Consider the following 288,358-nt stretch of genomic DNA (forward strand, 5'->3'; position numbering starts at 1 on the left):
TTCTTTGGAGCTGGTTACATACATAGCACTTGGGCCCCACCCCTGACCTGCTGAACCAGAATCTGCAATTTAACAAGGTGATTTGCACACCAATTAAAGTTGGTTGAGTCAGTGGTTATGTTAAGACTAATGTGGTTATGAGTCTTTTCCAACTGGACTTGGTAACAACAGAACTTGTCTGAGTAACAGTACCCGAGCCAATGGGCAGCTGGTATAAGAGCAGGGAACTGGGGTCTTGAAAGTGCCCTTGTGTCCTGGGCATGTGAGTCTTCTGTGAGAAGGACACTCTCAAAGCTGTGTTCCACCCTCAGAGCAGAGGTACAGTATGGTACCAGGTGTCATGGAGGGAGAACTCGGAGATGACAGCCTCCTGTGGAATGCTGGGGATGAGGGCCCATTCTCCTCCCCAAGAAACCGAGGGAGGGGGACAACAGCCTGTTAAGGAGTCAGAATTTCCTCACAGACAGCAATATTAGTGAGGAGTGACTACTCAGAGCTCACTTATTCAGAGAGGAGGATATTTTTCTTTATTACCAAGAGTTATACTTTTGCAAGTATTTTCTATTTTGAAAGTGGCATCCACTTGCAACGCCCACCCTCCACACATACACACACACCCAAATGAACAAAATCTAATTTTGTTAGAGGAAAAGAAAAGCATCTGATCCATTTTAAAAATGAGCCAAATTTGGCAGCAAGCATATGGGATTTATCCAAACTGCCCAGAATTACATCTGAATCTACAAATTTTGACATTCCATCCATGAAGGAAGCAAAGCTATGTATGAGCCCAGACTGATAAAAACTTTTAAAGCACTGGAAGTGAAGAATAATAGCATTAAAACAGCAAGTCACTCTGAATACTTCCAGAGAGCGGAGAAACTGGCATTCTTCTCTGAATATAGGACCAGGTCCAAAAATTGTACAAACACGTGCAAGCTAGTACTTTGCAGGAACTTGCTGCCAGTGGGGAATTGGCAGGGCATCCACCCAGAAGACAATCTAATTCTGCAGTGGAGCCTGAATGTGGGGCATAGATGAGGCCCTTACCTCAGGATGGGGATGAAACCAGGCACTCTCCAAAGACGATACCTCTCCAAGGAAGGTGAAGATGCCCCAGGGTGAGAGAAGACCCTGCCCACCTCTTTTGATCGTTTTCCTGCTATTGCTAGCTGAGGTAGCTGGGTAGGCACCAAGGGGAAGCCTACAATGGAAGGCATGGACTGAGAGCCTGGAAATCAGCAGTCAGGCCAGCTTGGGAGCCAGTAGACCAGATAGGCATCTCTATGAGAATAAAACAGCTCAAAGGTGTTCATGGCAAGAGTCAAAGCCCCTGGAGTGTAATGGGTTGAGCGGATAAGGCAGAAATGAGAGGGAGGATGGAGGTACTGAGAGAGTGGATGAGCGAGGGAGTTTCCTTTCTCATGCTGGGGTGAAGCAGCCTCTGCTGGTTCAGTCTCTGAAGGTTGACACACCTGGGGACTATGTGCGCAGAGGAGAGAAACAACTTCTAGGCAAACTCTACAAAAAAATATTTGCTTGCAAAAGTTGATATAAAAAGGGGGCAGGTGTGGCTTCTTTAAATTCAACTAAAAATTATTTATATTTAGCTCCTGGAGAAAATACAAGAAGTGGTTAAATTATTGTGCACATAATCTAGCAGCACCACAAACACCACAACTAACATCTAGTTGTTGCCTCACCCCTTGGTCACTCCAAATTTCCTAGTTAGTGGCATTGACGTCATAACTTGCTCATCAGAAATAACTGAATAATTCTGAAGGTTTTGGCACCACAGGTATAAATGTATATATAAATAAATGTATATATAAAAGGGAGCAATGTATTCCATATTTGGCGGTTTAGTGCCTTGGTTTCATTCGATGTCATCTTGATTGAATTTAGCACAGTTGTTAATTAACATAGTTTATCACTCAGTATAAATGATTTTTCAAATGAACAAAATCATTCATATCAGTCAGGCTGCTGCTGTTGTTGTGCCTTTCGCATTATAGTGTCTTATGGGGTTTTTCAAATTAAGTTTTGGATTCAAAATGGTTGAAATTATAGGGGGATATATTATCCCAGAAAATACTCTATTGGTTTTATTTCTGATGATCCACATAAATGAGTGGTGGGAAATCATCTCAGGTTGTGAGTCTCTGATGCCAGCCTATGTTGTGGTGATTCCAATTACTACAAATAGGTGAGCTGCGTTCTCATTATAGTGGGAGCTACGCAATCAAAGTTTGTATAAAAGGTCAAAACTTGAGTTACTTGCCAGGAAGTAAATTTCTCCAAGGAAAATAGTAACAGCTACAATATTATTAAGTTTAACATGTGCAAGCATTGCTCTAGTGCAGAGGTCAGCAAACTACAGCCCTTGGGCCAAATCCGGCCCACTGCCTGTTCCTGTAAATAAAGTTTTATTGGAACACAACCAAGCTCATTTGTTTACATATGTCTCTGACTGCTTCCCCTTTCAAGTAGTTAAAAGAGAGACTGTCTTGCAGAGCCTAAAAATGTACTTTCTGGTACATTACAGAAAAATTTGGCCAAAATCTGCTTTACTGTTTTACCTGCCTTAACAACTCTAGTGGATTTTACTTGTCCCCTATGAGAACTGAGTCACAGAGAATTTATGCAACTCGCTCAAAATCCCACAGCCTGTCAGTGGAAGAGCTGAGATTCCAGCTCTCTCTGGCTGCCTCCAGAGCCTGTGCCTCTTCCTGCTTAGGGGTTGACAGAGATTTATTCTGTGTTTAGATTTCTTCCTTCCCTCTTGCTTGCTTTACAATCCTACTCTAGATCTCTTATAATAATTCTAATTCCTTGCTTGATTTACAAGTGGGATGGGGAATTAAGAACTGATTTCTATTCCTTTTAATGGAGTCAGGAGGTCCCAGACCAGGTGCCTCAAGTCCTAACTCCGTTTATGTTCTAAGGGAACCAGTTGTATGGGTGTGATGAGGTGATAGCAGGTGAGGGTAAATTTAAGAAACATTGTTTAATGAGTGCTTCCTACATGGGAGGCTAGGCAAAAAATAATGCATGTTCCTATATGAAAAGAGGTCATGGTCTGGTAGAAAAACAGATGAGTAAATAGATGATTTCAATACGTTGTGGACAGTGCTATGATAGAGACTGCACAGGGAGTTGACAGAGCAAAAGAGAGCCCTCCTAAGCCAGATTGGTGCGGGAAGAGGATGGGACCTGCAGACATTCCTGGAAGAAGGAATCCCTGATAGGATTTGGTCAGAAGAAATTGCTTGGAGGATCTTTAAAACCAGAGAGCTCCTCATGGCACGATGTGTGCTGGAGGCTCTGAGAACTTGGGTAGGAGACCGGGAAGACGTCATCAATTCATGAAGGTCTTTGAACGTCATGGCATCGTGGCCAACAGCTTCCTTCATGTCCAGTTGACTGTGGGAAACTATGTAAGTGTTTTTAGTACATGTAGATTTTCTTCGGATTTCCATTTTGGACCATATGTTTGAGGCCAATATAGTCCTCATTCTCATCAAAACATGGCAATCAGAGTTGCCTGGGATGCTTGTTTAAAATGGAAATCCTCAGGGCCCATTCCACACCTCCTACATCAGACTCTCTGTGGAGTGGTACCTATTTAAATCTGTGTGATGTTTAAATCTAGTGATGTTTATTTAAATCTTCATTTAAATACACATTCCAGGTGATTCTTATACACTTCACAGTTTGAGAAGCATTGAAGGATGGTTTTAAGAAGGAGTAGTGGGAAAATTAATCTAGGTGAGGGCTGATAAGGGTCTGAATAGGTGTACCTGGGCTGCAGAGGAAGGAATGGATTTTAGATGTATTTTGGTAATAAAAATTGACAAGAGTTGGTGAATAATTAGATGTGGGTAGTGGGTAGCATACGAAAAGGAAATGCCCTTCTTGATTAAACAAATTCTGGCTTAGGTTATTGAAATGAGATAGAGAATATTATGCTCCCACCTAAAACTGTACCTCTTCTACCTTCTCTCAATTCAGGTACTTGCTCAATAACTTCTCTGTTTTTCACTCTGGAAATGAGCACTCAGTTTAGTTCCCCAGAAACTCAAAACTATGCCCAGAGTGGTTGGTTGGAATGTAATTTATTGGAATGAAGATCCTGATACACAATATGATATATTTTTGAAATTGTCATGCCACATGTTAGGGAGGTGGAGTCTGGCAAGAAAAGCAATTCAGTGAAATTAAGGAGTCTGTTCTGTGGGCAGATTGGCCACTAGAGGACAAATGAAGACTTGTTTATGAACCAACATCATCATAATTTTTTTTTCTGTGAGAAAATTTTATTTGATTGATAGTTTTTTATCATGCTATCGTGCTATTGATCAGATTCTCCGAACGAAATCCTCGAACTTCACAAATCCACAAGCTAATCTGTCATAGATAACCCAGAAGTGGCATAAGAGGTCCCTCCAATGTATTAGACACTTTTGGGGATACATTTTTCTTTGGCTGTTCTGAATAGCACAAGGTAATAGCACAAAACCCCATTGTGATTCCAGCAAAGCTCCAAGCAACGTGTTTATTGGGAAGAACATTGCTAAGGGAGCTATCAGAACTGGATTATACCTCTGGTTAGTTGTATGACCATGTGACTAGGTAGTTATGTTGAATAATATATGAATTCAACCCTGAAGAAGCTTATTTTCTAACAGGAAAGGCAGAGTCAGGAGATGGATACATGGTTTGGCTTCAAGGAGGAAATAGAGTTGAGCAGCAACTTAAAGGATATATTAGGTTTTCAGGCACAGGAGAAGGTGGAGGGCTTGGCATCCACAGAGGCATGACTAGAGGATAGAAAACAGTTTGTATTAGAGGGATTGAAGAGTGTGTAGGAGAAAATTAGTCTATACAGATGAGCAGGGAGCAGATCCTAGAGGGCCTTATAGGTTAGTCTTAGGAGGCTGCATTCATTCTAGGCAATGCATAAGAGTAGAAGACAAGGAAATGAGTTAGGAGACTACGGAGGGAGAATGGATAAGAAAGGAGGCCTGAACTAGAATAGTGGCCATTAGAATATCCAGGAAAAGAACAGGATGAGATGCGTCTGGAAAGCTCAAATCTGCAGGACTAATTGTGTCTGGGAAAAGGCAGAAAGCAGTTCACGGAGAAGCTGTCTTCGATGACAATGTCCATCCCAATCCCTGTCCTTCTGGGGTGTGTGTGTGTGTGTGTGTGTGTGTGTGTATATGTGGTATGATTAGGGTCTGAATTTAGTTTTGAATCTCTCCACTAACTGGTGGTATGCTCCCTGAAACTCAATTTTTTCTTTTCTACAATTGGAGTAAGAAACTTACTGGTTGTGGAGAGTGCATCTAATGTGCTCACACAGTGCCTGGCACATACAGAGGAGTTAGCGTACAACTGTTAGTTCTCTCATCTCCCATCCCCATCCTATTTACCCTGTCAGGAGAAAAGTAATTAACAAGAAATATAAAAATAGTGATGCACTCTGAGAATATCGAAGTCAAATGTCAGCTGAATTCTGCAATTCTTATATAATGGCAGAGCTACCAACTACAGAGTGTTGGAGTCCCATGCTTCCAACATCCTCCAATGCATACCTCAGTCTAGCGACCACGGCATTCACTTTCTACTGAACTGGGCTTGTGAAAGCTGGTCTGGACATAGTGCTGATTAAAGGGGATCAGCCTGCATCTCTGTCTGGGCAGCTTCACTCCACATCTGTAATTCGACTTGTTCTCTTACAGATGAGGTGCTGGGCAGAGGTGAGTGTGGATTGGTGACAATATGTTTTTATAACTGACAAAGCAATGCACAGGGCTCTTCTACTGATAGGAAGAGTCTCTAGATTAGGGAGGCAGCCTTTGGTTCAGATGCCTTTTCCACAGTATCTGAGCACCTCTCTGGGGTTTCAGGCCAACCCCAATTTCAGTGTGGATAGTGTAGGCTTTCTATGCTCAGAATATTCCCATCCTTTGCAGATAATGTGGAGGTTATTGCCTTATCCCACCTGCATGTTCTAAGATGTGGGTCCCATGTAGGCAGAAACTATTGAATTCTTGCAACTGAATTACTTTCTTCTCTTTTTTGTTTCTTAAGGATCTTGGGTATGCCTCTTCTTAGAAGTCTTTGGAGAATAAGAAGTCAAACTAGGGCAACCTGAATCAATTTTTTGTAAAGAGGTGAATGGAGACCCATTATTCCTGTAACTCAATAGAATAGTTATTTTTCTTTATTTTTTTCTTTATTTGGACTATACAGTAAGAACAAAATAAGAAGATTTTACCTTAATTTCAAAGGTAATTCTTACGTGAAGAGGAAGGTCATTACGCCTGACCAGAGGGAATGAGGAAACAGGAAATTTAGAGGATGGAAACAAACTTAAGCACCTTATAAATTTTGAGTGGATTGTAAACACATATGATATGAATAAAAAGGGCTGCTAGGAGACTATGAAATGGTCTAGTTGGGAAATGACTAATGCATGAACACAAATCTTGGTGACGTGGGGGTTAGCTGTCTGTGAACTTTTTAAAGGTTAAATGAGCAATAATAGGATTTTGTTAATGCCCTAAAGTGAGTTTAAGCCATTAAATACATGATGCAAATATGCAAATACCTTTTATTTGGCATAATTAAAGATAATGAAGTATGTTTAAAATAATGACATTTAGAACAAGAGAGCAGTTAAGGAGAATTTGTCCAAAAAGCCAAAAAGTGATGGTTGCTTGATGATTTCATTGTTATCAGTAGAGATAATTCTCTTACTATAATAAATTGGGCACTTTGGCAAGTGACATAGGTTCTAGGCCAATTGCAAGTCCCTCGGGATTTCCTGGCAGCTAGAAACCTTGGCATTCCCAGAAGACAGCTTTAGTTAAAGTGAAAGATGAGTTCGAATCTTCAAGTCAAGCCTATTACTTATTGCATCTGGTCAATTGACTATTTGACGTATTCAATTCTCTGTTATTCAGGGGCTGATTCTGTTTTTCCTCCTGCCAAACCTTTGGTTGATTTTGACTGTAATAGATATCTGGTTGGCATATGAGAGAAAAAATTAAGCCAGCTGGGTTCTTCTTGACTGCTGGCATCACTGGGGAGCTCTTCACGTTCTATCAGGTGTGTAAAGAGCTTCATCTCCAAGTTAGTGAGAGACAACAGTTTACCTTTGCTTGAGCGGGTCTGTGAGCTTAGGAGATTAGCCATTCTTCTTAGACTTGGGTGTGTGTGTGTATACATTTTTTTCTGATTTGCTTAGTATTTTTTCAAAAACTTTTATGGAATTTTTCAAACACACAAAACAATAGTACAATCATGCATCACTTAACAACAGGGATATGTTCTGAGAAATGCATAGTTAGGCGATTTCGTCATTGTGTGATCACAGAGTGTACTTACACAAACCTAGATGGTATGGCGTACTACACACTTAAGCTATATGGTACTAATCTTATGGGACCACCATCATATATATGGTCCATCGTTGACCGAAATATTGTTATGTGGCACATGACTGTATAACGAACTCCTGTGTATCCATCACCTAGTCTCAACAATGATCAACACGTAGCTTATCTTGTTTTATGTATACCCTCATGTACTTCCCCCGTCCCCCTCCATTATTTTGAAGCAAATAACATTCTGGGATTTCACTACAATTTTATAAATGTCTGCTTTGTGAGAATGGGATTTCCCAAATTACGATCCACAGAAACCCTGTCCTGCAAAACTACTGCAAAAGTAAAATAAAGGGTTCTGATCTTCAAGTACTTTGGGCAAATGCTAGACACCATCTCTCCTTTTTAAAGTTTCCCTGTACATTAACACATGAATGGTTCTGAGAAGTCTGTATCTGAGGACGCATTTAAACCAGTGTCTTCCAAACCTAAGTGAGCCTGGAACTCCTTATTTTCAGCAGATCCTGTTTATGTTATATGGAAGAAATGATAAGAGATAATATTTACAGCACTTGCTAGGCACTCACTATATGCCAAGTTTTCTGTAAAATGTTTTTCATATGGGTTACTTCATTTAATGCCCATAATAACCCTTTGAGATGTGATTTATAGATTAATATATTACCCCATTTTCAGATGAAGAAGTTGAAACTCAGAAATATGAAATAACTTGACAATGGTCACACAACAGGTAAGAGACAGGAGCAGGATTTACCCCCAGCTCTGTGCGACCCCTGGAATCCGAGCCCTCAACCACTGTGCTGTACATTTGGAGAGGAAGTGTTAGTTACACCTGATGATGTGAACATCTGCTAATGGCTTTAATATACTCTTGTTTTCTTATAGTGACATGGGAAACAAGGGTACAACAAAACACACTTGGTCAGAGTCACTAGGCTGAGGATTTGTTTAATAATAATATTTTCTATTTCCATTGTGCTTTGTACTTTTTAGATTATTCTCATATCTGTTGTTTTAGATAAACTTCCCAATGCCTTGTAAAAGGGTAGAATCAGCATTATTCCTATTCAGCAAATAAAGCACAGAGACAGTACATGTCTTGCCTAAGGTCACAAATTCATTACAGAGTTGGAATTTGACCCTAGATATTTATGTCCACGACATTTTCTTTTGACTGCACTGTGAATATTGTGTTGACAAATGGAGTTGCTCCGATTCCTGGCTTGTTCTGGTTGATGTGAACTGGGGAGGCAAAGGAAAGGGAGCTGGGGGAGACTGCCTTAATCCAGAATTACTGGATAGAAGAGAGTCCACTAGCAGTAATGCTCTTCTCAAAATATTCTAGAGGCAAGATCTGGTGCTTCCGTCAGCATCTAAATCATGTTTTTCATGTTTAGGGTAAGAAAGGAGGAATCTAAAGATTTCGTTTTCTTAGGACAACATATGACTACCATCATATTCCTTTGCTCCTTTAGACCAGGGAAAACTCCGCCAATGCTCATTGTGATATGCTTCCACCCTCAACCCCCAACCTGCTTTGGAAGCTCTGGTCCATGCCCTGTCAGTGATGGGAGAGGCTCTGTGGAGCCACTTAGTGGTTTCTTAGCAGACGTGTCCACGATGTAGCTGGGAAGAGCACCGAATGGAGAGTTGAAAAAGCAGCTATTTACTGTCTATCTCAGTTTCCTTGTCAAGGTCAAAGTATTCCCTTCTAGAGTACATGTTTGGTATACTCTCCCCTGAGTATAAAATTATGCAGAAAAATTTAAAAATTATGCGTTCATTTTCAAATGTATCATGGGAGCAAGACAGTTGTGCAATAGCTACTCAGAATTAAGCACCAGCGTTACTGGAGCTTTACTGAGGCGAACTAAAACACCTCTGATGAACTGGGCATTTATTCTGGCTGAGACACACTCGCATGGAGATAGGGAACATTTAGATGTGTGGCTGCTAATAGTGGTCATTATCACTTCATTAAAGTAGGTCAGGGTAAGCAAATGTGATGGGGTTTTTCCACATGCTATAATTACCAAGGGCAATTCCGTTTAGTCCTGTATATACCTAGACCATAATATTACGTAATAAACAGTCATTCATATCAGATGATTAAAATACATGTCTCTGGACCAATTAACAGAGGAGAGATACAGAGTAAAGCACCATAATCCCATTGTTTATTATATTCCCTCTCATAATTAAGGAAGGTATAAATTTAAAACTTATTAAAAATGTGGAGGCACCATGACATAACAAAAAGAGCATTGGTCCTTGGATTAGATCATCAAGGTTAAGGAATTAATTCTTATACTTTTGACGTAGTGGGAAAATCGTTTAATTTCTTTGAACTTTGATTTGCTTATTTGAAATGGAGATAATAATAAATCCTTAAAATGTTTTTCCTGGGGATCAAATAATATGATATATGGACTTGCAAAGTGATAAACAAATTATTATTAATAAATTAATAATGGTTGAAAAATGAGATGGCTAAAGCCAGAGCACAAAGGCAGCAATGAATGACAACAGAGTCCCCCGTAAGAGGTAGTATGTCCGGGTGTGCAAACAAGAGACCCACTCCTCTAAAACGGGAACACATCAGGCTGCCTCCAGGTTCATCGATGAGAGGAAGGTCAGCCAGCCCAAGAGCAATGAGCCAGAGAAAAGCAAAAGAGCCAACCACATACTAAGTATCAACCTAGAGATGCAGTAAGTATTGACTTTGCCATCTGTGACAGTAGGAAGAAAGAAGTGTTTTTTTTTTCTTGGCCTGGCCACCTGGTTCCTAGTTCCAAATATGTGTCAATGGTTGTTGTGATGTGAGAGTGTAAATCTTGTTTATTTTTTGGTTGGTTTAATTAGGTTGTAATAATTCAAAATGAGAAATGCCATTCCGTGCTCCTAGGGAGCTCCTGTGAACACCAAACTTTCAAATCAATTAATGTTTAAAGTACTCACTTGCCCTAGGAAGTTGGTTAGCCAACTATGATTCACTCCTGGAGGTGTTGAGACTCAGAGAGCCCCAAAGACTTCCCCAAAATCACGGAAATCCAATGATAGAGCTAGAGAAGCCTTCATGAATTGTGCCTTTTCCACCTGCTTTGTCCAATGGAAGTTAAATGGATGTTTTGTAAAATATCCCAAGCATGGCTGTTACTTTACAAAAATAATATCATTAAGGGAAAAAGAGACCTAGCACAGGCAGGTAGAAGTGTCTGGGATAGGCTGAGGGTAACTTTCAGAGGGGTTTGTGGAGATTTGGTAAAAGGAATTAGAAAGTCTGCAGTAATTACATCCCAAATAAGAAGGTAGGGTATATAATCTTTCCAAATGAAAAAGGAACGATGCCTCCCTGGAAGTCCCAGGGGGCACACGAGGTTAGCATTGGAAGAATGCAACTCATAACTTGGTGGGGAGGTGAAAAGGGTGAGTGGGTTAAAGGTGAGTAGCTGGTACTGTGGGAAATTTCATCTTTAGTTAGAGTGGGAGGGAGTGGGTGGGAAGCCTTTGTGGACTTAGAATGGGCTCTGACCTTTCTATTGCCAGTAACTGTTCTTTTGTTTTCATCGTACTATTCAGGGTGAGCTTGCCGCTTGACACTCTCCATTTCTGAATCCCCAAAAGCAACAATTCCAGTTATTTTTCAGAGCAAGGCTTGTGTAGATTACAAATATGTTGAGTGGCAGGTTGAATTGTTGGGGGAAAATTATTTCCTCTGAAATTAAGTTTGTCTAATGTTATAAATGTCAAAATGAGAGAAAATGTAGACAGATTTCAATTCATCCTAAAGAGACTACAAAACAATACTAAGGAGAGTTTCTAAAAGTTTTTTATTTGATGTTTGTAAATTAAAATAGCGATACAATCTCATTGGAACAATATTGCACAAAGATGTATAAAAGCAAAGATGATAGATCACCTTCCCTCCAATATTATCTCAGTGTTAATAGTGTGATATGTATCCTGGTCACACATATGAGAAAAAATTCTAAAAGAGGTAAAATCTTAGATAAAACCAGAGAATCTCAAAGTGCTTGAGACTTTTTAGCAAGATCAGAGACAACCAGACTACCTTCTTTGGGTTGAATCTTAACATAGAAGGAAGCTAGGCTGAAGGCTTTGGGGCTAGAGTCAGGCAGAGATCAAAAAAGGGAGCCAAGAAAAGCAGACCTAGAAGAATTTATTACTAGAAAATTAGCCCCAAGGAGAATCCTAGAAGCTAGACAATCAGACGTCTTCCCTCCACGCTTATCCCCCATTTCCTTAACCAAGCTTCACAGAAAGAAGCATATGGTGACATGGCAATCAGTGATGGTCATGTATCCTTAGGACAGCTCTCATCACCAAAGTGTATTTAATATGCATCTTTGTGGGTGTGGTCGTATGGTGCAACGTTTGGAAAACCGAGCTAGAGACATGATACTGATTTTCGGAGCACAGAAAGAGAAATCAAAGTCCCAGAGGCAGATGAACAAGTAAAATAGGTAGCAGAATGAATCGAGGACTTAATCTATTTGTGGTGCGTGTGGTTTGCGTGCTGTGGGACGGGTAGGGAGGCGAATCTGGAGCGGGTGCGTATGTGGACATGACGGGCCTGGAGAGGAATAGCTGCCTTGATTCCAGACACGCAGCTGCCTGTGCCGAGTGAATATGACACAGGGAATTGCAGGGATGAAGGGCAGTTTTCTCATGCAGAGATAAAACTTCAATCTAAATCCAATGGAGCAAAATCGTACGATGCCTGAGTTATCTCTTTGGGGTTTTTGACTTGCAATGTCCTATTCAAATTGTAAGGTAAATACCATTATAGCTACACAATGTGTCTATCCACTACATGGGAGAATTTGAGGAAACAACCCCTCTATCTATCTATCTATCTATCTATCTATCTATCTATCTATCTATCATCTATCTATCTATCTATCTATCTATCTATCTATCTATCTATCATCTGTCTATGATCTATCGTCATATGAATGCATGTATAGCACGTATATACGTCTTTATATACACATATGCATGTTTGCATACAATAGGCCAATCTCTCACTCGAAAACTTTTGTAAAGACTTGTGGTAAGTAATAGTCACATTATTTCTAGGGTTTTTTGAAATGGGAAAATTGCATATTTCTTACTCTGTGACAATTGGTTTTGTTTACAGAAAGCTTAGCAGTGATTTCTTAGCTTAGAAATTTTACACATTTAGTTAGCGGGACACAATACAATAGGCCTTTCTGATTATAAGTTCAACTGGGTTAGGACATTACTCTTGGAGCTCTTTCTTTCCCATTGAGCTTTCATCTTTAGGATCTATCTGAAGTTACCTAAGGCAAGCATTAAACTTGATGCTTTGTAAAAAAAAAAAAAAATCAAACAACTCTTTATCTCTGCTCCAGTGTCCATTTCTGAGATGTGTAAGTAAATAGATAAATGACTCTGGCCTCAGAAGGTATGGCTCAGAGATTGTAGAGTGTTCATATTGTTCTGCCCTCTGTGAATAGATATGAAAAGCTGTTGAATAGATGCTAAAATTCGGTGGATATGTTGCACCTCAAATATGTTGTTCCTTATACAGAGCAGGTTACAAATTTACTAGTACCTGTGATCTGGATGGACTGTGACAAGAAATATGAAGCTACACTCTGAGGCCAGGAAACTCCACACCTGATCACCAGAGCTTCAGAACAAAATGTTAAGTACTAATATATTTTTTGAACTTCTGAAAAAAATTAGTGTGTTATTTGTATTTATTTTTTAAGCTTGAGAAAAATACATGACCAGTGCCAGGTGAAGTGTTGTTATTGAAGTTTAATCATCAGTATGTAATATATGTTGTTAAGTACTCTTCAGTCTTCATAGATGATTCAAAATAATGACTCAAGATGGAAAGGACATTCTTAGCAATGGGAAGACAGTGAGTAGCTTAAGCCTTTCATTTATTGTGATAGCAATTGAGCTTCTTACTGCATTTATTATTGTAAAAATACCGTTGAAACCACCGATTATTTCTCTCTGTAGATGATTAGAATTCTGAATATTAGCTGGGAAACTTCTAGAAGCATAATATGTCAAGTCAACTTGTACAAAGCATTTGTAACTACTCTCCACAAGAATATTCAGAAGATATTTTAGTTTCAGATTCATCTTCTCTAGTACAGCTGTGTGTTGAACTGGAGGGCACATTTGGCTACTGCACTGGGGAAAAATGGATTAGTTCTTTTCATCTCTGTCAATTTCTCTTTATCCACACATTTAAAATAATTTCTCTCTCTTTTCTTTTTAAGCCACAGCTGTGTTATTTGAATACATTTTTTTCAATAAAGAAAATATACTGCAGTGATATTCTGAATCATTTTGTTTTTGTTAGTATTGTTTATTTTAAATCTAAAGATTCAGTAGCACAGTGGGTAATAAATGAGATGCTTTGACAGCACTAAAATAAGGGTACCTTACATTAAAGGCGCCAGCAAAATGGCACAATTCGGCAATCTCTATTTGCCCATTATGGTGATTTGTGTGGACTTGTCTAAAGCCACAAAGTTTAGGTAAAAATGCTCACTGGTTAGAAATATTTCTTAACATTTGGTGCCACTGGGAGTTATCCAAGCAACTAAGAATATCTCTGGGAGTTATATCACTGATTTCCTTGTCTAAACAAAAACAGATCCCCCAAGGTCACCCTCAAAAAATTGGAACAACCAATAAATATTCTGTTGTAAACTTTGTGCCTTCATCTTAGGACGAAGCATTAGAAAAGCTGGTTTTCCCACTGACTATAAGTAGAGCAGTCATTGAGTATTGAAACGGGGGCCCCAGAAGTTGAGAGAGACATACTATCCAATAAACCCAATACCACAGTAAACATCTCAATCCTTTATTATGACCATTTAAAAAAGAAACAAAAAACATGGGAATTAAAAAAAAGAGAGAAGATGCATGAGAGTGAGTGTGTGTGTGTGTATGTGTGTGTGTGTGTCTGAGGGGGAGATAGTCATACACACAAATAAGAGGGATTAACACAGACAGACAAACCAGCTCTCATGTAGTAAAAGCCACATTTTAAAAACCTTTTAAAATATTGCTATTGATAAGTTTTATTAAAACAAGGGCTATGCCATACTGCAGTAATGATACACAAGCATGAAGAACCCCAAACAAAGCAACCCCCCCCAATCTCAGTAGTTTAACACAGCAAAAATTTATTGCTTGTTCAAGTGGCAATCCAATGCCAGTGGGCAGCGGGACTCTGCTGCATGCAGTCCTCCAGGGTCAGGCTCCTTCCATTTTGTGACATCTCCATCTTCAACATGCAGTCTCCAAGGTCACTGCAAAAGGAGAAAGTGGGAGTGGCTGTGAGATTTTATGGGTCCTGCAGGGAAGTGTTATGCTTCACTTCCTCCCACTTTCCATTGCCCAGAACTGAGTCATATGGCCCAACCAAGGTATAACAAGGTAAAATGGAAAAATGAGTCTTCCTGTGTGTCCAAGAGGAAAATGAAAGGGTTTTATTGAACACATAACACAGTGGTGGTGGTTTTTTTGTTTGTTGGCACCAGTGAAGATATCAACTCTTAATACTAGTTCAAGTCTTTTTAAGTCCTTGTTAAAATACAGTGAGGGGATAAATAATATTATCCGTGATGTAGGCCCACGGATCTAGCCGTTAACTTGTCTCACATTTCCCTCATAACATCCAAAATAGACACTACAAATAATAGTGGTTCAAATAAGTCAAAAGTTTGTTTTTCTGGTAGGTGATCTGGTGCTATTACGAGGAATAGAGTCACTCGCATCAGGGACTCAGGCTTCTTCTGCCTTTTTGCTCTATATTCTTAATGTGAAGTATCCATCTCAATGACCAAGATGGCTGCTCCAGCTCCTCCCATCATTTCCACATTCCAGACAGCAGGAAGAAAAAAAAAGAGAAGAGGGCATATCCGTTCTTTCTAAAGACACAATGTGGAAGTCCTACATATCATTTTTTATCAAATCCTTTAGCCAGAACTTAGTCACATGGCTACATCTAATTACAACAAAGACTAAGAAGAGCAGCCTTTATTCTGTTAGAGGGGAATATGTCCCTCTATGGCTAAAACATAGAGTTTAATTATCATGAGAGAAAAGGAAAGAATGGGGGGCAAATAGCAGTATCTGCCACAACTCACCTCTCTGCCACCCAAATAGCTGTTTGCACCCAACTTTTCACAGATAGAACGCACTCCACTACCTACCCCCACCTCCAGCAAGGAAGACAACCCCAAAGTCTCATCTGGTTAATGCATTAGAAGAGCCTGGAAGTTCTGAGTGATGGGATCCTCTCCATCAGGTTTATGTGAGGCACCTGTGGTCTGGTGATCACCCCTCACTCCCAACTCCGCAAAAGACTGTAGTAGGGTAGGAAATGGGTAACTACCTTAAAACTCATCTAGAAAACTACAAGATGGGAAATACAGCATCATAAAGCCATAGTATTTATCAAATCCAACTTGTAGGCATTTTGAAGGTTCCCTGCCCCAACAGTGCAGTAAATTCGTTAATTAGCTCCGTCTGGTAGCTTCTGGTTCTCCCCACTGGAAGGACTACCTTATGACTTGGCTTCTATGGCCTCTGACTTTGCCCTATGGGAATCTTTTTTTGCCTTTTATTGTCCACTACTCAATCTGACCTGGGCACTGGAGAGTGTGCCATTCCTGAAGGCTGCAGAGGGTTCTCAGCCCGCTCCCTGCTGGTACAGGTTTGATAGTGTGGGATTTATTTTAAGGATCAAAATCACACACTTTTGAGGGTGAGGCATAAGTTGCCTCACATCCCTGACTATAGAGAGTAGGGTAAAGAAAAAATGTCCTAAAACTGGAGTTAGTGTTGTTATTGCCATAAACCTGTGTGACTAGGACAAGTCCACTTTCTCAACCTTGATATCCTCATCTACGAAATGAGGGATTTGGACTCAGTAGTTTATGAGGGCCTCAACCAGATCAATATTGACAGCTAGTTTTACATGAGTTAACAGTTGCCATTTCTAGGAATGTTTGAATTCCTCTCAGTGTCCATGTGTTTTTTTAAAAAAAAATCTCTTGGTGGTGGAAGGTAGTTCATTAAAATAGAAAAGCACATCTTCTCTTGCATTTATACTGTTTTCCAAAGTAGTTTGTATCATTTAAGCCCATTCCTACTCTTCACTCCTCACCCAAAGTCAGGATACAGGAAGCTCCCTCTCCCAATCTGACTTTGGGCTTCATTCCTAAGTATCCTTTATAAAATAGGAACCTATAATACACTTCCTTCTCCGAAATGAGGAAACTGTCTCAGTTCAAGGTCTAGATGGTAATTAGTCACAGATCATAGAGCAACAGCCCTCCGTTGTGTCTGTGTATGTGTTTGTGGGGGGAATTTGTGTATTTTGAAAAATGTCCCCAACATATTCTCTGATACACTGTTCTAATACTACCTTGTTTAAGCATGGTGGATTTTGAAAGAGCTTCTGGGGTGCATCTGATGTCTATTCTTCACCACCAAGGTCCCAACCCAACACATACATAATACACACACAGACTACACACACGTTTAGAAGCATTGCCCCAGACTAGGGAGGTTGCCAAACAAATTTCTACATAATGAGAGCTCAAGCCAAGATGAAAATTTGTTGGAAGACTGTATTTAGGTTCTTCTTTCTTCTGTAACTAATCACTACAAACTTAGTGCCTTAAAACAACACAAATTTATTATCTTATAGTTCTGGAGATCAACAATCTAAAGTGGGTCTCAAGGGGCTAAAATCCAAGTGTCAGCAGGGCTACCTTCCTTTCTAGAGGCTATAGGAGAGAATACATTTTCTTTCCTGTGCCAACTGACCACAATTGGCTCATGGACCCTTTCCTCTATCTTCAAAGCCAGCAATGGATGATTGAGTCTTTCTCATGATGCCATCTCTCTAGTTCTGACCCTCCTGTCTCCCTCTGCCTCATTGAATCCTCTCGTGATTATATTGGGTCCAACTGGGCAATTCAGGATAATTTCCTTATCTTAAGGTGAGCTGGTTAGCAAGCTTAATTCCACCTGTGATGTTAATTCCTCCTTGCCATATAACATAACATAACATATTCATAGGTTCTGGAGGTGAAGGTATGGGAATCTTTAGGGGCCATTATTCTGTCTATGACAGATACCAAGAGATAGAGAGAGAAAACTGGCAGGGAATAGCATTGTAGGTCATTATTAGATAATAAAGTTATTTAGTTCATTCACTCATTTCTTTGTTTAGGAAACATGTATTGTGTGTCTGCTGTGAATTTGGCATTAAGCCAAACCCTAAGGATAAAATTATGGAAAAAAACAAAACCAACAAACTTAAACAACCCTGTTTCCTTTTGTCATTGGCCTTAGAATCTATCGGGGAAAAACAGGCAGTAAGCAAGTCTGCAGCAGCACAAGTCAGAACTTCCTACTACAGGGGCAATATGGAAACTACAGGGACACAAATGAGCAGCTTGGAACCCAGGCATGTGGGGTAGGGGCAACCAGGGCAGCCTGGCTAGGGGTGGGAGTCTGGGGTGAAAGGGGAGATGTCCTAGAGAAAGAGAATATAAGTGGTTGACAACTCAGCATATGAGAATAACTAAAAATAGCAGTTCAGAATCCTGGAAGATGGGGATGGAATTTGAGAGATGAGAGAATTAGGAGATCAAGTTGGGGTTGGAACTCGAGGCAGACCATGGGCTTTGTGAGTGGTTTTGTTGGCACTTTATCCTGATGGTAATGGGGAACTAAAGGCTCAGAGGCTCAGATTTCTCTTGTATGAAGGTCATTGCACGGAGCGGCACAAGGAGAGGGGTGATGGTTTTGGAAATGGGAGTGAAAGGGTAGGTGTGAGACATATTTAAAAAAATGTGAGGGGACCAGGGGACTGACTAGAGGTGCTGAATAAAGGAGAATAGAGCCGATGGCTCTGAAACATTCTCCTTGGTCATAAACCAAAAAGAAGGTGAGTTTGAAGTGGGCTGATGTTTGTGGAATGTGGGGGATCCCGAAAGACAATCAGAGACATTTCGCTCTCCACAGAGGGAAATTTGACAGGCTTTGACAAATCCTAAATAAAAATATTAGTTTTTTAAAAAAATTTAGAACTGTATGTGGACAATAATATTGCCACATTCTTGTTTTTTATTATAAAATGTAAATAATATGGATTTCACATCACTTGAAGATTAAATTGAAGGTGAAATATAATAACAAACTTCCCTTATAAAAAGATCCAAGCATTTTCTCTCTTCCCTCCTATGTCCAATCCAAAGATTCAGTGATGAGGAAATTACTTCATCTCACTAGGAAAAGTGACAGGGGATGTCTTACGAAAATCTTACGGTGGTACATTTTCAGCCCCATAACCATAAAGCTGTACACCTCCTCTGGAGGGTTTCACACTTTAGTAATTCGTTATGTCACAGGTCCTCTTGGTGTGAAATGCGTCTGATTAAGAAGAGCTGACAGAGGCAGGAGAATGAAGTAATTCTCTTCTCCTCCCCTCTAAACAAGTCATACTTAATATTTCTTCAAGGCCAAGTTCAATTGAAAATGGGACAGGGTGATAGCTCCTTAGATTTGTACTAATAACTGGGTGTTCTCAGCAGCAGCCTTTTGGCAGGAAAGCAAAGTTAACTTATCAAAATGCTTAAGAAAGCAAAATTGCCTGCCAGATAGGAGATGCAAAAGTTTCAGGGCCTGTCATAACTAGATTTCTCTTTCTTGTCGACTAATAAGAATGAGCCTGATGCTAGAATAGCAATGCCTTTCAAAATACCATCTCAGATGCTGAACAAAAATGTTCCTCGTAGGATTTTTTTGTAATTTTATTTTAGGTGTTACCTTCCAACTGGCTTTAGAATACATAAGAAAAGTTATGAGAGAGACCAATGCTCTTCATCTTGTTGGTGATTATTTGAGTGACATCTTGAGCTTATATTCAAAAGACCAAGAGGTTCCTCCAATAACTTTTCTCAACTAACCCTTCAATCATTCTAGGCACCTGTTGTGACCTGTTACTCAAAGCTTTGAAGATCTGGAAAATTGATCTTGGTTGCCTGTGGATTCAAGAGCGTGTACATATATTCACTTTAATTCATAGGTGTCAAACAGGGGCTCATATTTTCACAACTGGGATGACTCTCAAATGATATAGCGTGGTTAAGAGGATGGGCTTGGGCGTCAGCTCTGGGTTCAAGCCCTATCACCACCGCTTCCTAGCTGTGTGATCTTGGGAAAGTTACTTAACCTCACTGAATCTCAATTTCTTAACCAGGAAAATGGGGATAAGAGCAGTATTTACCTCATGACGTGTTTGTGAAGATTAAATGAGATGAGACGTGGAAAGCATTTCACCCAATGGTTGGCACATAGTGAGCTCTAAATAGGAGGCAGTTACTTTTAATTTAATAATGAGCTACAAAGAGAGAAAAATGAAAAGAGACTCTCAGATTTTGAAAGAAATACTTGAAGATTTTCTTCTGCCTTTATAGCCCCTGGTTGTTTTATAATTTGGAACCAGATGTCCTTCTATAATAAATATGGCATTGAATTCTCTTAATGCATTAAGAGAAAATGTTTATATAAAGAGAAACAAATGAAAAGAGGGGATATGGAGGAAAAAATGATGTGCGAAAGGGAAATTTCCTGGTAGGTGGTAGGATGTTCAGAGAGAGCTCAGAGAAAAGCCTTTTTTGGCTCTGAAGTACTAAACTAATTAGATCTGGAGATTAGACCCAGAGAAAAGGTGGGAATGATAAATGACAGCATCATTCCAAGATACTCAGAGGAAAGAACCATGTGTAAGAGGGCCCAACAGTTTAGCCAGTCCTCAAGAGGCAGTGACAAAGAGGGGGAAAAATTGAATATTAGTGTATCTGGAAGGTTCTCTCTACTTTCTCCCTCTACTAATTCTACCCTATTTTCCAGGCCCAGGTCAGTTTTTGCCTCACCCAGGAACTCTCACGCGGTAGATACCAAAGCTCTCCCTGCTTGCCCTCCCTTCTGAAGGTCCACGGCCCTTGGACATTGGAGATTTATTTTGACTCCTTATTCTCAAAATTTGTCTCAGCTTGTTTTGATATTGGTGATTGGGGTGACCATATCTGATTCTATGCCACTCCTCAGGGGCTTGAGCATATAAATATTTCCCAGCACTTTCATTTAATTTTTACATCTCTCGATGTGCGTATGTACATTCCACTTTCCACAGAAGTCATTCAGGCTCAGGGAGTTAAAGTAATCGGGCAAGGTCATGTATCCATGCCTCCCTTGTCGTCTGTTAGTGACTGTATGCTCATCTCCCACTACTCTGTACAACCCCTAAACTGACATGACCCCAGCCTCCTCTCTCCACTGGTCTGTGAGTTGCTGATTTCTCTGTATCTTCTGATGGTTCTCTGAATGCTCCCTCCACATCCTTGCCTTTTCTTTAACCTGGCTTTTCTGTGATGACAAGGCTTCTGCCATGGCTCTCTTAAATAAAGACTCTGTTTCTCTCTCACATCTCATAAACTTCAAGGCCAGAAAATGGTATAGGTGTGTCCTTGACTCTCAATTGCTGCTTCCAAGCCATTTCTCTTTTTTACCTCATAACAAACAAACAAAAACCCTCCCCAAAACAAAAACCCAGTTCCTTTGAAACTCAGTGCATTCAACTATTCTATCATTTCTCTTATCTTTGCTTCTGACTACCTTGATAACCTCCAGAGTGTTTTCCAATTCTGGTATTCTGCCTTCTATGATTTTAGATAGTATAGTGTAACAGCATACTGGTTATCTATTACTGCATAACAACCACCTCAAAACTTGGTGGTTTAAAACAATAGTAATGTATTTTTCTCAGGAATCTGCCCTCTGGGCTTGGATCCATGGGGAAAATTAATCTTGGCTCCAGCCAACATCACTTACGTTGGCTTGACAGGTCTAATGGAAAGATTAAGTTGAAAGAAAGGAAAATTCAAACTGAATTTTTGGAATTATTTAAATCAATACTCATCACAACTACTGATAAAATATTTAAAATATTTTATGATAAAATAAAAGCAGCCAATCTATAATTTTATGAACTAGATACCTAAACTTTCATATCTCCACAAGACAGTGATAACTGGCTTAAGACTTCAATGTACTGAAGAAAGATTGCTCTCTAATTAGTAGAATGTTGATGCTAAAGGAAAGTCATTATCTCTTAACTCTGAAAACATGATTAAAGTCAACAAATTCAAGCAGTCAAAAAGTTCATCATATCTGGTTTCCTCAAGGTTAAGGCTGGCATGAACAGTTGGGGAAAAACAGATGGGAAATTGATTGGATGGATATAAGTTCAAAGATCAACAGAAATTGATTTTCCAAGTAATGGAAATTTCTATAGTCCCTTCTTCAAGAATGGAAGAAATAACAGTAGCAATAATGACAATGGCTTACTCAATACTTATATGATAAACTGTCTTAAGAGTTTTACATTGATTATTTCAAACAAATCTATGAACTCCAATAAGAATGTATGGAATAAATATTTGATGAATGGATAAGTGAATAAACATATGGTAGATAGCACTCTATCAAATATATTTGTTGAATCAATACATTCACATTTTAAGAGATTAGGAAACCAAAGCAATAAGAGGTTAAATCTCTCTCCCAAGATCACATTCAAGTAGGTGGCAGATGTAAGATTTGAAATAAATCCAGATATTTCAAATTCCAAACTCCATGCACTTAATTCCTAAGCTATACTTGAGAATGACATACTGCAATGGTGTAAAAGATTAAAAATTGGAAATATGGAAATGAGAAATAGTGAAAAAAGAAAGTGTTGTCAAGCAAATTTGCAGTGTTAGTAGTGTATGATGAAGTAAACACACATTTCTTGTGAAAGTTATTTATAACCTCCACTTGCCTTCTAAAGTGGGGGGGGCGCCCTGGCAGCCAGAAGGTTCTTTTTAGGTCTGTGTTTGGGTAAAAGTAGATGGGTTTGGAGGATATGGCACAGAGATAAGCTATTGTTCTCTAAGAAAAAGAAGCAAAAGATTGAAAAAGCCTGAGAAAAGACCAGAATTTGGGATGGGACCCCCCCTTGGGGAATGGCTAAGAAAGAAAACTCTAGGTGAACAGCACTAACAGGTCTTTGGAGAAGAGATATATTTCTGGGGACATCATAGGGTTATGTGCTATGGAGGTTTGAATGCAAAACATCTTCATCTCCTTTTCTAAATCTCCCCTCAATCCTACACTAATCACTAATGTTTTGGGTATGAGCAGAATTTTTTCTTCTGAGGAATGGAAAGATGTGCTGAGCCTTACTTCAAACTTAGCGTGATCGAGAAGAAAGGATATACGCAGGGGTGGCTGACATCCAGGTAATACTTTGCTTTACTTTGAGTGACAGATGATGGCCCACTAGATTCTTTCATAGCCTGAGGGAAATATCCTTCAGATCATACAATTTCCTCACCTTTGAATCCAAGCTCACCAAAGAAAACGTTTGTTCCTGAGGTAATGCTCTCTGCCAGGGGCCAGGTGGTGGGGGTTGAGGGGATCAGTGTCAAGGCTACACAAGGTTTATCCTAACTAGACCTTGACTGCCGTCAATTTCCCAGATTCTCCCTGTGAAAAAAGTTACCAACTCCGTGTCTTCTGGTAAGAGTCTGTGTTTCTCCTTCCTCATGACTTTTCCTGAAACTGTAGACAAAGTCTATGTCTCAGTCTCCTTTGGTGCCTGAACACTCGGTTGACCCTCTGCTGCGCTCTAGGGAGAACAATGGCAAACAAGACAAACGGGTCTCTTTCTTCAGAACGTATGTCTAGTTTCATAGAAAACATTTCTTCATTTTCACTCCCCACTTCTACTCAGGTAGAACTGAAAATTCTTTCCTTTGTGCTCTTCTGTCCTTTGTTCAGACTTCAACCAAATAATATATTTTTCCTTTTAGTGCTTTTGGAAATCATGTTGGTCTTCCCCTGCTAAAATGTATGCTACTTAGAGCAGAGTGCCCATATCTCCAGTGCTTATCCCAGAGCCTAACATGGAGTAGGTGCTCAGTTACTGACTGATGACTGTAGATGACTGAATGAAAGACTAAAACATTTCAGTATGGCAGCACCACAGACCTGGAAGCGAGCAAGCAAGCCTGGAGGCAGTCTTTCTGGTGATTGTAGTGTTTCTCCACATCCTACAGCTCACCTGTGGCCAGGAAGAGGCTGCAGAGGGGCTGTGGTGAAAACATCTGAAATTGCATTATAGTGTCTTTAGGCCATGAGGCCTGTAATGGCAGATGTATATCACCTGGTTAAACTGCACTGCAAGAGAAAATTCCAAGTGGCAGAAAGAAAGAAAGTAATAAAAGAATATTGAGTTCTAGGTACATAATTATTAAAGACCTACTTTTATTTGTGAGGAACAAGAAGTTCAGAGAAGTTAGGCAACTTGCCAAATATCCGATGGCTTGTAAATTGTAGAGTCAGGATATGCACAGAGGTCCAGGAGACTCAGAAGGCCAACTTGCCTTCCAGAAAGCTGACACCATTATGGGCAAGGTCTCCTAAGGAGAAGCTTTTCACATATGAGATAAAAGATGACTTCTTTCCATATCTCAAAACAAATACATCAGAACCCACCTATTATGTTTTAGATACAGCAGGCATGGTGTGTAATAATTATTCCCATGAAGAGGATGTGAAGAGGAGCATAGGGTAGTGCTTTAAGAAGAACTGGTTGAATGTACCGTGATTTTGTAAACATATAATAAAAATAAAAGGTGCAATTTTTCTAGTGCTCATTTTGTTCTATCGCCTAGATGTTATGAAGTAATTGTTCAAATTGGGAATTAAAACCCCAAATATGAGAGGAGGGGGGATGCCCAGTAAAATATTGGCTGCCTGAGTAAATGAATGACTCACTCCTGATAGAGCCGAGGGCACTGAAACTGCTCTCAGATCCGTCTTTGAAGGATGTTACATAGGGTCTGAGTCAGGGAAGCTGGCAGGGAATAGCTTCTTTCCTGCACCCGGTGTTGGCTTCTCAAGACATTAGGAGCTAATTGCAGCATGGCCACCCAGGGCTTCCCTTTCCTGTTTCCTATCAGTAAATCACAGAGGAGTAGGTTCCCAGAGTCTAGTCAGTAAGAAGACAGCTGAAGAGCTTCTGAGGAGTCAGAGTGCTCTACTTGTGTGATAGCATGTGCTTGTGCCAACAGTGTGCTGTGGCTGCTGAGAACTAACGTGACCTTAGGCTGCATTTAGGAGGTAATAGATGTTCCCTCTTTCTCTACAACAATCAGACTTCAGCTGAAGTTCTCTGTCCAGTTCTGGGCAAGCTGCTTCCAGAGTGTCGCTGATAAGCAGGGGCACGTTCAAATAGGTAAACCAGCATAATGAGGGGTTAGCAAATCTCGTCATCTGAGCAATAGTTGAAGGGGCTGGAGATTTTGTTTTTATTTTATTTTTATGGACGGTGAGAGTCCTCAGGGGAACAAGAGAGATCTCTGCAGATATTTGAGGATCTGTTATGTAAAAGACGAGCTTGATTTATTCTGATTGGGCCAAAGGGTGGACATAGATATCAGATCAATGTAAGGAAGGAATTTCTAACAATTATCTGAAGATTTAATGTGTTTCCTCACAAGGGAGTGAGGCTTTCATTACAAGAAGTGTGCGAGCGGAAGCTAGATGTTTGTAGAAAGGATTGCAATTTTGGGCGAGAAGTTAGGCAATAAAAGCTGGATAGCGCAGAGTGCAAGTGGACCCAGGAAAAACGTCTCCATTTCTGGCACAGTTCAGCCAATAGGTGTTACGATAAGATATGATAGTCTTCATTTGCCAAATTTGCATAGGCCACAACTATAGTGATTAAACAGAAAAGGAGGAGGCCTTAGACATCATTGATGTAATTCATTCATTTTACAGACAAGGCTAATTGTTGTCACTCGGCCATATAGAGGCTGAGATAAAGGGGATTCTCTGTTTTTTCATTTACCAATGGTTTTCAAATTTTTCCAGGCAGCTTGAGGGGTTGAAAGTGGAGCGGTGGGAGGATAGGCTCCTGGGCTCAGAGCTGCTGTACTCATCTGCTCTATATGTGCAATATCTGTGTTGACCTTTGTTTGAAGAAAGGATTCCACAACTAAAAATCAGAAACCCTAGTTTATACCAAACAGCATCTCCTTCCATTTCCTGCAGTTCTCATAGTAGGGATAATGAAACTCACTCTCTGCCTCTAGAAATGCCATCAATTGTTTCTTCGAGCAACTATCACCATGAGAACGCATCAGAGAGGGAAAAAGTGGTACACATTTTGGGCTCACCGGTTCAGATCTATTATTTTCCCCCTGACTTGCATTGCCGCTGCATTTCACTGCTCTATTTTTCCTGAGCCATGGCTTGTTTTTATAAGGGTGATCATCTAACTGCTTCCAGTATTTCCTCGCACTATTGATCCTTCCAAATTTGTCCCAAACTTTTTTGGGTGAATCCCCCATTTCAGAGGTATATAACAACTATTTTCACCTCTCAATTTCATACTGCATGTCTCTCCAAATAGTACTGGCCTATTTATTTCTTATAAATACTACAAATGCATTCTCAACTTGCTTTCTCATACGTTTGTTGAGTTCTGTTTGCTTAATTATATTTTTGTGTGTTTCTCCTAACCCCGCCTCCAAACCCAGGTTTCTGGTAAATTTCCCTGGGTATCTCTCAGTTATACCCATTTGAGCTCTTCAATGTTTGCAACTTTAATATCTTTATGCCTATATTTCTTGATTTTCTTCCCTTGTGAGGTTTGGGAACACTGCTTGATTATCAGTTGCAGATTTGGTTTATCTCTGTTCTGAATCAATAATGAAGATGTAAAACAAAAACGTTTGACTCTGGGGGCTGCAGATGACACCTCCCTTGAGCAAGATTCATTTCTACTCATTTGGTGATGCTGTCAGCCTTCCAACCATGGGAATGTGCAGAGTCCAAGCAATTTGCAAGTCAGGTTTTGGCAATATTATCTAAACTGCTTTCTCAAAGTCTGACTATCTGGGCATATTGCACATATATCCATTTTCTCTCCCATCCTGATTTGAATGATTTTTATCAATATGTAGTATTCTTTGCATTTTTGGAGATGGCTTAGATATTTATTGATTTTCTCTTTACTGCTAGATTCATGTTTCACCAAGCTTTAATTGCTACTTTACCAAATAGCAATTACCAAGATCTTTTTTTGCCTGATAGGCCACTTTTTTTTTTCCTGTGCTACCTCCTCTCTAAGGAAAAAAATTCCATTCATCCCACATATTAGGATAGAGTAAGCCCAGGTTAGCCTACCTAAGCCCTCGCTGTTGGTGATGTGTGGACTATTTAACATAAGGAATAATGCACAGACCCACAGGTTATAAACTGAGGATAGAAGCTGGGATGAATAGCTCAGTTCTTACATATGGTGGGTAACAGTGGCTAATAGCTTGAATAGTGTTTTCTATATTAAAATATCTACCTGGCAGCCCATCATGCATCTAATCAAGCAGCTCTAACTATTTTGAGACAAGTGACCCTTGTGTTGAAAATACTTCCAATTAATTGACTTTTTTTAAAAAAAGGAATTCTAGGCGGGCCCAGTGGCATAGTGGTTAAGTTCGCGTGCTCTGCTTCGGTGGCCCAGGGTTCGTAAGTTTGGATCCTGCCACACTGCTTATCAAGCCATGCTGTGGCAGTGTCCCACATACAAGATACAGGAAGATTGGCACAGATGTTGGCCCAGGGCCAATCTTCCTCATCAAAAAAACAAAAAACAAAAAACAACAAAAGGAATTCTGGACTTTGGTAAAGAAAGGAGGGGGTGAAATTTAACTCACCTTAATCTTTCCTTTTCCTCCAGTTAGACCTATAACACACCATCTATCAGAAGGGAAAAAAAAGAACTTCCACTTTTAGTAACCCTGCTAAGGTGTTAATAAATAAATGGATAACTAAGCTGCTAATATTCACCAATGTTGATCTACAATATCACCTTTCCCAGAGACTTTTGCATCATAACGGGGAACTTCTAAAAGTGGTAAGCTTTCAAGATCCAAGGAGTGAAATTACAATGATACCTGGTCCTGAAGTTGATATTTTTGCAGATGGTTTTCTTGCTTGTCACTCTTTCAATTTCTCTCATACAATTTGCTCCCAGCAAATTGGTAAGGCAGGCTCCTTGGAGAAGAAAAATTTTGACTAAAAGCTATATTTGATAATATTTTACCTTTCAGTTACCTGTTTCTTCGGAAATGTGGCAATGGCAGTGCCAATGTATGTTATTTGGTGTTTTTCCTCGTGGTTGCTCTTGTCTTTATTTCCTAGAATATCAGTATTTCCTAGAATAGGAATATTCCTGTTCCTCAAGTAGGATTGGAGATTCAGTAAATATATTCCTGGTAATAGTAAATTTTTTTCTTTTGGGATTTAGAATGAAATAATTAAGGCTTAGAAGACGTAGATAGTTGACCGCTTTGCTTGAGGGAAGGCTGATAATGTTGAAGATATCATGTTATCCCTTTTCCCTAACTGGGCGTAGATGGAAAAAATGACTTCTGAGTAAGTGTGTTTAGGTCTCCAATACGATCAGCTTCAAATTGCGTGGACTTCCTAGTTTTAGCTTGTTCTAATGATATTCAGATATGCATAAGAGTTTTTTTGGTTTATTTTCCCCTATAACGTGAATTTAAAATAGCTGCAAATCCAGGTGTGTTGGCTGCATACAATTTCATTTGCATACCACATACAGGAGGAGAGAAAACCTGGACAATATTTTTTCGCATTTTAATAACATGCCTCCAAAGAAGGAAAGAGCCACACAATTCATTTTCTCTGACAAAACTTTAATTAGAAAACCAGACTCCTCTGATTATAAAAATTACACAAGCTGATAAATCTTGGTAAGTTATTGAGAGAATAATTTTAGGAACATTTTATACCTAATAAAAAAGTTAAAATAATTAACAGCATTCATCAGATTAATTTTGTTTTCACATGGTTTTCTAATATAAAAAAGCATATAGTCATCAACCTTTATATAAATCCATATATGTTTGTAATAGCTTTTCATAATGGAGAGGGACAATATTCACATGTAAATAATGATAATAATAGTCAGTAATGAATCAAAACTGCCAAAAGCTCAAGCATGATAAAACTTAGGACCGAAGTTGCTGAGGGAACTTTTGTTTTCTGGATCCAGCAAAAATGATCTTTTGGAGAAAACCTAGACACAAGAATTCGTGTTATTGTAGTATTGCCCCACTCAAAAAAAATTGCTTATGATCAGGGTTGCTTTACATGTTTTCAGAACAATGACCTTTTCTTTTCTTTCAACAGTTTTGTACCAGAGTAGTGCTAACCGTGTGCTGGTGTATTGTGCTGCCTACAAGAAATGGTGTTTGATCAACAGCGAACCGGAAATCTTCTTTTTTCTCCCCGGACTAGTAAGAATGGATGCATACTGACAATTCCAAGTTTCATCTGAATATCCAGTTTCCTGTGGGGGCCAACCTCTGTCCTGTAATACTATGTCATTTAAAAATATCTTGCTTCGTGAAACTTCTGTCCTGGAGCAAGGCAGCATCACCTCGACTTCCTGACAGTAGCCTTTCGGCAAAATAAAAGAATAGCTCTTGTGTCCAAACAATAAATGAGGAGTTTGGGTAGCATGAATTAGTCGCATGTAATATCTATATTTCTTTATTGCATTCTAATTTTTTCGATATTGCATTGCAATGCTGACCCAATTTGATACCATCATCAAAACATTTTAATCCACAGTGTTTCAGTTAAAAGTGCTGCTGTGTCTTTGCAATAGTCTCCAAATATAAGAGCTGTAAACTGTTTGCAGATTACTTATTTTCACTTGGAAAATGGCAATGAAAAAGTTGTGAAGTAAATTATCCAGTAAAGATAACAATACCTTGAGCACACAGATATTAAACACACTAATGGCTGCTATTAAATATTCTTTTACAAGCTGTACTTTAACACTGACTTCCCAAAGTTAATTTCATTATAATAGTTTTCAAGAAAACTGTGATTAGAAATAATTCAATATGAGTACCTTGAGGACCGAGGATAATACATTTAAGGATGCCATTTGTTTCATGTCTCAAACTAAAATCAAACAGAAGCATTTCTGGAACATTTCAATTGATGTAGTGTGTAAGCTAAACAGTGGCAGAACCAGACCATCCAGGGACATTTCAACTTAAGTGTCGTCCATGCAGTCTCTTGGTGTACCTTCCCTAGGGAGTGTTTTACTAGAAATTACATACCAAGTGAGAGCCCTGAATGAATACCCTAGCTATTATAAGAGAGGGAATGTTCTCAGACAGAAATAAACTTGATTTTGTAAGAGGCACCCCCAATTTTTTATTCAGAGGCAGACATGATAAGAAAATCTGATTTTAGTTTATTATATTCATCACCTTGCTCCATAGATAAATTCCTTATGTAGGACAAAGTAATGTGTATGAAAGAAAATTGAAAAATTGAATTTATTCAGCTGACCTCAACTTCAAGATTCAAGTGGATGAAAATATAAGGAGCAATTTCTGTTGAGAACAAGGCAGAGATGAAAACATGAATGGAAATAGGATAGCTATCACATCTCCCAAGCAACTAACCTCTACAAAACTTTAAGAAAACTTTGCATACGTTGAAACATATGCGGTATAATTAAAAAGCATTTTCTGCCACAAATGATGCAATGCTGCTTCACTAACATAAATTACATTACTTGGGAGAAATTCTAATACGGGTAAACTAAGGCATAAAACAAAAAGCAATAAGAAATTTGAACAAGCAACAAGGCTACACTCCACTAGCCATCTGAGTCAGAATTTCTGTGGATGGTATTGAATAATAAATCTGCTGGTGTTAAAGAAACTAAAACAAGTTCTATACTAACAAAAATTTAGAAGATGAAAAATTTCTATCAGAAAGGAAGACAATATAGCAAATCTCACAATTGTAAGGAAAATATTTCCTATATTTCTTCCTGAATTGATGAATTTAAATTATGAAATTTCTCCTTAATTCTTTCAGCCATTAGAGGACTTGATAATGATCATCTTACTGAACCTGTAATTTAATTACAAGCATCTGTTTTTGAGACTAATCAATGAATCACTAATGTGAACTTGGAAACAGCAGGTAGAATAGCAATAAGTTATTTATTTTGAGGGAAGAAGGAAATGTTCCTGAGCATCAGATGATAATTTTACTCATGCTTATGTCAGGCTGGCTTTGGGTGCTTGTGTGCATAATCCTAAAATTCCAGCTAAGAATGGCTTGGGGCAGTATCTGTGTTCCTTAGCTGAGAAGAAGTGCAAAGCAATTGCCGCCATTTGAATTTGTGGTCGCCATGATAATCTTTCACTTTTTCAACTGTATTTCCTTTTTTTTTTTCCATTGACAAGTTAGGATATGAACACAGTCCCTACTGTGTCAAACATGGCTTTTGTTAAAATTTAAGCTACTTATAAATATTTAAGGAAATGAAGGGCTAAATGTTAGTATTACCTGGCAAGGAGTACACAAGGAGGGAACTTTCACATTTATTAGTAAGTCTATCTTGAATTCCTTACTGGACAATGAGATACATCTAATGGCTTCAACTTTACAAATGAAACACCTGCAGTTTTCAAGATCCTCCCGAAATTCGTCCACACTTTGATCTTGTTTCCTTTCTTCCTCTTTTTCTTTTCTTTTCTTTTTCTTCCTTCCTTCCATCTTTTCTTCCTTCCATGCTTCCCTCTTTCCTTCCTTCCTTCCCTCTTTCCTTCCTTCCTTCCTTCCTTCCTTCCTTCCTTCCTTCCTTCCTTCCTTCCTTCCTTCCTTCCTTCCTTCCCTCCTTCCCTCCCCAAATATTATTGAATGCCTGGCACTATTCTAGGGTACTGGGGTTATAGTAGTTTATAGAATAGAAAAAAATCTCTGCCCTCATAGAGCTTTCACTCCTACTGGGGACAGATAGACAACTAACAGAGACCAGGATAAGCAGGGAAAGAGGGAAAGAGGCTTACTGTATTTTTATAAGATGGTCATGGAAGACCTTTCTAATTACATGATAATTAAGAAGAAATAACAACAAAAAATTGAAGCAGCCTATAGGCCATGGGGGGAAGAAGGGCATTCAGGGCGCCAAGAAGAGCAAGCACAAGATGACAAAGAAGAGAGAGGCAGGAGAGGAGGTCAGGGAGAGGAGGGAGGAGACTGGTTGGGTAAGGCTGCCCCCGTCATGTGTCATCCACCAGAGGTAATGGCTGTGGACAGCTGGAACCTCTGCCTAAGCAGATCCAGTTCAGTTGCATTTCCTTCATGCAGTCTTCCCCTTTAATGCCAACAGTCCTTGCAGAGAATGGGGGCCCCATCTGTGCAGCCTTCTTTCTCTTCTTATAATAGTACTACTTCCCATTCCCCTTGATGTCTGCCTGCATTTATGATTTTTTCTCTGAACTTATATCTCCAATTTCCCCGGGGATTGTTACCTAGCAGGCTCGGGGCTATTAGTGGAGCAGAGGATTATAAATATATCAGAGAGAGAAGCTACAGGGTAAAAATCCATTAGGCCACTAGTTTATTTGAACCATTTTCTTGAGACTCACCTACTTAAGCAGGGTAATGAGGTCATGGATGAACAGTGGTGATAAAACACCTTCATAAAAATTAATTATTTCTCCTGGGGTAAGGTCTTCGTGACTTTGAAATAATTTTATACAAACTTTTCATCAGTTCTCTGTTGAAGATAGTATAATCCAACTAAGGAGTAAGTGTTGATGTGCTCTGTGCTACATTTGAACAAAGAAGAAAGGTGCCACTTGATGCCTTTCAAATCATTAGTTTAGTGGAACATATCAATTCAGTCCAATGCTTGAGATCTCACAATCCCTCCAGTTCTAAATTTCATACTGGACAAACACTTTGGATTTTAGCTTTAAGGACCAAGATTGTTTTCCTCCATCCATAGATGAACTCTTCTTCTTTCCCAAATTAGTCATGATTTTTCCTTTCTTTAAGCCATCCTTTTGAATACGCCTTAGTCATTGCCATGCTAAATAAAAGCGAGTGGAGGTGGCAACGGGGCAGGAAATGACTCCTTATTAACATTCTTGGCTGATGTTCTCTCATAAAATGATTTTTACTTTTTTGTTTTTTTTTTCTTATCTGTCTCAATTCTGGCCTGACTGGTCTATTTATCCGTATTTCTTCCCTTGGGTCAAATTATGAGTTTTAGAACTTGTTTATACTTGTGGTCACTAACTTGTTTTAGTGTATTAATATCAAGCAAAAGGATTTCTGCCCTCAAAGTTTTATCTTCTGCATTGCTAATAACACTAATCAATTGATGGCCTGTCTTGCCTTCCTGTCTTACCATTTTGTCCAAAACCATCTAGCACTCATTGATACTCATTTCCACAAACAAAAAAATTAAAAGAGTAACTGCTATTTATTATGTCAAACAAATATTAACTAAAAATTTTGAACAATTTTTAGATTTAATAGCAGGGAAATAACTGTGGTCTTGCCAATGTTTCATAACACAACTGTTTCAGTTAAAGAAAATAGGTACTTTCATCTTTTTATAGAACATTAAGATGTTCCTCTGAATTATTTGAACATCTCATTGTCCCGAGCAAGGACTTGGTTCATAACTTGCCACATTATAAGTACTTAATAAATGTTTGTCGGATGGATTCTTGAATGGATGATATGGCTGGTTCGTTACGCCTTTTGACTTTCCCAGTTCCTAGATAGCTGTCCATATTTCTAGTTGTTGAAAAATTTCTTCCAATCAATAATTATTCTCTATCATGGTCAACCATTAGTTATGCCTTCCTATTATTGAAAACAACCAAGTGCTCTAAGTATTTAGAAGGAATACATAAAGAAAAACTATTGGAACGTTTGGTAAGAGATCTTGGACCTCTAGGGGCATTTTGTGTCTGACTCTACTATAAGTTTCAGCAATTCTGGATTCTATCTGTGTGACCAAAGTGGCCTTTTGGGGGTCTGGTGGTGGTGGGCTTTTTTAAACGAATTATGGGTTTGTCAAGCATTGCTTTTGCTAGACTATGGCTTTTTGTTTTCCTCCTTTCTTTTTTTAATATAATATCCCCAGTCTGGCATATATCACAGTTCAATAGTTGTGATATTGAGACCAAAAATCTGCTTACAATCATTTTCAACATATACTATACTTTTTTTGGTTGGCAGATTTCCCCTTCTTTATAAAGTTCTCGGAGAAATGACCTTCCTAAAGTGTTTTATTCATGATCAAAATTTCCCAATTACCCTAGAATGCTACAGCACTTTTGAAAAGGATGAAAAATAAAATATCAATACATTATTTAGGCCATTTTGGCAATTTTTTCTTCATATTTTACTCTTTTTGGAAAAAAGGAAAGCAATATTATATTATTATTCAGTATAATAGCATAATATTGTTTCACCATCAATCCTTCTGGTCTTTCTCCCTACCTGACACACATCCTGCATTCTTAGAGTAGACAGATTTAGCAAATAAAAATATAGGATGCTCAGTTAACTTTGAATTTCAGATGAGTTACAAACTTTTTTTATTATAAGTATGTCCCAAATGTTTCATGGGACATATTTATACTAAAAAAATTATTCTTTGTTTATCGGAAGTTTAAACTTATCTAATGTCTTGTATTTTATCTGGCAACCTAGCCGTCCTAGTCAAAACACTATCCATCAAGACTTCTCCGAAAATAAAATGTTCTTTCATACTCCACGCCTTGGCTCAATGTTTCCTAAATTTTCTTCATGAGAAGACCCTCCTAGGGGACTTGGTACAAATATAGATTCCTAAGGCCCACCCCTAGTGAGTTTAACAAGCCTTCCAAGTGAGTCTTGTCAACGGGCAAACTTGGCAAGCACTGCCTTAATTCAGGTAGTTTCATTTCCTCAGCCTGAAATGCCTTTGCACACTTTGATCATCCAGCCTTTCAGGATTAGTGATGAGAAGCTGTGCCTTATCATCACCCCCTTGCCTGGGCAGATTTAATCCAGCTTCTCTACGAACGCCGACTGCTGTTTACAGACTTCTACTGCAGCCATTTTCAAAGCGAAAGTGTGGTTCCCCAGATCAGCAGCATTAGCATCACTTGGAAACTTGTTGGAAATATATATTTTCAGGCCTCATTCCAGACCTACTGAATCAGCAGCTCTGGAGATGGGGCCCAGCAATCTGTGTTTTAATAAGCCTTCCAGGTGATTTTGATGCATGCTTAAATTTGAGAATAATTGCTCTATACGAACACCCATCGCTTTTGTTATAGTTATGTGTAGCTGTCTCACCTCTAGTTTGCTGGTCTAAATTCCCTGATGGGTGGCAGCTGTATCAGATTTCTCTTTGCATTCCTTCTCAGTGCCTGGTACATATAGAATGTTTAAAATGCTTGTTGAATAAAAGATTTGGTGAGTAAATGAGTGAATAGACAATTAGGGGGTTTTTATGGTAAGATATTTAGTAAAAGCCATGACCAAAGGGTGTACCATAAAGCTAGGTGGATGACTGAGCTGTTCTGGATCTTATTGTGTAGCATTGTGACTCCGAGGTCCAACTGTTTTTACATTTTCTCAAGCTGCCACTGACTCCTCTTTCCCTTACACATTTTAGTTGTTCAATAAGATTGTAGACGAATACAAAGAGTTCATATGAGTTATTATTTCTGGTCATTTTAATGCTAATGTTAAAAAGCATATATCTATAAATATGAAATGTTTGACAGGACAATTATTCCATAGGAAAAGTATTGAATTGAACAGAGACAGGCCATCTAAATTATGTAACTGTTATGTGTAAGGATATGTTGTGAAAATTCCATTTTACATGGATATCAACACTAACCAACGCTGATGGTCAAAAATGACAGTATCTTTACTTTATGGTGGAATGAAGGTATGTGCCTTACACAAAACTTTCACAGAAGATGACTGAGGACCAGCTCTCAAATTGCAAGAGGAACAGTGATCTTGTTTCTAAGCATAAATCACCTGGAATGTTAAATTCCCTGAAATGCAAACAAATTTCAAGAATTATTTGCTAATTAATGTTTTCATCTATAGATTAATCTAGACTTATTATGGATTCTTTAGGTATGATACATAAATATAGATAAATATCATATACTTGAGCATCCAGCAATCTAATATGGAGAAAAGCACAAAAGATCAGGTTACCTATTATTTTCCGAAAATTTTTATTTCTTCCTCTTTGATGCACCTTTAATTTACTGTACTTAAGTGATGTCAATAAGGTGAACCAATTAAATCAATTTTTTTCCCAAGCTAGATATGTGGAGAACCAAATCAATCATTCTTGTAAAGAGTGATTTCCTGATTTTGTGGTAAGGATAGCTCATTTTGCATATTAAAACCACAGGAATACGATTATTAAAATATGAATTAGAGTATTAGAGTGAATAGATCATACAAAGAGAGAATGACTGGTTACTGCAATACCCTATCAAATGCACTAACATATTCAATCGTAGGGTACCACGTCCTGGTACTTTGGATGCTCAAAAGTTCTCAGGTGTCCAGGCTACATTATGGATGTAGGTTTTTGTGCCACAGTATTAATTGCATTAATTTCTTCCCTTTTATCTTCAATGCCACAACCCTGTTTCATGCCATTATTGCCTTTATTCTTAGTGGCTACAATATCCTCCTAACATTTCTTTGATCCAGTCCCCCATCTCCAGTCTCTCCTATACTTATATCATTGCAGACTAATATTTCTAAATCCTGACTCTAGTAATAATAAAAAAAGATAATTCAGAAGTCCATCAAATAAAATATGAATTTTTCAGTATGACATTCATGGGTCCCTATACTGCACTTTCTGCTTGGACAAATTCAACTCCTCTACTGGAAACATACCCTCAAGCTAAATTGACTTCATTGATCCAGCAACACATTCTGTGCTTTTCTTTCTTCATGGCTTTGCTTAGGCTGTTCACATCACATGGGATGCTCAGGCCAAAAATCTAACCCCACCTTAAGTGCTATCTTAAATACAATGTATTTCTACCAGGTTTGGGTCTACTAGAAATAATATCTCCACCCTCTAGGTACTCCCTGTGGGAACTTTGTCTTGTGAATTTTACATCTTCACTCAACATAAGGGCTCTACCAGTATTTATTGATTGAATTCGTTGACTCAGTGGCCTAAGCCTTTCAAATTTAGCTGCACTTTGAAATCACTGGAAGAATTTACAAAAATACTGAGACCTGAGTCCCCCTGGTAGAGATACTGATTTAATTGGTCTGGCATGCAGTCTGGGCATTGAGACTCTAAAAATCTCTCTAGGTCATTCTGATATGCAGCAAATTTTGAGGACCAATGGACTGCTAATCCTGGGATTGCCCAAAATGTCTTTTGGAGTGTGTGTGTTGGCCATAGTCTCCTATGGCTACTTGCTTGGTGGATTTATGTCCATCCCGATTCTGTGAACAGATGGACTCTTGAACCAGCTCCAAAATGTGGCTTCCCTAGACCAACCCCAACCTTATCCTTAATTTCAAGCAACATTATTAGGAAATGCTTATTTTGGGTTTACTGGTTAAATATATTCCTCCAAACTTCCTTATAATCCTGCTTGCTGGTTTTTGGGAGCACCGATTATTATTATAATTAAGACTCGAACTATAAAAAAAGGAAAAGGTTAGTAGATAAATTGATGAGTTTAAAACTATGTACACATATTATGCCTCACTGTGATTTCCAAAAAAAGCAAAAGTGAATCTTAAGCATATGACTTAAAAAAATAGTTTATGCATTTTAACCAAAGCATTGTTTTAAATTTTGCATTTAGAAAAGGGCAGGTGGGGGAGAAAATCTATGCTGTTACTCTCATCACATAATTTGTATTTGTACTATTCTGTATAGGCATCTTTCATACTGCTTTATGATGAAAGATATGTATTATACCATAAGGACCCAGTACTTGTTTACAATGTTTTCTTTCTTAAAGTAATCTATAAAGCAGGGATAATAATACCTACTCTATTAGGCAGATGTTATTTGAATTGTTACTAAAACTAATAATATTAGTAGAGAGGATTAGTTTGAGTTGTTTTCCTGGAAACTGTGTATTCCAATTGATCCATGTCAGTCTCTCACTCTTGCACACTGAGGGACACCAGGTGTATATGAGGTGACCAGATGGTCACAGGCATCCATGACAGGATACGGATAATGTTCCAGCATCAGGAGAATCAAACTCATGTCCTTAACTGGCTCTTACAAACACTATATTCTAAGCAATAGAGCTTATGAACTTACGTATTGTTGCTGAGTTTTTGGATCCTTGACTTTAACAGATAAAACACAGAAAAGTGGACTGTGGTGCTTGTATTGTGTAAACCTTTCGCTGCATTCCAGCCCAAGAATATGTCTCAGAACAACCTTTCTCTTCATGATCCTACTCCCAGCTCCAAACAGTTCCCCATATCCTGGTGATCCTTACTTTATGATATCCCATCTGTAACCACGCTCCTTTGGGTCCCAATGGTCTCATCTGCAATAGCCTTCATCCTGGACAACCTGCTTTCCAGTTTGCATGTCCCTGTGTATTGAATACTCACCCAGACTGTGGTGCCTATCCCCCATCTCTATTAGAATCTTATCCAAACCTCAAGGTGGATCTTTTCATGATGCCTTCCTTGCCCTTTCTTGAACATCCCATCCAGAAGTTTCCTCAATAGATCATAGGTTCCTCAAATGCATGTACTATGAGTATTGGTATTTTTCTCTGAGCCTAGCACAGAGGCCAACACAGGCACTCTTAAATATTTGCTGAGTAAATAAACATAATCCCAAGCAACCTAGGGGTGCTCCAGAAACCCATCCACAGTAAGTCTTGATCCTAAAATACAACTTAATTTCTGGTCCTATTTTTTTTTAAGGGTTAACTGCCAACAAACTTTTGGAGATTTAGATAACATCAACATTTTTCCGACCCCTTCTAATGTGTTTATTAAAAAAGAGACAATAAAATAACTATGCTAACAAATAGAAACCAAATAAAAAATTTAGTTTATTTTCCTCTTCAAAAGTTCTGCATCTGTGGGGCCGGCCCCGTGGCTTAGCGGTTAAGTGCGCGCGCTCCGCTGCTGGCGGCCCGGGTTCGGATCCCGGGCGCGTACCGACGCACCACTTCTCCGGCCACGCTGAGGCCGTGTCCCACATACAGCAACTAGAAGGATGTGCAGCTGAGACATACAACTACCTACTGGGGCTTTGGGGGGAAAATAAATAAATAAATAAAATCTTTAAAAAAAAAAAAAGTTCTGCATCTGCTTTTCTTACTAACCTCTTTTTTTTTTTCATCTCTGTCCTTTGGTTTTTTTCTTCATGTCAAATCACATTCCCTTTTATTTCACTATCAAGATGCATATAGCTTTAGGCTCTAGAGTTCAACTTATTAGAGAGGACAGTTAGTGTCAACATACCTGAAAGTCTTCCTTTATATGGAGCCCTATTCCTGTGTAACTGGCTATAAAGAAGAATTCCAGAAAATAAAACAACAACGAAAACATCCACATATAGGCTCTCACAAATTGAGACTGTTAACTCATTTTTCATTAGGTCACAGGCAGACAAGTCAGAGGCAGGAGGATTCTTTCATTTATTTTTTTCACTCAATAGATAATTAGTGTCTGCTAAGCAGAAGGACCTGTACTATATACTATTTGCCTTGTCAGCTGCCATTATTAAAAGCAGTAGGGAATTTCAGCTTGATGCACACACAAATAACAACGATTAACATTTTTCCCAAACTTTAGTGCTTACCAATATGTTCACCTGTCCAACTTAATTTTGCTAAGTTCTTATTTTACTCCTTTCTAGTCATGCTCATTGTTACCTAAAGGAAAAACATGTTTTAATTACTCCAAGGAGTAATTACTCCAAGGAAAATTATCTTAGAAATAAAAAAATTGAACATATTTAAACAAAGAAAAAAGCAAAATAAATTAATGATCAAAATTTTAAATTTGGACAGGAAAGTGGCTATTGAGTAAATCCAAACATTTCCGTACAAAATTCTGGGCATCTTTATTTTAAAAAATGTGGAAAACTATATAAAATGAAATGTTATTAGACAGAATTCTCTATTTAGTCATGCAAATGATGTCAGTAATGAAGACAACTCTGCAATGACAAAAGCTTCTAAAGTGAATTGCAGATTATTAAAGTTCCTCAGAGTAATTTTGGCACCAGATGCACTTAAATCCTGTGAATGCTGGTTATCTATGTATTCCTTGTAATGCCACCACATTATTCATCAGAATACAGTGGACTTGGGTTTTCAAAGATTTACCATTTTGGTTTTAATGACTTAGAAGTGGTGCTGACAGCTCATGAATAATTTTGTGCAAACTTGGAACTGTATTGCATGCAGCCTAAGGGATATGCCTCGTGAGTAAGTCTCTGAACTGCTCAGGAGACACCAGCCTATTTATTATTGTCTCCATCTCTGTAGCTCTCATCTGGTGAGAAAATTGTTGGTTCAAGCACTTTTATAGTTAATATTCCTACAGTGTTACAATGTAATACAGCGAGAAGTTTTAGGATGATTTTTTTTGAACTGATTATAAATTGCTTTAGACTTGAAGTAAAGAAAATTATTAGAGGTCTTAAAGGGCCACCTAAATATTTCAGTAACACTTTAGAAATTCATATGTTTTAAAGACATCTGTGAACTTAAAGATTCATAAAAAATATGTCTCAGGAATGCCACGCTGTTTTGTATTTTATTCAGAATCCTTTATCATAACCATGTAGGAATAATTGATATATATTATCATGGTATTATTTTTAATGTATGATTCTTGACTTTTTAAAGGATAAAATTTATAATTTTTAGAAATTGTGATTCAATAAAGGACTAAAGAAGTACAGATTGTTTTGTTACATTGTGATGTCATGAGATGTTATGTTTAGGAAGTTTTATTCCTACCCTAGAAGACTCTTTCCCTAAAGAATAGGATCCCAAAGATCCCACAGAGGTGAGATGAAGAAGCCATGTATTATGACATTCTGTGGGGCATTTAACATTAACAATAAGAAATAAAGGAGAGTACAGTGAATTTATGAACAACCTAGCTTGCAGCATTTGGAATTGTGATCTAGAAAGAACTGATGAAGTCAATCGACTCTATGAACTAGGGAGTAAATACCTGTATTATCTTCTATCACTATTTTAATATGCTAACTGTTCCTTATTATGACTAATGGAACTAGATATTTGTTGTTGTTGTTGTTAAAAATAGAAGGTCAACATAGCCAGAAATACCATAAATAACTTTGTCTAGTGGCATTATAGTAAATATAACGAGATGACATTTATGCAAGTAGCTAAGACTTTATTGTTATTTTTCTTGAGTTTTACTGTTAGGCTTCAGATCAGAGGTTTCTTTAACAGAGTAATCCTGAGGATTTAACTAAAATTATTATATCTTCATGTATCCAAAGTAGGAAAATAATAATGAAATAAACAAGGAAATATTTGCAACATAATTTCCCTTGATTGAGTTATGAGATTAATTTAATAACTAAATGTGGTTTACATGTGCAAATCTACGTGGAATAATTTGTTATTTCTTTATTTTTATTATAGTTAGAAAAACCTGGTTTATAAATTGTCTTTTCATTTATAAAAATTCTCTTTTCATATATAGAGAATAGAGATAAATTTTGATAAAGGTCAAAATTCAGGCAATTTGGAGACTTTCGAAGGACTCACACGAGATATTTGCTTCTTATGTGGGTATTCAGGCAGTTCCTTACTTTGAAGATATTTTGGAATGGAAATATAACTTAGGTAATATATATATATTTTTGATATTGACATTTTTGTTCAAAATTCTTTTTTAAGCTTTCCTCAATAAGTAGCTTTACTTTTAGAGCCCAAGATACAGAATTACAGAGCAGACAGCTTTAAATGGCTTATTAGTTTATTTGCACTCTTTTAGGAGTGATAAATGAGGCTGTTTTCACGAAGAAGATGTGGTAATAAGAACCTATATGTCATACAACATTTAAAAAGAGAATGTTCTTTTAGGGAAAGACTTCTGAAAACGGTGGTTTGCCATGAAGTTTGTATTGATAAGACACCGGAGTCTCATAATTTCATACTTTTTATCATTATTTTTTATTTTGTTATAGAAAATTTTGTTTAGCCAGGATTAAGAGTAAGTGGGCTTTTGTTTTAGGAAAACAAAGGAAATAAAAGTACTCAACTTTTACTTTCTTTCCTGCAATTTGTCTATGCATGGGTGAAGAATGTTTCTTTCTAGTAGTTTTCTTCTTACTGATTCTAATGTTTCCAAAAGTGACCTGTGTTTCAGAACCCTAATTTAGCCAAAAATAATAGTAATGGCATTGGTGCCAGTTTGTACCATTGGCAATAGTACACAAGAAACCTAAGTAAAATGCCAAATACTAGTAACTTTGTCTCTTTCTATTTGCTTAAGGTAAACAAGCAAACAAAAAACTGAATTTTCCTTCAATTGATAAGAAGTGCACTTGGAATTTTTACTGAAGTTATTCACAGATTATTTGATTGTACACCTCACTAGGTAGATCTCTGCCTCTAGGTCAACATCAGATATTCTCTTTATGAACCATTTCATGCTCTGGGATGTATGTAGAGAGAAAACCGAACAACCACCTTGAGAGATTTCATATTAATGACTATTATATTAACCAGAATGCACAAGTAGGACTGCACATAGGGGTATTCCTCTTACATTTAGCCTGGTCTAAATTTACAAAGGGAAAGAGCATCAAGGAGGGGTGATACGTAATATTACTTTGTGCTTTAATATATTGCCATTTAATCAAAGGTTGCATGCCATTTTGTCTTTAAATACCCTTATGAGGTAGCTTGGAAAGATCTCTGCCCTTTTCAAGCTGTGACAGATTTCCTATTTAAGAGCAAGAGAGTATATTGCTGAAAAATATGCATAATTAACAGGGAAGTATAATAAAGTTGTTGCTTAAACTCTACTAAAACTTTGGGATATTTGCATTGGTGAGTTTAAGGTCTAATTTATCAGTACCTAGCACTTTTATGTTTGAGAAGAAAAGATGCCAGAATTGCCTGATTCTACCTCAAAATAGATGCTGCATACTGCAGCAGGACATGCAGGAATATGAGAGTTTGGTCTTTTTCCAGCTCTCTTATTATGGCCATCAATAACCAGTGAATCGACCAAATAGAATGATGGAAGGTATTTCAGCTTCCTGGGGAGATTCTATTGAACTTCTTACATTAGACAACTTAAATGCTCCCCACAACATACTATAGACTGCCTCTGTCAAAATTCAAGTTAATAAATTTATACAGGACTTGAAAGTAACACACTAATAATAAACTCCACTTTTTTTTTTACCCATGGCAGTCTCTCCTAGTTACTTCTAGGAAATTCTTCAATTAAACCTTCCAAAGCATTAAAGTTGTTATTTCTCCACTGGTTTGACAGAGCCCTGTGGGTAATGTGGTTGTTCTAATAACTATAGAAGTAGACAGAAAAGAAACCATAGGGTTCCTCTATCTGGCCATCTGCCATGTGGGAAACCAGAACAAAGTTACAAATGACTTCTAAAAACCCCAGTTCAGATAAGTACAAACATGTGACATGGAGCAGGAATCATACATTAGATGTTCTTATTCTTCTGTTTCTAAAGCTGCCTTCTGATTTTTAAGACTTTATAATTAGCATGACCCATGAGAACTTAGGGAAAATGTCAACTGGGAAAAATAAGAGGGACTGACTTTCTGTAATTTATAAAAGTGCAAAATTAGCAATGATTTTTTAATACATACTTTATCATATTAAAAAATGTCTACCTTACAGAAGTTCTCAGTTTAGAATATAAACCCATTTAATTTTGACAACATCTTTAGAAATGCAGAAGAGATACAATGTTATCTGTAGACTAGTCATCAGCACTATTCTAGTATATGATTTTTGACCCTATACATTTCTCTCTTTGAATTGTTTTTCGTTTTATAAGAAAAGCAAGTGACTTCTCTATCAGCAACAGAGAGATCTTCATTAAAGACAGAGAAGACAACAAAAGAGTATTTGTGGGCTGGCCCCGTGGCTTTGCGGTTAAGTGAGCGCGCTCTGCTACTGGCAGCCCGGGTTGGGATCCTGGGTGCGCACCGACGCACTGCTTCTCCGGCCATGCTGAGGTCGCGTCCCACATACAGCAACTAGAAGGATGTGCAACTATGACATACAGCTATCTACTGGGGCTTTGGGGGAAAAAAAAAAAAGGAGGAGGATTGGCAATAGATGTTAGCTCAGAGCCGATCTTCCTCAGCAAAAAAAAAAAAAGAGTATTTGTTGTCTCAAAGATGCACAAAATCAGAGCAATGCTGACAGCCATCCCTGGGAATGAATAACGCTTATCTGGGTGCTAACTTGAAGCTTCTTTTCAAGGAATTTCCCTAGTATCCCACTTTCACTCACAAAATCATCTATAGCTCTGGTTCATGCTTGCAAATTCAGGAGCACTTTCCCCATAAAGATCAGGTTATGAATCTGACAAATGAGAAGACAAACTTCAAGTGAGATATATTTGCATATGATCAATTTTGCTAGCAGTTAAGAATCTATAGTTTTGAGGCACCATGAAATTCTCTGTGCTGTATCCTAAACTATAAAATACGTGGAATTTTCCCACATGTTCTATCATACCTACTTGCTGACATCTTGGTTTCTAAGCACGAAGGCTCATTTCTCAACATCCTTTCAATCTTATTCCAAATGTTGCCTGATCCAAATCCATAACTCTTCAAACACAGAACACCATCTCCTGCCCTTCTGACTAAAACATACTGGTAAATCAAACCTTGGCCATTTAGTTTACAAATCAAAGTAATTTACTGCTATTATACCTATCTATAGTCCCTCCCATGCTGGACCTGATGCTAAGAGGATTTGTTGCTTTCATTTATGGTTTGCTGCTTTTGTTTGGATAAACATATTTGCAGTCATGATTTTGAAGAGAAACCAGTAAAAATAAATCTAGCTCATTTTCTCCCTACACAATATATTGGCAGATCATTGCTTAAAAGGGTTAGTGTAAATGCCTGCGCCACAGTGATGATGCTGAGTTTCACATTTAGATTCAAGATGGGGAGATTTCAAGGGCATACCAATTTGTCTATAGATAGGTTTTGAGTCAATGTTATAAAGCTTGTCATAAAATTTTTTTTGTAACACAGAGCAAGAAGTGTTTTTTGTTGCATTTTTTTTTTTGTTTTCAAAGGGAATAAAAATACTTCTAAATCCCTTTTAGAATAAATGACAGTTTTCAGGTTCACATTTGAAAGGCTTATCAATACCATTTACAAACACGAACAAAATAGACTGAACAGAGAGATCCCTCTAGAAAGAAGCTGAGCAAATCACTGAGTTCTCCAATCCACAAGAGACAACATCTAAATTCTAGTCTCAAGGCATTGTATTCTCTGGTTCATCATAATATTAGCAAACACAAGATATTAGAGTATGCTTAATTACTGACTAACACAGAATCTGCTATGTTCTTTATCTGGAAGCTAGATTTAGCCTCTAGGATTTTCCAGAGGACATTCCAGAAGAGGTTGCTGCCATTGACACCCAGGGAAGGCAATTTTTAAATTGTTCCCCTTGGGATGGAATTTCCTGTGGACTTTAGGCCTTTGGGACCAAAACCTACAAGGCATTTATGAATAGGTGATATGAGAATTTTAATAAAAGTTGCAATAACCATGAAAATAGTATCTTTAAAAATCTATGTACTATTAGTAACAATGCATGCATAGTGCCAGGCATTCATAACTATTTGGTCATAAAAATATGTGACTGTAATTATGATATTTACAGTCAACTTATAAAAACACATGTATCTCTGAATGGCAACAGTTAATCCCTAGCTCTGACCACAAGCCTAGAAGGATTATCTTATTATGGGAAAGTGCAATGGGTAATTACAAAATGGACAAAACTCTCACCCCCTTGAATTCAACATTCAAGAATGGCTGTTATAGCATCATAGGAGCTTCATTTGTCATGATTCTTCTTCTAACCTTGCAAGGTAAAACCAAAATTCTGTGGAAATAAATAGAAATCAAATGGGAAAGAAACACTCACATGATACAACCACAGTGGAGAATAATTCTTTCACAGAATATTTATGCACAACCTTCAAAGAGGTTCATGGTCCCTGGAAGAATTCATAGGATGACATTTAAGCATAACTTAACCTCTTATTAAAAAAAGTTATGCATGGTTAAGTTAGCATATGATTACCTTTAACTATAGGAGGTTAAGAATCTAGCTTTTAGACAAATCTCTTTCTATAATTTAGGTGAATACTTCTTTGAAACTTTATTAACCATCTTGGAGAGCAGAGCTCTTATGATACTTTCTAATTCAAATTCAATTTCTGATAGGAGGAAACAATATACATTCAGTTTAAATTCAGAAAAGGTGTGGTTTTTGCAAATTTTAAAAATCTCTCACTTTAAGGGATAAACACGTTTCAACAAAATAAAGTATTCTATGTATCTGAGATATTTCCCACAGGTTTCTTCTCTTCTAGGAGTTAATCGGTCATCTTCTAGATAAGTTCCTAGTTTGAACACCATCAGTATTTCACAAATGGATAAAAGAACGCAAGTAAACTTGAAAAACTAGAGGGAGTTGCACACAAGCTACCGAAAAAGGCAGAGGTTGAGCATTACCTGCAAATCATGATCCCATGTTTTAGGATGTACCTTGGCATTCAGTGAATGGAATTCTTGGAAATATCTGTTTCACAGTGAGATTGGGAAGCCAGATGATACTCAGTTAGATTCCTCCTGGGCTTAAATTACTTCCTAGGGTTGAGTTAGGGAATTTTGGGTGGTATATTAACTCTTCCTGAACAAGAAATTCCATTTCAATAAATTATTGCTGCAGTTCACTAAAGAGTACCATGGTGTCCTGGAAAAGATAATGTCCCTTCCAAAATTCCACCCCTCTAGTCACTTGAACAATGAGAAATTCATATTTTTCTTAGTCATTTTGGTCCTTAAAGATATAACTTAAAAAGGAACTGTTTTTCCCCATCCAAATAGAGACTACGGAAGCATGATATTAGAACTGCCCCAGTGGTTTGGCAATAAATGCCACTATCCTCGTATGCATTTGGCTACTGGTATGTTCAATTCTTTCCTTATAAATCAGCCTGCCAATCTTATTTGTATATGGAATTGTCTAAGGTAATCAAGAAAAATAATGACCCAAGTAGGCAAGCTTTTTAAAAATTGGCAAATGAATGGCATATGGCACACCTTGGAAAGAAATGGAGTGATAGTTAATGGAATTTCTTAGCTGATTACCTCGCATCTTTTGAAAGGGATGTAAATCGAATCTTCACAAATGATGAGTTAACTGTGAAAGAAGAATCCCCCCTCCTCCCAAAAAAACCAACTCCTCAGAAACTTCTACTTCAGATATGAGATCACGGTCTGCAGGTCTACTAGTGCCAAATACCAGTTCATCCTAGCAGAGCAGTTCAGGAGGCAAAAGGCTAAGGTTATCTGTGACATGACTTTACAAATAATGCAAGAACAATAACCCTAGGTGTATGGCAATTTTTGTCCATACTTGATCTATTGATACAGATCTCAGATGAACACAGTTGAGAAGACATGGATCATTTCTAACAGAAACTCAATAACCTCAAAGTAGGACAAAACAAACTCCATTCAATAAACTAAAATTCTGTTAAATGTTTTTAGTTGTAGAAAAAGTTCTCCTTTCCCTTAATATTCTAGTAAACTCTTTATTTCTAAAAGCACATTTGTTTTGTTGTTCTGTTATTTCATTAATTCATCAACTTCATTTCCAAAGACTGGTTTGTATCGCTTTTCTGAACTTAACTGACTCCAGGAGTTTCTTTTCTTTTGTTTTTTTAGATTTTAATACTTTAAATTCAATTAAAATATACAACCAAAGTTGGTGGGAAACAGTAGCTCTCTTCCAGGTGAAAGAGCTTACTAGCATATTTTATAATCATTGGACATTTGCTCAGTCCTATCTGAAAATTTACTTATTTTACTGCTTGTCATAGGAAAAGGCATTTTCTAGTAATTTTCTGGACAGGAAGTACAGCATTAATCCAAGTAAGCACCCAACAGACTGAGTCTATCTGCTGGGAAGCAGTTTTAAACTTTAAGTCAATGAAAACATTTACCTCAGTCTCTTTTTGGAGAGAGAATCCAGCAGCAGTTACAGTTAATATGCCACCTGTGGAGAGCTACCATCACCCTAGGAGGTGGGCCAACTGAGGAGCACTTTCCAGGTAACAAGAACAGTGATATTGCAAGAAGCTACAAAACGATATTGCAGTAGGTGTAGTGACCACTACTATGGTGATCGTGGCCTGGGTTTTTGTTCCAAATATTAATGCAAGGAATACACTAGGCTTTATAGGATTAGGATATTTTCCTTACACTAAGAACCAGTTGATGACGCATGATGAGTGGTGATGGTCCATTTTCTCTATTTCACCCTACAACAAGTTTCCTAGTTATGTCTCCTTTCTCCTATGTTAATTATCTATATTCCATGGCAGTATATTTTCACCATCTAAAATGAGAACACTGTAACTATGGTATACCCCAACTCACATACACACACACACACACAAGCCACATGCACCCTTATACACATATGTATGGACAACATGTGTAAAACGCTCATTTGCAGTGGGTGAGCTCTCTGAAAGCAGCCAAATCAGCCTTCGCAAATACAGAGAACCACTAAAAGCCAATGAAAAGCCATATCAGCTATTTAGCTCTAAAACGAGATTTTAAACCTTGCCCATGTGGTAATTAATTCAAATGCCTTTTTGTGTTTTTTGCTCAGTCATCCAAAGCAAGACTCTCAAAGATTGACATGATATGTAGAATCTAATGGACTCACATCTCTGTTTATTTTGCTTATTGCACAATTGAGTAATACTCTTGCAGCTGAAACACTTGAGTTGATTTTGAATGGCCATTAATGCGTCTACATATGGCTAAGGCTGATTTGACTTTCTAGAGAAAGGCCAGCCGATCTGCAAATGGACACCTCCCTCCACACAAACGTCAATGTACACTAAAGACAAATCTAAGTAGATGTATATACGGCATATATACATACATATGTACACATAAAATGGATTGGGAAGTCCTTTGGTTTAGACGGGATTAAATATGTACTTCCCAAGTGCATAGGTTTCCTTTGATCAATCTGTTCAAAAAACAAATATGAAAAGTGCCATGGCAATTTTGACATTTCCTATGTCTTTTTCCCTATTTGGAGGGCCCCTTTCTTCTCTTCTCCATCTCTCCTAAGCATTTTATTCTTAAAAGCAGTTGGTTCTTTTGGCCTTCGAACACTCCATTGATTCATCCATTCCTTGGAAGAGCTCTAAGATCACTTCCAGAAACTTATCTTTAGTGGAGAACAAGGTTGCAAAGAACTTTTTCCCCTTCTTTGATTCCCTCTTCCCCCCAGGAAGTGTACACCTTGATGTGTCAGGAATAATTCACTCTTGATCTGACTTGCCTTGTTACCCCGGGCCAGCCCAAGCAGCTGAGGTCTGAGCTTTACTTGCCCTGCATCGTTGTGCAATACTGGAAAAGAAAAATAATCCATTAGTCTATACCCTTCAGACTGTGGTGACATGATCAGGGTTCTCTTGAATTTCTATGCACTCAATTTCCTCTCTCTCCTTTCGTTTGGCACGTTTCTTTTTCTTGTGGTGTTTTTTGGAAGGGGGGAAAAAGGTTAGGAACACAGGTAAGATAACAAAACAGTGCAGAAGTGTGCAACCCCCAGTGAGCAGCAAGCATTTGAACAGTGTGAAGGTCAGGTTTGAAGGCACAAATAGGAGGGGGACCAACCCAATAAGAAAAGAAGTAACATTTTGCAAAATGGCTGTCCCATGCTCTTGCAGGGAGCTTTTTATACATTGTGTTCGGGTGTGCTCAGTTGCTAATACAAATGTGTAAAGCAGTGGTGCACAGTGGTCAATGGCAAAATTTAAAGTGTAGATAAGGCACAAGATAGAAATGCAATCCATGTCGATGTTCCATAATGTCATTAAGCCCAGAACGCCCAGCTCAATTGAGGTGACGCTAAGAATTAGCCAGAAGTTTCCCAGAGGGTGGATCACTAGGAAAAAAGTCAGGACTAACACCAGGAGAACACCTAAGCCTGCAATCAGAACAGGCACTGTGACAGACAAGCCGTAATGGTCCATGAACACAAAGGAGGGGTTGAACACGATGAATCGGATGCTCTTTGAAAGGGACAGAGGCCTCAACTTTTCCAACACTTCTATGACTTCCTTCTGCTTGTCTCTGCTAGTCCTGGCCACCAGATACAAGCGAGAAGCAATGATGTTGTTTTCATCTCCTGCCTTGGAGAAGATGATATCATTTCGAAAATGCTGGAATTCCGGCTTTTTTAAAAATGAACTTTGTAGGACACTGATGAAGTCACTCTTGTTGTTGGCACTGATGTTGCTAACTTTCAGGAACTGGTAATACTGCTCCATCCAGGACACTGCAGTGAACCCACTGCAGAGTCTCCGTAGGTCCTCCTGGACGCTGCTGTTCCAGTACTCAAGGGGCTCGTAGATGTAGAATCCTATCACAGGGCTATAGTTGCTGAAATATTTCTGCTGAACCATGGCATAGGAAACGCTTGGGGAATCACTGGCAAGTAGATTGATGATGTTGGCTCCGTCACTGATCTGCAAGCACCCCATGAAGGAGAAGGAGGCATAAATGAGATAGAGGATGACAACAAATGGCTTCACATAGATATTGGTAATCCATTCATTGTAATGTTCACGGAGGAAGTGCTGAATAAAGTGGTGCTGGTAGGGGTTTGTCTCATGATGGGATGTCTGTTGATGCCCATCACTCATCACTGTCTGGAACCACACAGGTTTGCGGTCCAGGTATTCTGCAGAAGGGATCTTGCAGCAAAAGATGCTGTGGTAGCGGTTTTGCTCTAGTTGGCCAGCAAAGACCAGACAGGAGCCAAAGAAGGAGAAAATGTAGAAGTAGTTTAGCAGAATGGAGACACACATGTTCTGACAGAAGACCTTCACAGCCTCTATGTTTGTGAATGGGCTGGCACCCATGCCAAACGTAATGAAGTACAGGGAGCTGGTCATGGTATAGGTGACCATCACATCAGAATAGGCATCTGCTACCCTGTCTTTGAAGGGCAAATTCTCTCTGGTTCTCCGCCATCCAGACAGAAGCTCAAATACTCCTTTAGTTCCATGACCTAATTTAAAAAAAGAAGAAAAAGAATAATTGTTTTTATTTCCTCCTATGGTTCAAGTGAATTCCTTATAGATTATCTATGCTAAATAGTACTTTATACTCTAATCTTCAAAGCGCTGTGATCCTCCTGTTAGGGTCTCAAAATCTGAGTTATGCAACAGGATATATTTGGTCCATGTTTTCACTTTAGCAAAGTCCAAGTTTATTGGTATTCTGGGCAAAATGAAACATTTATTGTCTGTTCTATTAATTTGACAAGTCATAAATATAATGTGATATTATTACATGTTTTTCCCCCACACACATATTGTCTCTCCAAACGGATCATAAGTTGTCAAGGGCAGGGGCCTTTATTCGTTCATCTTCAAAAGCCCCTCAAATAACAAGTCAGTGATTGATCCACTGATATGTTGACTGATAGTCCCTAACTTCCATTTCAATTTGACTTAAATGCTAACTTAGGAAATTACAAGATGATTTTAAACACTTAAAAATGGCGTTAAATTGATTTTACAATGTTAACAACCTGCTTGGTGGCCAAACGGCTTAGAAACCAATTCCTATAGATTTGATTAATTAACATTGGATGTGAGTCAAAAAAATCTGCCAGGTCACATAAAACACAGGGCGAGACCTTCAGAGCAAGAGATCATAGCAAGCATTTCCTTTGGGCTCCTCAAAGAGCCTTTATTCACAGAGTATATGCTGACTTCTTCATTAAAGTGAAAGGAGAATGATTCTTTTTAACCAACTTCTGTGCACCCTTTGATAAGGGTAAATAGGCAAAAGGTTTAGTCAACAAATATTACTTGAGCACCTACTATGTGCCAAATACTCTTAGATACTGAGCTGCTACTTTCAGGAACTTGACAGCTCTTAAGATATCACCACTTGCGTCCTTACTAGCAAAAGTAGGAAGAAGCTGGGAGAGCAAAGACGTACTTTCCATACCTGTAATTTCCTGCAATTCTGTTTTTTTCACATTCCTGAATTAGCTCTGTCAATTACAATCCATGATATAACAATTGGGAACTTTCTGAGTGAGTGGAAATCTTCATAGATCACTCTTGCCCTTGTAGGCATAGCAATACTACACTCAAACCTTTTCTATGGATGGATACATGCTGTGCTAAGGCTGTTCTCCAAGAAACCTATTAGACAAAAATGTAGTTTAAAGGTACGAAATGATCTAGTTAAAGAAAACCTGGAAAATGGACTTTGTGTGGCATCTAGATATTGGAGTTATGTGTTACACACTGAATTCACTTAGTAGTAGTTTAACAAACATATAATGGCTAGGATCTTACTATAATCACTGATTTTGTGTTGTTGATGGGGTTTGCTAGTTGGCCTACATAATCCTTCCCTTTCTTCCTTATTTGATTTAGGACTGAAATGTACATAATTAAAAACTTTATTTTTCAGCCTACCTTTCAACTAGGGGTGGTTCACATGACACGTTTCTGGACAATGCAGTGTAACTGGAAGTCATTTAAGAATGCTTATTAGAAAACCAGAAGGAGCTTTGTCCTAAATGGGCGTCATGTAGCCACCAGTAAAAGCCCTGGTTTACGATCTTCTTGTATTCTCTTTGAAGAAAACCAAATCGCCATTTGGCTAAGCTACGGTAAGTAAGGCTGTTATATGTAGCTGAACCTATTCCTAACCAACAAAATTTTGTAGGTGAGTTAACATTTAGCAAAACCTCTTTTACGGGGATCTAAGAGTTTCTGCTTCATAGTTAATTTGATTGTAGTATTTATAAGTTCAAATGTGTATCATGCTAATTTTTGATTTTAAAGACACATTGGTCTGTCTATTTGGGGAGATTTTATTAATCATTAATTGTTATTTCATTGGAGTTCTTCCTATAACTAATACAAAGCCTACTTATTCTCCAAAGTTCCCTCTTCTGGGTCTCCAGTCTGGAAAGATAAGTTTATCCTAACAAGTAAAAAGGGTATGAAAACTGAGGTCATAGGTATAAGGTAAGTTTTTGGAGGCAATGATATATTCCTTCTTGCATTTAATTACTAGCTCAACATATATGTGCATGAAGTAAGTCTAATGATTCCCAACAACATTAATTGTACATTTCTATCCTCTGCAAGTCTCCTTGACCAGACATAATACTTGTTCTCTTATTACCTTGACAAAAACATAAAATTAGGATATTAGTTAAGGTAATTAAAATAATTCTTTAATTAGAGTACTACCCTTCTGAAATAAGGACTCTTGCTCTCTTTCTAGTCACAAAGGGGGAAAAGGCTACATGGGGCTATGGCTAAATTTGGCTTGCCTTTGCTAATGGTCACTTTTATGGAATATTAGGTACACTATGTAGGCGAGATTGTTACTTTTTATAGTGCAAAGGTCTGTATGTGTGGGAAGATGATGCTAAACCATATTATGTTAAGTAATCACTTTAAGTGTGCTAAAAACTGAAAACACAATTTCCAAACTTTGTTTGGAGATGGGATGTTTTATCTTATTCACAGGTTTAGGTATTTTACAGGGTATTCCTATCGATTCCTATCCATTCATTTGATTCGCACCATAAACTGACCACTTCCCAGCAATTCAAATTGATTACCTGCTTCCGCCAGGATAGTCCTCTCACTCCCCATGAACCTGCACGTGGTCAGGCTTATCTTTTTAGTTTTGTTCATGCTATTTTCTCTGCCTTACAATCAATACCTTCCCCTCATTGCTGGTCATATTGAAATTCTATCCATCAGTCTGTTAAGGCTCAGCTCAATTCTCTTCTTTGCCATGAAACCGTCTCTGACAATTCCAGATATACTGATTTTTTTTCTGTTCCTTAAATTCTTATTGCACTAATTAGTTACTCATTTCGGCATGCAACCATGTACTGTTTTGCTCTGGAACAAAATGGTTTTCTCAGACTATGTTCTGTCTCTTTGGTTAGACTGCAGACTCTTCAAGGTCAGGGAAAGCATTTTATGTTGTTATACTCTGTAGAGCATCTGGGAAAATGGTATATGCCCAGAAGATGCCCACTGTCCTCTTATTGAATTAAATCAATGTAATTCTTGATTCTAGATGGTCCAGAAAACATATCTTTTAATTACTTATTCTAAAACTATTATGCGTCTTTATAACTATATTAATTGTGTCCAGAAGAGCTGTACATTTTTATTTAATTCAATCCAATATATATTTATTTAGAATTTGTTACACATGAAGACTTGTGCTAGTCAATACATAAAACATAAAGGTAAACAAGAAACACAATATTTTCCAACATCTGTCAGTCCAGAGGTCACTTTTACTTGGCTAATTCTGAGATAAAGATGATAGCTTCTAATATATACAAATTTTAGAAGCAGTCTTGTACATTAGAGGATGTTTAGAAGCATTCCTGGTCTCTCTCCACTAGATGCCAGTAGCACACTCCACAGTGTGACAACCAAATATGTCTCCAGGCATTGCCAAATGCTGTCTGGGGGACAAAATTGCCCCCAGATGGAAAATTATTGGTTTAGTCAAAAGAAAAAGAAATAGTACATACATATACGCGTGCTTTTTTCTGATTATAAAAACAGGACCCATTTCCATCAAAATTTGGGAAAGATAGAAAAAATAATGGTGAAAAAATTATTCCATAGTCCCACATCACAGATTACTGCTGTTAACAGTTTTATATATTTATTCCAGTTTTGTATGTATGTATTAAGCTTTATCTATCTATCTATCTATCTATCTATCTATCTATCTATCTATCTATCATCATCTACCCAACCATCCATCTATCCATCCATCCATTCATCCATCCATCCATCCATCCATCCTTCCATCAGTCCATAAAGATAGCTACTTAGTTATTTCACAGAACTGGGCTCTTACCAAAGAGAAATTATGATTTGAGATTGCTCTTGTCACTCTGTCCAGTTGGCTTGTCAATCACAGAGAGCCTATTTTCTGACCTCTGCAGTGTTTTCTCTCTTGGTTTCTTACTTTTCACTTTGGTTTCCATTCTGAAGCTGGACCATTTTTTGAACATCTCCTCAGTCCAAAGAAGCCCTAACTCTCTAAATAGCTTTTTAAAAAAAGATGTACTCACTATTTTTCCATCTTTACTCTGAGAGTTGTATTCCAATTCAAACAATACACCTTCAACCAAATCACTGGTATCCACCCAAAGACGGGTGGCCCACCATCTCAGATGATGACACATGGAACAAATATGAGTGTGACTCGCCCCATTGAGCGATGACCTGAACTAATTCCATTATATTGCTTCCTAGTACCCCAGTTCTGACAGTTCTTTGCTTCTGTCCCATTCCCACCAAAATCCTTAATCTTCCCCAAAGCCTCAGCTTGTCTTATGAACAACTCCATTCAACTTCCTGACTGGTGGGAGACATATATGTAAGCAGTTCACTGACATGTAAGGGAGAATCACATTCTTGCTAAGTAGAGACATATGTTGTGTACTGTGAATATATAGCTAGTTTTTTCTGAGGGATCAGGGAGAGCTCAAAAAGGTTTTAGTAGGCAAAGGATGATGCTAATGGCAGGCTAGACTAATGAAATAACATTAATAAAGGCACAAACCTACAAATTCAGAGGAGGTAGTTGTGTTTTTAGTGTTTATAATTGATTTTTTTTTTCTCTCAGCAGAGATTAGCTTGCAAGCACAGGAGATTAAGCTATTGTCTGAAATATACATTTTATTTAACATTCCAAAAGATGACTGCCAAACTTTGATCATGATTTCCTTCCACCATATTGGTACATATTTACAAACTATATTAGAATAATATAATAAGTAGCTCCCCTGGGACATTATTGGGTAACTAATATTTCTGTTGGCAAAGTTTCATGAAAGAATAGAGAGACAACTCTTAGGAGTAAAAATGATTTGGATAGAGTTGAAACTGGAGAAAAATTCAAGAAGGGAAATGAGTAGAAAGAAAAGATTTGTGTGTGTATGTGTGTATATTGAATATTTTAAAAAGTCTTCAGGGATGTTGTTGGGAAGACCTCTTTCTGAATGAAAGCAAATGGAAGCATTGTGCAATAACATGGAAAACTTACATGCCAGCTTGCTAACATACCCTATTTGGCAATAACTTAAAGTTCTGCTATTTGCAATTGAGAAATATGAAAAAAAAAAAAGATTATGTGGATTCTTCTTTTGGTCATATCAGTGCAGTCAGCCAGAGGAAATATTTTAAATAGTTAAAATTTAAAAATATATTTTTGTTACCAAACAAAACTGATTTCAGTCCTAAGTGAGCTGAACAATGTTCAGAACTGGTTATAATTCCATTTGAGCCTTAGTAGTCACTCTACAACAAATAAAGATGACTTCTAAATTTAAGATGGTTCTTCTCTGAGAACCAATTCCAATCCACATTTAACAACATTTCTGTAAACTCCTACACTTCTGGTGTGAACTTCTACACTGTGATTGCACATTACAGTGCTGTAGGAAAGCTCTCTGGTGACATGGCTAGGCTTAAAGTGACTTCTTTCAAAAGTCAATGTTGTCCTTCAGTAAATCCAATACAAATCTTACAGTTGCCATTTTAATCCCAAACTCAATCTCTCCAAAACCCAGGATTCCAAAGAAAATAGTTTTAACAAGGATCAAATCCAATCAGAACTAATTGTAACTGACTCAATTAGTACTCCCTACTGGGTTTTCTTTGATATATTGCTCTAATAAGCGCCATCTGTGAGCTTCTAAATCTTTCTAATCGGCCGAATTAGAATTCTCTTCATTTGCCTCAAGAAGATGTACTAGGAGATGGGTCTCCCCTTACACTTGAACATGTTAAACCCTCAACAGGTCATGAGAGCTTGACATCTCCTGTTTCAGTGACATAAGAAATAGAGCTAAAAATAATATTCCTTCTTGCGACCTGCTCCAGAGAAAGCTTTCTACTTACCCTTAGCAGTCATTTCTGCTTTGGTTAGCTATGCTTTCTGTAATTGCATTTGTGGAAATTACCACTGAGCTCTTTTGAGCATTTTTTTTTTGTTTTTTGTTTTTTTTTGTTTATTGCAGTAACATTGGTTTATGACATTGTAAAAATTTCAGGTGTACATCATTGTACTTCTATTTCTGCATAGATTACATCATGTTCACCACCAAAATACTAATTACAACCCATCACCACACACATGTGCCAAATTATCCCTTTCACCCTCCTCCCTCCCCCCTTCCCCTCTGGTAACCACCAATCCAATCTCTGTCCCTATGTGTTTGTTTATTGTTGTTATTATCTACTACTTAATGAAGGAAATCATACCGTATGATTTCTTTTGAGCATTTTGATTTTCTATTGGGATCTTATGCTATGTGACTTCCCAATGCCAACCAAATGAATGAATAATGAATACAAAAATAAAATCCCAGTCAACTGAACCAGTAAAGCAGCTAGCAAAAAATATCTGGATATTGAACCAGCACTTTGAGTTATTGTTCACTTGTTTGGCATTACATGGGATCCTTATCCATTGTTCCTTCTCTTTAGTTGGCTGATTGTACTTATATTTTAAAGACACCGCTCAAACATGGTCTCATCTCTAACACCTTCCCCTTGCCCTCTTCATCTCCTAATTCACCTACTTAGAAGCCTCCCCTCTGTATTCCAACACATACCATAGTGCTTCCTACTACACCCAACTGAAATTACCCATTGGTGGGCCTGTCTTTTCTGTAAATCTATAAGGCCCTCAATGTATAGGGCAGGCACTTGTCTTTTTCATTTTTGTATTACAATTATTTGGCACTTACTGGTGCTCAATAAATGTTTGTAAGAGTGAATTGGCCCTGATCTGTGTCTAGTTTTAGATATTTTTAAAGGTTCTTGCAATGATTATTATAAACAGCCGTATATTCAGCTTAGGATTTTGTGAAACATAGTTTGCCTCATTTTACTGAGGACACTTGCTGGGTGTTACTCAGCGATTCTGTGGTAGAGGTGGTGATAGATATCAATGATGTCCAATTGCAAAAATAACATGTAATTCATTATTTTTTCTGGCTCAGCATTATAAATGTCTACAGGAAATGGAATAGGAAATGAAGGAACTTGCTCTCAGTTGCTATTTACCAGGGTAAAAATGGGTCCATAATGCACTCCTGCTACCTAAGAGATGATGAATTTTTCAGACATTTTCTAATCCCCACCACTTCTAAACCTAGAAGTGGTGATCAGTGTGCATTTGTAGACTCACTACTTTTAATAACTCTTATATAGAATAAATAGGTGATTATCAAGCTCCATTCATAAAAGATGGCCAAAGTTTTTGCCTCTTTGTACCCATACAGCCCACAAAGACATAGGGTAGGAAGTTATTCAATAAGAATTCTCCAATCTGCTCTTGCCAGGAGCATATTTGATGGTTTTACCTGAAAACCTGTGATAATGTTGTGCAATGAAGGAGGGTCTAGCTTCATGCTACCCTAATGCAGGAAGTGACTTCTCTTGAAACACCTCCATCCCTATACAGAATCAGGCAGGGTAAAACACAGATTAAAGAGGCAGGGTATTGCAAGGAAAAAAGGAATTCAGAATGAATATGAACAGACACTCATCCCTTAGCACTTAGCAGGAGGTAAGAGGATTTTATAAGGCCCCCAATAAGAAAAAATGGAATTTAATGACAGATTCTCACTCTACGATTTTCAGAGAAGTTGTATATTTTACACATATCTTATTGTATAGAGAAGGGCATATGGTCTCATTCCAGAGTTTGCATTCCATCATTTTTGACAATTTATTTTGTAGTTCTATATAAAGTTAAATTTTAAAAATCCAGTATACATATATGTGTGTGTCTGTGTGTGTTCATATACACATGTGTATATATACGTGCACACACATGCATATACATATACATACATATATACACACACACACATATCGAGAGAGAGAGACGAGAGATAATAATAGAAATAAGAGATAGGGGTGCTCTAAAACCTTACTATTCCAGCCAAGGTTTTAATATTTAAAGTGGGCAAAATTAGGTAAGTAACACTATTTGATATTGTGGTTACTAGCACATTCTCCAGAGACAGCCTGCTTGAACTTAAATCCCAGGTCTCCCACTTCCTAGCTCTGTGACCTTAGGCAGGCTGTTTCTTAACCTCTCCATATCTCAGTTTCCTCGTCTGTAAAATGAGATAACAATGGGTCCTACCTCATAGGATTGTTATGAGTTTTACGTAAGTTAACACACGTGCTTGGCACACAGTAAATACTATTTTGGATGGAAAAGCTCAGTGCTGGCAACTGCAGGGTGTTTGCCATGGAGAATGTCCCAGTCGCTTGACTTGGAATGTCACCTTCTGAATGCAGCTTGGTGACTGCTATCTTTCCCACCACAGCTGAGCTGGCTTTTGGGGGGGAACCCCGGTGCTCTCTTTTCAGTTTTCCTTCCTGTAGGACCTCGGTGCTGCCAAGAGCTGAAGCACCACTGCAGAGCCAGCACACGCATGATGGCTTGCTTTCTTGTTCTCTCCCCCTCCCTGGCATTCCTATTTAGGGAAAAAAGCCTACCAAGAAGCTTTTCGTTTTCTTCCCAATGCTTTCCATGTCTTCCAAGTTTTATGACATGAATATACATTGTTTTTGAGAAAGAAAAAAGTAGCCCTGACAGCTGGGTGCTGTCAAGTAGGCCTTGGTGTTGCCAGGAGCTGGTCTGGCACTCACAGCTGGGCTTAGTGTTGTCCTGTCGACCACAGACAGTCTGGTAGAAAAACCTCAGACAAGACCACTTTGTGACTGGGATGGATGGAGGCAAAACAAGATTACACCATCATTATGACTGAGCACAAAGAAAAGGCAAAAATTGTCCAAAACAGAAAATGGACCAAACATCCTCCTGTCAAGAACAGTAGGAGTGATTGCTTCTTTCCCAGTTACGGTTTAGTCTTGCTCTGGTCTTCTCGCCTTCTAGGTATAAGAGTTATTAAGATAACTGATCACAGAATTACCCTCTCTTCTTGACAGCAACCAACTATGCTGCCTTGAACCTTCTTCAAATCACCTAACACTTGCAAAAATTGTATAATAAGTCCATTCTAATACCTTTTTCCTGAAATTCTCCATGGTCCCCAATGGTGTGTGTTCTTCCTCATTGCAATGAGTCAATAAACTCAAATTTGTTCAATTATAGTAGTATTCTTGGTGGTCTTTGGCTAGAGGGCATTGACATTTTATAATAAATAAGTATTTTTAGAAAATGAAATAAATTAAAACTTCTGTTATGGTTGTTGACTTTATAAGTTGATTTCTTTGAGTACAGAGTTAGAATAGTACTATTGGGTGAGAATTAACCCCTGGAGGATTTGAATTTCCAATCTGTGTCACTAGTAAAAGGGATGGCTTCCTGGTGGAAGTGATATTTTAGTTGTGTTCTCACTGAAAAGAGAATGCCAGTTGGGCATATGGGAAGTGGGAGGATGTTCTGAGAGGAAGATAACATGGATATTAATATAGGAGAAGGGAGAAGGAGCCAGGTGGAACTAAAATGTCATTGCTTTAAGCAGAGGAGAGCAATGAATGGAAAAATGAGTGGTCAAGCTGAAAATCTTACAATTGTCAAGAGAAGTGGATTGGTAGTTTATAAACCCTACACAAGCATACGCTTAAAAACTCAAGATCTAGAATAAGGAATCATATAAAAGAAGAAAAAAATAAATACAAGAACTTGTAGGAATGAAAATTAAGATAACCTTAGTGTTTATTGAGCTAAAGACATTTAAAGAACAAAAATTAGTTAGAAAAATTAATTAATTTGCTTGAAGGACATTTCCTGAGTGTCTCCCATTAGGAAAATATGGTAAAATGTCATCCCTTTGAGGTTTAATGACTCTCATTTATCCCACTTGAAAACCATATCACGTCTATATGTCTGAATTTAACAGTTCATTAATTACAAGCTTTGGGGATCTTCCATCCTATAAAGAGTAAAAGTGGTGATGACTTAGGATTTCTGTAATACCAAGATCTGGAGAATGCTTTTAAAATGTCTGATTCAATCATGAGGAAAGATGTTTGAAATGAAAGCAATCTTACTTAGAAAATTAAATTATGCACAGTTTTGGTTTCTAATAAATATCATTCAAGAGAAAATCTTCAAAGTTGTATCACAAATGCTTGACAAAAGCATAATGCTTCAAATAGCAAGTTTTCCGGGAGTGTCATTGAATGTTTTGCTGCCTTTCTCACCAATGAAGATGGAATAAAAACATACATGGCTGGAATTCTCTCTAAACAGAATGGCCTGAAGCCAGTGGAAACTCAATTAACCAGAAAGCTCGGGAATTGGATTATCTGATCATTTGAATAGTCATTAAATTAATCAACCAGAACTTCCTGTTTGATTCAACTTTTATTGGTTGATTAACTTTATTAGAGAAGATCTTTTTAAAATGCATGAGACCTGTATTCCTCTTCTGTATCCAGTCCTAAAAACCAAAACCAAAACAACAATGACAGAAAACAAAAACAAAAATTGAGAGAGAGAAAGAAAAAGAAAAGGTAGTATGTGTAGCAATTAAAAGGAGGTACTCTGGAATTAGGCTCCATCACTGTGTGAAGTTTGTTGTGGGATGATGTAGGGATGATGTTTGATGTAGAGAGAATTAATTTAACCTCTACATGCCTCACTTTCCTGGTCTGGAAAATGGGGATAAGAGTAGCACTGATTTTAAGGGGTTAATGTGAAGATTAAATGAGATAAAGTTGTAATGTGCTTAGAGCAGTGCCTGGCACACAGGAAGCACTCAGTGAATGTTAGCTATTAATATTTATCAAATAATATACTTCAGAGTCATCATTTTATCATGCACCAATAATCAGGAGGCAATATGGCATGTTGGTTAAAGCATTGAGGTCTGTGAGTTTAAGCGTCCTTACTACCATCTATTAGATGTGTGACCTTGGGCAAACTAACAACTCCATGGCTGGATTTGCCAATCTGTGATAGATTGGAGAGAATAACAGTATCTGCTTCAAAGGATTCCCATGTTAAAGGGAACACAGACACAGGAATCCCTTAGTACAAATATCTGGCACACAATTAGTGCTCCCACAAATGTGAGCTACTATTGAATAGTATTATATAGTTGTAGAAGTGTGGGAATTTGGGCTGAATGTGTATCAGGCCTAGAGCAAAGTTTAAAATTTGCTTCTTTGATTATTATTTTAAAATTTCACTTTTTTGTCCTTAGAACTTAATTGTGGAAAAATGCCGATTAATAAAGGGTTTTAATTGACTGGATTCAGCTAATTCTGGTATTCCTTACATGTGTGTTTCTATTCAGATTAAGCTAATAGAGTTGCTCCCATTTAGCAGGAGAGAAGCTGAAAGAGAGCTTTGCAGCCTCTACTTTATTCTGTGATGCAAAGAGCAAACCAGTCACTTCCAGGAGGAGAACAGAGCAGAGCTGCTAGGCAGCCAGCCGAATTTCAAGAGCAGGGGCTGTAAGGAGACCTTTTTCCAGAGGGTCCTCTCAAAGTGAGAGAACTTGTGTCAACTGAATGTATCCCTGACAAATACAGACTTCCTTTTCAGCTGAAAACGCCCTCTTCTCACCATATTTTCCTGTACTCTGTCCCCTTTCAGTGGTCCACAGTTTAGCTTGGCTTTATCATAGCATAAATTGATAAATGGGAGTTATCTCAGAAATTGTTAGGTGTTCATTCCTGAAGCTGGGGACAGAGGACAGTGGGTGGGGCAGATAGCAGCCTGGCAGAGAGGATCCTAAGTAACGGGGTCTAGTATTCATGCCAGGTTCAAACCCCAGGAGCATTACTCCCTACCTGGATACCTTCCACAAGAACCTCTCCAGGTTGGTTTCCTCACACGCAGAACAGAATGCAAACACCTAGCTGACAGTGTTGCTGAGAATAATAAATGAGATAATCCACATAAAGTGTTTACCATGTCCTTGGCACTATTAAACACTCAATAAATATTAGCCATCAGTTTTTGTTTACAGGTGAACATTCATTTGGAGGCCTGGCTATATGCTCACAGTGTACTACAACACGCTTCTATGTTTCATTCTTGAAGTTATCAATAGAAATGACAGTTAATCATGATAACATGCTAGGCCACCAAACAGCTTCAGTGAATAAAAACTCTTATTGTTTTGTGATAAATCTTACTTCTTCTTTCTATCTTGAGAATCCTCATGGATTTTGTCCTGCCCATTTCCATTAGGCAAAGATTAATCAATAAACAACAATAAGAAACAGTCAAATGAAAACCTCCCAGATAGCTTTGACTATAAAACAGCTAACTAGACCCGAGGGAAGGTTGATTTTTGGCCATGTGACCATCAGGAAGTTCTAATCCTTAGACATATACAAAGACCCTAGGGCTATTTCAGCAATTACAAAATAAAAAAACAGGTTCATGTTATTTCTTTTCAGAACATTTTTACCTACAATTAACTGACAAAAATTCAGGTCCAGGAAATATTAAATAAAGAGGATGTCAGCAGCTTGTAAAATTTATTATCTCTTGACACCCTCTGAGATTTCTCAGGGGATAGACTATATTAACACTGGCATAGGAATCTTCAATAAAATAGCACAGCTCTCAAAGAAATCTATCAATGAATCAGCAGATATTAATTAAGAACCTACCGCATGCAAATCATGGTACTACAAGAGAGCAGGCTCAGCTTTCCCCCTGTGCGTATTCTTTCTACAAGACCAACAAGTTCATATCTTGCCCAGATACTTTCCGAAATTTGGAAAGTTCTTCCGCGTTTAGAGTTGAAATTAATCACCCCGAAATTTCCAAAATTTTTCCCAGTTGTATCCTTTGGAATATATGCCAATTATTCTGTCACATACCCAGACTTTAAATACTGGAGACAGTAGCATAGTACTTTCCATCTTCTCCAAGACAATCATCTCATTACTTTCACTGTTTCTCTGATGACGTCTGCATAGAATTCCGTCGGAAGTACTAGATAGCAGTGAAAGTGCCTTGAAATCAAGGAGCATGTCCTCATTTTTGTTTGCCCCTCAGTACTCAGCAGTGTCATGGATGTAGCGAGTATTAAAGGAGTATTTTTTGAGTCTAGTGTTGATAAAAATTTTGTAGCTAAACTTGCTAAGCTCAAATGCAGATTAAGGCATTACAAGGAGTAGCAAATGGTAAGTCCTGTGATCATCTCTCAATTATGGTTAGGAAACACAGCAAAGGTATTGATATTTAAATGTTGTGAATTGTTATACTCTTTCCATCTTCTGTATTGCAGTGGGTGATGACACTCTCTTCTAATTTGATGGTTGGGGTAATTTCTGTGACAGATGTGGTCAAGTCAGTATTGTACAAACCTGTCCTCACCAACTGTGGAGGGCCTCAAAGGAAAGACCCACTTCTCTCTCATGAGGCAGAGTATCCTAGGAATGCTTCTTGGATAGGTTTACTAAGTCTGTGAATGAAATAATACATGCACACACAGAAAAGATATAGATTTTCTATAGTGGTTCTCTGTGCAGCAGGGCTGGCCTGATTTGTCAGTGGAGTTGCCTGCCATCTTAGAATAACTCTGGGAAAAAATGTTACTACGTGGAAATCTACAAGCAGAATTTATTTTAGTATTTAACTTAAGGAGTTAGTCTTCCATGAAAATGGAAATATTCCTGGGAAGATCCACCTTGTAAGCATATTAATTCTTTATTCCTTTGGGAGAATGAGTTTTTCACATCCTTTCCTAAAATGGATGTGTACTGACAAAGGAGGCTGGGCACAAAGGAAAAACCCTCTAAGGAGGAGATGTGCACAAGGATCCTGTGGAATATCATTGTATATGAATCTCACGAACTCCTTGTGAGGCAGACATGTTACTTTATCCCTCTCATTTAATGGTTAGGAAATAGAGACTCAGAAGAATCAGAGACGTACAGAGTTTACAGAGTTCTTTTGGTAATTAGGACCAGAACCCAAATCTTCAGCCTCTCACCCTAGTGTGAGTAGACCATGATCTTGAGGGCAGCGGCTGTGTCTTGCTTTGATTCTTATATGTATCACCATTTCCTGAGACAGGACTTGGCACTTGGTAAATATTTATTGTAAAATTTAGGAATGGATGTGAGTCTCTGAGCTTCCAAGATTTCTGATGTTCTAGTATGTTGGGGGGTGGAGATACTTGTTCCCTACTTCTCATGTTTCTACAAAGAGAGGATTTCTACTTCACTATCATTTGGGTAGTGCTGGAGAGTACACTTACATTCCTTCCTGTTCCTTTTTAACCACTCTTCTAAGCGCTGGGAATAGCTGATCTGATGATGAGAGCCTGATAACACTTGTGACAGCTTATCAATGGGTTGGCTACTATTCCTCTAAAACAACAAATAAGCTGAACACTGTTTCTCTCCCCTACACTACTTGTGTAATCGATGAGTAACAAGAGTCAGGGCTTGTCCTCAGCTTTCTCAGTCCATGCAGGAAGCACTCCTGGCTCTGTTGTTCTAAAGGGAGGCAGGCTGTCCATCTCTTAATATTGGTCTCTGACACGCTCTTTTCTGACAGCAACCGTTATTTTTGAGGCAAACCACAGTTTTCCATGCAGTTGACTGCTAGGGAAATCTTATGGGGGATACCTTGAAGACCTGACTCTCCCTATATGTGGGAGGGGATGAATCTAGATTTAGGATTTGTTAGGTGGAGATCCCTACATTGGCCTCTGGGCCCAGATAAGGTCTCCATTCCAGCTTTACCAGGGACTTTGGGAAATACTGTACCTCCATTTATAAGGATGAAAACTGGACTCTCATTTAGCTACTTGGGTATATATTCTCTACTGCGTAGAACCCATTAATGAGGAGGGTTGATTGAGATGACTGATTTCCACATTTTGTCTATGAAATGATCAGTGAACGAGCACATCTCTAATTTAATAGTTGGGGGCTAGATACAGACTAGGCATGTCATAAATTCATCTTATTGAAGCTACAATTTTCTTTTTCTGTTTGTTATTATTTCATCCTTCCAAAACAGCATCTTACATTTTTAAACTCAATTTTAAACTATCATAACCCTATATCTAAAATTTTAGGTGATTTCCAGAATCTTTTTGGCTAATATTAATTTTTAAAATGTTCGCTTAGAGAGTACCATTCCCATTATCTGACCTGACTCTGTGCTTCTCAATTATTTCCCATACACAATAATTAGGGAAACTGTAAAACATATATTGTGTCTAAGGAATTTCCCTCATTGAACAAGAATGGAAGCCTGGGGTCAGCAAAAGAAAGTCCCATCAGTATTGTTGGAGATCCAGGGTCAGTTTAGTGTGTCCATGGTACGACTCACATTTCTTTTCAAGGGTTCCTGTAAATAGAGTAAAAACAAAGACCTGAGCTAAGCAGCAATGAATTTAACAATTTGCTTATGGTAAAACTAGATGGGAGGATACTGGAGCCTTCTACCTCCCAACCTGATGTAGACATCCTTCCAGGTAAAAGCAAAGTCACTTCAGAAAGACACACATCCCTTGCAAGAGGAGAGAGGCCATGCCACTGTGGGGAAATAAAGGGAAGTGAGAACGAGAGAGAGGGAAGGAAAGAGAAGAGAAACAAGTTTTCTTTTTTAGGTCCCTACTAGCTTCAGGACCACTGGATGTCAGATTCTCCCTATTTCTCCAATCAGAGAGGTCACTCTTCTCCCTGGAGAAGAATCCAGTGAAGGGCTTGCATGAATAAATGGAAAGCTTTCCTCTTACATTCTTCCTTCAGGGAGAAGACTAGAAATGCCCATAAGTGGAAGAGTCCTTGTTCCTACAAGAGAAAAGAGATAAAATACTAAAGCAGAACATCAAGGTAGATACAGGTCTAAGACTCTCCCCTTCAAAGCAGGGCTATAAAATATCACATATGCCACAAAGCCTGGGATTCTTACAAGAATTTCTCCTATATAATGCACGTAGTTAAATGCTTTTTTATTGCTCTTCTATTGTTCTTGTCATTTCACATGTTTTGCCAACTACATGAAGTAACATCCAATGTCTCTTTGCTCCCACACACCTGATCTTTACTGTACTATGATTATAGGTGCTTAGGAAATATTTTTGACAAATTGAAACAGGTATTTCTCCTGACCGCCACCAAATGGGATAGTATTTGTGAAAAGGTCGTGGAAACAGAAATACTCTATAGTGCTCCATAAATGTAACATAGGTGTAATATCGCATAGCTGTTAAAGATTCCTGAGTTTGAATTCACTGTATGGGGTACACAAAATGAGTCTGGAGATCAAACATATGCTGAAGTAACTGCATGTTATCCTAATGGGGTTTGTGAACTAAATAGAAAAAAAGAAATGGAAGGTGAATTCTTTTCTTTTGTGTTTAACAACTTTATTGAGATACATGCCATATAATTCACCTGCATAAAGTGTACAATTCAATGATTTTTAGCTTATTAAAGAGTTATGTAACCATCACCACAATCTATTTTAGAACATTTCATCACCTCCAAAAGAAACCCATACCCATTAGCAGTCACTCCTCATTCCCCATCTCCATCCCCTGAACGCTCAGTCCCAGGTAACCACTAATCTACTTTCTGTCTCTATAGATTTGTTTGTTTTCTGGACATTTCATATAAATGGAATCATATAATATGCAGTCTTTTGTGACTGGCTTCTTTCACTTAGCATAGTGTTTTCAAGGTTCATCCACATTGTAGCAAGTATCAGTACTTCATTCCTCTTTATGGCCAAATATTCCACTGTATGAATATACCATATTTTATTTTTCTATTCATCAATTAATAGACATTTGGGTTGTTTCTACTTTTTGGCTATTATGAATAAGGCTGCTATGAACATTGTCAGACTATTTTTCAAAGCAGCTGCATCATTTTACATTCCATCAGCAACATATGAAGGGTTCTAATCCTCCAAAACCTTGTCAACACTTGTTATTGTCTGACTTTCAAATTTTAGCCATCCTATTAGATACGACATGCTCATTGTGGTTTTGATTTGCATTTCTCTAATGACGAATGATGTTGAGTATCTTCCGTGCTTTTTCACAGTTTACTCATCTTCTCAGGATAAACATCTATTCAAATCCTTTGTTGATATTTTAATTGGGTTATTTATCTGTTTATTATTAAGTTGTAACAATTCTTTCTATATTCTGGACAAATATCTTTTACCAGATATATGATTTTCAAATATTTTCCCATTATTTGCAATTCCTATTCTGTGAGTTGTCTTTTCACTTTCTGGATGGTATCTTTTGAAGCACAAAAGTTGTAATTTTGAGAAAGTCTAATTTATCCATCTTTTGTTTTGTTGCTTTTGCTTTTGGTGTCAGATCTCAGAAGGCTTTCTTAACCAAGGTCATAGGAATTACTCCTATATTTTCTTTTAAAAGATCTATAGTTTTAGGTCTTTCATTTAGGTCTATGACCATTTTGGGTTAAATTTTACTTATGGTGTGAGGAAGAAGTCCAACTCATTCTTTTTCATGTGCATATCCAGTTGTCGCAGTATCATTGGCTGAAAAGACTGTTCTTTCCCCATTGGATTATCTAGGTACCTTTGTCAAAAATCAGTTCACCATAAATGCAAGAATTTGTTTCTGGAGTCTCAATTCTATTCCACTGATCTATATGTCTATCCTTGTGCCAGTACCACTGTGTCCTCATTACTACAGCTTTATAGTAAGTCTTCTGATCTATGAACATGAAATATCTTTCCATTTACTCAGGTCTTTTAAAGTTTTTTTCAACTGTGTTGTGTAGTTTTCAGAGTTCAATTTCGCACTTATTTTGATAAATTTATTCCTAAGGATTTTATTCTTTTTGATGCTGTTTTGAATGGATTTGTCTTCTTAAATTTGTTTTTGGATTGTTCATTGCTAATGTATAGAAATACAATTGCTTTTTGTATATTGATCTTGTATCCTGCAACCTTATTGAACTCATTGATTAGTTCCAACTATTTTTTGGTGGATTTCTTAGGATTTTCTATAATGAGAACATATCATCTCCAAATAGAGATAGTTTTGCTTTGTCCTTTCAATATGAACGCTTTTTATTTCACATTCTAGCATAATCATCCTGGCTAGAACTTCCAGCACAGTAGTCCCCTTATCCATGGTTTTGCTTTCTGTGATTTAAATTACCTGTGGATAATCACGGTGTGAAAATATTAAATGGAAAATTGCAGAAATAAACAATTCATAAGTTTTATATTGCATGCCATCCTGAGTAGTGTGATGAAATCTTGTGCCATCTGCTCTGTCCCACTAGGAACATGAATCATCACTTTGTCCACCATATCTATGCTACCCATTCCCATTATGCTACCCACACCCATTAGTCACTTAGTAGCTATCTAGGTTATCAGATTGACTGTTGCAAATTGCAGTGCTTGTGTTCAAGTAACCCTTATTTTACTTAACAAAGGCCCCAACATGCAAGAGAAGTAATGCTGGCAATTCAGATATGTCAAAGAGAAGTTATTGTTCTTTTTGTTTGTTTGTTTTTTGTTTTTTTTTTGTGAGGAAGATCAGCCCTGAGCTAACATCCATGCCAACCCTCCTCTTTTTGCTGAGGAAGACTGGCCCTGGGCTAACATCTGTGCTTATCTTCTGCCACTTTATATGGGAGGCCGCCACAGCATGGCCTGACAAGCAGTGCATCGGTGCGCACCCGGGATGCAAAGCCAGGCCGCCAGCAGCGGAGCGCATGCACTTAACCGCTATGCCACGGGGCCAGCCCCCAGAAGTTATTCTTCTTAATCTTACTGTGCCTATTTTATAAATTAAACTTTATCATAGGCATGTCTGTAGGAAAAAACATAGTATACATAAGGTTTGGTACTATCTGCCATTCAGGCATCCACTGGGGTCTTGGAATGCATACCTGTGGATAAGGGGAGACTACTATACAATGTTGAATAGAAGTAGTGAGGGCAGACATCCTTGTCTTGTTCCTGATCTTAGGGGGAAAGCATTCACCATGAAGTATGATGTTAGCTTTGAGTTTTGCATAGATACTTTTTATCAGGTTAAGGAAGTTCCCTTCTATTCCTAATTTGTTGAGTGTTTTTATCATAAAAGGGTGTTGGAGGTTGTCAAATGCCTTTTCTGTGTCTCCTGAGATGATCATGTAGTTTTTGACCTTTATTCTATTGATATAGTGTGTTACGTTAATTGATTTTTAGGTATTAAACCACCCTTTCATTTATGGGATAAATTCCACCCGGTCATGGTGCATAATCCTTTTTATATGTTGTTGGATTTGATTTGCTAATACTTCATTGAGAATTTTTGCATTTATATTCATAAGAGATATTGGTCTGTAATTTTCTTTCTGTGTGATGCCTTTGTCTGGTTTTGGAATCAGGGTAATACTGGCCTCATAGAGTGATGTTGGAAGTGTTCCCTTCTCTTCCCTTTAAATTTCTTAAATACAAAAATTGTTCCTACCTCTTATATCTTGCCAGGTAACCTCCTTCATTTTGTTTATAAATTACAGCACATCTAAACTTCCTCATCAGTCAGTACTTAGGAAAGTACCTATGTGATTTGATCCAATTTATTCTCATCACCAAACAGTATTTATAATGCTCCCACATGATTTAAACCAATTTAGTTTTCCCATGAGAGAAGTCAGGTGGGAGATGCTAGAGAGAGATGCTGTGTGTTGCAGATGTGCAGCAGCTAAGCATGGGAGGGAAGAAATGCCTGGAGGATACTTAACCTCTAAGAAGCAGAAAGCTAGGTTCTTAGACCAGAATAAAATCTCAGCATTTCACAGATCACTCTGTTTATTATTATTATTATACTGTACTCTACCTTTTAGACTCCAGGAAAGGAGTCTCCATGTTTAATCTTCCAAATCCTGCTTATTTTTTCCTCCTCCCCACCAGAGTTTCTTTTTCCCTCCCTTTCTTCCTTCCTCCTTTTCCAACTTCTCCCCTGCCTCCCTCCCTCCCCCACCTTCCTTCCTTCCTCCCTTCCTTCCTTCGTTTTCTTAGAACTAAATTTGCTACTAGCTTGAAGAAAGCTAAGTGGAGATAACCCATTGATACCCTAAAAATAATATGAGCAAGTCAATAACTAGAGTTAAAGTAAGTGTTATTTTCTTAGCTTAACTCATATTTCTGACTTACTACTGTGAAAACACTGGGGAATTAAAGATTTTAAAAATAAAAACAGCAACAACATGATAACCTGTCTGATTCTGGATAAATTAACATCTTCTGGCTCCCCTCACACTAGGCTTTTCTGAAACACTTCATTTTAAATGTGGTAAAATTATAAACCTTTAATTTCTAAGTATCTGTTGTACATCAAAGTTTCTTTTTAAAAATATCAGGTTTGACAGGTAATTAATTATTCAGTAACTAGTATGTTCTGGCTATTAGGAGATTAGAGAGGAAGGAAGGTTCAGATACTTTTTATTTTTGAGACGTTTACAATCTCATTGAGAGAAGGCATATATTTAAGAAATAAATAAGAATTCAAGATACGTTAATCCAGAGACACAAGCATTTGTTTACCTACTGTGTTCATGGCACTGCATGTCACTCAGATGTGAAACTCTAAGAGCTCAGGGAAACGAATGGATGGGAAAGTTGAAATGAAGGAAATGATTCTAGAACTCAGAAAGATGATGAGGATATGGATTGACAAAGAAATAGGAGGCATTAATGATGATTTTAGCCTGAAGATTAATGAGCAATGGTTTTCCCTTCCATTTCAAAGAAAGCAGCCAATTTAAAAACTGTCTACTAATTTTCCTTACTCTGATTTCCTTTTAATAACATATAAATAAATCCAAATTCTAATCTTTCTTTTTCCGTTTTGATGGGGGTAGTTGTCAAATATGTCTTACCTTGAGCCAATTTCATATGCTCATAAATAACCCATGCACACTTTTTAAAAAGTTGATGTTTTCCTTTGTTCCAAAGTACAAAGGAAATGTATATTCACATAGTGCTTTCTGTTTAAAGTTATGAAAATGAACTGTTTTTCTTGGAGCTCTCTGAGAAGAGGTCCCTGGTATTATTGTCACCCATGGGCTAAGGGTCTGGTCAGCACATTCACCAATACCCAGAGAACTTAAGCAAAACTTCTCAATAACCAATTTCTGTGCATGCATTTAATTAAGGAGCAAAGTACATCTTCTTTTTGAGTTCCGCAACTTAATTTCCCTCCCTCTAGCTCTATCCTGTCAGTGGAGAGAGTCAGTTCAGAAGAAAAGAAGTGGCTAAAATGCAACTAACAAGCATTCTTAGTTTGAGCACAAAGATGAGCACAACGTGTACAAACTTTTTCAGCTAGAAACTTGACTAGTTTCCTTAAAATTAAAAGGAAAAGAAAAAATTACTTGTGACGATGTCTTGGTTCAGGCACAGAAGAACCTACAAGGGAAGAAGACTTACTTATTCATTCATTCTTTCCTTCAAAATATATTTACTGAGTGTATACTATGTATTAAGCACTCTTATGGGTATTAGAAATACCGCAGTGAGCAGGACAGAGGAAGTCTCTGCTCTCCTGGGACTTACATTCTAATGAAGAAGACAATAAGCAAGATAAATAAGCACAATATATAAGGTGTTATGTAGTGATGAATTAGGAAAAAGTTAAGCAGAAAAGAGGGGTTATAAGAGTCTGGAGTGGGAGATTTTAGACAGGGTAGCTAAGAAAAACTTTACCTTATAGGTGATTTTTGGAAGATGTCCAGAAAGAAGGGAAGAAGCTGGCTGTGATGTCTTCAAGAGAAGAATATTCCAGGCAGAGGAAACCTTACGTTCAAAGGCACTGAGGCAGGAACCTGCCTGACATGTTCAAGGAGCAGCCCAAGGCCAGTGTGGCTGGAGTGGACTGAAAGAAGGGAGGATTGATAGGAGATGAGCTCAGAGAGATCATGGTGAGGGACAGACAGAGTCTCGTAGATCACAGTGAGGACTTTGCCTTTTCTGTAGAATAAGATGGGAGGCCGGTGGACAAGACCACCTTGGTTGCTGTGATGAGACCAGAAGGCAGAGGTGCAAGTGAAAAAGGATCAGTCCCAGTTAGCAGGCTTTTGCAATAATCTGGGCCATACAGCTGTGTTATCTAAAGCTGCGTCTCTGATCACTTAGAGCAGGGGTTGGCAAGCTACAGCCTGTGGGCCCGAATCAGCTTGCTGCCTGTTTTGGAAATAATTTTCATTGGAAACAGTCATACTCACTCATTTATATTTTGCCTATGGCTGTTCTCCCCCTACAACAGCAGAGTTGAGTGGCTGCGACAAAGACCACATGGCTAGCAAAGTCAAAAATATTTAGTATTTGGCCCTTTATTGAAAAAGTTTGCCCACCTCTGCTTAGAATCTCCTGGGAAAGATTATGACACTGAAGCTTCCTCCTAGATATGCAAAACAGCACAGGCACAAACAAGTTTCTCCTCATTACAATTCTGTATAGTGTATGCACTTGGCAGAAGGTGGAGAGAATTATATGTGGGTTCTAGTCAATGGGACAGTATGAAAATAAGGTGAGTCTTTCAATAAGAGGTAAGGAAGAACATCATTCATTGTCTCAAGAAATATTCTCTGAAAACGACATTTATCAGTCATAAAATTTAATCATCTAGAGAGACATCGAATAAATAAACACACAAGTAAATATATAATTACAAAAGCACTAAGTGCCATGAAGGAAAGGATCGGGTTCAATGGAGAGAATAACAAGGGACATACTTTATATTAGGGGAAGTCATTGGAAATGCCATTTGAGTTGCAATCTTAAGGATGAGTGGGCGGGAAAGATAGAGGAAGCATTTCGTGTACAAGGAGCAGAATGTACAAAGGTGGTAAATTGAATGGAGGATTAGAAGAACTAGGAAGAAAGCACACACACACACACACACACACACATGAATGGCTGGACCTTTGACAGCAGTGGGGAAAGAGTCACGGAATGTGGTTGGAGACACAGAGTGGGTTGGAAAATATTGGGCTTTGTAGATCATGTGAATGAGCTTTGATTTATTGTAAGCCCAATTGGGAGACACTGAAGGGTGTAAAGCAAAAAAGTCATGATAAGTTTTACTTTCACACTGCACTCTGGCCCCGTGAGGAGTATAGATTGAAGGGTGCCAAGAATTAAAGTCCAGAAACCAGTCAGGAGCTGGTGTGCAGTGGCTCAGGAGAGAGATGATGATGGCGGCTCACACTCAGTTGGAGTCCATAGTTTAATTCAAACAGCATCAATTGTATTTTTACTATTAAGAAAATATTATTCTTGGTTCTATGTTGAGAGCGGCAAAGATAAATGGGAAACTTTCTCTGCCTTCAGTATACCTATAGCCCTGAATAGTAAGAAAAGTATACAAATACTTGTTATCTGTAGCTAACTATGATAAATTCTCAATTCTATCTGACCACTTGAAAAAGCACTATTGGAGGACAAGGGAAGGAAAATTTCTGCTGGCTTGATTGGTGACAGCATCTTAGTTACACTGTATCCCCAATGCTAACCACAGGGTATCTCAGTACCTCACACATAATAGACACTTGGGAAATATTGGGAGAATGGCCTGAATCATGTCTCTGGGCTCTTATTCATCGTTTCCAAACACTAACTTCAGTAACTCAATGTGCTAATCTCAGCTCCTTTCTACACTGCTCTGTTGCTACCAGTCAGCCTATTCCCTGCCGCCAGACCTTCCCCATGCCGTGATCAGACAGCCTGCCAGGAGAACTGTGCCCCTCCCTGTGCTAGCAGCTTGCTTGCCTTTACTCTGCCCAATAGCCAGTTGTTTGTTGTGTCTGCTTCATTGTGTGAAAGGGAGCCAAGAATAAGAAGTGAACATGCCAAATAAAGTTAAAATAGTTCATAGAAGTTCAGAATCTAACAAGTTTATCCTGTATTGCGGCCAAGAGTTATTTGATTCAGTTTGGATCTATATGAGGGTTATAGGGTCTGGCCCCTCTCCTCTTGCACACACTAGGTGTTTAGTAAACTTTAGTCGAATCAAAAAAGTAATCATACAAAGTAAGCTGCTATGAAGTTTCAGTTAAGCCAGTCTGTAGCAGTCATTCCACACAACGAAGAATATTCCAGGGTGTTTTCCTGGTAGTGTGAGAGTCTGTCAAGCCCCATTCTTTTCCTTCCCCTCCAAGCTCGAATCACTTCCATTTGTGGGATCAGTCTCATTGGCATGAGCCAACTCAGGCAGAGAGTATATTACAAACCTTAATCCCACCAAGAGATGGAGCCTGAATTAAGCCTGGGGCCATAGACTATGGTTCTTTGGGAGACAGGATAGAGTACTGATTAAAACCAAGTATTTGGAGCTATATTTTCTCATTCTCTCTCTTTATACTGCCAAACTCTGGCTGTGTGACTTTGGGCAAATTTCTTAACTTCTCTGAATCCTAATATTTTCATTTACAGAAAGAGAATAATGAAATCCTCCACACAGGATAAAGGCCTTAATGTAAATCCTGACATGAGATCAGTGTTAGATAAGCGGTAGTTGTGCTATCCCTGTGGTGACGCGGCTCAGTTTGGAAATTTTAGATATAAGGAGATTGGCAGTTTTCCATAGTAGGCTCACTCTTATCATTTCATAACTTTACAATAGTATGGTGATCTTGACTCTTTTGGAGTCCACTTAGAGAATTATGGTGGATTTTACTGTATTATTATCTATTGAGCTATAATATTATTATCCATGCAAAATCCTGATATTAGTCATACATCAGTCTGGGAAGGAGACAGAAAATTTCAACTCGGACACGTGTCCCCCATCTTTATCTTCCAACGCAGGACCACTTTGAATGGCATACATAGATACAATGCCCGTATTTTGGTCTTTCCACGTAGAACACCCTTTGAAACAAATCTGCCTTGAAATCTTGGATGCAGTTACAGGTCTCTAGTGGCCACGTGGAATTGGCGAGAAGGGATTTTGGAAATGACTGTACCACGGAATTGAAAAGACTTTTCTCAGTAGAAGACTGCTTACCTCCCCATGGAGTCAATAAAATTTCCTAAGATTCTGCCAGCCAAATGGTCTTGGTCTTATTTTACATTAGTTCAGGTTCCCAGGAGCACAGCTACAGGGAAGAATGTGTTTTGTTGATGATTAAAACAATTAATGTTGTTATTGAAGTGAAGCTTCTGGTTTTGGACAAGATGGAGAAGATTTATTTCTCACTGTATCTCCTGCTAACTATAATTATAAAATCTCTGGACATAATACAATAGACAAACATAAGAAGATTCTGAAAGGTGGAATGAAGAGGGTATACCAACTAGGGACCTTGGGATTTTAACAACATGAGGTGAGTTCCCTATGCTTTCTTTTTGCCTCCCATACATCCCAGGCTGGGTGCTGGAGAAGTCCTTAACTTGGAGGCACCAAAAGACACAGACAACAAAAGATCCCCCAGAAGTCTGCTCTCTCAAACCGAAGGACCAGAAAGTGAGTGATCCAGCAGGATGGCAATATTTTTGACAAAACCCATCCTATTCCAGCCAAACATCATGGAAAAACCCATGCCCTTTTCCCTTACTCCCCTGTGGTGCTGGCAGAGACTCAGTGGGAGCCTGGACTTCAATTCCACCTGGGAGTAGCACGTGGCATGGTAGCAGGCAGCTCTCTGATTCCCCTACAGCCAGAGTGGTGTTAGTAGAGACTGTGGGGGGAAACTGGACTCCTTGATTCCCATCCAAGCTATACTCCTCCCCCTACCAATTAGAGAGAGTGGGGAGGATTAGGGAGGTGCAGAAACGTCTTCTTTAAATCTTTACATGGGCAGATTCCTAGTAATTCGCACATGAAATTGATTAGAATTAACAGGGCAAAAGGTTTGAGACAGAATTACAGTGTAGAATACTGCCCAAGTTTTCATATTGGCCTCTGAGTAGCCCACACATAAAGCAGACTAGAATATCACTGCATAGGCTGTGAAGACTAAATTGTCCTTGGAACCACATCCCACAAAAGTAGGGCAGGGCTTGCAAGACGAGCCTAAAGAGAGACTCTGCTAAAAAAAGATTAGGATCCAGAATCTTACAACATGATGCCCCAAATGTCCAGTTACTGTGATTGGAGTGAGCTCTGACACTCTGATGGCCATCAACCAATTCTCAGCATTCCCCCCATTCTTTAGCTCTTGCTCATTTGACGTGACCTATGAGTTGGGATTTTGTCTTTCTTTTTCTGCCTACAGCTTAGAACCCTGATTCTAACCCCAGCCTCTGGAATATTGACTAACATTTCCAGGAGAGGTGGCTGATTCTGTTCCACATGTTCCCAGCAATGAATAGACTCTTGTGAATGGATCAAATGAATAGAAACATGATGGGGGGAAGGCGGTCCTCCAAGCCCAAAGTTGCCTTAGAGCCGTGTCAGTTTCCCTGATGTTACTCTTTGCCAACCCAACCTGAGCTGGTATTACTCCACCTCTCCAATAACCCATGCTGTTGAGATCTCACCATCATTTCTGCCAATATTCTCCTAACAAAATGTCATTGTTTCTATCAGAAATGAAAATATAGCTCACCAAATCTTTTTTTTCATATCCAATTATGCTGTGATTCTATAAATTCAGGTACTTGGGGCCCACATCTTTTCTACCAACTTCAATTTATGAAATATCCATTTTAATAAACTTTTTCCCCGAGAGTGAATGTAAAACTGTAGGTTGCTAATGATCTGTTTGAGGAGTTACAATATGTGAATAATAAAATAATAATAGTGATGTAAATAGAAAAGATGTAATAGTTCCCTTATTTTAAAAACTTCTCTCTCTTGGGAACGCTACACAAATTAAATGTCAAACTACCTAGCAGGGTACCTGGTATACAGTGGGTGCTAATATATAGTTACAGAAATTAAAACCATAAGTTATGTTTTGAAAATTCATTTACACTAATGGATAGTCCAAATTCTACTTGAATCATGATGGTCAAAAGAAATCTAGAAGTGAACTATAATTCCTGAGATAGAAATTATCATTATAGTTTCAGGCAGCGATCTTGTGAGGAAGTCGTTTAAATACCAGAGAGAATATATATCAGACACCTTGAGACCACAGATTTTGCAAAGCCATCCCAGTTCGGTAATTTCAGGGAAACATTTGCTTAAATATTTTGATCACATCATCTGAAACATGCTGGTATTAAATATTGAATTCTTACCTAACAGGGAGATTAAAAGGGTTTGCCTACATAATACTATTGTAAACCACTAAGAATTCAATGTACATTTCCTTAATATATTTACATAAAGACAACACTCATATGCTCAAAATATTATTAATATTAAATAAAACTTTAAAGAATTGAATATTTTCTAGTGTTAAAATGCAGTATTCTTTCATTTGGAAGTCAGGGTTTTAAAACTAAGAAAATAGTTACTATAAGCCAAATGACAAATATTTTTGTTATCCTCAGTTGTCTAATGATGATTAATTAGCTTATAGTTCAAACTCAATTACTGTGCCATTTCACTCTTTATTATTTCATCTCTAGGACTCTTTGAAGTGAGTCAGTAATATTATTCCCCCTTTTTACAGATGAATAAACAAGCACTAACAATTAACTGATTCGGCCAAGAGGTTAACACTAGAGATGTAGATGAGTAATTGAACTCTGTAAATCTTACCCCTCCTAGGTTCTAGTGTCTGCTGCTTTGCAACACTGGCAGGCCTTGCACATGTATCACATTAGAACAAAAATAGAAACCCTTCCTCAGAATATAAGGGGTGAGCCGTCTCTCTATATGGGAGACATGGCTATTGCAGTGGGAGGATCTGGTTCAGCATCTTCCTCGACGAGGAAAAATAGCTCTATTTCTTTCTGGCCAAGTGGGATTGAAGTAGTCGCTTAACTTTTGCTCACATCTAGAATTTTGCCCTAGGTGGTTTGAGACATCTCATTTGGTATTATGTTCTCTGATGCAGCAGCAGAAGACAACAGCTTCCTTTGTTTTGAGGGTCTCTTCCTTTGAATGGAGGCACCTACTGAGACTTCGACAGTGTGGCTAGAAGAGTAGCTGAAACGTCAGGGTGAGATCTAGTGCACCACACGGGCATGGCTACACACACACACACACACACGCACACACACACACTCATTCCAAATTTTAGTCAAGCACTTGGAATTTGGTTGGGAGGCAGAGGTATATGTTCTGTTTGCTTGTTTGTTTAAAGGAGCTGTTTTGCCTTTTATTTAATCAAGTCTTTATTTATTTGTCAACTACCTCTTTATCTTTCCGTCAATGCATGTCTTTGGTTTGAAATTAGGTCCTTGAAGAAGCTGACTAGAACAAAGGAAACTAAATAGCACCTTGTTTTCTGATCCCCAAATTTCTGATATCTTTTTCTTTAGGATGGGCTGTTCCACAGTCACTTCAGAAAACAACAACAACAAACAAATAAAAATAGAGGCATGGGGACTCATTCCTGGCATCCCTTGGACTAGAAACAACTGGAGTTGTCAGTGACAAGCTCATTCTGCCACACCTACAATCATCACATTTAAAGACTTCAGCAGAAGAGGACCAACCCACAGCCATTCTACCTCCCACACCATCAACCCACTGCAGGTGGAACTCAGACACCTCAACCCCGTTTTTTACTTTCTCCATTGCTCTGACTTCTCTCTGCAATCTGTTTCATACTTCCATCTCTTCCCAATTTTATTATTTTTTTGCTTTTAACTTCTTTTTATATTTTCTTGGCAAAGTTTGCCCTTCCTTTCTTCCTCCCTTCTTCCCTCCCTTCCTTCTTTCTCTTCTAATTCACGACATTAGGACATTACATGTTGTGATGGTTAATGTTATGTGTTAACTTGCCTGGGCTAAGAGATGTCCAGATAGCCAGTAAAACATTTCTAGGTGTGTCTGTGAGGATGTCTCTACTTGAAGTGGTAGACTGAGTAAGGAAGATTGCCTTCACCATTGTGGGTGGGCACATCTAACCCATTGAGGACTTGAACAGAACAGAAAGGTAGAGGAAGGGCAAATTCACTCTCTCTGCTCGAGCTAACACATCCATCTTCTCCTGCTCTTGGACACCCAGGCTCCCGGCTCTTGGGCCTTTGGACTCAGAACAGGGTTTACACTATTGGGCCTTTGAACTAGGACTGAATGATGCCACCAGCTTTCCTGGGTCTCCAGTTGCAGACGGCAGATCTCGGGACTTCTCAGCCTCCATAATCACGTGAACCAATTCCTATAATAAATCTCTTACATCTATATTTATATACACATAGATATAGAGAGATATAGATAGATATAGATAACAGAACTAATAGGATATACATCTATATATACCCTATTGTTTCTATTTCTCTGGAGAACACTGACTAATACACATGTCATAGCTCCTGGCTCTGTTTTGGCCCAGAAAATTCAGCTTCAGCATCTTAAGTTTATGTCTCCAATGTTTTTGGAGGCACTCTGAAATAAATTGCTATTAAAATTTAAATAAATGCTTTTGTATTTAGCTGCTTTTAGGAGCTCATTAATAAGTAATCAATATCCATGAAATCTGACCAGAGGCGGTGAGCCCTGAGCCGGGGATAATTAAGATCTTGGCACTCATGCCATTGCTCTTTCCCGAATGAGGAAAGCACTTCTGTTCTCTCTAGGACTTCAGATATTGGCAATACGTCGTCTGGCTTAATTAGCTAACATTTTGGTGTTTTGTTTTTACCATTTATTGACTTCATGGTATTGTGTGCCAGCAGAGGAGACACTGTTTACCTCCCGCCTTACCCGCCCAAGATGTCTGCTGCCGTCTGGGGCTACTCAAAGCATCCTCCCCAGGATGGAGGATCCATCAGTTCAAACCTGTGTTTGCCAGCCCTCTAGTGCGGACAACTGCAGCAGAGAGGCAGGACATATTCCTTGTGAATATTTATGTTCTTAAAAGAAGAGCTTTATTTCTTACTTGTTGGAGCGTTTATTTTCTTTCCTCTTTCTCCCGAAATAATCAAAATCAAGCTTTCACTTGATAAAACCCTTTAGAAAAAGCTTTCCAGTCTCAGTTAATTTTCTCTTCCTACCTGTTTCCCTGTAAATAATAAACAGAGAGTTAAAAAAAACCACATTATTTTAGCTGAGGTAGAAACTCTTCTGGTTCTCCATATCAAGATATCTCTTGGGAGCTGCAAACTCATCTGAGTCTACACCTTTTCTACTTTCTGGTATGGCTTTATTCACAGACCTCTCTCCCAACCCTAAGCATCGCTTCCCTAAATATCGCCTATTCTAGTAGTCTTCTCTCTTGGTCGGAGTTAATTATATTCTGCAAGCTGTTAAGAGGTTTTGAAGAAAGATAAGACCCTCATTGAGACTTTGGATAGAAAGGCATGTCCTAAATTGTTTTGAGTTAAAAATAACCACTCCTCTCTGTGTAAGTATTTATTCGCAGTGCAGTGCGCCAGGCACTGTTCTAGGCACCAGAGATATGGGAGAGAGAAAAACTGACAAGGTACATCTCCTTATGAAGCTTATGCCCTAACGAGGAACACAGACATTTAACAACAACAAGTGGCTGAATGTACAAATAAAGACAAGGAGTGAGTAGTACTTGTGGTAGTCACTTGCTCACTGCTCTTGGATCCATTCCCAGCCTTTCCTCTAGAAAATCTATTTCCAAGGGTCCCTTATCCTCTGGCCTTCAGCTAGTTTTGGCCAAAAGAGGACTAATGGGGGAGTAAAGGGCAAGGGGAAGGGAAAATGCAGAGCATTTCTCTTCCTTTCTCTTAGTCTAGGCAGCACATCATACAATAACTGCATCCTCTCTAGATAAGCCACTTTGTGAATCCACCCCTCACCCTCCCTCCAAGGGCAGCTCTTGAGCTCTGGCAATACCATCTCCTCGCTTTCTCCCTTCAGCTCTAAGGGTCGTAGCAGCTTTCTGTTCTTCCTAATCTGGAAGTGTTGCCTCTTCCAACAACTTCATTCTTATTTCCTTACATTATAGCTCTTCTTTTGGAAAACTCCATGTGGGCTCATTTTCCCATATTGGACCTTACCTGATAGTACTATGAAGTATAACTGATAAGAGAACAGAGAAGGAAGGGGATGCTGTTTGTGATAAGGCGGCCAGAGAAGGCCTCTCTAGGAAGGTGGCTTTAGAGCAGGGACTGGGGTGGGATGAGGATATGAGCCATGAGAATGTCTCATGGGAGAATGTTCTGGGCTGAGGCCACTGCAACTGTGTAGGACTTGAGATGGAAACATGCTTGGCATGTGGGAGTAACAGCAAAAAGAGCAGTGTTACTGGAGCATAATATGTGAAAGAAAGAACTACAGGAAAATAAGTCAGAGAGTTAGAAGGGGCCAGATCATGTAGGGCTATGCAAGGTCTGAGAGAAGTCATCAGAATAACCAGAGAGAAGGGTAAATTGAACAGATGACTCTGGGAAGACTGTGTGTAAGGAGGCCATGGCAGTAGTCTGCCCAGGTAGAACACGGTAGTACTTCAGTCTCAGATGAAAGAGGTAGAGATGGTGAGACATGGAAGATATAGGGTATATCTTGAATATGCAGCCAACAAAATTTGCTTATAGATTGGATGTGGGTTGTGCAAGAAAGAAGTCAGGAATGACTCCAAGATTTTAAGCCTTATCCATCACATGCACAGTGATGACCTTGACCAAGTTGGGAAAGACTTGCCTTGATGAGGAGTAGTCCTGGAGGGGGTTACATGGGTGGGCAGGAATCAAGAGTGTGATTTTGGACATGTTAAATTTGAGATGCCTAATAGACATCTAAGCCCAGATACCAGGTAAACTTTTGGATATGTGAATCCAGAGTTCAGGGGAGAAGACTGGGCTAGGGATGAATTCTAGGAATCATTAATATATAGATGGTCAGGGGACTAGATGAATCTAGGGAATGAATATAGTGAAATACCAAAGAGATCTGTGGACTGAATCTTGAGGGCAATTCAATATTTTGGAGTCAAGCAGTGGAGGAAGATCCAACAAAATAGACTGAGAAGAAGCAGCCCAGGGAGGTAGGAAAAAAGTTGGAAGAATGTGGCAGCCAAAAAGCCAGGTGAAGCGAGAGTTTCAAGTGAGGGCATGCTCAACTGTGTCAAATGTTGCTGTGAGGTTGATAAAGGAGAGCATAGAGAATTGACCATTAGATTGGAGTTATTAACTACTGCACTGTAGTATAGGATGATGGCTGTGGGGTCTTGCTCCAGGGAGATAAGGCACCAGTCTGGGGAGGCAAAGGAAAGAGAGCCGAGCTTTTGCTCTACTGGAGAATAGGCATGTCTCTTATCTGGAAAAGAAGGCAAATTCAGCCCTGCCCTCAGTGGAGGATAAGTTTCTGGAATTAGAAAAACCTATCATGCCTTGTCCTATAATTCTAGGTCAGCGTTTCTCAGTTGGGCATGTTATGGCATTTTGAGTAGGAACATTCTTCACTGTGTGAAACTGGCCGTGCATTGCAGGACATTTAGCGTCCTTGATCCCTCCTCCCTTTCCCCTGACACTAAGTTCTAACGTAGTTCAACTTTGACGCTCTCCGCTTTACCTGCTTTTCATTGCTACCAAAAATATTTCCATTTCTTTGGTATAACTGATCATAATTGACTTTTAAAAGGAAAATTCTGATTAATTCACACTAGGATGTAAATAACTGATCACTTTCCTTCATGTGCTCTTTGGATGTTTTCTTTTTCAGAAACTTAATAATTCAAATAGATAAAAAATTAGTGACATTACTATTGGTATAAATAAATGAAGAATTGCAACAATGATAGGGAGATAATTTGAGGTAAAATAAACTTGTCGTCATCTTGTCAAATAATATAATTCAATTCAATTTTAAATTTAAAAAACCCAAACATGTCTACTACCTGCAAGGCTCTGTTCCGAGTACAGCACAGAACACAAAGGTGGAAGTTGTGGTGACTTTAGTTTTGCTACGTATTGTTAGTGGAGATGTCCAGAAACTCCCGTTTCCCGGCCCCTTCCCCTGCATAACCTTCAAAATGCTCTCCTTATTCTGCTTTTCTGTGCTTGGCTTTGCTTCCCCATGCTGTTGCTCAAGATGAGAAGGAGAGCCTCTCTTAAAAGTCAGTCTTAGATAAATCACCTCTAGTTCTGAGTTTCCAGCATTGCTAAAAACTAGTTTACCCTTAATTTTACAGCTTTCGTTAAAAGCTCGGTTTTCCATCATTCCATCTGGGCTTAGGGTCCAGTCCTGGCTCTACCTCTTACTAGTTGTGTCATCCTGTGCTAGGTACTTAACTTGCTGTGCTTCACTTTTTTTTTTCCATTAGTAAAATGGGAATTCAATAGTAGTACCTACCTCATAGGGTTTCTATGAAGATTAAATAAGATTTTACTCATAATGACTATGAAAGAAAAGCACTCAGTAAATGCTCAATAAATGTTAGCTATTGTTATTATTTAATGTGATTATTCATATGTTGTGGTCTTTTAAAAATTTTGTAACAAATTAATCCTTTTAGAATAGTCCTATGGAGGGGCTGGCCAGGTGGCGCAGTGGTTAAGTGTGCGAGATCTGCTTCAACAGCCCGGGGTTTACAGGTCTGGATCCCGGGTGTGCAACGATGCACCGCTTGTCAAGCCATGCTGTGGCGGCATCCCATACAAAGTAGAGGAAGATGGGCACGGATGTTAGCCCAGGGCCAATCTTCCTCAGCAAAAAGAGGAAGATTGCCAACAGACATTAGCTCAGGGCTAATTTTCCTCGCCAAAAAAAAAAAAAAAAAAGAACAGTCCTATGGAAATAAGTCTTGTTTAGATGCAGGCATCTGTTAACTAGACATCTGTAGATCTTTTGCTCAGATTACATTATTCATAAAAATCTTGAAGGCACAGATAAGACTGTATATCTTATACCCAACACCCGAAAATGACACTCCCTGAAGTTGTGAATACTGATAGCCCTGCCTGGCATGGTTTCTGGAGCATAATGTGGTTGAAAATGAGTTAGTGAATTAACAAACTATACGGGATGTTTTAGTAATTCGCAAACCCGAAATTTACCAGTCATTCTAGGAGCAAAATTACTTGCCCAAATCTCCCTCATTAATTGCCATCACATTCAGGATGAACACAGAAATACTTTCTCGTCTTAACTTTTACTTTGTCTCTGTCTACCACTTGCTTTTATACCTTTACAAGGCTGATTTCTGCACCACACTGCATAGATGAAGTGCCAGTTATTTGCTCTTTGCTCCTGGCCCCGTTCCTTTGCATTTTGCTGCGTATTGTAGGGGGCTGGTAGTCTGCAAACTACATTTGCCAAGGTCTCTTGCCAACTGGCTTCAGGTTATGTTCTATTACACGCAGGCACCAGTGGAAGTATGAAAGACAGGAGCAAGCGGAGAAGTGGCTTGCTTCTTCCTTGTGGTTTCTGGCGGACTTCTTTGCCAGCTGTAGAGGTGACAATACAACAGTGGCTACACAAATGACAGCTACAAAAGTGGTTTCAGGCAATGATTTCAGCCCTGATCAAGGTGGCAATTCTGGTAAATCCAGTACCAACTGTAACAGGATCTCCAAAAATGCAACAGCAGGTGTAACCTTCAGGCTACAGCCCAGCAGTGATAGCAGCCTCTCACCTCTGGGGATCAAGTCTTCCTACTTTTTGCTCTTCTAGGCTCTCCCTTCTGCTTTTGATTTTCTAGCTCTTCCAGCATGTTTGTACCTAATCCTCCGCATTAAAATCTTTGTTTGAGAGATTTATATAGATTGTATTGGAGGCGATACAAATGGGAAATGTCTCAAATGCAATTACAGGTTTCCATTTAGAAACTGTTACACACGTTTAATGATTTACCAAGAATTTCCAGGCACGGTCTTTTGTTATATTTAAACTCTCATATTTTATCATCAGTTGCTATAATTTGGGATGCCTCTGTTCTGCAAATTTTCAAAAAGAAAGGCAAGAAGTTTTGCCCAGCAGTAAACTAAACCTCAGACTCAGCAAGCACAGTTTTGCAAAACAATGGCTTCTCCAGTAAGCGATAATTAACTCAGCTCCTGTCTGTTTCAAGGACTTTCCTTTCTTCTACTTGGTACAAATGCACTTTATTATTAGTGGAGGATCCTGGTGGTATATGTTCCGTGACCTTCATTTTATGGTGCTCCCCACTGGGACACTGTTTCTTACGACTTTCCCCACCAAGAAAAATCTTACTCATTCCTCTAATGAGGACAAGTATTTCACACTATTTAGCCTCTTTTCAACCTGGGTGACCTGCAATCTCAATTTTCATTTCCAAAAACTGAAGCAATGTTCTGCTCTTTTTTGTCACAACACTTTTTTTTCAGCCTAGTAAAAAATAAGAGCTAGAGAAGAATTGAGAGAAAAGGTTTTGCACTTTCATGGTGAACTGGTGCTTGATAAGATGAAATCATGACTCATTGTGGGGGAAATTCTGGACCAGACCAGTGAAGATAAAAATAGAAGAAACCCCTTTGGAAAGCACTTTTACCCTCAGTAGTGGGTCCAGAGTTCAAAAAGGAAGAGAACCTCAATTCCTTCCTTCTGCACCACTCCCCATTTTTAGGATCCAGTTCCTCTAGATACTTCTAAGAAAGACCTATGAGCAGAGATTCAAACTTCAGCATGCTTGAGGAGGTTGATGCAGCAGAGGTTGTTAAATGTAGTTTCTATTGCCCCTTCCCAAACATTTTTCTGTAGATTGAGTTGGAGTTCAGTAACTTTCATTTTAAAGAAATACTAGGCAATTCTGATGCAGTCCATCTCTAGATCAGATTTTGAAGTACTCTGTATCTGGAGTGCTGGTCTCTGATTATTTCGGAATATCCCTTATTCACAAGTGGTAATGTGATACTGATTTTTTTTTTCTTTCATGTTCATTCTTGTCCAGTGTTCTGGCTATGCCATACTAAAAATATAAATAACAAGGGAGGAATTTAATTTTACTTAAAATTTAATTTTCTAAATACATTCAAATATCTGAATGTTTGGTATTGTGTACACAAAATATCTATATGGATGAAAAATATTTTTATCTTTCTTCACCAGTACGTTTCATGTTTGTTTCAGAGCCCATTTAAGTATTTTCTTAGTGCCACTGTGATGGTTAATGTTTCACATGTGCTTGACTGGGCCATGGGGTGCCAAGATATTTGGTAAAACATTATTCTGAGCATGTCTGTGAAGGTGTTTCTAGCTGAAATTAACATTTGAGTCAGTAGCTTGTGTAAAGCAGATTGCCCTCCACAACGTGGTGGGCCTCTTCCAATTCACTGGAGGCCTGAAGAGAACAAAGCCGGGGTAAAGGAGAATTCATTCTCTCTGCTCGGCTGTTTTCAAGCTGGAGCATAGGTCTTCTGCACTCAGATAGGAACTTACACCGTCAGCTCGCCTGCTTTTCAGGCATTCAGACTTGAACTAGAACCATAGGACAAGCTCTCCTGGGTTTCCAGCATGCATACAGTGGGACTTCTCAGCCTTCATAATCACACACAAAAATTCCTTATTTTATACATATATAGAGTTTCTCTGGAGAACCCTGACTAATACAGTCATTTAAAATCAATAAAGGAAAGAAAGAAGAACAAAGGAATGCACAAATCAGTCTAAAGAGAGCATGAAAATGATACATTAATTTCCGTAAGGTTCTTTTCTCTCTCCTCTTTCGTCAACTTTGTCAAAATTCCTCAAAGCTACTTCTTGAACTCTTATTAGAATTCATTTCAAATTTGGGGAAATAAAATATGTCTGCCTAAGGTAGTGGTTAACCATCCATATTGAAAGGTCTGTAGTGGTAATTCCCTGGAAAAGAAACCTAATTAAAGGTCAGAGACTTTTTACTACTTTTCTGCTTAAAAAGTAAAGTGACGAAGAGGGTCACCTCAGGCTCCCCAAAATGCTGTCATTATGGATTATAAAAGCTGACTTTAAACTTTTAAGCTCTTATTTATTCAAGAAAATGATATATTTAGTCCATCAGAATTTCTTTACATTACCAGGTGTGTTGATTTATGTGTTATGTTTATATTGCAATATTAATCATTATTGAGGCATATTCAGAATTTAAGTATATGCCAAAATAGAGAAAAATTCCTTATGGAGGTCACTTCAAGATGATGACAATGCCTGGTTATAGACGAGAATGATCCATTGGCATTGAAAGTCATAAGCAGCTTTCATACGGGCATAATAATTACATCATTTCTAAACTAAAGTTGTGGAAAGTTTCCAGAAGGTTCTGAGTTGGCAGAATGGACTCATAGCAGATATAGGGGAGATTCTTTTTGCGTATAAGAAAACTGAAGCCAAAAGAAGAGTGAAAACTAACAGGGACACACTAGAAGTTGGGCAACTCATAATGCATTGTATTTGTAATGAGTTTGATAATAAATTATAGTGCTTGGCATTTATAATTACTATGTTTATTAGAAACAATGACTGGGACTTTTCCTGTTGCCTCAGAAGTGACCTGTACTGGGACAAAGAAGGTCAATGTACCCTGAGAATACCCCTAACTTACATAAAATCAGTAACACAATCTGAAAGAAACCATTGAGTGTCTAAGTACAAGGAGGAATTTTCAGGGGGTATGTGGCTGAAGATGTTCTAAGATCCTTTACATAGACCAGCTGGAAGATTTCTGAGCTACAAAGTGTCAAGCCCATTCTAGTGCTATCATCCAGTGCGTGGTGAGAGGTTTCTTGGGAGAGTGCAATATGTGTGCATGCCTGAAGGTGTGAGCGTGAGCAATGAGACTGGTGGCTGCCTCTGATAATTTCAGAAAGTGCTGGAAGGCTGCTAGAGTTGCTGACATCAGCAAAATGACAAGGGACTGAAGTGTGGGGTGGCTTGAGGGAAAGGGTAGTGGCATCTTTCTCTGGGTCCCTGGGGCTCTCTGAGTATGTGGGAGAAGACCTTAGCAGTTCCTCTAGTTCCACCGAAGGGGCAGGAAGGTTAATGGAGGAGGTGGAACATCGGCAACCGAAGCGTAAACTGGCCAAGTGAGGTTATATTCCACCTAGGAACCTATATGCTGGAAGGCTGAAGGGAGACACTGTTGACCCTCTTTGAGCAGATCCTCAACCAACCACCCCCATCATCCATGTGGAGAACACCACAACAGACAATGCCTCCAGCAGCAGGTGGGATCACTTTGACTCAGAGCATGAAGAAGTCTTCCTCTCCACCATCTATATGTAATCAGTTGTTTAAGAAGAAGATCTGCCCCTCCTAATTCGTCTTCTATAGTGCCAATTACGGAAGAGCTAGACCTAGAAGAGGGAGCAGAAGCAGGTATCTCTGAACCAAACCTTCCCACTCACCCTCTATCACCACCTTCACACACATACCCTCCAAAGGGTTAAAAGGGGAGGAGTACACCACACCTCCTCCCACAAGCCTAGTTGATGATGGTTAATGGGACAGGAAATTGAAGGTTTATAGTGAAACAGTCTGAGTTGTAATACCTGACATTGACCTGAAATTATGGAATCTGTCCAGAATGTTAAGGCTCATGTTGAAAGCCATAATTGGAGAAAAATAAAACCACTTTGTATTTACATCCTCCTGGTTGGCACTCCTCAATGTATCATTTAAAGAAATTCTCCAATTTAAAAAAATGTGAATTTAAATAAAATCCAGTTGTTTGTCTTATTTGTCCTCTGAACTAAATATACTACAATATAAAGTAACATACAGTGAGCAACTGCATTTAAAGCATGATATTATATTTTTCACAATTCAATTTATACCAAATTTTTCAATAATAGTACTTTTGGGTAAAACAATTACTATGTTTTCAAAGAATCAGAATAAAAGAATTAGTCATCCTTCCAAAATTCCTATGCCACAAAGAAGTTAAACAAGATTTTCAAGGTCATGTTTTAAGCCTGGTTTAGGACTGAATGCATACCAGTCAGCCTACACAGTCCAAATAACAAAAGCTAGGCTGATGAAAATGAGTCAGTGAGATGGGCAAAGACTCTGACATACACAGATGATGCATATGATCAAGTAGGCAGATGCATAAGAACACACACACTCTCCAAATGCAGTTGCTGGGCAGAAAAAGTTTTCTTTTTATCCTTCCTCTTTAAGGATGCCATAACTCTTTCAGATCATCGATCAATCTTGAAGAAAACATTTGATTCTACTATATATATATTTTTATAATTTTCTCAAGCTTAAATAAATTGAGACATTACCTGAAGAAAAGAGGTTTGGAGGCTTGCAAGTGCCAAATGAATGCACACTATCTATGTTCTGAATGTAGAGTTATTGGAAGTTTGAAAGATTTATCTCCAGGAATCTCGTCTTACTTTCTTGGAGATAGATAAGCCTGAAAATTTATTTTTATCTTGATAGTGCTGAAAATGCTGACAGGAAAAAAAAAAAGTAAATCCAAGTAGCAAGATGGTAATACAGTTGTAACCATTAAAAATGTATTTGAAATAGAAAAATTAAAACCTGAGCTGAGCAAAACTTTTGACTTAAGTTACTGAAGCAGTAATGACTAGTGGTGATTGGGGATGAGTGGGGCTATGGAGATGATCTGCCAAGAGGAGACAAGAAAATCTCAGTGGAAGAAAGAGCTTCACAGTACAGCTTTTCAGGCTAGAGTCAACATAGAATTTACCTTTTCCACACAAAATTCAGGAAGCCCTCTTAAACCCACTCCAATAGCAGCTACAGAGGGCATTCACAGATATTTGGAGCTGAGAAAGTTCATGTTTGCATCAAAAGCCACCCTTTCAAATTTTCAATTTGCATAGAATAGTGCATTTCTAAGGAGGAAAAGAACTAGCTAAAGCAATGGAAAGACCACTGACAGAGTAAAAGTAGTAAAGACACAATATCTTTGCATTTTAAAGATTTAACCTGAAATGGAGAGTTCTTTGCAATTAGGCCATTAGCTCTAAACCAGAAAGAATCCAGATCAGCCTGGGGAAATAACACTGGGTGGGATGTAGGAGTAAGAGACCAAAACCAGGGAAACCAAATGCCAGAGAAGTTGAATCAGAACCAGGACAGAGATTTGTCTTATAGTGTTTTTGCTAAGATGTTACAGATAACGAAGTGAAAAGGGATTGGTAGTTAACGTTAGAATATTTGCACAGTATTTGTACTTGGCTAGCTATAAATATATTTAAGTTAACTATTGCAAATACTATAGAGGTCATTCCATACTGTAATAGGTTCCGTTATTTTCAATGGGGTTTTTCCCTTATAAAATTCTAAACGGGAAAATTCACTTCAAGTATTATGGTAGAGATTTTTAGTTTTCTTCCAGTATATCTTTTATAATAACAGAACCCCAATTTTTTATCTTGGCACATAGCTACACAGATTAAGTCTGAATTTTTCATCCACTCTTACAACTAAGTGTGATTACATGACTAAGTTCTGGGCAATGTAGTATAAGAGGAAACGTTGTGTTCAACTTCTGAGCCTGGATATAAAAGGTTGGACCCTATTTTCTCCCACCTTCTGGCTGGAACGTGGATAAGATATAAGCCATAGTGGACCAGTCAGATTAGAGCAAACTCCTAGTACAGCAGAGCAACGAGGAAGAAGAGGTCTGGGACTTTGACTCTGTGAAGCTGGTCTATTAGCCTTGGTATGCTTAAATCTGGGTTGCTTATACCAGAATTATTTACTTGTGAGAGAAATAAGCTTTAATCATATTTAAGACTCATTATTTTAAGTCTCTTTTATAGCAGCTGAATCCAAACTCATATCCAACTGAACTAGTTATTTGTTTATTCATTCATCCATTCAACAAATTGATATTTATGCATAACCTATATCAGTCACTGTTCTAATGATGGATTTGACAGTGAACAAAATATACCAGGTCCCTGCTTTTAATAGAGTGAGGGGATTCAGACAATAAGTAAATAAAATAATATATAAGGTAATATCTCATAATTATAAGTGCTAGAAACAAAATAGCACATAGTAACCTAATAGTGAGACATTAGGTCAGTAGGGGGGCTACTTTTAATGAGATAATTATGGACAGCCTCTGTGAGGAAGTGACAATTAAGATGAGATCAGAATGATAGGAAGGAGCTAAACATCTAAATATGCAGAAGAATGTTCCAGTAGAGGGGACCAGCATGTGCCAAAGCCCCAAGCTAACAGTGAGCTTGGAGTTGCTGAGGAGCATCAGAAAATAACATCAGAAAAGGAAGTGTAGAAGCATCCAGGGTCAGAGAGACACACAGTTACCTGATCATGTAGGATTTTGTAACCAGGGTAAAAGTTCACATTTTGATGTAATCGCAGTGGGTAGCTATTGGAAAGCTTTAAATAGGGCGGTGATATGCTCTGATTTTTAATCTATTTGAAAAGAAGCTCTAACTGTTGTAAGAGCAGGAAATAAGTGTGAAAAAACAATGCTATGTGTTCACCAAAACATGTTTTATTTTACTCCTGATCAGGAAGACTACATTACCCAGTCTCCCTTGCAGTTAGGTGGGCCATATGACTGACTTCTGGCCAACGGGATGTGGGTAGAAATGATGTAGAGCACTTTAAGGTCTCAATCCTAAAACTTCTCATGTGAATCTCCACGAGGTCTCTCTTCCCTATCTGCTGGTTGGATGCTGCACTTTGAAGACTTACATGATGATGGAGCTACTATTTGAAGGAAACTGGTCCCTGAATGACTGCATGGAGCAGAGCCTCCTTGCTAGAAATAATCCTTGATTGTGGTAAGCCACTGAAGTTTGGGCACTGTTTGCTGAAGCAGTCAGCCTAACCTGATTGACACAGACAGCTAGGGTGGTCCTCTGAACAAGAAATGATAGTGTCCTGGACCAAAGGTAGCACTAGAGGTGGTGTGAAGTGACTGGATTTGGAATATAATGAGAAAATGGAGCAAACAGGACTTTCTGATGGGTGGGATGGAGATAACAAGGATATGAGCAAAATAAGAAATGATCCTTTGGGATTTTCACCTGAGCAATTGTGTGGCTTGTGATTTCAAAGACTGTGGGGGTTGGGTGGAGAGACTTGGGAAGGGGCAAGTGTATGCAGGGTGGAGGAATCAGGCATTCTATTCTGGCTAGGATACATTTTTAGATACTTAATTAGACATCGAGATAGAAATGTTAGATGCATAAATCTGTATCCCAGAGGAGAGGGAAGGGTTGAAGATAAATTTTGGAATCATCATCCAATAGATGATATGGACTCAACCAACATTTGCATTCACAATACTTGTCCTCAGAATGGGTTGTTTCTCATAAGCATGCCCACTCCTCACCAATGTCTTCTGTTTGGATCCACAACACTTATAAAGATCTACACACACAATCATATTAGAGAGGAACGTTACAAAGCTGTGAGCCTGGGCAAGCAAGATAACATAGTGTGAAGAATTAGCCCATGAGTAGATACATAGGTTTTTAGCTGAAATTCTATTCCTAAGAGAATGATGGCTACCACCCAAGTGTCAAAGTAAACAACAAGACAGGAGGACTGGGAACCTCTTCAGTATAGCTAAATAGATTCTGCTGATTGTCGTTGAGTATATAGGAAGAGAAAAGAAAAGATGACCACTGAAGTGCAATTCCTTTTACCACACTGTCGGTTTAGGTTACTGAGACAAGGACTAAAATTGTCTGCTTCAAAAGTTAAACAAAGAGGGATAGTTAAAAAAAACTGGCTAACATTTATAGAAAAGATTATTATTGTCACTACTCTAAATTTAAGAAAAGCTCTTTTGAAAAAAAAATCACTTGTAGTCCCACTGTTCCAAGATTATACTTTTCTATAAACTATTCAGTAAATTTTATTTCTTTTTGGAAATTTAATTTGACAGGAGAAAGTACCATCCTCTGTTTTAACTTACATTCCTTTAAATAATAGTATATTACATATTTGCCCTCCTATTTGCTACCGGTTATATTTATCTTTTGTCAATTAACTGGTCATATTCTTGGGCTTGGTTTTCAAATATCAACTTTTGTCTCTGTGTTAGAGACTACTTTTTTTCTACCCAAATATCCATTTTTCCCCTCTTAGAACCCCTAGCTTTTAGCTGTGCTTAACACCACTTGAAATAAGACAGTTCCTGGCCTCTCTTGTAGCTATATGTGGCCATGTGACTAAATTCTAGCCAATGGTGTGTTAGTGGAAATATAGTCTAGCAGCTTCCGGGAAATTTCTTTAAGAGGCAGTGGCATGGACCCCTTACCCTCTTCTTCCATCTCGATGCTTAAAACATGGCTATGATGGCTGAATCTCTATCTTGGACCATGAGAACAAGGGCACCCTCTGTAGCTGGCTGCCCGAAGCACACTGGATTCCAGACGACAGGACAGTCACCATGCCAGGATTGCAGACGACAGGACAGTCACCATGCCAGGATTGCAGACGACAGGACAGTCACCATGCCAGTCCTGGACTGTCCACATCCAAACTTTTATGTGAGAGAAAAATAAATTTCTATTTTGTTTTAAGTTGTGATTTTACAGACTTTTGTTACAGCTAAGCCTAATCTTACCTAATATAGATGTTGAATTCAATTTTCATTTTCAAACAAATGTTAGTGTTGAGAGACTCTTTGAACGCAAGATAGTCGTCGGAAGAAATCATGAAATAAACTTACTTTTTAAAAAATTTCCAGATTTAATATCTTGACTTGATCCCTTCCATCTGGCTCTTCTTTTTCTATTTCTTTTCCATTCTGACCCCCTTCATTCTTCTCTTCCTTTACCACCTCTCTCTCATTCTGGATGTATGTGCCTGCTTTCCTTCACAAGGGCCTCCCACTGGCGCAACTTGCCGCTTTGTAGGAATTAGAAAGAGGCAATTCTCAAGATGGCTACAGTTCCATTGGCTCATGACTTGGCATGAGACCTGATTGTGGGAATCAGAAAACGGTACCCCTGCCTCCAGGTGGATCTAACCCCATACTAAGAATAAGGTTTGGCAGGCAGAACCTGGGCTGGATTTCAATCCTTACTTACTCCCTTGGCCGGGCGCCCTCGTGCAATGAACTGTATGCCCATGTTCGCAGCCAACCAGTCCTTCACTAGCAGGCTCAGCTCATCTACAACAGGACTCCGATACAAAGCATATGAGGGTCCGCTAGTTCAGAGCACAGCTGGATTTAGTATCAAGTGTCATTCTTGTTACTGGTTTTCCAGGCCTAAAAATGGACTCTCTTTGCTCATCTTATTCCTGATTACAGTCAAGCGTCCTGCTGAGATTCATTTGTTGCCTGTATGTAGCTCTATTGCTGACTCCATTTCCAGCAGCTCCTACTTCCTGTGCTTGTCCTTCCACTTGTTTATTTTGCTTTTCTGAGTCCTTAGTACATATTTGGTTCTTCTTGTCTCAATTCTCAGCTTCCTCTTGAGCTGCTGTCTTATGGACTGGTGCTGGCCAAGGAGGTCAAAGGGAACAGATACCAACCAAATTAGCTGGAAAATTAATCAGATTTGCTGACTAGTCCACCAGCCATTAGTTAAATATTTCTATCACAAAAATGACACCTAAAAACATTCTTCAAATTTAGAGTGTTAAGGGGGAAAATCAAAATATTCGATACAGAGATTCCTCTGTATGTTTTAGGGAGTATAGTCATTTTCTTTACAGGCCTTCTTCTTCCCAATTTCTGGGACTCAGTGATACATTATACACTATATTTTATTAGACATTCTAGTAGTTTTACTACTCTTCCCACCAACATAACTAATGATTTCTTGTCTTTAACCAACTTATAGCATTAAATACTTTTTTTCCCTCGGATGATTGGCCCTGAGCTAACATCTGTTGCCAATCTTCCTCTTTTTGCTTGAGGAAGATTTGTCCTGAGCTAACATCTGTGCCAACCTTCCTCTATTTTGTATGTGGGTTGCCACCATGGCATGGCTGCCAACAAGTGGTGTAGGTCCACGCCTGGGAACCAAACCCGGGCTGCTGAAGCAGAGTGTGCCAAACTTAACTGCTAGGCCATGGGGCCGGCCCCTAGCATTAAACACTTTTTGTGTCTTGTGTTTCCAGAGTCCTCACATATAAATATAAACTTAACTTGTACAAGATACAATGTGAAAAAAAACCAAGGCTGGCTAGACCTCTCTGTCATTTCCAATCAGGTGCCCTTGGGGTTAAGAATGGAACTCATGCTATTGTTATTTTTCCCACTTGGTATAACCATACAGTGTTGTTCTTGTACCCTTCATTTGATTCTTTTTCTTGCCGTAAATGCAAAGAGCATAGATGATGTCAAGTTTGAGATTTATGTTTCAAGTTAAGGATAATGATGACTATAAAACTACTGTAAATGGTATAGACCCCTTGTTAGGTTTTCCTAGTCTTAACTTTGATTTGTTGGATGGAAGAATGAGTTTGAACATGTAAGAATGCTTGATTGCAAAGTTAAAGAGGTTCCCTGGGATCGGCTCAGGGGAACGATGTCACCGCAGTGCTCTTGGCACGTGCTCCCTGTCCCAGCCAAGAGCAATGATCCCTTGAAATCCTCTGATTTCTGAGTGACACATCACAGCGCCGAGTCGAAGGCTAACATCACTAACAAAGTGTGAATGGAGAGCAGAAAACTACCTCTGGATGGTCAGAGCTCTTGATATTTCCAGTTCTTATTGACACTGCCCTAAATATTTCTACCTGTCTATGCTCTGTATCTTGCCCACTGAGTCCTTTATTCCCTGGCTGATTTCTACATGAAATTCAATCTCTTGGTCAATGTCACCAGCCTATTCTGAGCCTTGTCCCCTCCTGAGCTGCTGTCTCACCTGCTCAGCCTGATGGTTGGTCCAGGCCATTCCTGGCCAGTACTGTCCTACTTCTGCACAGTATGATGGAGTCCTGACAATGTGGAAAAGCCCAGAGAGAGGAGACTTACTTCAAAGTAAGCAAGGGGGTGGGGGCCGGGGAGGGGAGGGAGAAAGAGTAGGATATCTAACAGGCTGTTTCAGATTATTACCAAAATTAAGATTAGGATGGCTTTGAAACTCAATGGCACAAGGTATTCAAAATGAGGGAGGACGTGTGAAGGTTAAGTCAAGTGGCTAGACCCAGGAGTGAATCTTAGCCTGCCACTTGCTTTTGAGTACCTAGGGCTGGTTTCTTAACCCCAAGAGTCTCAGTTATCTCATTTGTGAAATGAAGATCACGATATCTCCCTTGTAGACTTGTGAGGATTACAAGAAATAAGGTATGTGACCTGCTTAGCACAGTGCCTGGCCCATAACATGCATTCTGTAACTGGTAGCTTGAAAGAGCAGATTCAAGAACCCTGGTCTTGGGCTCATAAGGAATTTTCACTGAGGCTTGTTCAAAAGCAGCTGAGAGCAGACTAACCTGTTTTCAAGTAAAGAACACAAATACGATCCTTTGCCTCTAAGTTTTTCTTTCCTTTACTCACTTAATTCACACCTCTGCTCAAATGTCACCTCGTCAGAGAAAACCCCTCTGACCACCCAGTGTGAAATGGCACTCCCCATCAGTTTCTTTCCCTTATCTTGATTTGCCTTTCTTCATGGCATTTGTAACCAGATGTTGTATCATATATATATTTTTTGTTACTGGTAGTGGTGGTCTCCTTCCCCAGCATCTAAGCTTCATGAGGGAAGAGACTTTGGTCTATTGCTGTATCCCTAGTGCCCAGAAAAATGTCCGGGACAAAGAAGGCATTCAGTGACTATTTGGTGAGTGAACTAGGATGAAGCATTTATTTCCTACTTCATGTTTATTAATATATTGTTGTTATGGCGAATATCTGCGGTCACATACAGACAGAGGTATAGGTATGACCAGCAGGGATTTTCCTAGTATTCTTAGTTTTCTTGGCCATGAAAGTTGTTTTTTAATATGTGGCACCAACTCGTGTGATCAAAGCAGAGTTTGCTCCTCAGAGGACCTGACAAGTCCCTTTTAGACTGGCTGAAATCCTAAAAGAAAGCCAGAAGCATCACAACAACTTAATTCTTTGCCCGTCTCATCTCTCAGAGCCCATGAGCTGTGTCGACATCCACAAAGTTGGGGATTCACAAGAGTTTGTGACTTTCTCTGTTGGTTTGCTTGTAGTCACTCATTCCTTCCCAACAAATTTGCACAGCTTTTCCTTCTTATCAGATGCAGTACTGCTGCTTACTCTGCTCTCTGTCTCAGGGGCAATTTATCAGGGCTTGTTTCCCAATTTGCTCCCAGTCACACACGCTTCTTTTATTTCATTGTTCTGCAACTGAGCAAAGAACGGGTTCTGAGGATTGATTGTCGGAGCTTCCTGCACTAATGAGCAATTTGTTGTGCAGAGGCTGCGGCTCTACCTGGGGGCTGGCAGGAAGGGCGTCCAGGAGTCATGCATATGAGACTCCCGTTCATTTTCCTCCTTCCGTCAAGCCCAGTGAACACCAAATACCACACTGCGTTCAAAGGTGCTGGAGCTCAACTCGCCTGTGTTATCCAAGGACGTATGAAGGACATCCTCACCTCAATATTGCAACTATAATTGTGAAGAAACTTTGGCAGGGTGTCAGGCTGAAAGTCACTGCTGGAGGTGAGGAGGAAAAGTGAGTGCTCTAGGTTGGCAGAGGCCAATGAGCCTCTCTTGACACTTGGAAACTTCAGTTTTTAAAATGAAGTCTATCAGTTTTATATATACATATCATCTTTTCTCCTAATGGTGTACAAATATTTTATTCTAAGGCATATGGGGCCGGCCCGGTGGCTTAGTGGTTAAGCGCTCACGCTCTGCTGCTGGCGGCCCGGGTTCGGATCCCGGGCGCACACTGACATATCGCTTCTCCGGCCATGCTGAGGCCGCGTCCCACATACAGCAACTAGAAGGATGTGCAACTATGACATACAACTATCTACTGGGGCTTTGGGGGGCAAAATAAATAAAAATAAATAAAATTATTCTAAGGCATATGACTGCTTTTGAAAAAAATGTTTCTTTGATTAAAAACATGGGATATAACTATTCTTTATAACTTAATGATAGTATCTCTGATTTTCTATAACTTAAATCCCTTAGAATGAGAGAGTTGGACTAGGTTATCCATGATACTTATACATTTCTACTCAAAGTGCAATCCCTGGACAAATAGTAGCAGCTTGACTAGGGATCTTGTTAGAAATGCAGTCTCAGGCCCCATCCAAGATCTACTGAATCAGAACCTACATTTTTAACCTGCTTAGATTCATTCTTATGCACATTACAGGTTATGAAGCACTGGTCTTCAGCTCTAATATTTTGAGATTCTATGATTATATTTCATAGGTTAAATAATATAATAAACTAAATGCAAACAATAACGTAGTGGAAAGAACATAGATCTGAATTGTGTATTTCAGCTCCATCACTAATAATCTTTAGGAAAATAACTTAATTTCTATTTTCTAATTTGTAATGTGAAGAAAATAATATCTGCCTTCAGGGAAGATGTGGGGATTAAAAGTTAGACTTGTAAAGCACTAGCACGTGTACCGTCTGGCACCAAAACCCGATAACTAATATTATTAGTTCATTAAAATCTATAGATTCTTAAAACTGTTTTACTCATTTGAAACTCATTTTGTGGAAGGCCAGTAGCATTATCCAATGAGTTCCCTCTGGATTGCCTATCAATGAGCTACCTGGGACTGGAGGGCCGTTTACCTCCCAGGGGGGAGGCTACATCCAATTTAACTTCTTATGGGACCAGGAGTCCCCAGGCTCTCCTCGTGTTGGAAGCCATCATTTCCCAGGACTGCCCGAAAGAGCTGGCACCTAAGTTAAGCTACTTGGATCCTGTTTATGCGCCTTCTATCCTCTACCTCATCTTTTCCCTATAAAAAAGAGAGAACTATGGGGGCGGGGGAGCAGCTCTCTCTGGAGCCAAGTAGTCTCTCTCTGGCCTTTCTGCAAGATGCTGAAACAACAGGGCACTCATCTATCGCTGGTCCTTTGTCCCTGAGTTCTAGTTTGCTCCAAGTGATGCTACTCACATCTACCTGGGCTTTTTGCCCAAGATCATTTGGGCAAAGAATGACGAGTGACAGATAAAACAACCACCTTTTAATCTAAGTGGTGTAAGATCTTACGACGCAGAGACCAGAACTGGATCTTATATAAGAAAGGAGCAGGAGAAAGAACATTTTACTAGGAGTCGAGACTTGGGGTCTAAGTCTGTGTATACAATTATCTGACTCATCTCTTCTAGTATATTTTATGAATCTAGGCCTTGGATTTTCCAGTTTTTAAATAAGAATGCTGGATTAAGTTATCTTTCCACTATAAAAGTTAATGGTTTCTTTTTTTTTTGATCTCATATGCATTGAGATGAAAAATCCAAAGATTTTTGTGAAAATTTATAGATTTCATCATCACTTTTCATATCACAAAATCCTAAGCCACTTAGATTAAGAGGTTTTTAATCTTTTTTGTTTTCTCTGTCATTCCTCATACAAACAGTTTGTGGCCCATGTGAGGTTAGGGAGAATTCCCTCCTTCAGTGGCTCTGTTTTTCTAGGATATTGCCTTTCCCAAGCACACACACACTTGAAGATTTCTAGATGATTGAGTTTTAAAGAACTGCTCCTATGACAGTAAAAAAAGCTTATCCAATTAATTTTGAAAAGAGCATTCCTTATCCAAGATGAGCAAAAGATTTTCTTTCCAAGTTTAGCAAGGAATAGTTTCTATAACTGACATTGACAATTATTTCTGTAAATAGGAAGGTCAGTGAGAAAGAAACAAATAAATCTAAAGGAATGCTGAATGAAAGTGATCTGAATGCAGAGACCTAGGACTGGGGAAGAAATTCCAAAATGGTCTTTCTAAACTACTGAGGGAAAAAAAGCCTAAAGTTAGTTTTAGCATTTTCTTAGTCTTCATTGATTTGGATAATACCGATGGATAACAGATCTACCATTTAACCCATATCCCCTCTTTTAAGAATTCACCCAGAACAATGTTACGTCCCTGTGTGCTCCCAATCATGCAGGTAGAATCCCTTCTGCCTTTGCTATAGCACTATGCTTTGTATATAACGATATGCTATTGTATTGCATAATGTTATATATCATATTATAGCATCTATCCTATTGCACAGCAATTCCTATTTACATCTGCCTACTCTGCTTGGTTGTGGGTTCCTTGAGGGCAGGGAACATGTCTTAATCATCTTTGTCCTCCCAGGGGCTTAGCAGTTCTTGGTGCAGTTGATAATAAATGTGTTTTTAACGTTGAATGAATGAATTAGTGTGCAATGTACTAATATGATAATAAGGAACTTGGGGCTGGCCCTGTGGCCTAGTGGTTAAGTTCGGTGCACTCTGCTTCAGCAGCTTGGGTTCAGTTCCCAGGCATGGACCTACACCACTTGTCGGTGGCCATGCTGTGGTGGTGAACCACAACAAAATAGAGAAAGATTGGCACAGACATTAGCTCAGGCGAATCTTCCTCAAGCAAAAAAAAAAAAAGGAACTTATTATAATGGTGCTTGAGAGGGGAAGTGTTACAAGTAATCATGGGCTTTCCACTTAGAGTAGAAATTTCTAAACGAAAACAAGATTTGAGTTGAATCTAATCACATCTGGGGGATAGAGATTGTTTTTAAATAGTAGGGCTCTAAATGGAACTGCATTTAGAATGAGGCTCTTATTAAAATTATGAATTGATACCTAACACAATTTTCATAACTAGACAATTTTAATGTAGATTCCTATCAAATGCTATGTAAGCACTTTGATATGCAACATCTTCCTTATAAACAAAAATGAAATGAAAAAGTTTTTCGCAAAATGAAAAAATTTGGCAAAGCAAGTAAAGTGATCCACATAGAAAAGACAATTTACATATCAAAATAAAAATGCTCATTTGAACTAAGTGTTTGAACTCAGGAAGATGATTTAGCAGAAGTAAAAAGATCTTCTACTTAAACAAACCTTCAAATAGGTCGCTGAATATTAAGAACCTACCTGCACCTAGGTGGTGTTATTAGTTTTTAATCTTTACATTCATATTTAATAAAGCCATAATAGGGAAGAGTATCTGATAAGCCAAAGGGATGCTTCTGTAGCAATTCATTGTATTTCTTGCTCTAAGAACCTGGCAAGCATTTTGAGTCCCTGCCTGTTTTGAAGAAAACATAACTTCGGCTCTTTTCATCTTGCAGAAGGTAAAAAGGTTGTAAACTCTGACAAATCACCACTGTATGTTAGTTTACAACACCCGGTGCCATATACGTCCATAGACGGGAAGTTGTAAATTTCCAGAGAGGAACTCTGGCTGCTCTAAGGGGTTTGAATCATTGCCTGGAAAGTGGGGTCTTGCACGCTCCGGTGCTGTTTCATAGAGGATTTATGGACATTCAGAGTATACAACAACTGTACACCAACATAAGCCACCATGACAGTCCTGTTCACTGCCAGGTGTTTCTTTGAGGTTGAGTGTGGCCCCTTTCTGGTCCCTTTCACTTTTCATTTCACGCTGGAGGGAGTGCCCCCACTCCTTACAGGTCGATGAGTCAGAGGCCATGCCCAATGGAAGCAATGCCTCCTGCTCTTTGTCCTACAGCTTCTTCGTTCACTTTTTCTATGACAAAACTCCATAGTCTTAGGTAAGAAACTTGTTTTGACTAGTTCCATCAACCTCCATGCCCTGTAGTTGAAGCTGGGTCAGCGTCCTTAAGTCAGCTGTCAGAAAACAGTATGATTTTTCTAAAGTGGATGGAAAAGAAGGAAAAGAGGAAAAAGAAGTGAGTGGGAGAAGTAACCGTTTGGGGTCAGCACAAAGACATATGCTTTGAAAGGGCAAGAAAGGCAGATGTTGTACAGACATATAACAATATTTTACACCTCAACATTCAACTATGTTAAATAATTCCAAAGATCCATTCTAAGCATATTCAGGTAATTGGATGAAAATTTTGCTTTGCACACAGATGTTTGGGATCTGATAGAAAGCCTGTAGGAGGGCGTGGAATTTTAAAGTAGAATTTCTCCAAATAAGGCTCCTTTTAATCTCCACAACATCAGTCCTGACAGCAAAACCTTATTAGTCGGTGTCCACTAGATCATCATATTTCTATGTATTCCCAGGCACATATTCCCAGGAATCCATGGTACACATTAAAGAAAATATTTTTAGGCGATTTTCTTTGCAGAAAACCCAAAATGAAACATTCATGAGAGCTACGTATGCTTGGAAGGTACGCAGAGTCCTATCAAAATTTATACTCCAAGTGATGATAGTTCTGCACCAGCTCAGAATTACAGTGAGTTGGCAACTTCACATTACATAGGCAAGATCCTAGAAATATTTCTGCATTTATATTATAAACATCGGCGATATAAAGAAGTTAGTATACTTACGAAATGCATAGTATACTCTGACTTTCCTTTTAGCTACCTGTGGGGGAGTGTAGGGTATAGAGGTTCCAATACTTTGTTTGCTATAAAAAAAACCCCTACAAGATTGTATCTAAATATGGATTTTTATATTGTTTTTTATCCAAATGTTCAAAAATGGTTAAACATTCAAAGACCTAGAGCATCAACTACTTGGGCAACTCAGGACACACTCTGCTCTGGTTTGCATCATTCAGAGATTTCAGGCAAATGCAGATGTCATTTGACTTTTTTTCCTTCTATGTATAATGATGCCAGGCTTCCTCCTTCTCTTTAACGGAGCATGTCCCTGAAGACAACTAGCCAATATTATCTATTGGGTGTGTGTCACGTGTGCTGGGCTGAGCAGCCCTCTTAATACTTAAAATTCCTTAAGGAAAAGAACCTTGCCTTTTATCTATTTTTGGGCCCACCACAGAGCTAGACATAACTGCTCAATAAACATAATGATAAGAGTATTCTTCTAATACTCCTATTCAGCAAGAAAATACTCTTTCAGGAACACTCTTTCCTATCATAAACTTCCTTAAAATGGGTAGATACGAAATATGGATATCATTAGGATGTATTTCTTATTATCAGAGAAAGGGAGTTTGGTTTCAAAACCACAAAAAGCAATATGTGAAATATAAGCATTCATATCCATGATGTGGAAAGCCCATGGAACAGCACAGATTAGGGTCAGGGTTGGTGCAATGGGGGAGGGGTTAAGCTCTTTTTTTTGCATAGAAGAAGGGCTCCCGGGAGGGGTGTGCCCCCAGAACTATGGATAAGGCAGGATCTCCTTCTAACTGAAGGGGTGACAAACAAATAGGATAGGATCTAGCGTCCTTAGCAATTCCTGAAAGAGTTATTCCTCAGCTGGAGGAGGCTGGATGGGATTCCTTGTAGAGCACCATGTCCTTTTCTATGTGAGGGCAGATTACAGACCGTGACCTTTAAGCCACCCACCTTTGTCATCCATAAACTGTCTACTAGGCCCCTTGGTGGGAGACCTTCAAGTGGGTCTCCTCGGTTTTCAGAGACTTCTGCACTCCAGCTTCCCAAGACCTCTCTCTTCACTGATACCTAGAAAAAACACCTTTAAGAAGGTGTGTGTGTGTGTGTGTGTGTGTGTGTGTGTGTCTGTCACAGAAAGAGATTTCACAATGGGGCTTAAACAAAGCTAAGATAACACTGTGGTGTGAATTGATTTTAGTCAAAATGTAATTGGGTCTGTCAGTCTGTAAATGCCAGGTTACCAGGTCCCTCACAGTGTGGATACTGGGAAGGGAGTTAGGCTGAGTAATTTCTATCAGGGAAGAATACCAAAGGGGCCAGAAACAAGAGGCTCGGAAAAAAAAGAAAAAGAGAGACAGCTTTGAATATCTGATAATTTTGCCCTAGATGGTCCTTGTTTCTCTTTGATAGAGCAGGACAGAGAGCTGATGTGCATTGTGGGATTTTTGTCAAGGTACTGGAAATGGCAGCATTCTCACTTCTCATGATTTATAAAGAGTATTTTGGCTTATTTGACACTGACTTTATAGAAGACAGCATCTCTCCCAGAAGACTCATTAATCAACTCCTGAGGTCCCTGAGTGAGGGAGCTGGCAGTGCCCTGCTCAGCACTCCCTATTTACCACCAGCGAGGGGCTGCACTCATGTCCACAATGGTTGCCAGTCTCACTGTAGTCAGCCTCCCTGTTCCCGGTCACTCAGTGGCCTTTTGGTTTAACTATGACACATGTAAATATCACCAGGGTCCTATGAAAGTTATATACATGCACTGAGCACTTTCTCTTTGATGAGTTTTTCCATATTTGGAAAAAGAAGTATTTCTAGATGGATGAAGGCGGCATTGAAGATGCTTGGCTAAAGCCAAGTGTTTCAATGGCAGCTGAAAGGCTACAAATTAAACGCACAAATAAAGAAGCCCACGCATAGTGGTAATTTCAGATGGAGAGAAACAGGTAAAATTGTATAATCGTTACTGTTTGAAGAGCCATGAAATGCCTCCTTTACTTGCTGTTAAAATGCTATTTGCATTTTAAGCATATTCTCCAAGTAGGATATGAAGAAACAGTAAGGTTTCATTTTCATTTAGGCTGTATACTCTTTGAATAAACACACAGATTCTTCTTTTGGCCTGAAGCTGATAAAAGGCATCATTAACACAATAATGACATAACAATAGCAGGGATGATAATGCTTATCTCTAAGGAGCCAGGGGATTTTCCTAGGTAGTGTGTCATGAATCCTCCCAAGGTGGCCGTGGGGGAGTATCATAGTGATTTTATTGGTGAGGAAATTGAGGTCCAAAAGCAAAGTGATTCAGGGACTAAAGGGCTTCTCAAGCCCTAGACACTATAGAAGTCCATGTAATGCCACAAAACCCAAGAATGGGCCTCAAATTCCATACAACATGGAAACCACTCTCATCTAGCCCTCTGGCATTATTCTCTACACAGAGTCTCTCTCTTAGAAACACTCTCTTGCTTGCCTACTATTACACCTCTTTCCTCCTATTTCTCTACTGCAGAAGCTGCAGGCCATGGCAGTTAAAAACATCAACTCTGGAGCCGGGCTCTGGAGCTAACTCCGGACCAGTGAAGGTCCATTCTGCCCTGTGGTAGCTGTGAGACCTCACACAACCCACCTACTCTCTCTCAATCTCCACTTCCTCATCTGTAAAAGGTGATTATAATCAAAGCTATATAGGGATTGTTGGGAGGATCTAACGCTGATATGTGGAAGGCACTTAGAACAGTGCGGGGCCCACGCCAAGCCTTATGTGTTAAGTGAATAGAATCACTCATCATTTTCTGCTTTCTCTCACATTTTATTCTCCAACAAAGGCAAACTGTTTGTAGTTTTATTAGCTTATCACACAGTGAGTTTACCCGCATGCCTTTGCTCCTGATGTCTTCCCTTCCTGGAAGGCTTTCCCCTCTTAGACAAGACTACTTCCTTCCATGGCTCCCACAGCTGACTGACTCCGCAGTGCCCTATAGGTATTCCTATTACAGCTTTAGATACTTATATTGTATTGCATTGAAGGTAGAATGAAGCAGGTCACAGCTGACAAACGCTGGTCTTTGACTACCATTATGCCTCTCTCCTGGTTTCTTCCTCTCTTTCTGGCCAATTCATCTTGGTTACCTTTTTGGATGCCTCTTCTCCACCCCCTTATCCTCAGGATCTGTTCTAGATCCCTTTCTTTTCTCACTAAATGTACCCTTCTAGATGCTCTCTTTCACTCACTTGACTGCAAATCCTTAAACTGACCATTTCTAAACCTATTTCCAGACCTTTCTTTGGAGTTTCTCACCTATATAATCAGATGTTACCACAGTCTCTTTACTCACATGTTCAGGTACCAAAAACTCAATGTGTTCAAAATTGCACTCAGTACTTCTCTCCCATATTGAATCCTCCCCCGAAAGTTGTCACTCACCCTAGTATTCCTCTGAAGAGCCCCATGCTCAAAAATTAGCCTTTTTCCTCTCATTTCTCTCACCTTCCATCAAAATTCTAATCCTTTCAGCTAATCTCAGCAAGATATTAGGAAAGCTAACTAATTATATTAGTTGACAGGATCATGTAATAGGGGATCTTCTCACTCCTCCTGGGAGTGTTTTCTTATTAGCCCAAATGAATTGCCAATCCTAAATTACATAATTCAGTTGACTCCAATAAGGCCCAGACTGGATTGTCTGCTCTAGAATTCCTTTGTTTATTACTAATTACAAGTTGGAAAGTAGAATTTCATGCTTTTCTTTCACCTCACTGCTTCCAGAGCTCCTTCCTCCCTCTACAGTCTTGGAAGGGCCTTTGTTCTGTTTCGTTGCTTTCCAGGCCAGATAGGGCTTGACTTTCAAATGTCTCATCTCCCTTCAGTTTTTGAATGCAAGCCTGAAGTCTCTTGGACACCTTTACAGAAGACAGGGAAACCTGGGTGGCTGGGAACTCGGAGGTGGAAAGTGAGTGAGCAGTTACTTAGAGCTCCCTGACCCTAAAATGCTTGTTGACCAAACACAAATCTTGATAATATTTCACAAGCACTGGAATAGTGTGTCTCTTTGTAAAGAACCACTAAATCATGCCCTCTCAAATAAATTAACATTTCCATCTTTACTGAATCTATTAGTAACAATTATAGTTTGTTTTCATGCTTTCTCTTAAAAATGCATTTGAAGTTCTTTAAAGAGGCACAAATAATAGAACAAGGGAAATAAATGTAGGAAAATAAGGTTGAATAACAGGCAGGGCCAGCGCACAAAACACAAAGAGGGCAAAGATGGGAGATAGAGGTGGAGAAAAATTAGGTTTGGAGTTTTCCAGTGGCTGCAATAAAGGGGCAAAGACAGTAAGTTATAAGAATGAGATTAATGGTGTTCACGTGATAAAAGGACAATTTTTTTGGGTTTGTTTGTTTCTGACACCTGAGAGAAATTTTTTTCCTAAAGAATACATGGTGTGATGTAGGGAAATATGTCCAGAGTGATATTTTTCAACAAGTTCCATGATGAGTTTCATAAGGCTACTTAAGACGGCCCTCGATACAGTAGGTGGCTCAATGACAAAGCAAAGCTAAAGAGAGGCACAGTTTTGAGGGGCCCTCATGTTCTGGTACAAGTGCATGGCTTGTACCTTGCACAGTGTGAAGGTTAAGAGCATGGGTTCTGGGGACAAATTGGCTGAGTTTGGAACCTGACTTTGCCACTTCCTGGCTATGTGTCATTGAACAAATTACTTTATCTCCCTGGCTCAGTGAAGTCATCTATAAAGTGGGAGTAATAATATTATCCATCTCATAGGTTTATTATGAGGATTCCATTAGTTGATATGTGTGAAAGGCTTAGAATAGCACCCTGGCATAAAGCTTAAGCTATTATTAATCAAGGGAAAAAAGTGTAGAATATCTGGAAGAAAGACCACACACGATTTAAGCCACAAATACGAGAAATACCATTTCTTGCTGCTGTACTTTTGGTCACAATTAGGAGATGAGAGTTTGAGAATATACGTTCTGCCAAGAACCTAGCCTGCAAAATTCTATATGGCTGATTAAATGAGGAACCACATGCTCTGACAGTCAACCAAGTGGAAGGCTGGGTTGACATCTGTAACGAGAGATCAGGAGCCCACTGAACACACGGTGAATGGAAGACCATCCTTCCGCTATGAACACTACAGGGCTACTTGTGGAGGAAACCAAATGTTTCTCAAGAAAGAGTTCTGGGTCCACTAAGATACATACAGTTTAAGGGCCCTAATTCTGTGCAATAGAGAGAGCTTGGCTGAAATAATTTTAATTTGGGGAGTTTTCAAAGTGAGTATGAATATTTATCCATCCTGACTATATATCTCAAAAGAAATTAGAAAACATTTTGAGTGCTTGTAAATCCTTAATGGATCCTACGAGATGAACTGGATTCCAATATAACTCTAGATAACTGAGTTTTGGCTTGCTATGTAGGGCAGTAAGACACAAATCAATCAAGTGTCGGAAAATCATGGTTTTAGCATTTGAGTAGTTAACAAAAGTCCATTCTTTTGAAAGTCATCAGTATCAGTTACTTATTGAGGCCAATCCTCATTTATGAGGAAAAAATGCGTTATCTACAAATACAAGAATAATGATACTTCCTTTCTTCTCCATTTTGAACAACAAAAGTTTATCTGACGATTATATTATTTTCCTGAACTAGTCACCATTTATTTTGATTACCATGCATTATAAAACATATGATGACTTATTCATAAAATACGTCAAATGATTAAGTTGTTATGTTTCACTTGACTATTGCATTAAACACTTAGGGTGTTGTCTTTAAAATTCTGTAGAACAGAATGGTCATCTGCTCACAACTTAAAACATTCATGTTTATATTACGTACATTAGATTTATGTCACCAAATTCCTCATGAAACGATTACATTGAATGCTATCACATATGCAAACTTTCTGGGTATTAAGCCAAGAAAAAAGAAAAATTAATATAATGCTTGATTTCCAGGACATTTCACAGATCTAAATCCAGTAACTAATCTAGTAGCATGAAAATATATATGTGTAACTTAGTTTGCTAAAGCAAATATGAACAGTTACATTTGAGCGGTATGACTTTTAGTTCATTTTTCAAAATTCTTTCTTCTTAAATATCTTCCTTACACTCCTTCTAAAAGTGTACCTTCTTCATAAAGCATTTGAGACTGAACTGAAATGAAGTGGCAGCTCTTCTTCCATCACTTCCCTCAAACACCTAAATTTATATATTCACTCACTTTCTTGCTCACCCACTTTGATTCTGTTATCTTCATCTTTTGGCGAGGGGTATAACTTGTATTTGACCGTAAAACCTATGTCAATTTTGACAAAAGGGATTTTAAATAAATTTTCCTACTTTTATAACTTTATAACATAATTGAAATTATTGGATATGCACAGTATTATTTAACTAAGTCTTTAAATGCTTCATCCCACCTACATCTAGAATTAAATAAGGTTGTGTTCATGTGGCAATGTAAATCCAGTTGAAAAAGATACCATCTAACTGCTTATTTAGTATTGTTTACAGTGAATATTCTATTTCCAGTAAGTTGTTTTTGTGTGATAGAGTCATAGATTTAGAAATCAGATCTTTTTAAGGAGTCTCTTGTCATAGAATTAAAGCCATTCTCCTTTATATTGTTCTCATATACTACACACAGCCTTACACCCAACATCCAATTCCATTCTCAGGTAAAATACATAAAATAAACTATGAAATCAACTGTGAAGTATTCATCCCTATGCTGCCTCTTCATTTGTGGCTTTAAGTTGTTTTTAAAGATTTATTCTTATGGTAAGTCTAAATTAAGGAGTTAATATGTTGGATTCTTTTAAAAGGAAATTATGCTGTGGGGCACTCTGCATTGTTCAGATGTCTGAGTGAACACAAGTAACACCAGCTGGCACACCCTGTGCTTTCTGCCACCTCTCGTTTACATCACCACCAAGGTTGTCTTAATATTCTCTTCCTCACACACCAAACCCCAGCAAGGGAGGCTTCAAACGCTGTGAGAGCATTTTGAGAGGAATTCATCAGAACCAATGCTTTTGCATATTCTAGCTTGGTTGTTGTTACTTTAAACATGTTGACTTATATCTGACTTTCATTTAATCATACCTTCAATTTCTTTCATCTCTTCACTTATTCAACAAGTATATAGATTGTCTGTTAGGTACCAGACATTGTTTTAGGTGCTGGGATATAGCAACAGAAAAAGAAGAGTTCTCACCCTTATTGATATTACATTCCAACAGGAAAGAGAGACAATAATTAAGTACATACAAAGCATATAATGTTAGGTGATGATAAATGCTACAGAGAAAAATAAAGCTAATGAAGCAGATAAAGAGCATAGAAAGTGCCAGTGGCAGGATGGTTCAGAGGGAGGACTTGCCATTTTATTATACGGGTGATAAAGCGACACTTAAGCTGAGAGGTGAGGGGCATTGAGACATTTGAAGATGCAGGGGAAGGGAACTTCAGGCAGAGAAAATAGGCAAAGGACCTGAGGTAGGAGCATGCTTGGCATGTTGGAGGAACAACCAAGAGCTTTGGTGGAGCAAGTATGGTGAGAAGTCATAAGAGAGAAGGTCAGAGATATAATGGATCATGTAGGCCATACTAAGTAATTGAGGTCTTGTTGTGGCAAATTCCCTGGATCACTTGAAGCAGAGGAGTGATTTGATCTGATTTACATTTAATAGTACCATTTAGGGTGAGCTGGGGAGGACACTTTATAGGGAACAAGAGTGGACAAGACAAGAGGCTATTGCAAAGACCAGGTGAAAGAAGATGATGGCTTGGACTACAGTAGCAGGAGTGGTGGTGATGAGAATTATGAGATTCTAGATATATATTTTGAAGGTAAATCCAACAGGATTTGATACATACAGGATGACTATGTCCTGGTTTGCACTGGACACTCCAGTTATAAATATTAAGAGTGCCCTCTTTGACTCTCAAAAATGTCTCTGTTTGGATTAAATTATATGGTCCTCTGTTAATAAAGCACTTTATACTTTCCAAGCATTTCCTCAAACTTTATCTTAAATAATCCTGATAAAATAGATACCATTATTCTCCCTTGATAGACATGGAATCCGAAGCTAAGAAAGTTTTAGTGACTTGTTCACGGTCAGAGATAGTAATGGCAATTCCAAAATTTTAAGCCTAGTATTTTGGCTTTCAGGCCAATACTCTTTCCTCTGTACCATAGTCAAGTTGCATCTGCAAGGCACAAGCACACCATTCATCCTCTCATTCAGTCACTCATTCATTTATTAAACAACAATTTGTATGAACCAGATACTGTTCTAAGCAGTTGGGATACATTAATCAACCAAAGATCCCTGTCCCTTTACAGATTACATTCTAGCAGGGTAAATGGAATAATAAACAATAAATATAAGAAATAAGTAAAATATACAGTATGTTAAAATATAATGAGTGCAACAGAAAAAGGTAGAAGAGGATAAAAAGGATTGATTCAAAGAGTCTGGAGACTTAACCTGGAAGTGGTCAGGGTAGGTATAAGAGGGTGAGTGAATCAAGCAGAAGAGCCTTCCAGGCAGAATAAACAGCTCGAGTAAAGGCTCTAGACAGTGGCAAGTCTAGTGTGTTCGAAAAATAGCAAGAAAGCCCATCCGGCTGGGGCAGAGTGAGCAACAGGAGTTGTAGGAACGGTCACAGTGACAGTAGGTCCAGGTCATGCAACACCTTGCAGGCCACTGTGAGAACTTTGGATTTTCCTCTGGGAAAAATCAGAACCCACTACAGGGTTTTGAGGCAAAGAAGGGCATGATGTGACTGGTGTTTTAAAGGAATGACTCTGGCTGCTTTTTGATAATGGACTGTAGAGGAGCAAGAGTAGAAGCAGGGAGACTAGTTAGGAATCTCTGACAGCATCACCATGAAAAATAATGATGGCCTGGACCAGCATAAACAGTGGAGAGGGTGAGAAGTGGTGAGAATCTGAGCATATTTTGAAGATAGACGACATTATTTCCTAATGGATTGTGTGAGGGAAAGAGAATTGTCAAGGATTATTCCACCGATGGAGTTTGCTATCCACTTAGATTAGGAAGGCTGTAGGCAAAGCAGGTTTGTTGGGGAAGATTAGGAGTTTTGTTGTGTACAATCCAGATCTGAGATGTCTGTTAGGCACCAAATGGCTATTGGGTATATGAGCATCAGGACAAACTTGAGGTCAGGACAGTTGTCTGGGCTAGAGATATACATTTGGGAGGTGTCAGCACATAGTTAATTTTTAAAGTGAATAGTCTGCATTAAATCACTGAGGAAATGAAAAGATATGGAAAAGATGACCAAGAACTGAGCCCAGGGCACTCTGATTATAAGAGAGCGGGGAGAAGAGAAGGAACCTACAAAGGGGATTGAGAAGTAATCCAAGCAACAGCACTGGAATAAAACCAAGAAAGAGACTTGATAGGCAAGTGAAGAAAATACGTTAGAGAGGAGGGACTGGCTAACTGCAAAATATTGCTAATAGGTTAAGAAAAATGAGGATTGAGAATTAGCCATTACGTTTGGCAGTTTGGAGGTCATCAGAGACTGGACAAGAGCTGTCAGGTAGAATGATGGTGCTTGAGATTCTGTATGTCTAATGAGCTTTCAAGTGATGCCAATGCTGATGGTCCAGGGACCACATTTTGAGTAGCAGCAATCTGGTGAAGAAGCAGAGGGATTGGCTTTAGAAAGGAGCGAGGGGAGGAAAGGGAGAGCATGTGGCCACAGATGCTAAAAGATAGATTATGAAGCCAAAGGAGTTCCTTCTTAATGTTTGAATGCTTGATTGTCTCAATGAAATATAAAGTAATGTCATTAGTCGAAAGTGAAGATAGAGGAGAAGGTGTTGAGTTTTTGAGAAGAGAGAAGGTGCAACATAGTCACCTGAGTGAGTGGGGCAGTGAATGTACTGGGGATGAATAGAGTGATTGCTGGGCAGCATCAGGGCCAACTACAGGTGTGTAGCAATGAATTTAAAGTTAGAATAGTTAGTGTGCTTGAGTATTTTTCTTTAAGCATGTTTTGCTATACAGGTACAGGTACAGAGTCGGCAGAATTAGATTTAACCACAATTATAGTTTTGCTAGGTGAGGCCAGCAAAATGAGAGAGGACCAGGGAGTTGGGAATCTTCCCAAGAGAGTGATTATGATAATTAAACATGGACTTTAAGCTAGGTAAGGAAGGAAGAGGAGCCTTTAAGGGGATGAGTGACAGTGCAAGCTAGTAGAATCAATGTACTGGAGATCACAGTGGGGTAGAAAGAGAGTGCAGGGTACAAGAAGGAGTGAGTTGGAAAAATATAGGTGGTGTTTAGAGAGTGAATGCATACTATTGAGATTATGAAGTGCACTGGGGAAAGCCTAGGTGATGGCCATAGGAGCGAGTGCTTGAGACTGAGTGAAGGAAGCTCACTGGAGGAGTTCAGGGAACTAAGGGGCCAAGGAGGTAGATCACTCACAGCAGTGGTTCTCAAATTTGATCTTTATCAGAATCTCATGATAGGGTTATTAAAACACAGATTGCTGGGCCTCAATCCCAGAAATTTTAATTCAGTTGGTCTGCAGTGGGGCCAGAGAATTGGGTGGTATTGATATCAACAGCTGGAGGACCACATTTGGGAAACATGTCCTACAGGTACATTGAAATCAAGAATTAATTTTTAATTTCTTCACAATAGCCAAGATGTGGAAGCAATCCAAGTGCCCTTCAAATGATGAATGGATAAAGAAGATGTGGTATATATATACAATGGAATACTACTCAGCCATAAAAAACACAAAATCGTCCCATTTGCAACAACATGGATGGACCTTGGGGGTATGATGTTAAGCAAAATAAGCCAGACAGAGGAAGACAAACACTGCATGATTTCACTCATATGAAGATATGTGTTTATCTGTGGAAGATAAACAAACACTTGGATAAAGAGAACAGATTAGCAGTTACCAGAGGGGAAGGGGTTGGGGGATGGGTGAAAGGGGTAAAAGGGCACATATGTATGGTGACAGACAAAAATTAGACCATTGGTGGTGATGCATGATGAGTCTATACAGAAACTGATAAATAATAATGTACACCTGAAATTACACAATGTTATAAACCATTATGACCTCAATAAAATAAATGGAAAAAAAAGAATTAAAAGGAATAATGCAGGAGAGAGTGACACCGAGTTTGGAGTTAAAATTGCAAAAACAAGAGGAGGGGGAGTGATCCAGAGGTTGAGAGTGAACAGTCTCAAGGAGCTGTAGTGGAGAGCATAATCTGATCACAACGCAATGCAAACATTTGTTGTAGTTTTCTCATTCTGCTCTTTATCAATGACTCAAATTTAGGCTCTGGTATCAGGCTGATTGTTTATTAGCAGTGTGACCTTGGACCAGTTGTTTACCTCCTTGTATCTCTGTTTCCTCATTTGTAAAGTAGCATTAATAAATAAATGTACCTACATGCCAAGGTTGTTGAGAGGATGAATGAGTTAATAAATGCTCAAGTACTTAGGGCCGTATGGATACATGGTGCTCACTAAACTCAATACAATTGTATCTGTAATTTATTGATTTCCTCATGTTGTTTGTTTAAATGAGCTCTCCTGAAATCCCCTGTCTTGCCCTGAAACTGATCTTTTGCCTCTGGTTTGATGTGGAACTCTATACTTTTCTTAATATTATTTGGAATTTTAAAATCTGAATGCCTATAACTAATGGCACTTTAGGTGATTTAGACATTCATCCTTTGAACTAGGAATGTTGTGAAGGACATTGACATAGCAGGAAAGCATGTCATTATACAGACGTAAACTATAATTATAATCATAATTGTTTTATTTCTTTAAAGGTCTCTTGCCCAGTGTAGAAACGGATTTGACCAAAGTCCTTTTGTGATCTTTTGTCTTCGATCTCATGCATGACTACAAAGAAAATCATAAATGAAACTACAGTCATGCACCACTTAACGACGGGGATATGTTCTGAGAAATTCATCATTAGCTGATTCCGTCATTGTGCGAACATAATAGAGTGTATTCACACAAACCTAGATGGTATAGCCTATTATACATCTAGGCTATATGGTACTAATCTCGTGGAACCACTGTTGTATATGCAGTCCGTCGTTGACTGAAATGTTGCTATGTGGCGCATGACTGTATAGAGAAATATATAGAAACACTTCAACTGCATCTTTAATGTCATTATATAATCTCACTGGACAATGTAACAACTGTAACTAGCCTGTATATTGAGTTTAAACTACCCATATCATGCTTCCTGCATTATGCCCTGTATTATGTAATCAGGAAAAAAGTAACAGGTGGTTGCTCAGCAAAGCTTGGAGTCCATGTTGGCTATGTATCTGTCCCCTATTATATGACTTTCCAAATAAAATCTGAGAGAGAAAGAGAGAGAAAGAGAGAAGCAATTTAACAAACGATTTTGTTCATCTCCCAAGGGAGTTCCCCAGAGTCATTCAGCAGAATATTTTCAAACTTTATACCATAAACCATTAGCCTTTCTAGGTCACTGTATTACATCTGAGCCTAAAATTAAAACCATAAATACTTAAAGCCTTAACTTTCATACTCTAAAAGCTGGTTAAAAAAACAGGCATTTCCCTTTGCCACTTTACTGTGCACAATTATATGAGAAACAGCACTTTGAAAAATATGGCTTAAAAGCAGTCACACAGAGAATAAGGGAAGAGAAAAACCAATTTATGTGTTTCTGTCTGTTTTTCCCTTCCATTTACTGACTCCTGCTTAGGATCAGGACTCACACAATTCTCTACCCAATTTAAAGAAGGAGGAATTTGCCATCCCAAGCTAATAGTCAAATCAATATTAAAATATGGAAGGTGGTTGTAAGTCTAATATCTCCCATAGCACCTGTTCAACTGTTGGTCTGCAAAAGATAGCTAATAAATATCAATTCTCTGACACTGAGTCTAACGTTTAGACCTTTCATTATCTGGTCTGCCTAGTGAGCCATAATATCAATTGTTTTGGAGCAAACCTTCTCTGACTTCCAGTGTGCCTGTCTGCAGGCCACTTAGCATCATTGTCCCCCTTGTGTGCTCTCCTTTGTAAGGCACGAGCTATACATATGGAAACTACATTTTCCAGAATCTTTACTAGTAAGGTTGCTGATTAGATCCTACCAATCAGAAACACTTTCAAGACATCTGGAAGGTGGAAGAAAAGCAGAAGACAAACTTGTGTTCTTCCAGCAGAAGCAAAAGACATGTGTGCTTTGACAGATGTGAGACTTACAGTGTGGAGGCAGCGTGGATGCTGCAGGTGTATCCTAAAGGTTGTCTACTCCTGGCTTCCTGTAAGCTTGTGGAGCCCGTCTCTGTCCTTTGTCTTCTAGTCCTTCTAATGGCTTTGAAGCTCCTGATTCCCTATATTAAGTTTCTTCAGGCTTGAAATACCCATTTTCCTGATGGAATCTATCTGATATATCCAGATTAGAGGGAAAGAGATGAATTGGGAGACAGGCTCACCACAGGAATTCATGCTGTGTTCGTTAGTCTACTAGGAGGCATAGCAGTAGGTTAGTCTACTAGGAAGCATAGCCATAAAGTAGCAAAACTGACACCATCTAAGAACATGCTAAATACTCTGGAGCTCAACTGAGTGGGAGATAATTCAAATACAAACTAACTAGCTGTTTGGCCTTGAATAACTTACTTGACCTCAGTTTGCTCATTTGTAAAATGGAGTTAATAATAGTACTTACCTCATTGGGTTGTTATGTGTTTTAGTGAATTAATATTTGTAAAATATGTAGAATAAGGAATGGCACATGGTTAGTACTATATGCTTTTTGCTAAAGAAATAGTTAATTAAAAAAATACACACATCGACTTTTCCTTAAAAGCGGTCTCCTTGGGAAGTTAGACATGAATTCCAATGCCCAAAACGTTCCTGGAATGTGGACATTTTTGAAATTGTGTTGATACCCTGTGTAGCAGCCACATTAGAAAACTGTAATTTCTGACCCTGATCTGTTCTGCCTCCCAGTGTAGGAAGCTCCCGAGCCCTGTATCTCTACCTAACAGTCCACCTGAGGTTTGGATGAAAAATTGTATTACGCAACTTGGCCATTCACCTTGTTCATGTGCTTTAGTTCTGAATGATTTAGGACTGTTTACACAAAACCAAATGCACTCTCAAAGGATGAAACATTGCTACCCTCAAAAATGTTCAAAACAGTGTTGCAGAGAATCTGAAGGGATTCCAACTGAGCAGTTGCAAATGCCCCCTAGACAACGGCACTGCCGCTGGCAGAAGCCTAGATCCTCTCAGAATACCTCTTTTGAAAAGGACAGAACTCTTTGGTTGATATATTTAAAGAAAAATATTTTTTCTACCTTATAATAACCCATGAGTACGTGGTAGTTGTCCTTCATAAATTTTCAGGGATTGTAGTCAGAATAGAGAATAGCAAAACACAACGCAATTATAAAACAACCCCAAACAATAACACAAAACAGCTTCAAGGACAGAAGATGTGAGCTGCAGGGTCACGACGATCTTTCTCTGTTGCTCACGTCACAGCTGGTGAAGGTTGCCAAGGTCGCCCTAACCGTCAGGCACAGACTTAGATCTGACAGTTCCAGTTGGGGAAAATATGGTTCCAAAAAGCAGGACTCCTCTTTTCCTAGCATAGTGTGTGCCCTTCTATGCTTTTCCTTGCAGACATTGCTCAGTTTTGTAAAGTGAGATCCATTTTTTGTTACTGGCAGATGCCACCCAGGGGAGAAAGTGGAAAAAATAATCTCGGGCTTATTTTTTCTCTCAGGTGCAAAAATTTTCCCTCTAGTTCCTTAGAGTCTCCGTAGTCAGCTGAGAGATTCAGCAAGAATACATCGGATAACCTGAAAAATATTTTTTCCAGGTGTTTAATTAACATAGAATGAAAGCATTCTGTGGCAATCTTGAAGCCTATAACAGCAGTTTGCAACTTGCTTGTGGATTAATCTTTTTTATGCAGTTTTGTGAGAGAAATGATCTAGTTAATTAGTCTATTTCAATCCAGCTGAATGCAGATATCAGTAATTTATCAAGATGAGTCTTTAGGGCACACCTAATTTCCTAATCCTATCCATTTGGGGCAAAATCTCAAATTAAGGACTGCAAAAACTGCATTTTTTGTATATTTAAAATCCTTATAAATGTAAATCTGAGATTTACATATTTAAACATGTACAATGCTGTGCATGTTTAATGTAAAGTTTGCAAAGAAAGTAAATACCTGTAGGCTTTTTTATTCTTTGATGATCGTGCACAAAATTTCTTTATTTTTGTGATTTTTCTGGAGTTTTCCTAAGCATACTCTCATTCATTCATTCGTTCATTCAACCAACATTTGATGAATGCCTACTGTGTCTTGGGGATTTGTAATTCCTAATCTGGATGAAATCACAATCTAGAGATGAAAAGGGGTGGGGCAGTTAAATATATTAATTATCAAGTAATCGTCAATTATAACGCTTAAGTTTAAATGTCTCAAACTCATACACCTGGAAAATGACAGTGTATCGGGGGCAGGCTTATCTGTTTATCAGTTTATCAGGCCTCAGGCCAAATCCAGTCTACTGCCAGTTTTTGTAAATAAAATTGAATTAGAACACAGCCAAGGTCATTCATTTATGGATTGTCTACGGTTACTGTCAGCTACAAAGACAGAACTAAGTACTTGCTTAACAGAGGAGTTGCAAAACCTAAAACATTTACAATCTGACCCTTTTAGAGAAGTTTGCCTTTCTCTGGTTTAGATTATCATAGCTGCGGATCAGGTGTCAGAACACAGTGCCATCTGGCTACAAAGCCCCATCCATCTCATCCTGTCAAACTTAAAACCATAAGTATCTTAAAGAGTTTTCTAGTAAGTTTCTTTTTCACTAGTAGTAAATATTTTCTATAAATTTCTTTTAAAAAAAGGTTCTGATGTTGGACTAAAACTTCCACCCCCAGAAATGATCAATCTTCAGAAACAGTTTCTACTTTTGCACATATCACTTCAGAAAGTGAATGGCAGAGCCTGGTAGCAATAAATAAAATGAGAGTAGAACTAAATTATCTCAAAAGAACCTTCCATTTCCAACATCCCATAGCTCTGTGTTTCTATAATAATAACTGCAGGGGCTAAAATTCAAACAGCCCTGCAGCTGGAGCAAACAGCGCAATGGTTTATGGAAATCAATTAAGGGTTGAGACAAACCTGACTATCATTGCACCATTGAAAATCCAAGTCTCCCAAATTTTATTTTGCAAAAATAAGAATAATCCCTAATCAATAACACATTATTCAAAGAACTTTCAAAAAACATCAATGAAAATAACTTGGCAGCATTTCTAATCCATCTCTGACATACACTAGATTCTAGCAGGTGAATATGATGTGAAAAAATGCCCTTGAAGAATAAAAAAGAAAAAAAAAATCAACAGCAGACCTGATGGCGATAATTATTTCTTTAAATTGCCTTATCTTAATGACCCATTAAGACATATGGTTAAAGCTTTAATGTGGGCTTTTGACTTGAGAATGGGCTGGACATATCTATACTAGGAACTCTTCTGGAAGACTTTCATTCAACTAACAAGTATGGTGCTAAGAGTTGAGGTGAGAAAGGAGGGGAAGCAAAGACTAGCCCTCTAGTTCTTCTTTAGGCTGCTATAATTACATTTACACTTGCTAATGAAACATGGGAACATCTCTCTTCTCCATTCATCCACTCAACAAACATTTATTGAAGACCTACTCTTTGCCAAACACAGAGCTAGGTGCCAGAAATACAATGGAGAATAAGCAAACTTGCTCCTCACTTTATGGCGCCTGTGGTTTAGTGAGCGAAGAGAGGCATTGAGCAATTATAATAAAATATGATGTGCTAGTGGGGGTAGAGGAATGTAGAGCCCTACAAGAATGTTCCAGGAAGATCTGACTTGGTCTAAGCTAGAGTATCAGAGTCCTCTCTGAGAGGTCACCTCAGATCTGAAGAGAAGTGGGAATCTGCTGGCTCTTCTCTGCTCCTTCTTTTCCCTTCTCTTTATAGTCCCTCTTTCCATCCTTTCTTGTTTATATGGGCTCAAAGTCCGAAAAAGGAAATTGACCCAGGAGCCATTTGAGAATGTGGATGAATGTAAGGTCATGCATCCAGCAGGAATGACCAGTACAGGTAGATGCTAAGCAGGTAATAAAAAAAAAAAAAGACAAATCTAAAGGTGAAGAATCCATTTACTTTGGCAAGGCAATGATATAAACTGAGCAACAGGCAAAACAGAATGTGTCTTCCTTGGAAACCGAGCAGCTATGTTTTACTATAATCCTTAGCTACAAGACTGATTAGCTGGATTATGGCAAACTGTTTTAAACATCAAGTACAACGAATGTCCTAAGAATTCACCTTTTAGGGTTCAGCCACCCAATTAAAGAAGTGCAGCTTTCTTTAAAAATGTTATGGCATATATAACACACTTGTTCATTTTAAATAAAAATAAAAATAAAACTAACACCTGTATACATCCCACCCAGCCTAAGAAATACAACATTACAAATACTGTCTCTCCCCTTCCCTTTCCTCCCAGAGGTAACCTCTCTCTTAACTTTTATATTAATCATTTTGTTCTTTAAAATCTCATTTCGTATGTAAGCATGCCTAAACAATATTTTGTTTAGTTTGGCCCAATTTTTTTTTTTTTTTACAAATATAATCATTCTGTATAATCATTCTAATAAGATTAGCTTTCTTTTTTTTTTTGCATAACATACTTTTGAGTTTAATCCAGGTTGAATCATGGAGCTGAAATTCATTTACTTTCATTTGTTTTACTACCTGTATATGGACCAATTTGGAAAAATGGACATCTATATGACACTGTGTTTTCCTATTCATGAAAATTACAAGTTTCTTCATTTAATTAGATATCCTTTACTATCATTATATATAAATCTTTATAGTTTTTTTCATAAAGGTCTTGTACATCTTTTGTTAGAATATTCCTAACAAAGTTATATTTTAGTTGCTATTATAAATATTAATGCTTTAGCTTCATTGTACACATTTTCTTAAGTAGTATTCCGCGATTCAATCATATGTACTGTTAAAATTTAGTTATGAATTTTCTTTAATACATGGTTATTTCGGAGTGTGCCTTTAATTTACAAACAAATCAGATTTTGGATATTTTTTCTTATTGATTTCTAACTTAATAGCATTGGTGGTAAATATGATACTGATTCTTTGTGATTTGTTGAATCTTGCTATACGGTCCAGATCATGGTCAATTTCTATCAGTGTTTTGTTTGCACTTAAAAATATGTGCATGCTCCCATTCTTGGTGCATTATGACTGTTAGAATAAATTTGTTCATTGTGTTGCTAATATTTTTTTTCTTTTTTTTTTTTGTGAGGAAGATCCGCCCTGAGCTAACATCTGCCGATCCTCCTCTTTTTGCTGAGGAAGACTGGCCCTGGGCTAACATCCATGCCCATCTTCCTCCACTTTATATGGGATGCCACCACAGCATGGCCTGACAAGCAGTGCATCGGTGCGCACCTGGGATCCGAACCGGTGAACCCTGGGCCGCCGCAGCGGAGCGTGCGCACTTAACTGCTTGTGCCACCGGGCCGGCCCCGAAATATTTCTATTCTATTCTATTCTATTCTATTCTATTCTATTCTATTCTTACTAATATTTTCTGCTAGATTTATTAATTGTTGAGAAATGTATGTTTAAATCTTTCACCGTAATAGTAAAATATCATTTTTTTTGTATTTTTCTCAACTTTTGCTCTATGTATTTTGAAGCTATGTTATTAGGAATATACAGGTTTAGAATTCTCATCTTTCTGGTAGCTAGAGCCATTTTGTCAATATATAGTGACCCTCTTCATCTCTAGTAAAGACGTTTTTACCTTGATGTCTTTTTTTTCTAGATATTAATACAGTTTTACCTGCTTTTGTTTGGTTGTCATTGGCCGACGTATATTTTCCTATTATTTTACATTAATCTTTTCTCTTTCATTGTCTTATGATGTGTCTCTTATAAACAGCATATAGCTGTATTTTTAAAAAATGCAATCTGAAAGTTTTTAACTGGATAGTTTAATTTACATTGATTGTGATTACTAATATACTATGTGGATTATTTCTATCTTCTTATTTTGCACTTTTAATTTATCCTGCTCTTTATTTTTCTTTTTTATTACTCTTTCTTGCTTATATTGTTTTGAGTTTTCTCCAAATAATTTATTTTTCCCTCTTAGTTTTCAAATTATGTGCACAATTTCTATTCTATTTAATTAATTAATTAATTAATTTATTTATTTATTTACTTATTTTGAGGAAGATCATCCCTGTGCTAACATCTGCCAATCCTCCTCTTGTTTTTGCTGAGGAAGACTGGCCCTGGGCTAACATCCCTACTCATCTTCCTCCACTTTATATGGGACTGGGACGCTGCCACAGCATGTATTGCCAAGCGGTGCGTCGGTGGGCGCCAGGGATCCTAACCGGGGAACCCCGGCCGCCCAGCAGAGCACGCGCACTTAACAACTTGTGCCACTGGGCCAGCCACTATTCTATTTATTTTTAATGGGTACTCTAGAAGTGTTCATGTGTGTATCTAACACAAAAAAGTTGGAAGTTTAATTATTAATATCTTTACCTTTCCACCAAGCAATTCAAGAACATTTTATATAGATAACACTACTTCTCATATATATATGCTAATTTTACCCAGTCATTTAGCTCTGTCTTGATATCTTTATCCATCCTCCCCTGCCCTCATCCTTCCCCAAAAGAAGAAAACAATAATTTTCTTTAAAAATATTACTGGCATGTATAACATATTTGTTATTAGATATTGTTATTGGTGTATATAATATTTACCAAAAAGTTTATATTTTCTTTTTTCACATTTCTTTTTGTATCTCACATCTTTTTGTTTTTTTTTGGTGAGGAAGATTGGCCCTAAGCTAACATCTGTTGCCAATCCTCCTCTTTTGCTTGAGGAAGATTGTCGCTGAGCTAACAGCTGTGCCAGTCTTCCTCTACTTTATATGTGGGACACCACCACAGCATGGCATGAGGAGTGGGGCTTAGGTCCGTGCCCGGGATCTGGACCTGAAAGAACCCTGAGGCGCCAAAGCAGAGTGCGCGAACTTAACCACTATGCCACTGGGCCGGCCCCTCTCACATCTTTTTTGAGATAACTTTTCTTCTTCTTGAATCACATTTATTAACTGTTCCTTTGGAGTTAATTCATTTTTAACTAAACTCAGTTTCTTTTTTTAATCTGAAAACGTCATTATTTTACCTTTATTCACAAGAGATATTTTTTGCTAGACATAGAATTCCATGTTGATAGTTATTTTTTCTCAGTGCATTAAAGATAATTATATTCTACTTTTCATAGTTGTTGAAATGTCAGTTTTAATTTTGTCCCATTGTGTGTTCTTTTTCTCTGGTTGACTTTTGCTTTTAAAATCTTCTCTTTGTCTTTAGTGTTTTGTAATTTTAATATAATGTGTTTGGGTATGGATATCTTTTTATTTATATTGCTTGAGTTCTTTTGGACTTTTTGACTCTGAGAAATGGAGTCTTTCATAAATTCTGGAATATTCTTACTTATTTCTTTGGATATGACTTTTCTGCTATTCTTTTTCTCTGGAAATATGATTAAATGTTTGTTAAATGTTCTCATTCTATCTGTATGTTTCTTAACCTTTCCTTCATAATTTTTGTCTCTTTGTCTCTTAGTACAGTATTCTATAATTTCTTCAGCTCTATTTTCCAGCTTACCTTCTCTCTAGACCTCACCCACTGAGTATTTAATTTAATTATTATACTTACTTTTTATTTCTAGAAGCTTTATTTGGTTCTTTTCCAAATCTGCCTTATCAATTTTGAAAATCTTGAAAGACTTTATCATTCTTTTAATTCCCTCTTTTATTTTTTTAAACATATGCAACATGCTTAGTTTATTCATTATATTGGATAATTCAAAGATCTACAACCTCCAAGGTCTGATTCTGCAGTTTGTTCTTTCTGTTGACTGTTGCCCATTGTTGTTGGTGAGCATGTGCGCTATTGGAAACTTGGTTTTCTGGAATTATTTGAAGATGGCTCTTAAAGTATATTTTTTGAAAGAGCATCTATGTTTGCTTCTGAGTGTAGAATTATACATAGGAATTATCAATTTTTTTTTCATTTCACCCAGCATCAAGAGAAGAAGAGACATGCAGTCCCACTGTTTCCCTCTGCAAAATCAGTTTATCCCAGTTCAGCTGAAAAAGGTGTCAGCCTTTGAGGGTCCTGCATCATGTGTAAGATCCCAATTTGGCCTCCTACTCTACTCAGGTGACAGGCTTTTCCTCCTGTCTTACTCAGGCATGACCCACTGAAACCCAATGTTAGGCCATGGGGTCAGCAGTTCCCTCAGGGCAAATGCTGACTTCAAGGCACAGTGACATCTCTGGATTTGTGTTTCCTTGTCATTTGTAACCCCTGATGCTTTTCCTTACTTTATTGCCAGATCAGCTTTGTTATAAAAAAGACATTTACAAAGTGTTTTATCTAGCATTTTTAGGTGTTGGTGCTGGGTGAAGTTTTCCTAAACATCTAAACTACCATATTTCTGAAAAAAAGAAATGGATAAGTACAATTTTCTTTCCTACTCACCATAGGGCAATATATGAAGGAAGTTATGATGATGTTAACAGTGGTTATTCTTTGATGGTTGGACTTTTTCTTTTTCTTATCAGTGTTATTTATCTACATATTTAGACTACACATTACTTTGGTAAAAAGAAAAAAAAATGTTATTTTGAATGAACACTAAATTCACTCTAAATTTCCTGATAGCATTTATATAAAATAAACTCTTAACTAGCTGCTGTAGATGGCATCACTGGCAATTAAAAAAAGAAAAAGTAAATGTTCTTAGACAGGTAAGTAGATAGATAGATAGATAGACAGACAGACAGACAGACAGATAAACTGGAATAGAAGAAAAAGATCAAAGTGGTAGAAAGAGACAGATAACATAATATTAAAGAGATAAAATTGGAGGGCAGAACAGTGAGAATTAATAGAAAATGTTTTGGGAGAGAAAATGATGTAAAAGTTAGCATTTGGGGATTTGGAAACGAGCAAAAGGCTGGCTCTGCAGATCTGAGGCCAATTTTGCTAGAGCCTTGATGGAGAAATCTTGGGGATCTAAAGAGAGACTGGACATACTCAGACGGCAGATCACACATCTGCCACCAGAGCAAGGAGTGGGAGGAATGATCAATGGATCACTGTTCTATAGTTTAATTTTTTTGATTTTCAACATCATGAAGACGGAAGATAATACTCATTGGAGAAAATGCATCTTGGGTGGGAAGACAGCTGGGACAGGGTGAACAAACGGTTCCCAAATCAGAAAGGGGCTAATCCTTAAAAAGGGCAAAGAAGAAGGTTAGAGAAAAATCATAGGAGTGTTGTCTTTCAATTGCAACTGACTGGAGTTCAGCAGGATCTGCCTGGGCTTGATAAGAACACGCCTCTCTAGGAATTAATTGTGCAAGTGTCTACAGCGAGGCAGATTCTCAGGGCTCTCTGCCAGGTGTCTCTAATACACAACTTTGGACCAGAGACCTTAGGTCCTGAGAACTTGCTGCAGTTCCTCCTTTTATTCATCCATCAAATATTTTAAATAGATGTATTTTTGAGTGACTACTTTCTACCAGGCTGTGCTAGGCCTGGGGACACAGTATAGAAAAAATAACATGTTCTCACTATCCCTGGTATTAGGAAGCTTCAAGTCTTTTTGGGAGAGACAGGAATCAAGCAAATACTTGAACACTTGTTTTGTTATAATTATGATAAGTACTATAAAAGAAAACAAACACCAAACCTGAGGGCACAGCTACCAGACCCTTGCTAGCCATTTGCAATTATGTTAATTCACTCACAGCGTATTGCCACTTCTGAGGCAGTTCTCATGTTGAGTCTCTATGCTCTTTTCCTTCTTATCTTTTTTCTTTCAATATGTTATATTAGTTATCTATTGTTCTGTAGCTATGTAGAACCAATGTAGTGGCTTAAAACAACACACGTTAATTATATCACAGTTTCCATGCAGCATGAGTCTGGGCAGGGCAGGGCATATCTGGAGCCTAAGCTTCAGAGTCTTCTGAGGATGCAGTCAAGGTGTTGGCTGGGCCTGAGGTCTCGTCTCAAGGCTGAACTGGGAAAGGATCCACTTCCAAGCTCACCTCGTTGTTAGCTGGATTCAGTCCCTTGTGGTTGTAGGATTGGGCCTCAGTCAGCAAGGTAGAGAGTCTCTTTGCCAGACAGAGGTCACAGTCCTATGTAATGTAATTGCGGAAGTGGCATCCCATTACCTTGTTGAATTCTATTGGTTCCAAGCAAGCCACAGGTCCAGTACCCACCTTGAAGGAGGGGGGATCATACAAGGGGATGGATATCAAGAGTTGGGAATCACAGGGGCTACTGTAGAGTTTGTCCATTGTGTATGTTCTTCTAGCTTACTTCATTTTTTTACTGCTGTATCTGATTTTGTAAATTTTAACTTTAAAATGGGAAACAGAAAGCATCAACCTAAGAGAAGGAGCTGGAACCTTTCTTGCTCTCTCCATTCCTTTGTCTTTTGCCTAGATTTCTGTAATATTCTCCTAACTGGTCTCTTGCTTTCATCTGGCTTCCCTCTAATCCATTCTCTACACTGCAACCCCTATGATCTCTCAACACGGCATATCTAAATATGGGACAGCTCTGCTTCTGTCTCTTCAGTGGCTCCAGACAGCCCTGGGGATCCAGTCCAAACCCCAGGTCTTATCTTGCTTATTCCTAGAACTTTATACTTCTCCAGCTGCATTTCTCACCACTCTCCTTTCTTTACCCTCACTCCATACTTACTGAATTCCTTGCAGTTCATGTATTCAACAAAAAATTATTGAGCCTACACTTCAAAGCTCTAGGAACCAGTAGTAAATGAACAGGTCGAGTACCTTCATTCTTAGAAATTAAATTCTGGTCAGGGAGACAGAGAATAAACAAGTAAGTTAGGAAAACAAACAAATAAATAAGAAACTGTATGATTCTTAGATCATGAAAAGAGTATGAAGACAACGCAGAGACCATGGGTTTTGGAGTGACTGGGGGTGATTTGGCCTGTGCCTGGTTTAAGTAAGGTTGTTAGGGCAGGCCTCTCTGGGGAAGAGACACCAAGAAGAGATTGGAATGATGGGATGGGAGCATCCCATCATCTGCTAGAGGCCTAGTGGGCCTCTGTGGCTGGAGCAGAGTAAGGGGAGAGCATTATGAGATGTGATCAGATGGGGAGAAAAGGGTCTCTTTGGCCTTGCTTAGTGTCCTCAATATTCTCTCTGTGCTCCTTTCACCTTCTCACCTGCTCTCTGCCCCAAAGGCTGATATGACAGGCTTCCTGGCAGGAAATGCAAAGCCACAAGAAGGAAATTTACAGGACGGAGAATGTAGTTGGGAATTTACTGCACTGACTCTCTGCTTGAGGCGTTGCTGTGGCTGTCTATGTCCTTGACTTAAGGTCACAGCTCCTACCAGGCAACTCTCTCCTTGTAACTCTTCTTTTCAGATTTCCAGCTCCTACTTCCCTTGAACCTTTAGGCCCAGCAGTGATACAATCTCTCCTACTTAACTAGCCTGGAGTAATAATCTATTAGCTGTGATTTCCCCACATTCTGCTCATACTTTTGTAAATAGTCCCTTTATCAAAATCCCCTCAAAAACTCTGGTTTGAATACATGGTCTCTTTCCTCTTTCCTGTCTCTTCCCTTTTATGTAGCATGGAACTTGGATTATTTTTCTTGGCAAACTGCTGGAGGGTTTGAAGCAGGGAAGTTGCATCATCTGAATTACATCTTTTTTTTTTTAAGATTTTATTTATTTATTTTTCCCTCAAAGCCCCAGTAGATAGTTGTATGTCATAGCTGCACATCCTTCTAGTTGCTGTATGTGGGACGCAGCCTCAGCATGGCCGGAGAAGCGTTGCATCAGTGCGCGCCCGGGATCCGAACCCCGGCCGCCAGCAGTGGAGCACGCGCACTTAACCTCTAAGCCACGGGGCCGGCCCTGAATTACATCTTAAAGATCACCCTGCCTCATGTGGATAATAGAAGCTGGGAGACAGCAAGATTCAGAACAGTAGTTGGAGGACATTGCAGGGATTCTGGTGAGCAATGATTACAGTCTCACTAGTGTGGAGCAGTGGAGATTGGGAGAAGTGTCAGATTCAGATACAAGTGTCCGCCCAGTGGAGTTGATCGGGCTTTTATAGAGATTGGATGAGAAGGGTGAAGATAGTAGACTCAAGAAGGAGTCTTACATTGTTGGCCAAGGCAAACAGGTGAATGGTGGAGCCCATGACATAAGAAGGGAAGCAAGTTTGCCAGGAGGAAAAAAAGACTTTGATTTTGGGGAAGTTAATTTTGTGATGCTTACTAGACATCTAAATGAAATGTCCATTGAGAAATGATATCTAGATGGCTTGATGAAGGGTAAGGTGGATAAGGAACAGAGCTGTAAATATGGGGAATGTCAGAGTATAAGTGGTTTTTAAAGCTTTGTGACCAGACAGGTCACCTAGGGAGTGATTAGACAGCAAAAGGATTGGCTTTTAAAGGTTGGAAAGATGATGAAAAACCATAAAAAAAGAATGATAAGTAGCAGCTTTGTTGGAAAAAAACCCCAACAGACTCTGGATCCTGGAGGCCAAATGAAGAAGGGAATGGTCAATGTGTCAATTGATTGGATTTGGCAAGATGGAGTTCACTGGTGACCTTGTCAATAATGTTAGCGGAGTGATGGGAACAGAAGCCTGACTGGAATGAGTTCAAAAGAGAAACTTTCAAGGATTTTTGCTATAAATGAGAGCAAAAGAATATAATGTGGTCACTGCAGCAGGATAGGGGTCAAGGGGAATTTCTTTTTAAGTGGGAGATATTGTAGCATGATCCCCTTTGCCCACATTTTTATCTAACTCCCTTGTCCTTCAAAACTTAAGCACTTTTCCCAGGAACTAAGTATGAGCAGGATGGAGGGAAACCACAAGGTCTAGTGATAATAGCTCTTTACTCCAGGGCTCGTATGTGAGAAACTTTATCACTGCAGACCCAAAAAGACACGAGGAGGGGCAGCTCCTGGAATTTAGATAGGGTTTAATATCATCCCAGATGTCTTTATGGCATTGTGTGTTAATCATTCCTAGAGCCATATCACACAAGAGTGGAGGCTGTATGACTAGTGCTGGATACTACTACCTAGGCTACTTAGTCAATATTAGTTAATACACCATCACAGGGCAAAAATATATCAGTGTAGCCGTGTGTGTACCAGCCGTCTCTCCATACTCCTTCTTCTATCTTCTAATGAGGTTTCATGTTATCCTGACCATCTCCCAGGCATATTTTATGTGAGCTGCTTGGATAGAGGGGAGAGTTAACTGGGAAAGCCAGTCAAAGCTAGATTGATTTTCATTAGTAGGGCCAAGAAATAGCCCCTTTTTGGGAAAATAGACAAGACCCAAAAAAGTGTGAAGAGAGAAGAGAGCAATAAAGAGGAGAGAAAATGGTCAACGTGGATGAGTTTTGAGATATTGTTTCGAAGAGTTCTGAGATTTTGGGGGGACTAAAATGGAAGGTTTAGGGCAGTGTCTTAGCCATTCAGGCTGCCATAACAAAATACCATAAACTGGGTGGCTTATAAACAACAGAAATTTATTTCTCACAGTTCTGGAGGCTGGAAGTTGGAGATCAGGTGCCAGCATGGTTGAGTTCTGGTGAGCACACTCTTCCTGGTTGCAGATGGCTGACTGCTCCTTGTATCCTCACATGGCAGAGAGCAGAGAGCAGCAAGCTCTCTTGCGACTCTTATAAGGACACTAATAAGGCTCTGCCCTGATGACCTCATCTAATCCTAATTACCTCCATAGGCCCCACCTCCTAATACTGTCATATTGGGTGGTAGGGTATCAACACATGAATTTTGGTGGTAAACAAACATTCAGTCCATAACAGGCAGATATCATCCAGTTTGGAACGCTGAAAGGAAAACAAAACAAATAAAACTCTTAACTTTTTCTATATAATTTCTTTTTGGCACTTTAGTGAGAGACTTTAGTAGATATTTAAATTGCTTTTCAGTGCTTTTTAGATGCCAGAAGGGTGATTCTATTGACTGTGAAGCTGTGCTGTCCAGATTTATTTGTCCTAAATTATTATTAATGCAAGTGTCCATTTATTTGTCTGTTTAAACCTCTGTAAGGCAGTGATCTCCTCCTAATTTTCTTGGTAGTCTGGACACTTACTGTGGCTGACACACGGTGTATGTTAACACAGGGCTGTCTTCATGGGCGTGTGACCTGTGCAATCACACTGGGCCCCATGCTAAGAGGAGCCCCACGCTTGTTTAATGTCCTGTGATTGCCATCTTGAAATTCTTAGTTTTTGATTAAGGGGCCCCAAATTTTTGTTTGACACCAAGCTATGCAAATTATGTAGCCAGTCCTGCACTCAGTAATTATTTGTTGAATAACAAAGATAGCCCATGCCCTGAACAAGGAAACCTGGATATTTTTTCATCTCTTTTGGTTCTATAGTGACCCTTCCACCTTTTTAAGATCCTTCTTTACATCCTAGAAGACTAGTTGACCAGATAGATATCAGTCTACCAGAAAACAGGAGAATAGAAGAATATTAAGGAGAGAAACATCAACAATGCTTGTATAAAATAAAAACTGATTAATTTGTATATGAATATATTACAATGACCTTTAAAAAGCCACCCAAGTTAGAAAAGAAAAAAACGAGATAGAAGTGTTATATAACATATCAAGATAATATACCAATGATTAAAGTTACCACAAAGTCCTAGAGAAGAAGATATACTGCATGTCCAAGAAAACTGTTTAGAATACGGATAAAGCAACATTTAGTCCCTGATTATGCTATAGCCAAAGATTTTTTATCTTGTTTGTCCAGTATGGGAGGGGGTGGGTCAGTGAGGCTGGGTGTGTGCATGTGTTAGGAAAAAATTGGAAAGAAACAGACAGAAATCTCCTAGAATAGGGGACAACGAAATGAGTAGTGAGAGTGGTAGGGGTAATTTGAGTTTATTTTATTGACAACATGTTAAAATTTCATGTTTGTTGGAATGTAAGCTTTGGTGATGGAGTTCCTCCAAGAAGGAATTCATTGTCTCCTGGGCTGTGTTGCCGCAGCATTTATCTAGCTCTGCTACAGCTCTCTTGGCTTTGTACCACAATTATTCCGTAATTACTCGTTGTCAGTCTATCAACACCATGAGACATGAGCTCCTCCAGGGTAGATTTTATTTTTTATTCTTAGCTTCTAAAAGAGTGCCTGGCACAAAGTACATACTCAGTGAATGTTTGCTAAATTAACTGAAGAATAAGTACATATGTATATACATACACAACGTGCAAAGTAAGTTCTGAAAATCAAATGACATAGAATCACATACATTGAAAATTCTAAACTGCTATAGAAACAACATATAATGATTGTGGTGATGAGGATGACAATGATGGTGGTCGTGATGATGATGATGACCATGTCAAGGATAAAATGTACCCTCTAGAACAAAGGAGTCTACCCCTTAACTTCTGGATAATGGATGTTCTCCTGGGGATTTGTGACAGCTTTGGCAATTGTATGCAAAAGAAAATGTATGACAGTGTGAATATGTGCATGTATTTGTTTTTACTGACGCAAGGTCCTTATCTTTCCTCAGAATTTCCAATGGTCTGGATTAAAACAAAAGAGTTAAGAATTCTGCTTTGTGGGGAAAATCATTTTGAGAAATCTACGTGCATGCTAGTGCAAGATTTATCTCTGAGTTTGGATGAGATTTTAATCAAGAAATAATCTTTGTACCCTTCAGTATCCCACTTGGAATATAAGTAAAATCATTCCTGCACTATACATCTTGAAAAGAATTCCATTAGGTTAAATGCTCTGAGATAGCCCTACAGGAAAGATCCTAGTATGAACACAAAATGGTATTATATTGATTTAGATTAAAATCAGAGTAGTCATTGAAAGATTGGAATCAGAGTGTAAAGCATAAAGCACATAAAATACATTAACAGAGAAGTAGAACAAGGCCAAGTATATCTGTCCAAAGTGCTTTGCATGTAAAAATATTCCATTAAGAAAAAGAGTATTTGGGTGATGTATTGATGTGACTAAGGACTATGAAATAATTTCCCAGGAAAACACTGAGTGCTTAAATGATAACATTACATAAAGCACTATCTGGTCTAAATTGGAACCGTCCTCCAATTTTGAACGCTGTCTGCCAAAATGAATTGCAGGAGCAGAAGCTAAATATCATAGTATCTTCTAAATGTATAATTTTTCCCCTAACATTTCCTAGGGGAAAGGCTTTACATCCTAATTCAATATTAAAGAATAGTTCTAACTTTTTTAACCTCTTAAATGTTTCCTATTTTGACATAATTTTTTGTACTTTGTTATTGAAGGATAGCCAGTCATTGGAAATTTCCTAATGAATTAGAATCATTTTAGAAAGACATAAAGATATTATCTTGGTTTTTCTGGTTGTGATGATTCAAACATTTCACTCATACAACAAACATGTGCTAAGTGTCTATTCTGCACTAAACCTTGTACTAGCTTTTGAAATAAAATATGACTAAGATGCAAATCCTGTTCTGAAAGAACCTGTATCCAGTGAAAAAGATGGCCATGAAAACCAGGAAGTACGCTACCCCCAGAGGTATGTGTTAAGTTCAGTAGTCTGCCCTTATCCACTAGAGATATGTTCCAAGACCCCCAGTGGATGCCTAGAACTGCGGATAGTACCGAACCCTACATAGACTATGATTTTCCCTATGCATACGTACCTATGATAAAGTTTAATTTATAAATTAGGGACAGTAAGAGATTAACAATATCTAATAATAAACTAGAACAATTATAACAATATATTGTAATTAAAGTTACTGTAGGTCTTAGCAATCTCAGCATACAATTTTTTTTCTTATTAAGTTGAGAACTTTCACATTGTCACTTAAAAGAAGCACTTTGTGACTTCTCTTCAGCAGATCCAAATTGCCAGCATCACTACTCATGTGCTTTGGGGCTATTATGAAGTAAGATAAAGGTTACTCGAACACAAGCACTGTGATACCCGACAGTTGATCTGATAACTAAGATGTTACTAAGTGACAAATGGGCAGGTATTATACACAGTGTGGATACGCTAGACAAACGGATGATTCACCTTCAGAGCAGGATGGAGCAGAATTGTGGGAAATTTCATCTTGCTACTCAGAATGGTGCACAATTTAAAACTTACAAATTGTTTATTTCTGGAATTTTCCATTTAATATTTTCAGACCGCAGTTGACTGTGGGTAACTGAAACCATGGAAAGCAAAACTGCAGATAAGGGGGACTGCTGTATTACAGTATGAGTATTAATAGTGTGGTTTTAATATATGGCATTATTAGCATTTTGTGGCATTATTAGTATTGCTGAAGTATTAGTGTGGTAGATATCCAAAAATGGCCACAGAACTATTACTGGTCCTACATGTTCTTCCAGAACCTTGCCATTCCTACAGTTTTAGAACCACCTCCCACTCTCTCACACCTTTTACTAAATTAAACTTCTGTTTAAATAATTTATGAAGCATATTTCTTTTTGAGGGGGGGCTTTTATTTTAATTATAATATAATGAAGTTTTTGTTATATACTAGTTTCATTATATATTAGCTGTTGACATCTGAGAATGTATATGTAGCTCTTCTTTTTATGTTGCTTCTACTCCCATTCATGTTGTTTCTGGATGAATAAGTACAGCATTGGGATATATTCTTTTCATCATGAGAGATATTATTATACATGAGTGGAGAGAAAGCTTATCAACCTATGATGAAAGTATTCAAGAACCTAAGACTTTGAAGTGATTTTCAATTTACCATCTGCTTTAAGTTGATCACTAAAGAAAATACCAATTCTTTCTTTAAAATCCAAGAAACCAATTGTGTATCAGTGCAGCCTTTTTGGAAAAGAACATCACCATACAAACCCTTTTACACAATGACCCCACTATGATACATAATTCAACAGAATCAGATACACATATGAAGATTTCTTTGTAGCATTATTTATAATGACATTTAGAAACAACTCGAAAAAAAATTAGGAATTAATTCAGTAAATTACAGACCTTGAAGATGATAGAATGTGGTCATAAAATAAATAATTATGAACAATGTATAGAAACATAGAAATACCTAAAACAATAGCAAAATTAAGTATTTATTATGTGCCAGCCTCTGTTTTAAGTAGTTTATAAATACTATTCCATTAGATCTTCAACACATTCTCATCAGGTACGTAATGTTATCCTCCACATCATACGGATGAGGCACAGAGATATAAATAACTTGCCTAAGATCAAAGAGCTAGGCGGTGACAGGGCAAGGATTTGAAGCCAGAAACTATGGGGCAGAACCCAAGTTCTTAAACACTACACTATGAACCTTTTGGTTTAAACTGTTCACACACACACACACACACAAACACACAAACACACGGATAAGGATTGGAAGATAAAAATATTTGAAAATGATTGTCTTAGGGAATGAGAATATGAATGATTTTTACCATTTTTCTAAATTGCCTATAATACATTAAATGTGTTTTAAAAGGAAAAAAGAAAATAAAATTCAAAGAATTTGATAGTTAAGAGTAAAAAAACCAAGCACAGTTTCATTCAAGAAAGACTGAAATTGATTGCATAGAATATGAATTCTCATATCCTACTTTGAGGCTTATTACTTAAACTACATCTGTTACTACAAGTCATATTCACATTATCTGTAAGACAACGCAGAAATACTATTGCTAAAGTTGTGCATTCTATTTCTATTATGAATTTTCAGACCAAAAAACATAAAACATCTCTTATGAAGTTTAATCTGAATGAGTTATTCTATGTTCTCACCTCACCCTCTCCAACCCAAGCAATACTGTAAATGTATTCCTACCATTCAAATTTAAGACTAGATCCATATACTTCAATGCTCAGCAAGTCTATCCATGGGGAGCTGGAAAGAACCAAATCCACTTTGTTTTTCCAAAGCGTATTATTTAGAATTCTCAGTATTTAAAACAGTCCTCTCTCTAACTACTAATAGAAAACCTGATTTATTTCTATAACAAGTCCAGAAGTTGAAGATGTCTTAAATCACTGTGGACTTTGGTTTTAATTCAAATCAATAGACATTTTGCTAATAGTCTTTCTAATTTGGGTATAATGTATAAGTATTTTTCAGGACGGACTAGATTATGTTGTGCTAACAAATTAATCTCAAGATCCCAGTGGCTTGGACTTCCACTTCTGGCCAAGACAGTCACAGGGACCAGATTTACTATTTCCCACCTCACCTGAAATAATAAAAAAAATCTGGACAAAGGATGTGAAACAACAGTTTTCAAGGCGCTGGACATCAGACAATTAAAGACAGTAATCTCTGGGAAATGGGAAACAAATGAGATGAGCCCTGCTGTTACCCCCAGTTTACCGCCTTGAGAGAGTTTCCAGGCCATGGGGCGGGGAGGTGGAACTCAGGCAGAGGCCGGTGGACTCCCCAAGTTAAGATGGAGCTGAGAGTCTGAAGATACCAAGGTGGCTAGAGTTTGCAGAATAGAATACTGCCTGACAGAGAATGCTGCAGATCTGCAAAAGGTCCTCCCCAAGAATTCAGCAGAGTACTGATCAGCACACATGTGTGAAGAATGTACCCTAGGTTGGGGAAAGAATCATTCAAAAGTAACAAAGCGAACCAGACCTGGTACTCCCAGAGAGACTGGAACAGTGCCTGTTATCACCAGCCAGACTGGAAAACTTTGCAATAACTTTGCAATAATTAGCAGAATATACTCTACTCCAACCTAAAGTTTAGTTTGAAATAACATTTTTTTTCCCTATGCAGTACCTCGTTGCTGTGCTGAAGAGTATTGTGAAGATTTGAAAATAGCACACAAAAGTGGATCTTTTTTGCAATGAACTACCTTCTGGGGTATGACAGTACAATACTGATAACTGTCACTACACATTTCTATTTCTAACAGAGACCCTGCCAGTCATTAGTTGGAAAAACACCTGGCCTTCATTACTGTTCAGGTTTCTCATGAGCTGCACCTATTCATCACTATTCCTCTTATACTATTTTGTGCCCCTTTGATGGGATACTAATGAGAAAATGTTTTAAATAAAAAATGTCCCTTAGTGCAATTTCCTCTCAGTCTGAGTACTTTAATAAGTAAATTTGAATGCCATGAACATGTGTTAAATTAGGTTGATTTTTAATTGAAACCCATTAGAATATATTAGAAGATAGATAATTTTTCATGAAAACCAGTTACAAAGGTAAGATATCATTTGTAGGTGTGCAGCCTTGAAATTACACTTTATAGCTCTGTTGTTCTGGAAGTCTTAAGAGCAATTTTGTATCTTTTAAAAGATGTGGAGAAAGAAGTATTTCCATATTACTCTCCTTAAAAAGATCTCAGAATAACCCAGAATATTACAGGCGGAGTGAGTCCCTTGTTTTAATAGGAGCTTAATGATTTTAAGTAATGATGAAAGAAATCCTAAGGAAATAGAACTAACACTTACTAGGGCCAGCTATCTGTAAATCACGCTGTGGGTGCTAGTATAATACTTGTTTAAAAAGTGAAATCTATTGTTTCATAGGAAAATCAAGAAATTCTGTGTGGAAATGAACATCAAAGCCACAGTGAGATATCACCTCACACCTGTTAGATTGGCTATTATCAAAAAGACAAGAAATAACAAGTGTTGGCGAGGACATGGAAGAAAGGGAACCCTTGTGCACTGTTGGTGGGCATGTGAATTAGTGCACTCACTAGGGAAAACAGCATGGAGGTTCCTCAAAAAATTAAAAATAGAACTACCATATGACCCAGCAATTCCACTTCTGGGTATTTATCAGAAGGAAACAAAAACACTAATGTGAAAAGATATCTGCATCCCCATGTTCATTGCAGCATTACTTACAACAGCCAAGACATGGTAACAAAGTGTCCATCGATGGGTGAATGGATAAAGAAGATGTGACATTATATATGTATACACACACATACACACACACACACACACAATCACACACACAATGGAATACTGTATAGCCATAAAAAAGAATGAAATCTTGCCATTTGTGACAACATGGATGGACCTTGAGGGCATTATGCTAAGTGAAATAAGTCAGACAGAGAAAGACAAATACCATATGATCTCACTTATATGTGGAATCTAAAAAACAAAACAAAGGAACAAACAAAACAAAGCAAACCTCCAGATACAGAGATAGATCGGTGGTTTCCAGAAGGGATGGGGGTTGGAGGGTGGGCAAAACGGATGAAGGAGGTCAAGAGGTACAAACTTCCAGTTATAAAATAAGTCATGGGGATATAATGTACAGCATGGTGATAGTTAATAATACTGTATTGCATATTTTTTTTTGTGTGTGTGTTTGAGGAAGATTAGTCCTGAGCTAACATCTGATTCCAATCCTCCTCTTTTACTGAGGAAGATTGGCCCTGGGCTAACAACCATGCCCACCGTCCTCTACTTTATATGGGACGCCACCACAGCATGGCTTCACAAGCGATGTGTCGGGCCGTGCCCGGGGATCCGAACCTGAGAGCCCTGGCCCACCGAGGCAGAGTGTGTGGACTTAACCGATACGCTACCGGCCAATACCCTGTATTGCATATTTGAGAGTTACTAGGCGAGTAAATCTTAAAAGTTCTCATCAGAAGAGAAAAAAATTTTGTAACTTCGTGTTTTGACAGATGGTTATTAGACTTATTGTGGTGATCATTTTGCAGTGTATATAAATATAAAATCATTAAGGTGTACACCTGAAACCAATATAATGTTATATGTCAATTATACATCAATAAAAAAAAAGAAAACTTTTGGTGTGAAGGAACTCAATAGTATGCTAAGAAGTTCCCATCCTGAAGTCAGTACATTTTGTGGAATAAAAAGTGGAGGAAATATGAATATGTATGACATAATTCAGAAGGAATGATAATATTGCATCTTGGTTTAAAGTCTTTCCAGCATCTAGAATTTAGTAATGAAAAATATTTGGCTCTGTGAACACAAAGAAATGTAAAACATTCAGTGGGTCCTATTTGTAAATATGCTGTCGGCCACCCTGTTGCCATATAAACTAGGCGCTTCCCTGAATCTTTTCTTTTTCATACAGCAGCTTTAGTACCACATGGAAATGGTTTCAAACAGTCTCTTTTTGATATGTTTGAGATGGCAGGAAGGTGGACAGGAAAAAGATGTTTTGGAAACCTGAAGGAAGAAAAAACTCTTCTTTAAATACAAACTAGACTCTAAGACCTAATCAGGAGAACATTATACAGAAAACCCAGAAAGAGAGAAAAGAAAATGACATATGATAATATATGTTATATTAAATTACCCAAACTATTCATTCCCAATAATGGGCTTTTATACTTCTCTGATGTCTCTAGTTCTTGTTCTAGATCTCTAGTGATTCAATTTATATCTTTGTTAGAGTCCCTTTACTGATTAACTTGCAAAGTTCCTATTAGTAAAAAGACAAATACAGTTTCTGATATATTGCATAAACTTTATAATAATCCTGAGCTGTTTATCTCTCATGGTTTGAATTCCACTTGATATTGGTAACACTTCCTGTTTCATAAAACTTCATTGGATTTTGAGGAAAACAAAACAAAGACAGGACTACACATTAAATTTAGACAGAACAAAAGTAACTAGGGTTACTGACCATCTCTTCAGTCCCTAAACTTCAGGATTTCAGGAGTACAGAGGGAGTCTGTTTTGTTTCCACATATTTGTATTTTCCTCTTACATATTCCTCCTAGTGACCTGCTTATGGTGACAGAACCAAAAACAGGGCATGAAAGTGGACAAGTATGCATGGCCTTGATGGGATCCATTTTTGCACTCACTGGTTCAGATGATATCTTTGAGCATCTAATACTATCAGGAATCACACCAGAAAATCTGGAAAATATATTTGTTATATATCATTACTGGCTTATCCTTAAAAAAATATTTTTTAAAATTTACACTCACTACCAATCATAGATATTTCTATGTAAAGTCAGAAAATTCTATTTAAACTCAAGAATTAGTAAACTTAAATATTGAAGTTATACATTAATAACAGGCCAGATTAAATTTTGCTGGAATGAAATTTTTTTAAATGAAGAAAAGAAATAAAATAAAATTGCATAGCTATTACAAGGAGATTTTATTCAGGGAGCTTGAAGAATTTCCTAGCGGGTAATTTTCATTTTACCTCAAGCTTGGACACATAAAAATTCAAGGTATTTAAAGTTCTCAGAAATGGGAATTTCAATTGAATATGGAAGAATGTGATTTTCTAATCCAATCTCCTTCCTTAAAATTTACCAGTAGTAACAGAAAATGAAAATTATAGAAAAAATATTTATCCTTAATGAAACAATAACATACAAGTCAAACAATAAACTGTACTTCAAATACTAAGTATAGGCCAAAATAAATGAAAGAGCTGAGAAAGGTGACACATAACTCCTTTCAAAACCTTGGGTGGGTCACACTGGTCACTTCCCGTGAACGAGAAACCTTATGCCTGTGGCTATGTCCATTGTCTATGACTAAGTTTCATTCTAGCCTTAGGAAATCACCTGGTGAAGTGGGGAAAGTTAAGAAGGAAAGGAAGAGTTCTAATAAAATATAGTAGATTGAACACGTGCATTTATATTTGCTCCCTCCTGGAGCACATTAAATGACATAGTTTTTAAAAAAGGTATAGACTCTATAAAAAAGAGAAACTGGGAATAGAGACAAGAATGGATGAAATGTTAACAAACGGAGGGAAATGGAAAGCAGGTGGAAGACTAGTAATTAACTAACTGTAGGGAAAGATAAAACCTGTGTGCCTGAATAAAAAAATGCCAATGAAGATTCAAGCTGTAGAAACCTTAGATTCAGGAAGTGGAAGGCAAGGGGTACCTCAGGAGGTAGGAGGGGGAGGTTGGGCTGAAAAGATGAGGTCTGGTTGAAATCTTTATAAGGAACAGTTAGAGCCCTATGTAGGGTGAGGGTAATTGTGTGATGAAATTCTTAGACTGTAACTTGTAAGACACTATGTACAATGGAGATCTGAAAGAGAACATTCCTAAAACTGAGAAACTCAGTACTGTAGAGTGAGATCCCTAGTCTGACTCCTTTGCTCTGCTTCTGGTAACAGATGTATCCCCACTAGCAGGAAATTGGATTGAGTTTTCTCTAGACCAGTGGTTCTTAAATTGTGGCTCCAGGACCACAACTTTACAAATGCAAATTCTCAGGCTCTACCTACTGAATCAAAAAATCTGGGCCTAGCAATTTGTATTTTAACAAATCTTCCAGGTGATTCTGAGGCACTCAGGTTTGCGTCGCGAACTCAGATTTGAGAACCACTGCTCTAGGGAAACTGATCGGCCCAAGAGAGCTGGTGCCAACCAGATCACTCTGCCACGAAGCATGTCAGTTGGCTGTACTCAAGCATGCACATAGAGTTTCCAACATGCTTTTTAAAATACCTGACATGCAAGAGATCACAGGATATTTGAGGAGAGCCTTGAAGATGGAATAAAGAAATTCCAACAGGGAAAAGAACCTGGAGAGAAGTGTGATATTGAAGAGAGCAGAAGAAACTTCAAAAATATAAATGGTATCTTCAAAAAGTTAAGAAAAGAAATTGAATTCATGAAACCAGATAGGATGATAAGAAAAAAAAGGAATAATAGGAAAACAAGAAAAAGCTTTTTGGAAATTGAAAGCACGATTGCTGAAATTAAAAAAGAAAAAACCCTGTGGAAGAGTTATGTGTATATGAGGGTCATCCAAATTGAAATGACCCACTGCGCATCCAGCACAAGAATGAAAAAATATCTGCACCAATTCGGAAACTGAAATTTCTTCAGCTTAAGAGAGGTGCAAAAAAGTTACATATAAAGCCTGGGGTATCAAAATCGCATCTGGTAACTGCAGCAGCCACATTGTGGAACCTAGGAGACAATGGGAAAATGCCTTCAAATTTCAGAAAGAAGTTTTTAACTAATGCCCAACCAAACAATTTTTAAAGTGTAAGGATGGAATAAAAATATTTTCAGATATACAAGATCTTATAACTTCACTCCACAAGCTCCTTTACTCAGAACGTACTCCATGTAAACAAAAAGACACGAGATTTGGGAAGTATGGCCACCATCACAGGATACAGAGGAAAAAGATCCTCAGGATCACATCCACAGGAAACTCCACAGGTGACAGTGCAGCAGACTTAGAGCAACAATCAGTTGATTGGCTCAGAAGAACAGAAGGCTTCAAAAGTAACATCTCTAAGAGGGAAAAACGGACCTAACCAATTACTTAAAGAATTTTGACATGTGGGAAGTAATACTGAATTTGGGACAAATAAGCAATATTAGCATAGAAAAGCAAGGCAATGACTAACTTGAGGAAAAAACTCAACAGGAGAGAAAGGTAGTCGTGGCTCAGTTCTGAAAAATGTTTACAGTCATATTAACGTAAGCACTGACCATTGATTTAATAAAAATGATGATATAACCATGATGAGAGAATATGGGGAGGGAAGTATGTGTGGCAGTGGTGGTGTAAGTGGGCCAAATCTTCACATTTCATAATAGAAAGTCAATAGATAATGTACAGTTGTTAAATCGATCATGAAACAGCAGAATAATTGTGTATGGATTCAGTGAAAAGGCTGATGATGAGCCTGTACTCCAAATGTAGAACTGAAACTAAACAGCTGGGAGGATAACGGCTATGTTAGAAAAAGTTATATGATAACCAACAAAAGTCATGAGCCGGCAAAGACAGAGCTATAAAGAAATAAAGTGTGCTAATTTCAAAATGTTTCATAATAGAGAAGAAATAAGCATGGCCAAAAAAAGGGAAACAAATATTTTTAAAACTTCAATTCCTAATGTTTTGCATAGTCTTTTTCTCTTATCCATAGAAATTCTAAAAATGAATGTCTCTTAAGTTTTTTGAGCTTTGTATAAAGTTCAACAAAATTTCAGCTCCAAAAATTCTTTTGCTTTTTTAAAATTTAAAGTAAATAAAATGTAGTGTATTTTATTTTTCAATTTGTCTACCTATCTTATCTATCTAAACCTCCCTCCCTCCCTCCATCCATCCTTATGTCTGCATCAATACTTTAGGTAATATCTAGAACAAGGTTCACCAATTGTTAATGATGATTGTTCTGAGTTGTGAGATTTGGAATTAGCTTTTACTCTTATATTTGTACTTTTTGCATTGATTGAACTTTCAAAAATAATATCAGTAGTAAAATATCTTTAGTTTTGAAGTTGAAGGGGTCTCTTTTAATGAGTTTTATTGCTTGGAAGTTGAATGATGTCATTCCCTTTTCATCATGTTTCTATATTATAATCTCTCATCCTATGCTTTTAGCACTCATAAATAAATCACCCGTTTCATATTGCTCATTTCCTCATTTACTATTTTTTCTCCAGGTAAACGTCATAATATTATACTTGTTTATCCCTATGAGTCAGAAAATGTGCTTAACTTATACTATTATTTATAATTCTCTGTGTATTTCACATTTGAAATGGACACAAACAGAATGGTCACATTTTTGCTATGGATTTTTTTACCATAATTAATTTTCTTGCACAAAGATATAGATATATTTCTTGGAACTTTAAGAAAAATACTGTGGAACATCAAATTTTGGTTCATAACTGAGCTTTTCTGTTTACCTTGAAAACATTCAAACAAGTACCCAAATATCAAGGAAAGGAAGCTTTCACCTACTTTTACTTAGCGAAATCTAAGATAAGCCCTACCTCCATCAACAAAAATGACAGTAAGAACAACTCGACAACAGTTGTAGCTGGGGACATAACTAAGACACTATTCAAACTATTTAACAACCTGGGCAGGGTGACAGTGGGAATCAGCCAATCAGAACAGAATTGCTGGAGTTGGAAGGTACCCACCTGAGAGGGTATTAACCCTGTAGTTGCTGAACTGTAGGAAGATGGAGAAGGGTCCACAGTGGGACTGGGTCACCTGGGATGATGGTGGGCATTCAAGAGGCTTAGGGAAGCAGCTATATATCCATTGTGTGAAAATATTTTAGTAGTTTAACCACCACCAGTACAGCCAGTACTATAGCCAAGGATGAAGACCAACCTTGGTTATAGATTCTACAGAGTTAGAGTTTACATACAAATTCAACCCTAAAGCACAAAGGCAAAGTTAAAGCCATGCTTTGAAGAGTTCTAGTAAGTCACTGTTTGAAATCTCACCATCATTGATCAATTAACTTTGGGTTAAGCATTACCATCTTTCTTTTAAAAATGAAAATACAGTTATCAAGTAGTAGTATTAAAACTATTGTCAGCTACTAACACTGATGTGGGGCCCTCTCAAGTGGTTAAGAACAAGATGCCAAGAGAAGGGCAGTTTTGGAAGGTGGGGTACAAGGGGGACAATGTAAGTAATGGGATCCTTTATGGGTGAGCAGACAACACACAAAGAGAAGACATAAAGAAGTGGAGGGGAGTGAGTACCAATGATGATAAGAGATAAGTTAGGAGAAATGCCAGAGACAACAATTTTCTACTTGTTAATTTTTCCCAGGCTCCATTCTGGAAAGAAGACAAGAAAAAAGTTGGCTCCAGTATTTCATCTCATTTCAGCAGCAGGCAAATGGCTAACCCTTCAATGTATGCTCCATTCCAGAGCCAAAATTCATTTTCTTCTCCATGCTTCCTACTGCATTTTGTTTTATTAAGGAGCCAAATATATTCATTGTAATACAAACATAGACTTTGAGAGCTAGAAGAGTTCTTACGGTTCAGAGATAAAACCATCTTTTGATGATCTATGCCAAATAAGCAGAGATCCTGATTCCCAAAATCCAGGATTTCTCGACCTTCTCACCTGACATTTTGGGCTAGATATTTCTTTGTCATGGGGGCCTCCTGTGCATCGTAGGACGTTTATCAGCATCCCTGTCTCCACTCACCACATGCCAGTAGCATTCCTCCTGTCCTGACATTCAAAAATGTCTCTAGACATTGCTGAATATACCCTGGGGGCAAAATTGCCCCTGGTTGAGAACAGGGGCAATAATCTAAGAAAAATATTTGATTTTGGAAGGCATAGTGCTTTTATTTCTCTCAGATTTTCCTTTCTAATTGTGTTTACTATAGGCTAATATTAACATTGATTTTTATTTGCTGACCACAAATTATTGGAGAGCAGGGAAGTTGGCCAATAAATGTAAAAATAGCCAGAAACCAATCTGGAATTGAAAACATTTCATACTAAACTACGTTTTTATAATCAAGCTGTGGTGGCATCATTCGTTCATTCACTTTCTTTCAACAAATGTTTATTTACTAGGCACCATTCCAGAGACTGGGGATTCAGTGGTGAAAAAGACGGTTGAGTCTGGTCCCTCATGGAACTTACATTTCTGTGCCTGCCTACAAATATTCTGGTAAAATGTGAAAATTCTCAACATGGTCTAGCTGATCTTTGACTCTTATGTCTCACTGTACTCACAAAAATTCTAAAATAATATTTAAAAAATGTAGTTTTAGGTCATGCCACTACGGATATGATTGGTGGTTAAAATTTTTAAAAATCCAATCAATTATATGCCTACTTCCAATGTAGTTTCCAGGTTGTATTCACACTGCTCCAAGCTCTTTCTCAACTCCATATTTTAGTGCATTCTGCTGCCCCTTTCAGAAATTTACTCTCCAACTCTCCAACTCTCCTCTCTCAGCTCGACTAGTGAATTCTGAATTGTCATTCGTCACAATTGTCCCTATTTGCCTCATCTCTTGTGTGAAGCCTTCGTTACCTCCAAGGCTGGGTTAGGCTTCCCCATTGAAACTCCTTTAAAACTCACTCCTTATTCCATCATGGACTTTATGCTCTGCTGCAATTGTTTGCTTCTTGAAGTTATAGGATGTACCTTGTTCATCATCATATACCCAGTAAGTAGCATATTCTGTCACATATTGGGTGCTCAATGTACAGTTATTGAATAAGTAAATGAAGAACTAATCCACTTGGGAAATGCTTCCTGTTATAGATTCTAACAGCTATGACCCATCCTGGCTGAGGCAGGTGTTTATCCCAATAACAAGATAGCTCTTCATTATTTCCTAATATCTGGATTCTCAACCTTCTTGGTTTTCATTGATTTCTCAATTCCTGACAGTTTGCCTAGTTACTAGACTTGTCTTGCCTTTGGTATACCCTTTTTACTTTGTGAGGTTGACCTTGATAACCACACTTTACCCCTAAACATTACTCCCCATGTCTCCCTTCCTCCAAGCATCCATGTGTCACTGTTGTACCCACTCAAGCCTTTTCCTAACTGTTACTACATTCATTCTTTAGTTAAAGTAGTAATATTTCTTAGGTACCTATTATGAATTTGGCATTGTGCTTAGTGTTTCGCATACAAAGATACACAGAGAAACTCTTGCTCTTGGGCATAGTGGGCCACATGTTTCTTCAACTTTACACACACATCCTGGGCCATTTGTATATACAGACGGGTGCCAGAAGGAATGTGTCATATTTTTGAGATTGGTCCCCAAACAAGCTTTCAGCTCCTCTATTCTCTGATCTCATGTCTGCCCCCTTTAAGTCATCATTTCAGCTCTTAGATGCCTTGTCTGTCCTGTCCTTCCAGGTAGGCAATACCATTTTGGGACTTCTACAGACCACATCACTCTCCAATTTCTTAGGTTCTTTACTTTGATAAAGCACTTCCTGAAACTGTTATCCCATTTGATACACCTCGCTCAGCTTGTTGCTGGAGCTCCCAAAACTTTGGAAAGTCCTTATTAGGTATGGTTCAGCACCTAGGGAATGAATGCTTTCCTGGCTGTCTTTCAAGAGGGGGATCAAATGCACAATTCTACCTTCCCAGAGAAAAAGGATGACTTCCTCCGAGCCTTCTCAGCTCCCTGTTCACAGATGGGAAGTGAATTCTATCTGGCTGAGTCTGCTGAAATCTCAGTGCATCAATATTTCTAGAGGCATTTATATTATAAAGGTAGATAATTACAAATTAATAATTCAAATAATATATCCCACTTAAAAATGAGCAAAAAATATAAAGTATAATTTACAAAAGGAGAAAATTATATTGCCAATAAGAAGATAAAAAAGTTCAGCCTCTGATCCAGCAATTGCACTTTTGGGTATTTATACAAAGAAAATGAAGATAATAACTCGAAAGATATCTGCATCCCCATATTCATTGCAGCATTATTTACAATAGCTAAGACACGGAAACAACCTAAATGTCCATCGATGGATTAACGGATAAAGAAAATGTGTATATACTTATATACTCAATGGAATATTATTCAGTCATAAAAAGAATGAAAACTTGCCATTTGAGACAACATGGATGGACCTTGAGGGCATATGCTAAGCGAAATATGTCAGAGAAAGACAAATACTATATGATCTCACTTATATGTAGAATCTAAAAAAAAAACATAACCAAGCTCATAAATAACAAAGAACAGATTGATGGTTGCCAGAGGCAAGGGGTTGGGAGGGTGGGCAAAATGCATGAAGGGAGTAAAGGTACAAACTTCCAGTTATAAAATAAATAAGTCATGGGGATGTGATGTACAGCATGGTGACTATAGTTAAATAATACTGTATTGCATATTTGAAAGTTGCTAAGAGAGTAAATCTTAAAAGTTCTCATAACAAGAAAAAAAAATATGTAACTATGTATGGTGACTGATTGTTAACTAGACTTGTGGTGATCATTTTGCAATATATACAACAATCAAATCATTATGTTGATACACTTGAAGCTAATATAATATTGTAAATTATATATGTAATATGTAATATATGTAATATATGTATATATGTAAATTATACCTTAATTTAAAAAAAGGAAAAAGTAAAGTTTAGCCTCAATAAAAAGGATATATACAAATTAAAATGAAAAGGTAATAGCATTTCTTGTTTCTCAAGTTATCGTCAGTTATGAAATTATCCAGAATTGGTGAGAGTTTGAAGAAACAGACACTGTCATGCCCTGATGAGAAGGTAAATTAACATAAGCTTGTTGAAAAGTAAGTTTACAATGTTATTAAAAGTGCATATATCCTTTGACTTAACAATTTCACTTTTAGAAATTTAGTGTAAAGAAATAATTACAGAGGTGAATAAAATTGCATGTCCAATGATGGTCACAGCAGCATTTTAATAATTGAAATAATAGTGATAATGATGATGATGATAGCATTCACTGAGTACTTACTATGTGTCAGACACTGTTATCAACTCTATGAGGCAGGTATTATTATTAGCTCCATTTTACCAACGAAGAAACAAAGTTATAAAGAAGTCAAATGACTGCTCAAGGCCTCACAGATACTAAATGGTGGAACCAAGATTCCAACCCAGGCAACCCATCTTTAGACTCTACGTTCATAATCACTAAGAATAGGTGGGTGACACTATTACCACATATCCATATGATAGAATGAAATACAGGCTTTTTAATACTTTAAAATATAAAGTTGCACTGGAAAATATTCACAATATATTGATGAGTGAATAAAACAGGCTATAAAAACAAGTTTTACAGTTTGATATCAGTTTTGTTAAGATTTGGGTATATCCACTGTGGTAGGAAGACTTCTAAGGTGACTCTCAATGATCCCCACCTCCTGCTATTCATACCCTTTTGTAATCCATTGCCCTAGAGTGTGAGCTAGACTTAGTGACTTGCTTTCAATAAATAGAATAGAGCAAAAGTGATGGAATGTCACTTCTGTAATTAGGTTACAAAAGGCTATGACTTCCACCCTGCTCACAGACTCTTGTGTACTTCCATGAAGCACGCTGTTATTTTGAAGAATTCCATGTGACAAGGAACTGAGAATAGTCTTTGGCCAACGGCTAGCGAGGAACTGAGACCCTCAGTCCAACAGTCTGTGAGGAACCGAATCCTATCAACAACCACTGAGTGAGCTTGGAAGGGAACCTGTCCTAGTTGAAAGTTAATTACAGCCTCATAAGAGATCCTGAAACAGAAGATCCAGCTAAGCCATATCCAGGTCCCTGACCCCAGAAACTGTAGATAATAATTGCTATTTTAAGCCGGTAAGTCTTGGGGTAATTTGTTAGGCAGCAAGAGATAACTAAAACATATATATTTACAGAATTTTAGATTATTATCTTCAGATAATATGATTATGATAACGAGAATGACATCTTTTCAACTTTGCTTCATTCCATACTTTGAAGTTTTTTATAAATAGCATATGTTATTTATATAATCAGAAAAAAACTTATATTGAAAGAGAAGAAAAGGTAAAGGTAACTCAACAAGATGTGTATCTTTTAATTGATAATTTTAGAACTTGCACGCCCCCTCAACTAACATGATGAAGCCTATGAGGGTAAAGTTGCTTAGGCTTGACAGCTCCAGAACAACTCTTTCATGTGACCTGGTGAACTTCCCAAACTACACTTTCCTTTAAGTAATTAATTTATTGATGGAACTAGAAATAGGGAATTTGGGAAATGATTAAAGTTGGCCTTATTGCTGCCATCACCCTCCTCCTCCGGCTCCTCCTCCTCCTTCTTTTGCTTCTTTTGAGGTTTCCATGTTTTGTAGAGTCTCCTTATTAATTCAGTCCGAGATTCGGTGCCCTTGTGGCCCTTTCCATTTCTCCTAATATTAGCCCACCACCCCCACTATCACTGCTACTCACAGTTCTTACTCTCCTCTCACTCTTCGTTCCTCTTTGCTGCAGAGCACTACTAGAGGACTAAGAGGCGGTATGACTTGGCAGTCAAGAACATTCTGCTCGAGTGTGAAACCTTGCTCTATCACTTAGTGTGTGTTCTGGAAAAGTAACTTAAGCTCTCTTTATCTCAATTCCGTCATTTAAAGATGAGGATAATAACAGTGTCTACTTCACAGTTTATTTGAGTACTGAATGAATTAATTCACTCAGAACAGTGGCAAATAACAGCTCAATAAATGGTAATATTTATTATGATTACTTATCTGTGTTAATGATTGATAGGTTTCTAATCACGATAATAGCTACCAGTTATTCCATCCTTCATATATTCCAGGTATTATGCTAAACACTTTGCATATGTTTTCTCATTTATCCCTTACAATAGCCCTGTGAGACAGATATTATTATCCCAATGAGGGTTAAGCAAACTGAGGTCAAGTAAAGTCATCTAGCAATGAAACAATGGAACAATAAAGTCAAGATTTAATACTGGATTTTTCTATGTTTCTTTAAGTGTGGGATGTGTACCACTGGTGAAATTGTTTTAGGAAGTACATAGACTCATCTGTTTCTTTGTTGTATCAAGATTCTAAGACACTTAGAAATGACCAGAATATTCTATTCATTTTTAGGTTTTCATAAAAAATATTAACATTGAGCTTATTAACATCAAAAAATAAACATGGATCATAGTCAAAAACATTATCACCCAGTGAAAGAAGCCTTCTACCAAAGACTACTATATAAGTCTATTTCTATGAAGTTCTAGAAAAGGCAAAACTAATCAATGGTGAGATATAATTTGAACAGTGGTTGCCTCTGAGGGGTGGGGGTGGAGTAGGGACTGGGAAGGGGTTTGAAGGAACATTCCAGGGTGATGCAATTTTCTATATTTTGATGGGAGTTTGGGTTATATAGATGTATTTTCCTGTCTCAAAAGTCAATGAATGGTATAATTAAAATTTGCACCTTTATTATACATAAATTTTACCTCAAAAGAAAAAATGAACTGTAAACAACATTCAACTCTAGTAAATGAGATGCACACTGAAGTGTTTAGGGGTGAAATGTAAAATGCATCAAAAATAAGATGGTTGATCACTGGAGAGATGATAGATAGATGAATAGCTATGTGATAAAGAAATGTAGTAAATGTTAATTGTAAAATCTAGGTGCTAGGTATAATTCTTTCAGCTTTTTTGTATGTTTTAAAACGTTTATAATTAAAAGGTAAAAAAGTAGGCTCTTACACTGCAGAAATTTGCTGGATTTTATTACCTAGCAAGGAAATTACATTGGCTATTCAAGAACTTCACTCTATATTCCTAAATCTGGAGAGAGATATATATATATACATATATATACATATATATACACATATGTATATATATGTGTATATATATATATATCCACACACACATGCATACATATATCAAGAGAAAATTGTATTAAAAAATTGGAGAAGTGAGCTGTCCTTAAGTAAAGCACCATAGAAATCTAAAGTCTTCTAAGTCCATATTTCCTATTAGTTCATAAAATCAATCACTACCATTCATATAATTCTCTTTGCTGTATTTTTGACATCCAAAGAACAAGTGCACTTTTACTTATTAAATCCACTCTTTCTTGGAAAATAATATTGTTTTTAAAGACAATAGTCTTATTTCTACTGAGTTTTAAAATACACTATATCTTTAGCATTCTTCAACATGGACACATGAAAATACCTGACCCCTCTAGGACCAGACCAATAAGAATATCTGTTTATATTCAATTTATTCCATGCACAGAATCCAAAATGTTTCTGCATGATAACTTTACAGATCAAACACACTTTTTTAACTATGAAAGGGAAAGTAATTCTATTTTTATGTATAAGAATATTAAAACATGAAGAAAGATGATTTCTTAGGGTGCTTATATAGAATAAGGGTAAACCCATGACCTTTAGACCACAAAATTACATTTTTATATTCATATGTTAGTATGCTACAATTTTTATTAGTCATGGAAAAATCTACTGCATATTGTATTTGGATAGTTCCATTTTAAACTTCTTCATATTCCTTTCTTTATCTGCATTCTTAATCCCATTTTTTTCATTCTTAACACTCTTTTTTCCATAACTGCTCATCTTTTTAAAAATTTAATAATTCCCTCTATCCTTCAATGAATTTTCAGAGAAATGAGATTTGATTATATGAAGGATTATTTAAAATCATGTTTTAAATATACTTGTCTAATACTAATGACAATTACTGTATTATTTTGGTAATAATGGAAGGTTATCATATTTTTTCTTTCAGTACCTCAAAATATATTACTAAACTTCATATGGAATTCTGTTTACAACTATAAAGTTTCTGAATAACCCTTCTAAGTAAAAATGATAAAAAGTTAAAAGACTAGGTCATTAATTTTTTTAAATTTCATGTTTCAACAATAAGCACTATCTATATATTCCCCTCTGTGAAAGATAAGAGGTATACACGGTTCTTTCCTCCTCCTCAATTTTGTTATTATATATATATTTTTTATATTTTTAAGATTTATCATAGTTTCATCTACTTTATATCTGTAATTCTTAGAATTGATCACATTGGTTCTATATTTAAGTAGCCATCATAGTTTCTCCACTTCTGAGTTTTTATTTTGATTATTTTTTATGACATTTTGTAAAGGAGCTTCTTTTCCAAGAAAGAGTCATATGTGCTACGTCAGGAAAAGGGAAATTTCCCCTTCTACCGTTCTTGCATTACTACTGCTGGACTAATGATAAAATTGACACAAGACCAGATTAACAGGAGAAAAACCCAATTTAATATGTATGTATTGGAGATCATAGAAAAACAATGCTTAGAGAGTGAACAAAGCAGGCAGTATGTATATCTTTTACAAAAAGAAACAATAAATTTGTGAGGAACGAGAGGACAAAGAAACTTAGGTTTGGGGTACATAATAAGTGAGAAATTTAAATAGAGTTTAGGTTTGAGGTAGTAAATTAATAAAAGTAACAGGGTTTGTTTGTACAGGCTTCTCAGCCCTTAAGTCCCTAGCTCTGGTGATAAGGATGTCTTTCTCAGCCTTCAGGTGCAGGGAGGGCACTCTTCACGTGGGAGATTTATTTCCTGCCTTCAGAGAGACAAAGGACGGTCAGCGTGTCCTTTTTATACCAGCTATTTCTTAAGCAACTTTAGTTCAAAATAATCACTATGCCATTGGGGGATATTCTGGGGTGGTCTGCCTTGGGCCCCAACAGTTATATTCCATGAATTATTATAAACAAGACATCACCTATCTTTAATCTTGATCCTTGAAGAACAATTGCAGTAATTATGAGTATTTTATTTCTGTCCCATATTTCTATTTTTTTCCTCTGAATCACAGCTCATCATTATGTTGATGCCTTTGTCTCCATCTCAATCATCTTCTAATTGCTTTCCATTTTTGTTCTTTTTTATTTCATTTTGTGTGATTTCCTCAAGTTTGTCCTCTGTTTCTAAATGTGTTTTTAACTCTTGTTTATTTTATGTTTTATTGCTTCCAAAGAAGCTCATCTCACTAATAATGGTTTTATCTTTTTCCTTTTATTTTTTTTTTCTGTGCTCTGCTAGCTTGTTTTTCTCCTTTTTGCCATCTCTTCAGTTTTTGCTTTCTTTTGTGTCTATTTTTCACATTTTTGCAATCCCTAGAGAGGACATGGTGTTTGTATCTTCTATGGAGCATGCTTTGCGGTTTCTATATTTTCTGGGATAAATTGCTCTTCTGGTAGAATTTCATCCTCTGTATTTTACTTATATTCCTTTCTCCTTAGTTTTCTGTGCTGGCACCTCCGTAGTTATTGGATGGAGACAATTCTATCTGGAACAGCTCTTGCTGAACCCTGAGGGGATGGTAGCAGAAGTGAGGAGGGCTCACCTTCAAGCTTCAATTTGGGCTCGCCATCTTAGAATCTCCCACAGCAAATCTTCTGTGTCCTCTGTCCTGGTCACACATCTCCATTTAGCTTTTGGCATTCTGGAGGTCAGTATGGCTCTCAATGACCTTCCTTAAATGAAAGGTTCCCTAGATTAGGAGGTAGTCCACATTGTTTCCCCTCCAGCCCTCACCCAGGCTCTCCTTCATCAGTGAAGACTACCCTTCCCTTTGCTCCATTCTTCCTAACATTTTACAGTATTTGACTGGGTTCTTACGGAACATTCCTCTAACTTTCCCAAGGCTTGCCTCCGCTTCTGTATCACATTCTGCTGTTGAAAGTATGGTTTGAGCTCTTCTCAGAATTGTGACATTTGGGCCGGCCCTGTGGCTTGGTGGTTAAGTGCGCGCGCTGCAATGCTGGTGGCCCGGGTTCGGATCCCGGGTGCGCATCGAGGCACCACTTCTCCGTCCATCCTGAGGCCGAGTCCCACATACAGCAACTAGAAGGATGTGCAGCTATGACATACAACTATCTACTGGGGCTTTGGGGGGAAAATTAAATAAATAAAATCTTAAAAAAAAAAAAATTGTGACATTTAACTCTCAGGAAGTCTGCAGCCTGCCATAAGACCAAGGAGACGGATACATGTTGACTCCTTTCATCCTTTCTCATGTGGGAGATCGAGATTTGGCCACCCTGAAATATATCTCTTTACCTTGATTGTTTTCTCTGATGGATATTTGACCTCCTCCACTACCTGCCTAAAGAATTTGACATAGTAACTCCTTCCTGGGACAGATCTTCTATCTGATGGCTGTCATATAATGTAAAATAGATGTTACAATAGAAAAGGCACCAACAAGCCCACCTTATCAGAAGTTCTGTCTCTCTGGCCACATTCTCTGGATGGCCCTACAAGGAGCTGCCAGACAAACATTTCCATTTATAAGATCCATTTGTAAAGGTATCTCCCTCTCTGTATTGGGAAGAGGGGGGATGACCTCATTTCTAGAAACTTATCAATGTGGAAGGTGAGGCCTTAAATCTGCATAAAAACCTTACCCTTGTTTACAGTGCTTTAGTGGTAATCTTCTGTAACTGACACCCCCCACCCCCAACATCCTCCTTTGTCTTTGGCTGAAGATGGTATTTAAGACGAGAATTTCTGCTATTGTGTTGAGAAACGCAGTGTCCCTTTCTCCCATGTATACATGTTATTAAACTTGGTATTATTTTCTCCTGCTAACCTGTCTTGTTAATTATTTGGCCAGCCATAAGAACCTTAAGGGAAAGGGCAGAGGGGGATTCTCCCTCTTGCCCCAACACTCACCTTGGTCCAATATAGCAGATATTTTTCCCAATTTAGTTTGGGGTTGTGACTCTTCAGTTGCTTTCGGTGGTTTGTAAAGGAGGGAAGTTATTAAAAATTTCTGTGGCAGCATCTCTAACTAGAAGAATTGCCTACCTTTGAAGCTGACATCAAGTCCCATCTCCCACTGAATTGTCTCCAACAAATCCGATCTCTCTCCTTTACGGCCCCTTCATGGAGCTTACTATTTTATCTCTGCAAAATATCTCAGATTATATCCTAAATAAGTCCTTATTTTTTTTTTATATGAGTAAAAATTAGAACTTAATCTCCATGAGTGAAGAGATCACATCAGTCTGGTTTACCTCTTTTTCCTCACTACCTAGTATAATGCCTAGCAGACAGTAGGTACTCAATAAGAATTTTGAATGAAATGATGAATTAATTAGTTATACTCATGAATGTAGTATAAACTGACTTCCAAACAAGATTATATTATCTCTGAGGGCATCTAATGCATATCAAGATAAATAACTGAAAATTTTAAAAAAAGACTAATATATATATTATGTACATGGCAAAGCAGAGAGTTAACAAGCACTTAATGCATTGAAAATGGAATTGACTTAAAGAATTAATTAAATATAATTGAATTGAATAAATATAATTAAATGTATTAAATTAAATTAAATATACAGATACATTTGGAATATTACTTATACAGATTACATATTTCTGAAAGTTAGGGTAAAATAAAAAAGTAGACATCAAAAATTCAAATAAATGACAAGACAAAGGCAAAAGAACTGTTAGAGGTAAAATGGAGGAAAGAAAGAAAGTTGTTTGGATACTAAAGTTTGTGAAGTATTTTTTGTTTCCTTTTTTTGTTTCTGCAACAGAAAAACGAGTATTAGCATATTAAAAGAATAGATTAAAGGAAGTTTTAATGATGCCCTGTAATGCCAATGTTGGATTTATGCATGATTCAAATATGTTTTTGAATTTCAGAAGAGAAAGGTTTAGTTCTCAGTGGTTTAAATATTTAGTTTTCCTACAGTTTAGACAGACATTCTGGGAGCAATTTAAAAACATGACATTAAAACAGTTTTGAAAAAAAAAATATTTTTTTCTATGGAGGAAGGCACATTTGGTATTTCATGATTTGAAGTTATTTGAAATAACTGAGATGTCCAAGTTTAGTTTTTATAGTGCAACATTATGACAAAACTCAGTCTTTGTGTGTAACAGGATAAAATTTTGGTAAATGTCTAAAGCTATTTTAGCATATTAAGGAAGAATAAAAAAGATAGTAAATTACCAATAAACTCAGCAAACAATGCTAATAGCTTAAAGGCTTATGAAGTTCAAATGAAAAAACACTAAATATCATGATAATCTAGGCTAACTTGTCATTCTAATCTTAGAACCCAGTAAAAACAGGGTAATTATAGGTTTGCATTTACAAAATACTATGAATCATAAATATCAAACATTTGGCAGTAAACTGAATGACACTTTAACCCAGTTCCTATGTAAATTCATGACAGTACCACATATGTAATATTTAAACAAAAAGAACAACATATTTCCTTCACCTCGTAATATGGTATATTTAAACAGAAATGAGAGGCTCTATATGAATAGTGACATAAATCATCAATAAGTGTTTTATTATAAATATATTTGCATTAGTAATGTTTCTATATATATATTTATAAAGTGCTAATTATCATTGACTTCATAATTACTGAAAACTACAAAAAAATTCAAGCTTCCCTACTTTGCCATATATTAAATTAAATCTTAAAAACAATGATTAAAAGGTAATTGCCCTAAAAATGATTCTTTTAAATAAGAAAGCCTCCATTTCATATAAAGGTTCAGTGCAGATCAATAGATACTTGAAGAATATCTAAGGTATATCTATGGGTACAGTTTCAGAAAATATTTATCAATGATTAGGCATCAGAAAGGAAAATAAATGTTAAATCATAAGTATGATTTAACTAACAATTTAATACACAGGTAATTTGTCATAATTGCACCTATGATCTAAAATAAAATAGATGTGAGAAATAACTTAGGTTGGAGAAATTTCAAAGGTAAGGAAAACAATTCTAAAATTTATAATTTAAGATTGTCTTTAAGCTTGTGGCTAAAGACAAATTTTCATATCTTCCACTGTGTTAGGATTTTCTCTATGACTTGAACGTGAGTGTAGCGTTAAATCAGTTCTCTGCAATGAAATGTATCTTATGGGAATTTCAAATACAATTTTGAACATTCCAGCATATTTTCATTTACTTATGAAAACTGGTTTGTTTTTTTTTTTCAGTGAGGAAGATTAGCCCTAAGCTAACATCCATTGCCAATCCTCCTCTTTTTGCTGAGGAAGATTGGCCCTGGGCTAAGATCCATGCCCATCTGCCTCTACTTTATATGTAGGATGCCTGTCACAGCATGGCTTGATGAGTGGTGCGTAGGTCCATGCCTGTGAAGCCTGGGCCACCGAAGTGGAGCGCATGAACTTAACCACTACATCACTGGGCTGGCCTGTGAGAACTGATTTTTATTCATAAAACATAATATACCTCTTACATAATTCCTTGGAATTATTCTCAGGACCCAAGTTTTTATTGACTCCTGCCTTCCTTACACATAGCTCCAATTCCTATGCTCCTTTAAGCTGACATGGTTAGCTTAAAATGACGATTATTATGCTGATAGGATTGGATCTCTACGCCTTAAATAAATATTAGAAAAGGCCACATAGCACAAAATGAAGTACATGCTAAAATTCTATAACAGGTATAAGGACCAAAATCAGGACACATGGAATTTTATAAAGTAATTAGCTAGAATGGTCTAATATTTTTGGATAGTAAGACAATTATTTATTTTCACTAACAAAGGATATGCATAGCTAGCAAGACACTGTATGAAAGCCACTTATTTAGTCAAAATATTTTTAGCATTATAAAGTTAGAAATATATAAAAAATAGAAGAAGAAAAATCTATGACATAACTATTCCCATTCAATTTTCTTGTCTTAGAAGAAATCCTTCATTTAACGGAGGGTGAAAAACTAGATTGAACTAAATAAAATCCATGCTGTGCCCTATTTTTACTGTTCATTTAAGACTAGAAAGTCTAACATTTAAGCAAAAACTTTTCATTCAAACAATGGTCTAATATTTTTGGATAGTAAGACAATTATTTGCACTAACAAAGGATATGCATAGCTAGCAAGACACTGTATGAAAGCAATATCCATGGAGTCTACATGTGAGAAAAACTTGAGGTGATACTGTCTTATATTGAGGTATGTTTTACTTTTTTAAATTTTGTTTGCTTTTTTCGGCTTATTTGGTTTTTCAATACCTAAATTATTTTTGAATAGAGGCCAAAGCAGACCTGCCTCATGTTAAATGTCTATTTATATTGAACCAAGTGTGTGTGTACATCTATATAATTAATATATTAATATATTATAATATTACATATAATTTTTTCCTTTTATCAGATAGGAAATACGTCTGAGTTTTGAGAGAACCTGGTAGACAGTATTAGTTTTGTTTCTAGAACCTTAATTAGCCTAGTAATTAGCTACTTATGAAGACATGGAGAGAAAATATGCTCAGTGGGGGAGCACTTAGATGGAGTCAGGCTCCTGTGTTTGTATCCTAGCTTCATCACATACTATCTGATATGACCTTTGGCCAATTATTAAAATTCTTTCTGTCTCATTGTTCTGATTTATAGCAAAAGCTCATATATAATGGGTTACTGTGAGGATTAAGCAAATTAATACCTGTAAAGTGTTATCACTGGGGCATTCTAAATGCTGAGTACATTTGAGTTATTATTAAATCTCCATCGTCAGTCCTCCTGGCTCCCTGATCACACAATCTAGTCTGCAGAAGTGTCTTATATAGGTAATGCATTATAAAAAATTAAATTTCAATGTTTTTTGGCAGTGTATATATTCTCTAATGTACCAATCCCCACCATTCCCTATTGTCTTATAACAGTCTATTGCATATATCAGGGTTAGCAGCCTGTCCCCTGAGGCATTTGAGTTCAGAACCTTTTGATAATGCCTACTCTTAACTGTCTTCACCTGCTTTATATGAGCTTCTTTATACTTTATTGTCATCAAATCATGGGATCTGTTCTGCCTAGTGGAGCTGTACTATGTTTTCTATCAATCTTATTTAATCAAATTCGAACCCAGAGTGTGCCAAAGAATGATGTTTTTGAACTGTAAGCTCTAAGAATCACAATGAATATTACTTCCGTTTTTCTCTCATAATGTACTTCAAATTGTAGGATACAATTACCAACAATATAGTCTAGTAATATAGTGATTGATATCCTCTCAACTTTCTGAAAATGGATATGAAAAATAAGTCACTGCAGGGGGAAAGCACTTGTTGAACATCGTGCTCCACATTGGTGATGCAGTAGGGTTGTACCCTGGATAAAGTCATTCTACTGCACCTTGTTTTTTCAAACATTTTGCTTCCACATTCAGATTATTAAAGTTCTCATAGTGGCAATCCCTTGCCTTTGGGAGGAGATGCCAATGTTTCAAAGGAAAAGTAATAATTGGTCTACAGTAAAAGTAAGCTTGAAAAAATTTGTATTTGAATATTATCTATTAAATCAGAAATTGAAGATAATGAACAAATTGTCACCTATGAAATTACATGAAGAGCAAATCTGGGTTAGAAGGCAGTTAATATTAAGTACACAACATATATATCAAGAAAATACTAAAATGATGATAGTTTAAAACAGGGCCCAGAATACTATCCAGCCATTAAAAGTGATACTATAGCTGCTTCTGATTCCTAATACTACAAGATTGTGTTATTTGGATCAACCCTTTAGCTGAAAACAAGAAAAACGCTGGATAAAAAATAAACACAAAATACACTAACAAACCTTGTCATCTGAAAATCACTCAAAGGCTGCAAATATAATGGGGAATTTTAAGGCCAAATTCTTGGGGAAAGCTGAACCTAGAGGGCTAAGCAGAATTTCACAGTAATTCCATTTTTTCTTGAGAGGTTTTTTACAATACTGTACACTTGAGCTTCAAATCAATAGCCTCAAGGGATGAAGGGGGACAGAAATTTAGTTCCACGGGCTACGCAAGGTGAGAAGTCTTATTAAGACACATGCTCCACCTCAAGCTGGGATCTCAAAGGCCATAGATTCAGAGCAATGACCCGCTAGAAATAACCCCCACCCTCACTCCAAATTACAGAGCATTTTAGAGATTATATCTGTGCTGAGCAGAGCAGGAGAAGAAGAGTGAAAAGAAAAAAAAATATCCTAGAAGTCATCTTTATACATGGGTCTTTGCATACATTTACACACTGGACACCAGAGTCTGGATGGAGCAGGGAACCTCAAGCTATGAACTACATTTGAGATGGTTTCCAATTGTAAGGGGCCCCAGGTGCCAGACAGATACAAACACAGAGCCCCTTTGGAAGAGAGAACACCATCATAGGCATCCGAAAACACTCATAAATTTTTTTTTTCAAGGATAATTGACTATCACACACTCATGGATAACTAGGCACACAAGGAAACAAGGTGATTGATTTAAGATCTATACAGACAACAGAGAGCAGAAGAACCACAGAGACTTCAGATAATAGAATGGTTATAAAAAGCTTAGAAGACTATGCTTACTGTTTTGAAAAATATATAACCTTGAAAGTATCTTCAGATAACACAAAATAAATGTAGACATAGGAGGCTTGAGAAAGAACTAAATCAAACTTGTAGATATAAAAATATTCAATAATGAAAATTGAAAAATTAATATGTATTTTAGTAATAGCCTAGGTGCAGTGCTTTAGTCCATTCAGGCTGCTATAACAAAAATACCTTAAACTGGGCAGCTTATAAATAACACACATTTATTTCTCACAGTTTTGGAGGCTGGGATGTCCAAGGTCAAGGCTGGCAGATTCGGTGTCTGGTGAAGGCCCACTTCCTGGTTCATAGATTACCCTTTTTCATTGTGTCTGTCACACTGCAGAGGGAATGAGCTAGCTCTCTGGGATCTCTTATAAGGGTATTAATTCCAGTCATTAGAGCTTCACCCTCATTACCTAATAACCTCCAAAGGCCCTACCACCTAATACGATTACCTTGGGGGTTAGGATTTCAACATATGAATTTGGAAGGGACGCAAACATTCAGACCAAGCACACAGAGAAAGAGAACATTACTATCGAACTGCAGAAATTATTCCGAATGCAGCATGGAGAGACAAAGGGAAAATGCCAAAGGGAGGATAAGAGATATGCAAAGTTGTAACATATGTTTGATTGAAGTTCAAGACGGAAAGAAAAAAATAAGATAGAAATAATATTTGAATAGATAAAGCCGATAGTTTTTTACAATTTATAAATGACACTAATCCATGAAATCAAAGGGCTCAGTGAATCTTTAGTGAGATAAATACAAAGAAAGCCACATCTAGATATATCACATCCAGAAAACCAAAGACAAAGAAAAATCTTAAAAACAGTCAGAGGAAAAAGACAATGGAATAAAGATGATAGAGAATCATTATTTTCAGTGTAATGAAAGAATTCTATACCAAGCAGAAATAACTTTCAAGTATGAGAGCAAAAAAGACATGTTCAGAGAAACAAATAAAAAATTGAGAGAGTTTTTCACCAGCAGAACATCTCTAAAGGTACTAAGTAATTTCCTTTAGAAAGAAGAAAGTGATTTCAGATGAAAGGTCTGAGAGGCAAGAAGAAATGATAATCAAATAAGTAGTAACTATGCGGATAAATGTAAGAGAGCATGAACTATATAAAAAATAATGCCCAGTGAGGTTAAATAATAACATTAGAATTAAAGTGCAAGATAGCAACAACGTGTAAGTCAGGAGGGGTCTAGAAAGAGTTCAAATGATCTAACTTTTTTATTATATAAGGAGAAAAAATGAAGGTTTTGATAAATTTTAGACTTTGATAAGTTAAGTATGAATACTGTACTTTCTAAAGCAATCACAAAATTAGAAGCAAGCATTTAATTTTCCAACTTGCAAAAGGAAAAAGTGGAATAATAAAATATATTAATTCAATCCAAAAGATGGTCAAAAGAAAGTGAAAAAAATGTATAGATAGGAATAGATATGGAACATGTGAGACAAATAGAAAGCACAAAATAAAATGGTCGATTTAAATCCAAAGCTACCTGAAATTATATTAAAGGAACTAAAGGGACTAAGTTCTTCAGCTAAAAGACAAAACTCATTTGATTGGAAAAAATCCCCATCCACCTCCATGCAATTTACAAGACACATATAGAAAATCTAAGAAAACAGGAAGGTTGATACTTAAAGAACGGAAAAACATACTTAACAGATATGAACAAAAGATTCTCATGAAGGTATATTAATATCAGAAAATAGATTTTAAAGCAAAAATCATTTCTAGAGATGGAAAATCAATTTATACTGATAAAATATTTAATTCTTCAAGAAGATATAATAATATATATTTGCAAGCACTTTATAACATAGGTGGTGAAACTATCAAGAAAAGATAAGAGCTAATTACCTTAAAAGTCAGGATAATGGTTATCACAAGGGAGAGGGGTATGATTAGAAAGACAGACTCAAGAGGCTGTTGGAATGCCGGTGAAGTTCTCTTTCTTAATCTGATCAGTAGTCACACAAGTGTTAACCTATAACTATTAGTAAAACAGTATATATACAGGTTTTATACATTTTCTGCATGCATGGAAATTCTTGAGTTATTAAATGAAAAAGCAGGCTGGATAATAATATACATACACAGAATCATCTTATTTTGTTTTGTTCTATAGATATAATCAAAAGATATACATGAAGTTTTTATCAACAATTACCTCTGGATGGTGGTTGCATACTTTTTCTTTCAATGTTTTCGTATAATACGCATTGGTTTTGCAAGAAGGGAAAAAAATGAATAAAAAAAGAACTACTCAGGAATAGAAAATAAGGTTTCTAGAGAGAAGAGAGGTTGGTAGAAGGATGTGTGTCAACTTTGAAAATGGAAAATGAAGAGCTTTGTGGGAAGTGAGACATAGATACTCAATGAGAAGGAAATACTTGGAAAGCAGCAATGCTGAAAAAGACTTCAGGGTGAGTATGGACAGCAAATTAGATAGAAGCTTGCCGTGTAATGTGCCAGGAATGAGCGCCAACGCTATTTTCAGCTCCAAAAGCACAGGCATCGTGGCACAAAACAAGGACAGGCAGCCTGTTTTTATATAGATTTGGAAAATCTGACTCTAAGGCAACAATTTTATATTAAACTACTTTTAGCTTACATTAGGTACAAGGAAGAAAACAGCCACTATGACCTAAAAACGATTATGGTGATATGGAATTCTCCAATGATATAATTTTAACATTCTTGCTTTGTGGAGGGCATAGCCTCTATTAATGTCAGGTCCAAGTTTTACCAAGGGTAATGGTAAAACCTGTATATTTGAAATTTTTTCTCAAAGATTTTTCTCAAAAGATACATACCACAATAGCCATGAAAGATTCAAAACTAAGTCAGCCTAGGAAGCTTGCATGCCCTCAAGACTTCAACTAATTGGAGAGAGCAAAGTATAGGAATTATAAAAGTAGGATAAATGAATCCTGACACAAGACTGGCCTCTAAAAGGAGACACAATTCACAGTGTCTAAAGGACATCGTGAGCTTAAGATGCCCAAAATAGCAGGCAGAATACGGCAGCAGATGTGTAGATGTCAACTGATAATCAAAGCCGGGTGGGCAATGCAGACAGCTCCTAGGTCCACTGATGGCCAGGAGTTGGGTTGGTACAGAGTAGGATTCAGTGCCTGTGAAGAAGGTGGTCGGCAAGAGTTAGGCAGCAAATTAAGGCAGGTGAATGGACTTCAGGGCAGGACTTCAGATCCGACAAGATATTGGGTGCTGCATCATAACTAGCAAGAGACTGAGAGGCTTGGCAGCACATGGGAATCCCTCAGATGGTATAAATAAAAAGACCTTAAACGAAAGACTACTTACAGAGATATGAGCAGAGCCAAAGGAAAAGAACAAGGGATGTTGAGGTACCTAGAGACTTTCAAGAGCTTTAAAGGAGCACTTGTAAGTCTAAAGGAATAAAGGGAAGAAATAGTATTACCAGGGTCCAGTAAGAGCTGTAGGTATGGAGGAGTAGCTGCCTGTCAGAGGCTGGAGTTGTTGCCAGAGAAATAGTGCCAAAGCAGAGGGAAGGAGCAGGAAGGAAAGACCTTGACCTCTTTCTCCTTCTGACCTACTATTTCCCAGTAATACCTCTTATTGGCCAAACTCAACCCAAAGCCAGGGGACAAGGGAGCCTGGATGATACAGTTCGTAGGACTCAGCCTTCCAGAACAAAGATCAGGGAAGAGAAGGGCAGAGAAGAAAATCTGTTGGTGATGATGGGGTGTGCAAACAGAGAGTAACCAGCACAGGTACTATACAAGGAACCTGAGGCAGTTACACACAGTGGGTCAATATGGGAGAGCTGTTCTTCAGTCAGTCAGTCCTAAAATAATTTTAAAATATCTCCTATATGGTGCTATATCGTGCTATATTTGCTGAGGATACAAAAATAGTAAGTTGATCCTTTCTAATGAAGGCTTTGCAGTCTAGCCTGGAAGTGAAGATAGGGATGTACACAAGGGTACAGAGAAGACAAAAAAGGAAACTAACTAGTCATTCCTGGGTTTGGAAGTCAGTAAAAAATTAGAACAAGAGACCATTTAAGCCTAGAAAATCAGAACAAGGGAGAGAGAGATGGGAATTTCTGGGAAAAGGGAACATCATGAGACATTAAACACCCTTGTGTATTTGGTCATACAGCAGTTTGGTTTTGGTCGGAGCAAAGAGTGTGAAGGAGACTGGAATTAGAAGCTACATAAAGACTAAGCCCACGGGCCTCATTGGATGGACCTCTCTCCCTTGGCCAGGCTGCTAGAGAAACACAGCAGTGCGAGGCTGAATAAGTAGATGGCGTGTTGGTGATGGTGTTTGGGTAGGGTGGGGGAGTACAGGAACTCTCACACCATGTGCTGCTGCTTTAGGGTTTTCCTCGTTCAGGACAAGATTAAGAAGAATTAGCAGATGGGCAAAAGGATAAACAGACTGGAATAAATGACACAACCAAAAAGAAAAATATCATAGAATGTTCACAGGGGGAACAGAAGGGAGGAACCTCAAACACTTGGAAATCACAAAAAGATGGTCACTCCGAGGATGAAACTCGTTTGATCAATAAGTAATCAAAGGGGAAAGAATGTCTCCTAGTCCCAACAGACACACTACTTACTTAGTTCACTTACTAAAATAGTCAGTGGTATTGATTCATGTTAGAGAGAAAGTTTATCAAAAAAAGAAGGCAGCCAACATAGAATGGGGGGGGTCCAGCAATGTAAGCATCTGCATTATGTACACAGAACTTTCCAAGGAATAATTACACTGAATCTGGGAGGCATGGGTGGGCGTTTTGGCAGCATTCTTTGAGGGGAACAAGGAAATTCATCAGACATCACTGTGTTTTAATTTATGCTCATCACAAAACCTTCTGAGTAATAACTGGTATTTTTTATACATTTTGAGAAAGGGAAGTCTAGTTAGGGAATATATGTGAACCACTTTTTGGAAAGGTTACCAGAACAGAGATTCTGGCTAATATAGTATTTCTTGTCAGTTTAGTTAATGGGAATCTTCCATTGAGAATCTAGTTTTGCCACTGTGCCTTTACAATACAATTTCTTGACCTGTAAGACAGACATTCTAACTATGGAATACAGTAAAATTACAAATAATCCTACCCTTTGGAGTCTCTTGGCAGTCTCGCTCAGTTTCTCCTGACAACCATACAACCTCAATGCCTCCATCCCTTTGGATTTTCTGCATTTCAAAAACAGGTTAACTTGTCTACAGGAGAGAAAGTTATGGTCTTAAGTAGAAATCACACCTCTAGAAATACTTCAAGAAAATGACTACAGAAAGTATGTGGATATAACAGTTGACTGAAGTACAGACACTAAGGCTGTAAAATAAACTTAGTTCATCTCAGGCTTAGTTTCTACCTTCCATTACATATAGGATGAAGGAGGCACTATAGAATGCTAGAGGATTGGCAGTTTTCAAATACTGTTTTTTTAATCCACGGGAATTTTTCCTCAAATTAAATCTTTATGGAACCTTGTCACGTTAAAATATGAGAGTGAAGTGCATGGTTAGAAGCAAGAAGGAATAGTCAAGAGTTCTGCTGGCTCAATTCTTTCCAAAGCCCATAGGATTGTAGCACAGCCTGAGGAGTCCTAAGGGCTCAGTTTGAGAACAGCTAACAGAGTTGAGGAAACTGGGAGAAAAAAATCAAGTAATATAGGTTCTGATTTTGGCTCCACAATAGGCTTGAGAATAGTTCTGGTGACTTTATTCCTTATTTAGTAGAAACAGCTTACCTCTGGGAAATAAGAAAGCCATTTTCATGATAAAATGGACATGAGAATACTTCTAAGTTGCATGAAGCACCAAACAAAAGATACAAGGTTTAGACTAAACTATCATATTTGGAAATGCAAAAATCCCCTCATTACATAATCACCTTCAATGGCTTTGTTTAAAGGCCATTGTTCTAAAAATTTTTAAAAGAACACATACAACTTCATACACAGATTTATATCCATTTCTAAAAAATTAACCTTTATCTTTGCTGTGACCTAGTGAAATTACAAGTCATTCATTCATGAAATAATTATTGAGCACTTATTATTTGCGAAGCACTGTGCCAACACAGTCAAGTGTGTAAAGTTGCCCTAGCCCTTGACCATGACAGAGGAAAGGGAGGGGAAGTGACATAATTATAGAGCGAATCCGTCAATTGACTGTTAAGTATTATAACGAGTTCTCATTATATTCATCATAGTCTCACCCAAAAATCTATGTTACGTGCCTTTCAGAGGTCTCTTTTTTTTTTTTTTTTCATTCAAGGAAATGAGCTGTTTCTTCCACTCCCTCCCCACCCTTTTTAATTTTTGCTGAAAAGTAGTTTAAACTAATCTTATACCCAGTTCTTTCTGATAAAATTATCTTCTTTCCTCCATTATTTGGTTTGTATAATTGACCATTATGGTTATACTCTATGCTTTTTATTATGTCATCTCAAATACCATTAGTAAATATTCTTAACACTTCACTAATTTATATTATTAAATATAATATTTAGTTTAGGATGTTCCACTTCAAACGGAAACAATCACTGGAACTATCACTGGCCATTTACATATTCTTATTCCATTTAGTCCAAGTCAGTGTGAGGAAGCAGTAGGAAAAATGGCAGCATCTTCTTTATATTAAATTCAAACTCAAGGTCACAACTTCTCTAAGGATACACAGTGATATCTATAAGCCAAGGCTTGACTAATAGAGTTGGACCTTGGTCTTGAGGCAGACATTGCTCTATTATTACAAAAGAAATCAACCAGTATGACATGCGGATATTTGATGCACAAATAAATCACAATGTTCCAGGAAGGCAGGTGGGAATCACCACACAGGAATTCTCTAATTCTTAGAAGCCTAAGGCTGACCTCGAGGACCCTCAAACCAACATAAGACTTATCTCATTTTTCTCTGTTAATTTTCTTCTCTTGTTGTTGTTAGATGCCTGGGTATGAAAATACTGGCTGGAAAAAGAATAGACTCTAGGAATTAAGGCTTCAATTTTTAAGTGATTTTTATCTGGATGTGACTTTGTTTTTCTTCAGAAAAGCAATGGCGTCAGACATAATGCATTTTCACTCTTCAAGTTTTGAGAGTGTGAACTGCAGCATTTACCTTGATTTAGCACTGCAGAAAATCCCAACCTTGTCGGCAACTGCAGCTTTCCTGAATCAGGAATATTTTTTCTTGGAACCTTCTGACATGACAGTCAAGTCAAGTTCAATTAAGGAGGATAGTTAAGATTGCTTGTGATAGACATGTATATGAGGAAGGCTTAGATGTCCACACTGGAGAAGTGGCAGTACCTGATACAGTAATAGTTTCATCATGCGCTGGATAAATCGAGGTCTCTCTCATTTCCTTGTCTGCTTAAATATTCAAGCCTGATTCAGGAGGTAAAAAGTAAGGGAATGTATTAGGGAATGTATTAGGGAATGTATTAGGCAGCATAGGCTTATTTACAAATCTTTCCATTTTAAAAGACTAAACTAGCATATCAGTTACTCTTGAAATAAACAAGATCACCAAAGTGGATCCATATGCTTCTCACTCGGAGTAAAATTGTGTTATGTAACAGTACTCCTCATTCCTAAACTCCAAATACCACCAGAGGAAGCTCATTAGCAGTAAAAAGTGCAATAGATGGAGGTGGATTCCAAAGAAAATGCTGAATTTTAAGGAGTAGGATATAATTACTACTAATGTTGGACAGAGCTATATAACAAAAAGTACATACTATTCAATGCTACCACAAATGCTTGGCATAAAATTCAACTTCTTACTTGTTATGCCAAGATCTGTTTCCTTCCCACCTCCCTCAAAAAGTCTACAAAAACCAGTTAGTGAGACAAAGTCTTAAGTTATTAAAAACCTCTGTCCCAGGAGGTCCATTTCAAAGCCACAAAAGAAGAACAGAGATCAATACAAGAAAATTAAAACTAAAGAATAACATATAAAAAATAAGGACACTAAGATATCCAAGCTAAAAACAACCAAAAGTTAAGATTTTTCTCGCGCTAAGAACTCTAACTTTCACAAGACCATCAATAAGTCAATGTTTGCAAAATGCCTACTATGGGAACTTTGACTAGACACTGGAAAAGATGCCAAATAGACCCAGTTCCAGCCCCCAATGAGCCAGAAATATAGATGAGATGACATATAGCCCAAGTGTCAAATAAATGATTTACTGATTAAAGAGTAAAGGTAGAAGAGATGTTCGAGACCAATCAGTCCAACTTCCTCACCTTATGAAAGAGAAAACATGGGAGGCCCAGAGAGAAAAAGTCACCTGGCAGGTAAGAGGAAGGGACTGGACTGGACTCCAAATCTTTGGACTCCAAACCTCTAATTGTAGGGATATTTTCACATCATTGGCCAACCTTTTCCCAAAGGAGATAACTGTTTATCACCAAAAGCAGGGTGGCTGCAATTAATGTGGCTGCAAAAAGAGCTCCAATTGAACATTCTTGATGTCATAATAAGGCCCTTTCTCTTTCAGCAGTGGGGGTATTTTGGAGAGGCTTTTAATGGTTTTAATAACCTCAAGAAAACAGGCCCTGTGGCAAAACCAACTTATTGAGAAACATTTCCGATACCATAATAATCGTTAAAAAACTTCAGCCAGCCATCAAGTCTTAGAGGGCCTATTATGTGCTAAACACTATGTTGGCTTATGTCTAGAAAAATAGAAGTGCCCAACAAGTAACACCTTGTATCCTTGGCAAGCCTGCCCTTTCCTAAGTCCAGATACTGTTTGCAACAGAACCAAGAGGAGCAGCTACCTATGCTTCTGTTGAGTTCTCCCAGTTGCTTCCCCATCAAGAAATCTCCACCTATCACCATGATCTGCTTAAGACATGAGTCCAAAGAAGTTTCTAGACAGTGTTTTTTATAAAAATTTTGACTGTGGCCCACATCAGGAAATACATCTTACATGAGGAAATACATCTTACATCATTATCTATTATACACATATATATTAAACTGAAACAAAATATGGCATAATAATACTTACTCCACTATGTGCAACACCTTCTGATATTTCCTATTCCTTTCTATTCTCTTTTCTTCTCCTTAAGTGAAATATAAATGAGGATGATGATACATTAAATTGATTTAATGACTCTCTAATAGATCATAACCCATTTGAGAAACAGAGACCATTCATTCATTAATTCCACATATATTTATTGAGTGCCTACCCTAGGCCAACTACTGTTTCAAGTATTGGAAAACAGCAGTGAATGGAACAATGAAAATTTACATCCTTTAGGGCTTACATTCGATTGCGGGGAGACAGATAATGAACAAGTCAAAAAGTAAAATATATTGTATGTTAGATAATGATAAGCTCTAAGGAGAAAACTGAAGCAGAGAGGGACAGAGGAAGTATTGGTGAGGCACTTGCAGTTTTCGATAGAGTGGCAGGGAAGTCCCCACTAAGAAGGTGACATTTGCATAAAGACCTGCAGGAGGTAAGGAAACAAGTGTGCAGGTATCTGAGGAAGAGCTTTCCAGGTGTAGAGGAGAGAGAGACAGGTTAGACCTGAGGTCAGAGGGATAGCAGATGCCAGATTTGTTGGGCCTTGGAGATTACTAATATCTGTGTCTGTTAAACTTGGTTTAGATGGGAAGCTGTTGGGGGATTTTGAGCAGCTAAGTGATATGATCTGACTTACAATTTAACAGAATCACTTTGCTGGGTGAGACCATTGGTAATACCATGAAGTCATACATCTCCCCTTATAGAGCAATCACAAAACTCCACAATTCCTGGGTGTTTGCTTGGGACTCTCATTCCCATAAGTTCTGTACATTCCTGATCTGACCATTTTCTCATCCCTCCAATCCTCCTCCTGCCCTCTGGAACTCAGTCTGTCATCACCAAGATTCCCTACCTCCTAAATCTGTTCTCCAAATATCATCTTTACCTTCTTGTTCTGATGAAAACTGGCCTTCCCCTGAGTACACTGCTTTCCTGGCAGCTCTCTCATTGGAGGCTATTTTGTTCTCCCCCTCCTCCTGTACTACTGGACCCAAAAGTATCATGGATGTTATTCTATATCCCATGGGGGGTCACAGATGTTGTTTCTTTGTCTTCCTTAAAAACACCCACTCCTTTGAAGTGTAGACCACGTACTATGCAAATTATTCCTCCTACTTTTTTGCATTAATTTACAGACCTCAGGATCAATTTCTCTCACTTGCTAAAGATTTAACGTGGAACTCAATGTGTCAACAGCCATCACATAATTATCTTTCCAGCTCGCTCACATTACAGCTGTGTGGCAGATTGCATTTTCCAAAGATGGCCATGACGGTAGCTCCTGTTCCACGTACTCTTCTGCAATGTGACTCTGCCACTGTCTCAAGAGATGGAGCCCTATTGCCTTCCTCTTGAATCTAGGTTAGCCTTAGTGACTGGTACGCAGCCAATAAAACAGGGCTGATGTGATGCTATGCAACTTCTGTGTCTAGGTCAGCCTTATGACTAACACTTTGCTCTGTTGCAACACTTTTTCTTGGAGCCCTGAGCCATCATATAAGAAGTCTGACTGCCCTCAGAACACCATGCTGGAGAGGCCATATTTAGGTGCTATGTTCAATGGTCTCAGCTGAGATTCTCCTTCAGAAATCCCAGACTTGGTACCAGCCATGTGAGCAAAGAAGTCATCTTGGAAGTGGTTGTTCTAGCCTCAGCTACTCCAGACCTTGGACATTCAAGTCACCCTCAGCTGAGGCTCTAGACATTGTAGAAGTGGAAGGAGCTGACCTCACTGTGCCCTTTCCAAATTACTGACCCCCAGAATTCACAAGCTTAATAAAATGGTTGTTGTTTTACACTACTAGGTTTTGTGGTGTTTGTTATAAAGAAATAGATAACCAGAACAGATTCCGACTTAAAACAATTCTCTGACCTCACAAAGAATCATAATATTTTGACCCTATCAGTTTTTTACTGTGATGTTGATAGGCAATAAATCCTCATTGTCTTTATTGTTTGGCTTAGTTTCTGTACAAGAGACAGTCAATGCTCATAAATAATCCACTTGCTCTCCTACATTTTCTATACTCCGTTGCAGTTAGCTTATGGCCATATATCTAGTTCTGGCCAATAGAATGTGATGAGAAGTCACTATATTACTTCAGGTGCAAGGTAGTTATAAGTAGATGTGATTTCTCTAACTCTTCTCTCTTTTGTGTACATGGCTGTGACCACAAACACTGAGAAGACAAGATGTTGCAAGATGGAAGCATCCTAGATCCCTGAATCTCCGTTGGAAAAGAGGTCCCAAAGAGAGCTTCCTGACCTACATCAAATTGTAATATGAGCAAGAAATCAATCTTTGTTGTGTAAAGCTAAGTAGATTTAAGGCATTATTTGTTATTGCAACATAGACTAGCTGACCCTAACTAGTACAATTTTCATGATCTGACATTATAGTCACTCTTTTGCATATACTATACACCCTCTCATCTTTTTTCTGGGAGTTTTTTCCCAATTAAATTCATCTCAATGCCTACTTAACTCATTCCCCAAGCAGCTAAATACGGCTGGAGGAGGGGACTGACTCAGCAACCATGCTGACTGATTTCTTTTTTTAACTCATGAACATAAACTTCAAGTGGGCCCCTGTGCTTCCTGGTTATTCACCCGAATTTTCCTCTTTCATTCATTCACCAATTTTCCAAAGTGACTCTTTCAAACACCTTTCACTTTCCTAACATCAAGACCACCTTCTCCAAATTTATTCTCAGCTGATGATTTGCTTCATATTTTACTGACAAAGTTGAAGGCACAGAAGAGAATTTCCACATGCTCCCACCCCTACATATACCAGTCTATCTGGATCTGTCCATACATCTTGCTTTCCCTTTTCTTAACTGTAGATGAGCTGCCTATGCACTTATATAAAGCCAGTGACTCTAGTTGTGCTCTGAATCCAGTACCATCTCTCCTACTCAATGACATTTCTTCTGTAATTTCTCCCTCTCTTTGCTTTACTATGAAGCTTTCCCTACTGCACATTCCCATCAGCATACAACCATTGTTACTTCCCTTTCATGCAAAACTCCTTGGAAGGATTATCTTTACTCACTATCTTCACTTCCTATTCTCCAAGCTCTGTTGCACCTCTTTAAATTACCCTCAGCACTTCCAAAGCAGCTCTTGTCAAAGTCACCAATGACCTTCAAATTGCTAAATCAAATGACCAATTCTCAGTTCTCGTTGGACACAAATTCTTAGAAGCAGCAATGGATCTCTTTCTCTTTCATGAAGCACCGTCTTCACCTGGCTGCTGGGACACTATTCTCTTTTGTTTCTCCTGCTATCTCACTGCCTGATCCTTCTTAGTGTCATATTCTGAATCATCTTCATCTCCCTAGTCTCTAAGCATTGGAATGATCCAGGCTCAGATCCTCTTCAACGTCTTCTATTTTCCATCTATATTTATCTTTCTAGTTGATCTTATCAGATTCCATGGCTTTCATTATTAGCTATGCCGTGGTGAATCCAAAATTTATATCTCCAGCTCCAACTTACAGATTTTACTTCTGAACCTGATCTACATACTGTCTTATATAGCTAATATAGTCTTACATAGCTAACCCCACATTTTCCCACTTGAAGGCTTAATAGGTATCTCTAACTTAGCAGATAGAAAGCTAAACTCTTGATATTTCACCCCACAACTTATTTCTCCCACGATCTCTCTATGACAGAAATGGCAACTACTTTCTATTAGTTATTCAGTCCTCAAAGCTTGGGAGTCATCCTTGACTCCTCTTTTTCTTACACACCATATCCAGTCCTTCAGCAAATCCTGTCAATTTCATTTTCAAATATGTATCCTGAGTCTAATCCCTTTTACCACTGTCACTGCTCCCATGCTGTTTCAAGCCACCATTATATCCCATGGAGATTTTACAATAACCTCTCACATAGTCTCCCTATAACCATTCTTGCTCCACTGCAGACTAATTTCCATATTGCAGTCAAAGATGCCTTTAAAACATAAGTCAGTTCATACTCTCCTGTCTCAAAATGCTTCAGAGGGCTTTCCATCTAAAGTGTTAAGTTCTCAGTGCCCTAAATGACCTGGCTCTATACTACCTCCATAACCCCATCTCCTAATACTCAGACAGTTGCCCACTCTGCTCCAGCCACACTCCCTATCTTGCTCTTCCTTAACTTCACCAAGCAAGGTCCATTCTCAAAGCCTTGGCATGTACAGTTCTCTTCATCAGAGACACTCTTTTCTCAGGTTGCCATATGGCTCCTTCTTCACTTCTTTTAGCTCTCTGCTTCAATTTCATTTTTTTAGAAAGGTTTTTCTCTCACTACCTATGCTCTTTATTCTCTATCCTGCTTTATTGATATACTTTATATCACTTATCGAAAATATGACATAGTTTATATTTATTTGTTTATTGTCCAGTGTCTCCCCTTTGCAGGCCTAGAATGTAAGATCCATGTGGGCAACACCTTGATCAGTTCTGTTCAATATCTTTTACTCTAGAACCCAAAATACCTAGAACATAGTAGGTGCTCAATAAATATTTGAATAAATTAATAAATAAAGGAATATGGAGCTCAGGTTTAGATGATGAATGAAAGCCTCATATGTGGAAACCCTGAGTTCGCCTGAAAAAATCGTTATTTGCATGTCTCCCATGGCATCAAGCTGACTAAAAGAAGACTCCTGGTGTATAAAACAAACTCAGGATGGACAGCAAAAATAATAGTGAACCAAGGTTACTAATGTCCCTGGCAACTATCCACAGAAGTTCAGCATGATACAGCAGGAGCCAGCTTAGAGTCTTTGTGCGATATTAGCCCATACTTTTCCTTCCAGAAAGAGGAAATGCATCCACATAAAGCAAATGAGGTGAAAAAAAGGCTGACAATGAGTTATAAATTAAATTAGTGGCATTATCATTGGATTATGCTTGCATAGAGAAAGGACGTTAGGCTGGAGCTAAATGGGGTCATTTTAGGTGTTTTTAAAAAATTATTATAAGCTAGATTTCTTTCTGTGGAATCTTTTCTAGAGAGACTACATGTGCCTATAATCATATTTTTTTCTAAATCTAAATCTGGAACATACAATTTGACAAACATAAATTTACGTATTGGGACAGTAGGACAATTGGTACAGGCTTAAAAAATGCAGGATATAAAGGTACAGTATATATGCCTCTGAGATGACATTGAGGTTTTTAAGTGGATGAATGGTCAGAAAAAAGAACAAGCAGATGCAGAATAGAAGGAAGACAGGTGGTCAGAAATAAGATGCTTGAAGAGCAAAACACCGTAAGTGACATACCGAGCTTCAGGGGTAAGTTCTGATGAGGATGAATGGTTTGAATCTTAGAGCATAACACAGTGAATATTCACTACCTCAAAGAAATCCTTGGAGGAAAATAGGAGTGGAAATAGATGTTTACAAAAAGAGTTGGGCTTCTTTCCCTTATACCCAACTAACTTTGGATTATGAAGTTTTGACACCATGTAAACTGTAATTCATCAAATGACTAGTTTCAACCAATGCGGCGTGTACCACCAGAAGATATACATCTGCCAAACTCAACTTATTGATGCTCAGCATCACATTCCACCTCACCACCTTCATAGAGATGTGCTTTGTGTGTCTGAGGCTCTGCAGGCAAGGCTGCGATTTTTTTATTCTAAAGGCTGTCTCTCTCCCTCCCTCCCTCCCTCTCTCTCTCCCTCCCTCACACACACACATACACACACACTCACACACTACAAGTCAATAAAGGAGAATGCAGATTAGAGGTTTGAGGATAATATATGCCTTAAACGTTTTTATAAAGGAACGATCAAATTCTAACTTAGTTGAAGAATGAAATGAATAATATTGTAGGATCTCAAAAATTTAAGACTGAAGAGTCCAAGTCTTTCATTTAATATATGAAGAACTGGGACAAAGGGACTATACGTAACTTGCCCACTAAAACATACGAAGTTGGTGGAAAAGCTGGGATGAAAACCAGATTTCCTAGCCCTGTGGAATACTCCTTTCATTTCACTAGTTCTCAATTTCAGTACCTTTACTGTTATGATCGTATTACAAACAAAACAAAACACAACAAAACAAACTCCCCCTTGATGGAGCAAACATCTTAAATAAGTATATATTTAGAGGCCTATTGTTGTCATATTTTCAGAACATAGCATAAGAGTTCCTTTTAGAATATTTTAAGGCCTAGAATTGCAGGAATACTGAAGTGTAACCAGTCATCAAGCTTCCTAGAGTCTGCACCCACACTGTCCAGGGTTTATTTATGATTTTAAAGATCACTGAGAGAGGAAAAAGTGTGAAAAGTGTGTGTTGCAACGTCTGGACATTTTCCTCACTGTAGCTTTCAGTGTTCTTATTACTTCTTTAAGGAATGAAAACACCACTGTGATTTTGTAGAGCCTACGTAACAATTCAGGATGACTAAAGACGATTTTTCTTCTTATTTGTATGGGATATATGATTCTATATATTCTAAAATTTTCCTGATAAATTTCTCCATTACATAATTAGATTGCCACTAGTTTTAGAAAAAGCTCTAGTAGGCTTGAAGGTGTCTCATTTGTCAATCTTGAATGAGCCATGTTTCATCTGTGAATCATGCTGTATAATTCTTATGAATCTTACATTATTATTTCAAGTCAAGATACTGAGACCAAAAACATAACAAGTACAAATTGCTTAAATCTAGATTCATCCTTGTCACTGGTGAAAAAAATTTTTCATTTAGTTCTTTGGGAAAAAGAAAAGCACTTTTTGTTAACAAGATAAACAGATATTTAAAGACGATATACAAAATCCAGGAAGACTTTCATTTCTTGAAGCCAAGGGCTGTTTCCTATTCATCACTGAATCCATTGCACTTAACACACCAGGTTAACTATTCAAACTTGATGATACTTATTGAGCGTTTACCATGTGCTATTAGCTTTAGGTATATTCTATTACATTCAAAAAACAATTCTTTGAAGGTGATACAATTATTATCCTCATTTTATACATATAAGAGGAAACTGAGGCTTACCAAGATGAACTAACTAAACAGGCCACAAGGAAGCTGGGTTTCCAGATAAAGAAGTCTGACCCCAGCACCTACAATATAAATCCACTTTGCAGTGTTGTTCTCAAAAATGTTTGTTAAGGTGAAAACAAAAGTGGCCCAGGTCAGCTAGAAGACTTTCTGACAACATGCCTGCGTCTTTTTAATTTAATAATAAAGCTGTAATTTAGAGCTGCTTTTAACCTGGGGAGTGAAAATGTAGAGCTAATTTTAACCTATAAATTATTTTATAGCTGAAGACTTTGCTCATGTCAGTTCACCACCTAGAGGCCATTTTTACAGCTCATTCTCCAATTCGTTGCGTGTAAAGAATTACATTAGATCTGACAGAACTCTTCTGCAGCACCACGTATATGACCATCATCAACTCTTTTCTGGTAAGTTCCATCAGTCTTGTTCCTGAGAAATCACTCGCTTTTCTTTACAGACTTGACCTTCCCTTTTGCAAGAACACACACACACACACCTTTTTCTAGACCATTTATGTATGACTGGGAAGAAACTTACAAGAAGAGATAATCTTGATTGAGGATGATCATTGATCATTTTCACCAGAGGAAAAAAAAATCAGAGGACACATCTTTAAGCGGCAGCTGGAAGGCTTTAGTTTATATAGAGGTGGGGAAATGGAGTACATTTTCTGCAAAAACTTTGAATTGAATTAAGCAAAGTTTAATGAAGAAGTTCTTGAATTAGAACATATCAGTGGTTCTTAGAATTTTCATCCCATTATATTCACTCTTCACCACCATCAACTTGAGGATGCTCATGAATATGAATGACAAAATTTTGTTTGAAGTAAGTTTTGGATCTCCTTAACTCTGTACCCCACAATCCCCAACCTATAATTTTTGAAGAAGCTGAGTAGAGAATTCCAATATTGTGTAATTTAAAATGTTTGACAGCATTCAATTCCCCGACATAAATGGGAAAGTGGCTGGGTCAACCTATAATTTCCTGAAAGGCCCAATAAGGTGAAACAGACAGCACCCCAAGTAGAATTTTACATAATCACACAGACACACCAATGCAAAATTAAAACATATTTCCACCTGAGAATTCAAGAAATGTACTACCTTGCCCCAAACCGGTAAGAATCCGATTACCACAAGGATGGATAGTTACCCATGGCAAAGAACGGGATTCCCAGCAGGGTGGAGTTGTACTTTCCATCCGTGATGAAGAAGATCCCTGCTGCAGTGGCTATGGAGATGCACACCGTGAGCACCCCCAGGAGGCCCAGGAAGGGCTTGCTGCGCAAACAGTCCTTCATGGAGCTGGAGAGGGTGGCTGTGGTCAGGATCAGCACGAGGCTCACCAGGACCTTGCTCCTGGCCAGGATGCTGGTCTTATGAAAGTCTCTCCAGAGGCTAAAGGATGCTAAAGAGTAGAGCTGGAGGTCCTGGTGCTCCTCCTGGAGCTTCTTCATAAGCTTACAGAACTCATTCTCCCACTTCTCCCCTATGAGGTCCTGGGTGGCAGAGCCGTAGGTCTGGAGGTAGTAGGTGATTTGAATGGCTCTGGCTGACTTGACCCGCTGGTCCCTGCTGTTTGGCACTTCCACTACCCCGCCCAGTTGGTGTCCAATAAAACTGTTCCTCCCATCCTTGAAAACAGAAAAAAGGGAGACTTAAGTCACCAGAGGGATACACATTCCAGAGAACAGATTCTTACTCTAAGTGAAGGAGCACAAAGAAGGCAGAGGTAGGCTCTAGCAATTGTGGAACTGATGCGGATGGAGTGGCATGTTGGGTTTTTATATTCAATCTCTTGGAGCTACGTGGGATACCATGCAAGATGATCAGGATTAGAAAAGATGCAAAGAGGGTTATGAAGCTATACGAGACTTGCCACATGCATAAGAAAATGTACATAAATGTTATTTTGATCTCATCCATACCCTCACTCCCACCATTTCCTTCTGTAACAATCAATTATAACTCCTTTATGCAGGATCAAGTTTTATGATTCAGTTTCAGCCAAAATTGAAGCATGGCATGAGTTAACAATATTTCAAAAATTAAAATAATAATTCATTTAATAAATATATGCTAAACTTTCCAGGATTAACACACACACCTACACCAACACACACACAAACATTACAAACATTCATACTCGTTCTTTATATTCTGGGGGTACAACTGCGTATTGCAGAACAAGTAGAAGAAAATAATGATTTTTGCAATTAACTTAATAGTGTTGAAATGTTTTCTAAATATGATGTAAGCACCTGTTCACTCATTACAATCTTCCCTCTAAAGACCTGCCTCAGTCATAAGTTGACCTTTTCCTCACAGAAGACAGTGGACAAAGCCCCCAAATGAGACCAATAAGATTTCAGGTGGAGTTGTTAAAAGTCATCTCAATTTCAGAATTTCACATGAGCTGGAGTAGACAAGATCATAAGAGTAGGGTATTTATAAGAGAAGCCATCACTCCTCTTTCAGGCACATATAAGGTGGACACTGAGTTGCTTAAACAGGTTCAGAGCAGTAATCTCAACTAGTGTGCCTTAACACTCAGAAAGAAATCCCTGACAGCCATTACCAAATTTTAATCAATTTGGATATTTTCTTTTTGCCACAGGGTCATTTATGTCAATGGCAATGGTTGTCAGATGGAATATTGAACCCAATAGCAGGTTGCAAGATAGAGTATAACACTGAAAATGTATGGCAGGTACTGGGCGAGAGGCAGGCACAAAGGTAAATTTATGCCATGAGTAGATTGAGTGTTTGCTAGATCAGGCAAGACATTTATCTCATGAGGATATAAAAGAGTAGAGTCAGAGTAGGAAACACTTCTTTCTAGAAGGGTAGTGCAGAATGGCAACAAACCCAACAGTGTGATAACCATGGTTGTTTTCCCAGAACTGTGAGGCATTGTATCCTCAAGTGGACATATATAACAATTACTGTGAACCTGTTTAGTTCAGACATCTCTATCTGAGGTATTTGTTTGTTTTTGTATTTTTAACGTGCACCAAAGCAACCCTAATACCTGAGAGTGTGTTGTAAACACAGAAAGTTTGAGAAATTTACAGAGTACAAACGTTAGTAGGTTCATCAAGAATTGGGAGAAAGAAATTTGATAGTCACGCCACATACCCATTTTTCCCCTACATGTTAAATAAAAACAATCTTTCTCTTTAACTCAACCTGACCAACTCTAAATGAACAATGTATTTCTGAAGAATTTGATTTGAGGGTTAGTTTTTCCTTTGCTTGTTGTATCTCCCACTTCCAAGGAATCTTTGTAATTTCCCCATTATTTTTCCTTATAAAGCTCAAAGAGAAATTCCAGCTGTAGGTTTCCAAGGCTCTCTATTGATTAAAACCCATCTCTGATGAGATGCAAGTGAAAAGGCAAGAAAGCTTTTAGGAAGGAGTGGTAATCCTGTCCTGCACTGAGAGATTGTGGGATGTGGTTTTCCACTCTTCCAGTACTGGCCACATGGCTCCTCAATTAGGCTTGTTTATTTTTGTTTTAAGCTTAGTCTAATATTTAGCTCCACCCTTGTTTCTACTTCTTTGAAATCCTGTCTGCGGTGTTGACTTGTGCTTCTGATTATTTGAAAGAGAAAGTATTTTAAAAGCTTTATTTATTCACTTAAGAATGTGCAGCTCTGTCTGTCTTGACTCATTTCTGTCATCAAAAAGATTTCTCAGGGATCTTTAGCATCCTTTAGCAGCGGAATAAAGATTTATGCATCCTTCAGGCCTCATTTGGAGATTATAGTGGATCAAAGAGGCTGCTGATAATGTGTCTGGACAAAAGTCAAAGTTTTAAAGAAGGCGATATATAGATTTTTAAATAACTGATCTTCATTGGGTTTGGCTAGCTGCTCACTCCTGCTTTTGAAGTTGTCTAATTTCCATTTTTTATAAAAATTACCTCATAAAAGATATGCTCTCATCCAATTATATTTAAATCAATGTAACAAATAGAAAGAATTTCTTTCTCTTAATCTGCTCTACTCCATGCACCAGAACAGAATAAAGGCCTTTGGATGTCCTTGAATTGAAAGCTCTATTGAACGGTCCACATCTTACACAAGCCATTGGCCCAATCACCCTACTCAGTACCGTCCTGGGAAATACACTTTTATACATTATTTGTAAGAAAAAATTCTACTATTTTGTAAGGAATGGTAGAAGAGTTCATCAGTTTTCCAAACTAACCAATTTATAGGTACTTCTATGTAGAAGAAACAAAGAAAGAGTATAACATATATTGTAATTATCCTCTGGGCAGAAGTTCCCTGGACTTCTAAGAAGTCAGGTGTGATTAATGGAGAGAGCACTTAATCAGGAGTCATTTGACCTGGGTTGCAGCATGCATCTCACACTAATGGGATAAAAAACCCTTAGCTGGTTCATTTCTCCTTCTAGGTTTCAGCTTTCTCACCTCTAAAATGAGCAGATATGAGTATATAAGTAAATGTTTACATGATAAGGAACAAGATTTTCAGCTCTATTATTCTATGAAAATATCATCTATAAAGTTTCTCTGAAGAGATCTGAATGTCAGGAATTATATCGGTATAACTAATGAGCCATAAATTGATTATTTTTACATCTGGACGAAAGCTTACCAATCACCAGGTAGAACTGTCCTGTTTAATAGATGAGCAAACACAGAGGCTCAGAGAAGGCAAACCTCTTAGTCAAAGTGAGGAACCTAGGGTTTCAACCCAGTTCTTCTGATTCCAAATCCAGTACTTTCTAGAATCCTATGGGGGTGATGTCAGGGAAGCCACTTCGGTTCCTGCTCCCCACTAAATGTTCTTTATGATTAAAACTTATTTCACATGTAGATCCCCTTTTCCACTATTTTCCTCTCCACTAAACCGATCGCCTGCCATTTAACACATTCGTAGATTCAGCTTCTTCGTTTCCCAATAAAACCTCCTACACAAATTCTGAAATTCCTTTAAGTGCAGAAATCGCTTTTATGTCCCAATGAAGTTAAATCTTAAAAGAAAGATATGACAAGATGGTAACATGTTGCTTTCAATGCCATCCTGTTTCAGTGTTTCACTGAATTGAACTGACATCCTTAATGTGAGATGAATGTCACGGTCCCTAACTCTTATCTTTGTGTCCATTTCTGGTCTTCCTCGATCTTTTCTCCACATTGAAGCCAGAACCTACTTGTACAATTCTAAATGAGACCACATCATTTCTGCACCTAAACCCTTCTACTGGCTTCCACTTGCATGAGGAATAAAATAAGCACCCCTTACCAGGACTGCAAGGCCCTGAATAGCCCATTGCTTGCTGAGCCCTCAGACCTCGTCTACTGACCACTCCTCCTCTGGAGCTCTGCTCCAGCTTTTCTGGCCTTTCTTCCTCCTTGAACACACCAAGCCAATGTTTACCTCGTGGCCTTTGCACCTGCCGTCCCCTCCACCCGGACTGCTTTCCTCTATTCTTCTAGGGCCAGGGCTACTTCCTCATGGAGGCCTTAGCTTCAAAGAAACCCTTGAAACCACACAACGTAACCTAGACACCTCCTTCCCAGCAATCACCCTATCACATAGTCCTATTTTATTTTCTTCCCACAAACCATTTCTATCTGAAATGATCTTATTTAATCATTTAATTGCTCCTTTTCTGTCGCCTTCACTAGGATGTGGGCTCATTGAGAACTGGCATCATTCCTGTCTTGCTCATTGATAATTTCCCTATGCCTGGAACAAAGCCTAGTATATAATAAACACTCCATAATATTTAACTCAGTGTATTCCCCCTGAGGGATATATAACTAATCATAGGTTATTTTTTAAAGACTGCCTCGCTAAGAACAGGAAAAGTAAGAGACAGTTCAAATTGTCTGAGGACAGTAGGAACACAGATGAAGAGATATATAGAAATGAGAGGCTGGTACAGAAAAAACAAACTATCCTTTTTTTTCAATCTGCTTTGTCTAGTGTAACATTTCCTCAAAATCTGTTTCCTCTTTTATTTTCATTGCACACCAAACATGTGTGTAAGCTAGTCAACCAACAGAGAGACTTAGCAAGTACCTGAAAAAAGGATTTGTATGCATCACGGCCTGGAGGCAAAGAATAGCACAATATGCTAAGGAAGTGAAGGAAGTGATGAGATTTGAGGCTACAGACTACAGATGGAAGCAGGGCCTCTTCTTTAAGAGTCATAAAAGCCTTATTAAGGAGTTGGACTTAATTGTCCTGCAATAGGAACTACTGGTGAGTTTTGATTTTTTTCGTGAGGAAGATTAGCCCTGAGCTAACAACATCTGTTGCCAATCCTCCTTTTTTTTGCTGAGGAAGACTGGCCCTGGGCTAACATCTGTGCCCATCTTCCTCTATTTTATATGTGGGACGCCTGCCACAGCATGGCTTGATAAGTGGTGTGTAGGTCTGCGCCTGGGATCCGAACCTGTGAACCCCAGGCCACCAAAGCGGAGCGCACAAACTTAACCACTATGCCACGGGGCCGGCCCCATTACTGGTGAGTTTTAAGCAGAGGAACAGCATGATTTACTTTTTGGAGCACTCACTCTCATTGCATTGTGGAACATGATTTAGGGAGCAGAGATGATTCTAAAGAAAAGAGCTCAGTTAGGAAGTCTGTGCAGTATTTCAGGTTCTTGATGCAGCATGAAAAAATGTCAGCCAAGGCAGTCTCTAATAGGTACATTGTTCCAAGGTGAATCAATGGAATTACAGGTCACAACGCTAGCTCACAGCCATGAAACATCTCATCACATTATCTCTCCAGGAACAGTAATGCCAGAAAAAAAATCTTGGGCTGTTTAGGTCTTATTTAGTTTAAGGTTACTACTTTGTAGCTTTTAAAATTACTCCCACCCAATCCACACCTCTACAGTGGAAAAGGAAATTAAACTCTCAGAGATAAGATCAAAGAATAAATTCTTAAGGAGATAGGAGAGGAAAAAGACATTAATGTCATAAATAATTGTGCAGAGAAAAAAATTACTTGATGATGCTTTGAAATTATAGAGGAATAGGTGTCTATCTGCTCAATATATGTGCTAGGTTGACATGAAGATACTTTCTGCAAATGCAAGATAATCTGGCAGCACAGCTCCTGCCCAAGACAATTGTAATTCAGATTTCATGGATTTTTGATGAGGTAGACACTGCAAGGATATTGGAAACTTTTAGATGATCAGTTGTCTTTTATTGCTGAAAAAAAAATCTTCCTATGTATGGTAGGTAGTGACATTTCTAAAGGAATGATAAGGGTTTTTTGTTGTTGTTCGTTTGCTTGTTTATTTAAAAAAGATTTTTTTCTCATATTTATTTCCTAACATATCTCTTTATTTTATTCTGAGTATCAAGTATATATATAGAAACTAGGATTAAATGAAATCATCAACTATCTTGAATTTCCTCTCCAGAGCTTCATGTTTAGTAGAAATAAGCAAATAATGAGAAAGCAAGTTCCTACAAGATATTTAGTTAAAAAAAAGAATCAAAAGTCATTGTCATTTTCAAAATGAAGGATTTAAAGCATTAAAATGTCCTCATAAAGAATAAATTAAATTTCTTATGTCATATTAGTGAGCTAGGAGAGTGCAGTGGTGTATTTTTGATTTTTTTCAAATAGGAAGGTTAAAAAATAATGTTTCTGTGTTGTTGAAATGAAATAAGAACTTTAGCCAACCAGAATATAAAATAAGTTTAACAAAGCACTCCAGCGTATCAATTAACTGAGACTTGGCCCGAATTTTTTAACACACGTAGCAGACTTGGTTCCAAGACTTAAGAACTTCATTTGCATTATCCTAGGCAACTCTTCCTGTCCCTCTGTGAGGAAGTGCTATACTGAGTAGCCTCAAGTCACCAATGAGGACATAGAGGCCAAGTGAGAGAAGGTAATTTGAATAAGGTTATACAACTACTAAGCTGCACGGCCAATCACCTGACTCCTGTTTCTGACTCCAATGCTCATGTTCTCAACACCACTGGACATATGTTTGAATAATTTATGAATATACTTGAATGAAAGGAAGTACAATATAGCAGTTATGTACACAGACTCGAGTTCAACCGTCTCACTTAGAGTCCTAGTGTCAACACTGACAAGCTGTGCACGTCTCTTAAGCTCTCTGGATGTCAGTTTTCTTATTGGTTAAATTAAGAATCATAAGGCATTGTGAGGATCAACTGTGTTAATACATAAAAAACATGTAGAATAGTGCCCAGAAAGTGTTGGATATTGTTCTTATTAATATATGTCATAAATTAAATATTTGAAAGGATACTGTTTATACATTTAGCCATCTAAAATCATTCCACGTTTCTCAGTACACATCTGTAATGTGATGAAAGGAACACAGGGCACAGATAAGGTCCAGACACATAGTTGGAAGTTCCAGTTTTGTGACTGTACAGCAGGGTGACAGAGGACATGCTGTTTGACTTCTCTGAATGCCAACTCCCCCATCTCCAAAATAAAGAGTTTGGCTTATATTACCTCTAAAGGCTTTATTAGCTCTGCATTTAATGATTCCTCTGTGGTGAAGTCATTAGATGCTACAAAGTAGGCCAGAGAAATCTGCCCTAAAGGAAAAAAAAAGAAATAAGAAGGAAGGAAAAACAGAAGAGGACACGTGCTCATTTCCATAGAAACAAGAAGCTTCTTATCTTCTTTGACTCCGGACCCAGTAGCTTTTTCTCCTCTTTCTTTGAATAACTTCCAGAGAGAATTCTTCTCAAATGGAAAAAGATCAAGAATTTGCCCCATTTTACCTAGATGTAAATCATCTCTTGGTAGCCTGGATGAATTAATTTATTTCTTAGACAGTAAAATTCATTTTATCTTCAGATCTCTATTTCAAGTGTATCCTCTCCACTGTATTGGTTTATTTATCACATAATAGAATAAATCCTTGTAATTTCTCCTTTACTTATGCAAAATCTTTATACAAATTTATAAATAATGTGTGGAAGTAGAGTTAACATCTATATTAAATGTGAGGCATATAACAATGACCTTTTTGCTTCTCTGTAACTCATATTAGTGACCCTATCCCAAATATTTCCATAAAAAGCAGTATTACTATTTTAAGTGAGTCTTTCACAAAGGGATCACGATAATCACTCACAGGCAAGTATTCCTTATCAAAGGAGATTTAGCTTTGATGCTGTTCCACATAAGGGAAGCTGGCCATCACTCATGGAGCATTTGAGGGATAAAGAAAGGCCCTAGGTACAGTGCCCCCTTCAGGAGAGGGATTGAAAGTCCTGCCAGTATAGCCTTTCCTTTAGCTAAGAAACTCTCTCCAAAAAAGACTAATTTACAACTACATGCTATATAAAGAGTGTGACACCAGGGCCATTAGCACCTCTGAGTGGAAAAGCAGATCAGACTGACAATCTACAGAGGCAAACCTCAGTGTAGAGCCCAAAACACCCTCCCAGAAATGGAAAAGTTAGGGCACATCAAAAGTGAAGACACTGCAGGTACCTACATGGGACACTATGGTGGTAAATTCGTGGGGTACCCAAGGACATGACACACAGGTGGAAACAGGCAAGAAGGGCAAGGTCATTCATTCATTCAAGAAATATTCAGTGAGCCCAGGCTCTGTGTGTCTGTGTCAGCCAATTACTGAGGATAGAGTGGTGAATAGCTAGTTCCTATCTTTGAAGAGCCTATGGCTCTGGAGTGGAGTGGGAGATGGGGAAAGATAACTAAGCAGGCAAGCGTTTTTTTAAAGAAATATAAATGCTGTGGAACTGGTTAACACAAGATGTTAAGGGATCACTAAGAAGGAGTCACCTAGCCTAGCAGGGACTAAGAAGGCTTTCCAAAGAAAGTGGCATCTTAGTGGAGACCTGAAGCATGAATAACAATTACCCAAGTGAAGATAATTGTTCACTTTTGAGAGTGAAGATTTGGTTGGTAGACATGGGGAGGAATGGTGTCCACGCAGAGGGAACAGCACGTGCAAAGACCTAGAAAGGAGAGTAAGCACGTTGTGTTCCTGGGACTTTGAGAATGCCTGGAATATACAATGGAGGTGGGGAGGGGTGATGTGGAGATGGGTGCTGGTAGTGAGTACGGAGATTTGCTTATTCAAAAGCTCTCTTTGCAATGTGAAAAATGAACTTTAGGTGTATGTTGGGGATGGAGATGGGCACTAGAGAGGGGGGCATGAGATCATTTTTTTGCCTTTCTCATAGCTTTGTCTAAGTCAAGATGTACCTAATTATTGTATGAGCACCAAAAAAAGATTTTTCAGATCTTATGAAATGCACATTATTATGAAAGTAAATTTTCCCCACACCTGGACCTTTTTTCCAAAGAACCACCTCTTCTGGAGGTTTCTTGGAGAAAAGTTTACTTCCTAGAGGAGAGGAGTTGCTGAAAGTGAACTACTCACTCTAATGACTCCCATAAATCTAATGAATTAAAACAATATCTGTGTTGAGTGCCTGGGAAGGCAAATTGTTAGTCTATGTGTAGAAAACAAGATAAGGATAAATAAATGGAAGATAAAGTCTCTTCCTTGGAAGAGACTGTACTTTTGTTATTGAAACAAAGGCACATAAGAAACAAAGGCAAGAAAATAAAGATGCATAAAGCATTACCATACAGACAACACTGCTAAGGAATCAAGATAACTGCTGAGGACTGCAAAATTATAAACATACAGCATGATGGCAACCATGCAAAAATAAATATGCACATATAAATAGTCAAAGGAAAATTATCAAAATTTTAACATCGACTCTTATTTGGTATAAGATTATAGGTCATCATTGCTTTCTTGGTTAGTTAGGCTATTTTGTATCTTTTTAAAAACTATTAACTCATCATCAAAAATAATAAAAATAAATGTGTTAAGGCAATTGAATAAAGGGTTGATAGGAATGGAAAGGATAAATTATTTGTGAGTTCTAATCAGTTTTCACTTAGACAAGCAGTGGGAGAGGAGAGAGGACCAAGAATCGGGAGTCCCTTATTCCCAGGCTCAAGTTCTAAGCAATCTGCCTTGTGGTTTCTAAATTAACTTGAGTTATGACGGTTCATTCTTCTTCATGAAGGACTGTGGTTTTGCCTGTTGTGACATAATGAACAATAGTATTCTGCTTAAAGTTACAGGTGAGTAACAGCAGATTCCTGGTTTCTAAGGGTAGGGTAAAGTGCTAACACACACAACTATCAGCTGATTTGAACTTGCTCTTGGCTAAATAGTGATTTCTTTTCAAAGGAAAGATCTTGAGGACCTTGGTGGTTCAATATTGTTCTCCTTGTATTGAACTGGAGTTCCAAACTGGCCCTCATGAGGTTCTTTTTAACTTTGACCTTTGTGTCTTTCCTTCCCATGCATTTTTTCTTTAATCTGATAACAAAGCCTAAATTATTTGGTCAGTCAAATGAAATTTTTTTTTGAGGGTTTGCTATGCATAAAGCATCATGTTAAGCAAAGCTGGCTTATTTCTTTCTTGAATTATACAGATAATTGTAATCACAGAGGTCTAGATTATGGGGTTGATTAAAAATTTCAGGAAATATGCCATTACTTTATGCAGCTTGAAGACAGTATTGCCAGGTATGAATTCCACTTTTCTAATTTCTCTTTTGCTTTGTTTTCTAAGATTGTACCAAATTTTTATTCAAATGACCTCTTCTGATAATGATACATCCTGCCTTTTACCATTGTTATCTGTGTGTCTATTTTATCATTCCAATTAGACTTCTAAGTTCTAAGACAGGAAATGAAGGTGGTACGTTTTTTGAGCTGAAAGAAACTAATTTGGGACACATCTCAAGAAAATGTAGGGGAATTGGACATACTGTGAAAGAATGTGAAACCAATAGTGTAGCCTTATTTGCAGTGTGGGTGAGGTTAGCTGTGTCTTAATCTTTTGAAAAAACAAAAGGGACACTTCTGAAGACGAATCAGATCTTAGTATCTCATTGTCTTATATGGACATCTTCCCTACTTCTTTTTGCTCCATTTCCTTTCTCCCCTATCCCTCCTGACTCTCTCTTTTTCCTGCTCTCTTTATTTTCTCTCTCTCCCCTCCTTTCTGACCCTTTCTCCCTGTTTTCCTTCTCTTCCCCCTCCCATCTCTGTCCTTCCTTTATTTGAAAGACAACTACCTCAAAGCGACAGTGAGGGATAGTTATTGAACTATGTCAAGTAAAATGCTAGATTAAGAATACAACGCTAGCTTAAGTCCATTTTATCTTCACTAAATTACCTTTTCTTTTTAATCCCCAAAAGGACAGACATGCTTTGAAAGTACTGTGTGTGATATCCATTCTAATGAGACCCATGCAATTGTTCTTTACTACTACCAAGATATTCAGCCTCAAAGATATCAAAATAATTGAAAGCCTTTCAATAAAGCCAAGGAACCAAGTACTCTCCTATCTTGCAGCTCTGTGTGGAAGTTAAATATTACTTCTCTCAGTATAGGAAATGAGGGTAAGAGCTCACCTTTGCAAGTATATTAACATTTTCTGGGTTGATGTGACATATTTTAGTCAAGTGCATGGGCTAATCTTTGTATTAAACTATCTATGTTTGGATGTCTAGCAAAGGAGCATTTGAATGCCATTGGGAGGTAAACTTTTAAAAATTAATAAAACCTTTAGGATATCTGAATGAAAAATTAACTCGAATGCAAAGTACATGTTTCTATTTGATAATTTAACTTACTGCAAAAGATTATCCAAAAATCTTCCCAGATTTAGAAAATAATTTTGTCTCTATTTCTTGAGAGGAAAAAAATTGCCTATCTGGTTATCTTTGTTTACAGCTAACATTAAAGTTTGCTTGCATTCCACCTCCAAATACTTGTCTGATATAGGAAAGAAGTGACCCACCCAAGCTAAGTATGTTAAGCAAGGAAATAAGCCAGAAGCACATTAAGTTATATATAATAACTACAGACTTTAGCTTTTAGTAAGACAAGTAAAATTTCATGTTATTTTATTATTTAAATGACAACAATTCATGGAACACTTATATACATGTTTTTAATTTTATACCTACCTGACATTTTTCAGTTAATAATATTCACAAATTACAAAGTTTCATTTGATTACATATCCCCATTTTTGGTTTGGAACATATGGTAACATTAATAAGTTGGGTGGTAGTAAGTTACAGTGAGTAAAAGCATATTTTATGGATAATCCCAAAAGGTTTTGGAAATTGATTTACTTAGATTTTTATGCAAAAGGGGAACATATTAAGGTAGACAGTCTCATTATAATGAAAGTAATCATTACTGTGAATTTACTATTCAAAATTAGGCCAATTTTAAGTGGGCCAACCTGTATTCCAGCCTTTGGGAGTTTAATTAACTCCACTACATAAACATGATTGCTGCTTCTTCCAGCCACACATAAATAACCCTCTTAGCTATGTCAGTTCTAATATCACCTAGCCCTATTTCATGGAGTTTAGAGACAAGGCTTCTAATGAAAATTGCACTCCTGTTTTAGGTTGGTTTCAATTTACTTCTGAATTTTCCAAAATAGCACCAAGTTTCAGCAGCCCAATTTCTCATAATTTGACAATTAATATATATGTTTTTCTTCAACAAATCACTACCTTTCTTTTCAAAGGAAAAAACTTCAGCGTAGAGAATTCTCCCAAACCTGTTCTTAAGAAGTGTTAAGAAATGGACTGAGATCTCTTCCCCATTGTTCAGAGGAAAGACCTACAGCGCATACTAGAGGTCACATGACCTCATTGCCATGGCAGCAATGGCAGAACCACTTTGCCATCACTGTACGGCTGGCAATAGTAGTTGGGTTTTAAAGTTCAGAGAATTTAGACTTGAGTGCTGATTTGGCCACTTAAAACTGCTGTGACTTTTGGAAAGTTAACTTAGATTCTCTGAACCTTTTTCTTCAGTTACGAAACAAGACTGTCTAGCTCACAAGCTTTATTATAAAAAATAAGTCTGAGGATATTTGAAGAGGGATGGCATCTGTGTGTTATTCTGTAAGGACTCTATCAACAGCTATCATCTAATTACAAAATGATGGTTGAGTGATTCAGTAATCTTAAAATGAAATAAAACTGATCCCCTGGTACCGAAAACATTCTATCAACCCTCAGCCTACACTACAAATACAGAAAGTTTCTAGTGCTCCCTAAGAGGAACAAAACATCCTAGCTGTCTGTTCTTCTCCTGGGGGTCCACTCTCTGTATGACCTAGAGCTCGCTCCCAGCTTAATAAAAGTTCAGGAGACAGATTGTATCTGGTATTTTTAGGGAAACCCTAAAAGAGTTGGTTCAAATTTCCCTTTAATATACTCCAAATGACCATCTGGACATAGGCTTTCTCTAATGCAGAAAACAAATCATTCTTAGGGCAAATCTACTGGGACAACTGAGGTACGGAGTTTATCCTCCTTCACTGTAGGCTTCCAAGGATTCACTGGGTTCAGGAATGGAGTCAGGCCTGCGTGTCGGCACTGCCATATGTTTTTAGTCTAGGCACAAAACAGGGGCTTCTGGATGTGACAAGTTCCATGGCAGAAAGAGGGCCTGCAGCTTTGTGATATTCTCTGCAGCCAAGACTGATGGAAGCAAGAACCAAACCTCCCAATTCCACAATACAGAGGGCCCCCCACTAAAAGTTCCTGTAACTAAAAGCACCTGTGAAATCGTGAATAGGTTCCCTATTTTATCACTTGTCTTTAAATCTCATATATAAAACGGCAGCATGCAAAAGCCAGATGAGGTGATTCTACACTCACATGGTTTCATTTTGTGTTTGCTGACTTGTTATCTGATCATCCTACTGGATTGTTCAGAGGAATATAATTTCATCAGAATAATTTGCAGCCCACTTTGATTTTAATATATTTGTTTCAGTACAAGATTTCATGCTTGCTATAGGTATTAAAGGTTCTCTCCAATATTTTGTAACATGTCACAGGCATCACTGATGTTTGCTCAAGAATGCCAAGAACACTGTGTCTAACGCAGTCTTAATGTAAATCTAGTGTATTTCATCTTCCCCATTGATAGCAGAGATCCTCATTCAAATAACTTAATTATATTAAAGTGAAGAGAAGGAAAAAAAATACAGAGTTAGAAATGCAAATACAAAAAAGCGTGCACATAGACATTGCTTCCAACTTAACACACTCAACAAAAAATTAGTTTTTTAGAGCACCTGCTACAAACAAAGCTATTTTACAGGCACAAAAATATAAAAGGCTGGTCCATTGTCCTTAAGAACACTTACTGCCACCCAGATTAATTCCCTATAATTTTTCAAGTAGAGAATTCGAGGTGGCTGTGTCACGTCTTCCTTATGAATAAGGTGAGAGGCTCTTGTTTTTTACAGAGCTTACCTAAAGAAAACAAGCTAACATCCTTCATTTACATGGATGTACTTTGCAGAAGCACGATTAACTTGGTAAGTGGGTGTCTGCTTTGACTGAAAGATCAGGTTTATTTGAAGCCACTGCAATCAGTTACATAAGCAGGTATTTAGGGGAGACTTTTCAAATTGCTGTCAATGCACTGTTAAAAACACCAATAATAACACACAGACCAAAAACAAGACTCCCTCAGAACTGATGCTGGCAGCTGTCAGGACCACATTGGAGCTGTTTACAAGGAAATACTGACTGAGGTTCTAAAGGAATGAAATGGCACTCAGGACTGAGCTACCCAATTTGGAATAATAAGAACTCCTTCTGGTGTGAAGGGACTATGAGGCCCATCACTCCCTCCAATAGCAGTTTGAGCAATGATGTTTGTTGTTGCTCATCCAGAATGGAAAAGAAGGATGAACCCGAGGGAGACATCGGAAGGGACTTGTGTAACACCCGAGGGAATTTGGAATAGTTGCCACTGAAAATCTTTAAAACTAGAAGTGACCTAATAAGACATGTGTTAGAAGTTCCCTCTGGTAGCAATATGAAGAATATTCTGAAATGTGTGTGTTGGAATTTTATCACAATACTGACAGGGTGATAGATGAGTAGGTTTCAATCGACATGCAGGTGAAAGATAATGAATCCCTAAATCGAGCAAGTGGCAATAGAGAGAAGAGAAAGTGAGTTAATAAAGAGATATTTAAGAAGTACAATGGCTAGAACTCGGTGACTTACTGAATGTGAGAAATGAAGGAAAGAAGAGAGAAGTAGATGATTACTCCATACTGGTGGTTTAGGAGCCTGGTAGACAACAGAGGCACTCAACAAGCTGAAGACCACATTTGTGTGGAATTGGGGGAACTGAAATGGAGCTTTATATATTGAGTTTTAGGTACTTGAAAAACATCAAGGTGGAGATACTCACAAACGAGTAAAATTATGGGTAGTTTGCTTACAATAAAGGCTAGAGATGAATACTTCAGAGGTATTACACAGCTAACAGATTGTGGCTAAGGCCACACTTGTCCAGAGAGAGTGAATGATGTGGGAAGATTAGAAGACTAGAAGGGAGAATCCATAGAAATAAGGAAAATAAGGTTGGGAAAATTCATAAAAAAGCAAAACAATGTAGAAAAATAGCAACACTTCTTGTAGAGTCTACATTGATGAAACATTTTACCAGACCTGATGGGAAAAAAAATATTAAACTAAGGAGGAATTATAATGGATGACAAACCATTTGCTGACATTTTTTAATTTATCTCAGCATAAATTTTTGTAGGACATGGGCTTACAATATACTCAAATGTTCTAATTTATTGAAATGAAAGTGGTTCAGATCCAAAGAATAGTCTTCATTTGGAATATTTTTTCAATGCCTTAATCGGAAATTCCAACCAGTCAAGGGAAGTTGTATCCTGTTCAACCTTTTGAGATGAAGGATTTGCCTTTTAATGAGAAATCTGCATTTCATTATAATGATGTACCCTCTGTCCTTGACTTGGTAATTCTCCACAGAAGCAGGGACTTCTTTGGACCATGTGCTCAGCATATAGTAATGACAGATTCCAGAAAATTTATCTCAGACATTTAAAAAAAAAACCTATAGTTAAAAGAAAGCGAGTAAGAAAAAAACACACTCTCCTCTGCTGGGTGCAATATAAAGAAAATCCTTAGAGGTGACCTCATGAATTTCCTGTTTCACAGCCAGGCATCTGTGAAGACGAAACTAGTCATGAAGAGTTGTGTTAGATTAGGTCATTGAATATGCTAAGAATCATTCGTAAAGGGGAACTTGATCATTCAGGCTACATGAGTCAGCAGTATATTTTAAGCAGGGAAATGGATTTGTGGGCATGTTTGTGTTCGTGTGTGGGGGCGTGGATGGTTTCCAAAATTCTTACTTAATTTGGCATAGCAACTCCTTGAATAGACAGTAAAGTTAAATAATAAAGAATTAACAAAAAATGAGCTCCTATTTATGAAGCAATAGCATATTGCATTAAGAATAATTTTAACAACTTAATACATTTGCTGGTTATCATAAAATGGACAGGTTTACAAGTTGGATCAACATGACCATTAAAGCCATGATATTTCTGAGAAAACTTCAGAATTTTCTAAGGCAACCCTCTTGCAAGAGAATTTCTTATCTGTGGTAGACAAAAAGTTAGAACTGACATAGTTTTCAAGAATCTTAAACTGGAAAATCTCCTCTGAAATCTTGTGATATTTTCTGGATTGCTCCTATGACATTTATAATTATTTTATGGTATTTTCACTGTTTTTGCTTCTTCCCTTCTTTATTGGAAACTCCTTGAAGGCAGAATAAATGTTTGATTATGTTTTGTCTTGCAATTGCCTATGATAGAGTATCTTCTCAAAAATCATTTATTGAACAAAGAGTGATATGTGCCTTATCAGCTAAAACTTTTCTTTGTGAATTGTGTGTCTTTTCTGAACAGAAAAGGACAGAGTTATGATTACACAAAGAAGCTGACTGGTCTAATTTACATATGAAATTCCCGAGTTTGAAATCAGCTTGTAGCCAGTACAGTTAATCATCTCTCAGAGGTTACGCAGCTGAACCTCCTCCCAGTATCACAGGAAATCCCAGTTGCTGGAACTATGTGGATCTGAAATGTTGTAATTAAGGGAATCTTTTGCATTTAGTTTTTTGGAGATTTCAGGAAGCCAGGAGTGACAAGCCCAAGGGCTTCTGGAAAAAATGTGATGTTTTGTACTCTTTCCATCCTTTCTGTTAATATTTAGAGCCCAGTATTCTCTTCTATCTCTATCAAAAAATCTAAGTGATTATAACTTAGAAGTCCTGTAGTGAAGTCTCCGCCTCTTCTATCACTGACCTGCCATGTGACTGTCTGCCTCCACCCAACTTCAGCAACAAACGTCTCAAGGAGCACTGCCTTGTCTGCCCCTCTCCATCAGGTGATCCAAACCTTCACCTTTTTCCATCTGTAGACTTAGTGTTGAGTTTGTGCTGCTCACATTGCAAACAACACCCCAGGCCACGTGCGTGGCCTTTTTCACAGTGCCCAGGCAGTGAAGCCAGGCATTAAGAAATAGCACCCTTTCTGAAAACTCTTCCTCCAGAGGAGTGAAGACATGTAATACCAAATCATAACAGTAGAGAAGGACAAGACATGAAAGTGGCAGGCAGATGGATCGGATCCAGGTCATTCATATTTTTCTCTTTATGTCAAAATGGTAGCTGGGCCAGCATTCTGCCTTCTCTCAAATTTCTTTTCCATTGATTTCCATAGCCTTGCTTTTTGCCTCCTACTTGGGCCTGACGAGGTGCTAGTCTCATGTATTAGACAACAAAGAGAGTGGGGGCAACATACCCCAGAAAATCATTCTGAAGAATATTAATTCTGGATGGGAATTGGATGCTGTTCTTTCTCACTAGCAGGTCAGCCCAGAGCAACAATCTGCTTCCTTGGAAGGCACAGACAAAGGGCCTGAGAGAACAACCCACTAAATAAACAGGTTTTGAGAGTCAAACATGAGGCACCCCTTGAGGAACTGTGGGCCCTGGCGGACATGACATTTTGTAGGAAAACTTGGGCCGCTGAATGTTGGAGAAAAAGAGGTAGCCTGAGTATAGTGTATACTTTTGACTAAAATTAGCTGTGGGATTTTTTTGTGCATGATAGCTGTAATAGTCATTTTTATTTTATAAAAAACAAAAACAAAAAACCCCACAGGGGCATATGACCTAAAATGGCAGGCTTCAGGTAAGCAGGCTTAGGCCTCAATGATGGCACATCTGGATAAGGAGAGATGCCTAAGCACAGTCGTTACCAGGTGACCAGGTGTGGTTGCCAAGGTAGAACCTGATGGATAGGGCTTTCGGGTATAGGTCTCACCAAAAGGGATTAGAATTCGGCCTAGATGTAACATTAGTAGTTCACTGTACTGCATTCTCTTAATTTCCTTGGAAAAAATGAAGATTACTCAGTGACCCTTGTGTTAACATCTTATAGAACAAAGCTGAGGGTGGGAAAGCATTAAAATATTTATGTTTTATGATTTTGGAGAATTATAGTATTGTTAATATTTTAATGGAGTTTTGAAATATTAAAAAAATACTTGAGAAGTATAACAGGGAGAGTGCGGGGGGGGGGGTGGTGTCCTGATACTAATTGCTCTCTGCTCCTTTGCTGCTTCCCTCACTTCTGAGCCTTGACATACTGTGCACTTTTCCAGATCCGTCAGCAGACCCATCACTCAGCACCTAATTACTGCAGGCGCCATCTCTTATCAGAATAAACTCCCTTAGCAGTCAACAAAAATTTTGCTTTTCACTCCTAATCTTCTTATTCTCCAAACAATGGTTAGAAGATAAAATGTTTTGAAGAAGCGAGTAATAATAAAATGCTGGTTAAAGGTGAGCTACCTTATCAAGGACAGCGAAGCACCTTCCTTTCCAGAATAGCTGTTACACACATTCTGCATTCACCCTCCGCAAAGAAGGGAAGACATATGTCTCAGAGTTGAACCATTTCTTCATGATGCTCTGCTACTCTTGTATAATAAAATGTATATCAAATGCAAAACGTAACCGCTGGTTCTTTACTTTTCTTCTTTAAATATTTTTTTATTATTATTATCGGTGTGGTAGATGAATAACGATCTCTTCATTTTGCAGAGAAATAGATCGAAATATCATGATTTTTCCTAATACATATAATATACCATTAAAACACTTACTTGGAAGATGGCAACGCATGAATCCACATTAACAGCTCAAACTCTATCATTTATAATAATAAAGTATGAGGGTGAGTTGGGTCATTCTGAATTAGGAATATCGATCCTTCAGAAGATTCCAGTATTTCCCTCTATTATAGTGGGTCTCAAAGTGTATTCCCTGGACCAGCAGTATCAATATCACCTGGGAACTTGGTAAGAACGCAAATTCTCTGAATTCCGATTCTCTGAATCAAAAACTCAGAGAGTAGGGCCCAGCAATGTGTGTTTTAATAGCCCTTATGTGAGTCTGATGCGTAGTCAAGTCTGAAAACCACTGCCCTAGAAGAACTTCTTTCTCCTGTGCTTGCAACGTCAGCTTGATGGTGATGAGTCAAATTTCACAGCAGTAACATGGTAAGAACTTTTTTTCCAGTTTCCAAAAAATTAAGTATAGTGTATGTTAGCAGAGAGATGCTTAAAAGAAGCCATTGAGATGATACAATTTAAGGAGAAAGAGGTTATGCTAACAAGACAGACTGAGGCTCAAGGGCAGCCAGGAGACAAAGTGAGAGCACTAAGGTGCAGACGTAGGAAAGTGCTTAAAGATGACATGGTATACTAAAGAAATGTGGAGGTATACACACTTTAGAAGTCAAAGGAAGAAGCATACACAGATTTGTGTCTTTTTCTTTTTTAAAAATCTCATTCTGATCAAGCTTGGGCTTAGTGAGACGTGCCCTGTGAACTTCAGAAAGGAAGACTTACAGGGTTTAAAAGAAAAAGTTGACAGACTTTATGACATGTAACTCCATAACAGAACAAGAAAGCTCAGATATTGAAAAGTCTTAAAAATATCATACAGACTATGCACATAGAAGTAATTGCACTGAGGAAAGAAAAGAGGAGAAACCTACAGAAAATGAGGAGGCACAGAATGTCCTCCAACAAGCTTAACTTTTGAAAGGAGAGGTCCAAATAAGGAAAAGAAGGAGACAATTTAAAAGAACATCATGGATCTATAAGAAAGTGTCTAAAGGCCAAATTTAACATAAGCCACCAAGGGGCCAGCCCTGTGTCATCGTAGTTAAGTCCGGTACACTCTGCTTCGGCAGCCCACATTCGCGGGTTTGGATCCCGGGTGCGGACCTACACCACTCATCAAGCCATGCTGTGGCAGCGACTCATATACAAAATAGAGGAAGATTGGCACAGATGTTAGCTCAGGGTGAATCTTCCTCAGTAAAAAAAAAAAAAAGAAAGCATGAAGAATAAACTACTACTTAGCTTCTGTTTTCTCTTTCCATGAGAATGAAAGGGTGGAAAGAACATAGGGAAAAAGGACTTGAAGCTGAGGAAGGAAGAGAAAATGATGAAAACAATGTTGAGGGATGCTTTTAAATGATCTTTCTCCTGACCTGGATTAATTACCAGCCACGCTCCAAGAGAACATGAGAGGGAGACTCTGAGCTGCCAACAGTCATGTTGATACAGCCACAGAGAATAATGCAGGACCAGAAGCCTGGGGATGGGCAAATGTAATTTGGGTTTAAGAGAGGAAAGAAAGTGAATTTCTCACATGCCTCTATAAGGATTGATGTTGATTTGGGGCCTGATATTTCAGGGATTAGTGGGTAAGCAATTAAGATAAGAGATAGGGATAATGAGATGGTGGGTTAAGTTTTCATTTGTTTGTTTTAAATGGGGTCACAGACAGATATATTAAAAAATTACAGAGAACCTAGTGCACCTGGACTCCATCAAGGCAACATCTGAAAAAGTCTCTTACGGACTATGTCAGGACTTTCCCTTACTCTGCTGGTCAGAATGTAAATTGATAGAACTGCTTTGGAAAACTTTTGGCATTATCAAGTAAAGCTGAATATACAGAGACTCCATAACCTGGGATTTCTCTCTTAGCTAGGTAGCCTGGACAAATTTTCCACACAGGCACTAGGAGACATGAACACAAATGTTCATAACACCATTGTCTATAATGACCCCAAAGAGCAAACAACACAAATGCTCATGAGCGTTAGAATAAATTGTGAAATTAGTGCTCAATGAGATACTATAACAACAATGAAAAGGAACCAATTAAAGCTAAACAAATCAACATGGATAAATCACACAAATATAAGGCTCAATGAGATTAGCAAGGACACACACCATAGAACTCCATTTATATAATGCTCAAAAACAGGTGAAACAGAATCATGTTATCTAAGAATGTATACTTAGGTGGAAAAACTATAAAGGAAAACAAGGAAAAGAGATTATCACAAAAATCATACTTTGGTATCGTTATTACCACTCTAGGGGAGGAAAGGGGATATGACTGGGGATAGCTGCCACAGGAATGCTGAGCTACTGGCAGTGACTTATGTTTTAACCTTGGTGGTATTTGCTTGATAATTATTCTTTATACTACACATATCTCTTATATATTCTTCTTAATATATGATATATTACACAATTAAAATGCTAGAAAAATGTCTCATATTATTATGAAAAAGATAAAGAAAAGTATTTTGGGTGATAATATTTAATAGGTAAATTTGTACTAATGAGCAAGATGCTGATTTAATCACTGATATCAGAATATGCTTGAGAGATTTTTCAGAGGTATATTGACGGGTTCTGTCTTCAAGCTTATTCATTGTTTCGATAAACACTTTTTATCAGGGACTCAGATGAAAATATCAGATATGCATATTAGATTTAAAGCTTACACGAAAATGGGATGGGTATGGACCTGGCCAGTGTTTCCCAACTTTTGTGTGCATAGGAATCAGCTGGGGATCTTGTAGAAATGCAGATCCTGACTGAGTCTGACATGGAGTCTGAGGTTCTGCCTTTCTAACATGTTCCAGTTATGATGCTGCTGTGGATAAGGGGAGGTCACTCTGAGTAACAAGAGAATAGGCAGTCTTTAAGGTCCTTCCCAATTCTAAAATTTAATGATGCTGTGATTTTAAATTTTAATTTAGGTACATTTAATCAATCGCATAATACTGGGGCCATGCCACTCACAGGATAATCAGGATGGCTTATCAATCCAAGTAGTCTGATTTTCTTCTTTTTCCACATTCTCTCTTACTTTTTAATTTACATTTTCCCATCTTTATTTACAATGATTCTATTTGCATCCATTCTGAAACATAATAATGGATCCTTGATAGGTATTCATCTTGACTTTTTCCCTATAACACATGAAGTAGCAGACAGCATGGCCACTACGGTCCAGAGGCAATTCCCTCCCTCCCTCAGTGGCACCAATACTGTGAATAAGTCAGTTTTTGTTTCAGAGGAGTCAGAAAGGAAAGAAAAAAAAAGTGTCTTGCTTTCTAGTTCTCATAATGAGAGAGTTATAATGATCAATTATAAATTTGAGGGCTAACAGGATGGTTCTAAATTATGAACAATGAGTGTTTTATGAACAACTTTATAGCATGGAAAAAGTAGGTTTAGAGTAAGAAAGAAAAAAATAAAATCTATGTATGAAGTGTGGGCTATATGCCAGATACATTGGTAGGTACTTCCCTGTGCTTTAATTCCCTCCACAACTCCTTTAAATGGGTATTATTATTATTCACATTTAACAGAGAGAAGTCAAATGGCTTGCCCAAAGCAACACATGTCATAATAGATAGAGTCAAGATTAGAAACTAGTCTTCTAATTTCCAAGACAGTGCCTCTTTTGATCCACCACACTGCCATACTGCAGCTCCCAGAAAGATCCCAAATCTCATTCTGGTGAAGCATGGATGAGAGGTATCATGCATTTTAGGTTATTCAGAAATATCTTGAAAATTGCATCTTTGATATATATAAAAATCCGTAGTGATGATTATGGCACATATCCATTCTCAATATCATGTTTTAACTAAAATCCAAATATCAACCCATTACACGTAAATTACCAGTTTCTGTGGGTTATGGTGAGATGAACTTTGTTTTAAAAACTGGTTCCTAGGGAACTTAACAGTGACAAGTTCAGTTTAGTGAGTAAACCAATTCATACCACAGAATAAAGAGGAAACAGGCCTCTATCCAGTTGAGAATCCAATTAGACTCTCAATTTTCCTAATAGAATATGAATCCTGCTACTACCTCCTTTGGTTTCTGAATGTGTCCACTCTCCCATACTTAGTAATATAGGACATCAGCTCTTCAGTTCCCTATCAAAGCATGCAACTTCAAACACTCTGAAATCCAACTCTTACCAAATGTACAGCTAAATAAAGTAACGCTTGGCAAAGACTGACTAAGGGACATGTTGCTCACTGACTCTGTGGGATTTGTTAATATCTCTCCATGGTACCTGTCAGAACATGAGAGGTCTACACACCTAGCTCTCTCAGTTTAGGTCCCTCGCAGAACTTCCATCATTGAAACGTTTTAATGCTATGCTCTCAATTTTTATCAGAGGTTACTTTTAGCCACAGCTACGTACAATTTCCCTCTGTGCTTGCCAAAAATGTCACTGGGATTATTGTCCAGTATATCAATCCTTTAAGATTCAGGGATAGGAAAAACTGGTAGAATCCTATCCTTCCTGTTGCGAGGGTCATGCTTTTTTCAGTTCTATCTTCTAGCATACAGAAAACTGATCTGGATTTGCGTTGAAGCTTAGTAACCATTTGACTACAATGGCTAGAGATGTACAGTAATATCTTTATTCCCGTCTTTTATTCTGTTTGTTCCTTTTATCTTTTTAAAAGCCACCTGAAATTATTTGTGAATATTTATGTAACGCGTAAAAAATTTCAAAGTGCTTAGGTTGCTGGAAGAAAGGGCAACACACAGTAAAATTCCTTTGCTGACTGGTATAGTTTAAGACATGCACAGAAACATATTGACGAATTGATTAGAATCTTGGTGCTCAAGGTCACAGCCGTAGGAACCAAACACACTGGTCTTCTCTTAAAGTTCACAATCTGTGAATAGTGGGGATATGAACAAGGGGCTAGTGATATGTTGTTAGGCATAAACACTTTCTTCTCTTCTCGTTGGTCAACTCTAAGAAAAGAGAAAAAAATTGTCATTCCTCACTCTTTCTTTACTCTTTTTGTTTACTATCACCACCCATGTCGAGCAATTTTTAACACAAATCTAGGCCCATAAACAGAGGCTTCTTACATGGGAGTAAGAATGGCTCTATGCAGCTTCCTATCAGGCAGTGTGCAGAAAAGCAAACACCACGAACTTGGAGTGAGAAGATTTGTGTTTGAGTTCACTCTTTCCTAGCTTTGTTTCCTTGGAAAAATCACTTCCTTCCAGAAATCTTAACAGTTTGATCTTTAAATGAGAATACTAATGCAAATGCACTTCAACACAATGGAAGTATAAGCTCCAACCTATGTCTGGGCTAGAGGGCTCCCTGCTCCTTAGAAAACAAGTCCTTCACAGAGGCTGAAAGTTGTGATAGAAATAGCAGTTCAGCACTCTGGACAGAGAAATGGAAATTAATTAGAATGAAAACAGCTGCCCTTTCCAAACAAGTCACTGACCCAGTCTCGTTTTCCTGGATGCTCTTTGCTGGACCACTCTTTCAGGCAACTTCCCCAGGCCGCTGCATTGCAGTTTCTTCCTTCCTATTTTTCTATCCTGCAGTTCTTTCTCTAGTTTCTGGTCTTGTCTTAGTCAAAGCACTAGGCAATCGTCTGACACTGTGGAAACTTAATAAATACTACATCAATCAATCCAGTGATTAATCAGAAACACCTGCCAACAAAACCCAGCACCACAAACAGTTGCTTGTATTTTCTCATTTGCTTCATTTTTACCGAAGGAATAGTGGCCAGAAAGAAAGACTGTCAAATTGTTGCCTACTCTGATTTCTGATGAACGTCAGTGGTGTGGGTCTAGTTACTTAGCTAACGTATCAAATATATTTGTTGAGTTTGTACTGTGTACTGAACTGAGGGAAAGTATTAGTCACTAAGTTGAAAATATGAGGGAACAAATATTAGAGTTGGGACAAATTAGAGAAACATTTAAAAAAATGCCTGAAGGTATAAGCAAAATTTTTAAAAAGGCCTGAAGGTATAAGCAAACCCTTATATTAAAGGTATTCACTGCTAGGGAGGAATGAACATACCTTTAAGATACAAAAATATGCACAAGCACTTTTGTTTTTAAATTTTCTTTCATTTCAATAGATTTCCATGTCAATCCCAAGCCTTCCCAGAGCGGTTTTCCAACAACTATAATTTTCTGATGCAAACTATTCTTTTCAATATCTATAACAATATTAGTAATGTCCAGATGCCAATCTGAGGCATACACCTGACAGAATTGCTAGGAAAATATTATTCATTCTCTATCAAAGTACTTAATTATTCTCTTCATGCAGAGAGGCAGCATTTTCTGATATCCAAAATCACAAGACTACCACTGGGAATGTCAAGATTCTATTTCCTCGCTTTTTTCATCTTAGTGTCAAAGTTTTGCCTCGAGCATACTTGCTGTTTCTGTGCATTTCTTTACTCTCAGTTTAAGTCATTAGAGTGATAACTTGTAGCGCAGGTTTGCTATAAAGCATGCTTAATAATGGCATGGCATGGATATGGTGTCAAACCCAAAATGTTCCCACTCCTTAAATTCAAATGCCTGTGCTTGTTATTCTTACTATGTACAACGTCTCTAAGAAATGCCAATAAAAATAGTTGCCAAGCTCATAACAATATTCAAAAATGAAAAGCATGCTTCCAGATGCCAAGTATTTATAAAAGTGAGGCTGTCTGCCTCCTCGAGGGGATATAGCTTATCAAATGCACTGTAACTCATATACTGAACTCTTGCAGATCTAAAGAAGAGATGCTCTTTAACCCTGAGGCAGAAGCAGAGAGTTTTCAGACTTAGACCCTTGATCCAAAATCTAAAGTAAAATTGTCTTCAGTACAGGAGAATTAGAATGTAAAAACTCAGGTGTTTGAGGGGAAGAAGAAGAGAAAGGAACAAGAAGGGGAACCTCATTATTCCTGATTGAGCCTGATCGTAGGACTCAGTATGTCTTATTTTATGAGGCCTTTCCCAAAGGGAGTTTAATGCTGCTATTTTATGTATTTTCATTAATATTTTAATTTTTATACTTGCATCCTGAGGCATTTTCACGAAGGGAGCAATTTCAGACATGGGAGAGGAAGAATATGACATTTTCTTTTCCCTGCTGCCAGAAAGTCTTAACACACTACAAAGATATTCTTATGCCATCGGGATCCAGATTCTTTTCGCTCATCCTTTCAGCATGCAGCAATTCTTTCTAAGTTGAATGCAAGTTTGTAATACAAACCTGCAATACATTTGTCTAATTTTCTGTGTAGATTTGAATCTTCCTGGTCTAAATGCAGTTCTTTTTATTTATTTATTTTTTTTTGTGAGGAAGATCAGCCCTGTGCTAACATCTGCCAATCCTTCTGTTTTTTTGCTGAGGAAGACTGGCCCTGGGCTAACATCCATGCCTGTCTTCCTCCACTTTATATGGGACGCCACCACAGCATGGCTTGACAAGCGGTGCGTCGGTGCGCGCCTGGGATCCGAACTGGCGAACCCTGGGCCGCTGCAGCAAAGCGTGTGCACTTAACCACTTGCGCCACCAGGCTGGCCTCCTAAATGCGGTTCTAAATGCTGCATTCTAAAGATAGAACAAAACCCACGGATATACAACCCAAATTTGAGGTGGGGGTGTCTGAACACTCAGCAGAAGAAAAACATTATTAATCATTTCAAAAAAATGGCTTTCTTTTAGGAAAAAAATCTAAACTAGGGGCAAATAGTCGGCAAACTATAGCCCATGAACCAAATCTAGTCCTTGCCTGTTTTTGTAAATAAAGTTTTATTGGTACACAGTTTTTTACACATTGTTTATGCATTGTCTGGCACTTTATAGAAAAGTTTATTGACACCTGGTCTAGAGCATGCAAAGCAGGTATCTGTAAGTTTTGATTTTATCTAATCCCACATTTTCTTGTGCTTAGAATCCTTTTTTATTGAAATGAACAAAATAAATTTTGAAAATAAAGGAACATAGGAATTCTGATATTTAAATTTGCAAATATTTTTGACATGCATTCCAAATGACAACGTCCTCAAAATCCTGTCAAACAGCAACTTATTAACTGAAATGCTGTCGAGCTTCAATGCAACAGCACCATAAGATTTGGAGGCTGCAATTCTAAGCAGAATTTGCAAACAGAATTTATATGTTGGTGTTTTTGCATCAAATCTTTAAAAGACTAAGCAATTGCACACATTACAGAATATGCCCCATTCCTTATTAAAAATATAACTGCTACCTATTTCTCCTGACCTTTTACTACAGCCTTTCCATCTCTGCCACAATCGTTTATTATACATTGTCAACTCTGCATATCATCCCTACATCAATCATAGGAGGAGAGGAAGATCTAAGGATTTCACCCCTCTGGCTCCAGTCAGGCCTGCATCCAAATCATCCAGGGAAGACAGCTGCATGTCATATTTCTAAAAATACATTTTTGGGGTGATAAATTTTGCTAACAACCTTTAAAATTAGAAAGTTTTCCTTAGACCTAATCTTTCACTCTAGTTTAATTCTATTCCCTCCTCTAACTCAGGAGAGATGAGGAAGAGAATAATTCCTTGATCTCATTTAAAAAGCTTTGAATTGTAATATTTCTAAAATTGCAGGTTTGATTATTCTGCAATGCCTCCACCCACACAGGATGGTTCATTTTCATTCCTCTTGTTCTTGAGACGCCAAGAGATCCTCAGTGCCCCCACTTTAGAGACCTCTACAATTTAATAGTATTTATTTTTAAAAATTTTTCTTCCCTTTAGAGCATAAACACTAGTATTTACTCATTGCTTATTTTGGTACAGTCACTGAAAAGTCTTTCCCATTTCCATCCTTCAGTGACCTATAGGATAGTTGCGACCATTATCTCGTTTTAAACTGAAGCAGCTAAGGCTTAGAGAGAGAATGTCATTTAGCCAATATCTCACAGCTAGTAAGCAACAAGGCCAGGATGCATCTTAGATCTGTCTGATTCCAGAGGTGGGGCTTTTGCCCTCTGAGTTCTGTAGCTTGGAGGGCAGGGATTGGGTTTAATGTACCTTTGTTCCTCCAGAGTCCAGCACGGGTTCTGGTATACAGGAGAGTCTCACTAAAGTGTACGTTGGATGAATGAATGGCTAAACAAATTCTAAACAAGGTGTTTAAAGTCTATGTAAAAACGTTAGCTACCTTCTTAGCAGTTGCCATGTCTTGGTTCACTTGTGACTGAGCCAGCCTGGCTACTGCGCAATTTGTTTGAACTAGACATTCAGATATTCAAGAGAAAATGGTCATTTAGAGAGTGAATACTCACATTTATAAATTAAATAATACCAGGGAACAAATAAACATAAGTTACTTGGGAGAACAAATCAGAAAATAACTCTCAAACTTCCCATCTCTGAGCTAGTTTACTTTAGCTAATTTCTAAATATCTTCCCTCATGATTAAGGCCTTTTCATTCCATCTTGTGGGGTCGCTGATCCCCAGATATACACCCACGTTTAAATCTGTTTATGTCATTCATTCCTATTGGAGCTGTTCCTCTGAAGAAATAAAAGAATTCAAGATGCAAGTAGCTCTGTTGGGAAGCTCCATTCCTACAAAGCATTTTGAGGGAACTCTCTCCATCTCTTCTGAATGGAATTCAGACAAATATAAAAGTGTCAGTTATATTTCCAGCACCATGATTTCATTTTAAATTAACAAAATATACATTTAATTTATAAGATGAGTTGATTCTTTTCTGCCTTTTAATATTAGTTATGAAACAGTAGTTTGTGTTAAATATACTATCTTTAGGGATCCTTATTTTAAACTTCTCCAGCAGTTTCTATTTTCCTTTCATTGTATGGTTCCAAACTTACTGATATTATATTGGAACAGCTTTCTCAATTGTTCTCACTTTTTAAAGGTCCTATATCTTATTTAATAATACATATCTTATCATGCAGCATAACATCTGATTTATGATACAAGTTATCAACTTTCAAATGAAATAAAATGAAGTTTCCCAAGAAAGACGTCTTTGAAACATAATAAAATGGAGGCTTGTTTGAATTAAATGCTCCCTTCTGGGGTGTATTAAAGCAAACTGTGTTCTTAAGAAGCTAGAGTAGCTCAGGTTATATTCCTAACTTCTAAAGAAAATATCATGAAGGGAAAAATAGCATGGATGTTCATAAAACCTCCCCTGGCACCACTGCCATAAACTGAATATTGCTCGGGATGTCTTGGATTTACTGTCAGGGCCTGAATATTGGGTTGCCTGGCCTGTGGGCCCAATGGCCACAATGGTTTTTTTCCCCTTGGTTCTTATGAGATGAGGAAAGACTTTAACAAATGAACCAAAACTGAGATGTTGTTTGGTAGAACTTTTTGGCTCTTCCCTCCTCGCTTGTTCTAATGACTACAACATCTTTTTCAAGAGAACATAGCTGTTATAAATCATCCCTGCTCAGTTTCCGGTTGGGAAATGCAATTTTTGTCTAACTATGTACCCTGAGAAAATCACCCTGATAAAGAACTAAATTATCATTTTGAAATTTGTATCGCCTTGATAACTGCAATGGTTGCATGCAGACTTCTTCTGTTATCTTTTATCTTTGTCTACATTCACTTGGTGGAGTTAATACCAAACTACAGAGTCTGACCCGTGGCAAAAGTTGGAGTTTGGTAGTTTTGATTGTTTTTATTATATGGAGTCAACCACTCGAGCAGCACAGATCAAAACATAAAGCTTTCTGCAATCACTGAGCATTATAAATTCTCATTAGAGTCCCACAGTCAATGGAACTTGATTGAACTGAGCACACGGTATAGTAGCACACACATGGACCATGTCATATATGAAAAAGGATATTGTCTCATTAAGATGTAAAATAGGCTCTCTGGTAAGAATGTTATCTCTTTCAGGGCACAGAAATAAAAATACTAAGATAACTAGTTACCTGAAAAAGTGTTAATGAACTACTATGGAACACTGCTGTAGATGCAGTGCAGTCTGGAGGATTTAATGCAGCTTAAAAGTAATACGAAAATCCAAGATGACCTTAGGACAGGTATTAGGATGATTCAGACTAAAATAGATTATGCAATAAATAGCCAAGTGTGAGAATAGAACCATTAATGAGAAATATTTATCATCAAGCAGTTGCTCAAATGTCACCTATTTTCTACAAACTACAATTGGCAGGTGGTTCCTCATTTCCATAATCACCTTCTGATTTCTGGGGAAAATATTTTTCAGAAGGGTCAAAATATTGCACTTGAAAAATGAACTATATGCATGAGTGACACAGGCATGACAATATACAAAATGTAGAAAGGCTGATTTTGCTTAACTAGTTTCATAAAATTCTCCCAGGGCAGCCTATCTTCCCTGTGTTACCAAAATGGGGAAAAATCAAGTTAACAAATAGCATTCTCACCACAGCTTCTCCTAAAGCTGTGGAGGATGGCTTCTGTGATTTAGTAGGCCTTTTCCCTCCTTAGTGCCAGGGACTAGGTTTTGCAATATTACCTTGAGGATTTAGCATCTCAGCTCGGCTGTTTCTCACTCTCCAAAATGAGGAAGATGAATTATTTAACAGCCAGGAAGCGCCAGCTGTGCTCTCTCCTAAAAGCTGAGCTTCCCCCACCAGTGGGATTTACAATTGAAATAGGTTTCTAATCTAAATAGGACTACAATTTTGACAAGTGAACAAGACTAGAGAGTTTCTCATCATTGGAGAAGAGATATTAGTGAGATTTCACAGGGTGTCCTAGAAATTCTCCAGAGATAACAGCCCGGCCTCTAGCCAAGTGGACTGAGTACTCCTGACATGGAAGGCACACACTCTGAGGACACTAGAGAAGAGGATTTATGACATGCAAGATGAGGGATTTAGGTTAGGTACAGAGACGATTCTCCTGACGGCCTGTGTTACAGAAGGAGGAGAGAAATCTGAAAGAACTCTTTCCTGCAATGTTCACAGACCTAGAGCAGTGGTTCTGAATGGGGATTTTGTACCCAAGGGACATTTGGCAATGTCTTGAGATATTTGTTTTTGATTGCCACAACTGGGAAGAGGAGGAAGATACTACTACTAAGTCTAGTGAGTAGAGGCCAGGGATGCTGCTAAACATCCTGCAATGCATAGGACAGCCCCTCACAACAAAGAATTATCAGGCCCAAAATGTCAATAATGCCAAGATTAAGAAGCCCTGACCTAGAGAGCTTACACCTTTTTTGAGTTCTCTTAAATGTTGGCTATACTGTAACTAACTGATAAAGAGCACTTTCTATGACTCTAATTAGCCTACCTGGGCCAGTTCTAGGAATAAAATAATTTTCCCCATTTGTTTAATGAGAATAAAAATGCTAGTTTACCACACAAGTGGGCACACTCTAAAGACTGGTTCTTCTTTTGTCCCAAATGCTCTCCCTGTACCTTTCCAGCTGATTCCAACCTTAGATTTTGGAACTAGCTCAAATCCCACTTCATCCTAAAAGCCTTAGGGAAAGACAAAGGTGACCCATCATTCCTCTGAACTCCTTTTTATAGCAGGTAGTGTCTGCATCCCATTTACTACATTATATACTCACTGTACTTATGTGACACATCAACTAGGTTGTAAATTCCTTGCTGGTAGGGACAGTATTTCATACTGCTTCAGAAACACACAATCTATTATTATCTTGCACATAGCGAGAACTCCATAAATGCTTATTCATTACATGATGATGAATATTCAATATCTTCAAATACTCTAGTATATTCTATACCTAGAATATATATTTTTTATAAATAAAAAATATTTATTTTATTTTAAATAAAATAAATAAAACATTAAATAAAATTAGAAAGACTTTGGCTGCCAGTTTTTTCCAGTCTAAATTTGGGGCAGGAAACGGTCATTTAAAAATTATATAAAATATGCTTCCCTTTACAATGGTTCCTATTCTACAACGCCAGGATGTAGACTTTGATTTCTGGTCTTCATAAAAACTAGGTATCAGCATTAATTATTAGAAAAAGAAGAATTATTTAGGGTCATTCTATATTTTTAATAGAAAAAGGAATAATGGAATATCATAACAAAGAGAAATAGTTTTATAATAGAGAAGTGTCATGATATGAGTCAGGTTTATTAGGGCTTTAGAGGAGTATTACAAGAAAAGTGGCAGAAATTCGATCAATTAAGTGAGGTGCACATAAAGTGAAATTAATAAATCTAAATTGCTTCAGAAAAAACATGCTATAGGGAATATACTTTTACTAGTTCTGGATGAGGATGAATTTGACGATACAGTGAGTCCTTTTCCACTTTTCATCTTGAGTTTCCTATGAAAACCATCAGGAATAACTTTAGAAATATTACGTGCAACCAAACTAAAGATTGAAGGACCTATGTGGCAATGTGTGGTCAATGGTTTAGGAGTAAGATGTAGGTGCTGAGGTAAGATATTGGCTTCACTCCTGTCTGAGTGGACTTTGACAAGTTACTTTACCATTCTGTGTCTCTGTTTCCTCATTGTAAAAATAAAGACAATGTAAGGGAGTAGCTCACTGGGCCGTTAGTGAGGAATAAGTGAGTTCCCGCACGTTATTTGGAGCGGGGCCTGCTCCACATGACAGAGTACTCAGTCTATGTCAGTGCACGTCACCATTATGTGGTAGAACTGCTCCCATGGACCCACAACAGACATACCATTCGTTTTTCCTTGTTTCCCACAATTCAAAGATAAGAGAATTCCCAACCTGCAGTCTTACTATCTCTGAATTAAAACAAATAACAACAACAAAAACCCAGAGAACTGACATAATTACCGAGATAAGTAAAACAAAATTAAAGTGTTGCTATAGGACAGTCAGATAACAGTATCTAGATTTTCTATTCATGAAGATTGAACTCTCTGGGCAATTATTCAATGCTGCACTTCACTTTGCTAGTACAAAAAATCCTTATGACAAAACAAAAAGGCATTTCCATTTTATGTTTCTTTTTTTTTGAGGAAGATCAGCCCTGAGCTAACATCTGCCAATCCTCCTCTTTTTGCTGAGGAAGACTGGCCCTGGGCTAACATCCGTGCCCACCTTCCTCTACTTTATATGGGATGGCGCCACAGCCTGGCCTGACAAGCGGTGCCTCCGTGCACGCCCGGGATCCCAGCCGGTGAATCCCCGAATCCCGGGCTGCCGCAGCGGAGCGCACACATTTAACAGCTTGTACCACGAGGCCGGCCCTCATTTTATGTTTCTTAACATAGAGACTTAGAGTCCCACAATTTGTACATAAACATTATCCCTCAGAAGCATACATCAAACATCCTTTCCATCAGTAAAGAGGTGAGATACCTTTTGTCGATTACATTTACCCATCCTGTTCTAGAAAGACTTAATCTGATCTTTTGTTAAAGATACAAAAGTGACTAATTTTTTTAATGAAAATAAAAATGTCAATTTTCCACCCAAGTGGGCACTCAATCCGAGATGTTTATTAAACCAGATATTACTCAAAACAAAAGTAGGAATTAATCTTTATTCTTTGTCCTTATTAAAAATGCACAGCATTTCAGCTGTAGTTGCTTTGCAATTTCACCGTCTTAGCTGTGGTTGCTTCGTGATTTATAAAAGATGTCTTGCACTTGTGTATATGCTTCATTTTTGTTGGTTAAATAATCCCAGGATTATCTTAACAGTTACTACACGCTAGGGAGGAAAGACCTGGGGATAGGATGATTTTTGGGGTCATGGAAAGTTCCACTATCCAACAATCTTCTGGCCAGGTCTTGTGGATGATTAATAACCCTCGGGTTTTTTCATCTTGATATTTCTTGGTCCGTACCCATAAAATTTTCCTGCTTTGTATTCATTTTTTAAGTCTATAGCATTATTGGGATTTTATGCTGACTTCATAACCTTCAGAGTAACTGATCACAGCAAAATGTTTCCCTGCTTATGAAGAGCAGCTCTCCACTGACGTCAATTTTAATGAATACATTTTGAAAAAGAAAACATTTATTACCAATTGAAATAAGTGTCTCAGGAAGACTTCTCCCAACAGTAAAGAATATTTGTTTATATTATAGAGCCCTTGAGGAGGCTGAATCTGATGTAGCACCAACTCTGAGCCCTGGATCATTTTGGACTAACCTTTAAGATTCAAGTTACCACGCTGTACTGCCAACTTCCCATTTACTTGTCTTCCTTCCTCACTAGACTGTATATTTCTGGAAAAGAGGACCTGTAACTTGTCTCTGTAACTCCAGTGCCTAGCACAGTGTCTGAAACAATGTAAGCATGGGATACATCTCTTTTGAGAAAGGCTATTGATTGAGATAAGGCAAATACGAGGAGGAGAAAGTTTGGAGCAAGGAAGATACTTATATATCTTTATAAAGAACACAACATGTGTGTTTAAGACTCAGGAGACATATCAATTTCCCAAACTTAAAAGTTTGCTAAAAACAAAAAGGCTGCGAGGTGGAGAATGAGGTCTATGTGTAAGAGATTGTCCAGCCAGAGAGGAAAAGGCCAAGAGAATATAAATGACAGTTTCAAAGGTGACAAGTAGGAGATGGTTCAAAAAAATTGTAGTGACAAAGGTTCTCCTTCTTCACTGAAGGAAGAACAAATAGAAATACCTGTTTTAAATAGATATGAAGAATATCTATAATAATAATTTTCTTCTAGAGAGACATTGAATAGTGAGTAGGTTATTGAAAGAATTTATACATAACAGGGCTTTCTGAAAAGTGTAGATTAAATAACCTTCCAATATCTCTCCTGATGAAGGCTTGTGAAAATACATGCACAAAATATGATGTTTATGTCAAACTCCTTTAAGGCACGTCAAAATTGCTAAATATTATTTTTGGAATAGTAAATAAAAGAGGAGTCAATTCCTTATTTTACATGGATCTGCAAATACGAGTACGGATTCAACTTTGTATAATGATTTTACTTTTTGCCAAAGATAAGGTATTTAATACAAAGGTGGCATTGGGGTACCAAACATTTGGCTTTCTTTTTGTAATGCATAATTTCCAGTTACCAGTGGTCAGTGGTGCACACCACAATAGTTCATATTGACTAGGAAGACCTCCTTTCACCTCACTGTGTCAAGTGATTTATAATTGCCGTCTAAAAATAATAAGAGAGGGAGTATATGATTTGTGAATCCACTGGGCTGCTAATGGAAAAGCTTTCTACTGACCCAAGAAGGGCACTTAGATTGTTATGGCTCCCATGTAGCTGGGACTACTTTAAATATTCATTGCACTTTAATGAACATACTTTTCCTTTAATTAGACATTGTGTTAATACTGTTTTAATATGAATTGACTGGCCACACTGAGCCGGGAAAGCCACGATCCATTTATCAATGAGTTAGAAGTCTCAAGCTTGCTAAAACTAGTAGTTAACCTTCCCAGAATTCATATGTCTAGAAAAGAAGTATAATATTACTTTCACAGGTGAAAAGATAAAAGACATGGAATGTGGCTGAAGATTAAGAAAGTTTTGGCTTAGTTAAGACTGGGAGTATTTTGAAATTCTTTAATATCATGCTCTTAATACTGAAAATGTGATAATTAAAAAGTCAAATAGTTAATTCACTTGATCTTTCATTCATTCAACACATATTTCTTTATATCCTACTATGTGCTTATCAAAAGGATGGGCTGACAAAGGATAGCATTAATGAATTGGTTTCCAAGTAGCAAACACTGACCACCTCAGGACATGAAGGAATCTAGGTTATCTTGATGAAAATCAAGGAGCTAATAACAACTTAATAAAAATTGAAAGTCCATTTCAAGTCCTAGCGTTTTATTTCTTTGAGTCATCAAGATTTATTGCCTTTGGCTCTATCATTGTAATAATAAATATTTGCCATGTGCCTACAGGTTTTCTTTATTAATCTCCTTACAGAAATGTATTCAGTAAGGATGCCTTTTAAAGTGTCAAGGGATATATTTTCCCAATGACTAGCAATCCAGGACATCTTTGGAGCACAGCAAATTGATTAAGACATATTTCTGACCAGTCCATATCAGATTAGGGAATTACAGGAGAAGATGAAGTTGTTTACTTTAGCTACAGAGCTCCAGTGGAGACAGGTTACCTGGCAGGGAAATGGTGCTGTGACTGTGAGTGTCAGGGCAAATGCTCTCTCCTTTGAGACCCCAGATTGGGCCTGAAGCTGGGGTTCAGGGGAAGCATCATTATTCCCTCATCCTCTCATCCTATGCATCTGCAGAGGAGCTGGGTAGGATGGTGGCATCTTTTTCTGGTCTAAGGTCCTTCAGTGTTTCTCAATCTGGTTTTCCACTGGAATAATACAAAGAGATTAAAAGTACCAATTCTCAGGCCCTTTCCCCAGAGATTCTGATTTAATTGGTCTGGGGAGGGGCCCCAGGCATCATATAGTTGGAAAATTCCAGAATTGTTTCTTTCGATAGTCACTGAACTATATTAAGTGAAAAGCAGTGAGAATTACTTCGTAACAGGACAAGCCACAAGGTCCTCTTAGAATCTTAATCTTGGATGTGGTCCTTAACAAAAACAATTTACAGCATTTTGGAGTAGGTCTATAAATAAATCAGGTCTTTCTAATTTCTATCCAAGGTTTTTCTTGGGACATCTGCTCCCCTGGAACTTGTTGACCTATATTTGTATCTTGCTTTCATAAGTGCACATACTTACGAAAGTGACATTTTAAATTACATAAGAAAATGCTCTTTTCCCACAGCTTCTGTTGACAAGCCAGGATATTTTGCTTTCTTCCTTATGCCTGTTAAGGACTGTGAAAATCAGCTCCAAAAACACTGCTCCAGAAATACTCTAAAGATAACAATAAATGAACAATTAAGTAAATTATGCCACAGTCACTTGCCAGACTTTTGAGCAACCACTGAAATGATAATTATGAAAATGTTTATGGAAAAATGAAAATAAACAGGATCAAAACAGACATAAACCCTATATGGAAACTGTGCATTTTACAGCGAAAGATTGGAAATAAATTGTTTATAGAATGGTGAGTGATATTGCAAGTGATTTTTCACTTGGTTTCCTAAACTTTTCTTGGTGTTATGATGTTGGATTTATATAAAAAATAGCTATAATTTATTAAGAAACTATCAAGTACCAGAAATTTTGAAAATATGCAGAGTGGATGTTAATAATACTATTTTTCTTTTACATAGAAAAACTGGAGGACAAAGACATTAAGTACCATGTCTAAATTCATACAGCTAGTAAATGACAGAATCGAATTCCAACATAGATTTGTCTATTTCCTTTTTATAACCGTCTTCATCATTATTTAAAAATTTTAAAAGTGGAACTCAATCAGTAAGAGGCCCCCCCATCTCAATCTTTTAGGAAATAGGACACATCTCAATAAAAACATTTGCTGCTTTACGCTAAATGGGCCAGATTGTCAATACTTATAACTTTAACAACATCAATAAGTTTTCAGGATGCCTAGCTGACAGGAAGATGGGAAGTGAGGATCTCTTATCAATTTAGTTATCAATTACCAAAATATTCTTCAATCAGGAAGAAGTCAAGTAGGATAACATCAGTTTATAAACAACTTTTTGAGGTAAGTCACCTAAAAATATAAACTTGAATGTTGTTTAGTAAGAGACACGCTGGTAAGATGTAATTAGTTAATAAAATAATGTCTAAAGTGTCATAGCCTAGAAAGGATCCAATTCCTTAAAAATAATCCCCAAGGTAAAAATGGTTGAAAAGAATGAAATGATAATAAAAGTCAAGTTGCTAATACCAGTTTTATGTGCTAGTCCCTTAGAGAGGTATGCTCTATCTACGAAAAGAGGTCAGTAAACTAGTTCAGACCCTGAGCTGCTCATTCCCCTGGGAGCTCCAGCAGGGTGCGTGTCTGTCTCCAGCGGCACTTACTGGTGCCCCACCATTCCTGTCCTTCTGCTCCATTACTCAGGCTCTGCCTCATCCACCCAGGAATTTGCCCTACAGAGATCACACCCCACATTGCACTGCATAGGAAGACCTGGTTGCTGGGAAGGGAGAAATGACAAGCTAGACCTTTCTTACGTTTCTTTTAAGCTAGAAATGTGAGCAAGATGTGATCCCTGTCCTTGAAAGCTTTATAATCTTGAAGGAAAATAAGACAGGTTCTAAATAGCACATAGACTTATTAGTGCTGTTGTACAAATGTTTAACAGCATGCTTCATCTTTGTTTTTAATACCATATTTCATACATGAAAAGAGTAATCTGTTCTGTCTAGGGGTTCAGATTTTGGCTTGCTAATATTCCCATCCTACAAATTTTCACTCATCTGCACCCATCATCTATTTTCTTTAATTAAATTTTTCTCATGTGTATAAATACTTTTCATCTTCTCGTAGTTAAAATATAAAACAAAAGACATTTCTGCTAAATGGAATATTTATGCAGTGTAGTCTTTGGATAAGTTTCTTTTATTCATTCAGTTTTCACTTTACTAGCAAATAAACACTTGGAACTATTAAAACAATAAATGTAACTTGGGTTTCCTAAGGCCAGAGTATACAAATGAGGTCATATTAAGAGGAACTTAAATTTCACTTGCTTGCATCCCCACTGAGAAAGACAGGAATTCTCGCTCCTGAAAACTTTTACTCATGCATTTCTGGGCGTACTTAGAATATCTTCATTATTTCCCAACTTGACCTTTCCTGGTCTTCCTCTCCAGCCCCCTGCTGGTGGCCACTACCATGAGTTAGAACTGGTGCTGGTCCCTGTGACACTCTGAAGTCTGCGCTGGGGTCTTCAGATGTGATTCTGTGAATTCCCACAGTGCTAGGTTGCCAGATAAAATGTAGGACACTCGGTTAAATCTGAATTTCAGATATCTAAGAATGAAATATTTAGGACATACTTATACTAAAAAATTATTCTTTGTTTATCCAAAATTCAAATTTAACTGAGTGTCCTGTATTTGTATTTGCTAAATCTGGCAACCTTACCAGGTACCCAAGCTCCTTGCAGCCTCTCCTGAGCTGGAGTCACATGTGTGCTGTGTACAGGTGGGGAAAGTGTCTCTCTCTCCCTCTGTTGATGCCTCTTTGTCTCCTAAGCCCAAAGCTATGTTGCCTGTGCCTCATGTATCTCAGGACAACTCATGGAAACAGCTTTCAATGTCTTTCTGTGGTAGTTAATTAGATATTACTGTGTATATGTCTTGGTTGGGTAGGAATGTGGGAGGGGACAGTTCATTACAGGTGACCAGATGACTGAGATTCTGACCCTGAGTAAATGACAGAATAGAGATGCCATTAAAAGAGTTATAGACATGGGAAGAAAATAGATGTTTGGTTTTAATGAGAATATTGAGAGAACAGACAATGAAAAAGACTGTTTTATGGGAATGATTATAAATATGGGAATAGTAAGGGGAGTGAGCCAGTAAGAAGCAGAGAACCATTACAGATGTAGAGGAGAACTGGAATGTCACAGAAGCCGAGAGGAGAAAGAGGTCGAGGCTAGCTCTATTAAGAATATCACAAAAATGCAACCTCCGAGATACTTCCAGACCCAATGAACACTGAAAGCAAGGTCCCACACTTTCCTTATCTGCTCTTTACTGTCCTTAGCAAAGAGAGGTCACATTCGGAATGATGACCCCGGAGGCAGCTCAAGCTCTTTAGTGCAAAAAGCAGAAGGATCTATGTCTCTCATACTGCACTTATTAAGGAAATAGCAACAACTACTATCTGATAGAAAGATTTTCAGCTTTGAGGATTGAAATAAAAAGGGCTTTTTGTCATCATGAGTTCACAAGAAAGTCAATTAACCAACTCTGGATAAGGGCAGAATATCATTGCTCAAGGAGCTAAAACCCCAGCATCTGTTAAGAATTTACAACAAACCAGGTGCTGTTACAAGTGCTGTATACCCTTCCTATTCAGAGTGTGGCTCATGGACCAGTGGCATCAGCATCATTTTGCTAGAAATGCAGACTCTAACCCCGCCCCAGACCTACTGAAACAGAATTTGCATTTTTAACAAGATCCCCAGGTGACAGTTAGTCTTGGAGAAGCACTGCTTCAGGTATCATGAACTCATTTAATCCACCCAATGCTAAGAGTTAGGGGCTATGATGAGGGAGCTGAGTTACAAAGAATATATTTGTACAAAGTCATAGAGCTAATAGGGCAGAGCAAACCCCAACAACCCAGATCCATAGACCCTGTTCTAATTCGTGTTACACCAACTCTCAAGAAATTCTCCCACAGCCCTTAGCCATGGACCATCCTCACTCTTCAACTTCCATCTACAGTGCCTTTCGGTCAATGCACCCAGGGTACCATGTCCTCCCCTTCATACTCGTGCTTCTACCATCTAACGCCCTCTTGTGTGTTAATTCCCTGCCACCCTTCAGGTCTCAGCTCATGGTCTCCTCCTCAGGAAAGTTGTTTTTAACACTCCCAGACTCAGTATCCTCCTTTCACAGGACCACGTATTTCTCCTCCACGACAATCTGTAATTATGAATTTCCCTATGTGATTTTTGTCTTTTTTACTGGGCTCAAGCTCCTGGAGGGCAAGCACCACATCTGTTTTTTTCCTCACTGAATCTCCAGTGGCCAACACAGTGCCTGGCACATAGCAGACACTTACGATAGTTACCCAAATGAATGAACATGTGAATGGCTTTTGAATCTAATGTGCATCTTGCCCACATTAGTATGACCTGCAGGGACAATCAGAACTGAACATTCTCTCCCTCCATGTAATTAAGAGCCCTGGTGAGGTGAGAGAACAGACTTGAACATTCAAAGGAAAGTGTAAACTTTGAGGCTGAACCCTAAACATCCAGTCAAGCCTCCATCTGCCACAAACACCTGGAGCTTCAGAACCTCCTGAAGCTATGAGAACACTTTAAGCATGTTTCTGGCTGTCCAGAACCCAGACCCTGCACTCTGCCTCCAGCCTTTGAGACAGCAGAGGAAAGTCAGAGTGGCCCAGGCGGAGGCTTCTCCCTATTGGGAGGGTAGCTCAGGAGGGAAAACATTGGCTGTTCTAACACAAATTCTGTAACCAAACAGAGTCCATTCATTTTGTGCGCTGCTCATCAGGTACCTTTCAGAGGCCCTGAATTCCCCAGAATGACAGAGAATGAGCCTTGATTTCAATGAATGGCTCTGCCATAATCATCCTGTCTGAGAAAAGCATGGACGCAATGCCACTTTAAAAATACACGCCACTGTAATTTGGTGTTTCATTTTCCCCAAATACTCTCGTTCCTATGTATAGTTCCTATACCTTGTGTTCTCATATAATATTAACATAATCAGGCTAACTAGGGTTTAATGTTGCTACTATTGTGAAATAACTGCAAAGGAGCTTAAGAAAAACGCTGCTGATTTTTTTCCTTAAGAGATGGTTAGATTTAATTTCAACATTTTTGGAAAATATTGAATGACAGTAATCAGCTTGAAGCCTAACCAGGAGACAGGTCCAACTACAGATGATAGAGATGAGGATGAGGGTTTCTCACTGTGGAATAGCTGCTGGATAATTCTCCAGGCATTTCCTCAATGTCTCTACCACATGACTCAATGATATGGCTACAGGCTTAATTATTCAATTTTCATATGGTGTTTTTGGTCTGAATCAAGACAGGTTACTTCAAACTCAAACCATGAATGAGGAACACAAAAGTCAACCTTGCATCTTAGACCTGAGCTTCTCAAACTCTCAAACGCATATGAATCACCTGGGGAGCTTGTTAAAGTGCAGATTCTGGTCAGTAGGTCTGTGTGAGACTTGGGGAGTTTTCATTTCTAACAAGCTCCCAGGTGATGCTGACGCTGCTGATCCATACGCAACACTTAGAGGAGCAACGTCTTAGAAAACAAAATAAAATTAATTTTGTGGCCCGCAATGCAACTTGGCACACTTTTAAGTCAGAAGCAATGCCTACATGTTTCTCTCTGTGTGCCAGGGCTACGGTGCATGTAACGCTGTCCACAGCACACTGGCAGAAACAATCCAGAGAAATGAGTCACTCCCGTGATTCCACCCTGTGGAGGGGGCCTCAGGTGATTTGTTTGACAAAGGTAGGGAGGAAACAGACCTGCTGTCCAATGTAGAGCTGTCTTATGCAAATCTAGAATCTTGGAATTTCCAGAATTCCTCTTTAAAAATGTTTATATTGAGCATGCATAGAAATGTCTGGATGTATCTGGAATAGGTTTGAGCATGTGCTGATCAACTCTAAAACTGAATTAAAAGCAATGTGGCCCAATAATGGTGTAATAGCTAATGGGTTAAAATGCAAAATATTCTCCAAACACAATATATTTTGAAAAGTACAACATAATAGCTTGTTTCAGTTATAATAGCATTTACAATAGAAAAGATTAAGAAAAAAATTGTTAAGAGTTAATTATTGCTTAAAGCGGCAGGAGAAGCAAAGGAGTGTTTAATTTTGTGGGGGGAGTGGCCTTAGTTCTTTCTACACTTCCACCATGTTGTATGTGTCTCTTTGTCTTCTTCTCCCCACTCCTACCCCAAGCTCTTGGTGGTCCTTGACAATGAGGGAACCACCATCAGATCAGACGAGAGAACCATTTCTGTTCCTTTTTTTTAACCCTCCCTTAATACTTGAATTCCAAAAATGAAAAGAAGCATAAATAAGTACCTATGAAAATTATTTAGTCTAAAGTAGGTCTAGTTATTGAAGCCAAGGAGAAGGAGCTAGGCTCCCAAGCCCAAGCAAGTATCTTGCCCACTTGGGTGCTCAGTATTGGAGGAGGTCATTGAGAGAATGTGACTGCTGGTTGACCTGAGAGCTAGACCCGGGCAATCGGAGGCTCCTCACCCCTCCCCTGTCCTTGGAATGTATGTTCTGACCACCATTCCTACAATGGGAGCCATTTTCAAGGACACAGCCTTGTGAGAACAATGTGTTGCTGAGACCATGTGGATGGTATATGTGACTGAACCCAGTTAAGGCCTCTATATAGACTTTTAAGATTCTGGTGGGCGGGTATGGAGATCTATTCATCTTGTGGCCACCCAAGACAGGCCTCATACGTAAGTTCCCTTGCTTATTAAACCTGCCGCCTACCAATCTGGAGCGGTTTGCCTCTTTGATCTCTCCTTGCCCTCTGAGTTTGGGGGCCAGTTTTCCAACCAACACTCAGAAAAGTTGAATGGGCTAACTTACCTGATACAGTGGCTAGGAAATATATATACAATAACTTAATTAAGAAACTGTGATTAACATCATTCAACATCACAGTTCAAATCTAATCAAGCACATCTATTCCACAGGAAAAATATTCTAGAATACATTCCCAAATGCACTGTAATGATACTTATCTATTATGTGGTAGAATGTTACATAAGAATCCTAGAACTTGAAGCCCAGATTGGTGATGAGACTTGTCCAAAGACTCATCACACAATTGATCTTTAAAGAACTGGGGTTAGAACTTAGATCTCCTGAATATTTTGCGATTTAGTCCACATTGTATTATCCCATGCTATCTCATCAATTCTTTTTCCTGATGCCAATTTAAGACAGAAATACCCAAGCTTGTCTGGCATAGAAGCCCCTGGCTCAAAACCTTGGGCCACATTATAGGTTTCCCACTTCCAGTTGATCCTGGAGCCTCACTCTAGTTTGTTCTGAGTTGATGTGAAATGATGTTAAAGGTGAAATCATGTACCAGTGAGGAATTTGGTAAACTCTTTGTGGCACGTTCCATGGTAGGCAGATGGTAGGAGTTTGCCCTAACAGGAAGCTTCACTCTCTTATGGGTGAATAAAGGAAGAGAAGCTTCACTTCACCATCTTATGGGCTGGTGACTCTGAGTGAGTAGGGAGACTGGTATGGTAGATCAGTAGTGGTCTTTTAATGTGGATTTGAGATGGCTTGGGAATTATGGCCCTAGCTCTTTCTTAGTAGAAAGGGCTGTTGTTACAGAGAATGGAGCAGGATGTGACAGGCCCTAACATAGTATTGTGGTTAACAATATGAACTTTAGTACAGACAGATCTGGATTTAAATCCCAGCTCCAACATGCGCTACCTTGGGGACCTCGTAGAATTCACTTCACCACATGGTCTTTAATTTCCTTACCTACAAAATGGAAATAAAAATACTCCCCCTGACTAATAAACTTGTAAAAATGATATGCTGTGTATAAAACACCAACAGCACTTAGGACACAAATCGGATATTCAGTAAGGTATCAATGTTTTCCTCTATTAATAGAGGAAAATTCTATTAATAGAATCAGGAAAGTAAGCTTAAAACAAAATATCAGAGAAGATCCTGACATGAATGTCTTATGAGATTTTTGAATAAATTAGGAAAAGTAGTCTATGGAATAACTTTTCTCGGAAATCTCTAAGAGTAACGTAGTCCTCACTTTCCATGTCGGCTTAGGTTGCCCCTCCATTGAGACTAGAACTAAATAATTAATGACCATATCTTCCAAACCTATAAAATGTACTCAAAATGTACCCAAAGAAACACTATCTTTCGTTAAGAAGCAAGAATGTCTTTCTTTCCTCCATTCTTAAGGGTGGTACATTGAAGCACCTATACTTCAATTACACATCTATTCAGAGGTGTGGTATTAATGGAATTTAATGGTAAAGACAGGCTACAGGGGAATCAAACCTGCTTCATTCCTTTCTCACCATTTGCCATGGACCACATTTGTCTGCTTCTACTTTACCCTATGCCTTTTGCTATGGCCAAAATAAAGAACTGGGGACATTCGGGAATTGTTACTTTCTCAGAACTAGCCAGATGGAAAAGTGAGGTCACCATAGCCTACCTAAGAAGCAGGGAAATATTACCTGCAACCACTTGAGCCACTTGAATTGTAATGAAAACACTTCGTGGAGTCCAGAGTAGTCCTTGCTTAAGGATTTTGAACTCCTGTCTCATTTTAATCAAGAGACTGATTTCAACAATATGTTATGTATTTAACTTAAAAACTCAGTCTGGCCACATTGTGTTAACTTAAACAATATGTATGTTTCAATAGATGAAAAAAAATGGCCTGCAAATTATCGGGGTCAAAAACACTTCACAGAAATCTGGAGAATGTAGAGTATATCTTTAAAATAACAGCACGCCACAGAGGTTTGAAAAGTACTGGTAATTTTGTGATAGTACAGAACAAGTGTACAAATTGATCAACAGACTAATCAATGATGTGAATACTATCTACATAGAAATGGACAAGGTTGGAGTGGGGGAACCTGAACAGTACAGAAGGAATATAAAACCTGACCTTTGTGCCTAATCAGAAATATAATAACATAAAGATTATAATGACAGGCACAGTTGTAGAGTTCATATCATATGGGTGTAGGGATTTCAGATTTTGGTATCATTTCTACACAGCTTTTGAAAATGTATATATGTTTCATTTCTTCTGTAGTATTCTAAGCTGACTGGTGCTTTTTTCATACTAGCTTTACCTGAGCCTGTTTGGAATTCCATACCAGGCGACTTTCTGTGTCCCTGCTTGTCTAGATTACCTTGTCAAGATAATCATGTTTATCAGAAGTTCTAAACCTTTCTGTACTCAGGACTACTTGCGTGTCTTAATAATATTTGGAAGATGCCCTTCTGATTGTCATAAATGTCTCTGACCACTTCTTTCTGTCAATCAGAGTCCATACATCTTTAGGCTATCTCCGAGAACTGACCTACTGCTTCTTTCATGTCAAGAGATTGCCAATTCCTACTCACACTATTCAGCCACTGCTATTTATTCTGCATTTTCCCTGAACTCCCAATTTCCTGTCCACCAATAGCATCTTCCAGCATTAAAATTTTCCATATTGGCCAGAGTTTGGAGGAATGGTGACCTAAGTATGACAGAGGAAAGCAAAATGAAATAGAAGGCCAAAAAACAAAATTTTCCCTCAAATTGCATCCACTAGAAGTTCTCAAACTTTAGCATGCATCAGAATCATAGGGACACTCCTTGACAACCACTGCCACACATGAATTGAAATCATTTCCAAATAACATGTAATCACAAAAAAAAGCCATCTCACTTTGCTCTGTGCCAGGGAGTTCTTAACCTGAAAGTCCTTGGAGACCCTTTGATAGGATTCTAGGTATCTATCGTACTCCACAAATTATATTTTATAGTATATTAGCATGGGTGAGATTACATCTGGATGCTTGAGAGGGTCCATTGCTCTCAGAAGATTCTCAAAGGATTCATTTTCCCAAACATAGCTTAAACAATTCCCACTGATGCCATGCAGAGAGAGTCAAGCCAACACATTTGAAGAGAAGTTGATATTAGAGTGTAGCGGAATAAGGGCTTTATAGTTTCTAGAGCCAATGTATAATTCTCCAGTTCTTTTTATAATTAGTAGAATAATTCTATTATTACTACATTGACCTTTGTAACCAATTACTCCATTCTTCTATGATTATCCACTGCATCCTACATGGATGCAGATCAACCATCCAATCAGCCAAAAAGTTTAGATGGAGCACCTAGTATGGGTCTAGCATGGTGTTGGCTCAATGGTGGACTCAAAGATTGCAGAGTCCCTGCCTGCAAGTAACTCTGGGTGAGGGCCCTGACATCTACTACTTTTAAGCCCCGTAAGAGTAAGAACCTTGCCTTTCTTGCCCCAAACTCTTTCTCAAGTGCCAAGAAAGGACCTAACAAATTATAGGAGCATGACCAATGATTATTAAGTAAATGAATTAAAGACCTCAGGGGTTTGTACTGTAAATGTCATAATGATATTGCCAGATAAACAATATATCCATAATGGCTGATTGGACAAAGCTCTTACACCTGGAAAGTACTGCTGAATAAAGGAAATAAAGGATCCAACTAATAATGCATGCTAATAAACTGCAAACTTGCCTCAATACGGAAAACAAATTGAAGTTTAAATATGACACAGTTTCAAATCTTTCTTTACACCAGATGTTCGGCACAGGAAAGAACTCAGTTAAAAGACCTTAGACTAGGAAGATCACCTCTCCACTGCATTCTTTTCTTGAGCAAGCAATAATGTTGATGGCAAAGGATTGAAGAAACAAAAGCATGCTGCCCAACCACATATATTCATCACGTTCCCTTCAGTAAGTGTGAAGCAGGCAAGCCCTTACCTAGATTTCAAGCTAATGAATCATCTGTCTAGGTTCACTAAACCTCGAAGGGCTGCTCAGCTCTGTAAAGCTGAAACCCTGTCAGCCTTTGGACGCACTGAAACAAGGACGAAATGTTAAAAGGAGGCAGGTTATGAGTTTTCCTGAGGAACCCCTAGCTGCTAAGTGCATTAAATCCTCCTTCAATTCAGGAAAAAGAGCCTTTTTATCTAAAAAATCCTGATAACGTTAGAAAGTGTGTAGAGATGCTGACTATAGCAAATAAATAAATAGAATTATTAGTGATTTCCTATATTAAGCCATCCATTTATTGAAACTGGGGTCCCTCCTATTCCATTATCTCCACTGAAGCACACACACATCTTCATACACATTAGAAGAAAGAAAATTCCTTCTTCTTGGGAATTACCTGTCTTGGGAGTTCCTGGTGGTGCAGCTTCTGAGCATGTATAGGTTGAGCATACAAATGGTGCAGTGACTCTTTTGGAAGTCACATTCATTCCTGAAACTTCAGTCACCTGGAGACTGCATGCCTCATTGCCTGCAGCAGTCAATCCTGACAGTGTAGAATGAGTTTAGAAATCCCATTTGAGCAACAAAATTTGAATTGAGAGTTTAAAGAGCACACTATGTTTAATGCTGAAATAATCATTCTTTGCAATTTTCACTGACTGTGAAATTTTTTCTTTTCTTTTGCTATTGGGTGGTTATCATAATCTTGCTTTGGTTTGGATTTTTTTTATGGGAAAGGAAGATAGCAAGACTCAGTAAACTAGTACATCAGTTAGCTGCACATCCCAATTTTTACACATAGAAAATTTCTGCTTCATTTGCTATGCAAACACACATACATATAATTCCTGGAATCCCTACTACATTCATACCCACTGCTTTCAGACACACACTCACAGGGCACGAAAACACCAACTCCCTACATGTCACAATCAAGCCAGGCTGAAGATGTAAATAGGCGGATATGGCACCAGGTGGATGTGTAATCAGTAATAAGAAATACATTGAGCCCCATAATGAAAAGAAATCCCCCAAATTGTTCAGGATTCCCCCTCCCCCTTCCATTCACTGATTTATTAACCCTGAACAAAGATGTAATTGCAGGGTCTCAGAAACAACTTTTTTTTTCCTTTTTTTTTTGTTTTGTTTTTTTCATTTTTGGTATTCGTTTTGTTTGGCTTTGAATTTCTTTATATCTAGTTGTACCATTCATTGCCCGTTTTCTTCACTCAGTTGCCCATCTTTTCCCCCCCAAAATGAAAGAAGCATCAGCTTCTGAGTCTTAAGGATGAGACCTCTGCATTTTCTTTGCTTGTTTAGGGCAAGAAATGAAGTGCTGCCTCTTTAATTGGCAGAAGCATGCAGGAGGAGCATACCTTTAATTTAGTGTTGGGATACCTCACTTGCACCCTGGCTGTTGTCTTATTGGAGACGGCAGCCTGCCTGAGATCCTCTAGCACTGAAATAATATCATCCAGCACGCATTTCTTATCCTGATTTCTCAACACACACAGATGGGAAAAAGTATAATTATAGCCCTTGTGGTTCACCTTCATTTCCAGCACGGCTCGGTGGGTCTGCAGGATCCCCTCAGCCTGGAGCAAAATATTGTCCCCGGGTGGGGAGAGGAGGATCACCCTGCCATACCTCCCAGGGGTGTGCAAGTCCGAATAGAGCTGGCTTTTGGACTGGTCCAGGGGGAAAAGGCTGCCGGCCAGGCTGCGCTCGATCTTGGCCAGGCTGTGGCTGGGAGCGACCAGGCGCTCCAGGTCGCCCTCGGGCTGGAAGCGGTTGAGCGCGCTGAGGCCGAAGGTGATGGTCAGGACTGCGGGCACGGTGAGGAAAAAGACCGGGTGCCGGCTCACGCACAAGCCCAGCCTGTGGCAGAACGACTGGAGCCCTCTGCGAAGCACCTGCCGCAGCATCCTCCACCAGATCCAGCTCGCAGGCGCTCCCGGCCGTCTTAAAAAGCACATGTGACATGTGTAAGCGCCGGGCTACCCCCCTCTCCCCCATCCCACCCGCTCCGGGCCAGCCCCCCTCCCCGCCGCCGCCGCCTCCCCACCCGCTCCGCGCTCACCCCCGACCACTCCGCCTGGTCTTTCCCCGGCCCCACCTCCATGCGCTCCTACTACTCTTTCAAACACTGCAGCAAGTTGCAGCAAGGCGGGCAAATAGCCACAGCGCGCGTGGGGGCGGGCGCTGCGGGGGCGCGGCGGGCCCACCCCCTCCCCAGCCTCCCGGCGCCCCCGCCGCCGCCCGCGCCCCTCTCACCGCATGAGCAGCGTTCCTCGGTCTAGCCCTTCATCTCGGTGCTGCAGTCCCCCGGCCTCCCTCGCTGGAGGTGGTTCCGTGCGGAGCGTCCCACAGATGTGGATTTCCTCTCCGTCCTGGTGGGGTTCGGTGCCTAACTGGAACCATGTGCCTCGGTGTTGTAAGAAGCAGACATGTGCCCCATAAGGAGGGGGGTGGCGGGAGGAGGGAGAAGAGAAGGGCGGGAGCCGGGGGGGGGGGGGGGCGCTAAGCTTTTCTTTTTTTGAGAGGCTGACAGTTATTTTTTGAGTTTTGTTTTCCCTCTTCCCTTCCCGCTGGAGTGAATGGAAGAGGAAATGGGTGAAGGTGCTGCTGGCCCATTGGAGCTGTGGCACTTAGAGCCCAAGGGTGGGGAGGCGTGGAGGGAGGGAGCTCGCGGGCTCCTGGAGGCAGGCAGCTTTTTTGCCGCTCCAGTTTCCCTGTGCCCTCGAATTCTGCTTTTCGGCCGAAGAAAAGGAGCAGAGAGGATGATGCTGCATTTTTAACGTACCACAAAGCATGCGAGGGGTTTCCTTGTAACGCCTTCCACGCTGCCGTTCCACAGACTAGTGGGCTGCAGCCGACGGCTGTCGGAGACAACGCACCGGCGGTGCGATGAGGCTCCAGGGATCCCTTCCTTGCTCTGGTGATTGGAGAGGAGGCATTTGCCAATAGAAGTTGCCTGTGGCTTGGTGGTTGCCTGTTTGTGTGTGTGTGCGTTTCGGGGGTGGGGGGCGGGCTGGAAGTGAAGATCCACAGGCAATATGTGATTTCTCATAAAATATTACATTCACTTTCTGTACTTTTGAAGTTCAGGACAAAAAGTTCTTAAAGCTGGTTACGGTCCCATTCCCCCATTTCCCCTTCCACTCCTCATCCCTGAGGGCTGTGTCTAGCTACCTGATTTGTTCTGAGATGACACCGACTGAGAGGCTATCTAATTTTCTCCTATGAGTGGAATTATAGAAACAAACATTTTGGGACACTCATCACATAGTTTTTGCCTGAATAAAGAGGGCTAGATGGGTAGGGGAAACACGTTGGAGTCACTGGCTGTGTAAAACACTGAGTCGCCTTCACCATATAAGAAAGAAAACCCCCACCAAGTACAATTCCTCCCTCAGTACCCAAAAGTGTGAAGGTAAGGAACTGTCACCTGCAGATCAGATCAGCTTCAAAAACTTTAATATTAATGTGTGTGGTGTTTTCTTTTTTGCCTCTTGGGGCTTTCACAAGTTCATGTTCTAGAAAGAATATGTAGAAATCTTGAGGACAGATGCTAAAATTTGATTGTGAACTGGAGATCTGCTTTCCAAAGTTTCTCTTCTTTTTGCCTTGACTTCATAGAGAAGATTTGAGTTTCAAGAGATGATGTGTTCACACTTTCTTAATCCCAGTGAAAGGCCCCGTTCTTCATTAGGTGCTTAGAGATGTACCCATCTATGCGTACAAACATGCCAAAGGACTCATGCTCTTAATAGATGCCTTTTAGTTTTGCTAGTGGAATTGATTCTTCAGTAAAGAAACCAATGAGAGAGCAGAGAGCTCAGAAACCGAGGCGATGCTTAAGGGCAATAGTCTAAAGGTGATGTCATATATGATTGAAGAAAAATTCTAGCCTTTTAAAATTGAAAGTGATCTTGGTGACCATTCAGTTTGAATTGCTACCTACCGAGGGCAGGAATAGCTTCTATAATGTGCCTGGTGGTTCTCCATCCAGCCCATGCTGCAAAATTCTCCACATCTGAGAACTACGCATTTTTCCAGGAAGCCCATTCTACTGTTAGACGGCCTGTCCTTGTGTTCAGCTGAACTCAATCGATTTTCTTGCAACATTCATGGACTAGTCCTCCCTCTTCTTCAGTGGAAAGAACCCCCTTCTCATTTAACTGTCAGATCTTCATGTCATTTTGTATAATGGATTCTGTTAGTGCCATGTGACATGAAATTATTTTTGGCTCTAGGTAAAAAGGAAATGTATCTATCATCCATATTCTGTACCCTCTTTATATATTAAGTATATTTGGTCATATCTTCTATGTGAAATTTTCTAAAAAACAGTCTTTTTGAAAATTTAGAATAATTGATTTTAGGAATGGACATTTGAGTAAATTATCTACTCCATTTTATAGATAAGGACACTGGGAACTTGAAAGATTAAGGCCATACTCAGAGTTATTTGTGAAGTTGAGACCAGTGTCTGGGTCTGTTGTTTCTCGGCCCATTGCATTTTCCCTGGCAGTATTGGACCAGGCCCGTCCCTCTCTTTCTCACAATGAACAGATATGTCAGAATTGTTTCCTCTCTTCTTATTCTCTTCATTTCCCATACCTCCTTCCCCAGTAAATTCAATGAAACTAGGGAGGAATAAATATACCAATAGATAATTGACTAAATAATGTATGATACATCCCTAAGATGACCTGACGTAAATACAAATCATGTTGTAGAATTATAATGACATGAAAATACATCTACTAAATGTTAAGGGAAAAAGTATGTACAGTATGAAAACACTGAACAATAAAAAATTTCTTGATAGAAAAAAAGATGAAATTTGTATTAAAATGTTTTTGTTTATTGTTAGATGAGATTAAAAAATAACTTCTTAATTTTAGAACAGGTTTAGGTTATAGAAAAGTTGTAAAGATAGTACATGGAGTGCCCTTATAGCCCACACCCAGTCCCTTATTATTAATATCTTATATTAGTAGGGTACATTTGCTACAATTCATGAACCAATATTGATACTTTTTTTATTAACCAAAGTCCATATTTTATTCATATTTTCTTAGTTTTTACCTAATATCCTTTTTTTGTTTCAGAATCCCATTCAGGATATCACATTGCATTTAGTTGTCATGTCTCCTTAGGGTCCTCTTGTCTGTGACAGTTCCTCCGATTTTTCTTGTTTTTGTTGACCTTGACAGTTTTGAGGAGTCCTGGTCAAGTATTTTAGAGAATGTCCCTCAACTGGGAATTATCTGATTTTTTCTCATGATTAGATTGGGGTTAGGAGTTTTGGGAAGGAAGAACACGTTTTCTTGGTCAAGTGCTGTTTTCATTACATTCTATCAACATGACTTATCACTGTTGATGTTGACCTTGATCACTTGCCTGAAGTAGTGTTTGTCAGGTTTCTCCACTGTGAAGTTACTCTTCTCCCACCTGCCTTTCCATGCTGTCTTCTTTGGAAGGAAGTCACTATGTGCAGCCTACACCTAAGGAGTGGGAGTTATGCTCCACCTCCTTCCTCCTGGAGATTAGATTCTACACAAGTTATTGGAATTCATCTACATGGGATATTTGTCTATTGCATTCTATTCTATTTATTCAACCCGTTATATCAGTATGGAATCACAGATATTTCTAAGTATTTCTTTTATATTTTGGGTTATAATTTGATACTACTTTGTTTACTTTGTTGCTCAAATTGTTCCAGCTTTGGCCATCGGGAGCTTGTTCCATTTAACCCTTTGATATATTCCATTACTGGGGGGTGCTTTTTAAAAAAGTGTTCCTTAGTTTCTTGCACTATAATATATTCCAGGCTCATCTTGTATCTTTCCTGCCCCAGTCCTAGAATCAGCCATTTCTCCAAGGAGCCCTTTGTTTTATTGGAGAAAGGTATTAGAAACAAAGATCTGGGTGCTCTGTGTGCTGCCTGCTGTTGTGATGTTACTGCTTATAAACCCTCTCGGCTGACAGCAAGGGACTACGTGGGTATATACTAATCTGTGTATATGCATATCTAGAAATAGTTCTTTATATAACTCTCTGTATCTATATTAAGAGAAATATGAGTTTATACTTATGTCTCCAACTCTAATCTTTTGCCACATGGATTGCTGTAGCCTCTTCCCCTTGCTCACCTGTAACCTTGCTCTCCAACAGTGAGAAACTAGCTCAGTGGGTAATTTTAAAATCACTTTTCTATAATGAAAACATATTAATTTTTTATTAGAAAAAGTTATTTAAAGGAAAGAAGAAAAGCATGATTCCTTAGTTTTGATGCTGTAAAAAGCTAATGCCAAATACTATTATGGATTCATTAGAAAGATAAATTGTATGCTAAAAAGAAGGGAAATGGTAACAATATTTCAGATCAACCTATAGGAAGTTAATTTGCACTAAAACATCATGCGGATATCAATCACGTAATAATTCTAGTAAATCCGACTTAAAATAAAGCCTAATATCAAGCTGAAAACAGTGCATTTAAGGGCCAATCAGTAACAACACAAAAAATCTGTACCATTTAGTTTGTACAGGATTTGTCTTTTCTGATATATCTTGGTCAATATCAGTTTTTCAAGGCTTGGAACCAAGTTGGAATTTATCCGCTTGTCGTTTTGCATGGTAGGACACCAGAAGAACATGAACTTGGACACAGAACAGCTGAGTTCTAGGCTAGCTCCACAAGTTACTTCCTGGGTGTTTGGGGCAAGACACCTAACACTGACACTCAGTGTCCTTATTTATAAACTTGGGTTATTTATTAACCCACTTGTCAGTTCACTCGTATGACTATTCACCAAAACTCTAGCTCTGCTGTATTAATGCTCTAATACTAGCAATTGCAACAAATAAACCTCTAAAATTCAGCAGTATAAAACAATAAAAGTTTATTTCTTGTGTGAGGTTAACAGTCCTTTATGAATAGTCCTGCTCAGCAGGAAAAGGTAGAGCACCGAGGCCTCAGTTTCCACAAGTCATTCATCCACATTTAACTGGTGGCTTCCAAGGTCATTCCTGGGGTCGTTTCCTAGCCAGCCAGCTGAAAGGGGACAAGAGCCTGGAGGAGCTCACCTGGGAGGTTTTATGGCTCAGTCTGGAAGGTGGCGTACATCACTTCCTCTTATATTCTCTGGTTAGAAGTTAGTTGCAAGAGAGGCTGAGTAATGCAGTGTGGCTGTGTGCCGAGGGAGAAGAGGGGATGAGTTTGATGATCAGGTGGCAAACTCCCTCCCCCTCTTTCTGGATTTTCTTGCCCTGTTTATCCCAAGTTTCTGTTATGTGTTCAAGGTGAACATCTGATCCCCTTTTGTCATTTCACATGGGACTTGTTCTGCCACTGCCATCTTGAGCAACGCTGGCTTTGGGGCTTTAAGAAAGAGCTCTTTGACCTCCTTCTGTGATGGCTTTAAGGAGTTTGCATTGGATCACCCATACCTCTTAGTCAGGCCTGTCGTATCCAGAGAGGGCACATCCGGGAGAGAAAGTTTTAGAAGCGATTTTAGTCTTTATCATTTTGGATGTTTCCAGTTGCAACTGGTTTAAATAACATGGTCATTTCTTATCTCACATAACAAGATGTCCAGAAGAACAGCAGTTATAGAGCTGGTTAATTTAGAGGGTCAAGGGTATCATTAAGAATCCAAGTCCTCTTCCTCATTCTGCTTTGCTCATCCCAGAGCATGAGCTTTGTGCTCGTGCTTGCTCCATAGGCAGCACATCCGGGAGAAACAAGATCCTGAGGAAGAAGAAGCTGCCTCTTTCTGTGTGTCTCTTCTAAGAGTGAAGAAGCCTTTCCCAGAAGACCCCCAAGAGATTTCCTCTTAAGTCTCATTTCCCATGCTCATGTCCAAATCAATCACTGGGTGAGAGGAATGATAACACAGTAATTAGCTTAGACCAATCTGGATTCACGCTGGGGCTGGGAATGGGGCCAGCCTCCTCTCTGAGCACGTTGTCCCGTGGGAGTTTAGTGGGGTTCATTTTGTCAGTTTGTTTTGTTTTAAACGAAAGTTTCTCTAGGAAGAAGGGAGGTGTGATGGCGGGGATGTTGGGATGTTGGGCAGCTGGCACTAACCTTTGTGCTGAATTTTTCTGTATGGAGCAAGTTAGTTTCTGAAGAACATGCTTTCTCAATGGAAAATAGAGCTATAACCTGACAAAGCAATTGTTTTTCTGATTTGTAATTCATTTATATTAAAAACTATATAATAGTACACAAAGGAAGTCCAATGATATTTGATATTTAAAAATTACTTTTATTTCGGGGCCGGCTCGGTGGTGCAAGCGGTTGGGTGTGCACGCTCCACTGCGGTGGCCTGGGGTTCGCAGGTTCAGATCCCGGGTGTGCACCAACGCACCGCTTGTCAAGCCATGCTGTGGCAGCGTCCCATGTAAAGTGGGGGAAGATTGGCGTGGATGTTAGCCCAGGGCCAGTCTTCCTCAGCAAAAAAAGAGGAGGATTGGCAGATGTTAGCTCAGGCCGATATTCCTCACACACACACAAAAAAAATTACTCATTTCAATAGGATACAAATATGTAAGTATTATTACTCTGGAAAATCCACTATCTCTGATCACCGTATCGGTATGGGGTGGAAATGACTGACCTGAGGAGTTCATGCAAACATCTTGACTTAAATTTATAAGAAGTTTAGATAGAATTTGCATTAATTAGTAACCCAAAATTCATCATATATAAGATTGTGTATCAAACGTGGCTTGTAGGTTTAGTCTCATTGCTATGTTGTTGCACCCTACATGCTTAAAACCTAAAATAAACACCATTCTCGTTCTAATAGTAAACGATCCCTACTATATATTCAAAAAAGGAACAGAATGGTGTAGACATCCACTTTTATACCATTTGTAAATAAATCATCAGTACTGGATTTATGCCAGAACTAGTATTTTCTTGTGGTAGAACATGGTTAAAGTTCTGGAGAAGATTTCAGGCAATCAAGGTTCTGCTTTTGTCTTAACCATTAGTTAGGTTCTCCTCCTGCTTAACCACTGTCTTACCTTGGTCAAATCAGTTGATGTCAATATGCCTTAGATTTGTATTTGTGAACTATCACAAAGTAATGGAATTGAACTAGATGATTTCTAACTTGCCCTCCAGCTATGATTCTGTGATCTTCTGAAACTTGAGTTCATGGGGTTCACTTGATAGGCTTGCTACATTTTGACAAGAGCAACCTCTTGATTCCCTACTCAAATCTCAGCCTCCCTTTCCTGGTTACTATTTGCACAATATCAGAGAGTCACTGAGGATTGGGAGTGGCCCAGCACACAAGAAGAATGTAAGCTTTGGTGTTGGTCTGGAAAAGATGGAGGCTGGAAAAATACTTGGAATATTATGGCCACAGGGGAATAGCTGGACTGAAGATTAAATACTGCCTGCCAAAGTACAGTACGGTGCAGAGTCTTATTGGATCAGTGCACAAAGATGACGTGGTGCTTTGTACACATTTGATTTTCAATCATTTAAATAAACATTTTCTAATTTGGGAAGAAGTAGACCACACATTTTTTTTTTAAAGCATCTCTTAATTTAATTTTGTTTTTTCTTCTCAAATCCGAATGTAATATGGGTCAATCAGTTTGACCTACAAAAACTGAAGGATTTTCTACATGTTTTCCTTCCCTCTCTTCTTCCCTTCTTCTCTTTCTTCCAATAACAATTCTTTTTTCTCAAGTGTTCCTAGCAAAGCCTTCTTCAAATTATTCTAAAAACTGTATCTCTTTCTTTTGGATGAACTCAGTATATATTTCTTTCACAGTGTTTGTTATGAAGTTACACATTTTCTCCAAAAAGCTTGTGCTCATATTCAAATCAGGTCACTGGTTATCAAACTGGGAGTTTAGTGGTGTTACTGCACCCAGAGAGAAATCTGCTCCTAAAGGATGAGTTGCTCATTAATTTCAGACCTGACCATGACAATGCATCCTATTCCCTGACAAGGCAGTTAGTTCTCCCATCAGATCCTGGCAAATAAAGAGTTTTATGAAGCCATTTGTTGAAGTGGAAGTGAGCAGCAGGTTTACCATGGAAGGAGCTGCTCTAATGCGGAAGCAATAGGGCTGTTGCCCCTTGTTAGAGCTCCACATTTATTAGTGCATCATGAGGTATCCATGCTGACATCGTTATAAACAGCAATAGAATATAACAACACTCCCTAGCTCTGGTAACAGCAGCTCTTGCCCAGGAGGGTCAGAGAGAAAAAGAGATGTAAGTACTACTGAGAAGGTGACTTGGGGGGTGGGAGAAGTGGCACAGAGGGCGTGGTCCAACCCAGCAGGGAAAAGGATTCTACCACGGAGGTTGTTAAAATGACAATACATGGTGATAATAAAAAGCAGATCAGATTTTAGTCAGTTTTATTATTTCTTTAAAGTTTCTGCAGCCAATGCTCTTATTGCCTACACCTGAAGTGGAGTGCTCCCACTGCTCTGGCCTCTCCCCACGCTCGGTACCCCCTCTCTACATAATGTGCATTCTACTTCTGTTAATGTATTTGAATACTTCCATTCAGTATTCCACTTAATCCACACAATAGCCTATGAAGTGTGAGCTTTCCTTATCCCACGTAAAAGATGAGAAGGCTAAAGCTTAGAGTGGTTAAGTAACTTGGCCAAGGTCATACCACTAGAAGGTGGCAGAGGAAGGATTTGAACCTGCATGTGTGTGGGTCCAGGAGTTGCAACTGTGATTTCTGAGTAACTTCCCAATCTGCATATTCAACACTGCATATTTCTGAAAAGATTTGGGTGGGTTTGCAGTCCATCTGGAATCATAATATGAAAGACTTAGTTGCTCCCCTCATGATTGTAACCCCTGCGCCTTATGGTGACTTTCCCTCCCCTGAGAAAGGTATAGAAATTTTGAAAGGAAAGAAATGGAAGAACCTGACTCCTGGTGCCGCAGAACCTGCATATGACTTAATTCCAAATGGAGATTTTTGCTGGGGAAAACAGATTTCCTCAGGAAAAATATAAGTGAAATGACATTAGACAACAGACAAACTCAGAATATTTAGGAGTGTGTTTGACATTCAAAAATTTGGTCTTCAGCCTGTCAGATAAAGAGAGGAATTCCACTGTGACCTTTGGGAAATTTTCAACCTTTTAGCCAGCAAAAGCAATGTAAACAAAATGAGTTAATATTCAAATAGAAAAATAAGAAATTTTCACATGACTGTTCGCATGTTCTACTTAAACAACACATCTCCAGAAAACATGTAGACTAAACATCTGGAGATTTAGTTATCTTGTTGACATAGGCAAAATCAATAGGCATTGATAGAAACTGTGAGGAAACTTTTCTGTGGGCCCTATCTTTAGCAAAGTGCCTCTCCTTTGCTGAGCAGCTGTAAAATTTAGCGCAGTCTGCATTCTATTGTATTGAAACAATCTATGCCTCCCTCCTATATAGACAGCAGTCTTCATGAGAGCAATGCCCATTACCCTCTGGTCTTGCACCCTCAGTTTCTAGCAGGATGCCTGGCACATAACCATATAGTAGCATAATAGCTACTTAACTCATTTTAGAGTGCCTCTCCCAATGTAAGAGAAGTACAGAAGAAATTAAGGAAGGAAAGAGAAGTATGAATGTCACTAAGGATAAGACAGACAACCTTCAATCCAGAGGTTCCGTCCTTGTGGTTGGTGACATGGATCTATGCTCCTATTTGCCTTCTGTCCATTGTCCATTTTCCTTTGGTCCCCAAGCATCTCTTTGCTTGGCCCTCCAGCTGCCCTGTCACCAGCCTCAGCTCTCCTGGTATTATCATATTGTCTGTGTCTTGTTTTCAGGGCTATGTGTTTCTGATAACTAGTTCTCTTTTTGGTGATTTTCAGGATTTAAATAAAGCTCATTAGAGCTGGAGTATAAATTCAAGGTTAGGAGTAGCAAAAGATGAGGCTGAAGGAATGAGCAGGTGCAAGAATATAAAGAAGCTTGGAAACCAGATTCATTCGACACACTGACTGAAGACTTACTGAATAACCAAAATGTAGAAAACCCTCCCATGCGAGCTGGACAGGGTTGCTACTTTCCTGGAGCTTATGTTGTAGGGAGACTGAAAGAGTTGGAGCTTTTGCTCAGAGCAATGTGGAGTCACTGAAGTGTCACAAGAACAGAGTAGGTTTTAGAATACAGCTCTGCTACAGTGTAGAGAATGAGCTGGAGGGTGCAAGAATGAAGACCGGGTAGTCCTCTAGGAGGCTAAAACACTTGTTTGAGCCATGACAAGAGCAGTCTGGACCAGGGTGAGAAGGACAGGGGTGGCGGGAAATGAAAGAATTTGTGAGTTACCTACAAGTGAAGATAGATATAATTTGGTGATAGATTAAATGTGGATGTGTACACTAAACACAGATAGTGTACCTCCTGAATGCACTCGGGACACAGACACATCCAGGTTCGAATCTCCCAAATCCCTCCTCTGTCACCTAGTGGTATTACCTTGGCCAAGTTATTTAACCACTCTAAGCTTTAGCCTTCTCATCCGTAGTGGTAGGATAATAAAAGCTTATACCTCATAAGCTATTGTGTGGCTTAAGTGGAATACTGAATATAAATATTCAAATACATTAATAGAAGTAGAATGCATATTATAATATTATACAAGAATTATTAGATGTGCTTCTTATCTTCAAAATACCTAAAATGAAAGGAAGTACATAATTACTTGAAAGTAGAACATAAATAATTTAAATAAAATTAATTTACATATAGTAATTAAAAGCTGTACCTAAGTATATATACATATATTTAGATATTATTTATATCTTTGTAGAAACTAAAAAGGATACAGTTTGGAGGGGAGAAGTTTACAATAATAGGCAGAGAAGCTTAGCCATGTTGAGTATTTACCATATGCTAAATATTATGCTAGCTACTTTATACTCATTATCTAATGAATTACTAAAGAATCCTGTGACATAGATATCAGTTACTCGCTATGGCAGATGATAGAACTGAGCTTCAGAGAGTTAGATTACTGGAAATAGAAACAGGCCTGCCTACTTCAAAGCCCCTGTTCATTCTGATATTCAGGCTGCTGAGGAGAATTTTCTGTGTTCTTAGTGTATCTTGGATATTTCCCTGTTAAGAAAAATTGTCGATCTATTGACTCTTCTCACTCTGCCTATTTATGTAACCAGGGAAAATATTTCACTGCCTATGTCAAACTTGCCCTAGAAAAAAAAGACCTTGCTCAAAGATTTCCCTTCTCTTGGTGAGAAGGGAGGGCTTTCTTTAACCAGCAGATTCAAATGTTTTCTCTTCAGGAAATGAATGTGGAGGGAAGACATTAGAACATGAGAATGAGAAGGAAAAATGTGACCTGGAGTATTGTCTTCAGGTTCCAGGAGATTTCATTCCATTTATATTTTGTTCATTTAAGTCTGGCCTGTTTGGTCACAGGAAGCAACCTTAGTAAGTAGTTCTACTCTGAATTCCTCAGTCATTTCTGCTTTGTGAAGTATAATGGTTTGCTGGTGAAAAGACAGCCCCCACCATATATTTCTTAAAAGAATAAACCATGTACACACACCCAAATATGTATGCATAATTCCATACTTTTACACTTGTATTGAGTGTGAAATCAAATAGTGCATATAAGGAAAAGCAAGAATCTCTGCTCCTCAGCTTCTCACTCTCAGCCCCATTCACTAGGGACAACCTCTGTCATATTTTTAGCCCTTTCTTCTTAAAGATTTATCCAGATGTCTAAACAATGTTTATAGAGCTCTACTTCAAGATTAACCACTTTAGACCAAAGTTTTTTTAACTGCTTCTTTAATGTTCCCACAAAATTGTCAATTAATTTTATAAAAATAACTTTTAATTATAGTTAACTCTTCAAAATATAATAAATATGCATTGTTAAAAACATTAAAATGCATATCAATGATGATAAAAATAGCTACCATTTATATTCATTATAATATAATTATAGTACTGCATGGGTTTATTGTAATTTATTAAACCATCCCCCTATTGGTACATACTTGGCCTAGCTCCAGATTTCTCTGTTTATAAATGATGCTGAATAAACAAAATCTGTTGCTAAATTTGAGTGCACACATACTTAGTTTCCTAGGAAAAATTCCTAGTAATATAATTCCTGGTATAGGTTTTTGTTTGTTTTTGTTTTTAGTTTTTGAAACACATTGTTAAACTCCCTTCCAGAAAAGTCTGCACCAATTTATTTTTACACTAGAACAGGGACTGATGAACTTTTTCTGTAATAGGCCTGATAGTAAATATTTTAGGCTTATGGCAAAATTCAGGATATTAGACAGGTATTTATAACAAGAGAGAAACATACACTTCCATACATTTTAATTAACAAAATTCAAAATATAATACTAATAAGAGTACAATATTTTTGTAACACAGATCTGCTAATAAGAAGAATGGAATTCTTTTTGGATAATAACATTTTGGTTAATTGGACATGGTAGGCAGAATAATGGCCCTACAAATATGTCCACAACCTTGTCCTAATCTTTGGATTGTTTAAATATGTTACATGGCAAAAGAGAAATTGCAGATATAATTGAGGTTATGGATGTTAAAATAGCCTGAATTATCCAGGTGGGCCTAATCTAATCAAATGAGCTCTTAAAAGTAGAGAGAATGCTCTTAGGCTGGAGTTCTGAGAGATGCAGCGAGGGAGAAGTTGTAGAGATTGGAAGCATGAGAGGGACTTGACCTACAATTGGGGGTGGGACCACATGGAAAGCATGAGAAAGAATGTGCGGAATATCTAGAAGCAAAGATTGGCTCCTGGCTGACAGGCAGCAAGGAAATGAGGGCCTCAGGTCAACAACCATAAGGAATTGAATTTGTCCAACAACCTGAATGAACTTAGAAGTGGAATCACTCTCAAAGCTTCCAGAAAGGAACACTGCTTTGCAGACACCTTGATTTCGGCCTTGTGAGACTTTAAGTAGAGAATCCAGTTGAGCTATGCTGTAACTCAGTCACATTCTGACTTCCAGACTCTGAGATGATAAATGCTATTGTTTTAAGCCGCTACGTTGTAATTTGTTATAGCGGTGATAGAAAACTCACCAAGTGGGGTTTCAAATTTAGTGTTCTCTATCATCAAAATTGGTTGCAAATGTCCATCTGTTGATATTGATCTGAAGTGAATTTTGTATGTTTCATCTGTGAAATGTCTTTTCACACAGATAGGTACTGCCAATTACTGGTAACAAACCACAACCATATGATTTTCATTGAATATATTCATCTCTTGGAAAAAATTTATAGATTCTGTTGGATTCTCTTCTTGATATTTGCCTTTTAACATGTCATTACACTGCAGCTTAATCACTTCCAATTGAAGGTTATATGGAAGCTCCTCAATTGCACAATTAAATGGATTTTAAAATATGGAAATTTCCCTTGCACTTTCATCAAGGTCAGAAAAATGCTGCTGTAACTAGTTTTAACTCAGAACTGTAGTTTAGCCCACTACCAATTTATGTAAGAATGGAGATCTAGCCTATGGTTTTAACTTTTGATGGCACAGGACTTATAAAAAAATTGATACTACTTGTGCTTCAAATAACATCAGTTATAAAAATTACTGTACTATAGATTTCACATATAAGTACTCTTTCGCCATTCTTCTTAATGTTCATTACAAAATGTTATCAAGTGCACAGCAAAAGCTAATTTCGAAGCTGCTCAGTATTTGATAATAGTGATTAAGAGAAGTTCTTCTTATGCAGAAAAATTTTGTTCTTGGTCCTAAATTCAAAATCATCCAACTGACAATGTTAAGTTCACAAGAGTTAATGAAGTTCACTGTTGACACTAACGGTTCAATAACACAAGAAGATACACAAGATTCAAATACCTTCTGCAAAGTACCTGCTGATGAATAATACCATGAGTAACCTTAGGCTTTAAACACTTTACGTCTTCACAAGCTTTGTGAATGTGTAAAAAAAATAAGCCCTTTTCTGCTCCACACATATTTTTGACCCCATCAGGCATAACACATCTTAGCAGATTCCACCTCAGGTTGTTCTGAATTAGTGTTTTGTCAACTTCTTTGAAAATATTATCACCTATATTTGTTCCACACAGATTATTCAGAGAGGGTCACTTTAAACTCATCATTGACTTCTCTGATAAGAAATAACTGACTGTATTGATAACATCTTTGACTCATCAAGAGCTAAGGATTGCCACTCAAGTTGATTTGCCTTGTTTTTTATTGACTATTGATATCGTTCCCACTGTTTTCAACTCTTTGAGAAAGTGTCCTTGCTGAAAAGTTGAAGGTCTCATTTACATCCTCTGGCTACATTTCTCCAATTGTTAAGTCAACATCAATAAATAGATTTCCTTGCTTGGCTAATAAATGAGCAGCTGAGAAATTTAGTTGCAGCCTCACTTTTGTTTTTCATTTTTGTGAAGAAATTCTGTTGTGATGACATATTCCATTTAAAATTTTCTACTTTTTCTGATTTTTGTTTTCTCATGAGTTAGAGACATGACGAGTGCATAGTCCAGAAATATCAACATTTATTTAGCACTGCTAGAGTGTCATTACTTAATAAAAAAATATTTTGCCCTCTAATTTGATAATGAAATAATCCACACCCCACTGTACCATAAGATTGCAAAACTCAAAGTCCTCTTTTTTCTTCTTATTTTGACATTACACGCAACAATCATAAAACAAATGTTGTCATACAGCAATATGCATGGCATAAGAAATGTTGTAGAATTATAACTCACTGTGATTTGTAATGGACCAAGCAGCAGTGCAAAACAGTGAGAGTGCAACATACAGTCTGTGTCACAACTCCTCAACTCTGCTGTTGGAGCACGAAAGCAGCCATAGACAGTGTGTAAATGAATGAGTATGCCTGTGTTCTAGTAAAACTTTAATTACGGACACTAAACACTTGAATTTCATGTAATTTTCACATGCCACAAATTATTATTTTTCTTTTACTGTACTTCAGAATTTAAAAAAGAAAAACCTATTCTTAGCTCATAATCCATACAAAAACAGATAGAAATCTAGATTTGGCTTGGGGCTGTAGTTTGCAGACCCTTGTACTAGAATAATATCCTTTAATAAAAAGTCAAAATTGTCAAGTAAACTTAAGCCAGTAATTAATCATCATTTCTGTGTTTTTCTGATATACTTCAGTGGGAAATAGTAGGGAAGAATGAGGATTATGGAGGTGAAAGGGAAAAGACATATTCACTTCTTCCTCCAAGCAAGTCTGCCTACAAATGAACTAATGAACTAAGAATGCTGTGTCTGCTTGAGTAGGGGGCAGTAGAATGATAGAAATGAAAAGTGACGGGTAGATTTTTTTCTCCTTATCTTTTCTTACTTTAGTGGGGGGGAAACTTCAGATCAAGAGAGTGAGAATGTCTGTGGAGAAAAACATCACACTATAGAAAGAAATGAAGCATTCCAACCATGACTTTCTATGGTTACTGTGTGCTGTTCCTTTTTATCATTTGCACAAATGACAATTTGTCCTAGCATTTTTGTTATTCCTATTCTTTTCTAAAAGTGCAAATAACAATTCCTTTACATTGATATTCTGTCTTTAGTTTCTATTTATTTTCAAAATTATATCACAAATACAAAAGAGCTGTTTGTTCCAAAGTAGGCGCTAGGCAGACTTGGAGCAGCCCAGGATTTAAACTACTGAAATAGGAGACATGGCAACTTACCCACCTACCTCCACTCCTCCTTCCCTCCCCCCTCCTCTCTATGACTATCTTTATCTATGTAGTGATGTAACACAGCATGTGTTAATGATCAGTCATAACAATTAACATTTATGGGACCTTTACTAAGAGCCAGGACCCTTACGTACACTATCTTACTTAATCCTCACAGAAGTCCTGGGTGGGCAATGTTAATTGTCATATGTTTCTAGATGAATTAATTGAGGCTTCAAGAGGGTAAATAACTTTCTTAAGCTCTCATAACCACTAGATGGCAGAGCCTGGATTCAAATTCAGATCTGTCTTGCTCCAAAGCTTATACAGTATGTTGATTCTAAAAAGAAAGCTGATGAGGCAAATGAAAAAGTCAGAACCATCTAAAAAGAATTAGCCTGCTGTTGCATGATCTATCGTTTCCTTCAGCTCTCAATTATTAATGAGTTAGGCAGCCAATACAAGGGTCAATTATAATGTCTATGTATCTCTATTCTCAATTATATGGTAGCCTCTTAAGAAGTTAACTCTTAGATAAAGTGTGTAATATACAGAAAATATTGATGTAAATGCAGCTTCTCGGTTAAAATGATTTATATCCTCTGTTTACCTGAATATGTGTGTAAGGATCAGCAAAGCAAATAAAAAATTAAAATAAAAATGAATTTTAGCATGTTTGCATTACTTGAACCAAGTTAACTGCAAGGGTTGCCACTGCTTCTTTTCAAATCCTTATTAACCATTAACAGCTGTAATGAGAGAGAGAGAGAGATGGAGGAACAGACACAGCATATGTCATTTTTCCACTTAGAAATGGCTTGCTTCAGGGCCGGCCTGGTGGCGCAAGCGGTTAAGTGCGCCCGCTCCGCTGCGGCGGATCCCACGCACGCACCGACGCACCACTTGTTAAGCCATGTTGTGGCGGCGTCCCACATAAAGTAGAAGATGGCTACGGATGTTAGCTCAGGGCCAATCTTCCTCAAGAAAAAAGGGGAGGATTGGCATCAGATGTTAGCTCAGGGCTAGTCCTCCTCACAAAAAAAAAAAAAAAAGAAGAAGAAATGCCTTGCTTCAAGGACCTTCAATAAAAAAGGATTACTCAAAGTATATTTTTACTCACAACATATGTAAACTTTCTCTTTGTGATTGTTTGGTTATTTTCTTTTAATCAAATAAAGCTTACTTTACTAAAGAAAGCTCTCACTCATCAATACACTTAAAGGAAAAGCAGTGGGCACAAGGAAGTCTGAAAAGAAAGCGATATCTAATGAGAAAACATTATGAGTCAGAAACATGTGCTATATCCACTTCAATTATTTGCCTTTTATGTGGGTAACAATATAATGTACTCATAAACTGTATCATCTTTTCCATATCCATTATAATATTTATAGAAATTTAGTTAAGATTGCAAAATAAGTATCATTTATAAGGTGCTTCTATGTGACTGGCACTATATTGGACTTTTTTGAATACACGATTTCATTTAATCACAACAAGGTAGAGATCATTAACTCTTTAGAAGGTAAGGAAACTCAGGCCCAAGGTCACCCTTTTAATCAGTAAAAGAGCTAAGATTAAAATTCTGGACTGTCTGACTTCAAGTATATCCTCATAATCTTTATGTTCTTATTTTTTAATTTGTTCCTTTCACATTTGAAGAAACTGTAGGTGCTACACCTGGAAAAGGATTTAAAAAATATGCTGCAATAACAGTTGTTAGTCGTATTTATTAAGCAGTGAGCTATTTCTGTACATTACCTTAATTTTTAAAAAATAATTTATAATTAGCAGGTGAGAAATTGATTTCAATTTATCAGTTAAATTGCATTTATTGGTTAGATAAGTTTATGGCTAAGTTGATTTTTTAAATAATCACACTGCTTCACAAATATTTCTCATTAGAAAGATCACAAATATTGCGAACATTGATTTATTGGTACTTATTTTTAAACTTTTGGCAAGTTAAGCTTGCACTTATTAATTTGCAAATCTGAGAGAGACAGTGACTGCCATTTTCTCCTTGTCCTTCATCACCTTCTATCATCACTGACAATGTAAAAGAGTTTCCCATTTCAGATCGAGGCCCAGAACAGATGGACGTTTATAAATGGGCATTTGGGAAAAGTCCTGGGAAACTGGAAGGATGGTGATCACTTCTCTCCTTTGCCTCCTATCTATGGAATGAAATGAAAGGGAAAAAATCGATAAATTTGAAAAATTGTGACAACTTGGAAAAAACACTTCTACTAACAGTCATCATCTGAAAAAAATGTTTACAACGTTAATTTAGAAGTCAGGGATTTGGAGCTCTGAGCATACTTTTCCATATGAAAGAAATTGTTAATTAATGTTGAGCTCCCTAGAGCAGCCTTCTGCCCATGTTTAACCCAGCACTGCAGAATTTCGAGGCATGAAGTTCCCACCCAGTACCATGTTGGGATGCAGTTGGGGTTGCCTGTTTTAGGTTTAAATCATCTCCCAGGCCTGGTCAAGATAATCAAGACTCCTAGTTCTTGACAACTGAGGGGTCAGCACTGGGAAGAACCAAGCAGACAAGCAGAGGATGGTTTGAAGAGCTCTGGCCACATTGTTTGGAGGATTGTCAAAAGGTTCCAGAACTGAGATAAGTCAATTACCAGGTTCAAAATCATCCAACTGCCATGTCTATGGAAAGATGCCCTAAGTCTGGTGCACAGCCAGAACTCAAGAAGATACTAAATGTCACAGGGGAAACAGGCAAAATTTCAGAGATTATTCTAAAGGGCAGGTGCCTCAAAGGTGCTCTCTCTGAGAGGGGGCAGCCCTCCACCTTGGTCCAGCTTCTTCTGGTGCATAAGAACCAGGACCACACTGAACTTGCCTTCTCTGTCTTCTTGATATGAGTTCATGTGGGAAGACCGGGCTGATGGGACTGGAGTTGATGTCATTCCGTAGAGAGAAGAAAGGAATCTTCTTTTGTGAGGTGGATGACGGGTCTTGCTACAGCTGTCCCTGCACCTGTCATGAGTCGCTCCTCACTCTCTGTACTCATAGGGCCCTCACAGAAGGAACTTCAGCTTTAGTTTTTCTAACTTCTCTCTCTCCAGCAAGAATGTTCACACATGATCTTACAGTCTAAATTAGAATGCTTCCAGAGGTAAGAAAGGCATTGCTTCACAATATATACCTTTAATTCATTCACTCATTCTCCCTCAACAAACATTTAACGATCACCTTGATGGGTAAAGATGCCATGAGATACAAAGATAATCAAACTAGCCTTCTAGCATTTAAGACGTTTACATAATCACATCAATATTAAGATATATAATTAAATTTCAGTTAAAGGTGGTAAGTATCCATTATGGGCTGCATTGTGTCCCTCCAAAATTCATATGCTGAAGTCCTAACCCCCAGTACCTATGTCACATATAATGTGACTGTATTTGGACACAGGGTCTTTAAAGAGGTAAAATGAGGTCATTGGTGGGGGCTAATCCGATATGACTGGTGTCCTTAAAAGAAGAGATTAGGACACAGATTCACAGAGAATTAAGACCATGTGAAGACACCAAAAGAAGAAACCCATCTACATGCCAAGGACAGAGGCTTTCAGAAGAAACCGACTCTGCTGACACCTTGCTCTTGAACTTCTAGCCTCCAGAACTACAAGGAAATGAATTTCTGTTGTTTAAGCTACCCAGCCTGTGGTACTTTGTTATGGCAGCCCCAGCAAACTAACGCAGTGTCTCTGCACAAATAAGATACTGATAGAATTAGAAGATAAGAGAACACTTCACACACACACACACACACATAAGAATTGAGGTTAAATGAGTCTTTAGAATCTGCCTCATTTTAAAACATTGGGACATTGTTTCACTTCCTTAAACTTCTCCCGTTTGGAAAGATTTTCAACTGTGTTCTTGATCGTATTTGTAAATTCTTTTATTACACTAGAATATAATCTTTTGGTATGTGGAAACTGAATACCGTTAAAGGGTCTAGGTGTTTGCTTATATCTTCTCTCATGCGCTGAGTTTTGATTCCCCCTGACACCCTTTCTTTACATCTCCTTGTTAAAGAAAACAAAAGAAAACAATGGTTGACTATGTGTGCTGTTTCTGTCAGGTTAGCAAAAGTGTGCATCTTCCCTCAACTGTTCTGTCTTTTGTTCAGCTTATGTTCTTGTCTGCTCTTAGCCAAAATACATATTTTTTTATTGTCTTGAGCTCTTCTTCATGGATCTCAAGACGGTCGGGGCTTTGGGCTATCCTGACTGTATTGTGCAGACTGCCTGCTCCGCTTAATACATTCCATTCACACTCGGGGTTTAGTGACCCTCATGATCTCTCTGTGTCGATTCTTCCTCTTTTTTTTTTTTTTAACATGTTCTTTTAAATGCTGATCTCAGAGAGCTCTGTGTATAGTCAAAATGTTCTCTTTTCTTTTTCTCTTCCACGGAATTATCAAAATTTTGTCAGAATTCCATTCTAAAAGATCCCACCATTCTTTTGTATCAAATTTTATTCAAATTTGTTTACATAATTAGAAAATGAATAAAATGAATGTGTGCTCACTGTAAAATTGTTTTTCAATCGTCCAGAAGTTTAGAGAACAAAAAGGTACATTTCCCCATGCCCATAATAATTCCAATTTCATACTCAGAGATAACTTGTCATTCATACTTTGATGTTTCAATATCATTTTCTAGGCATTTGCTGAAGGACGTAATCAAGAGGACCTCACAGCTTACCTGCAAGCTAGACCCCCTAGAGAGGCTCCTCATCCCCTCCCCTGGTCTTGGAGTGTACCTTCTGCCTACTGTTCCCACAATAGGAGCTGTTTCAAGGACACAGCCTTAAGAGAGCAATCTGTTGTTGGGACCTCTGGCTGGTGTACGTGGCTGAACCCAGTTAAGGCCTCTATATAAGCTTGCTGGCGGGCAGGTGTGGAGATCTACTCATCTTGTGGCGGCCCAAGACAAGCCTAATATATAAGTTCCCTTGCTTATTAAACTTGCCACCTATCATTTGGAGTGGGCTGCCTCTTTCTTTGGTCTTTCTTTGCCCTCCCTGTATGGGAGCCAGTTTCAGATTTTACCTGGGGAACTCTTAAGGTTTCAAACCAACAGCACTTAAATATGTCAGAAGATATTTTATCTGGATGTCTAAACAGCAGAAGTTTTTAAGACTTTATAGTCTGTTCTTTGATCATCACTTTATAAACCAAAGTGTCATAATTAAAGGAATTATAGTGATGATGCTATTATGCTATAGTGCATGATGCTTGGTGATGGTGCTGCAAATGCCCAGTTGGTGTTGCCATGGAATCCTTATTCTTTGTGATATAGCCAAAGGGTGTGGAACCTCAAGAAGGAGTTGGATTAATGTCCCAGGATTGTTGCTGGAACGACGTAAGTTGTCTAGGATTTACAGTCATTTATATATTTGGACAGTTAGAGCCCTTTTTAAACCACTGAATTGTCCAAATATTTATTATATATTCATATCTTCTTTCTATTATAGTCCACTATGGATTTAAAATATCTAAATGTTGGAAATAGCATTAAACCAAAACACGGTAAATCTTGATTGTGCATAAAGATACATATATGGGTACCTTTTTTTGGCTTTTTTAAAATCTAACATATCCATTGTGAAATTGTTTTCATGTCAGTACTTCTAGCTCTCCCTCACACTATTTAATTGCTGCATTGTGTAGCCTGTGTATCAGTTGATGTTGTAACTGGAAACATGTGTGGGCAGCATTAAGTGAACCAGCAAGAGAGGGTAAAGCATCCAGGTTTTAGCAACAGAAGAAAGCAGTTACCACCTCAAGGCCTGAGGAAACAGGGAGAGGAATGTTCTTTGTTCCTGGAGCCCAGTGAGAGCTGTGGCCATGGGAGGCCTGGCCAGACTTACCCAATGGGAGGTCTGGCCATTGACAGAGAGACGCAGTCACTCCCCACCACAGTATGGCAGAGAAGTGGCAGTGGAGAAATACCAGAAATACCCTCTCCCTCTCCAATCCTGCTGATGCCTCCAGGGACTGATCCAAACCAAAAGCCAGAAGGTAAGAGAACCCCAGGTCAGCTTCCCAGGAATCAGAGCAGGGCAGAGAATGGATATAGAGGGGCAATCACAGAATAAGGAGCATTGCATGTATATAAGAGTCATTCTAAATATATTGATTGAGAACCTGCTATTGTGCCAGGCTTTGTTCCAGACTCAGGCGACACAACAGAGAATGAAACAGACAAACACACTGCTTTCAAATAGCTTACGATTCTAGGGTGGGGGGAAAGAATAAAACTAACACATATACATATAGTGCTTACCAGATGCCAAACACTGTTCTAAAGGCTTTCCATATATTGCCTAAGTAAATAAATTAATAGCATAAACTTTTTAATCATTCTTTAACAGTGGAACATTTCATGTTGTGTCTGTTTTTTTTCTTTTTCTTTTTCTTTTTCGATTACCAAAATGCCAAAATAAATTTTCTTGAGCACACGTATAAGAGATCTGTGGAAAAGAATTCTAGACACGAAACTGCTGAGTCAAAGGGAAGGCATTTCTTTTTAACTTAAAAAATTCAGTCAAATAATTCTCCAGAAAACTGCACCAATTCACATACTCACCAGTGAGAGTGCCAGTTTCCCCAGATCCTTGCAAAACTTCACTATCATCTCATTTTTTCACCAATCATCGGAGCTGGAAATGGCACACCATTGTTGTTTTAATACGTTTCCCTTGATTACCTGTGAGATTGAGCATGTCCCTTCATATTTATTAGCATTAGTAATTTCTATTTATGAGTTGCTTGTGATAATATTTGCTCCATTTTTTTATTGGATTTCCTGCCTTTTTAAAAATTAACAGTTTAACAATATACTAAGGTTAGTAATCTTTTATATAAGTTTCTTTTTTTTCTTTTACAAACATTTTCTCCAATCTGGTGCTGGTCTTTTTGCTTTATTTAAGATATCTTACATTCTACAGAATATGCTACTACTCGTTGAGTTACATTTCTCAACTTTTTCTTTGATGGCCTTTGGGCTTGTAACATATTAGGAGGCCTAACTGAGGGGAATAAAGATTTTTCTCATCTTTTGTTTTTTTTTCCTAACAACGCTGTGAACTTCTAAATATAGATATTTAATTTATATGGAGTTTCTTTTTGTATATGATGAGTGATAGAATTATAACATTAATTTTTCCAATATGAATATCCAGTCATTACACATTATATACTGAATAGCAAGCCTTTCTCCCCAATTATTTGAAAATACCTTTTCTGTTATAAACTAGAAGGAATTCCTTAATGATGAATCATATTTGCAGTCCTGAGATAAATATACTTGGTTATGTTATATTAGTCTTTTCACACAATAAAGGATTTAATTTGTTGATTTAAAAAAATGTAGTTATGTTCATATGTGACACTGGGCCATTATTAGGTTTTTGTGATACCCTTGTATTATTAGATAGCCCTGTATTATTAGATTAATTGGTACTATTGGATTATTAAATTGTATTATTAGATTATTAGGTTGGTAGCCTTGTGATGAGTAAGTAAATTTTAATCATTTTATTTACTTTGAAATCGCTTAAATAACAGGAATTATTAGACAATTCTTAAGTGTCTTACAGGATGATTTGATTAAACTCACGAGCTAAACAGATGTCATTTAAAGCAGTGCGGCTTTGAATACATTTTCATTTTTTTTTTATTTTGTTGTTGGTTTATTAAGGTATTTTACTTGTTCTCCAGTCATTTTTTGGTCATCATATTTTCCTAAAAAATAATTATTTCTTTTAGATTTCCAAATATATTGATATAAATGTGCACATAATATTTTCTTCTTATTTTTCATTTTCTGAGCATCTATAATTATATTGTATTTCTTTTTCCTAATGTAGATTATTCGTGAATTTTTTTTCATGTTAATCAGACATGCTGGCATTTTTAAGATTTTATTTATTAATATATATATATTTTTTTAAATCCACTTTTTGGCTTTTTAAATCACATATACTTTAAAAAAATTTTTTCTATCTTATGAAGCCTGTAGTTATATTTGTTTAGTCTGTCTCTCTACGTTCTTCTTGGAATTGTTTTCTAACATCTCTAATTAAAGACTTAATCTATTAATTGTTTATTTCATTTCCTAATAAATGCATTTAAGGTTATAACTGTTTTTCTAAGAACCAATTGGGAGGCAGAGGGGGAGAGAATAAATTGTTATTTAAATATTTTCCATAATTACTTATATCAGAAAATGTTAAAATGGAATTTGGGGCTGATACTCACAAATATTAGAAACTACATCTCAAGGTGAAGTGGCAGACCCACAATGCAGAATTTTCAAAGGTGTTTGTGAAGTCCCTCACCCACATCTAGGATATTAAAGAGTCAAGAGTTGAGTTTGGAAAAAATTGTTGAAGAGAATTTCTCTAGGTTGAACCCCGCTCTAAGTCACAATCTCTCTCTCTCTCTCACAAGAAAGAAGAGTGGGGGTGTGCTACCCCCATCCCCACATCCATAGAAAGGGGATTGGGGGTAGCTATTCAGAGTGTAACCTGTATACCCTGCAGTTAGAAGGACAATAGTAGTAGACTGAGTTTTGAGTCAAGGCTAAGAAGCTAAAGTGCAACATACTGGCTGAAGTGACCTCTGTGGGAGCGAAGTGGTGGCCTGAAATTTGATAGGAAACCGCTCTTCCAAAGCCTTGGGGAAAAGACTTGCAATTTCCATGAACCAGACATTTCTAGGGAGGCAGTAGGGCCTCTCTCCCAATGTCCTCATCCACCCATCCCAGCTAGTTAGAGGAGTCAGTTAGCCAGAAGGGGAGAAGGAGGAGAAGAGATAGGGGAGGAAAGAGAGAAGGAGTCAACCGGCCTCCTTTCCTTAGATGTTCACCTGCAGTAGGACCTAGAGCAGAGAGGAGGAGACGCCTTCAATCAAGATTAGAGTTCTTGATGCTTACACACAACTGGATGCTTCAATGGCTGAATTGAGACTCTGACAAATGAAACAGGGATTATTTCTTTGGTGTAAATCATGAGGCTGCCCAGTTAACGTGAGCTGGGAAAAGGGGAAAAATAGCCCCACTGAACAAATGCAAAAGGACAATGAGATGCAAAATAGAGCCCCTTGATGACTACATCCCATGAGTCATGTTTGTTCACATTATGGTTACACTGCTTGACCTGATGGTTCTGAGAGGAAGTGTTAACATCTCCCATTTTGGTTATAGCTTTATCTACTAGTAGTTATATGTCTCATCAAGTTTGCTTTGCATATTTTAAACTGACGTGGCTAGAAGAATAAAAGCTCCTGACTGTTATAAGTTCTTAGTAAAATAGAACTTGTGTCATAATAAAACAGGCCTCTTGATCTAAACAAATAATCCTCATATTGAATTCTATTTTTTTCTTATATTAATATTGTCACATTAGTTTGTTTTTTAATTTTGTTTTGTGTTTTGCTGAGAAAGATACACCCTGATCTAATGTCTGTGCCAATCTTCCTCTATTTTATAAGTGAGTCGCCACCACAGCGTGGCTACTGACAAGTGGTGTAGGTTCATGCCTGGGAACCAAACCTGAGCCGCTGAAGCAGAGCACGCCAAACTTAACCACTAGACTATGGCACTGGCCCCCTATTTTTTAAAATAAGGTTTCCTTTGGTATTTTTTTCCATCCTTCATTTTTAAACTTTGTGTCATTTTCTTTGGGATGTATTTCTTGAAAATAGGATTTAACTAATCTTGTTTGACGTCTCTATTTGTTTTTATTCTGTTTCTCTGTTTAACTTTTTTTACCTAATCCAATGATATCTGTCCCATAGGAAAATTTAATCCTTCATGTTTATTTTTATTACTTTTGATTTATTTAATTAATTATTTTTATTTATTTCAATATAATGAGACTTCAACATGGTAAATTATTTTAGGTTATTAATTTGTCATCTGATCTTGTTGCCTCAGTTGTTCTCCTCTTGAGGTTTGGGTCAGGATTCTTTTTTAAGTGATAATACACAATTCAAAACAATATAAGAAAAAAATGCACATGTGTTCACAGAAAGGCTGAAACGAAGAAAACACAGAACAGTGAAAAAGAAGCTGGCCTCAGTGTCGAAAGAATATCAAAGTTTAAACCACGTCAGGTAATCTCTTCACATTCCTCTTCACATTCCTACTACCAAGTTATTTTCCTCTCTTTGTTGGTGTCATTCCCTCAGGTTTCTCCTCCATGTGGCTCCTACTTGAATAGTGATACCTGTAGGCTCATATTCCTATAACTTACAGTCTTAAGGGAGAAAAAAGGGTCCTTTCCATCTCCTCCTCAGTAAGACAAAGTGCAGGAAAAGATTCAGATTGACATAGTTTTGATCATGTGTTTGCTGATCGACCAATGATTCTTGCTTGGGATTTGGGTAACCATGACTAGAGAGAGAGATGCTATTAATAGAAGGACAGGGGAAGGAATTACAATGCAAAGACAGACATCATGTCCATTAGGCCTCACTCATTTGGGGTCAATCTAATTTTCTCTAGTAGTTTAGGCATTTTATAATCTATATTCACTATCTTCATGACTACATATTTTAATTATTTTTTTATTTACATATAGATTTTTTCAGTATCTGTATCCAAATGCTAAATGCAACAGAAAGTTTAGCATGATTTCACATCCCTGCCATGTTAATATCACGTGAGTATCAAAAGTTTCAAATTGTTCTCAATTTTATAAGCTACATTCCTATAATTATTTGTTTTAACTATGCTCTTCCTGGCCCATTTATCCTCAATAATAGTAACTTTGTCTGCATTTACCTTGCTGTTGAAAATTATCAACCCAGCATGTGGTGTTGAACTTCATTAATACGGGACCACTAAAAGAAATTACTTATGGGGCATCTGCAATGAGGTTGTTAGTAGGAAATATATTTATATAGACACTTGTCTATAGTAACATATACCTAAACATATATTAAATATATGTATAAACAAACCATATTCTAAGTTCTGGATCAGAATGCCTACTTCAGAAATCTCTACTCACAGCACAGCCTAGAAGCAAGCATCCAAGCTAACTGCTACCCTAAAAGAATTATACCATGGATTCCAAAAATTCAGGAAACCACACTTTATACTTTTTTGAAATTTGTTTTTATTGTGGTAAGATATACACAAGATAAAATTTTAACCTCTTTTAAGTGTACAACTCAGTGGCATTAGTTACATTCACAATGTTGTGCAACCATAACCCCTATCTATTTCCAAAACCTTTTCATCATGCCAAATAGAAACTCTAACCATTAAGCAATAATTTCCCATTCCCCTCTCCCCCTATCCCTGGTAACCTTTGCTCTTCTTTCTCTCTCTTTGAATTTGCCTCTTCTAAATATTTCATATAAGTGCACTCATACAATATTTGTCCCTTTGTATCTGGCTTATTTCAGTTAGCATAATGTTTTCAAGATTCATCCAGGTTGTAGCATGTTTCAGAACATCATTCCTTTTTATGGCTGAATTAATATAAGATTGTATGTATATACTATATTTTATTCATCCATTCATCTGCTGGTGGACACTTGAGCTTTTCTACCTTTTGGCTATTGTGAGTAATGCTCCTATGAACACGCATGTACAAGAATCTTTTGAGAATCTATTTTCAATTCTTTTGGATATATACCTAAGAGTGGAATTGCTGGGTCATATGGTAGTTCAATATTTAGCTTTTAGGGGAATAAACTTTTTATAAACCCAAATGAAGGTGAGTTGATATTTCTGATCATATAACCTTGTAGAATTCTTAAAAATGTTCTGAATATGGAATACATGACCACTTAGAAGGATGTGGAGGAGTGAGTCAAGTATTAGTTGAGAATTTAACCAGATGGTTCTTGAAATGTTTAATAACCTGAAGATCTATGATAACACACTATTATGTTTAACCATTTATTTATTTCATCTATCAATAAAATACACCAAGGGTAAGAAAAACGATCATAGTGCCTTAATCTGAAGAGTGCAATAGGCAGGAGCAATTTGATGAGATGCATCAGATACTATCAGAGTGTAAAGAAGGTGCTCTGTGCCTAGAGAAATAAATCTACAAACAAAGCAAAAAAAACTAAAAGGATGCACTTGAAAACCCTGGATAATCCAGTAATATTGACCAGTAAGATAATACAATCACCACAGTGTTTGGTGGGAGAAAAGTTTTAAAGGAAACACACTCTTCTATTAGAATTGAAAAATTGGGCTAGAAACACATCTAGAAGAAGATTCAGTGACATACTGAGTTTAAATGCTGGGCTAATATGCATTAGCCTTAATGAGACTTGGGGTAGAGCACACATATATAGAACAAGCCTTACAAGTGTGATGTATGAAAACTCCACACCAGATCCAATTCCAGGGGAGTTCACCTCACAGAAGCCTCTACCCTGTGTCATAGAATCTCAGAACATCTTAGAAACTATTCTGAATATAGGATGGATGACTACTCAGGGAGATGTTGGAGGAAAGATTCAAGTACAGAGTAAAGATTTAACCAGATGATCCTTGAGATAATTTATAAACCTGAGGTTCTGTGATGCTATGCTATTATGCTTAACTATAAATTTGCTTCATTTATCAATATAATGGATCAAAATTAAGAAAAAATTATGATGGTGCCATACACCAACCACCCGTCAGCTTTACTTCAGGGAACTTAGAGATCTGGGCCTTTTGGGCAATTTCAGACACTTTACCAAATGAACTCCTAGCTAGCTGCAAGTCATCGCTGGAGTCAGAGCTGAGAATACCTGTGTCTTTTCAGTACTAAAAAACCCCATTGGATTTAACATAGATCACACATCAAAAACATTATTTAAATATAATATCAGTGAATAGTAAAACCCCAATACAGAGAAATTAGCTTGTGTTGTGGGTACTGTTATCTACACATTGGTATTTACTACACATGAAATATCTTTTTCTGAAGAGTGAACTCTTCTGTATTCATTATTTCTATGATTGTTAAAGCATCTCTTAAGATAGAACCACACTATCCTAGGACTTTAGAAGTAGAAAGAATCTTGAAGAGCCTTCATCTTCATTTTATCGTCAAGGAGAATGAAGCTCAGAGAGGCCAAGGGGCTGGCATCAGACACGCAGGGAGGTAGTGACAGAAGTGGCTCAGAGACTCTGTGTCCTAAACCTCATGTCATAATTATTTTTCCTTTGTTGTGAATCCATAAGTGCATTGCTTGAAGTATAGTGAGGAAAAACATGGCTGAGAGTAAGCGGTTTGCTCTTGGGTTCCGGGATAACTGGTAGAGACTGCGTGCTATTTGTTTTCCACATCTCCACTCCAATGGCTTTCCCTTTCAGCTAACCTACCTTTCATTTGTATCTCGTGTTGCTGTTGTCTCAGGCAATTGGTGCCCTGTACACAGGGCATGGAGCAGAGAAGAAGCACACAGGGCCGGGTCACCTCCATGATACAGGAAGTGCAAACAGTCATGACGCCATGTTCCAGAAGAGTGGAAATTGCTGGGGTGTTTAGAAAGCCTGCTTCTATCGGAGGCCCTTTAACACACGTCCAGCCACATTAGTGACTCCTGAAGCTGACAGCAGCTGTCCCTGTAAGAACTGAGAGGTGCAGACTGGCGACCACCATCCAGAGATCCTGCCTCTTGAAAAGCCCTCTGCAAGTGTGCATTAGAAATCTGGATCAGGTCCACATCAGCTACGCCAACCTCATTACTGCCAGGAAGGAAGCAGCTTCTCAAATGAAAAGAAGATGAATAAGCATCTTTGTCACACCAATTCCAGACAGAAATGGCTGAACCGCTATTCGGTATGAAGCAAATTGCTGTGGAGGTACAGAGCTTGTTTCCTTTTAAGGAATCTGTATCCAGGTACTTAAGTCTTCAAAAAGAACATAAGCTACAATATGCTCTTTATTGAACATCTTAAATGATTTCATTTTTATGGTGTAATACTTGATTTTACCTCCCATCTTTAGTTATATCTTGGATTTGACGGCAATTCTTATTTCCATTATTTGAATCTTCTTTTATCCTGTAGCTACTCAAACAGGATGAGGAGCGTTCTGGGGTTTCTTTAAACCCAGAAAGTATTTGTGTTGAAAAGATCTCTCGTTGTCATGTAAGCGCCAGGGGGCAGTAGATAGCATGAAACATAAGTGTCGTTTGGCCAATGAGACATCAATTTCATAATCATGAGTCTCCAGTTACTTCACCTTCTCCATTTAGCCTGCGCTAATTCCACTTTTCTTTTTCGTGGAAGCTGAAGCAACTCCTGTGTTTGCTATTTGGTACCTCGCATCAAAATTTCAGTTCTTGCTGCAGTTGTTGTATGGTGAGACACCATACAACAATACACAAATACAACAACATACGACACCATTAACCGACCTTAATGATACTTGAAGACATCCTCAGTGGTTGTTTGCTCCTGGGTTTTTTCCCGATGTCTGATAATGTCAGTTTGGGTGATTGTGTCTGGCAGCCTTAAAAAGGGATACAGGCCATGCTGACTGAGGCCCTCAGGCCTAGCTGCTCTGGTGTGACAGATCATAGATAGGCTACTATCTAAGGACTTAAACAGTTAACGTAACCTCTTCTCCATTCGCCACTGCCTTCTCCTTCTGAAATCCCTGTTAAGAGAGACCTGCCCCTTCTCCTTCCTGTTTCAGGACTTGACTAGGCTCGCCCTGTTTCACATATATCTAGAAAGATGAACTGTCACTATTTGCAGATGGACCAAACTTAACTTCTGTATTTACGATCCCTTCGATTTTTCCTTCACCCAGCAAACCTAGACTGGACCAGGTATCTGCGTTCACTCTTACAATAGCTTCCTAACAAGGGTCTGTCTTCCTGGCTAGATTATAAACTGTTAGGGAGCAGGGGCTCTGTCCTACTCATCTTTATATACTCTAAGGTGCTGGACACAGAGTAAGTGCTCAGTGAAACCTTGGTGAATTCAACAATTCAAGGACCCAAGGTGGACTTTATGGCAGTGTGTTGAATAATACCTTGGGATATTTCTTACCCTGTTATTGGCCTTTTCATTAGTGATTTATTAATTGCAAAGCAATGAGAATAATATTTGGAGTTGGCTAGATTTGAGTTTAAATTCCAAATCTATCATTTATCTATGGTATGATTTAAATTTATTGAGTCTTGGTTTCCTTGTCTTTCAAATGGGATAATGACACCTCTTCTATAAGGTTTTTATAGGGATTAAATTGACATAAAACTGTTAATCATTATATTTGTCACATACCATATGAATTTCTCCATCCTAACAAGAAAATACAATTATTTCCATGTTTAATATGATTATATTCATGAAAGGTTTGGGATTTTGTTGATGATTCACATCCTATAAGTAGTCAAACACAGGTGCAAAATTGTAGAGCTAACGGAACCTTAGAAATTATAAAATCTAATGGTTTTCAAACTTACATAGTTGTGGAATGCTCTGTTCAAGCAAAATCCTTCTAGGTGATACAAAACTAAACATAATTAGCTAGGATGTTGAAGCAAACGTAGAGATAGTTGAGTTGCATCTTTTCATCTCTCCCTTTGCTCCCATTAAATGAGCATCAACTGAGGAAATTCTTGTATTTTTAGGATTCCTCAAATGCATTTTTTTAAATCCAGTGAGTGGTCCAGCCCCCTCATTTTATAGATGAAAAAAAGCTGAGAGTCAGAGACATCATATTATACCTTCAAGGTTACACAGATCGTTAATATCAGAGCTGTGGCAAGAAGCAGATTTTCTGATTTCCAATGTCGTGCTTTTTCCCCTCACCATAGGGCTTCACATGCATTCAGAATGAAAGGGACAATTGGTCGCATATTGATCTTTCAGTCACAACAAGTCGAGATAGCAACAATAACGATACCTAATTTTTATTGAGAGTCTACTGTATATCAAACACTATGCTGTGTATTTTAGAATCACTGTTTCATCTAACCATTGCAACAACCCTATGATTAAAATATTATTATCTTCATTTGACAATGGAGAAATTGGGTATTAGAGAAGTCAAACAGCTTGCTTAAAGTTACTCAGCAAGAAATTCTCATGGTCTGTGCTAAACTCAGATCTTCCAAACACCACATCCATATTGAAACAAGACTGTACTTAGGATATCAAGAAAATAGATATATTCTTTACATCAGTAATCTTTGAAAATTTCAAGGCCAAACAAAGATACTGACTCCAGCCAGGGAAAAACATTCATCCAGTTTGAAGTTTTCTACTGCATACATTTGAAAAGGATCTGTTAATTATTTTTTCTTTAATAAGATATTTTCTTGATTAAAAACCATTAATAACCATAGTTTTTCAACCGTACTTGCATTTCTCAAACACACTTAAATTTTACAAGTCTTTATTTCCCAAGATGAGGCTAAATTTAGTCAATATTTTTCTAAGAAAATAGTTTTTGATCTATGATAATACACTAATATTAAACTTTTAAATTAAATAACAAAGAAGTATAATCATGACAACTAATTGTTATAAGTTAATCTATATTTATATTACAAAAGTCATTTTAACAGAAAATAAACTTACGGACATTTTTGGTTACTGGATGAATTTTTGTTTATATAACTTCAAAAGTATCCACTGTAAAAGTCAAATATTTAATCAATGAATTATTTTTGCACTGATTTTTTTAGTGTATTCACTTATTTTTTACTTGTCTGATGTAATATATATTTATGCTAGTTTTATATACTTAGAAACTTTACTGGTTCCCTTATGTCTAAATTCTCCAGGGTAGCCTACAAGGCCCATCACAATGTTGTCCTAAACTGTCCACAGATTCATCATTCAACATCCTCCCCACTTGCCCTCTCCTCCAAGAACAATGCATTTCAAGCCATCTCCCAAGTACTATGTCCCTTTATGTCTGTATGCTTCGGTATGTTTCTACCTCATTGAGTCTTCATACTCCTTCCTCTGCTGAACTGTTTCTTCTTCAAGAATAACTCAAATGTTATTTTCTCCACCCTCAGATGATTAGTTCCTTCCTCCTCTTCTATTGTATTCAGTTCATAACATGATTATAAAATTTAGAGTACCTTATACTTGATTTGCATTGCTGTATCATCTATCTATCTATCTATCTATCTATCATCTATCATCTATCTATCTATAGGGAGAGAGAGAATACAAGCATTGAGAGAGAAAGGAGCACATCCTATCTATCTTTGTATCTGCATAGCCTTGCACGTAAAAATATTCTAAATATTTCTAAGCAAGTTCATCTTTTTAAAGTCTGTGAAGTGTGACGTAGATATTTTAATTCCCATTCTGCAGGTGATGAGATGAAGTTCCAAAACCACAGAGTAAATCAAAGCCATAGCTGGCATCAGAGAACAGGCATCCTGAAAACAGGTCCAGACCTTTCCCACTCTACCAATGAATTGCAAAAATACTCTATTTTTCATTGAGATATAAGTTATATTTCTTTTTTAAAAAAATCACTATAGAGTAAGTTCCTCTGTTCCACAGGAAGAAGAGATATCATATATCAGTTAGGCATATGTTCTTAGATGCTATCCAAGGAAAGTTTTGCCAAGATCACTATATATTCTGGGTACAAATAGATTTTCTGTCATTCATATTATCTCTCTTTTTTTTTCTTTTGGTGAGGAAGACTAGCCCTGAGCCAACATCCGACACCAATCCTCCTCTTTTTTGCTGAGGAAGATTGGCCCTGGGCTAACATATGTGCCCATCTTCCTCTACTTTATATGGGACTCCAGCGCAGCGTGGCTTGACAAGCAGTGCCTTGGTCTGCACTCCGGATCTGAACCTGCAAACCCCAGACCGCTGCATCAGAGCGTGCGAACTTAACCACTACGCCACCAGGCCGGCCCCTAATATCTCTTTTTTAAAACTATTTTATTGAGATATAATTTGCATACAACAAAATTCAAGTGTATAAAGTGTACAATTTGATAAGTTTTGTCACATGTATACTGTAAAACTAGAAGAATCAAGATAGTGGACATATCCATAATACCGAAATATTTTGTCATGCCTCTTAATAAGCTACCCTACCCTGCCCCCACCCCCAAGCAACCACTGATCTGTTTTCTGTCCCTATAGATTAGTTTGCTTTTTCTAGAGTTTTATGTAAATGGAATCATATAGTATGTACTCTTTTTTTGGAAAGGAGGGAAGGTTTGACTTCTTTCACTCAATATAATCATTTTGAGACTAATCTACACTATTATGCATATAAATAATAATCCCTGAAGTTATTACTTGCTCTAAGGTGCTGTGATTTTAAGGGGAACATACCACATTTATCTTAAAATATTACCGTCATCTATTCACATTTATCATATTAACCTAACACCTCTTCATTTTCTTAGGCCATCAATCAAGGCTTTTCCATTGTATTATCTTTTGAGATATACATTTCTAGATTCAGTTGCGTCTCTCGAAAAAGAAGGCTTTAAAAAGCTAGCCCCAAGAATTTCAAGAGGTAGTCATTTTATGGTTTGGTCAAAGTCATATGTCTTCTAATGTTCTGTCAGTGCAGTTCTTGGTTGATTGTATTACACAGCATTAAGCGGAGCCTTTGCAGACTTCCTTGTCTTCTAATTGATCTCGATATCTCTCCATTTTCTCTGTAATGTAACCCTATTTCCTGTTTCTTCATTTTATCCATCAATCTAGCAGTAAATTCTCCCTAAATAATCCAAATAAGTTCCCTCAAGTGGAATCTTCTTCTTGTCACTACTCATGATTCATATCTTCATTTCTTGTATTATTTTTTCACAAATTAGTCCTTCAGCTGTACCATAATACTGTCATTCATCTCTGAGACTTTCATCTATCTGTCTTTGTCTTTCAGAGAAAGAAAAAACATGATGCTTCTGGTAAAATATATTCCTTTTTATCTGGAATGCCCTTTCCCTAGCAACCTCATTTTTGCCAACCACTTTTTCTAGACTCACTTTGAATTCTTCCCCCAATCTTCCCAAATCCACCTATTTTTAATTCATATGTTTTCCATGTGCTCCCATAGCACTTCACTTGCATGATTATTAAGCATTTAGTCCCATTAAATCCGTGGTATGGTTAAGTATGCATAAGATATCTTCCTGCTGCCTGCGAGCTCTCAAATGGCAGCTTTGAATCTGTGAAAATGCCTTGCATCCATGGGATAAATATTATTATCTCAGTAGCTTTTGTGTCATTCTCCCCTCTCCGAACAAATGTAAAAGGGTCCGTGGTGATCTTCCCACCACCCCTTCTTGTGGGCCAGTAGCTCTCTTCATGGTCAGTTTCTTCCTTCTCCTTCTAAACTTCTTCTTTTAAAGTGAAAGATGATTAATATGTGGAGGTGGGATAAGGGAGTAACAAAGTAGTAAGAGGTGATAGGATCTATCCAGGATTAAAGATGGGAAGAGAGGTTGTCAGATTTGATAAAGAAAGATTTATTTCTAGCAATTTCTGCCATCCCATATTTTCAAATTAAGTGAATAGAAATAACATCATTTCTTCTGCTCACTGGTATACTATTTTAAATTATCACTCATTAGTGACACATCATTTTAGTAAGCCATCTCTGCCCATTTCTCCACCCCTTAGGCCTGCCTTTAAAAAATAGAGTGAACTCCCTCCCAAGGTTAGTAAGTGAAATTTAAAGTTTAATTTCTACAACAATTAAAAATGCATTTTGTGGCTTGGATTTATTCACCTAATTGGCTTACATTCACATTTTTAAAAAGAGAACTGCCTAGGCAAGTCACTTCACCTTTTGGGATTTCAATTTTTTCACCTGAAAAATAAAGTGATTTGAAGTGGATGATATCTGAAGTTCCTTTTATCTCCAAGTCTCCATGAATCTGTGACTCTATAATATGTGCCTTGCAGGAATTCTGCAAGAATTAACGTTTGTGAAATAATTTAAGACTCAAGGATGAAATGTTTTATGCTAGTGCCAAAAACTATTTTTATTAAATGAAGCATGCCAGGGAAGTCTATTGTGCCTGGGGATAGCTGCTGTTAGTGTCCCCAGCACCGCCTGTGCCCAACACAGCCTCAGAAAGGGGACAAGGGAACAAGAATTCCACTAATGGAGCCAGAAACAATGGTGAGTGGAGAGCGTAAATATTCCTCAAATTCAAACAAGGAAGTGATAACATGTACATGCAAAAACCAATGCTTACAAAAGAATCCATGAAAGGATCTTACCTTGGTAGCGCTATTAAGGTCCATTCATGTGCCAGGGAAGAGGACTGGTGACATATCTGTGCACCTGCTTGTACAGTGTATCCCCCATGGCTTCCACTTCATGCTGAATTTTTCCTTGCCTGACTCCTTCTGCCCCATCATAGCAAACCTGTTTGATGACCCTGTGTCAGCCATCTAAGTAACTGAAGTGATTACTGAATCATTGAGTTGGAATTCAAGACAACTTAAAATTATTAATTCAATTTTTCTCGTATTTCTCATATCAACAAACTAAGCCTCAGAGCAGCCAATGGACTATCAAAAATCACACTTAATGTATAATTATACTAGGGCTGAATAGCAGACCTGTGACTCACAACCCCTGCTTCTTTCGCCTGCTTCTTTGCTATCTTATAAATTAATTCTAGTCTCAATACTGACTAATGGAGGTGTAATGGATCCCCTAGCTGCATGTTGACAAAAGCTTTCAGTGCTTTAACCCAAAAGATTGAATGAAGTGGATAATCTAGCACTTGGCAAGGCCAGTGGAGGAGATGTGGTACACCAACACTGGAAGAGCTGGCATGAACTCCACTACACCATCTAGGGATAATAAAGGAACCACAGTCAATAGACTTAGGCCATCAGTAGCTTACTATTTTAATTCCTTTCTAGATTTCATTTTCCATATGTGTGGAATGGCAAGGTTAGAATTAAAACTATCAAATTCAGAAAGTCATTTTTGCTCACAGTAGATAAACATCAGCAATTTTAGGACAGGACACTGATGTATGAAATATATTGGAATTAGTTGTCGGGTGGGATCTTATCTGGATCTTTATTTAGTGTGTGTACTAGCAACATGAGGATCTTATAAAATATAATTTCTGCTTTGATATGCTGGAATGTGGTCCAAGATTCTGCACACAGGTGATGTTGACACTGTCAATCTGAGGATCTCATGTTGAGTAGTGGTGTTACAATGCTCCTCAAACTTTAGCATGCTTCAGAATTACCTGGAGGGCTTGATTAAACACAGATTTCAGGGTCCTACCCCAGAATCTCTGCAGAGATTCTGACTCAGTAGATCTGGGGTAGGGCCTGAGAATTTGCACATCTAATGAGCTCCCAGGTGATGCCTGGCTGACTGATTGGGGTCCATATTTTTTGAGTACCACTGCTCTACACTCTGCAGCAGGTCTTGTATATTTCATTTTTTCTTATTGCCATCACCAGATGTTGAATAATGAAAAAATAATAATGCTTTTGTTTTAGGTGAAGAAGAGTAAAAGCTACAAAAAATCAAAAAGATTAAAATAGGAAACTAAAATGTGCTAAAATATAAAGATTCTATTTATCTATATTTTCCCTCACCTCAGTTATCCTAAATTATAATAATTTTGCCCAGATTTACCTTGCTGTTGGATACCCTCGATCCAGAAGGAGATGGTAAGCTTTCCTAATACAGACAGTATCAGAAGTTGCTTAATGCAGAATTTTCAAGGAAATTTTAATAGAAAAAGCAGTTATGCAAGACATTTATTTATATAAGCGTGCAACTGAAAACTCTGGTGAGAAATAAAGCTGTGAAAAATTAACTATATTTAAGTACTATGGGAGCATGCTCTTTTAAAGGATAACTGAACACACTATTGTGACTTTACTTCTGTCAAGAATGAAGCAATCAGGGGCTGGACCGCTGGTGTAGCCGTTAAGTTTGCACGTTCTGCTTCGGCAGCCCGGGGTTCACAGGTTCGGATCCCGGGTGCAGACCTATGCACTGCTCATCAAGCCATGCTGTGGCAGCGTCCCACATACAAAATAGAGGAAGATGGGCACACATGTTAGCTCAAGGCTAATCTTCCTCAGCAAAAAGAGGAAGATTGGCAATGGATGTTAGCTTAGGGCCAATCTTCGTCACCAAAAAAAAAAAAAAAGAAGAATGAAGCAATCAAAGTCAAGACTGAAGTGGAACAGCTAACGAATATTAAACATGACTTCTTTTAGTGATTTGAATATTTATGGATTCCAGCTAGCTACCAATGCTCATTCTACATTATAATTTATTGTCTGCATTATTGAGTGCCCAGCTCCATGCATGGAGACACGACAAAGGATAGGGACTCTGCAGCCCTTGGCAGCCTGATTTTCTCTTGGAATAGTTATTTTTTCCCTTTCTGAGATTTTTTTGCAGCCTAGTGTAGAAAAACCATAGGCTTTTGAATCAAGCAGGTCTCAGTTCAAATCCTAGCACAGATAATTATTAGCAGGATGACCTCAATGAGCCTGCCTCAAAATGGCACTAAAAATACCTACTTGGCAGGGTCGCTGCGAGGATTAGAGACAATATTAGTTAAGAAGCTTGTAAAGTGCCCAGCAGATAGCAGCTATTTTCTATGGAGGAGCAATGTTTTCATAAGCTTCCCTGGGAATGACTTTCCCTCCAAACATTCAATGATCATGTAAAAATGACTCTTGTTAATTTATAAATATTGACACAGAAGATAGTATGTGGGTCATGACTATTTATAAGAATTGTGTGTATTTCTCAATGCATATTTACTTAGTATTGTTCATAATTAAGTTTGGAATTTCTAGCTAACATTAAACTATATATTTTAATTTTAAACAGACAATAATTATTTTTTTATAATAAGAGTATAGATTCTGAATTTATTTACTAAATCAAAGGTTAATATTCTAAGAAGTATTAAAACACTAAATTTTATGAAATAGCTCGAGAAACTATTAGAAAATAGTTCTGTAAACTATTAAAGAATACATCAAATTGACCCTTCAACTAAAACAAACTTCTGTCTCAAAGAAGACAGATGGGCGATATTAAAGAAAGAGAACAAATAGAAATGAAAAGGGAGGCAAAGTACTCACGAGGTAATGCAGGATGTGAACAATTAATAAGCCATAATCAACACGGCAGGCATAATATGGGACACAAATGAGCATAAAATTGCAATTTTTAACGTTGGGAATAAGAATTTCTAATGCAATTGATAAATGCATTGAATACTGTCACAATGAAAAGATTTTTCTCAACCTGCTGAATGAGGTATCTACTTTATTTAAAAAACTGATTAAGGGAATCCAAATTTAAGAACTAAAAAAATTACAAAATCTTACACCAGAGTACGATTCAACAATGGGGATTACGACAATCAATGCCAAAATTAAACCAATAATCTACATACTCATTCTCAAAAGATTCATCATTAAAGTCCAATCATATCTTACATGAGTATGATTATTAGCTGTCTTTACAATGACTGTATGATTAAATACATAAAAATATGTTAATATTTTATTACTAATCATTAGAATCTGCTAAAATAATAAGTTCTACATGGGTATATCTAGTTGTGATTCTTCTTCATTTTATGGAGACAGACTGATAGGCTTTATATACCCAATCTATCACTTGTGACCATAACTTGACCAGAGTCAAATATTATGTAAAGTATTAAATAAATTATATTTAGAGCATCCCTAAAACCATGTCGGTCATAGAATAAGTACATTGTAAATTTTTCTGCTATCATTATCATTTAATTACCATTGGTCTTTTGAGAATTTTCATCTTATCTGGCCTTGCTACCTTGCTACTATTGATCTCACCCCATATGGCATCAGTACATCTCTGTCTTCAACATGGGCAAGCGTACATCAGAGTGATGGTTACCTGTGTTTCTTTAAACCAGAGATTTGGACAAAGACTTTGTGTTTGGAAAAAAGATAGGTACCTCTGACTTTGTAAAATATGTACATTTCCACTGCCCTAAAATCACAGTCTTTTAGTCCCTCAAACACTTAGTGATATTCTAACAGGATATGTTGCACTTCCCTGGATTTTTACTTGCAGTTTTGAAATAATATCATCTTCAACAACTCACATTTACACAATCACCCAGACTTTCTAGAGTTCATTTCAAACATTGCTTTTCTTTGATCTATTCCATAGTTATCTTTAACACAATCGATTGATGATAGTCATTAAACAGAGGCTGAAAAGTCAATTGCTTTTTATGAAGAAAGGAAGCATTGTCACGTATAAATCACTTACTCATTTTAGAACTCGGGGTTTTCATAAAATAGATTTTCTTAAATCAAATCAACACATTTATTGAGCAGCTAAACTATGCTAAGTGAAGAAAATCAATCAGTACTGACTGGGGAGAACTACTCTTCCAAATGGGGCACACAAAAATGCTATCAATGGAGAACTCTAAAGAATACGAAGACTATTGTTTTGTGTTTTTTCAGATCAACCAAACACTGGATGCTTCCTCATAAAATTTCTTATAAGAAATGACAAAAAAAATCTATGATTCTGAGTTTCCTAATAGTCTTGTAACCTAATATACCCAGTCAAAAAATTATTTTGATTTTGAAATAAATGTAATGATTAGTTATACTCTCAATTTATTGCAGCCAAATGAGTCATATATTATAAAATAGCATTTTCAATCAAATGACCATGGTGACTTTAATTTTTAGTTATTATATTTGTCATTTCTCAAGAATCTCTTTAGCTCTTTTTCAAATTTACTGTGACACTTTTTATAGTTTACTAGGTCCTGCACATATTTTAAACTTATGTTCTTTAAGTATGGCAATGTTGAAAAAATATTCTGACACTTGTTAAAGTATAAGGAAGACTTTATTCAAGACTATTGCAATAGAGGTACTTCAACAGGAGAGAGAGACCAGTCTTAACTCTGAATACAGCCAAGACAGTGGGGAATTAGAACCAATGAGCAGAGTGAGGGGGTCCATGAATGGAAAATTACTAAGAGGAGACATCAAGGGTACAGGATTCTTGCTAAACCAACCTAACAAGATTCTTGCTAAAGACAGTTCAAGGACTTAGACATTAAAGATGGAAGATGAGGAACTTGATCAAATACCAAGAATGAGGGGATTCTTGCTAAACTGATTTGGCAGGATTCTTGCTAAAACTGGGCTGGTCAGGCCAACGATAGGATGAGGGATAAGGTTGAGACCTAGACAAAAAGAAGGCTCGAGGAGCCTCATGCAGTTTTGTCAAGGAGAGTCTTTGTCAGTAAACTCTATTGTTTTTAGTCTTTGTCTAATTATTCCAATACCTGAAGACATTGAGATTCTGTTCCTTAGTCTATTGTTTCTTCTGGTTCTCTTGTTTCCTCCTGTGCTTCTCTTGGAATGTGTGTGGTCCACAGTACTTGAGGCCTAGCATTAATCCCTCCCTGCCGAGATTTGTATTAACTACTCCCAAGTACCTGGGGGCTTTACCTATCCAAAGCCACATTAAAAGAGGTTCAAAGCCTGAGGTATGTTGGACTACTGCAGTGTGAACCGTGGACTACACATCAGTATGAAGGCTGGTTGACTTTGGGTTCACTTTCACTCTGAGGATGTAGTCCTTTTGTGTTTGAGATGATTTTGAGAAGTTGTTCTACTAGGATCCCCCCACCACTGTGGATCCTCGGTTTTAATGACTCTCCTCTTTGTCCAGGTTGGCCATCAAAATGAAAATTCCAATATGACAGTATTTGTAAATGCCCGCAGGTCAAAAGCAACTGTCCTAGCCATTTATCTCTCTGTGGTTCTATTTCCCTTACACTTTGACCTGGTAATTCCTTATTACTGTGTACCATTCATGAAGATAATTTTTGTATTTCATTCAGCAACTTTTGTTTTTTTTTCAGAGGGAGAGTTAGTTGTGGTTTTCTTGAGACATAAATTAAAATTTCTATCTTGGACTTTTAGTGTCTCCCCACCAAAAAAATCATCTTCTTTTAGTGATATAAAACAATAACTAACATTTTTATCACATGTGATAAGGTATAGATAATTTTCTCTTGAAATAACTCATTTAACATTGACATCAGTCTGTGATGTTGGCATTATTATTTTTATCTTCATTTACAAATAAGGAAAATAAAGCTCATGAAGATTCAGTGACTTCAGAGCCATTAAGTAACCTGCTGATTGTTCCAAAGTTAATATATTGAGGAGCCAGATTTCACACTTCATGCCCTACTTTTTGCTATCTTATAAGAAGAATTTTCAGAAGACTTTTAGTTTTTTTATTGGGTAAAGATGAAGATATCCATAGGAGCAAAGAGTGAGAACTGGACCTATATAGATGACAAATAATCAATAACAAGGTGCAAAATGAAGACAATGCCAAATGTAGTTCAATAGTGGACAAGGAAATTTTTCTTTTGCTTCTTTTAACTGTAGTATTGTTATTTTGTTGCTTAATCCATTTGTATATATTGAGTATTGATTATTAGCTTCAGGACAGTCAATCTCTGAATCATGACTTTAACATAAGACCATCCCCACCCTTTAAAAATAACACCTGTACCAGTAAGACAGTCCACTTGCATTAAGTCGTACCAGACTTTCCTTCTTCTTGAGTGGCCAACCTCATTTATTCTTAGTTTCTAGTGCTGGTATTTGATCATGACTTTGACATTGATATTTGTTCCTCCCAGTGCTTTGTATGACCCATCTTGATACTTGAAAACTTGATTATATCATTATCATTTCACTCTACCCTTCAACACTCTGGACTTTTTTTTAACCGTGGTCAACTTATCTAAGTCCACACCACAAGAGCTAAACAATCAAAAAACTATTGTCTTAGATTGGGTTCCCTGGAAATAATCTCCAAGAGACGGAGTTGTATGCAGAAGGTTTTTGGGGAGTAAGCCCAGGAAATAAGTTTTTAAGCAAGTAGGGGAAGACAGAACAGGGCAGAGGGAGAAGCTAGTCCACTATGGGGATGCAACTGAGGCCCCGGCCTCTATTGGCAGCTCAGGAGCTGGGATGGTCTTTCAGCGTTTTCCCAAATTGAGGCACAGGGACTTAGCCTTCATATTCCCACACCATCCAGTCATGGGCCACAGCTACCCCCAGGAGTGGGCATCACCGTGGGTGAGGCGGTTCCCTGCAGCCAGCTGAGGGCAGTTCCCAGTGAGGACACAGCTGTGATTCATCAGCTGTGACATGAGTGTCTTGGTCCTGGTGATCTTGGTGCAATTTCCAGAGATCCTCTATAGCGTTTCAAGATCTAGGAGGAAATAAACTAATATGAAATGGAAAACTGTATGAGAATCATGACACTCTTTTTCAGCTACCACATGAGAAATCCTGGATATAATGCAGGAATGCATCAATATTATCAACTGGTGCTGTCTGAGTCCTTAATGAGGTGCTGACCAAGCGTAATCCGTGAACTTCTCACCCTTATCTATCAACTCGTGCCCCTAGTGAGATGTAGATCTCCGCTTTACACTTGAAAATTATTTGAAATTTTATTTGGTTATAAACATTTTGTGAATTTTGCTTTATTCTCTAAGAATATTTGTGATCATTTAATATAAAAACAATGCTTTAAATAATTTACCAGTTTAATTACTTAATTTTTCTTCCTCAAATCTTCTAATAAATTGCCTATGGCTTACGTTGTGGCTTGAAGTACACCCCTGACACACCATTGTAAACCTTCAGTGTATGACTTTTCCAGTTTGAGAAGAACTATTAAGACAAAAAGTAATAATAATAGGAGTAGTAGTTGTAATAATAATAATAGTGCCCAACATTTGTACAACATGTTGGAGTCTTTAAAGTGAGAAACAGCATAGCATAGGGGTTACAGAAATGAATTCCAGATCTAGATTGATTGTGTTAAAATTCCAGCTCAGATATTTACAAGCAGTGAAAGTTTAGGTAAGTTGCTTAACCTCTCTAGGCCTCAGTTTTCTCATTTATAAAATGTGGATAATCATAGCCCCAAATCACCAGGTTGTTTTGAAAATTAAATGAAGTGATGTTTATAAAATGTTTCAAATAATGTTCCTACAATGTAAACACAATTTAAAGCTTTGAGTGAGACACTATTTGCTTTATAAATAACACAATTTTAAACACTGCTACATAATGTTTAAAAGTAAACACTATTTAAAGTTTGTCTAAATAAATATTTCCATTGATCTTCAACATAAGGCTGTAAGACAGGAAATTTAGTCATAATTCATGGATGGAGATAGTGGGAGATCATAGTTAAGGTCCTTGCACAGGCTCATCCAGTTAGTCAGTGGAATCTTTAAGTAGAAGCTCTGTGTCTTAAAATCAAATTCCTTTCACTTTCTTAGAAATCTTGTTTTTGGAATAGCCACAGCAAACCTACTCTGATAAACGAGGTAGAAAGAAGGAGTTCTACTTTCTAAAATTATGGCAACAGAATTTATTTTATCATGTAGTTGTCAAAGCAGTACTCTAGACACTGAAAACATTTGGCTAGCATAATGAATGTTTTACTGAGTTTAATTAACTTCATGGGAGTAGGAAAGTGAGAGAAAAAAAGAATTATCCTTCCTTCTCTACAAAAGCTCATAGAAATAAAAATGTTTCTGTGTATAGCCCCCCCAAACCCTTTGTGGCTTAGAATAATAGGCTTTTTTTTTTTTTTTTACACAACTGGAGGGAATGTTAGACATCCAATACACTAGTTTCATAGAATACCAAATTGAAGCTCAGGAAGGTAAAATAAATTTTTCAAAGTTATGTTACTAATTAGACACAGCTGGCATTAGAAAATATGTATTTGTTACTTCTGGGGTATAATTTTCCTTTGTTACAGGAAGATTGATTATATTGTCAGTTCTTCCCTCTAAGGAGACTTTTAAATCAGTCTCTATTTAAGAGCAGAATACTCCCACCCAGGAGAATAGGAAGATGAGAGTTTTCAAAAAGGGTCAATACAATTTGCTGTTTCACATTGTAAAGTCAGATTAAAATATAGATATAGCTGTTAAAGGAGATTTCTTTATTCATCTCTAATACACACACTGAAACAAAGTTGAATCATTTACTTTGTCCTCTTTTTCCTTGCAGTTGCATGGGCTGACCTGCTAATTGTGTTAAAGAGAAGCAATTACTGAAAAGTTCCTTTAGACATGCAAATTTAATGGCCTGTTTCTGTCGTGCATGAAAGAAAACTCTTTGTGAAATTATAATGTTAGTGTATTTGAAGTCATCTTAAAAGAGTTTACAATCTGCCTTCCCCTTAAAAAAATATGGAATTGGGCATTTGGGCTAGCTGCTGCTAAATTAATCACTTCCCCCCTTCTACATATTACCACCGACGTACTGCCTTCTTCCAATCCCAACACAAACACACCCAACGAAATCTATCTGGTTGTACACATTGACGCTTTTGTTTAGTGTCTGAGAATTAGAAACAGAATTGGTCTTGATTGGGTTGTGCAGGACCAGGGGATTTAAAAGGAAGAAGTAGAGGGTGGAGAAGAAGGATGGAGGGGATGTGGAACCTATTTCACATTGCCCCCTTGGCTGGGTTTTGAACTGATAGGGTAGGGATAGAGTGACAGAGGCTGATGTCCTTAAATTGGGACTTTGAGAGATTCTGGGCATGGGCAGAGCTGCTTCAGGACCCAAGAGACAGAGACTGGCCTAGAGATGTGGAAGCTGGTCTTGTTTTTATATAGAACTCAGAGCCATGGAACCCAGCATCAGGAACCTCCAGATGTAACCTTCATGGCTGCACACAGCGTTCCTACTATGGGCAGGGACTGCTAGGAGACTACTCTGGTTTGCTCAGTAGAGGTGTAGACAGGAGATCCACATCAGGAGAGTAGCACAGGACAGACATGTGGTGACACCTGCTACTGACAGGTTTTATTGAATACAAGCAAGGCGTGCTGTTGGGTACTCTTGGATGTAACTTGGAGACACTTTGGGAGAGGGCTCGGGTCCTGCTCTGTTAGACTTGAGTGTACTTGACTCAACAGCCATATCTTTTATAAGTATGTATTTCAAGTTGTCTAAGGAGATCTCATGATTGCCTTCAGTTACTCTTTTTACAAGTCTCAAGAATCTCTATGTCATCCATCACAGCATAATAGACTCACACAGTCTTATAATTGGAAATGAATTATTTTCCTATCTGTATATTCACATATGGCATATACGAAATGAATCTTGTCACCTTTAGCTCATTTAGTTTCACTCAATGTAGACATCTCTACAGTATATCTGACAAACTGTCATTTAATCCCTCAGTTTTGTCAGCCTAGATTCTTATTTATAGTAAATAATTCCTAGTTATAGTAAACCCAAAGGGGTCTCTCGGAAACTCTCACTCTTGGGTCTACTTCTGCCTTTTGCAGCAATAGACTCTTTTCTATGACATCCCTTCAAGTATTTACAGACTGCTTCTATGTCCAGCTCTGTCTCACATTTTCATTTTTCCAATCTGACTACCCTTTGGTTCTTCAACCACTCTATTTATATCTAGGATCCCTGTCTTTCACTATCTTAGTCAATCTTCTTTGTACTCTGATTATTCATTGTTTCAATGTAGCACTCACAGTGAGATGCAAGATTTCAAGGTGGGTTAACCTTAAGGTATTTTCTCCCTCAGTAAGGACAATGTACATCTCTATTTTTGAAAACAATGACATTAAATAAAATATTAAATCACTGAATGAAGTGGAATTGAGAGGAAATCATCTCGTAATCTCAGCAGCTGCCTTCTGTGAAGGAGAGTGAAGGGAGTTAAACACTGTAAAGTCTATAGAAAATTTGAAATACATCGTTATAATACTCACAAAAATCCTATAGGGTAGGTATTATCACCTCCATTTTACAAAGAAGAAAAATTGAGGCTTAGAGAAGTTGTATAACTTAACCAAGGCACACAGTTGGCAAATGACAAAACCCAATCTATGTGTGTGCATGTATGTGTGTGTGTGTATGTAAATATATACAAGAATTCAAACACAGATTCTTTGACTCTATCTGGTACTTACTTTCCCCAGATCTTGCCCCTTTCGCCTAAGTGATATTTCAGGAGAGGGGAAAGCATCTAAAACAACCTCTGATTGAAGAGACTGTCCTTCAATAAATGGTGCTTGGGAAACTGGACAGCCACATGCAAAAGGATGAGAATGGACCACCATCTTACGCCATACACAAAAATTAACTAAAAATGCATTAAAGGCTTGAATGTAAGACCTTAAACCATAAAACTCCTAGAAGGCAGTAAGCTCCTTGATGTAGGTCTTGGTGATGATTTTTAGCTGTGACATCAAAAGCAAAAGCAACAAAAGCAAAAATAAACAAGTGAGACTACATCAAACTAAAATCTTCTGCACAGCAAAGGAAACCATCAACAAAATGAATAGGCAACCTACAATATGGGAGAAAATATTTGCAAATCATGTATCTAATAAGGGGCTAATATCCAAAATATGTAAAGAACTCATACAATTCAGTGGTGGAAAAAACAATCTAATTAAAAAATAGGCAGAATATCTGAAAAGACATTTTCCCAAAGAAGACATACAGATGGCCAGCAGGTACATGAAAAGATGCTCTATATCTTTAAGCATCAGGGAAATGCAAATCAAAACCATAGTGAAATATCACCTTACACCTGTTAGAATGGCTGTTTTTAAAAAGACCAGAAATAGCAAATGTTGGTGAGGATGTAGAGAAAAGGTAACTCTTGTGCACTGTTGGTAGGAATGTAAATTGGTGCAACCACTATGGAAAACAGTATGGAGGTTCCTCAAAAAATTAAAAATAGAACTACCATATGATCCAGCAATCCCACCTCTGGGTATACATCCATATAAGAAAATGAAAACACTATCTTGAAAACACATATTCACCCTCGGCTTCATTGCAGTACTATATTTAAAATAGCCAAGATATGGAAACCACCTAGGAAGTGTCCATTGATGAATGAATGGATAAAGAAAATGTGATATATATACACATATTATACTATGGAATATTATTCAGCCATAAAAGAGAGGGAAATTTTATCATTTGCAACAACATGGATGGAACTTGAGGGAAGTATGCTAAGTGAAATAAGTCAGACAGAGAAAGACAAATACTGTATGATCTCTCCTATGTGTGGAATCTAAACATAAATAAAAAACAAACCCAAGTTCATAAGGAGAATAGATTGGTAGTTGCCAGTGGCAAGGGGTGGAGGGTGAGAGAAATGGGTGAACTTTTTTTTAGTTTAAATAAATTAAAAAAAACAACTAAACAAAAACAAACAATCAAACAAAAAACATAAATGAGAGTTTGCTAGGGAGTCCTGGGAAACTCCAGACAGAAGGAGCAAAGGGTACTAAGCTTCAAGTATTAGGGAAAGGAGTAAAAGATTCATTCATTCATTCATTCAATAAATATTTCACTTACCTTCAAACCACATATGTTTATTTGTTAGTTTTCTACATGGTTCTGGGAGGATATACCAGAAAATGTGATAAATGGTGTTGCTCTCAAGTTGCCTGCAATCTAGTTAGACAGGCAACACACACATACACACATACACACATACACACATATACGCAGACATAGGTATCAGGAGACAAGTATCCAAAGAGAGTGTATGATTAAGGAGCAAAATAGCAGCACTGATAAGTTACTTAGTTGAATTCAGAGGAGAAATGTCTGTAGATAGCACTGGCTGAGAAAGGCTCCTTGAAAGTGAGGGACTTTGAAGGACAGGGTAACAAAACAAAACAAAAAAACCCTAGCCTCTTATATACTTAAAATAGTCATTCTAATCCATAAAATAGAAGTAGGAGTGGGTAGATATGGCAGGACAAATGTGGTCCTCAAGAGTACATAGAACACAAGAACAGAAATTCTAAGATGATAAGAGAGTTTCGGGCCCCATGAGTGTGGTGATAGTACTGATGTCTCCATAGATAGAGCTTACGATCAACTCACACACCCTGGTATTTTCACTTGAACCTGTCTCCCCTATCTTGCATGCATGTAATTCATTTGTTTTGGATGGGAACCAAATTGAATATTCACCTCAATTCCTATTAGATTCCAACCTTTTTTTGGTGCCCATTTGTCTGGCCTGTTGATTCTGCCATCTAGTGACTTTGTTATTTATACCAGTATTATGTCATCCATGTGTCTGGTAGGTAGGCATTCTGGGTCTTCATTCAGCCTCAGATGTAAATCTTCAAGAGGACCAAATGCAGGGCAGAGAGGTTTTACAGCTTTCTATACCCTGGCGTACGCATAGAGAAGATCAGAATTCAAATGACGAAAGGCTTCCCATGAAAGCACGATCACTAGAGAAAATTCTCTCTGGAATTACTAACATCAGTGTTCCCCTCTTCCTTGTATCTCAAAAAAAAATGCACAGAGAAAAATAAATCTAATATCATATATATTGTCAAATCTAATAATATTCTAATGAGGAAGATAATATTAATTTTATATTACTGATACATTAACTAAGTTTTATAGAATGTAAATAAATCCCTTAACATCACAAATATGGTAAGTATCAGAGCCTGATAAAGAGACTAGTCTCTGATTTGGAAGTCTGTGGTATTAAGCACTACTCTCTCTAAATACCTGCCTAAGTCTTCTGTGTTTCTCAACTTTTGGACCTACTTGTTTTTCTCCTCAGCCTGTTACTTAATCCTGTCCTCAGTATGGAAAGCTGGTGGTGGCAGACAGCCAGAACTGCCACCACCTTCTAGAAACAGGACTCCTTCTGCCAGCACAGAGCCTTGAAGATGCTTAAAACTGCTGCTTTATAAGGGGTCTTCTATGTACACCCCTAAAAACTCCATTGCTTTATGTCGATATATACATGATGTTTCCCTATACATAATTGTTTTTTAAAGTTGAATTGAGTAGTTTGTCATGGCAATATCACTAGATGTTTTCTTAGGCAGTATGTAGAAATTCTTAGAGGTTTTAAAAAGTAAAGTGGCTTTTCATATTTGGGAGATGGTTTCATTGTGTTTCTTACTGAAGCATGGAATAACTTAGCAATTCTCTTAAGAATTAAAGATTTAGAAGATGTATTTGATCACCCTAGTAAAATTTGGGGATATTTTTTTCTGAATGCTTACACTGTTGCTAGGTGTTGAGTAAGCTGCTTCAAATGTAGTGATATGTTGATTGAGTCTTTAAGCCAGTAATGGAGGCTGTGGGAGTTAACAAAGAATAGTAAGACAGGGACCCATCCTCAGGTTGAGACACATAATCAACACTGTGCAATACTAGACAGAATTACATATGTAAATAGCAGGAACATAGATACAAGCTAACTAGATGTTCAATAGCATATTATGACAAGTCTACATTCAAACTAGGACCCAGCATTTCAAAATGTAATTGTTTTTTGACGTTATTGCTGATTGAATCATTGCATTCACTAGGGATGGCTATTATCAATAGCCAATCTTGAAATAATTTCTAAATTAACCATTAAAATTCAAACTTCATTTCATATTGATGGTTTTAATTAGGCAGCTATTGAATGTAAGTAAAATTTCTCAAAGAAGTGATTGATTTTCACAGAGGTGAGCCAGGACACTGCAGCACATCCAAAGATTTCATCCGTTAGCTTAAATCACAGGACCCTACACAAATAAAAAAATGTGGTGGAAATTTCCTGAACATTTGTGCATAAAGAAATACTAAACAGCAAACCTGAGTTAGTGTTTGAAGCAGAGAAGGTGAACTAAGTTTGGGTCCTGTCTACCATTTACAAATCTAATTATTCTTTTATTTATCTTCTCTCGCTAAATTACAAATAGAAGAGTCACAAATACACTGGACCTTTGTAAATGTGTGTCAATTTCACATCTTACTTCACTGAGTGAGAATTGAGACTTATTTGAAATTTCCATATATCAACAGTCATAACTGATATATATGCTATCATGCTATTGTCAGAGTAAAGTCCCAAGAAACTCCCTTAAGTATTGAATGGCCCAATTATTCTTGCTTATTGAGCTGTCCAGTATTCACAATTCATTTACAAATATAGACCGATTTGTGCATATGCAGATTATGTGCATTCATGGGCGCATATTACCATATTATGAGTAAAATTAGAAACTCTAAGAAAAAAATAGTTCAGGACTAATATTCCTATTTCCGAGTTGTTAAAGAATATATAAATGCCTCTTAAATATTGAGTAACATAGCAACTATTTCACCATCCTTTGGTGAATTCTCATCCTTCGAACTTTTATAAGTAGAAAGACTCTACGTGCTCCATCATAGACTTCCTCTGTTATATGAAAAGACAGGCCTAGAGAGGTGATGTGACTGTCCTAAGATCATGTGCCTATTTCACAGCAGAACCAGAACAAGAACCTCAGCTTTCAGTATTTATTAGCGTCTTTGTATACTGTAGACACTTTATCTACATTGTTTCTAGTTGTAGCTACAATCCTTTAGTGTTTGTATGCATCACTACTACAGCTACTATTACCATTTTATAAATGAAGAAACGCAGAAGTAAGCAGTTTAAGTAACTTGTCTAAAGTCACGCAGTTGATACAATGTAGAGAAAATGTTTCAAGCCAAATTTCTAAAGGCTCCTTCTTTTACTATTGTCATGGAGAGAGAGGAAGCCTCATGACAGTCACTGTCGTTTCCCGATGCTCTGTCTGGAAACATTATTCCGCATTCAACATTTGAGCAACTAGAGATCTTTCTCATTTTTACTGCCTGCTTCATCATCCCCCATCTCAGAGCAAGAAATCTATTGCAAATGATAAAAATTGTATTTTATTTTTCCTTGCTTAGTTTGCTCTATCTTATTAAAATGTTTCTCCAATAAAATCTCAAATTCAAAAATGGCCAATAAGTCATTGTTCTAAGATTTGTGAAGTCCAGTTTCTATGATTTATTTTTCCCATCAAATAGTTTTGTAGATGAAAAACCATGACATTGTACCAAGTTAATTGTTTAGTGGCAGATCTTCTCATGGGTGTATTATGTGTGGCAACCCATACAGTTCTACTGTTTCATCTTGGACACCCAACAGATAACTAATTATTGTAGGTAGCTAATATTTACTGAGCTCTCACTGTGGCTGGTATTGTTCTAGGCATGCAAAGTTGTGAAAATCTCACCACATTTTGAGAAAGATCTTTTTATTTATCCATGTATTACTGATATCAGAACTGAGCCACACTTTTTGGAATGTTAAGCAATTTTGTAATGACCACCATCTCACCTATAGATCAATAAAGAGAATATTGAGGCTTGGAATTTTCTCTGTAACTTGGCCTTCAATGATTCCTATTTTATCTTACAGTATAAACACTTTGGTCACTTTTCGTTGCATGAGAATATGCTTATATCCAAAAGAATGGAAACTGATTGTAAAAGCAAAATTTTGTTAGATTTTTATGTTAGCTGCTTTATAATGTAAAGGAAGAAACTTTTCCCTTCTTCCCTTCTAGGTTCTTTGGCTGGTTTAATGATTAAATTGACATAAGACCGATTAACAGGAGAAAAATTTAATTTCATAGGAACAGGAGCCCCATTAAAAACATTAGATTCAAAGAGATGACCGAAGCAGGCAGTTTTTTTACCTTTTAGAAAAAAACAATCAATTTGTGAAGAATTGACAAGACAAAAAAGTTTGGGCTTGGGGTAGTAAATTAGTGAGGAGGTAACAAGGTGACCTCTGTCACACCAGGGGAAGGGCAGGTACTTCCCCACCCATGAATGTTGAAGTGACAGAATAGGGCTGGAGAAGTGTGAACTTTTGCAAAGGAGCAGAGACCAAATACATATCCTTCAGTCCCAGATCCATCTGTTCACTTTATCCATTTTATGCTTACATCTCCATATCTCAAGAAAAGTATTTTCCTTCCCTCCCATGTTCCCACTTGGCAGAATAATTATAGATTCTAACCATAGTGGACAACCTGGTAGAGATCTTGGGGATTCAGAGTAACAGAAGTTTCTCCCCTGTCTCTAAATTACATTTTTTACTAACTATCCACTCCAACGCCAGGCTCAATCGTTTTGGGTGAGTTTCTTGTTTCTACTTCAGTTCCATTTTCGTTTTTGTATTTGTTTTTTGGCATTACAACTTAACACTAACATTTAAAAATGGGCCTATCCAGTCAGTTATATCTTTACTACGCAGTTGAGAATGGGAAAATTTTGGCTAAAATCAAACTTTAGTTAAAATGGTCAGACAGCTTACAACTATAAGCTTAAGTTTTCATTCTCTCCCACACATATCACATTTTGTATTGCTTTTTACAAAGTATTTGTATATGTATACACATATTTAGGGACAACTACCACAATTACTGGTTAAACATTAAACTGAATGCTGATAGTTCTTTTCTCTGTGTTCAATGTTTGATTTTGGGTTACTGTTTTACCTGCCCATTAAAAGAAACAACCAAAACATTCATTTGCATTCAGATGTTGTTTGCTACTTTCTTTTCAGTTAAACATGCCAATTGTCAGCATTGGCAAATTGGCTATAAAACAGTCAGATGGAAATCATCTCTATTCAATTTTTCTAAAGCGTGAACATCTCTTCAACTTTCCAAATACATTTCCCTTTTTCTGTGTTTCAGGTTTGTGTGATTCTTAGTAACCAGTTTTTTTTAAATTGCTTTTCATTTTTATTTTTTTTAATTCTCCAACATTTGCATCAAGCTGTGTGTTAGAACTGGATTTACGTTTTTTTCCTAGGGTATTATTTGTGGAACGTCAACGATGCTTTATAAAACATAGAAGAAAAGATATCCTAAGAGAATTAATTACTATTTTAGACTAAGATAAGATAGCAACAAGAGACCAAAACCATTTGTTTTAGTGAAAAAATATTTCTTCTTTGTTGCTACTTGAAATATACTCATGATCTTTTAGCCGAGGCGAAAAGTCTGTGACTGAATATCCTCTGTGACCTTTTAAATTTTCCTTCTCTAGTTCTAGCTCTTGTTTTATTAGAGCCACAAATTTTAGATATCTCCCAAGTCTGGTTCCTTAGCCCTCTGCTCATCTCTATTTATATCCCTCCCTCCTATTGCTTTCCTCTCACCTCTGTGTACGGGTAATCTCTAGCCCTGACCTAAATTCTAGCTTTACATGTGTAAAAGTTGCTAGAATGTATTTTTGTTGAACACCTTGAACTAAAAGTCCAAAACTTGAAGCTAGGTGTTTTATTTTTTATGATTGCATCCATTGGTTAAGAATGAGATAAATCTCTATGATGGCTGCTCAAAAAAATTAGTATTCCTCTTTCATTGACTCCTTTGCAGGAAGCCAGTCCACATGTAAATTTTAAGCTGAATCATATAAACTCTCTTCTAAAGAAGTAATATATCAATATATTGTTGTGCTCCCATGCTTTTATTTTTATTTATTTATTTTTTTCTGGTGTTAAAATGCATAACATTAAATTTATCATCTTCACCATTTTTAAGTGTGCAGTACAGTAGTGTTAACTATACACACATTGATTTGGAACAGATCTCTAGAACTTTGCTGGGATAGGGCAACCCTGGATAAGAAGTAGTTTTGGAGGAAAGATGATGAATTCACCATTGGACTTGCTGAGTTTGAATTCCCTTTAGGGCATCTCATCTAGACATGACGAGTAAGTGATTGGATATATGAGTCTGTACTCAAAAGAAAGATCCTGACTGATGGTAAAGATTTGGTAGTCATAGATCATCAAAGGACCTGTGGGTAGGGGTTAATGGGGAGAGCACCAAGTCAAAGAGTTGGGGTCTGGGAAAGAGCTTTGAGAAATCTAGATACACAACACAGGTAAAGAGACCAAAAAGAACCACTGGGGAGCTGAAGTGATTTTCATTCTTTTTAGTCTTGAGACTCTTGCTGTTGTTTTTCTCTTTTGTTGTTGTTGCTTTTCTTAGTTGAATCGATGACAGCTAAATTCTCTTCTCTTATGGCTTTATCTCCCTTCTTTCAGAAGAAGAAGTTCAATGTGTTCATGCTTTTGCACAGCAAGAGGGTTAGGGTGTCACCTATGCTGTATTATTTCAGGGATTACAGGAATGCCTGTGCTCGTAAAGTTTGCTGGTGAATGAAATACCAAATCACTGTTTGTATTTTGGCTAAAGACTTTGTCTTCCGCTGTGAATATGAAAAACTCTTTGGTATTGGAATTTTGTAACCAGCAACCGTTTAGTAACCTCTTAATTGGAATATATCTTTATAGATCATTTCCTGAGAATGCATTGTAATTGATAATTATTTCTTCTATGATTTCATTATTGAGGAGGACAGATTAGGGATAAAATTCAGCATGTAAGACACATACTTATTAATCATTTTTATTTGTTAATTTCTCTCTGATTCTTTGCATTTTAATAGGGAAGCTCTAATGTGAACTATGCCTTGTGGTTATCTTTTCGGAGAGGTAGAAGAATCTTCTTAGAACCACTAAAATTTTATCAGCTGTCATTTAGTTGGCTAATATTCTTAAGAAAATTTCAATGAAAAACTAAATGGTGGATTTACTCTGGTGGAAAATCTCCTATAGAGAATACTGGGCATGATCATTTAAATTTTCTCTCTGCCTATCATCCCTAAATAAACATCTACAATTCAGTGTTTATTTTTCTAAAATGGTGCTCAACAGAGTTGTGGCAAAAGTGTTGTATGGTTCAAGGACATATGATTAGTACAAACTTACATCATAAGATTTTCAGCTAAGGAAATTAAAATAATTACAAAATAAAAACTAAGTTTCATTTGAGTTCTCAGTTCCACTCTCTAGATCTCCTTGATCCTCCTTATGTCTCCTAACCTCACTTAGGGATTATTAAGACAATTGGTAATGCAGCTGTCCTCCCTGAACCTTTTATAACCCTCTGGAAATGTTTTCAGCAGCTTGAGCAAATGCTCTGTGTTCCTGTTTAGCCATTTCCATCTACATGTAACCTCCCTGTTATACTATAATAGACAGAGGAGAAAATTCTGGGTCCAAAGAGGAGTAGGGGAAATTAAAAAGAAGTGAATTTTCTTTCAGTGGTGTGGAATAGATCAAGTGGCTCTCTGTTATTCTGATTTATTATATCTTTATTTCAAGAATTTCTTCAGTAGTTAAGATGATTTAATTATTTTTGTCCAATAGCATATTTAGTAAGCACACACACAGATAGCTGACTTTCTTTCACAGAGTGGATGTTAAAATTATCCATTGCCTTTGAAAAAAAGTACATAGAGTTGTGGAGAGAGGCAGGCACTTAAAAGCATGTCCTAAAATTCATGTTAATCTAAATGGATGTATGAGAACACAATATGAGAAATGATACATTTCATAGACATGATAACTTAGACACCTGAGTGTCACTTTTCCTTCATCCTCTGCATGTGCTTGGTTGGGTTGCTTATTTTCATAATAGTCTAATATATACATATTAATTTCACAAAAATACAGTTTTTAAAATAATATGCAATTCTTTTACAAGAGATGGGGTTCGTGCTTATTAGTAAGGTATCTTAGTCAGCTCGGGCTGCTATAGCAAAATGCCATACACGAGATGGCTTAGACCACAGACATTTATTTCCCACACTTCTAGAGACTGGGAAGTCGAAGATTAAGGTGCTGGCAGATTCAGTTCTTGATGAGGGCCCTCTTTCCTGACTTGCAGATGGCCACCATCTTGCTATGTGCTTACATGATCTCTTTGTATATACGAAGGGAAAGAGAGAGAGCTCTGGTGTCTCTTCCTCTTTTTATAAGGACAATAATCCCATTATGGGGGCTCTGCCCTTATGACCTCATCTAAACCTAATCACCTCTCAAGGACTTCACTTCCAAATACCATCACATTGAGAGTTAGGGTTTCAATATATGAATTTTGGGAGGATACAAACATTTGGTCCATAATATAAGGTTTATTGAGTTTGGAGAGGAAATGGGGTGAGTAGTATGTAGTTTCAAAAGCTGGGGAAAATCTGGAAAGTAGGACAGAAAGTAATTTTGTAAGGATTAGAAAAGGAGACTATCATATCTAATAGATTTGTTCAAGGGACTTCTCTTAAACAATACTCAGTTGCCTATAACACAAATGGTTGGTCCACTAATGAGGGATGTTGGACATAATGTCAGACAAAGGGTGAAGCCCGAGGATTCCTGTTTAAGAAGGTAAAACACACTTACTTTCTCCCTTCGTAGTAATTTATTCCATCTTCTGTCATTCTTTGTATGTTTGTGTATGTGTGTGTTTGTGTGTGCCCAAACTTTTCTTCTGCTTTCTGGTTGACTAGAACCACCCTTTCCTCCCCTAATATTTGTCCTACTAAAATTTATCTTTTCTTATTTGTGTTTCTATTTAATACCCTCTCCTTAAGCTTTTTCAGTTTTCGCTAATATCAGTTTGCTAAAATGAAGAAAGAGATTTGGTCAAATTAAATTTATTTACAAAGTTATTCATTATGTCTGATTTTCCTTTATAATTGTTTTCGTATGTTTAGAAAATGTTCACTCTGTTAAAATAATAAACCTTGAGATGTGCAATGAGAATCTGAGTCAATTAAGGACCTTTTGGATATTGATAACCACAATATCTGTGATTTTGGAGACTTCTGTTTTGGAGAGTATGGAGTAGTTTGTGGCATTCCCAATCTTTCTTGGAAATTAAAAAAAAAAAAAACCTATGAAATGAAAATAAATTAAAAACATCATATTTTAAACAGTACCAGGATTACAATAGCAAGGAGGACTAGAGGCACTGAAATGCCAGAGAGGGGAGACATTTCACAGCTGAACTCAGGACCTGCAGCTGCTTTTCCTTTCAAGTCATTTGCCAGTTTTGGTTGTGGGCGGAAGCCTGGGACTCTGGGCTTGTGGGAGCAAAGGATCATTGCTGGGGGGGGGGGGGGGGGAACAGAGAACCCAGTAGTAGTCACATCAGGCTGAAGGGAAAAAATCCCTGGACATTCCAGGAGGCTCATCATTTGGCTGGGTTTATTCTACCAGACATTTGCTGCGTTCCCAAGCTGCATCGGTAATATTTATTTAAAAAGAGTGGAGCGCCGGCCCCATGGCTTGGCGGTTAAGTGCGCGCGCTCCACTGCTGGTGGCCCAGGTTCGGATCCAGGGCACGCACCGAGGCACCACTTCTCCGGCCATCCTGAGGCCGAGTCCCACATATAGCAACTAAAGGGGTGTGCAGCTGTGACATACAACTATCTACTGGGGCTTTGGGGGGAAAAATAAATAAATAAAATCTTTAAAAAAAATAAAAAATAAAAAAATAAAAAGAGTGGAAATTCCTGCAGTCTCAAGGTGCTGAACAGACCAAACATTCCAAAGGCAGGGGCCCTTAGAAAATAAAAGACAAGAGTTGAAAGCTCTTAGAGGGACTGATGAATTGAGAGCAATGAGTTGCAGCCATTTTTTCCTAGGGGCACATACCCATCTGGATGCACCTGAAAATTTCCTGAATTTAGTGAGAAACATCAGTCTACACATTCAATAAACGTATCAAACCACAAGCTAGATAATTTCTAAGGCAATCACACCTAAGCACATTATGATAAAAGTCCTAAAAACCAAAGTCAATGAGAAAATCACCAATGCATCTAGAAAGGGGTAAAAACACTCCACATCCACATAAGTATTTGCCAAAAATCCTTACACACACCCTAGCCTGCTTTATTTCAGCTTCTCTTTTTGCATGCCCCCCCAGGGCTGCCAGTACTGTTTGGAGGCTCAACAATCCCTCCAAAATTTAATGCATCAGTGTGTGTTGTGTGTGTGTGTGTGTGTGTGTCTTTTATGGTTAAAGCATGAGAAGAATCATGCCAGTTAGGCTTAGATGCACAAATTGGAGGTGAATGTGAGCAAGAGAGGGGTGAATTAGGTTACATTAAGAGAGAAAAGCCAAGGATGCTAGGATCTGAGGAATGGAATTCTTTTCAACATCACCTCAGTACAATTTTAGTCTACCCACCTGGGGGAGGAGTCCATGTTTCTCAATCTTGTTGGAGTAACTCACTTTTTTGAGAATCTTATGTAAATAATGGACAGAAACAAAATTTTAGGCAGTTTTGGAGAGAAAGTGCATGCTAACTTTGAAATTAGAAAGGGTCAAGAACTTCAATAATGAATCTTAGTGAAAATTTTAGAGAGAAGGGGCCATGAGAAGAGCAAGCTATAAAAAATTGGATCCTGCTCCATTCAGAGCAATTTAAACATCAACATAAGCTGTATAACACATAGACTTGCCATTCACAGCACTAATAAGACTGGAATCCTCTCCACAGGGTACAGTTGATATAGAAACTGCAATGGTCCTATGGAAATTAATCTATACTAAGTGAATTTGATCTCTAAAATTTGTGTCCACTTAGTAATGATGTTGGTTGATACATGTGTAGGCATGGGGGTGAGAAAGACAACAATGTATAGATGTTGACTTTAAATCCATTTGGTTTCTTTATGGAAAATGTAAACAATACGCAGACTTCATTGAGGGGTCGTTTGCATAATTATGAATCAAGATTTTGCATTCTACTTTATGAATATTAGTAGCACAAAGAGAGTTCTGGGAATAAGAACAATGTTCATTTTGAAAGGTGCAGATTGTGATGCTTAGAATAAAGAATGAGATGATGAGTGAGTCTCTCCACATCCTTGCTTTACCTCTGATGACACGGAGAATTCACTGTGCATGGGCTCCTGTCGGCTCAAGACCAGTAAATTCACCATGATCCGTTTTATTCTGTGTTTTGTATGACAACAGCTGATAGATGTTTTAGCAGTTGGTAGCTGGATTACTCTAGTTATAAGAGCCCAGGGACAATCTTACAATGAAACAATTCTGTAACAATTACTGGAAACTCAATTCCTGCCTAAGTGTTTGCCCATGTATTTACAGATTTAAGCAACAAAATTGTGAACTCCTTAACATCAATCCTTAAAGATAAACTTCTATGAAAATTGAGTGTAAGCTTCACGTGTAGGTTCCATTTTCTGGCCCCAAATAGCCATGGACGTCATCTGGAGATAAGAGCTCATGTAAAAGGCAGTGCGTGGGGAGTGGTGCCAACCTGGAGTCAAGTATCTCTTTTTTTTTTTTTTTTATTAATTTTATTTATTTATTTTTTTCCCCCAAAGCCCCAGTAAATAGTTGTATGTCATAGCTGCACATCCCTCCAGCTGCTGCATGTGGGACACGGCCTCAGCATGGCCGGAGAAGCGGTGCGTCAGTGCACGCCCAGGATCCGAACCCAGGCTGCCAGGAGTATCTCTTTCCATACTCAATTCTTCTGGAAATTCTATCCTACTCTCCCAGTACATATCAGATTTGGCGCTTGAACTCATAATTACAAGATCTACAGCAGACAAAATATCCATCCAGGTGTTAAACAGTTACGAGGAAGACAACCGAGCAGAAGTCCAGATGTGTTCTTTACATTAACAACCCAAGCAGGGATGATGAGAAAATGGGTTAATTAAGTAATTAATAGAGTATACACAGGTGTGTAGAGCATCTTAAATGGAAGCCAACAATTAATGATTATAAAATGGAAGAACTAATTGTAATAAGACATAATCATTTTATTTAATCTTGTTTTCTCATAATTCTGGAATGCTGAAGGTGCATCTTTGCCTCCTTATTTGAAATAAATGGAAGTTCACACTATTTAGAATAATGGTAGAGGAAAATTTATTAAAAGAAAAGATGTTTGTTATATAAGAATTAACGAACCAAGGAACATTATATAAGGGTATATTAGTCTGCTCATAACAGAATATCACAGACTAAATGGCTTGAAGAACAGAAATTTATTTTCTCATAGTTCTGGAGGCTGAAAGTCCAAGATCAATGTGCCAGCAGGGTTGGTTTCTGATGAGATCCTTCTGGCTTGCAGATGCTGCCTTCTTGCTGTGATCTCTTTTTTCTTTTTTGAGGAAGATCAGCCCTGAGCTAACATCCATGCTAATCCTTCTCTTTTTGCTGAGGAAGACTGGCCCTGGGCTAACATCCGTGCCCATCTTCCTCTACTTTCTATGGGACTCTATCACAGCATGGCTTGCCAAGCGGTGCCTCTGTGAGCCCCCGGGATCTGAACCCGGGCTGCCAGCAGTGGAGCACTCGCACTTAACCGCTACGCCATGGGGCCTGCCCTGCTGTGTTCCTATATGGCCTTTTCATTGTGTGTGTAGCTCTTGGTGTCTTTTTCTTTTTTTATAAGGACAACAATCCTATTGGATTAGGGTCCCACCTTTATGACCTTATTTAACCTTAATTACCTCCTTCCAGGTCCTATCTCCTAATCAGTGACAATGAGGATTAGGGTCCAACATATGAATTTTGGGGGAGACACAATTTAGTCTATAACAAGTGAATGTAGAGTATAATATAATTCATATGAAAGTTAATTTAAAAATAAAAAATTTAAAATATCTGAAAGAATATTATCCACCTGGAAGGATATTACTTCATATCAGTTATCTGTAGGTAATAGTATAAAAGATGATGTGATTTTTATAGTATTGTTATTCCTCTGGTTTTTCTCCTAATTTCTCTTCAGTAAGCATGTATTATTGATGTGACTTAAAAATGCAATCTGTCTAGTAGAGTACAATGCACAGCATTTCACTTTTTATTAACTTACTACATTCAAGAAATCAGTATTGCAATATGGCAAACCCAAGATCAGATTTTCAGGAGTAAAGGTTGAGACCAGCTATGAATTCTTTCCCAACATATTATGAGGCTATTATATAGTCTATGTTATTGTAATAACGTCTTGCAATGAAGAATGTTCAGGTAGAGAGAAAAGGATTTGGTAGGCAGACATACATTTCAAGACATCACTGATTCTCTATCCTAGCCAACATTCTGATTTCATGCTTCCAGTGAAAACTTTCTCCACTTTTTGTGAAGAGGAACTCATTTTTTTTTCTTTGAAGAAGAAGGCCAGAAATTGGGTGGGAAAGGGAAAGGAAGCAGGGGCTAGGAGCTAAAAGAAGATGATGATGTAAGAGT

General features: G+C 37.9%; 1 protein-coding gene and 1 long non-coding RNA gene across 4 annotated transcripts; one reads left to right on the forward strand and one right to left on the reverse strand.

The window, feature by feature from the left end:
- Window positions 1–28,467: 28,467 nt before the first annotated feature.
- On the reverse strand, window positions 28,468–227,518 carry PTCHD4 (patched domain containing 4). 3 transcript variants are annotated; one of them, XM_014782636.2, is made up of 4 exons: window positions 226,837–227,518; window positions 226,113–226,524; window positions 177,428–177,908; window positions 28,468–50,819 (listed from the first exon to the last, which is right to left on the reverse strand). In XM_014782636.2, the coding sequence occupies exons 1-4, from the start codon at window positions 226,839–226,841 to the stop codon at window positions 49,186–49,188; spliced, it is 2,532 nt and encodes an 843-aa protein (XP_014638122.2). In that variant the 5' UTR covers window positions 226,842–227,518; the 3' UTR covers window positions 28,468–49,185. The 3 variants fall into 3 exon arrangements, with proteins under 3 accessions (XP_014638122.2, XP_087294816.1, XP_004424098.2); XM_087438690.1 differs by lacking the exon at window positions 226,837–227,518 and adding an exon at window positions 226,679–226,724; XM_004424041.3 differs by lacking the exon at window positions 226,837–227,518 and having other exon boundaries at window positions 226,113–226,538.
- Window positions 227,519–248,032: 20,514 nt separating this feature from the next.
- Window positions 248,033–253,114, forward strand: LOC147915716 (uncharacterized). The gene is made up of 3 exons (XR_015554141.1): window positions 248,033–248,365; window positions 252,379–252,463; window positions 252,931–253,114. It is a non-coding gene; the product is annotated as an uncharacterized LOC147915716 (long non-coding RNA).
- The last annotated feature ends 35,244 nt before the right edge of the window (window positions 253,115–288,358 follow it).

The sequence above is a fragment of the Ceratotherium simum genome, chromosome 13 (genome assembly GCF_057802395.1).
Source record: "Ceratotherium simum simum isolate JZ-2026a chromosome 13, ASM5780239v1, whole genome shotgun sequence".
NCBI lineage: Eukaryota > Metazoa > Chordata > Mammalia > Perissodactyla > Rhinocerotidae > Ceratotherium > Ceratotherium simum.

Bases quoted from the DNA above. Each gene is read 5' to 3' on its own strand.
- PTCHD4 (XM_004424041.3), bottom strand. From the start codon at position 226,538: ATGTGCTTTTTAAGACGGCCGGGAGCGCCTGCGAGCTGGATCTGGTGG. The intron at 177,909-226,112 runs GTGAACCACAAG...TCTGTTTTCAAG, and splicing joins GAGCCGTGCTGGAAATGAAG to GATGGGAGGAACAGTTTTAT. The intron at 50,820-177,427 runs GTAACTATCCAT...TTTTTAAATTAG, and splicing joins AATCCCGTTCTTTGCCATGG to GTCATGGAACTAAAGGAGTA.